The sequence below is a fragment of the Peromyscus leucopus genome, chromosome 23 (assembly GCF_004664715.2).
Source record: "Peromyscus leucopus breed LL Stock chromosome 23, UCI_PerLeu_2.1, whole genome shotgun sequence".
NCBI classification, from domain to species: domain Eukaryota; kingdom Metazoa; phylum Chordata; class Mammalia; order Rodentia; family Cricetidae; genus Peromyscus; species Peromyscus leucopus.
In genome coordinates, this window is record NC_051082.1 from 14730191 (window position 1) to 14956045 (window position 225855).

The window sequence follows — 225855 nt, forward strand, 5'->3', positions numbered from 1 at the left end:
GGGGGGGGGGGATGACGTAAGGAGATCAGAGCCAATGTGATGTCCTGGCCGTCCAGCTCTCTGCAGCCTGAGGAGATGAAAATTCAGCCGGGATGTAGGTAGATGGAGTGGGTAAGCAGGAGGATTCTAGAGGTGTGTCCTGGAAGATGATAGTCCTGGAGGCCTGCATGCAGAGAACTGAGGACAACTGGACATGGTGAGTCCTACCCGTGAGCTCTACACCCAGTGGCACTTGGTGCCCATAGTGTACATTACTATTAGCATGGCCTACACGACCAACAGCTTTAAAAGGGCTCCAAGCCATGCTAATGACCAAGGACACAGTGAGTCCCCGTGCTGACTGTTGGCCCAGCACCACAGACAGAATACTGAAACATTGACCACTAGAGATGGTCCCTCCATTCAGTGCTGAGAAGGTTCTGGTCATCTCTGTTTAGATTGGAAGCTTCTCTCGATCCCCAGCAGCCTCCCAAGTTGTTCACCTCAACCTGACTTCTCGCACCTGGACAGAGTGGCCAACAAGAGCCAGCCTCTGGGAACTACTGGCTTTTTTCATGAGGTAACGGCCTAGATCTGAATCTGTTTACCTGAAACTCTGTGAGCTAATATACACTCTTGTCAAATCTTGTCAAAACACCACACCTCCGAGGGAAAGGAAAAAATCCATGACATGAAGCAAGCTGTCGGGTCTTGAGACCTGGAGGCCTTCCAGAGAAAGATGAGTGCTGCGTAGGCCCGTTAGCCGGAAGGACCTTGGTTTCCACTGTGCTACAGGAGAGCTGTCTGCTCTGTTCTTTTCAAAGTTTTGAATCCATCTCTATGTGTCTGCGGGGGTCTAAAAAATACACCTCAAGAGGCAGAAGTTGGAGAAGGCCAAGTTTGCATGGACCGGAGAGCCAATCCCAGCAGTTAAAGCAGCGGAGACTGGAGCTGAGTGAGGAGCGTGGTCAGTGTCCCGGAGAGCTGACCAGGACCACGCCTCCTGTGGCTGCCTGCTGGATCACCCGGCCTCAGCTCCCAAGGTCATCTTTGGACCAAAAGGTCATCTTTGTCTTATAAATGGCCTCCTTATCCACCAGGTGCCAAGCCCAGATCTGAGGCGTCCACCTTGACGTCCTTGTCCTCTCTTTCCCTTTGTCCTTTAACACCAGACTTGGGGTGGGTCCCTTCTCCACGCGGAGTCCACCTGCTCTCTTCCAATCTGATGTCATCACTCCATGCCTGGTTCTATCATTGCCTACCTGACACACAAGGTAGACTCTGGCCCCGTCTGTCTGTCTCGGCCTCACAGTGGGACTCTCAGGGACCCCAGCCTAGTCACGTCTCTGTGTCCAGCTTTCCAGACAAAGCTGCACCCCCCAATGCAAGCCCTCTCCCTGTCTCACCCATCTGGGGCCTGCTTGCCTCTGCAACCCCACCTCTGTTCTTCACAGTCGGCACCCATGCAGTGCGTAGGTTAGTATTGTCTTATTCCGGGTCCCCCCAGGCACGTTTCCTACACCCAAACCCTTTCCCCATCTTAATTCCTTTTCCCAGCTACTTCCATTTTTCCCCCTAACCAGGTCTTTCCTGGAAAGTAGTTTAATCAGGAGACAGGTCCAATTCTCCCCGCTCCAGCTCACCTGGCCTCAAGATGCCCTGTGTTCCTGAGAACACTGACGTGTTCGAGATCATTCAGTTTTTCTTCCCCGTGGGCTTCACAGCCCATTAGGGACCAAGACTCCTTGCCTCTTGTTCACTGTGGCTCCAGCACACAGGGACCTAGGTAACCTGTCGATGAACTCTAGGCCCAGGCTTACTCACTGGCCACCCCACGGCCATTCCCGGAAACGGTGAAAGAAGAAAGATTTCTGAGTAAGAATTCCAGACGAGAGGTCGGCAGTTAGCAAGTTTAAGTGGCAGGCCGAAGAGGATGTCTACTCTGATTACATAGGAAATTTTAAAACATATTTAAAAAATTGGTTATTTGAGCTGGAGAGTTGGCTCAGTGGTTAGGAACACTTGCTCTTGCAGAGGACCTGGGTTTGATATCCAGCACCCACATGACAGCTCACAACCTCTGAGGGCACCAGCAATGCACATGGTGCACATAGGAAAATCACCCATACACACAGAATAATGAATGTTACAAAGTCATTTCTATTTTACGTGTATAGGTGTATCTGTATGTACTGCCTGCATGCCTGGTGCCCAAGGAGGCAGGAGGAGGACATTGGATCCCCTGGATCTGGATGGTCGTGAGTTGCCATGTAGGCGCTGGGAATCGAACCCAGATCTTACTGAAGAACAGCCAGTGCTCTTAATCTCAGAGCCTTCTCTTCAGCCCCAGGATATTTAAAACCTTAACGAGTAATTTAGGTTGTAGGTATAAAAATAAACTCTAAATGGAATTACAGCATCATTTTGATGTAAACTCTTCCCCATAGTACTAGTGATCAAACTCAGCCTTGAGCATGCTAGACTAACGCTCTACCACTGAGCTACATTCTTAACCCTTGATACTTTGAGATTCGGTTTCACCATTATAGCTCAGGCTGGACTCCAGCACACATCCTCATGTCTTGGCCTACCAAGTGCTGAGGCCCAGTTTGAGGTGCCCCCCTTGGCTTTGGACTTTGGGTTCTGTAGCTGCAGTTGCTTCTTGGATTTTGGTAGCTTATTTGTTTGTTTGTAGGTCAGGTCAGAATATAAATTTGTGGAGGACCTAACATTTAATGAACATGGTTTTTTTGTTGGTTTTTTTTTGTTTTTCAAGACTGGGTCTCACTATGTACCTCTGACTATCCTGGAATTCACCATCTAGACCTAGATGGTCTTGAATTCATAGAGAGCCACCTGCCTCTGTCTCCCAAGTGCTAGGATTAAAGTCGTGAGCCACCACTGCCCAGCCCATGAACAAGTTTTTTTAGATGAGGTCCCCATACACACACAGTAGTGGACAATAGTGTAATGGACACCTAATGCTATTAAGTGTCCTAATGGCCATCACCCTCGCCAGTGGTCAGCAAGGGACCAGTTAGCTCTCTACCCACCTTGCCCTCATCTTCATTATTTTGAAGCAAATCCAGACACCATAGGGATTTCAACTGTTAATAGCATTTTTTTTTTAAATTAGTGGAGCATGGTGGCATATGTTTGTAATCTCAGCACTTGGGAGGACAAGACAAAGAGATCTCTGAGTTTAGACCCAGCCTGGTCTACACAACAAGTTTCAGGCCAGCCAGGAAACTACATGTAAGACCCTGTCTTAAACATGTAAACTAACAAAAATTCCCTCCCGTCCCCCACATTTCCAGAAATGCTTTAATACCTGTTAAGTCATTCAGAAGGTCCTAACAGGTTACAGTAGATAAAAAACCTGGAGAACGGATCTGTGTAATTAATCAGATTTCTCTTTCACTGAATCATTAGCTAGACAACCCTTATTTAGAAAAGGGAAGAGCTTTCTAAGATAAGAGTTTACTTTCCTGCCTGAATGACTGTGATACAGCAGGCTGCCTAATCTCTTTATCGCGTCTGATTGGGTACAGCTCCTGGGCTGTGTGGTTCCATTACAGTTGTCGTGGGGGTGGGGTCTGAGGCAGCAGAGACTCCGCCACCCACTCAGCCTACCAGCCCCATTCCACTGCGGCCGCTGCTGACTCCTGAGTTAGTGACCCAGGCCACCCATGAGTGGGGGTGTGATCGCCTCTCACTAGGACACTTAGAAGCATCTCCGCCATCCTCCCCCCATCCCTGAGTGGCTGTTGCTACCCAGCATCTGCTCCTCTCTTCTGGTCCCCTTTGATCCATATCTGCACACAGAAGCCTGGATTTGAGCTGAGGGTGGGGAGTTCGTCAGCAGTAACTTTCCTGGAGATCAAACAAAATAGACATTGACCCCAAGTGATGGGGTCAGCATATGGAGCTTGAGACCCTGCAGGAGCGGAGAGGGTGAGACAAGGAGTGCCCTTGTGGTAGCAACTGGGCCAGGAAGCCCCTTCCAAGCAAAGTTAGCCAGGCTGAGGAAGGCTCTCACAGGAGAGGCCTGCGGGGATAGAGCGCATTTCAAAGGAAGGACGATTAGCAAATCTTAATAACTTCACATCTCAGATTTTGGAGAGTTCTGCCTGCCCCAGGGTTTTTTCTTGTCACTTACCCTCCTCTGACTTTTGCATTTTTATCTCCTTTGCCACTGACTCATTCCTTTCACACATTTCTTTCTCAGCTCTCTACTTCTCATCAGCCTTTCTATAACTTTCAATTTCCCCTGCCAAAAAGTTGTTCATTCCCAACACGTGGCGCCACAGCACCGCCCGCCATCATTTGCTGCCTTAAGCCAAAGCTTGGGGTTGGTTCCACCTTGATTCTTTCCTCTCTGCAAGTCTCACATCCTCACTTTCCAAAATACACACAGATCCATTCGCCATCCTTCCGGAGCGAAGCCCACAGCCCTGGTTTGACAATCACCATAACAACCTCTGTCTCACACCGCCTTCCTGTTGCATGACCCAGGCCGAGGAGCACCTGTGGCCTGCCAGTCACGTGCCCCCGATGATTCCCTCCCCCTTTGCCAATGTCGCCTCCCAGCCTCGTGGCTTTCTTCCTCCGTGGTCTGGCCTGGCCTGGCGCAGCCCACCTTGGCCTTTGAACTCCCACCAGTGCTCCGTTTCTGTCAGTCGCTGGCGTCACACGCCGCCCTCTACTTGGTACTGTAACCCCCAGGACCACTCTCGCGTCATTACCGTGGCTGGAGGACAAGGCCCACAGCTCATGTTATCGCACATCCGTATGTCATGCATCCAGCTTCTACACCCAGAGTCCTTGGTAAGGTCATGATTTAAATCACATCTACCACTACCTGTTAGCGTAATGCAGCAGCCTGTGAAATAGCTACTATTATTACCCCCAATTTAGAGATAAGGAAGTTGAGGCTTGAGAGGTTTATGTAACACCCAGCACCAAATGCTGATCTGAGCTGGAGGCCTGGGTGTGTCTGGCTGTAGTGCCCAGTCAGGGATTCCCCTGAGCTGGTTGGTAGCAGGTGCGTGCTGCCTCCTCTGCTGGACTTGGACGTCCGTCCATTTTGTCTTCAGGGTCTACAGAGTAGAGATTCTGTCTCCCATTTGCACGTGAAAGCTGGGCTTACCTTGCTGGCATCTTAGGAACACTTGGCAAATGAGGCGCACAGGGAACTACTTCAACTTAATAAAGGGCATCTGTGAAATGTCTGCAGCTTCTATATTGGGTAGTGACAGACAGAAAGTGTCTAGGATCAGGAACAAGATTGGGATAGCCCTTGGTGCCTCCTCTGTTCAGCATTGCCCTGGAGCTTCTATCTGGGGCAGTTAGGCAAGAAAGAGGAATACAAGGTGTTCAAGTTCAGAAAGGAAGAAGTAAAGCTGTTTCTTGCAGCTAAGCGCTAATGAGAATCCTGTTTAGCTTCTGTGATGAGACTGGGTATGTTTACCATGGTATGCCTATAAGAAGCAAAACTATGTGTAGAGAACAGGATGCTATACATAGAAAAATCTGAAAGGATGCATGCACCACACCCCTGTTGGAGCCAACACGTGAGTTCAGGAAGGTTGCAGGAAGCAAGATTAGTACACAAAAATCCGCTGCATTCATGTACACCAATAAACAGCCTGAAAGTAAAATAACGTCCTAGCGCTAGAGAGATGGTTCAGTGGACAAAGGCCCTTGCCATGTAAACCTAACGAAGGGGAGTCCCAGAACCCACATAAAGGTAAGAGGCGAGAATACAGTCCATAAAGTTGTCCTTCACACATACCATGGTTCTGGCATGTGCACACACATGTCATGTACACACATTAATAAAACAATCCTGGCTGGGCGGTGGTGGCACACACCTTTAATCCCAGCACTGGGGGCAGAGGCAGGCGGATCTCTGTGAGTTTGAGGCCAGCCTGGTCTACAGAGTGAGATCCAGGAAAGGTGCAAAGCTACACAGAGAAACTCTGTCTCAAAAAAAAACAAAAAACAAAAAACAAAAAACAAAGCAATCCTGTGTAATGTACCATCAGGAACAAAATCCTGGTGGCACACGCCTTTAACGCCAGCACTTGGGAGGCAGAGGCAGGTGGATCTCTGCTAGTTTGAGGCCAGCCTGGTCTACGAAGTGAGTTCCGGGACAGGCTCTAAAACTACACACACACACACACAAAAAGAACAAAATCCTAAAAAATAAATTTAACCAAGAAAATGCAAGACTATTACACTGAAAATTTCACAACAGGCTTTAGTCCCTACACTCAAGAGCCGACAAAGTTGGATCTCTGTGAATCTGAGGTCAGCCTGGGCTATACGGTAAGACTCTGTCTCAAACCATTTCTACAGTATTGTTGAGAAGCATTACAATAAGAAGAAATGAACTGTTTACATGTAGCACACTAGAGGGAAGTGCTGGAATTGCAGGTGTGCACCATAATGTCCCACAAACAAACCTCAGAAACAGGGCAAGTGAAATGCGCTGGACACAGAAGGTCACATGCTGTACAGTTACATACAGATGAGGGTCTGGGTGGCATCCATCCGCCCAAGAGACAACGCACATCACCAAGGGCAGTGGAGGTGACATTGTTTCAGAACCTGTGGCAGTGGTTATACAACTTTGTGAACATACCGAATGCCACCAGATCACGTGCTTTAAAATTGCTAACTTTATGTTGTATGCATTTCTTTCTGTTTGTTTGTTTTTTGTTTTTCCTTTTGAGGCAGAGTTTCTTTGTATAGCACTCTCTGTCCTGGAACTCACTCTGTAGATCAGGCTAGCCTTGAACTCAGAGAACCACCTGCCTCTGCCTCTCCTGAGTGCTGGAATTAAAGGGGTGTGCCATCATGTCTGGCTATGAATTTCTTTCAATTAAAAAATGTTGAAGGAAATTATCCCAGAACATGAAAGGTTGACTGAAGCCGGGGAGTCATGAGTTTGAAGCTAGCCTGGGCTGCTGCATATTTACATACTGGCCCTGTCTCAAGGCATGATTGGGAAGACTTGCCCATCTTATAAACTAGACATCTCAAGGTGAGCTGTAGACTCAGTGCAGTCTCATCAAACTTCCACTTGCCTCTCTGCAGAAACAGACCAACCAGGTCCTGAACCAGCTGTGAGATGGGGAACCACGAATAACCAAAACAGTCTTGGTAAAGAACAAAATTAAATCCCAATTTTAAAACACTGTAAGCTAGGTGTCATGGCTACTTGTTATCCCAGCACTTGGGGGCAGAAGCAGAAGGACTTAAGCAAGTTCAAGGCCAGCCAAGGCTACATAAGGTCCTGTCTCAGAAAACAAAACAAAACAAAACAAAACCCCACTTACTGTAAATCTACACTTTTCCTAGAACTTGAGCAAGAAGATTCTGAGTTTCAAAATAGCCTGGAGTACATGGGACCCCATCTCAAATGAAACTAAAAACAAGATGAAGCAAAAAAGAGCTGGAGATTTTATACACACACACACACACACACACACACACACACACACACACACACATACACATATATGCAGTTGCCTAGCAAGGCCCACAGTACTGGGGGGGAGGGTAGTAAAACAAGAACAGAAAATAAGACTTGTTGGCAAGCAGTGCATTGTGGGAAATGAGCAGTGCTTCCACAAGCAAAGTGCTGTGCAAGTGTGAGTACCTGAGTCTGAATCCCCAGAACCCAAGGAAAAGGTCAGATGCAGGGAGAGAGGGCTCAGCAGTAAAGAACACGGGCTGCTCTTCCAGAGGCCCTGGGTTCGATTCCCAGCACCCACATGGTGGTTTACAGTCATCTACTATAACTCCAGTTCTGGGGGGTCCAGTACCCTCTTCTGGTATCCGTGGACACCAGACACACAAGTGGTGCACAATACAACAGACAAACACCCATACACAGAAAAAAAAAATAAACAAAACATCGCATGCAATGTATGTACCTAGTACCTCCCTGTGATCCTAGCGTTCCTACAGGGAATCAGAGGTGGAGACAGTGGACTTCCTGGATGCTCGAGCTAGTCTGGCATGCACAAGAGACAAAGAGACCCTGTCAAAATAAAACAACCCAAGGTTGTCCTCTGCCCTCCACAGATGTGCCATGGCTCCTGCTCATGCACACACACACACACACACACACACACACACACACACACACTCCCCAAGCAGGGATCCTATCATACTTTCATGAAATGTTTAGACCAACATTACAGCCAGATGTGGAAACAGCCCATGAATTGTTGACTATATTAAGCTGACTGGAATCTGTTCACATCAGGGAACGTCACTCGCTCAAGAGGCATGAAGCATGACATACACTTCAATACGGAACTTGAGAGCATCGCGCCAAGCAAAAGAAGCCAGGCACATCCCCCTACGTATTGAGTGATTGTGTGTAAGTGAAATGACCAAAATAGACAGATCCCCTAGATGGAAAACAGGCTGGTGGCTGCCAGGGCCTAGAGAGAGACAGTAGAGAGCTGGCTGCTGACTTGGGGCTTAAAATGTTCTGGAATTAGATCATGATAACTGTGACTGTGGACTGTAGTGGTGTTTTAATTGTTGACTTGACACACCCTAGAATCTCCTGGGAAGAGGGACTCCGTGAGAGATTGTCTCGATCACTTTGGCCTGAGGGAATGTCTGGGAAGGGGGAATTATATTGATTTTGGCATGTTACAGGGGAAGACCCAGCCGGGAAGTGTGTGGTTTTGAGCCCAGGACTGTATAGAGAAAGCTGGCTGAGCACTAATGTATACATGTATACATTCACCCTCTCTCTGCTCTTGACTATGGATGTGGTGTGACCAGATGCCTCAGGCCGTGCCGCTGTGACTTCTCTATGATGCTAGACTGTAACCTGGAACTGTGAACTAAAGTAGACCTCATCCCTAGGTTGCTTTTCTGTTTTCAGTTTTGAGGCTGGGTCTCACTATCTATCCCTGGCTTACTATACAGAGACCACCTTCCTGCCTCAGCCTCCTGAGCACTAGAATTATAAGCACAGGACCCCGCTCCCTGCCCAAACACTGTTCTTCAGAAAAATAAGAGTGATCTCTGAAGTTACGTTGCCCAGTAAGCGGTAAGCCAGAAACAAACCCAGGAATATGGTGATACCGGTGCTGCTGGGAACCATATTTCTGGGGCCCTTGCGTAAGTCAGTTGATGGCGTCAAAACTCAGGAAGGCTCAGAATTGAGATTTAGAATTTTCGTTATAAAGGACTGTCATTTGGATAGTCTATTAAAGGGCCGGGAGAGGCAGCAGGGCATTGGTCATACTATATCCTGGTTATACAAGGAGCCATCTCCCCTAACAGGCTTTGGTGGTTCTAGGCAGCTGCAAGACCTGGGGAGCAGAAGAGAACTGTGACCAGCAGACCGGCTCCCCTCCAAGATCCTTGAGGGGAAACTTGTATGTTCCTAACCACCGCCAGGGAGAGAAGCGCAGGGACCATGATTTTACCTTTGCTGATAATGTTCCTCAGCTGCATTTTCATCTTCTTGGAACTGTTTCGTTTTAAAATTTGAAGTCATGTTTATTAATCTTACCGACTTCCAAAATGACGATAGCTAAGCGGGTGGGGTGGCTCACACCTGTAACCCTGGCTCTCGGGGTCACCCCAAATCCAAGGTGAGTCTACATAGTGAGTCCCAAGCCAGCCAGGGTTACGGAGGAAATGGTCTGTCTCAAAAACTACTGTAAGATGGGGGTGAAGAGGGGGCTGAGCAGGTAGAGGCAAGCCTGGTGGGCCACATTCAATCTCCAGAACCATGAAAAGGAAGGAGAGAACTGACGTCACAAAGTTGAGCCCTGGTCTCCACACTCACATTGTGCCACATGCGTGTGCACACATACACACATCATTCACACCTAGTAATAGCAACAGATACTTGAAGAGAGCGGTATGTAGTGTTTTGTTATTTTGAGTTAGGGTCTCTTGTTGCCTAGGTTGCCCTCCAACTCTGTGTAGCACAGGCTGGCCCTTAAATTTAGGACCTTCTGCCTCCACCACCCCAGGGCTAGGATTACAGGGCATGGTGTATCACACCTATTATCCCAGCCCTTGGGCCATGGGAGCAGGAGGGCTACAAGATGTTTAAGGGCAGCCTGGAGTTACATGGTGGTTTTTGGGACAGCCTGAGCTAGAGGTTTTGTCTCACAGTTTTAAAACCTGCTTTTATACATTAACCTGGTAATTTACCTGCTACTAGATATTCTCTGAGAATTGGCGTGACAGGCTGCATGGTTCTGTCACATAAAGAGGAACCGATTTTTTTTTTTCCTGCTCATTGTCTTATGTTGAGCTGTTAGGGTTGTGTGGTGGCCATGAGACTGTGCCTATCACATCCCTTACTTTGGGAAGTGTGATTGGCTGAGAGCCTCCGATGCTGGCCTCTGAAATGCATGGCCCACCATCAATCAGGCCCTGCTCCCCCCCCCCCCCCAGAGCTGAGGACCCAACCCAGGGCCTTGTGCTTGCTAGGCAAGTGCTCTACCACTAAGCTAAATCCCCGACCCCCAGGCCCTGCTTTTTCCCAGCTCCCCACAGACAGTGACTGAACTGGCTCATCCTTGGGAGGCGTGGACTCCTCTGATCATCAGCTTTGGTGTGGTTTCCCAGCAGCTTAGTTAAACCCTGTCAGGAGAAGCCACGCATGGGAAGGGTACCTGTGCCTGCAATCCCAGAACTCCACAGGGGAAGGCAGGAGGCCAGCTTTAGCAACACAGAAAATTTAAGACAATGTGTGTGACCTGTCTTTAAAAAAGAAAATCAAAGCCGGGCAGTGGTGGCGCATGCCTTTAAACCCAGCATTTGGGAGGCAGAGCCAGGCGGATCTCTGTGAGTTCAAGGCCAGCCTGGGATACAGAGTGAGATCCAGGACAGGCAACAAAACTACACAGAGAAACCCTGTCTCAAAAAAAAGAAAGAAAGAAAGAAAGAAAGAAAGAAAGAAAGAAAGAAAGAAAGAAAGAAAGAAGAGAAAGAAAGAAAGAGAGAGAGAGAGAGAGAGAGAGAGAAAGAGAGAAAGAGAGAAAGAGAGAAAAAGAGAAAGAGAGAAAGAGAGAAAAAGAGAAAAGAAAAAAAAGAAAAAGAAAAGAAAATCAAAACAAACAAACAAAAGCCAGTCTTAAACCAGCTCCACAGGCTGAGAGCTGCCTCCAACTGCCCTTCACTCCTCCCTTCCCCTTCCAGCAAAGATCTGACCTCCCCTGGGGTCGGACAACTCTCCAGCACTCCCACCCCCTCCCCACTTTCCCTCCCAGGCTCCTGCTGCCAATCTCGGACACCGCAGGTCAGCTTCCCTTCCGTGTGCCAGTTTGGTTTCCGTGAGATCCCTGATGCTGGTGTGAACGTCTGTGTGCACACCTCGTCCAGGTTGTGACCTGGTTAGGAGAGGAAGCCAGGAAAACCCCTGGCAGGGGGCGTAATCCTTCCAGGAGACCGATGTCTGTTTCTGGAGGTGGCCCTTGGGGGCTTTTGTGGCCTGATCTCTGGAGAAGCGCCTTGACTGACAGGCAGAAGGCCACGCCTCCTGTCTATTTGCCTTTCGTGGTCTCTTGTGAGGTTGAACACAGTTTCACATTTACTGCCGGTTTGATTCATTGTTTGACATTTGACTTTCCCGCGGTTCTGAGGACGCCTGAGCTTTTCCTCCTCACCCCTCTTCTCTCTCTCTGGCCCACTGAATCTTCTAATTCCTTTTTACTTTTTTTCCTCGGGTGTCTTTAGTCTCTAGAATAAGACGATGACGTCATTCAGAAATCGTTGTCTTGGGGCTGGAGAGAAGGCTCAGCAGTGGGAGAGCACTGGTCTGCTCTTCCCCAGGACCTGGGTTTAGTTCCCAGCACCCTTGTCACACAGCTTATAAACCTCTGTGACGCCAGCTCCAGGGGACCCAGTGCCCTCTCTGGCCCCCAGGGGCACCAGCATACATTTGGCATAAACTCACATGGACACACACATATGCATGGATAAAAATAAAATCTTCCTTGCTACCCACTGTGGCGCACACCTATTCTCCCAGCTGCTGGGGAGTCTGAGGCAGGAGAATCACTTCGGCCTGTAAATTCACGGCCACACTGGGCCCCCTAATTTGACTCAGTTTTGTTTGTTTTTATCCTTTTCCTCTGTATTCCCTTTCTTTATAAAGTAGGCAAGCACATACCTTTGCTCTCAGAGACTCCCCCTGGAATAAATCAGTCATATTATTATTACTTATTGCTTCTCTATGATTCTATTTGGTTGCTTTTTTTTTCCTTCTTCTCTGAGTCTGTGGCACACGACTTGCTTTTTTTGTGATTTGTTTGTTTACTTATTTATTTTTGAGATAGGGTTTCACTACATAGCCCTGGCTGGCCTGGAACCCATGGAGATCTGCCTGCCTCTGCCTCTGGATTGCTGGTACTAACGGCATGCACCACCACGCCAGCACCACGTGACTTTTAACAGTCATATTTGTGTATTGTTTTGACAGCAAAACCACACTGTGAAAGATGTTTGGGATATTTAGTTTCCCACAAAATGCCAAGGTCTGTTTCTTTATTCTTCAGCCTCTTTCTAGGTTCTGGTTGGTCATGACCCAAAGAAATTCTAGTTACTTGGGAGTTCTTTTCTAGTCGGCTTCCCACTAACTTAGGGTTTATCATACTTACCATCTGCGCTTGGCTCTGTCTAATGTTACTGCCTCTCGGGAAGGCAAGTGTGAGTGAGATTTCCCTCCTGCACAGGCCTGGGGCAGGTGGTCTGGATCTAGAGTGAATTCCTAGATGATCTCTCCTTTCTTTGCTCTACACTTTTCTTGTTGCTTGGAATCTGGGGGGGGGGGGGGAGTAGGCATCAAGACAAATGTCACCGCCATCATGGGCCACCTGCATCAGGCCTCAGGGCTTATATCCAAAGTACTGAGCCCAGTATGAAAGCCTCTGGGCCACTGAGGAACAGTGGGTGAAGGCACATGCTACGAAGCTTGCTACCGACACAGGCCAGCTAGGACTCAAAATAAACAAGCGAACAAGGGACAGTGGGTGTACTTATGTCTGTCCCTATACAGACGAACCTGAAAGCATGATGCTGTGAGACAGGAGCCAGACTTGAAGGGCACACAGCATATGATGCCATCTGCAGGACAGCCTAGCATGGGCAAATCCATACAGGCAGAGAGATTAGTGCTTCTGAGGGGTTGAGAGGAAAGGGGACTCGTGAGGGACTGTTAATGTGACAGATAAGGAGTTTCCTTTGGGAATAATAAAAATGCTCTGGGATTAGATGGTGGTTATGGTTGCACAGCTCTGTAAGTACACAGTGTTTCATCAGTTCAGGACACAGCTACGTTCTGAGAAACAAGTCTTCAGGTCCCCTGTCCATATGTGGGCGCCATAGGGTGTCCTTGGACAAACCTGGAGGAACTGCCCAATCACTAGGCTTAGCTCAACAGATGGGAAACATGAGGTGTCGGATGCACAGCCAGCAGACTCAGCCTATCATTTTGTTATGTTTTGATTAAGCAAGTAGGAGTACACGCTAAGATGATGCTAAAAGGTATTTAGGGCTGGGAGTGTGACTCAGTGGTAGAGTGCTCCCCAGCAAAGTCCATCACTGAAAAACAAAAAATAAAAAAAACCTAGATCTGTTGATGCAGACATAGGCAAGAGGTTCACTTACAAGTTCAAGGCCAGCCTGGTCTACATCGGGAATTCTGGGCTAGAGCCAGGGCTACATAGACGCTGTCTAAAAAGCCCACCACCACCAACAATGTAGTATAGGGTAGGATAGGATTGTATTGTGTATGTAGTCTTGTCTTGTACAGTATAATGTCTTAGCTAATTGTCTATTGCTGTAATAAAACCCCACGACCCAGGCAACTTATCAAGGAAAGCATTTCATTTGGGAACTCACAGTTCTAGAGGATTAGAGCCTGTGACCCTCGTGGCGGGGAGCATGGCGGCAGGCGGGCAGGCACAGTGATGGAGCAGTAGCTGAGGGCTTCCATCTGGCCCACAGGCACACAGCAGAGAGAGAGAGAGAACTAACTCAGAATGGTGTGGGCTATTGAAACGTCAAAGCCCACCCCCCCAGTGAACCTCCTTAACAAGACCACACCTTCTGATCCTTCCCAAATAGTTCCACAAACTAGGAAAGAAGCATTTAAATATATGAGCCTCTGGTGGACATTCTCATTCAAACCACTTTATATAGTATAGTATAGCATATACTATAGTATAGTATATAGTATAGTACTCTATAGCATAGTATAGTACTGTAGGGTATGGTGTAGTACAGTACAGTATCATATATTATTGTATAGTACAATATGATACTGTATGGCATAGTATTGTATTGTCTGATGTAGTATAGTATTTTATAGCATTGTATAATATAGTACAGTGCTATCGTTTGGATCTGGAACATCCCTCAAAGTCCATGTGTTAGAAACTTGGTCACCAGCCAGTGAACTGCTGGGAAGTGGTGTCGTGTTTAGTAGTAGAAGACAGCTAGGTCACTGGGGTCATCCCTTGAAGGAATTCCTGGGACTCCAGCCCCTCTTCTCCTTGTCTCCAGACTGACTGTGGGGTGAAGCGTTTCCTCCACCACGTTTGTGCTGTGATGAGCAGCCAGAAGCAATGGGACCAAGTGACCGTGAACAAATCTCTGCTCCTGTGAGTCACGGTGGGCCTGTATTCCCTTTCCCTTCTCCTTCTTCCAGGAGGAGGAGAGGGAGTTTATTCTGAGCTGGATATGAGTGGCCTCTGCCTGGAAACAGAGATTCAGGCTGCCCTGAGTTCCAGTTCAGCACGGAAGCAGTCGCTGGAACTTCTGTTATTACACAAGCAAGAGAAGGTCGTGGGATTGCTGAGGTGCTCAGTGCATAGGAAGGTCTGCTACCGAGCCGGGTGACCTGAGTTCAGTTTCTGGGACCACTTATGTTGGAAGGAGAGAACTGACTTGTGAAAATTGTCCTCTGGCCTTTTGTACGTAAACACTCACACACACATAACTAAGTAAATGAATAAATGTAATTAAAAACTTTTAAAAGAAAGCAATAAGTCAAGGCATTTGCCATATACATGGGTGGGGACTTTGGGTAGATGGGTATCTCGGTTATTGTTCTATTACTGTGAAAATGGCCAAGGCAAGCATTTTTTAAATATATGTTAATGATTTACTTTTTATTTCATGTGCATTGGAGTTTTGCCTGTATGAGGATGTTGAATCCCCTGCAACTGGAGTTACAGACAGTTGTGAGCTGCCATGTGGGTGCTGGGACTTGAACCGGGGTCCTCTGGAGCTCTTAACCAGTGAGCCATCGCTCCAGCCCCCAAGACAAGCACTTAACTGGCAGGGGCTTGTTTACAGTCTCGGGGGGTTAGTCCATGATCGTTTTAGCGGGAAGCATGGCGGCAGGCAGGCAGGCATGGTACTGGAACGGTGGCTAAGAGCTCGTCTCATCTGAAAGTTGCAGGTGAAGAGAGACTGGGCCTGGCCCGTGGACTCAAAGGCCACCCCCAGTGACACACCTTCTCCAAAAGGCCACATGTCCTGATCCCTCCGAAACAGTCCACCTGCTGGGAATCAAACATTGAAATACACATGAGCCCATGGGCGGGGCCATTCCCATTCAAACCGCCACAGTCCGTGACACCCAAATGGGAAAAACCCAGATAGGCTTCAGATGTTATCTGATGACCTTTCTGTGTGTGTATGTGAGATTTATTGATTTTATTTTATATGTATGAGTGTTTTGCTGGCATGTATGTATGTGTGTATGTGTGTGTGTATGTGTGTGTGTGTATGTATGTATGTGTGTATGTATGTATATGTATGTATGTGTGTGTATGTGTGTATGTATGTGTATATGTATGTGTGTGTGTGTGTTTGTGTGTATGTATGTATGTATGTATGTATGTATGTATGTATGTATGCCACATGTGTGCTCAATGCCCACAAAGGTCAGAAATCCCCTAGAACTGGAGTTGCAGATGGCAGGTTCTGGGAATTGAACCCAGGTCCTCTGCAAGAGCAACAAATGCCCTTAACTGCTGAGCCATCTTTCCATCTTCCCAGCTCCTGATGATATTATTTTTATTTTTATTTATTTATTTGTCTATCTGTTTGTTTGTTTTCGAGACAAGGTTTCTCTGTGTAACTTTGCAGCCTTTCCTGGAACTCACTGTAGCCCAGGCTGGCCTTGAACTCACAGAGATCCACCTGGCTCTGCCTCCCGAGTGCTGGGATTAAAGGTGTGCGCCACTACCACCTGGCGTTAGTATTTTTAAATATTGTTATTTATTCTGAAAATGTCATATGTTTATAATGTATTTTGTTCCGGTCCAGCCCATTACCTTCTTGTGTCCCCCCTCTAACATCCTCTGAATGTCTTCCCAACAAATCCCCCTCCTACTTTCATATTGTGTGTGTGTGTGTCTGTCTGTCTGTCTGTCTGTCTCTGTGTATATGTGTATGTCTGTGTGTGTGTATGTCTATGTCTGTATGTCTGTGTCTTTGTGTGTCTGTGTGTGTCTGTGTGTCTGTATGTCTATGTCTCCGTGGGTGTTTACAGAAAGGGGGTGGGGAGAAAGAGGAAGGGAGAGAGAGGCCGAGAGTTGAATTACTGTTGCTTGTACAAGCATGGCTGTGCAGTTATTTACTGAAGCGCGGACAGCTTAGCCAATGGCCCCAGCACTGAACTCCGATACCTCCGCCTGCAGCCCTTAACTCCCCGTAGGTCTTCTGGGCTTTCTTCCTGTTGACTTGATCGTCTCGGGGGTTTTGGTCCAGCAAGGGAAGGTGGACATGCTCAGTACTTCTGCAGACTTTGACAAAGGTATTTAGTACCATGCACTGTGCGACTTTGCGTGCTGTGCATTCTTTCTGGTTTGGGGGTTGAGGGCTGAGCCGCGGTTCTTGTACGCACAGGCACGCGCTCTACCCCAGCCCTGTGTCGTGCTTTTGTGTGATGGTAACACAGTAGGCTTGTTCACACTTGTGTCAGCACATGCACACGAGTGGTGTGTTGTACCTCGTTAGGACAGCCGTCAGCAGGAACGCCAGTGTGCATACTGACTGAAGTAACATTGATGAACGCCCAATAACGAAGACTCACACCTTCAACACATTAACTATGTAAACTTTGGATCAATAAAGTTGTTCATTGCGTTCCAGAGACCACCTAGACCCACCGACTCGCAATCTCCAGGTATCAAATCCAGGAATTTCAACACTTCAATAGGACCGGCTGCATACTTTGTTCAAAACACACAAAGGATTTTGAGACGGTGACAAGAACAGAGACTTCGTCATGCCTGGCACATGCCTGTAATCCCAGCACTCAGGAATCTGTCGGGAAGACTGCAGTTCCAGGCAAACTGAGCTATGAGCATGACCCTCTCTCAGACACAGAGCAGAGCATTAGGACCCTCAGGACCACCCCACCCCACCCCACCCACCCCCGCGCGCGCGCGCCCGACGTGGAGCCTTACGACTGCACACAGGCTGTGCCTCCACTGGTCTCGTTCCCCAGAGTTTGGGATCCTCCACCTGAAGCATTCCATAAAGTGGATTTATAACATTACTATTAGGAGTAGCAGCATTGTGTGTGTGTGTGTGTGTGTGTGTGTGTGTGTGTGTGTGTGTGTGTGTGTGTATGCAGACACGTGCATACCACGGCACTCGTGTGGAAGTCAGAGGACAACTTCCACAAGTCAGTTCTTGCCTTCCACCTTGTGTTTGAGGCGAGTCTCTCTTGTTTCTGCTCTGCGGCATGATCCGTGCTGGCTGACCCATGAGAGTCGGTGCGATTCCCTACTCCACCTCCCATCTTGCTGTAGGAGCGCTGGGGTTACAGATGTGTGCCACCACATCTGGCTTTTACTGAGCTCCCGGCATCAAACTCGGGTCTCAAGACTTGAGTGACAGGTGCTTTACCCGCTGGGACATCTCATGTCTCGTCAAGCAGGGAATTAAAGAGGAGAATCATACCCGTCATAAGGTGTTTGTTTTATCCTTATGGACAAGTGTTGCTGGGTTTTTTTTTACATATCTGTCATGACGTGTGTATATGTATGTGTACATGTATCCATGTGTGTGGCGGTCAGAGGACAACCCCAGATGTTAATACTAACCCTCTACCTCATTTGAGACGAGGTCTCTCGTTCACCACTGTGTATGCTAGGCTAGCTGGCCCGTGACCGTGCAGGGATTCTCCTGTTTCCAGATCCTGTCCCATCTTAGGTGTGCTGGAATTACAGGCATGCGCTACCTCTTCCGGCTTTACCTGGGCTCCGGGGAGCTGAATTCACGTCCTCATGCTTACACTCCGAGCGTTTTACCCCTGAGCCCCAACAATGTAGTTTTAATCAGAAAACTGCTGTGGAGTCCCCCAGCCTGGAGCTGAGTCATCTCTAGAATCGTGGGCTTTCAGTGACGGAGAACAGGCTGAGAGACCCCAGCTCGGTCCCTCTTCTGGCGGATTCCAGGGCAGCAAGGAGTAGAGATAGATGGGCAGCAGCCCCCAGAGTCTCTGACCTCATTGCTCGTCACCACCTAAATCTGGGGCACTGCGCCGCTACTGAGACCATAGCCTTCCTGCTCCCAGGCCGTAGCCGCCCTGTGGTTCCATCTCTTCCTGTGAGGATTCATTTCCCACCGTACCCGCTGCTCTGCGTCATGGGCTCCTCGTTCAAAGTCTGGCCCTTTGGTCATGATTGCTGAGAAGGCTTCGCATTTCCGGGCGGCACGCTCTCCTTGCCCCCAAACATGCATCTCAGATGATCGCAATGGTCCTCCAGCAGAGCGGGGACATCCTCACGAGAGGATCGGCACACACGGCTGATCCAGAGCTAGGTCCCACGTGTCGGTGAAGGAAGTGGGAGCCGGAAGAAACGGCTCAAGTGCAGCCCCTGCCTGGCCCCTTTCCCCTGGCCTTTGGAGCCAGCTCCCCTACCCCATGGAAACCGCTTTGGTTCTCGTCTCAGGGACTCAGCTGGTAGTAGATACTGTGTCAATCAAATGCAATCCTCTCCATCAAATTGGCTATGCTGACGGGAATGTTCTACATCTGTGTTGTTCCGTGTAGGAGAGTGTGGCCGGCCATCAGGCCACTTGGACTGTGGCCAGTATGACCGAGGAACGGAATTGAAAAAGCAAACAATGTTCCAGAGACTGAGTGTGGAGTTCAGTGACCCAGCATGAGCGCATTGGGCAGAAGACTCCAGCTTGACCCCAGCACAGAAATAAACAATGGAAACCAAGGAGGTAGGCAGTGGTGACACACGCCTTTAATCCCAGCACTTGGGAGGCAGAGGCAGGAGGATCTCTATGAGTTGGAGGCCAGCCTGATCTACAGAGGGAGATCCAAGACAGCCAGGGCTACACAGAGAAACCCTGTCTCGGAAAACCAAACATAAATAAATAAATAGATAAATAAATAAAAATGAAAAATAAACCAAGGAGCCAAGCATGTGGCACAGGTCTATCATTGGGCACTCAGGAAGCTCTAACAGGAACAGGATCAGCAGCTGCAGGCCAGCCAGGGCTACATATAAAAGTAGGGCGTTGTCTCAAAACCAAAAGCTAGACATGGGGCCCATAGCTTCAATCCCAGCTCTCGGGAGGCAGCGGCAGGTGTCCTTCTGTGAGTTCAAGGCCAGTTGGGTCTAAATACTGAGTTCCAGGACAGCCAGAACTACACTCCCCAGCCCACAAAGTAGAACTTGCATTCTTGCACCCAATAAGGATATAAAAAGAAGGTTTCAGTGGACTGGAGAGAAACATTTCATAAATAACAATGCTAGTAAGAATGGCATGATCTCTCTTGAGTTAATTCCTAAACAAAAACAAAAAACGTGAATCCTCAGCTCGGTGATGTCTGCAGGAAGGAGGTATAAGCAAGAATTTGTGGACATTCTTGCAAACTATCACATTTAAAAATGCTCATTACAGGGGAGATACGTGAAGTCATGCCAGCTTCCTCTAATTTTCATATTTTCCTGGAAATGACTGAAGTGTTTTGATGATTTTCCTGTTCTCCTCACTCCTGCTCTGTGTGTGTATTGGTTTATGGAGACAGGGTTTCTCTTGTGTGGCCCTAGCTATCCTGAAACTAGCTCTGTAGACCAGTCTGGCCTCGAACTCAGAGATCCACCTGCCTCTCCCAGCACTCAGGAGGCAGACCAGGCAGATTTCTGTGAGTTCGAGGCCAGCCTGGTCTAGAGAGCGAATTCCAGGACAGCCAGGGCTGCTTTAGTTTTTCCTTGAAAAACCACAAAGAGAAAACGAATGGGAAGTCTGACTCCTCACTCCACAGCTCCGAATCCTGACCACATCTCCCCTTCTGTGTGCCCTTTGGCACATCACATCTTCTCTTCCTTTGGATCTCGGTTTTCCTAAAGAGACCATGAAAGTGCTGGTTGGCTCACGATTAGTGTGGTAGGCTCAGGAGGCTTCAGAACCAGGACGACCCGGGCTGACAGTTTATCTTAGGCTTAAGTGCTATCATGCTCAAGGCCCCGAGTTCAAACCCCGGCCTTGCAACAAACAAAACTAAGCTTCTAGCCCCATGCTTAGACCATGCAAGCGAGCAGGGGGGGGATCAAGGCTTTGTCTTTCCAACATGAGGCTTGGTGCTATTTTTGCTGAAGGTTCCCAGTCCCTTTGAGACCCCCCTCCTTCCAGATGCCCACTGAGGACCTTGTCAGCTTTTACTCAAGGAGCGAACTTCATCGTGTCTGCTGTGAGGAAGTCCCTGTTGAGGTGGTCGAACAGGGGAAGACCCTGGGGATGCAGTGGGAATTGTACAATGGACACTGAGTTACTGCCCTGGACCAGGCGTGGCGTCGAGGCCCCCCGAGACCCTGTCACTACCCAGGGAAGGACTAAGGTCGGGTAGAATAATAAAGTGCACGCTGGAATCTGGGTTAGACCACTAAGCAGCTGTGTCAACCTGAGTAAGTGGTTAAGTGACTTCTTGCCTCCGTTTCCCAGCCTGCATAGCAAAAGGACAGTGATCATGCTTACGACCTGGAGTAAAGAAAATGTCATTGAACAGACACCTGGTGCATGCTGGCATTATTTGTCCGTAAGTCTATCTAGTGGAGGGAAATAGTGACAGAAGCACTGGCTATTTCCAGAACATTCCCATTCAGCAACGCCGTCCAGGCTGGATTCCCACCCTCTGATTTCAGCGCCGTCACAAACTCCAAACCAGAGGAGGAGATCATGTCAATATAATTTATTAAATAGACTCTGAGGGCTCCTCCAAGGAGCAATAACAACTCAGTACATAAATACCAATAAATAAATACAGCTGCCACTTCCGGCCCCCGCAAGGGCAGAAGACTAAGGTTTCGGTGGACAGAATAAAGACATCATAAATAACAAAGCTTGTCACAATGGCTCAATCTCTTTCGAGTTAATTCCAGCATTGCAAGGCCAGCTTTCTGAGGACAGGTGCTGCTGAGGATGCTGGGATTCTTCCCTAGAGCTCTATCTACCCCATCACTCCGGATGTATTATTCTCAGCCCCCAATTTTGTCATGCAGTCTGAGAGCCTCTTAAAGACAGTCAGTGTAAAGATTTTACGTTCATAGAAGTCTTCGGGCCCAGAAATGCTTGGTTTCGGTGGATCGGAACAGCTGATGTCGTCCAGCCATTTTCTGATATGAGCCGTGCTTATATTGTTCCCGTTCAGCCTCTCGACCTCCTCCAGATAGGCTTTGATGGTTGAGATGTTGGCTGACGCTTCGCAGCCCGGGGTGAAACAGGGCAGCTGGAGAGACTCGTCAGTTTTCATCCCAGGCTCCTGGTATTCGCTCTGTAAAAAGAGGAAGAGGTTTGAAATACTGTGAGGATTGGGCTTGTAATAACTGCTAGAGACCTGGACTGCTCGTTCCCAGGGCTTCCTCGGTGTCTAGCCTGACTCCGACCTCAGCTAATTGGTACAGCAACCCTGTGAGGCTTGGACCATCACTAACCCCGCATCTGCAGGAATCGGAGGCACAGGTGGTTTATGAGCTGGCCGACAAGGCAGACCCACCCAGGTCGGCCATGTTAGAGTTGCCTAAGGGTCCTCATAAGCACTGTTCGCTCCTGCTCCTCTCCCCATCTGGCTGAAGCCACTCCAGCCTTCTGCAACCTGCTCTCAGATGCTGAGGCTGAGGTAAGTGGGAAAAGGAGGTTCATCTGAGTTTCCATGCGGCTCCCTCCTCCTCGTGCCTCTGTCTGAATGCCGCTGATGCCACTTGCTGAGAGAGGGTGGTTCATGTGTGCCTGCAAAGGCCTCTGGGATGCTAGGGAGAGTTTCTCGAACCAGTGAAGGACTCGGGGCCTTTCCTTACCCTCCCTCTTCCTCAAAACTGACAGCTTTGGGGTAAGACCAAATTGCTAAGACCCCATCGGCCTCAGCTGACTCTTCTACCTTTGAGTCCACTAAAGCCAAGGGTAAAGCTTACATGCCAGGGCAGACGACAATGTCGATGCCAGTCTAGTCAGTTAGTGTCATTTCCAGTTTGGGTGTTATTTGTTTAATTGACGTTATCTGAGAGGTCCCGAGGAAGGGAAGTATTCTCACTTATTGGGTCTTGTGCTATTCTCCTGCCAGGGTCTGCCAAGGCAGAGGGCCTTCCAGAAAGCTCCAACAGCGCACACCGAGAGTTGCTCAGTTAGGTAACTGCCTTGAACTTGCCAGAGGCACCAGAGACCCACGGGAGGATTTTCTCAACCTGCCTCCCCTAGGATATCTTCTGCTCTCAGGGGATTCCTGAATCAAGCTGGCCCATCTCTAAAGATGCACTTCCAGTAAGAACGCTCATTTCATGGGACTGTGAGCCAGGCAGATGTGAGATAAAGAAGGCTGTGAGCACACATCCTGTAGTCTTCGGGACGTGGCTGGGGCTTGGGGCCCTGGACTAGTCTGCCTCTGTCTCCTCTGTTAGTGCATGCACCCCCTCATAAGCATCCCACCCTAGCCTCTCTGACTCTTCCCCTTTCCTCTCTGGCCTCCAGAGCTGGTTTCACATCGAGAAAGGATAGCTTTTCTGGAGAGCAAAATAAGGCATTTTAAAGAAGTGGTTTGGAAAAGGAATCTCAAGGGCACTTACATAGTTTTTATAAAGCTCCTCCAAGTCCCATTTCAAGAGTTTAAGTATCTTTGCTGTTGGTACACCAAAGGGTTGGCTGCAGATGGCCAGCCAGGTTCCCATGCAGCAGAGCAGCACCAGGGCAGGCTTCGTTGGTCCTGGAGAAAGAGAAGGATGCCAGAAGGCTCATGGGTCGGCCATCCCTGTCTCATTCCCCTCGTATGATAAGAGCCTTGGAGCTGAAGCCATGGGGAGCGCCCGCGCCAGCGCCAGCGGTACCTGTGTGGAAGATCATGACGACGACGACGGTGAGAGGCTGGAGAGAAACCTGCTCTGCTCGTGGCCTCTGGAGCTTGATGGGTTCGCCATGGCCACCCGGCAATATATAAAGGGCCAGCGTGAGGAGGAGATCAAAGGCCCGCCCATGGCAAAACCATTGCTCAGCTTTTCTCCAGAAAACACTTTCAAAAGGCTGCCAGCCACGGCCCCGGGGAAAGCGGGGCTGGAAGGAAACGCTGAGGTTACCCTCAAGGCAGGCAGAGGCCTGAGTCACAACTGTGCATGCGCGTGCGCGCAAACACACACCGACACACACACATACCGCACAGGAAGGCACACGCATCTTGGGCATCTCTTTCTTCTTGGAAAGTGCTCGTTGACTTAATGAGAGGAAATTTTGAAGCCCAGAGCTCGAAGTGTACAACCACTGAGGAAGAAATGACTTGACGAGGGCTGAGGGGCAAATGCCCTGCAGGGAATTTCGGGGAGGCCCCGGGTAGGTATAGAGTCACTGTGAAATCCAGAGTGGTCCAGCTGTGGGCATTCCTGACGCACATCCGTGCCGGTGAATAGGGATCGCTCCGACGAGCACTGCGTAGGTGTGATCTTCCACGCTACCATGCTTGCCCCCCGGATCCTCACCTGCGTCCTCGTGACTTCTGGCTCTAGGACCACAACCAGGGCTCAAGAATTATTTGGTGGCGATGTCTTCCCTTTCCCAAGTAACGGGAACAGTTCATTGTTGGAACAAAGCGAGGTGGCACACACCTGTAATCTTAGCACTCAGGAGGCTGAGACAAGAAGGAGGTCACAGATTCAAAGTCAGTTTGGGCCATATAGAAAAAAAATCACTGTCTGAAAAATAAACTAATGTTTTTGAGCTTTGAAGAAACATTTACGACCGAGTTTCAAATCACACACACAAAGTAGGTGAGACATTCTTTTATCATCTTTAAAATAAAAATGTCCTTTAACTATTTTTTAAAAAATCAAAAAGAATTATTCCTGGTTTGGAGCGATGGCCTGGTGGTTAAGAGCACTGGCTGCTCTTCCAGAGGACCCTGGTTCAATTCCCAGCAACCACATGGCCGCTCACAACCATCTTTGGCTCCAGGTTCAAGGGATCCAATACCCTCTTCTGATCTCTGTGGGCACCAGGCACGCACATGGTGCACAGACATGCATGCAGACAAAACACTCATACACATAAAATAAATTTAACTAGATAAGAGTTATTGAGCAAGGCGTGGTAGCGCATGCGTGTAATCCCAGCATTCAGGAAGCAGAAGAGGGAAATTGGTGCAAATTTGGGGCCAGCCTTGTCTACCCAGGGAGCTGCAGAGTGAGAGTGTATATCAAAGAAGAAACCGTTGTATTGATCGCTGTATTGATCTGATGGACACTTCCATCAGATGCCCAAAGACCTACATTCAATACCCAGTGTTTCCAAAAATATATTAGTGAAATCATTTATTCCTTTTGATAAGATTTATTTTGTGTGTGGATGTATGTTGCCAGTGCCTGGGGAGGCCAGAATGGGGGTATCCATCCTTCTGGAGCTGGAGTTACTGGTGGTTGTGAGCAACCCAACGTGGGTACCGGGAACTGATATCAGGTCCTCTGTGAGAGTAGCAGATGCTGAGCCAGCTCTCTAGCCTCCCATTTATTCTTCTTTGTTTGTTTTTGAAGATTCAGGGTCTGATCATTTATTTGTTACTCCTTTTGGAGGTTTGGGGTTTTTATTTTGTTTTTGTTAGTTGGTTGGTTTGGGTTTTGGGGTTTTTTTCAGACAGTCTCTCTATGTACCCCTGGCTGTTCTGGAACTTACTGCATAGACCAGGCTGATTTCAAATCACAGAAATCCTCCTGCCTCTGCCTCCCCAGTGCTGGAATTAAAGGTATTCACCACCATGGCCAGCTTATTTGTCCTGGATCTTGCTTTGGAGACCAGGCTGGCCTCGAACTCACAGAGATGCGCCTGCCTCTGCCTCCGAAGTGCTGGGATTAAAGGTGTGCGCCACTGCCGCCAGGACTTTTGACTGGACTCAGACTTCGAAGCAGAAGCACTCAGCAAGGACAGCCTACATCTCTCAGTAATCTGCTGTAGGTGTTTTTCTTTGGCTTCCTTCATTCTCTTGACCAAACGTTTAGCATCTTCTGCGGCCTCTCGTCTTCCTTAGTGTGTCGTTTCTTCAGAGCACCATGAGTCGGCATCTGTTACAGGACTCTGGAGGAACACGACACTGGATCTTGGGTTCACTGGTCCTGGGCCTCTCACCTTCTTTGTTTAAGGGTTTCTGACAACATCTTAGTGGACATCGTCTCCTTTAGAGACGGAAATAAATAAGAAGATCTTTGGAAGATCAGTGCTGGCAGTGCTGGGAGATGGTGCAATGGTCAGGAGCGCTGCCAAGGCACAGTGGCATGTGTCAGTCAGGAATAGTCTGTCTCTCTTTTGTTTTACAGTAATCGAGGTGAGAACACGCAGAGTGACACCCACAATGCATCCTGAACAGACTTGTGCTTCCGCCCTCCAGTTCTCCTCGGCACCTAACAAGAAGAATGCCTCTCACTCACCAGGCAGTAGTGGTACGTGCCTTTGATCCCAACAGAATCGGGCAGAGGCAGGTGGATCTCTGAGTTTGAGGCCAACGTGGTCTACAGAGTGAGTTCCAGGACAGTCAGGGCTACACAGAGAAACACTGTCTCAGAAAAAAACAAAAAAGAAAGAAAGGAAAAAAAGAAAAGAAACAAAGAAAGAAAGAAAAGAATAAAGGATAAAGAAAGGAGAAGAGGGTTGGGGATTTAGCTCAGTGGTAGAGCACTTGCCTAGCAAGTGCAAGGCCCTGGGTTTGATCCTCAGCTAAAAAAGAAAGAAAGAAAGAAAGAAAGAAAGAAAGAAAGAAAGAAAGAAAGAAAGAAAGAAGGAAAGAAGGAAGGAAGGAAGGAAGGAAGGAAGGAAGGAAGGAAGGAAGGAAGGAAGGAAGGAGAGAGAGAGAGAGAGAGAGAGAGAGAGAAGAAAGAAAGAAAGAAAGAAAGAAAGAGAAAAAGAAAGGAGAAGAAGAGGAGGAGGAGAAGGTGGCGGCCCTTCCCACAACAGCAGGCGCACTCTGCCGTGGGTTAAGACACCCTGCTTCATGAGAAAACCTTGTTTGCTGTTCCCACCACTGATTTGGACCACATGACCCTTCCACTCATCACCCAGAGCATCAGCAGCTACTTCCGTGGCCATGGCTTCTCATAGAAAATACGAAGTTTGCGTTCAGTATCCACATCAATGCGTTTCTGACAGCCAGTGACTGGGAAGGAGATACTCAGCTTCATCTTGACACAGCTGACCACCTGGGGGTGCCATGAAAGAGAATTAAGCGAGCTCTCAATTAATTGATTGATTGATTGATTGATTTTTATGGTTTTTTGAAACAGGGTTTTTCTGTGTAGCCCTGGCTGTCCTGGAACTCACTCTGTAGAGCAGGCTGGCCTCGAACTCTAAGATCTGCCTGCCTCTGCCTCCAGAGTTCTGGGATTAAAGGTGTGCGCCGCCGCCAACGCCACCACCACCTGGCCCCAATTTAGTCTTATTTTAAATGTCAACTATGTCCTCGTCTAGGTCCTCAGGAAGATTGACAGACAAGCGCATTCAAGTCCCTGTCTTTAAGGACCTAGCACTCTAGGGGATAAGAAGAAGGATTAAAAAGCATTCACAAATAAGAAAACACCTAGCAATAATAAAACTAGAAATAACTATTGCGTGATTGGCTAGAGAGTGATGTGTAAAATACCTTAAGTCAAGGGATCAGTATGGGAGCCCACAGAGGTTTCCTAGTGAGAGCTGAGCTTGCTTTACACAGCAGGGCTGCATTAGGGGATGGCTGGACCACGTGCGTGGTCACCAGGTGTCTGGGATGCTCTGCACTAGGCTGTGCCGGGGGGTGGTGGTGGTGGTTGTTGTTGAGGGGAGGTCTTTTGTTCCACCCCTGGGCATTCCTTTAAAAGCCCTTTACTAGAGGCAGAAGAAGCCGGTGGGTAAGTACCCAGGCCCACCGAAGGCTATCCTGTGTTTCTGTCTCTCTCCTCCATATTTCTATCTAAATCTCTTATCTCTCACTCCTCAAGAGTCCCTGGGGTAAATAAATGTGGGAGCTGGTCTCCCACAGATCAGACCTTTAAACTAAGACCTGAAGCCAGGCATGACGGTTCACGGGAAGTTTGAAGCCAGCATGGACTACATAGTATGTTTCAGGTGAGCCTGGGCTACAGCATGAGAGCATCTGAAAGAAAAAAAAAAAAAAACCAAAAACTGACTTAGCAATTAATTGATTGGCTGATTAAGATTGAGACCTGCAGGATAAGAACAGCTGTGGGACAGTCTGGGACAGTGTTCCAGGTAGAGGATAGACAGCTCCAGAAATGAGTGTGGTGTTCTTCCACAGACAGGAAGAAGGCCAAGGTCTCTGGAGTGAGGAGGCAGAGAAGGAGGGTGGTGGAACTGTGGGTAGAGGCCCAGCGCGAAGGTCCTTGAGGCCACGATAAAGAACTTGGCTTTTCTTCTAAGTGCAATGAGACACCACCAGATAGCTTTAGATAGGGACATGTCAGATCTGGCGTGCTTCTGAAGAGAGAGACAAAAATAGGCTGCTGAGTGAAGAGAGGCGTAGGAATCTAAGATGGACGTGAGCAGCCAAAGAGAAGCTACTCGGGTACCCAAGTGAGAGGCTAGAACAGCCTGGACGGGAGCAGGGTAGCCGGAGAGGGAGGCATCAGAATTAGGGCACAGATTGGGAAATGAGTGAACCAAGGATAACTTCCGGGGTGGTGAGGAAGCAGCTGGGCAGATGGTCCGTGATGAGGAAAGAGAAGTCTGCAGAGAGAAGTCGAGAGTCCCTGCTAGGAAGAGTGCACTTGGCTGCCATCTGGCACCTGTCTGTTCTGGGACCCATGAGCCGTGGCGCTGGAGTCCAGAGCTCGGAAATGAGGTCAGGTGTGGGCAGCTCACGGTCCTCAAGATGCACCACAGAGGTCACACAGCCAGGAATCCTGTCACTCGCGAGCCTGCCTCTGCTTCCAACTGCTCTCTTGTGGTTTTTTTTTTTACCCGTGCTTCTTTTGGTTTTAGTTTTTGGAAGTGTTTCACTCTTAGCCCAGCCTGTCTTGACACTCACCATGTAGCCAAGGCTAGCCTCACAATCACAGGGATCCTCCTGCCTGGGGTTACAGGCATACCCACCAACTCTGCCTCAGCCACGCTTCTCCACAGAGTGGTTAACCCTCGCTCTTTGCCTCTCTTGCCAAACCTCAACTTAATCTAACCCTCTGGTAAAGCCAGCCGTGGGCGGGACTCTGACCGCTGCCATTTATGTCCACTTTATTTCCTTACATGGCAAAAGGGACCCTGGAGATTCGATCAGGTTTAGTGATCAGTTTACCTCAAGGTGTAGAAATTATCCGGATACTTGAATTGGTTTGGTGCAATCATGTGAGCCCCTACGGACTAGATGTAGTACCACGGTATAGGGCTTGCCTATCTTTTCTGGGGCTCTGTGGGTCCATCCCAGAAGCCACCCAGCCAACAGAGCTGAAGTAAGGCAGGTATGATGGTCCGTACTTATAATTCCAGAACTTTGGAGGTGGAGAGATGGGAGCCTCAGAAGGTCAAGGTCACCTTTGACTACATAGCAAGTTCTAAACCAGCCTGGGCTACAAGAGACCCTGTCTCAAACAAACAGACAGAAACCCTATAATATATAACAAACGGGCTATGGCTTAGTTGGTGGAGAACGTCTTCAGCGTGCAGAGTCCCGGAGCTCATTCTCAGCATCATCCACACCGATAGTGGAGGTGCGCTCAGTACTCAGGACACAAAGACAGGAGGATCAGAGGTTCGAGGTCATCCTTACCACACTGCAAGCTGGAGCTCAGCCTGGGTACCTGAAACCCTTGTCTCAAAGACTAAACACAGTCGGACACACATAAAGTTAGGACAGAAGAGAAAGGCAGAGAGTCCATTGAGGTGAAGTTAGATACCTTTGCTGACTTAGAGGTACCTCAGCTGGGCGGGTGGCGCACGCCTTTAATCCCAGTACTCGGGAGGCAGAGCTGGGTGGATCTCTGTGAGTTTGAGGCCAGCCTGGGCTACAGAGCGAGATCCAGGACAGGCACCAAAACTGCACAGAGAAACGGTCTTGAAAAACCAAGGAGAGAGAGAGAGAGAGAGAGAGAGAGAGAGAGAGAGAGAGAGAGAGAGAGAGATGCCTCGGTGGAATGTATGAGAGCAAACAAATTGGACTTAAAGGTGGGAGCTTGGTACAAGACCTTGACCCCGGCTGAGAACAGGAGTCCCAGCCTATAGCTTCCTCTCGGGTCTATACGAGACGGATCAGGAGATCCACCGACGGCACGCTGAACTTTTGTTTGTATGCGTTGTTTTTCAGATAAGGGCCTCGCTCTGTAGCCCCGGCTAACCTGAAACTCACTGTGTGGCCCAGGCTTTGAACTTACAATAATCCTCCTGCCTCATCCTCCCAAGAACTGAGATTGTTTTTATTAGCATATATTAGTTTTATATAATAATGGGTTTCATGATGACATTTTCATGTGTGTGTATAATGTATTTTGATCATACACACACACACACACACACACACACACACACACACACTTTTGTCTCCCTTCCTCTTCCTCTGATCCACTTCCTCTTCCCAGCCAGTGTCCCCTTATTTGCATGTCTTGTTTGGAGGGTTTCTTACAGGAACAGGGTAAATTGTTTACAACCTCATTAGTGGTTATACCACTGAGAAAAACGTCTCCATCGTCGAATTTCCATAAATCCTCAGGGAGGGGTGGGGCCAGGAGTCCTCCCTCCCTCCATGCCACTGTGTCAACACGCCCAGCCTTGTGCAGATTTTTTTTATGGGAAGGGATCTTATTAGGTAACCCATACTGGTGATGCTCCTGCCTCCACCTCCCTAGAGTTGGGATTGTAGTGCACCACTGTGTCCAGCAAACATATAGTTAACAAGAGAGAAATAATACAGTCCTCAGGGACCTCACGTTGTCAGCCTCACTGGTTCTTTTTGGCTTTCATTTGTCATGACCTCCTCCGTGATATGCCAGAATTCTGACCATTACTATGCCATAAGGACAACCACTTCACCTTCTTTTTGTGGAGACTGGATTCAGGTCCTTAGGAATACAAAATAAGCTCTCTCAAAGGAGCTATAGCCCCAGACCCATTTCTGCTTTCTGAAATAAAACCTCACTTTGGGCTGGGTGGTGGTGGCGCAGACCTTTAATCCCAGCACTCAGGAGGCAGAGGCAGGCGGATCTCTGTGAGTTCGAGGCCAGCCTGGTCTACAGAGTGAGTTCCGGGACAGCCAAAGCAACACAGAGAAACCCTGTCTTGAAAAACAAAAAACAAAACAAACAAATAAAACCTCGGTGTGGGGCTGCAGAGATGGCTCCATGGATCAGTAGTTGCTGTCCAGACATGAGGACAAATCCTCAGAGTCCACATAAAGCTGGGCACAGTCTTAGGTGTCCATAATCCTAGCTCTCCTACTGAGAGCCGGAAGGTGCAGACAGGAGGGTCCCTGAAGCCTGTAGACCAGCTAGCCTGGTGTCTGCTGCTGTGAATAGTAGAGATCTTGCCTAAACCAAAGAGGAAAGTGAGGACCCAGAGTTGTCCTCTGACTTCCACATGGGGGTGCCCCCCCCCCACTCACACACAACATTAATACACACAATCAAATACAGTCTGAGCCAGGCATGGTTACACACACTTTTAATTCCAGCACTCGGGAGGCAGAGACAGGCAGATCTCTGTGGGTTTGAGTCCAGCCTGGTCTACGTAGTGAGTTCCAGGCAGCCAGAGCTACACATGAGACCCTATCTCTAAAACCAAAACAAACAAAAATCCAATCTGGCAGAGCAGTGGTAAACCCAGCTGCCTTCCAAAATCTCCCCTCTTCCTCCTTCTGTAATGAGACGCTCTGTCCTTCTGATTGCGCCTTCTCAGGGTTCTAGGCTGAGCACATGCCTGCTTGGCTCTTTTCTTCGTGGATATATCTCCAAGGCTTCCATCTCTGACCTATATTCTGCGCCCTTTAGTGACGCCAAGCATGTCTTGACTGGATCTCAAACAGCACATATTCGTAGATGAGCCAGGGTAGTGCAATAGGGGGATGCAAAGAGATGTGGACTAGAGAAATGTGGGAGAGGTAAAACTCAGAAAAGATGGCTCAGCCAGGTGGTGGTGGCGCATGCCTTTAATCCCAGCACTCGGGAGGCAGAGACAGGAGGATCTTTGTGAGTTCGAGGCCAGCCTGGTCTACAGAGTGAGATCCAGGACAGGCTCTAAAACTACACAGAGAAACCCTGTCTTGAGAACAACAACAACAAAAGCCAGCTAGAGATGGTTAGCAGGGCAGTGGACTTGGATTTGCAGCATAAAGGAGGGACTGGAAATGTCCATTTGGAAGCCATCAGTATATTATGCTTGGCACAACTGCAGGCCTATGGTGGATGACCACCGTAAGAGGTGGCAGTCACTTGTAGAGTCCCGGGACCTGAGCCATCAGCAGAAGAAAGAAAAAAAAAGGTGACTCGGTGTGCAATTCAAGAAGACACGCCCCAAAAGAAAAGGAAGCTGTCATGGAACGAGATGAGAAGTGGTTTTTCAGGGCAGAGGAAGTGATTGGCATCCTCATAAGCCATGGAAAGGGCACAAAGATAAGCCTGGATAGAATCTGTAGGTTTGTAAACTTGAGGTCACAGGAATTTTGTGAGGGAACTTTGAACACATTTCTGCCGTAGAAGTCTCAGCGTGGCACTCGGGAAAAAGTGAGAGTAGATTGGTAGACTGCACTGTCCTGAAACGTGGATGAGAAAGATGATCCGGTGACAGGGGAAACAGGGGCTGAGGACGGCAGGGGCGTCTTCAGGGGGGCTTCTGTCATGAATCTTAGGGTCACCGGACTGTCCAGGACGGACCACATCCTGAAGCCAAGGGGAAGTCTAAATAAGCTCTCCAGATGTTTACTTTTAGTTATTTGTCACTTGCTTTTAGTAAAACTTAAAACCACTAATTGGGGTGGGGTCGTGGAGAGATGGTTCAACAGTTACGAGCTCAGGCTGCTCTTCCAGAGGACCCCGGTTCACTTCCCAGGACTGACATGGCAGCTCACGACTGTCTGAACTTCAGTCCTAGGGGATCCAATACCCTCTTGTGGCTCTACAGACATCGGGCTTGCATGTAGTACACAAAACTACAGTCAGGCAGAATACTCACACACAAACTAAATTCTGAAAAGACTGTAATGAAGCCTGATGCACGATGAGACAGATATGAAGCCAGGCGCGATGGCCCATGCTCGGAGCCCCAGCACTCAGGAGGTGGGGGGAACAGGTCAGATCAAGGTACTCCTCCGCTACCGAGTGAGTTTGAGACCAGCCTGGGCTCCGTGGATGACTCTGGAAAACATTACAAATTAAGCAAAATGACATAAAAAAATAAATCTCAACCGGGGTGGGGGTGGAGGGTGGGGGTGGCGCACGCCTTTAATCCCAGCACTCTGCCTTTATGGAGTCCAGTGCCTATGGTGGACACCTAATGCAGCCTTGATGCCGGGAGAAGGAGGTCTTGGTCCTGACTCAACTGAATGTACCAGGCTCTGCTGACTCCCTATGAGAGACCTAGCCTTGGAAGAGGTGGGAATGGGGGGTGGGGGGGGGGGAAGGCTGGAGGGCGGGAGGAGGGAGGAGAGGGGGATCTGTGGTTGGTATGTAAAATGAATAGAAAATCTTTTAATAAAAATAAAATAATCCCAGCACTCGGGAGGCAGAGACAGGTGGATCTCTGTGAGTTCGAGGCCAGCCTGGTCTACAGCGTGAGTTCCAGGACAGTCAGGGCTGTTATACAGAGAAACCCTGTCTTGAAAACAACAACAACAACAAATCTCTCATAATATGGCTCTACCTTTGGAAGAAGCCAGCAAATGCATAGATACCCAAAATGAATCACTGCTTGCCATTGGCTGAGCAGATGATAGAATGGCCGTTGGCTTCATGCTTTGCAACTTGAGGAGAAACGATAAGATCACCGTGGTAAAAAGCAGATTACAGTTGCGCTATGAATACAACAAAAATCACAGAATTGGGCACTTTTGAGTTTTAGGGTACATAAATCATAACTCAACAAAGATGTTACGTTTCCCAATTAGAGTCATTTCGTCCCATTAATTTCAGAGACCACGGGCGGAGGGAGAGTCCCTGCTATGTGGAGGAGGCGATTCAGGGGATGGCAAGATAAGGTTGGATGAGTCTAAAATGGGTCTGGCGCTCCAATGGTTAGATAGGGAGAACCACGCTGGGATCCCCTAACTGGAGTCCTAAAATGTTTAACCTCGGACTAAAGTCGTCTCTTTTGACCTGCCGAATGGGGACGGGCGATCTTTGGGAGGAGAGGAAGAATCCCCCTAAGAGGCGCCCACCACCTGCTGTTGTAAGGGGCTCGCAGCCGGCCTGGTAGGCGCTTAGCTGGGGGCTTGGATAACGGGGACAAGTTGGCTTCCACCTGCTCTCTGCATCCAGGGTAACGCGTCTGGCGGTTGCCTAGCGACGAGCCTGCCTCGGGCAGCATGGCGACCAGAGACTCCAGCGCGAGCGACAGAAAGACCGGGACCTTGAGCACCGCTGTGCACGAGCACCTTCGGAAGCTCTGTCTGCGTGAATTCCCGTGTGGCACCGGGAGCTGGGTGGGTGCTCCCCACGCGGGGGTGGGAAGGGAGGGAGGCAAGGGTCCCGCAGAGGTGGACCTGGGACGGAGCCAGAGTAGCCACAGGGAGTAGCCGGGAGTAGGTGGTACCTAGCTGGGACCTGGGGATCAGGAGAGGCTCAGATGCGCGAGCGCTTGAGGAGAGGTTTGGATGTGGTCGTTTGGGCATTGGCTGGTTTGGGAGTTGGGATGAACCGTGGGGACTGGAACACTGACGGGGTTCAGGGGCCAAGTGCTCCCCTTGCTATGGGGGCACCGACCCAGCACATCAAGCTGCCCTTTGGCCTCACGCTAGCCCAGAGCCCCCGGCTGGCCAGCCTCCAGATGCCCGAGGGAAGCGATCCCTGAGTGAAGGAAGAGCTTTGGTCTTGAACAGTTTGCTCCGCAGCCCCTCATGAGAAGATGTAGAGGGGATGTTCCCCTTTCTGAGGACTCCTGTAGCTGGAAAGCCTAGGTGCTCCATGACCTCTGCCCCCGCTCCCAGGCTGAGGAGAGACGGAGGGAAATCCAGCCGAGGGCACAGTCAGCAAGCACAACAGGAGGGAAAAAAATCTGGTCCGACCGGGCGGGAAGGTCCTTTCTCTATTGCCTTGGCTTGTGCATTCATCTTGTTCAGTATACAGAGGGACCGCGACCGATGTCATCAGCTGGGTTGCACAGGGTGGCGAGGAGAAGCACGGTTAGATTTAGAGGTCCGGCAGGTGTGTCTTAAGAGGTCGGAATCAGCCAGATGAGGTCTTGGCTGTCAGCTGGACACACACCCCCCGCCCCCCCGCCCCGCCCGCCGCCATGCTCTACCCAGGTAAAACAGCCAAGCTGGCCTTCCCTCTGTAGAGGCAAACAGACACCCATCAGGGACACACTCCATTTGTTTGGTCAACAGATGCAGGCTGAATGCCTCCCCTAGGCTTTGGAACATCTGGGGAGAGATGAGGCTAAGTGGCAGAGGGTTTTTGGCAAGTGTTTGTCCAGGGTGAGGACTTTAGTCCCACCCCCAGCACCAAAGAAAACACGCCCATAAAATCTGAAGAGCCAGATTTCAACCGTCGCCTGGAGGGAGTGGATTCGGAGGAGCAGACTCATCTTTTTCTCCCAGGAGCTCAAGTTCCACCTTTCACCTTGCCGCCTCTTCAGAAAGCCTTCCCTCATGAATCTTAAGTTTCCCAGATCGCCCACCCAGCCTCCTGTACACACTTGCATGAAGTGCCGTGTTGAACATGGAATCTCCTCTTATTGCATTGATTCATTGCATTATTCTTAATTGGATGCCTCTGTGTGGGTATGTGCCTGTCAGGGCGGATGCTCCCAGGCTGGAAGAGTGCATTGGATCTCCCGAAGCTAGAATTTTTGGCGCTTTTGAGCTGCCTAACGTGGGTGCTGGGAACTGAACTTGGGTCTTCTGGAAGAGCAGCAAGCGCTCTTAACTACTGACTGAGCCACTTCTCGGGGCCCCAAATCTATTCTGTTTTGCACATTCAAGTTCCCAACTCCACATGTGAAAACAGGAACTTGGTCTTTGAACTATTCTGTGTCTTGTTAGGTGTGGTGGTGCACATCAGTAATTTCAGCACTTGGGAGGCCGAGGCAGGAGAATTGAGAGTTCAAGGCCAACCTGGGCTACACTGCAAGACTCTGCCCCCACAAATAATTATCATGTGCCAGGCATGTAGCTTGGTCGGTAGTCTTTTCTAGCATTCACAAAGCCCTGGGTTTGAGCTCCCACATCTCATCACACCTCATGTGGGGGGTGCATATGCCTATAATCCCTCAACTTGGGAGGTAGAAGCAGGAGGATTGAGGGGTTTGAGGTAACCATCCGTCAGCTATGCAGTGAGTTCAAAGCCAGCCTGATCTACTTAAGACCCTGTCTCGGACAGGCAGACCAATGTGACAGTTCAGTGTGTAAAGTTCTTCATGTCAACCATGATGAGCCGCATTTGATCACTGGGAACCAAGTGATAAGAGACAAGCAATTCCTGGAGATCTTTCTCTGAGCCCAGGAAGGCTATTATTGATTGCATCCAGGATTAACTAAAATCCAAGTAGCTGGGTACAGCCGTGAGGGATTTTTTTTTCCTTAAATAAATCATCTGAAGTGAGAAGACCACTTTTTGTTTTGTTTTGTTTTTCAGTTTTTTGAGGCAGGGTTTCTCTGTATAGCTCTGGCTGTCGTAGAACTCGCTCTGTAGACCAGACTGGCCTGGAACTCACAGAGATCTGCCTGAGTCTGCCTCCTGAGTGCTGGGTTGAAAGGCGTGTATCACCACTGCCTGGCAAAAAGACCCACTTTTCATCTGGATCTTTTGAGGTGGGAAGACCCACTTTCAATGTGGGCCACGCCTTCCGCTGGCCGCCTGTGTAAAGGACATGGAAAAGGGAAGCCGGCTCTCTTTGCCTGCTTGCTCTTGCTCTCTGTGGCGAGTCCACTCCTTCACTGGCATTAGTGCCGACTTCTTCAGGATTCTGGCGTACACTGAAGATGAGCTGAGACATCCAGCCTTGTAGGCTGAACCATTACTGGATTCTTGGACCTTCCGCGGTAGACAGCCATTGTTGGACTAGTTAATAAATCCCCTTTAATCCTGTGTGCATGTGTGGTTTCATACTCTATACACTTTGTTCCTCTAGAGAACCCTGACTAATACAGAGCTTCACGCGCACTTGAAGTGGTGGACACATGAACACACACCCAGGCACGACCCAATAAAGCAATGTGAAAAGGCTTCTATCTCTATCTCTGCAGAATAAGTCACGCTTTCTTCCTCAAAGATGGCGAACCTGGAGGGAGTTGGTCCCCAAGGAGGAGGAGACAGTGAGCGCCCAGGAGGAGACTGTGGAGACCCTGCTGGGCTTGGTCCGCAGCACCCACTCTCCCTGGGTTTTGATGAAGGACTCCAGTGCTGAGGACCGTTTCCTGAGAGAACTGGCCATCCAGCATCCATGATGATCAAAGACGCTTTCTTCTATTCCTATTTCCGGTCCCTGCGGGTGGTGGACAAGGGGGTAAGTGCTGGGCTGAGCTCTGGGAGGGAGGGAGAGGGCAGCCTCGGGAGCTTGTCCTGGGGGACCCTGTCCATTAGAACGCTCCGTGGGCAACAGGAGGGCCTTGGTGACCTTGGTTGTTCAACTCTCTTCCTGCAACCCTGTCTGTTTCTAAGCCCGGAGGAACTCAGTCCTGGATCCTCTTTGGCTAATTCCTTGCACACGCTACAGTGGATCCTCCTAGTAAAGACCTTTCAGGGGACCACAGTGTTTCTTTTTAGAGTGTCAAGAGAGGACCTGGAGAGGGCTGGCTAACATCCAGCAGGTCTGCTTTTGACAAGCTGTCATATTAATAAGACCTAAAAATGGGAAGGACACCGAGCCTCCCTGAGTCCTTCCTTCTCCTGTGACCCACTCATACCATTTTGTCTGGGGCTTTCTGAGTCCTGGGGAAACCCCCCCCAATCCTGGGCGTAGGAGACTGGGTCCCTGTACGAAAGGGAAGCTCAGCCTGGAAAGGCTTCTAGTGTTCTGAGGCCACAGGAAATTGGGGTTCACGGGTAGGGTGAGGAGGCAGCTGGCGGGCCCTGCTCCGCCTGACCCACAGTCATTCTGGAAGACCAGGCAGGGCAACTGTTACATGATATTCTTGGGAAGATGTAAAATTTAACAGGAAGTGCCAACAGCCTCAGGAAGGACTCACTGGAATTCATGTTGGTGAGTCTAATGTGTTTATTGAGTTGCTTGTGGAAATGATAGGTGCAAACACTGGCCTCCCTGCCCAGATCTCCCTACATCCTTCCACTCTCCCATTTACCAAAATCCTCTTTGGTTTGCCTCTGAGTTCCCAGAGGGGCCTAGGCAAGCTGAGTACAGGCTCAGACTACAGGGTGCAGACAAAACCAGACCATGCCAATGAGTGTTTTTGTGTGCTCCCGGACTCTCCGCTGGTCGCAGGAGACACTGTTTGCTTGGCCTCAAGAACAGCTAAAAGGCAGCAAGATGGAATTGCCCTGAGGGGTGGTCCCCCTTACAGCCGTAGATCCTTGGGCTCATGTGCTGTGTAGACAGAAGAAGGATTCTTGTTTTCACAAGAGTCCCGTGACCCAACATAGGAAGGACACAGGACACTGGCCTGGAGAGCTTTAGAGTCAGGGCTGGGCTGGAAGAGGTCCCTTTAACCCTCAAAACCGTCCCCCGTGGGCGGTGAGGTAGGAGAGGAAAGGGTGGGAAGTGGGTGGCCCTGGGGCTTACCTGGGAAAGGATGACCGGATGCGGTACTCCGACTGAGAGGTGTCCCCCACAGACTCGGGGGTCTGAACCCTTGTTCCCCAGTTCTTTTGGGGAGGGAGTGGAACCTTTGGGGGGCAGCCTTGCTGGAGGAGATCCATCCCTGAAGGCCTGTAGTTTCACCCCATTTTCTTGTTCTTTCTGCTTCCCGTGTGTGGTTAGAGTATGATCGCTCAGCTTCCTGCTGCCAGGCCTTCCCCTCCGTTATGGACACCTCGCCGTCTGGAACCATCAACTCCTCCAACATAAACGCCTCCTCGAGTTGCTTTGTCATGGGGTTTTGTCACGGCAGCAGGACAGTAGCTAACACTGCTGTTCCCTTCCTTGTGTGAACATCCAGTGCCGCCTGGCTCGCCCGAGTCCTCAGTTTCCCTTCCTCTCCTTCCAGGTGAATCTGGTGGATAAAGACCTCTTGAAATTTCTAAAGCTGGAGGAGTTGATTCTGAGTGCCAATGAAATTGAGGAAATCGATGCCAATAATCTGCCCCCAACATTGAAGGTACAGGTTCTGTATGGGGGCTTAGGGCAGCTCAGGAGGGCCTGCTCTTAACCTGCCCTGCATAGCCCTGGCCAGGGTGGCTGTGTGCTAAGAACCAGCCCCAGGTTTCTAAAACACAGGTCTTGGCCGGGCAGTGGTGGTGCACCCCTTTAATCCCAGCACTCGGGAGTCAGAGGCAGGTGGATCTCACTGAGTTCGAGGCCAGCCTGGTCTACAGAGTGAGTTCCAGGACAGCCAGAGCTACACAGAGAAACCCTGTCTTGAAAAACAAACAAACAAACAAAACAACAGGTCATGTTTCTTAAAAAGTTACCTAATCCTATTGGACTCGGCAGTTCCCTCCCATCCAGGGCGCATGCCCACAAGAACAGGAAGGAAGGAAGGACCCAGGGAAGGTCTTGTTTCCTAGCCCTGCTATTCCCAACAGTGACCTGAGACCTGTGGCCACATGAACAGATAAATAAAATGTGGTCTCTCCATGCAACGGAATATTGTCCACTTGTTTAAAAAAGGAAGAAAACATCACACTAGATGAAAGAAACCAGATTTCAAAGAGAGATTTTTTTTAAATAATTTATTTATTTGTATTTTATGTACATTGGTGTTTTGCCTGCATGTATGTCTGTGTAGGTTGTTGGGTCCCCTGGAACAGGAGTTATGGACAGTTGTGAGCTGCCATGTGTGGGTCCTGGGAGTTGAACCCGGGTCCTCTGGAAGAGCAGCCAGTGCTCTTAACCGCTGAGCCATCTCTCCAGCCTGAGAGAGGGATCTTATGTATAATTGCACTGAATGCAGTATGTAGCAGGGGAAAGTCCACAGAAACAGGCCAGGAGAGGTCACAGGGCCTGGAAGAACCCGGAGAACTTACTGCTTAGAGGGGGTTTGCTTGTTTTGTTTCCTTCAAATGACTGTTTGAGGGGATGGCGGGAGCTGGCATTGTGGGTGTCATTAAAGCCTGTGCACTGTGTGCTTGAAACGGCAAGTTGGCAGGTTCTGAACTTCACCGTGTTAAAACAATAGGTGAGGGACTCGGGAGCTTGCTCTGGGTAAAGGGATTGCCTTACAAGCACGGAGACTTGAGCTGGCTCCCCAGAACCCATGCGAAAAATGTGGGGTGTGCTTTAAATCTCAGTGTTGGGGATGCAGAGACAGGGGGATCACTGTCTGGCCAGCCAGCCTGTCTGTATAGTAAGTTCCAGGTCAATGGGAGACTTTCAAAAAACAAAGGAAGTGACTTCTGAGGAAGCTGAGGCTGTCTCCTCTACACACACACACACATACACACACACACACACACACACACACACACAGACACACACACACACACACAAAAGTATTCGAACAGCTGTCTCTGGTCTACACACACACACACACACACACACACACACACACACACACACGCACGCGCCTCAGCTAAGACCAGACTTTCTCATGTTAAGCGTATCAAAAAGGCCCCACTGACGGTCAATGTGAGGAGTGGGAGACTCTGTGCCTTGTCCCGGCCCGTGCTCAGGACAGTGACAGATGGGCCTTAGTCAATGTGTAGTGAAGAAAAGGATGTTGCTAATCAGGGCTTATTCTGTGGCCCACCCTGTCCCTGTGTATTCCCATGGGTTAAGAAGGTTTTAGGGGCTGAGAGATGGTCGAGGTTAGAGCACTGGTGTTCTTCAGAGTCTGAGTTAATTCCAGCAACCAATGGGCTCACACCATGTGTAATGAGATCTGGTCCTCTCTGGCTGCAGGGATACATGCAGACAGAACACTGTATATGTAATAGCTAAAAAAAATAAAAAAATAATAAAAAAAATAAATTTATTTATTTTTTTTAAAAAAAAGAGGGTTTTAGGGAGGTGGTACACACCTTTAATCCCAGCACTCAGGAGGCAGAAGCAGGCGGATCTCTGTGAGTTCCAGGCCAGCCTGGTCTACAGAGTGAGATCCAGGACAGGCTCCAAAGCTACACAGAGAAACCCTGTCTCGAAAAACTGGGAGAAAAAAAAAGAGGATTCTAGGCTGTGTGCATCTGGCCCCAAGCACTCCTTCTGTCTCCCCTTCCAAACTGCACAGAACCTTCCCCTGCTCGGGCAGCATGATCTTCCTACCCCACCCACCCCCCATTTGATTTCTCTCTTGAGACAAGGTGCTGCGGTGTAGGCTAGGCTGACTTGGAATTTCTGTGTAGCCCAAGGGAGGCAGGAACTCGAGAAGCTTCTGTTTCAGAATCCTGGGTACTGGGGTTGTGGGTCCATGCCCCCTCACCCACTCTTCCTACAGTAATTTTTTTTGTTTTGAATGTTATTGTTTTGTTGGGGGGGGGTCACGTGTGCCGTGGTTCATGTGTGGCAGTCAGAGGGCAGCTTTACAATTGTGTGTCTCCTTCCACTCTGGGATTTGGGCGTCACACTCAGGTCAGCAGGCTTGTGAAGCAAGGGCTTGTGCTAATTCTCACACCCCCACCCCTTTTGTGTTTTTCGAGACAGGGTCTCATGTATTCTAGCCCGGACTCAAACTCACTATGTAGTCGAGGATGATACTGAACTCTTTTTGTTGTTTTGTTTTGTGGTTTGTTTGTTTGTTTTTTCCAAGACGGAGTTGCTCTGTGTAGCCCTGGTTGTCCTCGAACTCACTCTGGAGACCAGGCTGGCCTCGAACTCACAGAGATCCACCTGCCTCTGCCTCCCAAGTGCTGGGATTAAGGCGTGCACCACCACCACTGTCTGGTAACCTTGAACTCTTTATCTGTCTACCTGTCAAATACTGGGATTACAGGAAGATCCCACCTGCTAGGTTATTCAGTAATAGAGATGGCCCTCGGGGTCCTGCGCATGCTAGGTAAGGTCTCGTCCAGTCCAGCTACACCCCAGCCTCTTACTGTATTTTTTTTTTTTTTTAAAGCAAGTTGTCAACCCAAACTCCCCTCTGCCTTTCCCAGGGCAGGAGCAGGGGGCGCCTCTGGTGAGTGAGACCAACCCCTCCAGTCACAGTTGATGATGCTCCTTCTCAGGTGCTGGAGCTGTACGGCAACCTGATCAGCAGCATGGAGTGTCTGTGCTCACCCGCACCCCCGAACCTGCAGCACCTGGGGCTCGGCCACAACAAGCTGCTGGGCCCTTTGCAGAGTCTGTATGTCACCTCCAACAACTGGTAACTCGGGGGCTGGGAGAAACGGGGGGGGGGAGGGGGAGGGGGGCGGGGGAGGCGGCGGGAGAGGCCTTAAGAGCCGGGTGTGGGTGACTGGACCCTGCTTGTTCTGTGACTTCCACGAGGCTGCTAAGGCCACTCTAGGAGTTTATAGTCTCACTCAATCGTAATATCCCACTGAAACTCCAGGAAGGACTCGGATGCCCAGGGCCCCGTAGGGATGAGTGGAATCCATCCATACTTGATGACAGGGTCTCAGCTCAGCCCTGTGACGTTTCAGCTGATCATGCTTTCGGTCTGGGGGACATTTAGCAGCACACCGGCCTCCAGCCGCTCTGCTGGGTGCTGGTGGGGCTCTGCCTCTCCCTGCCCTTCCTCGTGGTCATCAAAACTCTGCAGAGGCGGAGCCCAAGGTCTTCTGAGGAGCAAACCACCCCAGGCTGAGAACCACTGTCCTAGAGACTTTCGGGGTGCTCCATTGCTGCTGACCATCCATTAGAGCTTGTGCAGGGCACCCTTTCCCATCCTCGGTTTTTGTCTCCTTGGTGGATTAACAGTGGGAAACTTAAAATTCAGGATTTCAGGAGTGTGATGAGATCAGAGGCCATTTTATTATTATTATTATTATTATTATTATTATTATTATTATTATTATTGTTTTTTCGAGACAGGGTTTCTCTGTGTAACCGTCCTGGCTGTCCTGGAACTCACTTTGTAGACCAGGCTGGCCTATGAACTCATAGAGATTCCCCTGCCTCTGCCTCCCAAGTGCTTGAATTAAAGGCATGCGCCACCACCGCCCCGGCAGAGGCCACTTATAAAATGCATCTGTCACAGGGAGTTGGGGCGGAAGGACAGACCCCTGGGAGGAGCCCCAGGATTTCGGCCCCTGAGGGTATTTGCATAGGTGGAGTTTTATACTGCCCCTTCTCCATGTCTCCCCTCCCCCATCCTCCCCCCCCTTCTTTGGAAGACAGGATCTAATGTAGCCCAGGCTTGCCTCAAACTCAACACACAGTAGAACTCCTGATCCCCCTCCTTCATCCGTACCCCAGTATCTCAAGGATGGTCCAACCATGCCTCTTGGAGACCGAAGGTGTCGTGAGAAGTGAAGGCCCTCTCTGGTGCCCTCAGGCTCAGGCTTCCTCTGCTGTTCTCAATCTGCATAGTCTCTAGGCTCACTGGGATTCCTTCCTTCCCGTTGTCCTCTGCCTTCAGCAAACAAGACAGACAGGACCCCCGCCACACACACACACACACACACACACACACACACACACACACACACACACCCTCTTATCTCCCGTACTTGATCTTCCTGGGAGAGCCAATTTAGGTTCATGCCATTGACTGAGAGCAAGTATCTGGCTTTTTGATTCCAAATGTATACCATAACCTTGGGCTTAATGCCAGCTCTGGACTTCACAGGAAGTTGCACGAACCCCACCATTCCCTGTTAGTTAAAAGGGAGACTCTTTCCTGGGACTCCACTTCTTGCCAGTTCTCTTGAGGAAGGGTGACATTGCTCAGGGTCTGTGACAATCCTTGCAGTGTTCCTCTTGCCATTTTCCAGGGACCGGCCAGCGACTGTCACAGCAGATCAGGCCGTGGGGAGAGGGGGGGCAGAGCAGAGGGAATGGAGAGGCTGGATTCAGCCTGTGGGAAAGGTGCTGGCGTGACCATGACACTCGCCGGGACAGCATTCCCTGGTGCTTCTTCGGCCTCTGGTCTCGGAGTCCGGCTTGCTCTGTGGCTTGTGGCATCGGACAGAGCTCTGCCTGTTCCTGCGTCTTGGTCTCCACCAGAGGCCTGGGCTTCATCGTTGCCCGCCTGTCTCATGTGCTCACACTAGAATATTCTTTCTTCTTCTCCATGTCCCCTAGAAGGTGAGCTGGCCAGCTCCCTGTGGCCATGGCCGTTAGGGCTTTGAAGAGAGATTTCCAGCTCCGTTATCTCTGCATGCCAGAGCCCAGTGCACCTTTCTTCCTGATCCTCCTCCTCCCCACCCTCCTCCCCACCCTCCTCCAGCGGCTTCCAGCGTGTCCGTCAGTGGGGATTTGTGAAGAACCTTCTAGAAGCACGGCACTAGGCTGCTAGTTAACAGAGAGGGAGGTGCAGGTGGAAGGGAGGTGGGGGTCACTGGGAGAGTCCAGGAACTCAGGCTGTGTGGCCGGAAGAGAAAGGAGACACAGGCTGGAGAGCTGATCCGGGTCCGGGGACAGAACAAGGTGTGTGGCCCAGAGTGCCGTACCCTCGGCTCACCGAACTTCCTAACCAGTAGCGTGGCCAACCTTCCAGGCCCAAACTCGTCTCCCTGGACCTGGGCTTCAACGACTTGACCGACCTGCAGAGCATGATAGGGGGGCTCCGCACCCTGCAGCACCTGAGGCTGCTAGTGCTGCAGGGGAACCCAATGGCCCTGGTGCCATACTACCGTGGCTTCACCGTGGACAGCCTGACGCACCTCTGTGTGCTGGATGACGTCACCGTGTCCCCCAGCGAGAAGCACCAGTTTCGGGGACTCAGCATCCACGGTGGTAGGTGCCTCGCACGTGCCCGGCCTCTGTTTCACCCAGCGGCTCGCCAGCAGCTCTCTGCTTGCCCTTGAACCCGGCTCGGGTACACTAAGCTACCTAGGTTGGGCTTTCTCTATGTAGGTAGGACCCCTGTGGTTGTTGGGCCTTGGGGCGGCTTCTGTTCCGGGTAGATCTTGTTTCTGTGGTGGCTTGACATCCCCCCCTTGTGGCTCCTGGTACAAGGTGCACCAGAGCCCTTCACAGTCCAAGCGGGGTGACTGGGGAGGGGGGGGGCGGTGGTGGCCGCAGTCACAGACACCAGCTGAAGTAGCAGAGGTTTCCCACCTCTCTCTCTGTCTCTCTCTCTCTCAGAACTGTCTCTGCCACGCACCTCTCAGCACCCCCATTGGGCAAATGGGAAAACAAGGCCTCAGAGCATCTAACGGCTCACTCCCACCGAACTTGGCAGAGTCGGGGCTCTAGCTGCGGGGGTGGGGGGTGGGGGGTGGGGAGGTCACGAGACCCTATGTCTTTGCTTTTCCCTACCCCAGCCCCGGTCCCTCAAGCCTGCCGTTCATTACTCTCCGCAGACATGTTGGCACGGGAGGCACAGTTTGTGGTGACCATCGGAAATGTCAGGGGGGTGATGGACACCTCTATCTTGGACCCGGAGCCGGGACCTGATGGCCCCTTCATCAGCTACAGCTATTATGTGACCTATGACTTCGTGGAGGACGAAGAAGGCGAAAGGAACGCCTTCGCCAGCGCCATGGCCGAGATGCAGCCTGACAGTGTTCTGGCTGAGGTATGGCCCTGCCAATCTGGGGGGGCGGCGTGGGCTCCACACAGGCCTGCATGCTTTTGTGTGCACACGGAACAGCTTTTTAGCGCCCCCCCCGAAAATCTCCAACACAGCATCATGCTTCTCCTCCATTCAGGGACCTGGTTTCCGCCTGCTCGCCCCCCTTCCCCAGGCAGAGTGAGTCTCAGCCAAGCTCACCTCCTGCCCCTGTGACACCTCAGGCCTGTTGTCCCTGGCCCACTCTACAAAGTCTCCCTCCCGACCTCTGCATCTCAGGCAAACCCAAGGACACCCCGTGGGTGGAGAGGCCTGTCCGCTCTGTCCAGATGGCCTTTGTCTCTGCCTCCTAAGCTGGTGTGTCGGATCATGCTTTAAGCTGGTGTAGGCTGGGATATGGCCAGCCTGCCTGGCCCTGCGCTCCATCTCCAGCACCACAGATCCGTAAGGTACCCAGACGGTCGCCCGTGTCCACACTCACTGCGGCATGTTTGTCTCTGCTAACAGATCGAGCCCTCCTCCAGCACCGTGCAGTTAGATGAGGAGGGTCATGAGGAGGGCCAGCAGGAGGACCAACCGGAGGTTCTGTTGGCGGGCCGCCCCGCGGGGCCCCAGCGCCCAGCCCGCCAGGGCCAGGTCCGCCAACCCCGCCCGGGGGGCCGTCAGAAGACTCGCCAAGAGTCTCCCAAGGACATGTCCCAGGAGATGTCTGAGTTTATAGCTGAGATGAATCTGATGGCCGAGGACTCGGGAGAGTCTGGGATCACGGATATGGAGGAGTCGGAGACGACCATTTCCATCCGCTCTGCCCCGCTGCCGCAGTCCATTGACTCTTCCGAAGAACTGTCAAAGCTGCGGCCACGCATAGATGCGCGGCTCTGTCCGTCCCCAGGGTAAGGGTAGAAGGTGGATGGGCAGGCGGGGCATCCGCGGTGGCCGCCAGCCAGGACTGCTCTTGCAGCGTCTCCTGAGCTGTCCGACGGCTGAGCCACAAGCTACCGAGGCTGGGCCTTCTCATTAGCCCGCCTGTAGGCTGTGAGCTAGAGGTGGATTTGGGCTTAGCCACAGACTCTTCTTTTCTGGAGACCCAACCTTCCCCTCAGTACAACGGAGCTCCAGATGCCTGGGCGTGGGGGGTAAAATTCTCATAAAGATCGACTCTCCTGTCAATGGAGAGGATGCGGGACAGCTTCCATCTCAGCTATTTTTTTTTTTTTTTTTGTCTGTTTTGAGACAAGGTTTCTCTGTGTAGTTTTGGTACCTGTCCTGGATCTCACTCTGTAGCCCAGGCTGGCCTCAAACTCACAGAGATCCGCCTGGCTCTGCCTCCCGAGTGCTGGGATTAAAGGCGTGTGCCACCACTGCCTGGCTGGAATTGGATTCTTATAGCTTTTCTTTTAAGAACAAAACAAACAAACAAAAACCCAAATGTGATTACTTTCTGTGTATGAGTATTTTGCCTGCATGTACGTAAGTGTACTGCATATGTGTCTAATGCCTGAGGAGTCCAGAAGGATCCAGGATCCTCTGGAATTGGAGTTACCGCTGGCTGTGAACTGCCATGTGGGTGCTGGGAACCGAACCTGGGTCTTCTGCAAGAGCAGCAGCCGGTGCCCCTAAGCTCTGAGCCGTCTCCCCAACCCCGTTAGCTTCTCAATCCATCTGGGATGTGTTCATAGAAAATGTAGCAAGGGCCCTCGGTTCCAGGCACTTACGTTCTTTGTTTTGGTTGCAGTCTGAGAGGCTGAAGCAATGGCCTCCTGCCACTGGACAAGCACTCTATGGCGGGGTCCCCATCCCTAGCCCTGCTTCACTTTGTGCTTGGATACAAAGACTCACTAATTAGTGTTTCCTAGGCCGGCCTCAAACCTGTGATCCTCCTGGCTCGGCCCTGAGTAGCTCAAATTCCAGGTACCACCAGTCCTACCAAGCAGGTTTTGTTGCCTAGTACACCTAATTTTTATGTGTGAGCATGCATGCACACGCGCACGCACGCACGCACGCACGCACGCACGCACGCACACAAACACATCTTGGTATGTATCCGAGTGATGGATTTCCTGCTGGCTTTCCTGAGAATGCAGGAAACAATGTGGCTATTTAAACACAATGTGACCGAGCTCTGATTCACAGACTTTGACCTTTCATGGGCTTTGCCACTCTGCACTCCTGGGGAGTGAGAGGTTAGCTTCTAAAATGGGCTGTAAGAGTTGTTGGGCTTGTTCCTGCTGGGAGGGAGTCTCAGTGTCTGCAGAGCATCCCTAGGACCCAGCTGCACCGAGTTTAAACCTCTGCTGAGTACCGGATCTAAACTTGCAGAGATCCCGGGAGTCGGGGTTGCCTGGATCCTGGGGCCTCCGCTCCCAGTGTTGACGGAGATGTCCTGATTCCACTGCCCTGAAAAAAGCAGGGATGGACTCAGCTGACTGTGTCAAGAGGGGGGTCCCCGCTGAGTCGTTTAGTTCCGACACTGGGAATTGAACTGGGATCTCCTGTAGTCTATGCTGCTCGGCAGGGCTCAAGCTGAGGAATTTTTATCATTGCTTTTTTACTTGGGGGGAATATTAGTAAGAGAGGGTAAGCGGCTGGGTGTGTTGGCCGACACCCTTAATCCCAGCATTTGGAAGTCAGAGGCAGGCGGATCTCTGTGAGTTCGAGGCCAGCCTGGTCTACAGAGTGAGTTCCAAGACAGCCAAGGCTACACAGAGAAACCCTGTCTCAAAAACAGAAGAGAGAAAAAGAGGGTGAGCATGGTGATACATGCTTGTAATCCTAGTTTAGGAAGCTGAGGCAGGAGGATTGTGAGCTTGAGGTCTGCTTGGGCTATATAATGAATGTCTCTGAATGAATGAATGAATGAATGAATGAAGAGGCATGTGGGGAAAGTCCAGAGGAAATCAGGCCCAGGCTTTAAGCTTCTAAGAGTCCAGTCTTAGTAGAGTCATGCTGGGGTCACACAGTAGGTCAACAAGCTGCGACAGTTCTTGAGAAATTATGTCTCATGGAGAAGCTTGCCTAAGCCAGGCGGTTCTGTTTTCACTGGAATCTGGTCACATGGGCACCCATTGCCTGACATCTACAATTCCACACTGTGCAGACTGTCCAGACTCAGTGAACTCTGACCAGTTAGAGAGTGGTGGGAACCTTTCAGAGCCCAAGTGCTTAGGTTGGGAGATGGCTCAGTGGGTTGTGGGGGAGCAGACCCTGCCTTTTTACCCCAGGGTGCTCTTGAGGAGAGAGGGGTAAGAGATTTAGATAGAAGGATAGAGGAGAGAAAAAGACAGAAACACAGGATAGCCTCGGGAGGGCCTGGATCCTTATCCACTGGCCAGAACTTTATTCAGCAGGGCTTTTTATAACAATGTCAAGGGGTGAGACAAAAGACCTCCCCCTTGCAGACACAGCCAAGTGCAGACCCTTCCAAACACCTGGTACCCAGGCCCGTGGTCCAATCATCCTCTGATGCAGCCCTGGTTGGTAAAGCAAGCTCAGATCTCACCAGGAAACCTCTGTGGGCTCCCACAGTAGGTGTAGTGCTTGCCACATAAACACGTGACCGCGTGTGTTGTATGGGCACCCACAGAAGTCACAAGCAGAAGTCGCATCCCTTGGAGCTGTAATTACAAGTATGTGTGAGCCATGCAGTCGTGGGTGCTGGGATCTGAGCCTGGTCCTTGGATAGAGCAGTAAGTGCTCTTACGTGCCAAATCAGCCCTCTAGCCACTTAATATGAATTTTGATGAAAGGAAGGTGTTGTTGTTGTTGTTGGTTTTTTGTTTGTTTTGTTTTTCAACACAGGGTTTCTCTGTGTAGCCCCTGCTGTCCTGGAACTCGCTCTGTAGCCCAGGCTGGTCTCAAACTCAGAGATCTGCCTGCCTCTGCCTCTGGAGTGCTGGGATTAAAGACATGGGTCACCACACTGGCAATATTGGTAAACCTTGAGGACATTCTGTTTAATGAAATAAGCCAATCACAAATAATTAATAAATACTTCATGTTTCCATTTTTATGATTTTTAGTCAAACTCATAGAGATTGGCAAAAAAAAAAAAAAAGGATGGCAGTTGCCAAGAGCTGAGGGAAATGAAGATTATTATTTAATACTATCAAGCTTCATTGTACAGGAGTCTAGGAAGCATGTTAGGAATCTGCACCAGTGAAGTGTGTACTGGAAGATCATGAAGCCGTGCTGGGGGAGGCCCAGGCTGTTGTACTTGTTCTAATGTACAAGATCCTGGGTTTGATCCCCAGTAGTGAAGAAGAAGAAGAGGGAGGAGGAGGAGGAGGAGGGAAAGGAGGAAGAGGAGGAAGAGAGAGCCAATAGCAAAGACTGGTAAAAATCTTTTGAGTCCTATACCTGTTGTCTCAGCTACGCAGGAAGCCGAGGCCGGAGGATTGCTTTAACCTAGGAATCTGGCAGCAGCCACAGCAACCTAGACCTGGAAGAAAACCAGTGTCCAGGGTGCCGTGGGGAAGAGCCTGTGTGGGCCACTGCCATGCTGGGCCTTCTATAGGCGACTGCTCTCCAGGTCCACTTAGCTTACAGGGTTGTTCAAGTTTCCTGTGTTACCCCGTTGTTGAAATGAGGGTTTGTTACTTCGTGGATTTATTTATGGGGGCCCGGGACAAGCCGTGAAGCACACGTGGGAACCAGAGGACAACTTTCAGGAGTCGGGTCTCTCTGTCTCGCATGTGGGTCCCAGAGGTAGAACTCAGATAGTCAGGCACAGTGGCAAGCTGCTCTACTCACTGAACCATCTTGCCAGTCCGGAAATACAGTTTTGAAGTCTGTCCCAACATTGCTGAGCTGTTCATTTCTCCTGTCCAGTCTGTCCATTGTCCATTTTTTGGCTTCAGATATTTTTGTCTTTTTTTTTTTTTTTTAAGACAGGGTCTCATGTAGCCCAACCTAGCCTCGAACTTACTATGTAGCTGAGGCTAGCCTTGAATTCCTCAACTTCCTCCTCCTTCCTCCCAGATGCTGGGATTACAGGCATGTGCCACCACATCTGGTTTTGTGCAGTGCTGGAGATGGACCCAGGGCTTGGTGCATATAGGCAAGCAGTCTACCACATGCTCAGCCCTCTGTGCCACTATGTGCCTGTACTCACATTTTATTTTAAAGTCTATTTTTTTCTGCTGTTTACTTAGTCACATGTCTAAACACAGCCCCATAAACACAGACTTGTGTTTATGATCCCCCCAACTTTGCTGGGTTTTTTTTTTTTGTTTGTTTGTTTGTTTGTTTTTGTTTTGGTTTGGTTTTTTTGTTTTTCAAGACAGGGTTTCTCTCTGTAGCTTTGGTGCCTTTCCTGGATCTCGCTCTGTAGACCAGGCTGGCCTCAAACTCACAAAGATCTGCCTGCCTCTGCCTCCTGAGTGCTGGGATTAAAGGTGTGCGACAAGGCGATTTTGTTTTTTAAACTTTGGAGTTGACCATAGTGGTTACAGACCAACAATTCCAGGATTGAGGAAGTAGAGGCAGGGGGATTACTTCAAGTTTGAGGCCAGCACCAGCTATTTAGTGAGTTCTTGGCCAGCCAGGATTATAGAGCGAAACTTTCTTTCAAAAACAGAACCAAACAAAAACCTTTCTGTATTCTAGCTGGTGTGCCTCAGCTGTTCCACATTGAGCATGCCCAGAAGAGCGCCTCCGCTCTGTCCTTGATCGCTTCTTTGCCAATGTCCCTCCCTAGCCTTCTGGTTCCTTTGCCCTGTCCAGGTCTTGGTCCTCCACCATTTGTGGGTACTTGCTGTCTTCTTGGGTGTCGCTTGGCAGCCTTGCCCCAGGTAGCCAGCCAGCCCAGCCCAGCCTGACCTTCACACCGCGTGTCTCTCACTCCCCAGGACAGTCCTCTTCAGCACCGTCCGAAAGCCCTGGACCGACGTCATTCCTTGCAACTATGAGATGAAGCATACCCTCAAGGAGCTGGTGCGGGTCAAGGCCTTCCTGCTGGCCGGGACCACCGTGACCATCGTGGAGGAGAAGGTGGGCGGAGCGGGGCCTCTGGCCTCTCATTGGCTGGAGGGTTCTGGGTCCACATCCTTCCGGATGACCCCTGCTCCCTCTGTAGTTACCTGGCAGAGCCTTTCCAGAAAGGCCAAGGTGGGGTGGGGCCCCAGGAGCCAGCCTCCCCTGCTCCCCTGAGGCTCGATCTCGTCTTCTAGATTCTCTCCTGGCCTGTGTTGCCAACCCCGGTCGAGAGTCCCTTGCCCGCCAAGAGTCCCTTGCCTGCCAAGAGTCCCTTGCCGGACAAGAAGGGGAAGGACGACAAGAAGGGGAAGGACGACAAGAAGGGGAAGGACGACAAGAAGGGGAAGGACGACAAGAAGGGGAAGGACGACAAGAAGGGGAAGGACGACAAGGGGAAAGGGAAAAAACAGAAGGCAGAGGAGGCGGCCAAGGTCGCGGTAAGGCCTGCTCAGGTCACCTCGGGGCCCGGGAGGGCAGTGCAGCCCAGTCCTGCTCACACCTGCCCTGGTGGCCCTGCCCACAGGATAAAAAGGCGCCCAAGAAGAAGAAGGAGCCGCCCAGGGAACTGCGCCAGGACCCGCCCGTGCTGCGCGTGCTGGGTAGCGGCCTGGTCTACCTGGAGCCCTTGCTGGCAGGGGAGACGGCGGTGACCACCGTGTGTAATTTTGGGGTGGTCCGCACCCTGGAGTCTGACAGGTTGACGAATGCCAGGGTACTAAGAGGCCCTTTGTCTCGGCCTCCCCTCTTCTGTCCGTAGGGACAGCTCGCTGGGCCAGGCAGGGATGGGGTGAGGTCAGGAGGGGTGGGGTGGGGGTGGGGCCTGGTTGGATGCCAGGGCTGCCTGGGCACCTTGATGGTCGCTGGTTTGGTGATAGCGCCTCCGCAAGTGTGGCCCAGGTCAGCAAGAGCTGAATCCAAGGTCCAGGGAAGCGTGGGTGGCCCCCAGAGTCAGTCTCAGGGTCGGCCTCTGTCCCAGCAAGCACCTGGCTTTGTGGTTCTTTCTCTCAGGATTCAAAGAAGATAAAGAAAGGTCCCAAAAAAGGTAAGACCCACCAGCAGCCGCCGAGGGCAGGGTGAGGACCGAGGCTCGGGGCCATCCTGGGTGTAGAGCCACAGGAATGAGGGGACTGAGAATGACTTCCATCCAGCAAGTCCAGGGTCGTCCCGAGAGCCCCTAGTGCGCAGCTGCCAGCCGCAGGCTCTGATGTGCCCGGAAAGGCGAAGGGACCGGAATAGGGGGGGACCGAGTCCTCCTGGCTCTCCACGAACTGAGCTACATCCTCACTGTCTTTCTTTCTTTTTAATTATTTATGTATTTATTTTGTGCGGGGGGGGGGGGGAGGCGTGGCTTGCACGTGGAGGTCAGAGGGACAAATGGGCCCTGGAGATGGAGCTCAGGTCGTCAGGCTTGGTGGCAAAAAGCACCTAATTTCGTTTGCAACTCACACAGCTGGGCCTTATTCAATGATCTCGATAGATGCAATTGAACTTACTCTGTTTTTGTTTTTTTTTTAAGCTGAGGACCGAACCCAGGGCCTTGTGCTTGCTAGGCAAGCGCTCTACCACTGAGCTAAATCCCCAACCCCTAAACTTATTCTTCATTACGGCTGACATTCTAGGCCTGATCTCTTTCAGAAGCTGAGTTCCTCTAGGTCAGAGAACAGGGCTAGAGTTTCGGGATGAGGGAGGAGCAGGTCCAAGACCGGGGAGACCTGCAGCCTATACAGCCCGCCCTCGGGACTCATCTGCTGGCACGTTTATTTCCTCAGAAAAGTCAAAAACGGCAGTTCCAACCTTCGAAAGCGTGTACCAGCCGGAGCCCCTGACCGTGGAGGTCCAGATCCAGCTGCAACAGTACCGCTCGGGGGAGGAAGCATTCCTCAGCCTGGTTGACTAGCCGGGGAGAGTAAAGAAAGGCTGCTCTGCGGCCGGAGCTTGGCTGTCTGTGTAGCGGCTGATCTGGGGAAAGGGGCGTGGCGCGGGCCGCCCAACCGGCGTGGGGAGGAGCGCTGCAGCGGCTACCGATGCACCGAGGCAACCGCGGACGGAGAGCATGGGGCGGGGCCTCGGGCTCCGCCCCCGCCGGGAACCCCGCCCTTCCACGTGGCCCCGCCCCCTGGCGTCCCGCCCAGTAGAGTTTCGCTATTGCTCCATTTGGAGCCCCGCCCCCGCGTATTGCTCCTCCCCCCGGAGCTCCGCCTTCGCCTGGGCCCCGCCCCCGAAGCCCCGGGGCCCCGCCCCCGAAGCCCCGCCCAGCAGGGTTTCCTAGCGCACACGGTGAGAAGCCGCGCAGGCTCTGCAGGTGCGCGGTCCCCACGGGATCTTAGGTAGGTCTTGGGTGGGGGCGTGAGGTCACGCGGCCTGCGGCGCCCGGATCCCGTTACCGGGAGGGACGGGGACCGCACCCTGCGGGCGCCTCTGCTGCCCGGCTTTCTGTCGCCCCTCGGTCTCGGGTCTGCTCCGGGCGATTGCCCGGACGCACCGCGCTGCAGGCTGAAAGAATGGAGCTGACCCGGGCCCTGAGGCTGCCGACACCCCCAGGGCGAGGGCGCGCGGAACCCGGGGCGAGTGGCACGGTGGGAGGATCCGGCCCCGCGGGACGGAGATTCGGACAGGGAAGTGGGCTTTTCGGGGACTTTGGGTGGGTGTGGGGTGCTGCGGCGTGGGAGGGGACTACCAGGTCAAGGGAGAAACCAGAGCGCCCTCGCGAGGTGAGCGGCGCGGACGGCAGCGGACTTGGCACAGCCGCGATCCATTTCGCACACCTGAGATCCTGGAGCAGTTACAGCTCCCCGGGCCCCCACATCTCCGCGAGGTCCAGCCCCGCTTTGCAGCCTAAGAGCTTTCTAGCAGCCTCGGTCCCCTCCCGCCCCCTGGTCTTTGACATCCTGAAACCTAAGCCACAGCAAGAATGACATTAAAACCATAGGCACATACTTAGTCCTGGGCTCCACCCGCAGGTGTTGCTCCTCCGCCTTGTGGGGTATTCCCAGCTCTCTAATAAGCAGTGCTCTAGCCCCCCCATCCCCCACCCCCACCCCCCATATGCTCTCCTCATCTTCAGATTGTCTGCATGGCTCCTGCTCCAGCCCGGAGCTTGGCTGCTCTCAGCCTGTCACTCTTTGCTCCCGGGCTTCAAGCACTTGCTCAAATGTCACAAGGTCTTGTAACCTAACTTCCTTAGCATTGTCTGGGCTATCTCATGCCTGTCAGGGTGTTCCTAGCTGCTTGGCTAACACTAGGGAAGCTAGGAGAGATGCTCTGGACATTTCCAGGGACAACGGGGCGAGGCTGACCCAGAGAGACGGTTTTGAACAGAAGAATGGGAAAGATGCAGTGATGTGTCTTCAGAGATTTGGCTGCCACACCTGTGACTCGGGACCCCATGTGTAGGTGTGGAGCTGGCTCTGGCTGTGGCTCCACGCTCCAGGGGAAGGAGGCAGACCTGTGTGGGGGCTGGGGGTGTGGCTCAGTTGCGGCATGCCTGCCTCCCAGCACCACATAACCTGCCTATGATCCCAGCACTGTCGAGGTGGGGGCGGGACGGTCAGATGTTGAACATCTGTGGCTATACAGCAGGGTTGAGGTTATTGGGGGCATGGGATCCTGCCTGGGGGTGGGTGGGGGAATCAGAAAACTTATTAGGCAGGGTGCAAGACAAGGCTGGGCCACACCTGGAGGGACAAAAGACAGTAAGGATGGGAAGTAAAGGTGAGCTGTGTTACCGCAGGCTACTCCGGTGAATACCATTTATCTTTGGGTCACTCTAAGACTTCATGAACCGGAACTCTAGAGAAGAAGAGGGTGGCATGTAGCCCAAGCTGTAGTTCCTTGGATGAGACCTGCCCCTCCCCCAACCTCCTTTCAAGCTGTCACTTTTGTGCTGTGAACCGCCATGGCCTGTTGCCCTGTTGCCCTGTTAGGAAGTTCCCTCGCCCAAGAGGCCTGGGACTCTGGTGTGTCGGGCTGTATCACCCAGAAACTCAATACAGGACCTGCCAGAGGCCAAGCTCACTCTAGGCTTTGGTTCAACGGTTGTGAATCTGGAAAGCTCAGAACGTTAGGTTTAAGGCTTATAATACGTGTGACACAAGACTGAAGCTAATCTATTTTCCCTAAGATTCCGTGTGCTTATTATGTCTCAGCTTTACGAACAGCTACAGGCCACGTGGGAGGGAGATGCTGGCTGCCGAACCCTGCCAAGAGGGCAGCACCTGGAAGGCAGATGTTTCTCGTCTTTCCTCCAGGGGAGACCTGTGCAAAGTGACTCACGCCCATAATCGCAGCCCTTGGGGAGGCTGAGGTGAGCAAGGTTAGGCTAGACTACTCAAAAATGAGACTCTGTTTTGAAAAACCAAGACACAGGCCCCAGAGTCTGGCAAGGACTTCGCTGAGGGGTTGCAGGTAACTCACTTTGCTCCCCAAACCAGGGCCGTGTGAGCCCAGCTCAGATGCTCTCTCCCTGCAGGGCCTCACCTATGCTGCGCAGGTTGGGCTGTGGGCTGTTCTGCAGCCTTGTGGCATGGCTGCTCTGCTGCCCGCTCTTCCTGAAGGAGCCCACGCCACCGGGAGCTCCAAGACCCACCAGCACTCCAGGGCACTGCCAAGGCCCCGGCCCAGCCAGTGCTCAGCCAACCCAGCAGTTGCTAAGGCCTCCCTGTCCCTGCCCAGCCGCCACCGCCTCTTCTTAACCTATCGACACTGCCGGAACTTCTCCACCTTGCTGGAGCCTTCCGAGTGTGCCAGGGACACCTTCCTGCTCCTGGTCATCAAGTCACAGCCTGGTCATGTCGAGCAGCGTGCGGCCATTAGAAGCACTTGGGGCCGGGCTGGGAGCTGGGTCAGAGGCCGGCAGGTGAAGCTGGTGTTCCTCCTGGGGGTAGCAGGGCCTGTACCCCCCGCCCAGCTGCTGGCCTATGAGAGTTGGCAGTTCGATGACATCCTGCAGTGGGACTTTGAGGAGGACTTCTTCAACCTGACACTCAAGGAGCTGCATGTGCAGCGCTGGATGGCGGCCGCCTGCACACAGGCCCACTTCATACTCAAGGGGGACGATGACGTCTTCATCCATGTCCCCAATGTGCTCGAGTTCCTGGAGGGCCGGGATCCTGCCCAGGACCTCTTAGTGGGCGATGTCATCCACCAGGCCCGGCCCAACAGGAACACCAAGGTCAAATACTTCATCCCATTCTCCATGTACAGGGCCCGCCACTACCCACCTTATGCAGGAGGAGGTGGCTATGTTATGTCCCAGGCTACTGCGAGGCGTCTTCACACAGCCATGGAAAAGGCAGAACTCTTCCCCATTGATGATGTCTTTGTGGGGATGTGCCTGCAGAAGCTGGGGGTGAGCCCCACACACCATGCTGGCTTCAAGACATTTGGAATCCAACAGCCCCTCAACTCCTGGGACCCCTGCTTGTACAGAGGACTCCTGCTAGTGCACCGTCTCAGCCCCCTGGAGATGTGGATCATGTGGGCCCTGGTGACAGATGAGGGCTCAAATGTGCAGCGACCCCCAAGCCCAGCCCTGAGGGGTGGGTTGAGCCACAGCTTTAGCGTGGCTGCTGACTTCCTGTACCAGGAGAAATAGATCAGGTCCCTGCCTGTCCGCAGGAAATGAACTCATTTTTATAATGCCACCCACCTTTCCTGGTTCAAAGTGCTGCAACCCGGCAAACTTGTGGAGCATGTGCTGAATGGGAGTGGATGCTGCCGGAGGCCAGGACCCCCACAACTCCCACCACCTAGGCAGTGAAGGAAAGACGCTGCAGGACGGCCACAAAGACTTTCTTTTTTAATGCAAACACTAAACTTCTCTTCCTTTGGACACAGTGAAGAAACTCTGGAAGGAAGGAGCGAACAAGCAGTGTGTGTGTGTTGGAAAAGCCCTGTGGGGAGCACCAGGTGAACACTGTCATGCTGAGAAACTCCCTAGCTGAGCTGTGCTCACAGGGACGAAGGACATTATAAACATAAATCTTAGAAACCAGACAGGCTCCCTCCTCCGGAGCAAACATTTAAATTATACTTGAAAATCTGAGTAATACTAAAAAACGAGCTAAACAGCGACTGAACTTAAGGGTGTAGCAGAAAAGACGCCTCCTCCTCGGGCCCAGGTTGGTGAACTGCTTTGGGAGTGAGGTAAGATTGGCACGAAGGTGCTGAGTGGGACAGTGTTGAACGAACCACGTCAAGGGCTAAGAACCAGGCCCACAGAGGCAGAGAGCAGAGGGCCACTCACAAAAGGCTTCCGGTCTGCCTGGCGAGGGCCGAGCCTGTTGTCTCCGCAGAGTTGGGGCAACACTAGGTGGGTGCCGTCTCCCGCTTTCCCACTGAGGGGCAGACAGGGGGGTGGGCACAAGCCCTCAATCTTCACGCAGGTAGGCTTCCTCTTCCTGGTCAGCCCTCTCGTCTACAGCTTCCTGGGTTTTCTGGTGCAACTCCTCGGTCTGCGCCTCAGCCAGCTTGGTTTCGGCTTTCTGGGAGAGCTGGCGCACCTCCTGCACCTGCGACTTCACCAGCTGGATGTGATTCCTGGCCGTTATAGAGGCCTGATCGGCTCCTGTCGAGAAGACGGTGCACTGAGACCACAGGAAGGCAGGGAAGTCAGGCCCAAGCAGCCCTCACGAGCTCACCTGCCCTGATGTCCTGCTCTGAGGTCAGGCCTGCATCTTGCTGCTTTTCAAGAGATGACTCAGTGGTCAAGAGAGCTTGCTGCTCCAGAGGACCCAAGACGGGGAGCACCCCACGTTGGGTGGCTCCCAACCACCTGTAACCTGAGCTCCAGGGGAGCTGATGCCCTGTTCTAGGCTCTGTGAGCACCCACATGCACAGACACCCACAGACACACGCACTAAACTGTTAAAACAACCGGGGTCTCCCCATACAGCCCAGGCCGAGTGCTTGCCTTCCTCATAAGGTGCACCACCAGACCCAGGTGGGTGCTCCATTTGAACATTATGGGATGTCTCTGTGTGTGTGAATGTACCCACGCACAGCTATCCCTGCATTTAAGGAAATGCCCAATGTGACTTGCAGCTCAGTTTAGCAGTCAGTCAGTCCCATTCACTGTTAGTTTGGTGCTGTGCTGCCCTCATACAATTACCACGGGTTCGTCAGCACTTCCTGCACATTGGCAGTGTGGGGTTTTTAAGGGTCTCTGGCCTCACTTAGGGTTTGGTGATTAGGCTACTCTGGCTAGCCAGGCAAGCCCTCAGGAGAGAAGAGGACCTCACTCCCAGAACAGTGCGTGTCCTGCAGTGTGTACCATCCCCAGCTTGTTTCTGCATGGGTGCTAGAGATCTGAACCTGGGGCCTCACATCTGCAGAAGCATGTTAGCCACGGAGCCATATCTTCAACCTGGAATTTTAGTTTTGAAGATTTAACTCTTCCCCCACAATAACCTGGGCTTGGTGTCCATCTTTGAATGTAATTTCAATTTTCATTATTACTACTTCTATGGATTCCTTAGTTCTTCAACCTATTTTGAATTTATGTAAAGATTTTATATGGTCTTTGGGTGATGTTTATATTTAACATTTGTCTCTTAATAGGAGAAAACAAACACCTGCATACCCAGATCACGTGTTAGGTTGACATGCTGTCTAGTTCTTAGCTATGGATCTGTTAGATGGCACTAATTTCTTCTGGTTCAAGGTGGAGGATGGTGTGCATGTGGAAGCCAGAGGTCATCTAGTAGAAGCCAGACAGCTCCCCCACCCCCCACCATTTTCCTGTGTAACCCTCGCTGTCCAGGAACTCGCTCTGTAGACCAGGCTGGCCTCAAACTCACAGAGATCTGCCTGCCTCTGCCTCCCGAGTGCTACCCCAGTTCTCTTTTTAACACCATTTGGGCCCAGGGACTGAATTCACTGGTCAGGCTTGGTGGCAGGAGCCTTTATTTGCCGAGTTATCTCAACAGCCTGGTTTCTTCATTTCCCGAGGTGCTGTGTACACAGAAGAACTCAAGTTTCCAGCTAGATGCACAGCCAGCTCCTGGGGGTTCTGACCCTGCATCCGTGTGCGTCAGAGGGGCTACAAAGCAGGACAGTGTGCTCGGCAAACCCAGGGACTTAAAGCCCGATCCCTAAGCCAAGAGTTATGGAACCTCCCAAGATCTTTTGGGCAACGACGATCTCTTCATTCTACATCCCGAGCTCCCCCCCCCCAGAACTGCTGGAGTGATGGTAACACTCTATCCCTGCAATGACTACTGGAAGCAGCACCTTGTAAACAGGCAGAGGCCACTTCCTCCACGTCTCCTTGCGTTAAGTTCACAGTGATGTTCCTCTATTGGAAAGCATCACCAGTGTGATGATGCTAGGCCACAGTGCCTCCTTTCCGAGACTAACAACCCAAAACCAGTCCAGATACCCGCTCCCTCCTCAAGTCATCCACCCCTCTCATCTACTTTTGTCTTTCAGACTGTGCCTAGTTACTTATGTTCAAATGTTTTCTTTTGCCTGATTTTTTGGACTTGCTTTTCATAGTTCATGCTTTTATTAATTTATTTAGTAGCTGGCTGTGCCTATAGAGAGTCTTGAGGCTCAAACTCAGGTCATCAGTACCTTCTCTCACCAGCCCCAAAGCCCACTTTTTGTCTAATTTACTGAGCTAAAAGTCTGACATTTATTGTTGATACCTACTCCAGCAAAGATAACCTACCATTCATATATTTGAGACATACTTTATAGGCATAACCCCCCATGGACTACTTGTATCTGTGGAGGGCAGGGTCTCACATATAGCCCAGGCTAGCCTCAAACTACTGATCCCCCCAAGTCCACCTCTCAGGTGCTGGTGATTACAGGCATGTATCATGTGTGGAGGTCAAGAGGTCGATACGGGTATGCTCACTAAGTTTTCCATATTATTTTGACAGGGTCTCTCACTGAACCTGATGCCCATTAACTGGTTAGGCTGGCTAGCGAGCTCCAGGGATTCTCTTGTGTCCCTGCCTTCCTCATTCTGGGGTTACAGCTGTGTTCCACCACCCCTGGGATTTTCACTGGGTGCCAGGGACCCAAAGGTCTCCATGCTGTGTTGCAGACACCTGATGCAGCTTGCCAGCCCCAGGAGCTCCTTCATAAGTCCCCTGTGTGTGACAGACTGGACTTGTTCTCAGGCTCTAAATACTCACACATTTCTATTCCTCCTCTAGCTTGGGATTGTTCTTTAAATAATTTGATTGTCATATGAGTGGATGCCACATGGTATGAGGTACCCTGGAGGCCAGAAGAGGGTCCTCTGAAGAGCAGCAAGCACTCTTAACCACAGAGCCATCTCTCCTGCCCCTAGCTTGAGATTCTGAAGAGTCAGGCTTCTGTTTTTTTGGGGGTCAAGAAACCCAGGGCCTCTGCTGGACTTGGTGGCACACGCCTTTAATCCTAGCACCCGTGAGGCAGAGGCAGGTGATCTCTGAGTTCAAGGCCAGCCTAGTCTACATAGCAAGATCCAGGACAGCCAGGGCTACACAGAAAAACCCTGACTCAAGAAAAGAAAGCAAGCAAGCCAAGCCATTACCAATGAGCTACACTGCCACCCCAGAAAGCATGTTTACACTTCACAGAGCAGGAATGTAGGAAGTGGGCTGAGGACAATCGTGACAATTTCCAGGAAGTGAATGACATCAGTGATACAACAACCAATCTTTCTATGTTCTTAACTGCATTGTGTATTTGCAGGAGGCAGGTCAACACTGTGTGTGTGTGTGTTGTGTGTGTGTTGTGTGTGTGTGTGTGTAAATTGAATATTAATCTTGGTGGGATGGCTCAGTGGTTAACCACTTGACACCCAAATTTGAGGACCAGGGCCCATGTAAGTGTGGGGTGGGCAGGAAGGCCAGCTGTAATTCCAGCCTCGGAAGACAGATGGGAGAGCCAATCTCCCAGAGCAAAGTGGCTCGTGACACTAAGCACATTGGTGAGCTCTAAGCTGACTGAGAGCCCCTGGCTCACCAAGATCTTGAAGATGCAAAGCTCATCTCACCTTTAATCACGTCTGTTCTTCAGCTCCCTCTCTGACACCGCTGTTAGCTTCTATAAGTAGCTGAGTTTTTCTTTTCATAATTTCCACCTTTCTGTGCTATATTGTTTCAGGTGTGTTCTGTTTACAACTTTTTCATACTCATGTGGGAGCACGTGTGTATACCGCAGTGTACAGGCCAAGATCAGAGGACAACTTCTAGGAATCCTCTTTCTAATGAGGGGGTTCCAGAAACTGAACTCAGGTCATTAGTGGTAGCAAGTGCCTTAACCAGCTGAGCCGTCTCACTAGCCCTAGAATTATTTTTCTGGCACAGCCTGTTAAGGTTTCTTCGTGTCACCCTGGCTGTCCTGGATCTCGCTCTGTAGCCCAGGCTGGCCTCGAACTCACAGAGATCCGCCTGGCTCTGCCTCCTGAGTGCTGGGATTAAAGGCGTGCGGCATCACCGCCTGGCTGGTCTGTACTTTCTAAAAGACTTTGTCATTTTCTGCCTCAACTCAATCCACCATGTTTTCTGTCCCCTCCTCCCAATTCTCTTTGTAGTGTGTGAAGTCAGTACCTATTACTTCTCAAAAAAGCTTTGCGTGCTTTCATTTCCCCACTACCTTTTTTTTTTTTAAAAGATTTATTTATTACGTATGAGTGCTCTATCTGCATGTACATCTTTATGCCAGAAGAGAACATCAGGTCTCATTACAGATGGTTGTGAGCCACCATGTGGGTGCTGGGAATTGAACCCAGGTTCTCTGGAAGAACAGCCAGTGCTCCTAACTGCTGAGCCATCTCTCCAGCCCACTACTTTTTACAGTCAAGCTTTTCCAAGTTTTAGAAAAGTAAGTTTCTGCTTTCAAACTTGACTCATGAGTAGTATTTCCAGAAGTGGAGGCAGCTGGGAAGTCTGTTTAATCAAATACAAAACTTCAGTCTGCTATCAATGATCTTGCATCTACTCCTGCCTGGTTCTAATTCTTCCTTCTAGTACCTTCCAGGAGTATGACACTTCTGAATAGACATTTTTCCAGGAGTGCTCCCACAGGAAGTGTGGGGACCTTGGGAGGCACCTGATGCAGTGCTTGGCACTTCCTCGGGAGCTGCCCACATCTGGTGAGCCACTCACTCCCACAATGCCTGCTCTCACGCTTCCCCTTCTCAAGTTTAAGTTCTTCCTCAGCAGAGCAGAAAATACGATTATGCAGCACCGACTTTCCAAACAACCTGCAGGGAATGGTGGCTCATGCCTATAACCCTAGCACTCAGGAGGCTGAGGCAGGAGGATCATTGCAGCCTTAAGGCTGGCTTGGGATGCAGAGTGAGACTCGGTCTCAACATTTCCCTCAAAATAAAATCACCCCACTACTTAAAAAAAAAAAAAATCGATATTAGGACTTAATGCTATAAGCCTCAATCTGATATCTTGCTAGGAGAAAAAGTACACATCTGGTTTGGGACTGGATCAGATTAGATGTTGAACATTTAATCTTTTCTCGTAGGTCCACTGGATAGACACCAACAGTCAAATCTCACCTTGGTACAGAAAGGAAAACAGCTACGTTTTTTGTGTAGGGCATTAGTAAGAAAACAGAGCTCTGGCCCTGAGCTCCAGGGTTCCCCATTTCCAGGATGTTAACTTGTGTTTTTGTTTTTTTTTTTTTCTGAGACAAGTCTTACTATGTATCCCAGGCTAGTTTCAGATTCACAGACATCCTCCTGCCTCAGCCTCCCAAGTGCTAGGGTTATAGGCATGAGCCACCATATCCAGCTCTAACATTTGCATACAGGAAAAATAAAGGCTCAGTTTCAGTCTGGTCACTCCTAACTGGCCTGGGAGTGACAATTCTAGCTCCATGTGTATGAAGTGCCGCCCCTGAGCCTGCGCAGACACGCTCTAGCTTCATGTCTGCGGTCTCATTATTTAAAGGTCCATACGCACTTATGATGCACACACCTCTGGACAGCGGCGGCTTTACTAGTTACTCTTCTAGACACTCGCAGCCCGACATCCATGAATGCAAATAAAATGTTAAAGCTTGACGTGGCAAGTGAGTTTTAGTGAGTTTGAGGCGAGCCAAGGCTATATAACAAGACCATGTTTCAAAACACAGAAATGGGGAAACCTCCAAACCAGTGGTTCTCAACCCTTTGGGGGGGGGGAAGCACACATATCAGAAATCCTGCATATCAAATATTTACATTACGATTCATAACAGTAGCAAATTAAATTTATGAAGTAGCAACAAAAAATTTATGTTTGGGGGTTACCATGACATGAAGCACTGAGTTCGAGGGTTGAGAACCACTGCTCTAAAAGAGATCATCCATCAGTCTAATCTAAAGTCCTCATTTAACAACTAAACTCAAAGTAAAAAGCACACACACAAAGAACCCAGCCTTTACCTACCAGTTTGATAGGCAGCCTCCGCGGCCATCTCTGAAAGGCCTACTGCAGTCATCCAAGTGGTTTCCAGCTTCAAGTATTCCTGCTGTTTTGAAGTCATCTGTAAGTTCAGAAAAGAGCTCCAGAGACCATGAAGGAGTTAACACAGTCACTCTCAGGGTAACAGTTCAGACGCCACAGTGAAGACCGTTACATGGAAATGACTGACACGTGTGTGTGCTCACCTCCACTCTGGCTCCGATAATCACCTGCCACACTTCATCTTCCTCCTGGGAATTCATTTTCCCAAGTAAACTTGTATATTGTCGATACAGAGATGCTAACGTATAAACAGCCTACGAACACAGAATAAATGAGTGTGTAAGTGAGGCACACTGGAAGGATTAGTGACAGTCACACCTTCAGAAAACAAAGTCCTGGGGTGGTAGTGCATACATGTAATCTCAGCACTCAGGATGTGGCCAGGAGGATTGCAAGTTCAAGGCCAGCCTGAGCTACATATTGAGACTGTCTCAGCATATAAGGATTGGGGTGGAGAGATGGCTCAGTGGTTAAGAGCACTGGCTGCTCTTCCAGAGGTCCTGAGTTCAATTCCCAGCACAACACAACAGCTCACAACTGTCTGTAACTCCAGTTCTAGGGGATCACACCCTCACAAAGACACACATATAGGCCTAACACCAATACACATTAAAAAAAAAAAAAAAGATCTTTTGTCCACTAGGCTGTGGGGATCTCGTTCCTCCTCAGTCAGGGATAGAGGCCAAGATCAGCCCTTGAGTGTCATGGATTACAGTCCTCAGAACTGCCAGTGGGCAGCCCTGTTTTCCTGCCTCAGACATTCAAATGAGAGGGAGGAGGGGAGGCTGACTTTGTTACAAACTCTTGCAGAGTTCTGTTTCCAGAGCGCAGGACATATGGACAGCTCATAACTAACCACCTATGATTCCAGCTCAAGAAGGCCCACCCCAGCCTCCCTGGGCACCTGCCTGCACTCCAACACATGCACATAAATAAAAACCCCATTACGGTCAACTGGCTCTTCATCCCTGTGCCTCACTGAGCTGTACCAGTGCAAGAGGCAGAGGCATCGTCCGGGCCGTCAGTTACATTTGTTGTATTGTTTTTGAGACAGGCTTTCACTATGTCAACTAGGCCTGCCTAGAATTCAGAGATCTACCTGCCTCTGCCTCCTGAGTGCTTAGGGTCACACACAAGCCTGCCTTTTAAATTTTTCATTAGCAACAGAATCTCTGAATTTGAGGCCAGCCTGATCTACATAGTAAGTTCCAGAGCTATACTGTGAACTCTGTCACCAAAAAAAACTAAAAATTTCTGGGCGGTGGTGGTGCACACCTTTAATCCCAGCACTCGGGAGGCAGAGGCAGGCGGAGCTCTGTGAGTTGGAGGCCAGCCTGGTCTACAGAGTGAGATACAGGACAGCCAGGGCTACACAGAGAAACCTTGCCTTGAAACCAAACAACCGTAAGTGTTGCTGGCAGTCCAGGCAGATGCAGAGAGAAAGAAACGCAGAGGTGACTTGAAGACTGTCCTGCTTAATGTGCTGCTGCCCAAGATGGTTCCCAGACAATCCTCCTCCAGAGCAGCTAGGGCTGGAGCCAGGGACCACTGCCTGCTGGGAGGTGACTGTATGTACCACGGACCTCTTTGAACCCTAGTGAACCAGATGAGCTATTTTAGGTACTAGGCTATCTGCCTTGACCTTCATCCTCCTGCCTCTACCTCCCCAGTGCTGGATCATGTGTGTGCACCACCACGTTGTTGAGAATAAACCCAAGGCAAGCACTCCAAATGAGCCACCACAAAAATCCAGCCTCAGCAACATCTTTTTTAAAAGTTGAGGCTCAAGAGCCTTATGACCTCTGTTAAAGCTACTTAAACCTAAGGCTTGCCGAGTTCCGATAAATTACAAACGCAGCAGCTATCAGACTAGATATGGTTGTGAGCATAGTTTGCAAACTGCTGGTTCAGCAGATCAGTGCTCCAGAGGGAGTGGGGAGTGTAGCTCCGTAGAAGAGTATTTGCCTGGCATCATAAACCTCTGGGTTCCATCTCTTCACACTGAAAAACAAAACCAAAACTGCACAAAAGGGACCGTACTGGGCTGGAGAGATGGCCCAGCGGTTAAGAGCACTGGTTGCTCTTCCAGAGGACTCGGGTTCAATTCCCAGCACCCACATGGCAGCTCACAACTGTCTGTAACTCCAGCTCCAAGGCATCTGACATCCTCACACCAATGCACATAAAATAAGGTTAAATAAACTATTTTTTAAAAAGACGAGCCATACCTTCGTATACTCGGTGATTGCTTCGATGAGAGCGTACGTGGTTTGGGACAGAAAGGTGGAGGTGCTATCGGTCACCAAAGACACAGCCCTCCTCATTAATGCTTCATTACTAAGAGAGTGAGGCTCCGATTTCTGAAAGACAAACAGATGATTTCCAACCTGAATAAAGCTTAAGATGAGGACTCGATGGTCTCAGATCCCCCTGCGCTTCGTGCGTATGAACCTACAGCAGCAGACTTCTTTGGGGTAACTTTTCAGGCTTTCTATTTGGGACATCATCTCAGGGTGAGGTTTCTTTCTCTCCACTCTCACTCACCTAGAAAACGGAGTGTCAAGGAGCTGGGGCCGGAGTCACACAGAAAACTACCAAGCCGTGTTGAGGTATCATTAGCAGGAAGACCTCAGAGATCCGATGTGAACTGCACGGAGTCTGACCGTGAATGGGTGGACGTGGGAAGAGAACCTGAGAAGACTGAGTAGAATGCTTGGGGGCAGGGAAGAGCTCTTCACTATAACCTCAGCTCTTACACTGAGAAACAAAAATCACTAGAACCCTACATCAGAGTGATGGGATTTGGCCACGCAAACTAAAAAACCCGTGGCTCATCAGCTAAATAACCTTTCTTCCTCCTCGACAGAGACCTTGCTGTCTCAAAGCCAACTGCTCTGTCATCTACTTACTTACTGTCTTGGTTTTGCTGCATGGAGTGTAAAACCCCAGAATAACTGTTAAAAGCAGCATGACTATGAAAGTTTTTTTAATACGTGACTAAATCAAGGATTTCATCATATCTACATTTCATACATACCTCAAACTGAAGAGTACACAGATGGACAACTCTGCTCATAAGGGAAATGTTGAGATAGCACCTTGAAAACCTGAGTGTAACAATGCTAACTTTACAATGTGTTTTCACTCATTTCCGGTGTGAGCCCCACTACTTTTTACAGACGATGGAATCCACGCACAGAACAGCCAGGTAACTTTCTCTAGAAATCACATCCCTAGTTAAACCTCAAAGCAGACTTTCTCTGAAACCTGTGAACAAAACTGAGGAAGGGTCTAACGGGACGGACTTGGCACTGGAGGAGCTAAGACTCTGAGGTCCTTGGAAGGAAGGGACCGAAAGGCCGGTGGGCACAGAGAAAGGAGGCTGGTTAGGGTCCCGGGGTGCAGGCCGAACTGGATACAGCCTGGCTCTGTCCGCAGCATGTAATGGAGTCGTGGGAGTTTGGAAGAGCAGAGGCTGCTGCAGGAGCGTGACTGCAGAGCTCTAGTCCTGTGGCCCAGAACTGACGAGTACCCGGGATGCAGAGAAGAGGGCAAACCCCACAACTCTCAGAGAAAAACAGAGAACCCTGGGGGCTCAGCTGCTAAGAAGGCACTCGGCTGCCGTTCACCCCCAGAGCCAACCCCTGCAGCTGTCCTGATGGGTCACCCACCACACAAAATAAATGTCACTTTAAGAGGGCTGTCTTGTCAGTTCAAGTGGACACTTTAGAGCTGAATTTGATGACAGCTGAAATGAGACAGATGGGGTGTTAACTAGCCTCAGGTGTTAAAAGTACTTGCAGTAAATGGATACAAAAGTATCAGGACTATTTTGCTGAAGTGAGCTTGCTGGTTTCTTATCTAGCTCTTTTCTAAAGCACATAACCAGTGATTTAAAAAACAAAACAAAACAAAACACTGTTTTCCTTCCAGCTGCTCACTATAGCTCCACTGGGCTCTCACTGACATGCTGTAACTTTCTTCCTATGGAGACCCACTCCTCTGTCTCAGCAAATGACAATTCTCCCTCACTCCTCTGCTGCCCGCTAGTCTGAGACCACCATCTCATCTAGACTGTAACAGTAGCCCTTTAGTCCCTTAGATAAATGACCTTAAAACCTATACAAGATCATCATAGTCCAAGAACAAACCCTTCGTGGCCTGTTCAGAATAGAATCTAAAGCCTCACAATGATCCACAAAAATCAAATCCTGGTATCTGACCCCTGGTTTCCTCTGTGACCACACCTATTAAACAAACAATTCCTCGGTCCACTCGGCCCACCTGGCTTTGCTGCACACCACACAAAATTCAGCTTCAGGCTTTTACCCATAATCCTCCGCTGCAGGCTTCTCCCTTACTTAGGTCTTTACCATGGTGCAGTCTCACATTACCCAGAGCAGCTTTCTCGAATCACCCTTCACGAAGGGGTCCCATCCCACTGCACCCTAGTTCCTTCAGATTACATCACCAGCTGACTTTTCTTTCTTTTGGTTTTTTGAGACAGAGTTTCTCTGTGTAGCCTTGGCCGTCCTGGACCAGGCTGGCCTCAAACTCAGATTTGCCTGCCTCTGCCTCTAAAGGCATGTGCCACCACTGTCAAGTTTTTTTTGGTGGGTGTGTTTTTTGTTTTCTTTTTTGAGACATCTCAAGATGTAACTAACACAAGCTAACCTCAAGGTTAGGCTTTTCCTGCCTTAGCCTCCCTAGCGTTAGGATTACAGGGATGTACCACCACACTCAACTTACATTTGCTTGTTTTCTACCCAGAACCTCTTATCTCTCCAGTGTATGGCACAGAAGCATTCAGTGAAGTTCTGCTCAGTGACAGACTTCTGCTGACAGACTATCATTCTCTTTTATCTCAGTCTGTCCTTTGAAGTGCTGTTTACCCCCAGTACTGACTAGGTGACCGGAACTTGGTTCCTGGCTAACTGTCTGGCCTCACCTATTAACCAGTTCCTCATTCCACTAGTAACCTATCCTCCCACTCCTACTCTTGAAGACAGGATGCCTATACACGTCCTCAAGTAAGTTAGCCTAAACTGGCGGGCGGGATCTAAGATGGTTGCCAGTGACAGCCAGCAACCTCTAACTTCCTCACAGTCCCGAGGAGAGTCAGTGGATGCACAGTTGACGATTACCTCAGTGAAAACTAAACCATTTTAAAAAAAAAAAAGAAAGAAAGAAAAGAAAAGAAAAAGTGGCATATGAATTCCCAGGAAACAGCCACCCATTCTCAGAAAAACAGGATTACTCCTCCCCTGTTTTAGCCTACCATCCCACTTCTTAATTCTTTTGAAATATACTTTTTAACCTCTGGAGCTTGGGAAGCTCATTTGCAGTTTATCTTCGACTTCTGTGTTTGGTACAAAGATAAAGGTCTACTTTCCCAATTCAACTGATGCTCAGATTTTCACTGGTTCCTCAATTCGGGGTGGTGGTGTAGGGGCAGGAAGTGGAAACAGTACTGTTCCTACAACATCATGATGCAGTGAAATCGGGAAATCTGCTCAACTCTGAGAAGATGCCAGTATAGTGCAGTGCACACAGCATCATGGGAAGCCGCACTTGTCAAACTATGGCAGCTTCACTAAAATGGGAAAGAGTCCCATACCTGAGCAATAGGAACTGCACACAGGGTCATGCCGAATCCAGCCAACATAGTTTTGTGCCACGGTCTTATCAATTCTGAGAAACAGCGTCTCTTAGAGTTAGCCACGACGGGAGCATGCTGTCCATACCTGGAAACATTAAGTCAAAATTTTAAAAGCACAAGTCAATCTGTAAAAGGCTCTTGGGTGTGCAGGAGTTGGACCAAGCAGGAAACTAAATGAGGAAGTAACAGCGGTCTTCCAAAAATAAATAAATAAATAAATAAACCACTGGGTGGCCTGTTAAATCCCAGAAACCGACAGAGGTGGTGGCAAGCCTTTAATCTCAGCACTCAGGAGTCGGAGGTAAGCGATTTGAGTTCCGGGCCAGCAAGCGCTGCAACAGGCCAATGCGCGTGGGCGCTTTCCACTAGGTGGAGAAGTTTAAAAGTTGCCTCGGAGCCGCTGAGCGACCTGACGCCGGGATAAAACTCTCCGGCCCGCAGGATCTGGCTCTGGACCCCGGGCCCGGGCTCCAGGTGTCTCCAATGGTCCCTGCTAGCAAAGCCCGGGAGCCGGCGGCCGGAGGGCGCCGCTGGCATCGATCGGGTGCCCGAGTCTCCCGGGACGTGGGCTAAGCCGGCGCTGCCAGCCCAGGCCGGCAGCCAACGCCGTGACCCGTCTGTCCCTCGGTGTCCCGGGGCCACTCGGAGCGGACTGGAGGCTCAACGGCCCCAGAGAGGCAGCCGGGCTTGGAGGACCCGCTTTCGGGAGCCCGTGATGGACGACGGGCGACGGAGGGGGTGCCCCCCTCAAAGTTCGGAGGGAGGCGAGACGCGGCGGCCCGCGGCCTGGGGCCGACGCGCTGGCCGGCGCTGCGGGGCCCGGCTCCTCTCCGCCGCTTCCCACCCTCGGCTGCCGCTGCCGTACCTGAACAGGGAGGCGATGCTCCGGCACGTCCAACTCCTCAGAGCCGCCATCCCGCGGCGGACCGACGCCGGACGCACACGCCGGAAGTGACGCAGCATAGCGGGCAGCGGGGCGAGCGCGGCCGGCTCCAGGGAGCCCGGGGCTTCGTGGCCACGCCCCCTCCGGAGGACGCAATGGTGATTGGACGGGCGGGAGGGGCGGGGCGGGAGCGCTTCGGAAACGGCTCTAACGGTCGCACCTGGCGTTCAACCGCTCGGACTCGGGCGCGGAACGCGGCGGGCGCCGGGGCTGGGAGGCTGCGGAGCGGGGGTCGCGGCCCCCGGAACGCGGGGCGGTGTGGGCTGGGATCGGGGCGGGGCGGGGCGGGGCCGCGCCTGGAGAGGGGAAGGGGCTCAGCCTAGGGGAGGGGCTGGGTGGCGGCGGGGCGGGGCGGGGCGGGGCGGGGCGAGCCCGGGCCCGGGCGCTGTCACTTCAGCACCAGGAAGTAGGTGGTCCAGCCGGCCAGCAGCAGCGCCCCGATGAGCACCGTGTAGCTGAGGAGCACGAAGGCCAGCAGCTCCCGCAGCAGCTGCAGCACGTGGACGGTGGACCCGGACGGCATCGCCCTGCAGAGACGTGGATCCTGAGCACGCGCAGGGTGCATGCGGCGGCGGGACAGCACCCTCCCAAGGCCAAGGAAGCCCAAAGTGCTGTTCGGAACTTTTTTTTTTTAAAAAAAAAAAAGCAAGTGCCTTCTAAAGCAGTAGTTGCCCGCACACTCTCTCACGGGCGTCTGAGCTCCAAAAGGGAAAGAGCCTGGCCTTTCTCAGTCCTGACTTTGCATTAGACTCCAAACAGGCCTCTCTTGCTACCATCTCTTGCATTTTTAATGCAGTTGGTGCCGCTAATGGGCTGGTGGAGGACAGCTTTATTTTCGCTTCCCTCAAGCTGCAGCCCTGTCTGTGGGCCTGCCTTGGCGTGGAGGAGAAGCAGCAGGCCATTGCTTATTTCCTCCGTCATTTTCCTGACCCCAGGATTGTCGATGGTAGACTTTAAGGGTGTGTGTGTGTGTGTGTGTGTGTGTGTGTGTGTGTGTGTGTGTGCGCGTGCATGCTTGCCTTACGGCCTGTCAGGATTAAAACCGAAGGGTGTCAAATGATAGGTACCAATCTGATCTTGGGCTCACATCCTTCCCGATACATGCTTTCCGCACCCCATCCTTGCAAATTTCACCTCAGATGCCGAAGAGTCACAACCCAGCTCATCTCCACTGCTGCCTTGCCTGGCAGAGCCCCTCCATGCTAGCTAGCCTCTAGCTTCCCACTCTTCCCCGTTTACTCACTCGGCTAAGTTTCCACGACTCCGCCACAGCGTCCACAGCTTTCCTCTGGTCTGGCGAGGGTAGGCTTGTGCACACTCCAGCGATCTGGGCAGGGCTGAGAGGTCTTCAGGCGGCAGAAGCACTCAACAACTAGGTGTGGTCTATCGACCAATTACAACCTCCGTGTGGTTTCCGAGCTCCCGGGGAGCTGCGCACAGGCGATCCCGGCCAGGCGGGGCATTGGCAACCCTGCCCGCCCTCGGCCCGTGTCCCCTCCACGGTCTACAGGATGAGGCATCAGCGGTTTTCAAGGCTCCTGACTTAGATGGGCTGCGCAGGAGGTACACCAGGGGGTACACAAGCCCCTTCTTGTCTTGTCTGTCTAAACGCTCCAGCTGGGCTGTACTTCCAATGTGTCTAAAACTGAGAGCAGCCCTGTCAGGAGACTGGGACCGGGCAGAACCACAACTGTCTTACTAACGGGAAAGCTGCTGTCTGAAGAAAGGCGAGTGTGAACATGCACACGTGTATGTGAGAACCACAGATGAGAGCCCCAGAGTGCATGATCCTAATTTACAGAGTTTAGCAGTTTGCAAACTCATTACCCAGTGTAGCCACTTCCAAGTTCAACTACAGAAGGGAGGCAACCAAGGGAGCCGGCGGGGAAAGCACACTTTCCCGTTCCCCGATGTAAGAACGAGGGAAAAGCAAGCGCAAATACGCAGCCTACTCCTCTGCCTATACTGGATTATGAAGACTGTGTTTTGACCTTTGGAAAAGCAGGCAGTGTGGACGTCAAGCCTTTCATAACATCATCATCCAGAAGCAAATGGCCCCTTAATTTAATCAGGATCTCTTATTATCAAATCATTGCCTCGGTGAAGCCTGCCCGAAAACAGGGGCAGAACATCAACACGCAGCTCAGGAAGCCAGGGAGTGGTAATTGCTCCCCCAGAGGACTGGACATCTGAAGGGCTCCCATGCCCTGCCTCATCACAAGATGGGAAGGATGGCGGCGATACATACCATCACCTAGACCAGAGTGACAGATGAGAGGCCAAGCTGTTCGAAATACACCTCCCTTGCCTCCTCACTCATCCTTCAAGTGGATGCCTCAAGGAAGTTATGTGGTTTATACTCTGTACCATCTACAAACCTGCCAAATTGGGGTGTTTTATAACAACAGAGCAACCATAGCTGAGAAATACTACAGGGGGATGACAAGCTGGCTCAGCAGGTGAAGGAGCTTGCCACCAGCCCTGACTACCCGAATTCGATCCCCAGGACCCACATGGTGGAAGGAGAGCCAACGTCTTGAAAGCTGTCCCCTGATTTCTGCAAGTGTAAATGTATATATACACACACACAACATAAACTATAATAAAGAACTACAACATGGAATAAAATTCACATTAATCCATTTATAAATAAGGAGAAATTTTACATACTGTCTTTTCCTTCTACTGTCTGACAAGGCACCTCTGTCATCCTATGACTAAATTCTGATGCTAAAAGTACCCCGACAACCTAGAGATAACTCTATTCTGCGTTCCTGTGCTTGGCTATCTTTTATCATGGCCCCTCTTCCCCTCGGCTTCAGAAACGTAGTTCAATTTGCTGTTTAAAAATTTCCTCGGCCAGAAGGACTGAATTCAAGGCCAGCCCAGGCTACAGAGGGAAACCTTGTCTCAACAACAGAAGTATGGTTGCTTGAATTTAACTCCTCAGACCACAAACATTTCCCCCTAGGGTCAAGCCACGGGGCCTTTTTCTTTTTCTCTATGTGGTTCTGAGGATTAAACCCAGGGCAGTATGTGTACTCAGCAGCACTCTATTACCTGTTAAACGAATTCCCCTGCCTCCCCCCACACACAGTTGGGTTTTTTCTTTCTTTCTTTTTTTTTTTTGAGACAGTGTCTCAATGTATAACCCAGCTGGCCTTGAACTCTCAATCCCTCTGCCTCAGGCTGCTGATGCTCACAGGACAGGTGTGCCACTGTGTCCAGTCTAGCTAACCTTTTATGTATAACTGAGAACAAGGCGGACCAGCATGCAATGACCAATCCTACCCCGACTCTAGTGCACACAGAGCAGGAATGGACTAGAGCTCATGAGGAGGCCTTCGGGTTCTTAGGAAGCGTCCCGTTTCAAGCTTCCCTCCCTTGACCATTCTCTTGCTCTACAATCCACTCAGTTAAAGCACTTAGGGTCTAGGTTTAAGGCAACAGAAGACGTGTAATTAATAGTGTCTGTGTAGATGTCTTTAATCAGGATGGCCGGTGCAGCAGAATGGTCCATCTAACCGACTCAACCAAAGTGCAGACATGGTGTAAACCACCCACCCTCTCTAGGAATCAATGTTCCGTCCCCACACCCTTCTTCAGCTAGAGCACACTCTTAGAGACACAGAGCTTTGAGTGCTAAATGAACTGACATCAAAGGGCATGATATATGATTACCACCACTTTCTATTTGTATACAAAGAAAGCAAGTGTGTGGTTTTAGAAGAGTCTTCTGCTGAGGATGTGTTTGGAGCTGACCTTGCTATGCTCTGAGCAGGCAAATATAGACTCAGAAACAAATGCAGACGCATGGGATTACAGCAGGGTGTCTGGTCTCTAGACAAACGCCCCAGCCAAGCAGGCTTGACCAGACTTGAAGCGAATCCCGGGAGTGGAAAACAGTGAGGACAAGGTGGACTGCATTCCCTGGCAGCTGAGACAAGCCCTACTGGGGCTCAATGGTAAAACCAACTCCCTAGGAAAACAAGAGCCTGAAAGAGTGTTCTGAGCCAGGGATGTTTCCCGTTTGGAAATCACCCACCCCCCACCACTCCAGATATTGAGTATCAAGGCTAAATTAATTCCATGAGAAACAACATTATCTTTGCTACCCTTTATTCCTGTTTTGTTTGTTTGTTTGAAGATTTATTTATTATGTATACAATGTTCTGTCTGCAGGCCTGAAGAGGGCACCAGATCTCATTACAGATGGTTGTGAGCCACCATGTGGTTGCTGAGAGTTGAACTCAGGACCCCTGGAAGAGCAGTCAGTGCTCTTAACCTCTAAGCCATCTCTTCAGCCCCCATTCCTGGTTTTTTTTTTGTTTTAATATGCTTTCTTTCACTTATAATGTGCAGTGTATTGTTCTTAATTCTTACATGAAGAAAATGAGAAGAAAACTGTGGTTAGTAATTGACCATAGAAACCACACCTGGGTTGGGACCTGGACAATGTTGAGACAGGCTAATTTTCCTGAAGACTTAAATGATGACAGAAAAGCCATCAACGGGGTCCCATGCTGGTGCCCTTCACTGCTCCAGCTGCTGAGATGAGGAGGTGGGTGGAAACACACATGAACTCCCAGCTCCACCAACATGCCTGCTCTTGGCCATGGCTCACTCCCGCAGCAGTGGTGGCACCTGCCACTGCTGGACTAAGACTGACCTAGGTGGCCACGGTCACCACACCAGGGGCTGAGCAGCTGAGTATTTTCAAGCAAGGGGGATGTGTGAACTTGAGTAGAGCCAGAGTGCTAGAGAGGTGCATATGGCAGTTACCACGGTGACAGAGTGTCATGAAGAAACTGAAAAGCTGCCACTACTCACAATAGGAGGATCAGCTGGATGCTGGGGTCACAAGGGACACTGGAGAAAACTGAAGCCCCTGCAGCGGCATCTACACTGGCCTGTCTTGGAGATAACACACGCACTCAGAAGTGCTTTAGGACGGCTAATTCGCAGAAGCTGCCCGGTAATCAGCTCGATCTTCAGCAGAGAGTCCTTCACAGGCAGGGAACCTGCACAGGTGCAGCTAAATCAGAGAGCGCAGGAACTTCTTACATCAGCAAGTCCTCCAAGCTTCTTGATTTTTCAGAAGCAAAACTTGCCTTAGGAATCAAATTGGTAGGGACTGGAGACACAAATGTGCTCTTCTCTGTAGGAAAGAGCAAGCACTCGGTCAATGCTGGCTTAGTCGTCAACACAAAACCACGGTTCTGGGCATGGTCGTCTTCCAGACTTATCGTGGATTTTCCATGAGAGCCTCTATCCAGCTGCTTCCATTCATCAGTTTAGTGGTTGCAATTACATACTCAGTGCCTCCATCTTCCAACTGGGAGAGGAAGCGCAGGGCGGCAATTTCCGCAAAGGTGACACCCCCGAGGAAAAATATCAGTGTGACTCGGTTTTCTCCTGGTTGGCCTAAAAGGTAAACATTTCAGAATTCAAAAATATCGATTACTGCTGCCTCTTGAAATAGTTTATTTCATTTAAAAGTATATAAAAGGGCTGGAGAGGTGACAGCCCAGTAGTTAAGAATGTGCATTGTTCTTGCAGAGAAGAGTTTAATTTCCCAGCACCCACATCAGGCAGCTCACAACTGCCTCTAACTCTAACCTCTCCAGGCATACATACACACACACACACACACACACACACACACACACACACACACACACACACACGATAATCATAAATATATTTAAAAACCAAAAAGTATAAAAAGGTCAAGTGCACCTTGGTACCAGCTGGAATATCTATTTTAATCTTAACACACTCAGTCCTGGGGGTCTCAATGCAGACTGAAAGCTGCTATTCCCAAGGACACAGTACAGCTCCGGGCTTCCAATGTACGTTAGCAACCGACTCCACTCTGATTCCTAGGAGCTTTACAAATGTCTCTTACAAAGCAATCGCACACCACAAGCCACACGAGCAGCACCCTGACTGGACAGGAGATGAAACTCACGTTTCTTCTGTAGCCCGGTGGGCAGTGGCTGCCGTTCTTCAAAGTGGGGTCCCGGGAGAATTCGGAGAACCTCCTCGATGCTCCGCCACCCCGGCCGGGAAAGGAGCTGAGCGAGTCTCACGCTGAGGGGCGCATACCCACTGTACACGTAGGATATGTCTGTGGGGTTCTGCAGACAGAGGAAAACAGAGACTGAGAGCCACTGGCGGTTTTTGGTAACTGCAGTTATTTGGTTGGGAGACAGAAACTCAAATGACCTCTTGCCTGTGGCCTGCTCCAATGCACCTTGGATGGGCTCTATGCTTAGCACCCAGGGCTTTACATTTTTATTATTTATTTATTTATTTATTTATTTATTTTCTTTTTTGGTTTTTCCGAGATAGTGTTTCTCTGTGTAGCCTAGGCTGTCCTGGATCTTGCTCTGTAGCACAGGCTGGCCTCAAACTCACAGAGATCTGCTTGGCTCTGCCTTCCGAGTGCTGGGATTAAAGGTGTGCACCACCACCACCACCACCACCTGGCCATTTTTTTTTTAAAAAGCTTATTTTTATTCATCTGTACAGCATGTATCTGTTTGTGAGTGTGTGAATGTGAGCGTGGAGGTACCTGCGGAGTCCAGAAGGTGCTGGAGTTACAGGAGCTTGTGAACCACATGATATTGGTGCTGGGAACCGTACTTGGGACCTCTGAAAGAGCAGCAAATGCCCTTAACCACTGAGTCTTCTCTCCAGCCTGGCTTCACTTTTTTCATTTGTTTTTTTGTTTGAGACAGGATCTCACTATGTAGGCCAGGACAGTCTCAAACTTATGATCCTCCTGCCTCAGCTTCTGGAATGCTGGAATTACAGGTGTACACTTGGGAGAATGAGATTGGAGTTCAAGGTTCACTTGTATGTAGAGAGTCAGAGGCTAGTCTGGACTACAATCACACACACACACACACACACACACACACACACACACACACACACACTAAGAAATGGGGTATATCTCAGTGCTAGAGAACATGTTTAGCATGTATAATATGTGTGAGGCCTGGGTTTAATTTCCAGGACCAATAAAAAAAACAAACAAGTCAGGCGGTGGTGGCACACACCTTTCATCTCGGCACTTGGGAGGCAGAGGCAGGTGGATCTCAATGAATTCAAGGCCAGCTTGAACTACAGATCTAGTTCCAGGACAGACTCCAAAGTTACACAGAGAAACCCTGTCTGGAAAAACCCACCCACCCACCCAGCCCCTCAGTAAACAGGATTAAAAAGACTCAGAATGGGGCACCGGGCAGGCTTTTGGAGCCCTTGCTAGGCAGTCGGTGGTTTGAAGGGAAGGCCATCAGGGAAGTGGTGAACTAGCACACTGCCTATGTGATAAAATGGGAACATGGCACATCACACTAAGGGATGACTGTCACGCCAAGACTCTCTGCAGACCACAAGCACACAGTATGTGTGGAAATGCTGCTAGATGCCTAGAGGCCTCTGGAAGGACCAAAACCTGGTCACAAGGGTGGCCTGTGTGAGGAACACGGTAGCCATGGCAGCAGCTGCTGTCTTCCTGCACTGCTGACTGGCTCACACAGAAGGACGTTTCTGTGAACTACTCTTCCCGGGGTCCCCACACCCCTCCCCAGGACCCCGTGCCCAAAAGCCCCCAGACATGCTGTGCCAACACTCCATGACTTCTCTTCGTGCCACGGGACAACTGTGACTTGTGTGTTTGCCCTGCCCTCTAGGCTGTGGCACACATGAAGGTCAGAGGCCCTCAGCCATGCAGTTCTCTCTGGTTCCCAGGACAAGTTTCTCTGACAACCCCTATCACCCGTCCTTCAGGCCTCAGCCGCTGTGATGGATGCTAACTGCAGAATGGGCCTCTGGGCATGACTGATCCCATGAACTGAGCTGCGAGGACCTAGCACCGATCCCATGGGAAGGGCTCCTTGACTACTAAGTGAAGGGAGTGTGTGAGCCCCAGCAAGCACAGGGGGCTCGTCCCTCTCTGCTCCTGACTGGATGGGATGTGCCTGGCTCCCTCAAGCCCAGGCTATGATGGTCTGCAGCCTGGAACCGTAAGTGACAACAGTTGATGAGGATTCCACGCTGCATCACCCTTCGCTGGTCCACTCCGTTCACATCTTTATTAATCTCCAGCGAGCCAATCTGACAGCATTCTGTCTGGGGCTGAGACGGGGATGGATACAGCACACCCATGCATTGCTTTTCCAGAAGCATGAGAAAAGAGTAAGCGGTGGTGGCGCACACCTTTAATCCCAGCACTCAGGAGGCAGAGGCAGGCGGATCTCTGTGAGTTCGAGGCCAGCCTGGTCTACAAAGCAGGTTCCAGAACAGGCTCCAAAGCTACACAGAGAAACCCTATCTCAAAAAAAAAGTAAAGAGCTAAAAGAGTAAGAGTAAAGTTGCTGCCAAGCCTGGCAACCCGAGTTCAAGCCCCAGAACTGACATGGTAGAAGGAAAGAACCAACTACTTCAAGTTGTACACACGCCGGGCGGTGGTGGCACACGCCTTTAATCCCAGCATTGGGGGGGGGGAGGGGCAGAGGCAGGTGGATCTCTGTGAGTTCGAGGCCAGCCTGGTCTATGGAGTGAGATTCAGGAAAGGTGCAAAGCTACACAGAGAAACCCTATCTCGAAAAACCAAAAAAAAGAAAAAAAAATCAAGTTGTACACACACACACACACACACACACACACACACAACACACACACACACACACTAAATAGGTCAATGTGAAGAGACACTTAGAAAGCGGAGAGATGTACAGATTGCGGTGTGTGCGCTGTCAGAGTGAACTACTAGAATCAAGCACAGGAACACATCTTACTTGTTCATTGACGTCGTCCATCCAGAGCCGTAACGTTTTCCGAATCGTCGGGTAATTGTTTCTGCCCCTGTCTGAGCCTTTAGCAGGCCGGCCTTCTCCAGGTTGTTCAAGGTCAGTATGTGCTCATAGCCGTAGGTCTGAAGGAGAAGGCATTGGGCAGTGATGTTAGGTCAGGAAAAGGCCTCCTGCAGATTTCCAAAGAGGAGCACTCTGACAAATCAATGTGGTTTGTACCCCGGGCTCATTAGCAGGTCAGGACTGAGTGTGGACGGGGCAGTGGACGGGGCAGGGGGCGCTCTCACGGAGCATCTCAGAGTCTGGTCCACCAGTGCTCACCCTGCTTTTTTTGTTTGTTTGTTTTTTTCCGAGACAGGGTTTCTCTGTGTAGTTTTGGTGCCTGTCCTGGATCTCACTCTGTAGACCAGGCTGGCCTCGAACTCACAGAGATCCGCCTGGCCCTGTCTCCTGAGTGCTGGGACTAAAGGCGTGCGCCGCCGCCGCCGCCGCCGCCGCCACCACCACCCGGCAACCCTGCTTTTTGTTTCATGAATGATTTAAGATTTTTACTTCACTACACAGAGAAACCCTGTCTGGAAAAAAACAAAACAACAAAAGATTTTTACTTCAAAGTCATTCTTTATGACCCAACCTGAGAATTAAAGAAGTTAAATCTACATATACTCAGCTCTCAAAAGGCTCGTCTGCACACTGGTAAGTGCTCTGGACACACTTAAGAACAAAAATGGTTAATAGTACAATACTGCACACAGTTTTATTTCTGGTTTTTAAGAGACAAGTCATCGCTAACCCTGTGGACTGCTGATGTGCTTTACAATCTCCACGGGTCAGCTACCTGGAGAGCTGCATCTAGCCTTGCCAACCTGAAGCACACACTGACTCAAACTCTGTGCACAGACACATCCTGTGCGCGAAGAATAAATGGGAGCAGGAAGGAGGCAAACCAAACTTCTGGCCTGCCTACATCTGGGGATAACAAGGGAATGGGGCAGGGCTGGCGAATAGTCGGTTTTCTCCGTGTACTCCTGCCTTACAGAATCTCGTGAGAATTTCTGTCATCTGTGTAACTGAAGAAAGAGGAAAACAAAATCCACAAAAACTACCAATATACTGAGCACTGACTGACAATAGCAATACATACTGCCTGAGACATTCAAATAGGAGAATTGTTTTCTTCAGACAAGATCTCACTGCATATCCCTGGCCGGCCTGGAACTCACAGAGTTCTGTCTGCTTCTGCCTCCCAAATGCATGTGTGTGGCATGCTGCTGGGTTAGAGGAAAAAAAAATTTAATAGCAGTGGGTTTCCCCTTACCATAAAGTCTAACAAGCTAAGCCTCCTGTAGAGGAACAATCAGAAATTTGTCCTGTACATGAGCCCATACACATACACACATGCAAGTCAGTTGAAGAATGTAATAAAAGTTTCTACAGAGGCCAGCCAGGTGCTTTACTGGGTAAAGAAGCCTGCTGTAAGCCTGATGAGGACCTGAGTTCCATCCTTGGATCCACGTGGTGGAAGGAAAGAGCTGACTACCGAATGAACGCTGTCCTCTGTCCTCCACAGGCATGCCACGGTAGATGTGCATGCACAGGCACATGTGCACACACACACACAAACGTGCTAAGGAACTAAGTAAACAAACATAATTTTAAAATTTAGATGAAAAACACAGCAGTGATACAAGCTAAAGACGGGCTGGTGAGAAGGCCCAGAGGGTGAGGCGCCTGCCGCACGGCCTGCTGGGACACACGGCGGTGGGGGGAGAACAGACTCTGAAGCTGACCGCCCTCCATGGGCATGCCACGGCATGGGCACACACAAGAACACACAACGGGTTCTAAAAAGCAAACCAGACCGTGTTCACAACCCACCAAACAGCAGCAGCGAGTGGATTACTGGAGGACGCTTTCCTTGTCAGCCAAGCAAACCCTCCGGGTACTACCTGGAGAATCTCCCGTTTGTAGTGGTCCAGGACCTTCTGCTTGAGTCCGCTGTTGCACACAGACTGCAGGCAAACCAGCCTCAGCACCTTGATGAGCGCGTGCTTTTGGGCAATGCAGTCCTCGATGTAACTGTTGACCTGGAAATGAAATGTAAGCACACTGACTAGTCCAAGGACTCAAAGCAATCTGATCTCTACTATAGTCCCTAAGGCAGTGCTTCTCAATCTGTGGGTCAAGACCCCTTGGGGAGTCAAATGACCCTTTCACAGGGGTCACCTAAGACTGTCTGCATGTCAGATATTTACATCACGATTCGTAATAGCAGCAAAACTAGTTATGAAGTAGCGATGAGATAGTGTCATGGCTGGGGTCAGCACATGAGGAACCGTATTAAAGGGTGGCAGGCGGCCTTAGGGAGGTGAGAACCTCTGCTCCAGGCATGGAAAGGTAACATGGGGAGGACGGCTGATTCCTTCTTCCTAACACGCGCTGAAGGTACCGGCCCTCGTCCCTATGCTCCGACCTCACGGCCACCACACAACACACCAGCAAAGGTGGTGAGGACATCACTGGGCACCAAATCCCTGCTCAGACACCTCTACTGCAGGGACAGCCGGCTTAGAGGCTGCCCAATGGCTGGGGTTTATGACTTTGTCTTAAAAAAAAAAAGATTACCAGCCAGGCGGTGGTGGTGCACGCCTTTAATCCCAGCACTCGGGAGGCAGAGCCAGGCAGATCTCTGTGAGTTCAAGGCCAGCCTGGTCTACAGAGCGAGATCCAGGACAGGCACCAAAACTACACAGAGAAACCCTGTCTCGAAAAACCAAAAAAAAAAAAAAAAAAAAAAGATACCAACAATTTACCTAGCATGAAGTGATAGGACTTCTTTTTAAAAACAGCAACCTTGGGCTGGAGAGATGGCTCAGAGGTTAAGAGCACCGACTACTCTTCCAGAGGTCCTGAGTTCAATTCCCAGCAACCACATGGTGGCTCACAAACATCTGTAATGAGATCTGCTGCCCTCCTCTGTATACATAATAAATAAATAAATCTTAAAAAAAAAAAAAGCAACCTTTGCAAATTGAACAATTAATTATTTTTAATAGTGATGAATATTTAAAGAAATCACATAACCAATCAAAAAGAAAGTCACCTGAATTTGTTGTTGCTCTGAGATAGGGTACCCAGGTTGGTCTCGAACTTGCTTATGTAGCCAAAGCTGGCCTTAAATGCTTCCATCTCTCATGAGCTAGGATTAGAGGTGTGGGCCACCACTCCCAGCTGGTGTGTGTGCCTGCATTGTTATTGTTGTTGTTATTTGCTTTAGGAATACTGGGTCTGAACCCAAGATTTCTAGGCATGCTAGACAGGTACTGGTACTGTCCTCTCAATAACCCCACCCCAAAAAGGCAAATATCCTTTTTTTTGTTACACACACACACACACACACACAGAGATAGAGATCACGAACGGAACCAAAACAGTGGTTGGAGGACAGGTAGAGTGGTGCTCACCTTTAGTCTGAGCACTCTGGAGGCAGAAGCAAGAGGAGCTCTGAGTTGGAGGCTAGCCTGGTCTACATATCAAATTCCAGGCCAGCCAGGGCTACTTGGTGAGTTTCTGTCTCCAACAACACAGACAACACCACAATGGGCCGCTTATCTGGCTCTCATCTTAGGTGATGGACCCACGTATGCTGTGGGATGGTCTGTATGTCAAATTACTCTGATTGGTCAATAAATAAAACACTGATTGACCAGTGGCTAGGCAGGAAGTATAGGTGGGACTAACAGAGAGGAGAAAAGAAGGAACAGGAAGGCAGAAGGAGTCACTGCCAGCCGCCGCCATGACAAGCGGCATGTGAAGACACCGGTAAGCCATGAGCCACGTGGCAAGGTATAGATTTATGGAAATGGATTAATTTAAGCTATAAGAATAGTTAGCAAGAAGCCTGCCACGGCCATACAGTTTGTAAGCAATATAAGTCTCTGTGTTTACTTGGTTGGGTCTGAGCGGCTGTGGGACTGGCGGGTGACGGAGATTTGTCCTGACTGTGGGCCAGGCAGGAAAACTCTTAGCTACACACGTACCTTATCAGTGTCTATCCCGGACATGAACTCTTGCTCCACGGTTAACTTATCAAAGAAGTCTTCAGAAGCTAAAACACAATCAGCAAATTTTTGACTTGGAAATTCAACAGTGTCAGTTGATTTGAGCACTGTGCTTCCATGCATACGCAGGAGTAGCAAACGAGGCACACGAAACCAAAAAGGTAAGGACTCCAGAGCGAGCCACCAGGAGACCCCAGAGCACTGCACATCACGCCTGCACACGACTCCTTCGAGACCCTTTGCCTCAGATGCACAGGTCAGGACTTGGCAGGAGGGAGTCTCGGTCTCCGTTGAGACTCTCCTCCCCGGAGCACAGCTTCCTGTCAACTATGTCCTACTTTTACCACCAGCAGACACAGGACTAATTTTCCAAACCTGAACTAAGATTTAAAGCATATTTCTTCTTTTTTTTTTTTTTTTTTTTTCCAGAGCTGAGGACTGAACCCAGGGCCTTGTGCTTGCTAGGCAAGTGCTCTACCACTGAGTTAAGTCCCCAACCCCCTAAAGCGTATTTCTTAACGTTTGGTACTGAACAAATGCCATTGAGTACTGAACAAACGCCTCAGCGTCTACATCTCAGTCAAACGGACTTGCATTAGGTTTTAACACATCTCATGAGGCTCTTCCTGACAATTCTGTAGGAAGTTTTTCTTTTTCTTTTTTTTTTTTAAGATTTATTTATTTATTATGTATACAGGAGAGGGTGCCAGATCTCATTACAAATGGTTGTGAGCCACCATGTGGGTGCTGGGAATTGAACTCAGGACCTCTGGAAGAGCAGTTGGTGCTCTTAACCTCTGAGCCATCTCTCCAGGCCCTTATTTTGTTTTTTGAGACAAGGTTTTTCTGTGTAGTCTTAGCTGTCCTGGAACTCATTCTGTAGACCAGGCTGGCCTGGAACTCAGAGAGCTGCCTGTCTCTGCCTCCTGAGTGCTGGGATTAAAGGTGTGCATCACTGGCTTAGTTTGTTTTTGAGGTACAGTTTAATGTAGCCCAGGCTGGTCCTGAACTCATTATAAACTGAAAATGATCTTAAGCTTCAGATCCTCCTGCCTTCAATGTCCCCAATGCTGGTACAACAGCACATGCCACCAGCACCAGGCCTGTACCAGCAGGAGAGCACACTACTAACTGAGCGACATTCCCAGGCCCCTTCCTTTCTTTCCTTTTTTTTTTTTTTTTCCCCCAAGACAGGGTTTCTCTATAGTTTTGGAGCCTGTCCTGGATCTCGCTCTGTAGACCAGGCTGACCTCGAACTCACAGAGATCCGCCTGGCTCTGCCTCCCGATTAAAGGTGCTGGGATTAAAGGTGTGCACCACCACCGCCCGGCTCCCTTTTCTTTCTTGTCTCAGAGTCTCACAATGTAGCTCAAGCTGTCCTTGCATTTATGGTCTTCCTGCCTCAGCCTTCCAAGTGCTAGGATTACAGGTGTTCTGCAGTTTTTTTTTTTTTTTTTTTTTTAACTAAATTTCATTGATTTTACATCCTGACCATTTTCCCCTCCCGCCTTTCCCCCTGTTCCTTCTCCCCACCTCCCCTCTGCACCCCGCCCCATCCACTCCTCCTGTTTCTGTTCAGAAAGGGGCAGGCCTCCCATGGTGTCAACAAAGCATGGCAGATCAAGTTGAGGTAGGACTACTTTGTATTAAGGCTGGGCAAGATAACCCAGTATGGGGAATAGGCTCCCAAAGCCAGCCAAGTGTTGGGGACTGGCCCTGATCCCACTGCTAGGAGTGCCACAAATAGACCAGGCTACACAACTGTCCCACATATGTTAGAGGGCCTAGGTCAGTCCCATGCAGACTCCTTAGCTGTCGGTCCAGACTCTGAGCTCCTATGAGCCCAGGCTCGCTGTCTCTGTGGGTTCCGCTGTGATGACCTTGACCCCTCTGGCTCCTACAGCCCTTCCTCCCTCTCTTCAACAGGACTCCTGGAGCTCAGCCCAGTGCTTGGCTGTGGGTCTCTACATCTATTTCCATTAGTTACTGGGTGAAGGTTCTCTGATGACAATCAGGGTAGTCCCAAATCTGATTACAGGAGATGGCCAGTTCAGGCATCCTCTCCACTAAGCTGGGGTCATCCCTGTGGATTCCTGGGAGTTTCCCTGGCACCAGGCTTCTCCCTAACCCCGAATGCCACCCCTCATCAAGACACCACTTTCATTATTCTCCTCCTCCGTCCTGCCTCCAACCCACCCAACCTGCTCCCTCAAGTCCCACCCCACATCCCCTCTCATCCCCGCCCCCAGTTTACCCAGCAGATCTCTTCTATTTCCCCTTCCCAGCGAAATCCAGGTGGCCCTTCTTGTTACCTAGCCTTCCTGGGGCTGTGGACTGTAGGCTGGTTATCCTGTACTTTACTCCTAATATCCACTTATGAGTGAGTACATGCCATGTTTGTCCTTCTGGGTCTGGGTTACCTCACTTTTCTAGTTCCATCCATTTGCCTGTAAATTTCATGATGCCATTGTTTTTTATAGCTGAGTAGTACTCCATTGTGTATATGTGCCACATTTTTTCTATCCATTCTTTAGTTAAGGGGCATCTAGATTATTTCCAGGTTCTGGCTATTACAAATAGTGCTGCTTTGAACATCGTTGAGCATGTGTCCTTGTGGTAAGATTGAGCATTCCTTGGGTATATGCCCAAGAATGGTATGGCTGGGTCTTGAGGTAGATTGATTCCCAATTTTCTGAGAAACCGCCACACTGATTTCCAAAGTGGCTGTACAAGTTTGCACTCCCACCAACAGTGGAGGAGTGTTCCCTTTGCTCCACATCCTCTCCAACATAGTCTGTCATTAGTGTTTTTGATCATAGCCATTCTGACAGGTATTAAGATGATATCTCAGGGTCATTTTGATTTGCATTTCCCTGATGACTAATGAAAAATTCTTCAAATGTATTTCAGCCATTTGAGATACTTCTATTGAGAATTCTCTGTTTAGATCTGTACCCTATTTTTTAACTGGGTTAAATTTGGTATTTTGATGTCTAGTTTCTTGAGTTCTTTATATACTTTGAAGATCAGCTCTCTGTCAGATGTGGGGTTGGTGAAGATCTTTTCCCATTCTGTGGGCTGCTGTTTTGTCTTATTGCCAATGTCCTTTGCCTTACAGAAGCTTCTCAGTGTCAGGAGGTCCCGTGTATTAACTGTCGATCTCAGTGTCTGTGCTACTGGTGTTCTGTGGTCTCCTGTGCCTATGTGCTCAAGGCTACTTCCTCCTTTCTCTTCTATCACGTTCAGGGTAACGGGATTTATGTTTAGGACTTTGATCCACTTGGACTTGAATTTTGCTGCACAGTTCTTAAGGGGACCAAAGGTGGAGTCCCAGCAAAACCCAGAACATCATATTGTTCTAATGAAATAATCCTTCACACAGGAAAACATCATGGGAAAAACATTAACTGCTTCATGTCATTACTGGGGCAATCTTCTGGATGAATGCTTTTTTCTTATCCATATTCCAGGTATTTTATCTCCTATTTAACAAATCAGCTGAGTTGATCACAAATGGGACATTTTTTAGAGATGTATGTGTACCCGAGTGTGTCTGTACATGAGTGCTGGTGCCCTCAGAGGTCAGTGGGGTCCCCTGTGGTGGAGTCATAGGCAGCTGTGAGCTACCTGCCACGGCTGGGACCCAAACTGGGGTCCCCACAAGAGCAGCAAAGCTCTTAACAGCTGAGCTGTAGCTTCGGCTCCAACAAACGTTCCTAACTGTTAACAGTCATACACTAAGTTGGGCAAAGTGGCCCAAACTTGTCATCCCATCCCAGAGAGGTGCAGGCAAGAGCATCAGGAGTTCATGCCGGACCTGCTGTATATCAAGTTTAAGGCCAACCTGGGCTACGTAGACCCTACCTAAAAAAGTCATACACTCACTTCTCCTGTGATATGTGCTTATGCTAAAATGGAACTTACTGTGGGTGGCTCAGTGGTTAAGCTCTTGCTTCACATTAACAAGCCCTGTTCTGATCCCTAGCACTAAAATAATAAAATAAATACATAAAACACAGCTGACCTTCCCCAGGAAGGACCAAGGTGCTGATGACCAGGGTGTTGGACGATACAATGTACACACACGCCAGTCCCAGGAGGGAAGAACCACAGCAAAGGATACTTACTGGTGACATCTTTGATTAACTCTGCAATTGAGGTGTGGTTGGCGAGAGATCCCCTGGCGGCCTGCATGTGGGGCAGCTGGGAAACGAACTGCTTAATCTCCCCCACCGTCTTGGCATTGTGCCTCTCCTGCAACAGAACAGAACAGAACTGGGCGGCAGCTCCGTGAGGCAGGAGAACATCCCAGAGCATGTTTCATCAATATCATCAAGAGAGGGAAAATACAAATCTATTTAAACCCAGCTCCAAAGTCATAGAAAAGGTAAGTATGGTGACATGGTGCAGCTCCATCCCAGGACCCACAGCGTGGAAGGAGAGAACTCCCTCAGGTTGTCCTCTCAGCCCCATGTGCACACGCGCGCGCCACCACACACACACACACACACACACACACACACACACATACGATAAAAAAATTAAGTTCTGTGCAGAAGAAACCACAAACACCAGAAAATGTCTAAGTCAGGCATGCTGGAGCTGGCTTAGAACCCCAGCACTTGGGAAGACAGAAGGATCAGAAGTTCAAGGTCATCCTCAGTCATGAGACCATTTCAAAAATCAAAAACAGCAAAAAATTTTCTGTGTAATGGAAACAAATCCCATCTGACACTGAATCTCAATAATGAATGCAGCCTGTGAACAAAGTGAACCTTGATTACTGACAAGAATGCTTAAATAATGTCATCCAAAACTGTCTGCATGGAATATGGAGTTACTCTGCAGACAGAATCCCTAAGAAAGATAATACTGGAAACCAGAAACACAACAACAAAGACAAAAAGCACTTTTCAAAAACATTCCCAGTTTCTGTCTCCAGAGTGTAAACTGTCATTCTGTAAGTCTGCTGACTCCCCAATTTCCAAACCAGCTCAACAAGAACAAACTGGTTCAAGACAAGCGGAGGCAGGAAGGTGCTAATGAAGCTCTGGGTGGCAGGGGATTTTGATCTCATTACTGTTCATCACATGGTGGCCTCCCCCGCCACCGCCATGCTGGCCGGACCTCCACAGCTGCACTCTGTCTACCAGAGCGGGCATCCTCAAGGGAGGAGGGAAGGGCAGAACAGAAGGTCACCCGAACTCGTGTATGAAAACATCAACACCCATGCTCTCACCCCCTTAGCATGGCGCTGCTGTTACAGGCCTGAGAGAAAGGTTGAAAGCCTAGGCTGGTGATGCAGAGCGAGTTCCGAGACAGCTAGGGCTACACCAAGAAATCCTATCTCACAACAAACAAACAAACAAACAAACAAACAAACCCAAAAAACAACAACAATAAAAACCAAAGTGAACTCCTCCTGAGAAACATTACCTGAGCGTGGGCTGATCTCTAGCTTCCATCTGCACACACGCACACATACACACACAGTTAATTTCCAATGGTTTCATTTTTTTCTTCCACCTATGTTTTTCTTTTCTTTTTTTTTTTGATACAGGGTTTCACTTGCAGCCTTGGCTGGCCAGAGCTCCATCTGCCTTTGCCTATCAAGTGCTGAGATTAAAGTGGTGTGCGACCATGCCCAGTTCCAATTATTTCTGAAATGGCCCTAAACACACCCCTGCCATTCTTTACTGTATATTATATAGGAAGGGCAGTCTCAGAATTCACAGTTATAAAATCAAAGTATCAATCTACTCTTTAAAACCCTATGTCCCGAGTATCAAACATTCAGCCAAGATTCAATGCTTTACAGAAAGGTCAGCACGCACAGGCACCTCGCTCGCATGCAAATTTGCTTTTGCCTTTAATAGTGGATCAAATTATGAGCACACCAAGGAATGCTTTTCCTTCTTTTTTTTTTTTCAGAGCTGAGGACCGAACCCAGGGCCTTGCGCTTGCTAGGGCAAGTGCTCTACCACTGAGCTAAACCCCCAACCCCAAGGAATTATTTTCAAATAAATTTCCTTATGCTTTGTTAAATTTTGTGTGTACCTGTCTTACACACCTAAATATCTCAGGCAAACAGAAGTCTGAGGGGCAAATCTCCTGCTGTCCCTCAGCACTGGGGAGGGGGGGGTAGGGTCAGGGGGGTAGGGTCAGAGGGTTAGGGGTTGGGGTGGTGTCAGCCCAGGCTCACTTCACCTCAAAGGCTGCTGAGATGATCTTTGCCTTCTTGCTGAGCACAGAGCCCACTGCATTAAAGTTCTTGTCTCGGATCTCGGCATAAAGCTCCTCTGCAGAATTCAGCTGGAGCTTCTTGGCCTCCGTGGGAAGGTCCTTCCCGCCACCGCCGCCCTGCTTCTTGGGCGCAAACTTCTCTGGCGGTAACTTCACATAGCCTGAGGGTGGAGGGAGCACGCAGTTACTGGAAGACCGGAGAGTCAAATGCCTGCTCCCGGGATGCCGCCAGCAAAGCACTGCAGAATGGCAGGGGGTTATTTGTCAGCCACAAACCGAGCAGGACTTCAATACTGAGTTGGAGGAGAAACCTCTCCGCTCTCCATGGCCCATGCCCAGTACAGTGGCTCTTCAGTACCCCTACCACAGCACTAACTGTCATTCTGGACCGGTACAGAAACCACTGCAACAGTGCCCGTTGGTGAAAGAAATCTCACCAGCGTGGACGTGCCCCAGGTGAATCCTAGCACTCAGAAGGTGGAGGCAGGAAGACTGCTGTGAGTTTGAGGCCAGCCTGCACCATATACCCACAAAACAGCAGCAGCAAACAAGAGAGAACATTCCAGAGTATTTATAAGAAGTAGCAAAAGGTGGTGGAGATTTAAAAAAAAGTTCATTATTTTGATGTGTATGGATGTTTTGACATATATGACATCTATGTTTGTATGCCATGTGTGTGTGGTACCCAAGGAGACCAGAAGGGGGCACTGGAACATTGGATCCCTGGAGTTACAGACAGTTGTGAGTCACCACGTGAGTGCTGGGAATCAAACCTGGGTCCTGTAAGAGAAGCCAGTGCTCATAGCTACTGAGCCATTCATTCCCCAGCCTACAGTGGGGGCTTTTAAAATGAAACTTCTGTTCCAGTTTTACACACACACACACACACACACACACACACACACACACACACACACACGACTGCACTATGAAAGTAAAGGAAACATGCACCAAGCTTCTCACAATGTTAACATGTTCTATTTTTAGATATTGTGTCCAGCCTGTGGGAGGCAGCGCCCTCCTTCCCCCGTGTGGTCCCGGGGTCACTCAGGGCATCAGGCTTGGCATCAAGTACCTATACTAGCCAAGTCATCTTACCAGCTACACGGTACTAACGCTTTGTGACCTTAAAAATTCTACATCATGGAATCTGGGAACAGAAGGTTCTGACCTACGATTAACAGTTCTATGCACAGGTGCTTTGATGGTTATGGAAAATGACACAAATGTCCTACATTAGGTGAATAACTCTGAAAACCTGCAAACACTGTGAATTTTAATATTGCATTCCACATGTGCTGAGATAACATTCATCATTATACCAGATGAAAAGTGAAGTTTAAGGCCAGCAAGATGGCTCAGTGGACAATCTGAGTTCAGTCCCTGTACTCAGTGGCAGAGGGAGAGAACCAATGATATAGTTGTCCTCTGTACCTCACCTATGGGATCTAAGACAATTTGTATAATCTGATTCCCTCTTTACACCCAATTCTGCAAAGAATGACTCCCAAGAAGAACTGGATGCTATTGGTGTGGTTTGGGCCACAGGAGGGCTGTGCTTTCTCTGCTCTGTTTTCCCAGTTCCTCCTTAATCAGCATTTTAGTTATGCGAAACACACAATGAAGAGACTGAGTTCAGACATACTCTTTCTTTTCTTGGACAGTCCCTACCGGCCTCACCTTTTACACAGCCATGCTAATGCCCACTCAGAGGCCACCCGTGCCCAGATCCTTCCTCCTCCTAAACTTCAGGATCTCCTTTTGCTGTCACCTACGTGTGCTCTGCAGAGGCCCACCCCTTGTTCTGATTCCCACCTATGGTCCAGCATCTCAGAATGAATGCTTCTGCCAATTAAGAATGAGGATGCGATACCATTTTAGAGAACACGTTTAAAAAAAAAACAAACAAACAAACAAGACATTGGACGGTCTAATTGAGGACCTGGCATCTCTTAGTCTTTATGGAAATGCCTCTTCATCTCTGTCCTCAGCTGCCCACGTCCCATCCCCTCGGCAGCAAGAGAGATCTCTTGATAAAAAGTAGAGAACACAAAGTCAACAGCTCACAGGCATTTAGTGCTCAGGTTAAGGCTGCGGCAGCCGGTTCTACACTTCCAACCCCAAAGGAACCAACATCTCCACAGTCCTCCTCTAGTCTCTGGACTTCACTACCTTAACTATCTACAGCTCCAGAAGGTCAACAGGCCAGGCGGAGGCAGACAGCAGCCTGGGTGTGTGTGTCTGTCTGTCTGTCCGTCCATCCATGGTAAGGGGCAGAACAGACCTTGTCTAAAGGGGCCATCTCTCCTGGACACTGGCTTCCATGTGGGAATGTGCTCTAGGGACTGCCAGAACATAGATGTTTTTAAAGACAGGGCATGAATCAAGACTATTAATAATTCCTCACAGTTGAAATGCTAACAGAATCAACTACGTTGACCAAGACCAAAGAAACAAAACATGTTGTGACCTCTGACCTAATCACTCCTTACACCCAAACTCCAGTTGGTCTTCCAAGATTTTCACCCAGTGACCCCGACCTCCGGAGCGGCTGCTGAGGGTTTCGCCATCTGCGTCCGTCAACTCAAGGTAAGCTGGCTGTCCCCACACCCGGCATCCCACACTGTTTGCTCCTCTTCTGGACCGCCGTCTAAACTTGACTCTTCCTCCCAAACCCAGAAGCTCTCCTATGCGCCACCACCCCCACGGGGCTGTGGTGCCACGTGTGGCTAACCTCGGCTCACATGAAACAGGCACAGCCTGGGCAAGGAACATCTGGTCAGCCTGTGCAGCGCGCTCAGATGTCTCACCTCAGGCTCACAAGACAAGCCAGCACTTTTGTTTCCAGCTGTGCTCCGACTTCTATGCAAAGGACACCCTTTTTTTTTTTTTTTTTTAGGGGGGGGTTGTTTCAAGACAGGGTTTCTCTGTGTAGTTTCAGTGCCTGTCCTAGAACTTGCTCTGTAGACCAGGCTGGCCTCGAACTCACAGAGATCCACCTGGCTCTGCCTCCCGAGTGCTGGGATTAAAGGCGTGCGCCACCACCGCCTGGCTGCAAAGGACACTTTCTAAATAACCTTTGGACTGAGTGTGGTGGTGGCTGTCTCTAGCCTGAACTCCCAGCACTCGGGAGCTTAACCAGGAAGACCAGAACTCAAGGCGTCTGGGCTACAGAGCGAGACTTTCTCTCCAATCAGGGGGCCAGTGAGAGGGCTCAGTGAGTAAAGGTGCTTGTCACCAAGACTGATGACCTGAGTTCAATCCCCACCACTCACATGGTGGAAGGAGAGAACCAACTCCTGGAAGTTGTCCTCTGACCTCCACACATGCACAGTAGGTACGCATGCACACGTACGTGTGTGTGTGCGCGCGCGCACGCGCACGCGCACATACACACAATAAATAAATAAATGTGGAAAATTTTTAAATAAGGTAAATATGATCAAAATATATACATGTATGAAACTTTCAAAGAAGAGATTAAGAATATTTTTAAAAATATTCTTTTTTTTTCTTTAATTTATTTTTATTTTATGTTCATTGGTGTTTTGCCTGCATGGATGTTTGTGTGAGGGTGTCAGAAGCCCTGGAACTGGAGTTACAGACAGCTGTGAGCTGCCGTGTGGTGATGGGAATTGAACTCAGGTCCTCTGGAAGAGCAGCCAGTGCTCTTAACCACTGAGCCATCTCTCCAGCCCCAAAGAATGTTTTTAAAGATAATAATAAATAAGGTGGGTGTTATGACACACATCTTTAATCTCAGTTCTGGGAAGGCAGAGGCAGGTGGATCCTACGAGTTCCAGGCCAGGCTGGTCCACATAGTGAGACTTGGTCTCAAAATAAACAAACGATAAAAGAGGAAGAGTACACACCGGGCCCCGTGGGAGCCTCCCTCCCCTCTCAGCTCATGTCCCTGTCCTGTGTTCTCATTCGGTCATTTGTGCACTGTGCATCATTGACACTTCACAGACATGAGCAGTTGATAACAGGAATAAACTGGCTGGACAGCTTCTCATGGTCCGAATTTGTTACTTCTGTGGTGCCACAATGTTGTACAATGTTCTCAACTATTTAGAACAGTCTGGAAAATACACAGCAACATGAAGTTTCACACAAACCTTCCTCATGTTTTCTGGAATGTTGATTCCTCAAGTGACATTCTTGGGATTTTTGCAGGCCAAGAACTAATAGCATTTTTTGTTATTGTTGTTTTGTTTTGTTTTTGTTTTTTGAGACAGGGTCTCTCTGTGAAGCTCTGGCTGTCCTGGATCTCACTCTGTAGACCAGGTTAGCCTTGAACTCAGAGATCTGCCTGCCTCTGCCTCCCGAGTGCTAGAACTAAAGATGTGTGCCACCACTGCCCAGCTGAAGATGAATAGCTTTATATGCCGCCAACTTGCTTCAAAAAAATAAAAATAATAATTTGTTTTAGTCTCTACTTTTAAACAATCATTAGAAAATGGATTTTTAGTTATGTATGAGAACTCACACCTTAGTGTAACCACAACACCAGGGAGGCAAAGGCTAGCCTGGACTACATGGTAAACTCTGTAATAGCTTGGGCTAACACTGTTTCAAAACACAATCGTGGGAGGGGAAGAGAAAGAAGAAGAAAAATAGGATCTATACATTCAAACAATGCTTGAGCACGAACTGTAAAGCAGCAGCCTCCGCACGACAGGGGCCTCTATCCTACTAGCAACCCGTGAAAGCTGACATCCCTCCACTTACTGTTCTGAATCCCGTAAATCTCATCGATGAGTCCTTCGTACGTGAGCTGGGTGGCGAGCGGCGTTAACAGATCCACGTTCCGATCGAGCAGCAGGAGGTTATCGAACACGGGGAACACAGAGTTTTGGCTTCCCGTGAACTCCCTCTTCATCCTGACCATCATGTTGGCCACTTGCTGGAAACAAAACATGGGATGGATCAAGTGGAGCCTCCTGGGAACTAGCAGAGTTAGGGCGCTGCTAAAAACAAAACCACAGTCAAAAGGTGAAAAGGAGAGAAGCGGGTGGGCCGGACTGGCACTGAAGGAAACAGCGATCAAAGCACCCGTGGTTAACCACCACCCCAACCCCTGGACCCCAGACACCAATCAGACACAGCGACCTCTGCTACACGAGGCAGCTCCATTCTACAGTCTCTGGAGACGGTGAGGTAAGCGGCTGCTGTTCCCGAGAGAAACACAGGTTCCTGTGAGCCTCTGGTCCCAGCTTTCAATTTCTTTCTTTTTAGATTTAGTTATTATTATAAATAAGGCTGGAGAAATGGCTCAGTGGTTAAGAGCACTTACTGGTCTTGCAGAGGACCTGGGTTCAGTTCCAGCCCCGATCTCTCATTGCTCACAACCATGTGTAACTCCAGTTGCAGAGAATCCATCTAGACAACCTCTGACCTTCATGGGTTACCTGCATCCACGTGGTACACATAAACTCACAGATGCACATAAATCTCTCCCCATATAAAGTAAAGTAAATCTAAAGAAGATTTAGTCGTTTTTATTTATGCGCATGTGTGTGTCTGGGCATGGCTTTGTGAGTACAGTGTACAGGAGTACAGTGCCCACGTTGGTCAGAAGAGGGCATCGGATCCCCGAATCTGGAAGTACAGGTTACTGTTGTTTGATGTGAGTGCTGAGAATTGAACCTGGTCCTCGGGAAGCGCAGGAAATACTCTTAACCACTGGGCCACCGTTCCAGGCTCATCACAACTTTTATCAACAGATCAATACCAAACCTTATGTCACACATCAGTGTTTGGTCACCTGATGATATGTTACTGAGTCATTCACATAGGACGGAAGGCCAAGAGCTGTGACTCTGGCCCACATGGAACTTAGCCGATGCACGACATTCGCTGTGTGTCACGCTACACACCTCGCACTGTGCTTAGGATGCGTTTAAACAGCAAAACCACCAACAAGTGCAAAAGGGTGAAAAGCCCGACTCTAAACGGACTGTGAAAGAGACGCTTGTCACCTTGGTCACCTCTAACATGTCCAGTGGGTGAGTACTGACTAGAGAGTGACATATGAACCACAAGGAAGAGACAAAGTCCCTAACACGGAACGCAAGAGTGAGGAGGACTGTCTGCGTCTCTGGAGCTCCCTCTTCGGCCACTCTTCTGGAATCAACCAGGAAACGGGGGTCTCACCCGAGCACATTCTCCTTTCCCAAAGATGTGGGGGATGGTCCCATACAGCGCCTGCAGGGTCATCAGCCCCTTGGCTGCGTGGTACAGGCTCGTCTGGTCGCCCTCCAGGTAGCACTCCTGTGAGACAAAGGCCAGTTACTTGCGGGGCATCACGTACTTGGGAATGTTTTACAATCACCATCCACTTACAAGTCAAAATGGTGGCTGGGAGTAGCGGTACAGAAGGATGGGCAGGGGACAGGAGTCCCGGGCCACCCTGAGCTACACGAGACCCCGTTGGAGATAAGCAAAGATAAATACGAAAAACATGAAACGAAAACAGTCAAAATGGTTTTCTTTTGTAGTCCAGCTTGGTGGCACACATCTTTAATCCCAGGACTCAGGAGAGGCAAGTAGATCCCTGAGTTCAAGGCCATCCTGGTCTATAGAACATTCCAAGCCACCCAAGGACATACAGTGAGACCCTATCTTAAAAAAAAAAAAAAGGTACTTTTTGTCCCAAGGCCCCCAGTGCTACTCAAAGCTAGAAGCAAGAGAACAGCAAGAGCCAGGGGCTGAGAGGGAAGGGTGGGGTTCTGAGCAGGAACGGGGCTGTCTCAGCAAAGACATCACAGGACTCTGTGCTTCACACTGAGTGCCATCCGTGACTCTTCCGGGGTTGCTGTTTTTAACCTTCCCCCAGCACAACAGTCCAGGACAAGAATGCTATGAGATACACGCTCTGGAACACTTCGAAGTGAGAGAATATGACAACCCACGTTTCATTTCAAAAAGTGAGAGAATATGACAACCCACGTTTCATTTCATCTTAAAAGGCTGTATCACTACAACACTCTCCTTTTATAATTCTATCTTAAAAAAAAGATATCCAAACTAGAGACAGGGTTTTCATTGGTTTGTCGTCACTGTTTAGGTTTTGAAGACAAAAGTTTCTTTCTGTTGCTCTGGCTGTACTGGAACTCACTTTGTAGACCAGGCTAGCCTCAAATTCATAAAGAGATCCACCTGCTTCTGCCTCTGAGTGCTGGGATTAAAGGCGTGCGCCACTAAACCTGGCATTCCACATTTCTCTTCTTGTTTTTGGTAGTTCTAGGAATGAAACCCAGGGCCTCAAGCACATTGTTCCACTTCTGGGCTACACTCCAGTAACAACAGATTTAACCCTGAATGATGAGTGTATTGGCTACTCACTGGAAACAGCACTGGACCAGCCGAGGCCCTTGCCTACCAGAACAGGGAGGGAATCCTATGCATTAACAGGCCACTCCTTGCACAAGGAATCCCATGTGGCATTTCAAGCTACAAGGACATTTTAGGATGAATGTTACTACACATTAATATTTAAAAGCTCATACTTTGGGCGCCAAACTTACTCACCCACACAACAGAAGTCCCGTAGTTTTTTACTAGGCTGTCTGACTTCAGATATAGCAGTTTTTAGTTACTAAAATGAAGGTGCTAACACTGTGTTGACAATGAACGTTCAGTAGGGTGAGCACCATTTCAGATTTTATACACTACACAATAAAGCCAGAAGCACGCAAAGATCTAGACGTCTCTCCGGGAGCTATGAAACACCAAATGGTGCTGGACTATTTAGCCAGGTATAGCTTTACACATCTGCACTTCCAGCACTTGGGAAGTAGAAGCAGGAGGATCAGGAGTTCAAGGTCAGCCTGGGCTACATGAGATCTTCTAAAATAGCAAAATAGATTTGGGTCAAATACATTGTGTCCATGAATGAACATTAAACAAAATATCAAAAACAAACCAAAAGGACAATGGGAGCCAGCAGGTCCATAATCTGAGCACTCAGGAGGCTGAGGAGGAGGGATGACAGGTGAGAAAATCACAGATACGGTGCAAGGCCACCCTTTTGAAAAACGGGGTGGGGTGGGGAGGAGCTGTCTGGAGAGACAGACGGCTCAGTAGTTAAGAGCTCTTGCTGTTTAAGCCTAAGTAGCTGGGTTCAAGTCCCCACACATGTGTCAAAATGATGGAACAGGCACTTGTGTAAGCCCAGAGCTGTGGGCGCAGATGGGAGGATGTCCAGACCTGCTGGCCACCAGTCTGACCTTCAGTTCAGGGAGAGACCCTGTCTCATGGGACTAAGACAGAGAGTGATGCTGCAGGATGTCCTCTTCTGCAACACACACACACACACACACACACACACACACACACACACACATGCACACACACAGAAAAAGGAAGAAGAGGAGGAGAAACAGGCAGGAAAAATGAGCAAGCAATTTCCCACAGAGAACATACTGGACATGAGTAAACATGTGAGGCGGGCCTCACCACAGGTGCAAATGAAGCGTAGCAAGACATTTCCAGCAATAAGCCCCCCAAAATTGCAAGTCTGAAGGCCAGCCATGGTGGTGCTCAACTTTAATCCCAGCACTCAGAGGCAGAGGCAGGTGAAATCTCTGTGAATTTCAGGGCAGCCTGGTCTATACAGTGAGTTCTAGGCTAGCCAGGGCCACACACCGAAACCCTGCCTTTAAAAAAATGAAAGTTTGATATCAAGGAAATGTCAGCCTTACTTTGAATGCATCCTCTGATTCCATGGATAAGAGGTCCCCGTCAAACGGAATGAGGTCTAAACTGTATTCCTCTCGATAGATAAAGGATCCCAAGACACCCAGGTCCTTCAGCCGCTGTTCACACAGCAAGCTCCGGCGGGGCACAAACAAAATATGGAAATCCCTGGCAGGGCCCCGTCTGTCTTCACTGCAAAGGAAGTAGCCATCATTAGCTTATGCACTACTTAGGGGCAGGGGTCTTCTTATTTCATCCCCACTGCCTGGCAGGTGCTAAACAAAAACTGCTTAAGGAAACACATAAAGACAGACTCTCACGGAGCTGGAGCACTAGCTGCTTGTCCAGAGGACACCAGTTTGGTTCCCAGCACCCACATGGCAACACACAACTATCTACAATTCCAGTTCCAAGGTATCCAATGCCCTCTTCTGGCCTCCACAGGCACCAGGCATGTACACAGTGCACATATATATGTGCAGCCAAATACTCATACACATAAAATAAAAATAAGTAAATCTTTAAAAAAACAAAACAAAAAACAAAAAACACCAGACTCTTGTACCCAAATTGTTAATCAAACATTGATTATAGCACCCTTATCATATGACTCACAAGTGCCTGTAACTCCAGCTCCAGGGGATCCAACACCCCCTTCTGGCCTACACAACACAAACACACACACACACACACACACACACACACACACACACACACACAAACACACAGAGACAGAGATAGAAAAAGACATAGAGTGGGGGCTGGAGAGATGGCTCAGTGGTTAAGAGCACTGGCTGCTCTTCCGGAGGACCTGGGTTCAATTCCTAGCACCCACATGGCAGCTCACACCTGTCTGTAACTCCAGTTCTAGGGACCCAAGAGACATACATGCAGGCAGAACACTAATGCACATAAAATAAAAATAAATCACTTGGGGCTGGAGAGATGGCTCAGAGGTTAAGAGCACTGGCTGCTCTTCCAGAGGTGCAGGATTCAATTCCCAGCAACCACATGGTGGCTCACAACCATCTGTAATGAGATCTGGTGCCCTCTTCTGGCCTGCAAGCATACATGCAGGCAGAACACTGTATACATAATAAATAAATTAAAAAAAAAAAAATCACTTAAAAAAAAAACCAGAGACAGAGAGAAGTAAAAAACCCAGCTCTCACAACAGGACATTTGTGTTTTGTTGAAAGCACACGATGCTTTAAGCAACCCAGTTTCACACAACAGTTTTCTATTAAAATGAGAACTAACTCCTGACACCCACTTTCTATTCTCCTTGTTTGTGGACTTAGCCCATATGCAGCCCCGGCTTTTAGGAGCTGCATCGATCAACTGTACCACTGAGTGCAGCCTGTGCCGAGAGCTTCCTCTATAGATCAGATTCAACATTAAACTTTAATCAGTTCTTACTTATTTTTGCTTATGAAATTCAAGCACAAAACACAGCTGGCATTCTGAGAAAAAAAAAAAAAAGACCATTAGAGGTTTTGGTTGCTGTGTTTTTTTAAGGCAGGCTTCTCTCTGCTGATACAGGTTTGAACTTTTAGCTATCCTGAGATAGGCAAGTTATTTCTCCTCAAGCTATTCAGAGCACTCTCACAAGCCTCCCGCCTCAACCCTAATATTCTTCCGTGTCTGGCCCTTCTCTTCCAAAAGATGGCCTTCCAACAGTCTGGCAAGAGGATGCTACAGGGCAAAGGTACTCAGAACATTTGAAACCACTATAAAAACAACTCCTGGGCAGGAAAAGCCCAGCAGGGGAAAGCACCGACCGCCAAACCTGATGACCTCCACGGAAGAAGAGCACCATCCCACCAGGTGTCTTCCGACCTCCACATGGGCACCATGGCACACACCCACCCTCCAAAGTAAATACATAAGTCAGTCTAAAAAAAACCCCAAAGTTCTAAGATACCTGAGCACATTCTCAGCAATTATATCCATCAATTCTAGCCTGGGTCTGACCAAAAAAATGATATTCTTGACATCAGCTGCCGGCAGACGATTTCCTTTAAGTGTGAACATTTTTTCCACTTCATGTTCCTAGGGAAGCATAGTAGAAACCTTCTGTCATCTTCAGATTTAATAATAACTCATAATTATTTATAAATAATTAAATCACATAAAGGACCAAGCCACAAGATAAAGAAAGCCATTGTTTCTGCATGGCAGTCAAACTCCTGACATAATAAGCCATCAAATGTTTTTTGTTTCTGTTTCTTCTCTGATGCCAGACATCAATTCCAGGGCTTCCCACATACTAGGCAAGTACACCCCCACTGAGCAGCACCCTCTACGAAGAATGTTAACCATGTATTAATATCAGCATTTGTACAGATCAAATAGCTTTGTAAGTGATTATTCAGGAAAATATGCAAAAATCCCATTACCGGGCTGGAGAGATGGCTCAGAGGTTAAGAGCACCGACTGCTCTTCCAGAGGTCCTGAGTTCAATTCCCAGCAACCACATGGTGGCTCACAACCATCTGTAATGAGATCTGGCACCCTCTTCTGTATAGATAATAAATAAATAAATAAATAAATAAATAATTCTTTAAAAAAAATCCCATTACCAATATTATGTTCAATTAATTATTAATTCTTGAATAAATCCCACATGGCACATTACCTTTAGTAGTGAATACTGTGCAATCAGTCCAAATGGTCCTGTTAAGTATTCATCCCACACAATTGCCTGTAAGAGAGGAAACATGCTCCCTTATTTCGGATATTCTCAGGAATTCCAACAATAGCAACAGAAAATGGCAGTTATACACAGTAGGAATATATTTTTAAAGTTTATTTTTCCCTGCGTCCCACTCCCCTTTTATTTTATTTTAATTACGTGCAGCTGTGTGTGTTATCCTTGAGTATGTGCGTGGGACTACAGTTCCCTTCAGAGGCCAGAAGGGTCAGATCCCTGGATCTGGAGTTACGGTGATTCTCAGTTGCCCACTTAGATGCAGGGAACTGAATTGGTTCCTCTGGAAGAGGAACATTGCCTCTTCACCGCTGAGCCACCTCTCCAGCTCCAAGGAATCTTTTCCTAAAATTTGGAGTTAAGATTCTTTACAGGATCTGATCATATTCATAGCCTAAGAGTTTAAATAAAATTTTCATGAGGGGCAGATGTGATACTGGGGTCAGTAATCCCTGCTTCCTCCAGGTGTGACACTTAGTAAATCTATAATACCACAGCCATAATCCTGCTGTGCATACAATCTATCACATCTATCTAATTTCGGCATTTTTTTTTTTATCTAATACGGGACTCTGTGATTTAATCTGCTTTCTTGATTCAAGAGCAGCAAGTAACCATCGTAATTGGGACCCCGTTTTTTTCCAAAACGTGTTCTTTAAGTGCCTCCGTTTTATTTTTCTCTTTAATGTACTGACAGTTCCCTAGAGAGGAGTGGAGGATGATTCGTAAATCTCAGAATAGAGAAAGAATATGTCTGAAAAGAAAGTCTCACGGCTAGGCAAATGAATGCCCACGTCTGTAATGCCAGAACTTGGTAGGCTGCGGCAAGAGAGTGAGGAGTTGGGGGCTAACCTGGGTTACACAAACCAGGAACAGTCTGTACTGGCAGGAACTGACTCAATCATAAAACGGGGCGCCGTGCACACGCCTGTAACCCCAGCACTCGGAGGCAGGGGGCAGGTGGATCTCGGTGAGTTCGAGGCCAGCCTGGTCTACAGGGCGAGACTCTGCCTCAAACTAACCCTGAGGGGGGAGGGGGAGGAAATGGCACCGTCCCCGACCTTGCCCGCCGCCCCCTCGAAAGCTGGGGGCTTGAATGGGCCAAGTGACCCGCGTTCAAGACCCAAGCTATACAGTGTCAGGCAACTCCCGCCTCGTCTCACGACGCGTGTGGGGCGAGCTGGGGGCGTGGGTGCTTCAGGACTGGAAGGCGGGAGAGCTCGGGGCAGGGGGACGGGAGTTCGCTCCGCGGTCACCGAGCAGCGGCCCGGTGGTCCCCCCACCCCGCCCCCGGGGAGGGGCCTCCCCCAGCCGCGCCGGGCTCCGGCAGGGTGGCGCCGGGCCTCGGCCCTCACCTTGCTCCCCGCGCACTTGTCCAGAAACTCGCGCAGCTCGCGACGCACCGCCTCGCGCAGCACGTTCAGGTTCACCCGGCCGTACGACAGGTGCGCGGCCATCTTGCCCGGGCGCCGGCGTCGCCCAGGCGCGGCCGCGGTCACGTGGCGGGCGGCCCACGTGACCGGCCTCGCTGACGCACGTTTGCCGGTCCCCCCCACACCCTTACCCTCCCAGAAGGAAGGTTCCGCCGCTAGGCTCCCGGAGGTCCCGGTGGGCGCGCCGGGCGCCTGTTACCGGGCTGTGTTCCCACCGTGCCTCGGGCTGGGAATGGTGGGCCCTGAAAAGTGCGGGGTTTTAAGTGTCCCGAGTCAGGGTTTCTCTGTGTAGCCCTGGCTGTCCTGGATCTCGCGATGTAGATCAGGCTGGCCTCGAACTCACCGAGATCCTCCTGCCTCTGCCTCCCGAGTGCTGGGATGAAAGGCCTACGCCACCACGCCGCCGTTTAAAAGTGTGTTTTAAGAATTCGATGTTATTTGTCACGTTTAAAAGGCACCACCCTTCTGTCTTTGTGGCTAAAATACTGGTGTAAAATGATGACTGGGGCTAAACCACCAAGTGTGTGTTATCACACCCGGTCTGGTGTTAAAAGTGGCAGATCTCGAGGCCAGCCTGGTCAACAAAGCGAGTTCCAGGACAACTAGGGCTACACAGTGAGACCCTGTCTCCAAGGAAACAAACAATTTAGATGGGCTGGAGAGCTGGCAGTGAAGAGCAGCACCTGCTGCTTTCCCAGAGGATCAGGTGTGTGGCTCACGACCATCTGCAACTCCCGTTCCAGGGGATCCAATGCCCACTTCTGTCCTACAAGGGCACTGTAGGCCCACAGTGTCTATATGTACATTCAAGCGAACACATTTTAAAAAGAGAAAGAGAGAGAGAGAGAGAGAGAGAGAGAGAGAGAGAGAGAGAGAGAAAGAAAGGAAAGAAAGGGAAAGAAAGAAAAAGAAAGAGAGAAAGAGAGAGAGAAAGAAAGAAAGAAAGAAAGGAAGAAAGGAAGAAAGGAAGAAAGGAAGAAAGAAGGGCTGGAGAGATGGCTCAGCAGTTAAGAGCACTGACTGCTCTTCCAGAGGTCCTGAGTTTAATTCCCAGCAACCACATGGTGGCTCACAGCCATCTGTAATGAGATCTGGCGCCCTCTTCTGGCCTGCAGACATACATGCAGGCAGAACACTGTGTACATAATAAGTCTAAAAAAACAAGAGAGAGAGAAAAGGAAGGAAGAAGGAAAGGAGGGAGGGAAGGGAGGGAGGAGGGAGGAGAGGACGGAAGGAAGGAAGGAAGGAAGGAAGGAAGGAAGGAAGGAAGGAAGGAAGGAAGGAAGGAAGGAAGGAAGGAAACTCACACATGTCTGCAACCCCAGGTCCAGATCCACTGATGACTGCTATGACAGCACTCTAGACCCCACAATCGCCCAGTCACCTCAAATTAATGCTAAAGTTGAGAATTTCTGTTGCAGGGTGTTATCTACTGAAAAAAATGTGTAGGGGAGGTTGGCGTAGAGCAGATGTTCAAAGGTGAGCACTCGACGGGTTCAGTAGCTGTCCTAACAGTTTTGAGAGTTTACAAAGGCATGCGGACGACTAAGCAGATGACGGAGTGGCACATGCCTATAATCCCACCACTCGGGAGGCAGATGAGGAGGACGGTGCGTGGATATGTGCGTGTGAGTGCAGGTACCCACAGAGGCATCAGACGCCCTGGAACTGGACTTCCAGGCGGTTGTGAGTTGCCACCTGGGTGCTGGGAAGCCACCACCCGTCCTCCGGAAGAGCAGCCAATGCTCTTAACTACTGAGCCATCTCTCCAGCCCAAGACTTGGGCTTTATTCAGGGAGCCAGGGATCAGAGAAGGCCTGTGGGTGGCAGGGGGTGGGGGAAGGGCACAGGGCTGTCAGTTGTTTGAGAGCTCAGTGCCAACCTTACATTACCTCTTAACATCTGGACGCCGGAGCTGAGTCAGCCAGTGTGGACTTTGTGTTCCTCCAAGGCCATCTGGAGAGTTAACGCAAAGCAAGCAAGCTGTTCATGGTGGGTGCTAAGCTAGCAATAACTCGTATGTGCAGATTCCTCTTTACGATATGGAGTGTAGACTATCTGTTCCCATCCCCCACCCTGTCACTCCCACTTACCTTACACCTTTTGTTTGTTTTCTGTTTTTTCGAGACAGGGTTTCTCTCTGTGTAGTTTTGGTGCCTGTCCTGGATCTCGCTCTGTAGAGCAGGCTGGCCTTGAACTCACAGAGATCTGCCTGGCAATGCCTCCCGAGTGCTGGGATTAAAGGCATGCACCACCGCCGCCCAGCCCACTTATTTTTTTTTAAATATGCTGTGATAAAGCAGTGGATTACCACAACATTTAATTTCTGAATGGTTCACAAAGTGCTTTCAGATGAAGATCAGTTATTTCTTTTCCAGCTCCTAACAGGGCCTCATGTAGTCCAGGCTGGTGTTGAACTCACTATGGAGCTGAGGATGACCTTGAATTCTTGAGCCACCTACTAAGTACTAAAATGACAGATGGATACCACACATGGCTTATTTTGATTCTTCTTTAAAAAGAAATGTGTCTCTCATGTTCTGGTGTGAACAGAATTGGTTGGTGGTGTTTCATGAAGTCACTTGGAAGCCCAGGACCCTTCCAAGAGGTTGTATGGTCTAGGACACTCTCTCTCTTGAGTGGGATTCATTTTAAGTCTTTGTACACCCTGCCCCCACCTTGAAACAGGGTCTCATCATATAGTCCAGACTGGGCTTGAACTCTTGTCAAACTACCAGCCTCAGTCAGGATGTCTCCACCTGTCTCCCCCCAGATCCCAAAATCCACTACATCACCTCAGTGTGCAGCATCCTATCTTCTTGTTAACAGTGGTACCTTATAGACCAAAGCCTACTAGCGCCTGGTATTTATGTGTGCACACGCAGGGCATATGCTCAGGACAGAGGACCTCAGTTGTCATTCTTAAGGTGCCATCGACCTTTGTAAAATTCTTTCATTGACTTAAAACTTGCTAAGTAGGTTAGGCCAGCTGGTCAGCTAGCCCCTTAGGGGCCTGCCTATCTATCTCCCCTGTTCTAGGATTACAAGTGTGTGCCACCATGCTCAACTTTGTGGGTTCTGGGAACAAACCCACGTCCTGACAGAGCTATCTCCCCAGCTTCTTTTCTTCCCAGACAGGTTGTCTCTCATGTAGCCCAGGTTAGCCTCAAAATTGCTACATGGCCAAGAAAGACCTTGAACTTCTGATCCTCCTGCCTCTACCTCCCCAGTGCAGGGATTAGGTATTGCTGCTGTTGGCATTTGTGTGTGGTGCTAAGGATTGAACTCAGGTCTTGTGCATGTTGGGCCAGCACTGTAACACTGAACTGTATGTCCAGCTCCTGCTGACATTTTTGTTGTTTGTCAAGTCAGGGTTTCTCTGTGTAGTCCTAGCTGTCCTGGAGCTCTGTTGACCAGGCTGGCCTTGAACTCAGAGATCCACTTGCCTCTGCCTCTCAAGTGCTGGGATCAACAGTGTATGCCACCACCAAACTAACATTGCTGACATTCTTATAAGCAACTCCATCAATAACTCCCAAGGCCTAACATTCAGGACATACCAGGTTAGTTTCTTTCTCTTTTCAGACAGGGTCTTATGTAGTTCAGGCTGGCCTCTAAATTGTTATGTAGGCAAGGATGGCCTTGAATTTCTAATCCTTATGTCTCCGCCTCCAAAGGGTCCAGCTGGACACACCAATCTTTTATAGTTATTTAGCATTGTTTTATTGAGGTGGAAAGATTTGTTTGCAGAGCTGACAGCATGGCTTAGTGGTGGTGGTTGTGAGGGCAAGAGATTGCCTTTTGGATCTAAAGGGCTTTTTTTTTTCCCTTCCCCAAGACAGGGTTTCTCTGTGTAGCCCTGGCTGTCCTGGAACTCACAGAGATTCTCCTGCCTCTGCCTCCCGAGTGTTGGGATTAAAGGCATGCGTCACCACTCACTTCAAAGAGGTTTCTTACTTGAAGAAAAACACGACAAATAATCCCAAGAATATGTGTTTGCTACTGCTGGCAGAAAATCCAAACAACGGAACCTATTTATTAAAGTAGATACAGAACTCAGATTTTAATACTGCTTTACATATTTTGTTTGTGAAGTAATTCCTGTGGTTTTATTGACCAATGTCAACTGGTAACAGATTTGTTTAATATTCACTCGTCACGCACGGTGGATAATCTTGAGGGGGGAGTATGGCAAAGGCTTATATACACAAAGACGGAAGTTCTTATCATGCACGCCACATGAAGGGGCATTTAATTCCTTTTTACATATTCTCAAAAACATTCAAGTGAAGACAGACTCAGACTGGCTGATAAAACTCTTTTGTATGTTGAGGTCCTTCGTTTTATCTTTTTGTGATAAGAAAATTCAAAATTATTCATGTTGAATTTCTCATCATACATTCATTAAAAAATACAGTAAAAAAAAAAAAAAAAAAAAAAAAAAAAAAAAAAAAAACAACCCCCAAACATATAAAGGAGGGCTGTAGATCAGTTAGCTTAGCTGCTGCAGTGGCTTAGTCCGCTACCGGGGTTGTCTGCAGAAGAAGGGAAACAAAACCAAACAGCTGGAGGCAGCCCTTCCAGCTGCTCACAGCTGGTTAAGAAACGACATACAGATGGGGACAACAATTAGAAAGCTGCAGAGGCTGTTCCTGGCCTAGTCAGCCACATCCTGATGATCCTTTCAGGTGTTTTCTTTTTCATAAAAGTAAAAAAATCTGAAAAGACACATTGTATATACTTTTTTCCCAAAATATAGATTTTTAAAAATATATATATATATATATACACATATAATATATAGAGGTTGAAATTATGTAAAACCAATGAAGAAAACACCACTGTTGGGTCTGTGGGTGCAGCATACAGATTATATAAAATGTCCCCACAGCAGTTTGGGGCTCCCCTCCCTTTTCTCTGTTTCATGATTTATAGTCACACCTGTGTATTGTCAAGCCTGGGAAAAGGCACTACTGGGAGCAGGTAGTGCGTGCGGAGAGCTTGGATATTTAGGAATGAAATTATTTAAATGAGCACATGAAAATGCAAAGTGGCACATTTTTTTTTTTGCAACTCATTCCAGTGTCAAAGCGTAACAACAACAACAATAACAACAACAAAAACCCTAAATATACAGATGTAGCCAGGAAATACCTTAGTGCAAATATGAGAAATAACGGCATAATTTAAAGTTTCTTAAATAAGATATTGTCAGGGTCCAGCTTGTCCCACGATGTTTCTCTAGGAACAAAAAAGTAATGGCACCTGGTGCAAAGTCTTAAATCTTAAAAATCCAGAAAATGAAGATGGAAGTGAAAGCCCACCTACCAAACATTTATTATTTGAACTTATGAGGGGAAATGTGCTGAAGATCAAAATATTTTCAAAAAATAACGAGTTCTTCTGAAGTTGCACACAACGCTGGTGGGAGGCCGCCGAGATGCCGGAGTCTGCGGAAGCCCGGTCCCGCCCTTGAGGCCCCTCAGAAGGTCTCGTCATCATTGCAGTTGGTGGCCCAGTGCCCAAACATCTCACAGATCTCACAGTATGGTCGTTCCTCGCTCCGGCTGCCATGGTGCGTGGAATGCGGAGGGTCTTCCGACATCTGTGCCTGGGTGGGGCAGTCCTCTGTGTCGTGGAGGTCAAAGCAATCACAAATGTCACAGAAGAGGCGGGGTTTCTTCTTGGATTGTTTCTCCGGCTCGTCGCTACAAATGTCAACACAGGAAACCAGGACGTTGGTCAGAAGAAATGCTGGAGGTCAAAGTACTAACAGAGACTCTCCAACCACACAGGGACCCATGACAGCCACATCTGGGGTTTCCAGGGAAGCCAGGACAAAGCTTTGTACAATGTGCACCTTAGGCTGAAGAGATGGCCCAGTGGTTAAGAACAGAGTACCCAGCACCCACGTGGTGGCTCACAATTCTCTGTAACTACGGTTCCAGGGCATCTGATCTCCTGTTCTGGCCTCCAAGGGCACCAGGCGCACGTGCAGTGCATATACACAAGCAGGCAGGATGCTCACACACACAAGCAGTCTAATAAAATGAGCAGCTGGACTGCCACGCTCTCTCACTCTCGCCAGATATGAGGCGGTTCGTCCTGGCAGAGTGAGCACCCGGCAGCCACTTCTGATCTCACAACTGACACTCAGACCTCTGCCGAGGGACTGAGCGCTGTCATACCTGTCGTAACTGTGGAGGTCGTCCCCATTGCCATTCAGCGCGGCTTCAGACATCATCTCCACCTTCATCTTGAGATCTTCATTCTTTCTCTGAAGGTCCACTATTACTGAATTCAGGAAATCAATCTGATTTTTTAAAAGGGGGGGGGAGAGAAAGAAAAGAAAGAGTGAGGGATGTAAAGGCCTAAGCCACATGCAGCTGGAGTCTACAAGTTAGGAAGCGTGTGCTCACACGACAGCTGCAAGCGTGCGTCACAGCAGGCCCAACTGTGCCTGCTACAGAGCCTGTGCTTTCCAGTCTCCCCAAGGAACAGGCTGGGTGCTGAGGGTGCAGGACGAACTACAGCCAGCCGGGACGAGAGCATAGCTGGGTGAAGGGGGCAAGGGGCTTTCTTTCTTCCCTTTCCCATCCCTCAATGTTGGCTACTAAGGAACGATTTTGTATGTATACACACACACACACACACACACACACACACACACACACACACACACACACACAGATTCATGTCATCGAATCTGAAGCTGTGAATGGATAAACCTCACTTGTCATTCAGACAAATGACATTACACTTAAATCACTCATCTGTGGATTGGTGAAATGCTACTGATGCTTTTCAACAAAACACAACACCTATTCTGTCCACAGTCATAATTTCACGTTTCTGAATACACAGGCATGGTTAATTTTTCTTTCGTGTGTGTGTGTGTGTGTGTGTGTGTGTGTGTGTGTGTGTGTGTGTGTGTATCCAGGGCTGAAAATACAGTTAGTGGCAGAGCTCTGCCTGCTATGTATGAGGTCCTGGGTTCATTTCCTGGAGTCATGAATAAATCAATCGATAAATCACCATTAAAATTGTCTATATTCTAGAACTGACTCAGGACTTTTCTGATATGTAGATTTGGAAAAGTGATAACGGAACCTTTCTTCAGGTCACCTGACTGCTCAGTAAAGGGACAGGGCAGCAGAGCCTCTTCAGGGAAGGTGCAGGCTCCACAGAGAAGCCACACTCTCTTTCTGCGGAGGCGAGCTGTGACATGCTTGACACACAGGAAGGGCATCTGTCCCAAGAGCAGCTGGGCAGCAAGGACAACAGAGTGACTGTCAGAAGGAAACATGTCCTGAACACGTCATGTCCTTTTGAACCAAGGGTACTCTCAAAACAAAACATTCTTCCCTCTTTACAAAGTAAAAGGTTTTATTTCTCTAAATTGAAGTTTCTCTCTCTCAACACACACACACACACACACACACACACACACACACACACACACACACACTTTACCTATTCTTCCTTTTTTTTTTTAAGATAGACTTTGCTATGTATCTCAGACTGGCCTTAAGCTCACTGCGTAAATTGGGAATGACGCACACCTTTAATACCAGCACTCGGGAGGCAGAGGCAGGCTGCCCCCTATTACTTTGAAGCCAGCCTGGTCTAAACAAGTTAGTCCCTATTTGAAACAAACAAACAAAAAACCAAAAAACAAAACCCAATTCACTTTGTGGCAGAGGATGGCCTTGAACTTCCTTTCTTTACTTTTTTTTTTTTTTTTTAAGACAGGGTCTCCACATTGTAGCCAGCCTCAAACTAAGAGATCTTCTTGTCTCTGCCTCTTGAGTGCTGGGACTACATGGATGTGCTACCACACCTGACTTTCTTTTTTATTCTAGATTTATTTTATGTGTGTGAGTGTTGTGTCTGTGGCCTGTGGAGGTCAGGAGGGGTCACTGGATTCCCTGAACTGGAGTTAAGGATGGTTGTGGACCAACATGTGCGTGCTGGGGACTGACCCTGGTCTTCGGTAAGAGGAACCACCGTGCTTAGCCACTGAACCATCTCTCCAGCCCCCACACCTGTCTTTCAAGTGGCATCTTCTAAGTCATTCCGTTAGGAGCTCCATTGTAAGAATAAGGAAACCACACACACACAACCACACGTACATGCACGCTCAAATAAGGACAAGGAAACCACACACACACACAACCACACATACATGCACACACAAATAAGGACAAGGAAACCACACACACACAACCACACATACATGCACACACAAATAAGGACAAGGAAGCCACACACACACAACCATACATACATGCACACACAAATAAGGACAAGGAAACCACACACACAACCACATATACATGCGCACACAAATAAGGACAAGGAAACCACACACACACACACACACAAAACCACACATACATGCACACACAAATAAGGACAAGGAAACCACACACACACACAACCACACAAAATGCACACAGAAATAAGGACAAGGAAACCACACACAACCACACGTACATGCACACACAAATAAGGAAGCATGAAACAAACCATTTGCTGATGGGAAGAAAAGTTCGGCAGCAGCAGAAACAAACGGAAGCAGAAAGGAAGGGGGAGAAAACAATGTTAATTCTGTACTGTGCCCGTGAGACACACTAAGAGACAACGCTAATTCTGAGTTGGTGGGAGTCTGACAGCTATTCAAGGTAAGTTCTTGCAGCACTATTTATAAAACACAACCACAAGCTTAGAAGGAACACGGTGTCCTGCCACCAAAAGGGAACTAAGTTATGGTACACCCATACAACGGAATACTATACAGCTAAAGAAAGGATAAGCACAGAGTACTTTATGTGGTATGCTGCAACTTATGTTAAAAAAAAAAAAAAAAAAAACTGGAGTGGTGTGCTAGTGTCGCATACCTGTGCTCCAGCAATCGGGAGGTGGGCCAGGAGAAGCACCTTGTTCAAGGACAGTTAGAGCTACATGAAACCCTGACTCAAAAAAAAAAAAAAAAAAAAAAAGCTGGGTTGCGGCAGCATATGCTTTTAATCCCAGCACTTGGGAGGCAGAGGCAGGTGATTATGAGTTCAAGGCCAGCCTGGTCTATAGAGCGAGTTCCAGGACAGCCAGGGCTACACACAGAAACCCTCTCTCAAAAAAAAAGAAAAAAGAAAGGAAAAAAACTGGAGATTGTTTATTTATATCGAGTATGTGATTGTTTATTTATATTGAGTGTGTGATGGTTTATATTAAGTATGTGACTGTTTATATCGAGTATGTGACTGTTTATTTGTATCGAGTATGTGACTATTTATATTGAGTATGTGATTATTTATATCGAGTGATTGTTTATTTATATCGAGTATGTGATTATTTGTATCGAGTATGTGATTGTTTATTTATATCAGTATGTGATTGTTTATTTATATCGAGTATGTGATTGTTTATTTATATCAGTATGTGATTGTTTATTTGTATCGAGTATGTGATTGTTTATTTGTATCGAGTTTGTGATTGTTTATTTGTATCGAGTATGTGATTATTTATATCAGTATGTGATTGTTTATTTGTATCAAGTATGTGATTGTTTATTTATATCAGTATGTGATTGTTTATTTGTATCGAGTATGTGTGTTGGAGATAGGGCTCTTGCTATTGTCACACAGGCTGGTCTCAAACCCCATGGTTCCAAGGACCCTCCCATCTCAGCCTTCCAGTGCTAGAGCCAGAGGCTTGTGCTGTCACACACCATATCTAGCTGTCCATTAAATCTGCAAAGCTAAGACGTGGGTAAGCGTCAGGACTGTGGGACTGAACGGCAGGGACTGGAAACCTTTCTACTGGATACCCTGAGAACCTTTGAGCATGTAGTCCATAGCAGTGCATTACGCGCGCTCTCTAATGACAGGAACAGGGAGACAACGGGAGCGCTAACGGAGGAGCATTACCTGACTCTCCTGGGCTCTCTCGTCCTCTTCCGCCTGGGCATCAGTGTTACCTTGTATTAAAAACAACAAGAACAAGGACAATCAGAGGGTTCGCTGCAAACACCCCAGTGATGGGCTGCCGTGGATGCTCACTGTCAAGCGCCTCCCCTCCGAGAACTCGGAGAAGTCCCGGCCTGCTCTCTGGCCACTACTGGGTCTCACAGACGCTAGCCCCGCCCCTTCAGGGGTTCTCTCAAGCACCAGCTCTGGGGACTGGTGCTCTCCTCTGCTGCCTTGCACTCTGAGACCTCGTGGCTGCTGGTGCGACGGCAGCTGTCACACACTGCCCGCCTTGTGTTACAGCAGTTAGACAGCATGAGAAGACCCGACACCAAGCACACTCGGGACGAGCCCTTGTTCGGCTCAACAGTGGGAGAGCTGGGGGCAGGGTGGTGAGGTGGGGGTAGGGGTGAGGAGGGGCGGCTGGGCAGCGCACTGGGAGGGCACCTCTACCCGTGGAGGCTCAGCATGGGGGTGAGGAGGAGGAGGAGGAGGTACAGGGGTGCCCTGGAACACCATGTCGGCATCCCCCTACCTGAGGAGCTGCTGAGCTGCCTCTTGTTCTCCTTGAGTTGCAGCTCCAAGTTCTTGACCTTGAGTTCAAGCTTCACCTTGTCAGACTCCAGTGTCTGCACAACTGAATGCAGGGACTTGGCAGAGGCATTCTCTCCGCGGAGGACCGTGACCTGCAAGGCACACGCTGCGCTCAGCCTGGGAGGAGGGGCCGAACGGGGCCAGGGGACCATCATCCCCACGGGACACCCCCTACCTCATTCCTCAGCTTCTCCAGCTCGGCGTCCTTCTCTGTGAGCAAGGCACTGGTGAGACTGATGGACTTCTGCAAAGAAGCTTTCTCTTCATCGGCGTCTCTTATGTACTCGGATTCTCTACGGGACCAGAGGGTTAGAAGGGGTCCAGAAGTCAGCGGAGGAGGGCGTGGTCAGCAAGCAACTGTTGCAGAACAGGCTTGAGAGTAACTTCAGTTAACGTGGTAAAAAAGGTGGAACGGGAAGTTGCACGGGGGTCAAGGCTGTTATGCCTGTGGATTTTACTTACTGCGAGGGAGAAAAGGTTTAGCTATGCACAGACATGCAGAACCCGCATGTCATTGTGTCCATTTGAACTCAAAAAGACAAGTCAATACTGTTGGAAGATGGAGATTTTTAAAAAAAAAACTGCCGCACCCTCCCCCCCTAAAAAAATTACAGCAAAATAGAAAGAACCCCACGTTGAATACTGTTACTTCTGGAATAAATAATTATCAAGCAATGACATTTAAAATACACACATGCAAAGCAATTATACAGATGTCATGCAGAGCAGTTTGATGCTGGAAATATCAGTTGGTTCTCACTAATTTCAGTAACTTCTTGGTAAATTCTGAGGTTGTGTTTTTAAGATTGTGTGAGCCAAAACAGTAGCAAAGATTATTATTATTCAAACTGAAAAATAACTGCTTTTCAACCAATCTGAAGAAGGCACTGGGCTGCTTCTGAAACTGAGCTGCAGGAAGGCTGGGGTAAAACAGATGTGAGGGAGGGGTTCACAGAGACCTCACCCCTGCTCTCTGCTGGCTCACTAGGGGGCGGGAGAGGCCTCTGGGGACACTGTCTCCCGTGGAGTCCAGGTGGAGAGGGGAAAGGATGAGGGGGACACATGGAGGCTGGGCAAGACACAAGGAAGTCGCCCCAAGGAGGGCGGGGAGGGTGTGTACATGTATGGTGTGCAGGTTTTTTTGGCTTTGCTGTGAAGTACGAACATGCTGAGGTCATGAAAGGCATGACTTAGTGAGGGACTGTCAGAGATCTGAGGAGACTAAGCAGACAGAACCACACGAGTGCAATGGTACTTCCAAGCTTGGACCCTGGATGAGAAAAATGATGATGGACAACTGCAGAGAGCTGAGTAGTGGTGACTTGGTGGTCTGGGTACTGGTACTGAGGCTGTGTGACATGTCACAGTGGGGCAGCTGGCTAGGGAAATGAACTGGCTACGCCACCTTTATAACGCTTCTGTAAACCTAAGACCAGTTTTGAAAATACAAAAGTTCTTAATTTTCAATAAACAGATCTGTGTCACCAAATTACTTTAGGGAAAATAAAACAAGAGAAAAGTGTCTCGGGCGGCTAGCGCTCAGGCCACACAATCTCAGACACTGCATCAGTGGAGGAGGAGGTCGCCAGCAGGAGTCTGTCACTAGGGAGCTTTGAGTCACTGCCAATTCCATGAGAAGCAGGTGGGGAGAGGCAGAGCAGGTGGCATTTAGTCTGTTTTCAAATCAGCTGGGGGAATAGGGAATGGAGTTAGAGATGGCACAAGGAATATGGCTGGTTAGTGAGACCCAAGGTATCCGGCACGTGAACTACAAAATTCTCATGGCTCATGGTAAACTGAAACTCTACACGAAGATGGAAATAAACGTGTTGTATTGATCTCGTTGTGTGGCTTAGACCTTCACACTCCAGAATGAGAAGTAGTAAGAGAAGAATCTGAGACTTTACGGAAGTGCTCTGACTCAGTCACCCTGGAAAGGAAGGAGCATCAGGGGCGTCAAAGTCCCGAGGGAGTGTGAAGACAGGGGGCCATCTCAGAGTTACAGCAGGGCTTCTGGAGTGGGAGGAAGGACCAGGCAGTTCTGCAATGTGGAAAGGCAGGTTTGGGTGCGACCCAAAGACACAGTAAGTGTGGGCTCTCTGGATTTCTCTGAAATGTGTTTGGTATTTTGTTCTATTGTAAAAATGAATTCTGGAGCTTTGTTTAAGTACTCAGATTTGAAAAATTTTTTTTTTGAAGTTTTAACTAAATATTAGCAGGACTGGGGTTTGCTGAAGACAGATGTGGATTCTCCTCTGCCCAAAGACCTAGTTGGCTAAGATCCCATGGACACTTAGCATCTGGGAGCGACAGTCACCAGTAACCAGCAGAAAGGTCACCAACTCAACTCCGTGCCTATCCTGTCTACACACAACCCAAGCCATGCAGATGGCTAAGATGGTGGCAGGATGTATCCTACACGAATCAACCAAAGGACTGATCACGTGCTGAAGAAAGAGACGGCTCAGCGGTGAAGTCACCGCCACAAGCCTGATGAGTTTGATCCTGAGCATCCACATGGTGTAAGAATCCACCCACCCGCCCCCCAACACACAGTAAATGTTAAAGGAAGAAAAAAGAAAAAGAAAGAGGAAGAGAGAAAGCAGGAGGTCTACCAGATGACAGGGCACACAGGCTTGGCAGCTCATCTTTGTGACAGATCTTCAGTGATGGCTTCTTAGGCAATTTCTACGCCCTAATTCCTCTGCACAAACCAAGAGGGGCTGAATTAAACCATCTGTGCCAACATTACTGATGTGTGAGAGGCAAACAGTTTAAGCCATGTTGGCTAGAAGGGTTTCCTCATGCTACCAATACCAAGACGGGATGCTAACAGGATAAAAGAAGGGCTTCAGGGCCGGAAACTCTTGTCCTACCCTCCAAGGGAATGTGTCGCTCAGATTCTTTTCTTACTACTTACATAAGAAATAAAGTCCAGTCATGAAGCAAATACCTTAAAGTGTTACTGGGCAAGCTTTAAAATGCAAGATAATAAGAACCAAATATTAGAAACATGAAGAAAAATGCAAGACAGTAAGGAGAACTAAATTTGCACCCAAGTTCTTTGCTGTATATCGGTATCAAAAAGAAATGTGTATGAATGTGTGTGAATGTGTGTATGTGTGTGTGTGTGTGTGTGTGTGTGTGTGTGTGTGTGTGTGTGTACATTGCTGAGCATATTTTACAAAACAAAAGCAAGACACAGAGGGACAAAGGCAGCCAAAAAATATATACAACGATTTGGTTTACTAAAAATATATGAGATTTATTGATTATAACGTGGATAGACTTTCTTTAGTCTTACCATGAAAGACACACAGATAGAGCAAAGGAAGCAAGAGTAGGAAGGGAAAAGAGAGGATGAGGTGAGCATTGGTGAGCAGCGCAAGCTCAGAGACAGTCAGACAGATACAACCCGCAGGGAGCCCAGGGCCTGGCTAGCGCAGGCCGCTTCGGGAGGTCCTCGCGGGCCTTACATTCTGCTCTACCAGGTGAAGTTAGACTCATAAAACCCCGTCTGAACCTCTGGCTTTGCTGTCCTTTGGCATTAAAAAGCCCAGAGCAGAAGGGGGCCTCGCTAGCCCCCAGTGTGCATCAGCCTGGGCAGCTGTGGAGGGGCAGACGCCTCCAGTCCCAGCAGTTAAGACAGCTCCCCTTCCCAGCTAGACCCCTGGAGACCTGCTTTTCCCCGCTCCTCTTTGTCTTTTGTTTTAAGACAGGGTCACTATGTAGCCCTGACTGGCCTGAAACTCACTCTGTAGCCCAGGCTGGCCTCGAACTCAGAAAGATCCTCCTGCCTCTGCCTCCCTAGTGCTGGGATTAAAGTTGTGAGACAATAAATACACTGGCTGGCACGCGTATCCATCTGTACCCAAGTTTTCAAATGATAACAGTTTAAATTCATAGAAAAATGATCGCTCCGTATTGCCCGCAATGCAATGTTTACCGATACCAGAACCACAAAGCACATGCAGGAGGATGCCACTGATCTCGTTACGACAGTCTCCTGGAGCCAGCTTGGCCTCCTACCTCTCCATTGCTGGGGTCACAGGCACATTCTACCGTGCTTGGTTCATAACTTAACGTTGTATTTGTTCATTAGCTCTTTCATTTACTGTGTGCATGTGGGTAGGTGTGCGTGCCATGGGTGCGGAGGTCAAGAACAACTCGCTGGCATCCGTTCTCTCCTCCTATCATGGGGGTCTGAAGGGTCGCACTCAGGTTGTCAGGCCTGGGTGGCAAAGCCCTCTTACCACTGAGCCACCTCACCCATCTTGGCTTACAATTTAAATGTACTCCTTGGGGCAGGGCAGCTTTGCGACCCTTGGATCCCACAGAAGGCTTTTCCAGGACCTTACACAAGCTGGCCTGGAGCTCTCACACTGACTCCTCAGTGACTGCTTCACCTGGTGGTGGGGGAGTCCTGCCAATCTGTACCGTGACCATGAGGAATAGGGTCATCTCCTGCCTTCACTTCTAATTTAAACCACAGACCGGCTCCTGACCCAAGGAGGCTTGTGTGCTTTTCTGACGTAAGCATTGGGAACAACGCATTCACGTCAAGATCATATAAAGCCTTTAGTCCTCTATGCAGGGCAGACAGAGTTAGCCATCACAAGCACACGTCCACAGAGGACCTTACCAAACTGACACCTGGGAGACACTGAAGGGTCTAACTTGTTGATATTTTAAAATACATTCAAACTCGGTCTTCCAAAATAGAAGCAACTGTCCATGAGAGTTGATTAACAGGAGGAAATCAGTTTAAACAGAAACTAAATTTATAACTTGTCCGATTCTCATCTTTAGGTTTGTTCACCAAAGTTAGTAGAAATCCTTTTGGTGTTTTGGTTTTGGTGGTAGCAGACTGAAAGCAGGGCCTCATGTGAACGGGAATTGTCCAGTCACTACTCAGTGTTTAACTGTTTGAGACAGAGCTCATTAAGTTGCATAGGACTATCTTGCCTTCAGCCTCCCCAATAGATACTAGGCCTGGCTTAAATTAGCAGCAATTTTTGAGAGACACTTTGCTAAACATATAATTTAGTCAGTCACAGATAAGTGAGGACTCACAAAGTACACTATCTTTTAAAAATCAGTAATAAATACAAGGTACATGGAGAAGAGAATACAAAAACCTGAAGCTCTAGGTCTCAAGCCTGCACCCATTACTAATGGGCCTGAGTTCTTCACTAAGTTCCGGCCTGGGGGCTTCTGCTTCATCATTAAAAATGTACACCCCACCACATCTTCCACTTTGAGATTATATGAATTTGTGAATTCAAAAGTGTTGTGTAAATGTAACGGGATTATGTATTGCATCAGCCCATTTTCATTCATTTGTTCCCTTTTGAGAAAGCTACAAAAACAAGGTCTCATTATTTTTCCATCCAGTGGAAGCATGGCCATGGTGAGACACATGTGCTTTCTAGAATGTAAAGACCTTGGATAAACTCAACAAAGGAAACCAAGTATTTTGTGCACTTGCGTGTGTGTACGTGCGTGTGTGTGTGTGTGTGCGCGCGCGCGCGCGTGCGTGCATGCATGCATGCGTGCGTGCGTGTCTTTTTGAGACAGGGTTTCACTGTGTAGTCCTGGCTGTCCTGGAACTCACTCAGTAGAGCAGGCTGGCCTTGAACTCACAGAGATCTGTTGGCCTTTGCCTCCCTAGTACTGGGATTAAAGGCATGCGTCACCACAGCCTGGTGAATCTTAAGTATTTCTTAATTAAAACCAGAGAGAAGAAAAGGCTTCCCCTGGACCAAGGCCCAACAGCCTCTAAAACACAGCAATCCACATTGTGCAATCCAAATATTTTTGTAGGCTAAATAAACCCTTGAATTCCCAAGTGTGAGACACATCTGTCAAACATCAGCAGGACGGGGAGACCTCTGCTCTGACAAGAGAAGCACTTCCTAAGAGTGTGGGAAAATTTTGGGGTTCGGCTGGATTCTTTTCTCTCTTTTGTTTCTTCTTGTCTTAAAAAAAAGCATGGGGTCTCAAACATCGATATGTACCCGAGGACGACCCTGAACTACTGATTCTGTCACTCCCAAAGATTATAGATGGTTTTGTTGTTTGTTTTTGGTGTGGGGATGCACACAGGAGCTCATACATGTAAAGCAAGCTCTCTTTTGCTAAGTTATATTCTTAATCCCTACTTTACTTTAATTAGTTAATTAACTATTTATTTGTGACAGGGTCTTATTATATAGCCCTGGCTTTCCTGGAACTCACTCTGTAGACCAGGCTGGCCTTGAACTCTGAGATCTCTGCCTCACAAGTGCTGGCAATAAAGGCATGCTTTACCACTGCCTAGCTTTTAATTTTTTAAAGCAGGATTTTGCAATGTAGCATAAGTTGAATTTAAATTTATGATCCTCCAGACTCAGCCTCCTGAGTGCTAGAATTATAGGTATATTTTATCCTGACCTGGCCTAAATATTTCATTTCTATGGACCCCATTTATCTCTACTCAAAAGAGCTTGGAAAGTTATAAAATATTATGGAGGGATAATGAACAATAGAAACAAAATGGTATTACTTATTATTTAAAAAATCAAGCTTTCCCATAATTAAAATCAGTACTGTATCTAAAGTGATATACAATTATCATAATGTTCATTACTAAAACCATTGACATGAGGCTGTCTGAATTTAGTAAAGTAGTTCTGAGTAGATGCAGTTGAAAATGGCTTAGAATTTTAAATTTCTGAAACCAGCACAAACGGATCTTCATAACTTGTCAACTGCAAGCACTAAAATACCACAATGCCATTTTCTGAATTTAAGAAGTTGACTGTTTTCTACGAGCTAGCACACACAGCATGTTCTGAAGCTTGTTAAACACACACATCAGTAAACAAACAGGGAGCCTACCTCTTTTTCATTTCTAACAACTGATTATTGAGTACAGATCTTTCTTCTTCCAGCTGAAAAACAAAAACAGAGAGAGTTCAGTTGATAGCAAGTCCATCCACAGAGGTCCACCGCTCCTTCATATGATCCACTCCAGGGCGGTCAATCCCACCGGCTTCTCTCAAGCAGTGACTTTGACAAGAAATCACAACCAAGAGAATAGCTACTACTTTAAAAATTGCTTTTGATCTTATGGCTCACCCCTTCCTGACAGGCCTGAGAATCAGAATATTCATTTTCCTAACAATATAATTTTTGTAGAAAATAATAAAAAACTGTGTCTGCATCTACCCATTTGTAAATGCTGTTATACATATAAGTAACCATAAGGAAAGACACACCAAATCATGTACAATGTTTCCTCAATGAAACCCAATGGGAGGAGGAATCATTTTTAAGTTGCACTTTTCTATACTGGTTCATGTTACAAACACGAGAGAGACAGACAGATGGGGGAGGTCATGAGACAGGGTCCTGATATGCAGCTCAGACTGGCTTCAAACCGGTGCTCTTTTTCTCTTGCTTCAGCCTCCAGAAGGCTGGCTGGATCACAGGCATGCACCGCCATCCCTAGCTACATGTATGATATGTAGACCTTAAAAATAACACTTCGCCGGGCGGTGGTGGCGCACGCCTTTAATCCCAGCACTCGGGAGGCAGAGCCAGGAGGATCTCTGTGAGTTCGAGGCCAGCCTGGGCTACCAAGTGAGTCCCAGAACAGGCTCCAAAGCTACACAGAGAAACCCTGTCTTGAAGAAAAAAAACAAAAACAAAAACAAAAAATAACACTTCAACTTATAAAGAATAATAATGATTAATTTTTTTCAGATAAAAAAAGTCTTTATAAGCCAGGCATGTTAGTACTGTAGTAGCAGTCACTCAGGAGGCTGAGGCAGGAGGATCATTTAAGCCCTGTTAGAGACCAGCCTGAGTAATATAGTAAACCAGTTCTAAAACAAAAATAAAAAAATGAAAGGAAAAGAAAAATTATAAAATTGCTTTAAAGTAATACTCAAGGAACCAGGAATGGTGGCATACACTTATAACCCCACCAATCACAGAAGAATGAGGACTGGAAGCTTGAAACCAGTTTAAACAAAGAGACCCTGTCTCAAAAAAAAAAAAAACCAAACCAAATCTAGCAATTTAGGGTATCCAGGCATAGTAGTCTAGGTTTATAATCTCCAAACTCAGGACACCGAGGCAGGCAAACAGAGAGTTTGAGATCAGTCTGGGCTGCATGGCAAGACGCTGTTCAAAAACAAAAAGCACTCGGGAAAAACTGCAGAAGGTGTGTGGAGAATTGCTGAAACAAGAGCGGCCAAGAGGCATCACGAGGGGCATCCGATGCAGGAGCACAGCACGGGGTGCTCCCTGCGCTGCACATGCTTGACATGTTTTATCATTTAAGCCTAAAAAGGAAGACTGGAGAAGAGATGGGAGGTTCTTATTGTGAGGAAGCCTGCAATGAAGGCTGTACCCAAATGGTCACGGTTTGGGAACACTAGAGCAGAAGAGTGTCCAGTAGCTCACCTGAAAAACCACAGAGTGAGCTGGAGACGCTCAGCAGTTAGCACTGGCTGCTCTTGTAGGGAACCCGGGTTCAGTTCCCAGCGCCCACATGGTGGCTCACAACTGCCTGTAACTCCAGTTCCGGAGGATTCAATGCCCTCTGGCCTCCATAGGCACCACATGATATATACTCAGGCAAAATACCCATACATATCAAATAAAAATAAATAAACCTTTAAAAAACAAAAACAAACAAGAGGTGGGGAAGGCGAGGCAAATGAACGAAAAAGCGTACTGGGTACGTTGCATACCTTTCAGCCCATCACTTAAACTAAGCTATCCAAGCTTGAGTGAAATGAAGGCCAAGGACAAACTCAGGGCCAACATCAACTCCGATTTCATAGGTTCAGTACGGACACTTGAATAACAAGGGGCAGGCAGGGCTTTCCATTCTGCTTCCTGCTGTAACTGAAAACCCACGCAGGCGGTGCCCAGTAACTAGAGGGAGTGAACGACAGGATGCTGCGCTCTCCTCTCGGCGGCGAGTAGGATAGTAACACACTTGGAAGCCCAGCTTCTCACAGGATGAGCTCCCCGCTGAGAGTCTAAGCTGAATCTTTTTCCACCAGTTTCCCCAGTGAGGTGGTTCACTTGGCCTATTTCAGTCTCTTCTCCGAGTGAGGGTTCTGAGGTCCAAAATAGCAACTCTGCCTTGACAGCACAAAACACATTCTCCGTGTCTGAGGATTTCTTGTCTCGCCTCCCACACACAGACAGACAGACTTCTGCTCTTGGAAGAGCAGAAGGAAAAGGGAAGATCCAGTGGGTCTGCCTGTGACAACCGGCTTGCAGAGACGAAAGGGGAATGGTAGAGGGAGGAGGCACTGCTGTGGGGCCCTCTCAGGGCAGAACTGGTACCAGTTTCTAGGAGGCACCTCTACAGGGCCACACCCTTTCCTAGGACGGACCTCATCCAGGGACCCATCAACAGAGAATATAAAGACTGTGGGCTGGGGGCTGAAGAGATGGCTCAGAGGTTAAGAGCACTGGCTACTCTTCCAGAGGACCTGAGTTCAATTCCCAGCAACCACATGGTGGCTCACAACCATCTGTGATGAGATCTGGTGCCCTCTTCTGGCCTGCAGGCATACGTGCAAGCAGAATACTGTGTAAATAGAAAGAGAAAGAAAGAAAGAAAGAAAGAAAGAAAGAAAGAAAGAGAGAGAGAGAGAGAGAGAGAGAGAGAGAGAGAGAGAGAAAGAAAGAGAGAAAGAAAGAGAGAAAGAAAGAGAGAAAGAAAGAGAGAAAGAAAGAGAGAAAGAAAGAGAGAGAGAGAAAGAAAGAAAGAAAAGAAAAGAAAGAAAGAAAGAAAGAAAGAAAGAAAGAAAGAAAGAAAGAAAGAAAGAAAGAAAGAAAGAAAGAAAGGAAGACTGACTGTGGGCTATTGAGATGACTCCACAGGTAGAGGTTCTTGCTGCCAACCTGATAACTTGAGTTTAATCACTGGGACCCATGTGGTATAATCTGTTCATATGTGTTCAGTGGCATACACATGCCCTCCACCCCAACAAATAAAATGTAACTTTAAAACAAGGAAAGAAAGAAAAAGAAAAAAAAAAAACCGGAGACATTTCAGTCAAATTTGGGGCTGAACTCTAGCACCCCAACTCTAGCACGCCGGTAGAGTGAGTCAAGGCTACCCTCAGGCTGGCAGGACAGCTTCCTTCTCTTTTTATTGATGCTGCTGAGGGGCTCCACTCATAAACACTGTACACCACACGTCCCCTCAACCCTGCTGCCCAGGGAAGCTGGCCTGCAACAGTGATACACATTCAGTTACCAATTCAAGTTGCATAAGCTCTCAAGAGATTCATGAGGAGACAGCATGTCTTAACAGCTTTGAGTTTATAGGAATACATACACACAGCTGCCCTCTCAAACCCATACATTCGCAGCTTCCACAGCCTGGCCAAAGAATGTTGCTGTGTGGCCACAGGGTGAGAGGACTGAGGGGACTCGGGACAATACCTACACATATCGTCTCAGTCCCGGTGAAGATAGCTAGCTATTTTCCCTCGGTCCCCTAGGAGCTCTGCCATAGTCTGACCAGCCGCAAATATCCTTCCCTGCACAGGCGAAGTGGAAAAGAACCGTCCCTTCAGCCCTAACGCCTTGGCAGCCATTCACAGCTGAGACACTCGTCAGGTCCAGGGAACAGCCCTCTAAAATGTCCCTCAAAAGCTAGAGGTGAGAAGGAGGCTGAAGAAGTCTAAAGGAAGATCTCAGGAAAGAAACTTCAAATGTGTCCGCTCAGGGGAGACCGTGAGTAGATGAACTAATGCAATGCCTGACGAGTGAAGGAAAGACTCTCCAAACAGCAGAGGTTGCTGGCCTCAGGGGCCACACTGCATACAAAATTACCATTTCTCAAAGAATAATTAACTTCATTGTTTTGTTTTGAAAATTAAACACACTCTTTTTAAAGAGATTTTACAATACTGTATAGAAACAAAATCAAAAGGAGGAAAACATCCCTTAATGCTGTCACTCGGAGACAACTCCAAATATCATCAGCTGAATGGCCTGGGGATGGACAGGCTGTTTTCATTTTAGTTGGCGTGTGCAAGTGCTTGGGCGCGTGTCTGCAGAGGCCAGCGGAGCGCTGGGAGCCGGTCTTTGCCGGCCACTGCACTGAGGCGGGCAGGGTCTCTCCTGCTGCTGCACTGCAGTGAGTACTCCAGGCCAGCTGGCCCAGGAGCTCCTGGGCAGCTCTTGTCTCCACCCCCATCCTGCCTTACAAGCTCTGGATGCGCACCACCCCAGTCAGCTTGTGTGTTTGTGTTTTGCTGTTATTCAGACAGGGTCTCTCTCTGGCTGGGAACTCACTATGATAGCAGACCAGATTGTCCTGGCATTCACGCAGCTTGGATTACACGTGAGTGACCACGCCCTGCCTCACGTAACCTTACATGAGGACTGGAAATCTAACTCGGGTTGTAAGGCTTGTATGCATGGTTTAGCCCTTTTACCGCTGTCTTAAGGTTTTTGTTTTCCTTTTCTTTTCTTTTTTGCTTTTTGGATTTCCAAGACAGGGTTTCTTGTGTAGTCCTGGCTGTCCTGGAACTCGCTCTGTAGACCAGGCTGGCCTCGAACTCACAGAGATCCGCCTGCCTCTGCCTCCCGAGTGCTGGGATGAAAGGCGTGCGCCACCGCCACCGCCACCGCTGCCGCCGCCGCCGCCGCCGCCGCCGCCGCCACCGCCACCACCACGGCCCGGCTTATGAGGAGACTCTGGCCAGCTCAAGCATGGCCAGCCCTGGTCTGGCAGGCCTTGCCCTTCCTCCCTCATTCCCCCAGCCAGTCATCAAGGTCTACTCCCTTATCTGACCACTTCCTCCTCCTGAGGCCCACCATCAGGAGTCAAAGGCTCCCTTTCGCTCACCTAATTAACATGCCCAATTAAAATTAAACACCTCAAGCCGGGCAGTGGTGGCGCACGCCTTTAATCCCAGCACTCGGGAGGCAGAGCCAGGCGGATCTCTGTGAGTTCGAGGCCAGCCTGGGCTACCAAGTGAGTCCAAGGAAAGGCGCAAAGCTACACAGAGAAACCCTGTGTCGAAAAATCAAAAAAAAATAAAATAAAATAAAATAAAATTAAATTAAACACCTCATCCTAACATGGGGCTTCCCCTTGTACCTTTATAAACTGCCGATTTTCCTATGTGCCATGTCTGTCTCCTCTCTATCCGGGGCAGTCCTCCTGCCATTCAGGGACAAATCCCCTGTCCCCCTGTCCCTTCTCCTTCTCCCTTGTCCTCCATCTCCTGTCTTTGTCTGTTGTCCCTGCAGTCTGTCCCTCCCTGGCAAATAAATCTCCTTTGGGCTGAGAACTTGGTCTTGAGGTGTTCTGAGCCGATACTTTTCCTTTCATTTTAAGATTTTTGTCTTAATAGTTTTTGTAGGAATTTGCTTTTTCTGCCTAGGCACTTAAAAACTTCTTTCTAAATTCTTGAGTTTCAATACTAACTTTTATTATCATTGTGTGTGATGATGTGTATGGGGCTCATAGGCACCCACACATGTCATCCACATGCACAATTTTTAAAAAAATACAACAACACAATAACAAAATATTAATTTTGACTTGGATTAGGACAGAACTTCCAGCATTTCTGAAATGGCTCTAAACATACTTCTGCCATTTTGTAGTACATGTTTATGTGACACGCTGTTCTCAGCCTTGACAGTTATAAAATTGTTGTTTGTTTGTTTGTTTGTTTGTTTGTTTTGAGACAATGTCTTATACTATGGAGCTCTGGTTGGCTTAGAACTCACTATGTAGAGACTTTGGCTGGCCTCAAACTCACAGAGATTCACCTGCTTCTACTTTCCAAGTGCTGGGAGTAAAGGTAAAGTAAAAATATTGATCAACTCTTAAAAGTGTTGAAGATATCCTACATTCTGCAACATTATTAGTATACAGATTTTCTTTCAGCTTTAATAACTCAAAGAACTGTTTTACAATAATCTTATGATTATCAGTAAATGTTTAGTTGGTACACTTACTTTATATGCCTATGTACCTGACGACCATAGAAATATTTCTCAGGCAAAAAGAGGTCACGAGTTGACGGTTCAAGCAGCCGTGGTTTTAGCTGGTGCAGTGGCACACAACTGTCTCCAGACGGCTTGGGAGGTAGACGCACGAAGATTAAGAGTTCAAAGCTGGCCTCAGCCACGTTAGAGTTTGAGGCCAGCCTGTGCTACTTGGGACCCTGTCTCAAACAAGAGAAGAACAGCAGCAACAGCCGCTCATATTCATGTGACACCAAAAGGAGAGACCCTGTGATCCGGCTTCCAACAGCCCTGTTCTCTAGTGTTCCCTGAGCCTAGGTTGAAATTCTCATGGCTGCTGTTCACTATTGTTACAAAATAACGCATAACAGCCTTAAATTAGCTTTCCTTTGCTAATCCATGTCTATGACTATAGGCCGACTGAAAAGGCAGGCAAATTCTCGTGGATCAATTTAGATGTCAAGCCAGGTTTTTGTACATTTTCCGCCATAACTTCGCTCAGAAAGGACTTTTCACAGAACAGCTATTGACCCGTCTTATCCTTGTCAAGCCATAGCCTCATTTCGCAACGACCGCTGGGGAAAAGCTGCTGTCTCCATGGTGACAGCTCGGTGTACCTGCTGTCTTTGTAGATGGAATACATGTGAGGAGGCCTGCAAATGATAAAGCAGACATTCATCTCAAAGGTGGCCTCCAGGTGTTCACGTCTATTGAAGACCGCACATTACTATATATAGAGGAACCTTCTCTCTTGTTGTTCTGAATACATGTGAGGAGATGATAAAACAGACATCAACTGATAAATCAGACATCTCTCTCAACACTGACCATCTGAGATGCCTTCCTGGACTGTAGAACTCACGCCATTATTTTTAGAATACCCTATGAAAAGAAAATAATGCTCTATACACTTTCCATTTATGTGACTGCCTGAATTCGGTCTCAGTGCTCTCACCACCCACACACAGCAAATCCCAGGTGAAGGGATCAAGAGCTTATCAAGCCAAGCAGTGGGGGTGCACGGCTTTAATCCTAGCTCTTGGAAGGCGGGGGCAGATGGATCTATGAGTTGGAGGCCAGCCTGGTCTATGGAGTGAGTTCCAGGACAGTCAGGGCTACATAGAGAAACCCTGATTTGAAGAAGAAAGAAAAGGAAGGAAGGGAGGGAGGGAGGGAGGGAGGGAGGGAGGGAGGGAGGAGGGAGGGAGGGAGGGAGGGAGGGAGGGAAGGAAGGAAGGAAGGAAGGAAGGAAGGAAGGAAGGAAGGAAGGGGAAAGAGAGAAAGAAAGAAAGAGGGAAGGAGGGAGGGAGGGGATTTAGGGTCTCAGTGTGGACCATGTTTTAGACTTACTATTGAGGAGAAAAGAGAGTTCCCATCTTACAGAACATCTGAGGTGGTATTTAGAGGTAGCTACCATAGGCAGGGCTGCAGACCTCAAAGGACAGGTACGAACGGAGAAAGAATTCATATAGCATCCAACAAAAATGGGTCAATAAACATCAATAGATGCCTATTGGAGGGAGTAAAATTCAGCAATGAAAAATAATTACCCCCTCCTGAAATCATGATGTTAAATGAAGGAGACTTGTAGTATTTGATTCCAATGATATGTGATGTACAGCACAGACAAACCCTTAGAAAGAAGGGTGGTTTCCAGGGCCAGGAGGAGGGTATGGGAGTGACTGCTTAAAATGGGCATGCAGTTTCCCCCCTAAAGTTTTGGGGGTTGTTGTTGTTTTTTGAGACAGGGTTTCTCTGTTTTAGCGCTACCTGTCCTGAATCTCGCTCTGTAGACCAGGCTGTCCTGAATCTCGCTCTGTAGACCAGGCTGTCCTCAAACTTACTAAGATCCACCTGCCTCTGCCTTCTGAGTGCTGGGATTAAATGAGTGCACTACCACCTGCCCACCCCCTAAAGTTTTAAATCTGTTTTGGAACTAGACAGAGGTAGTGATTGCACAACATGGGCACTATAAAATTAAACATCACCACACTGCACACTGTAAAATGTTTAAAATAGGAACTGAAATACACACACAAACATGGAACAACAAGAAATCACCCAGGGCATCAGGCAGAAAACTTGCTGTGAGCACAAACTGCCCATGCTGTTGCGTTAACAGTCATAACTCCCGAGTCATGTCTACCGTCAGATTGCTAAACCAGACATTTTCTTTTGGTTTTGCCTAACATATTCTGTTTTAAAAGACAACATGGGGCTGGTGAGATGGCTCATGGGTGAGAGCTTGCTGTGTCAGCCTGGCAACCCGGGCTTCACACCTGGAGTCCTCATAAAGGTGGAAGGAAAGACTCGACCAGAGTGTCCTCTGACCTCCGTGTGTGTGCTACGGGATACACACTTGCAATCACACATACACACATTCACATATAATAATATTGTTATGCACAGGCAAATAATAATGACAATAATTTTAAAAGCTTAAAAGCTAATGCACTTTGCACGCTGTTGCCAGATAAACACTCTGGCCACTCGCAATCCTGACTGGCCCTAGTTGTTGGCCCTCTTCTCACTTAAAATGAAAAATCTCACACACAAAAGACGACTTAACTTTAGGGTTGGAAGATGGCTCAGGAGTAAAGGCACTTGCCACCAAGCCTGACACCTGATGACAGAATATAACGGACTCCCTCAAATTGACCTTTGACCTCTACATGGGCACTGTGGCATGTGTGAATCCACACACAAATAATAAATAAATGTAATCATTTTTAAACGTGAGATTCATTTCTTTTATATATACACGAGATTTGGTCTGCATGCATGCCTGGTGCCCACAGAGGGCAGAAGAGGGCATCCAGTCTCCTGGAACTGGAGCGGTGGGTCGCTCCTAGCCACCATGTGGGCACTGGAATGAACCTGTGCAACACCAAGTGCTCTAGACTGCTGGGCCATCTCTTCAGCCCTCTTTGTTTTGTAAAGTAAGGATTTTAGTTGGAGAAAGCTTCCTAACAGCTAGCACTTGGCCACACAAGCAGCAGACAGGCGTGGGGACTCTGTTTCTGACCAAGCAGGCTTCTCTGCAGGGGACTGTAAGCAAGCAAAGGGTCCTTCCATGTTAGGATTCCTCTTCACACCACGGCAGGCCAAGCAAACAGGATCTCTAAGGAAGAGCCGCCTCCAGCAGCCCTCCATACCCACAGTCAAGTCCCCCTCATTATCTTCTTCCACCATTTTCTCCCTCCCCACTTCCTGGTTTGTTGAGACAGGGTCTCACGTAGCCCAGGCTGGCCTTGAACTCACTATATACAGGAGAATGACCTTGAGCTCCTGACCTTCCTGCCTCCACATCCCCAGTGCTATGATCATAAGCATGCACCACTGTACCCAGCTTTCGAATTTCTTCACTTTTTTTTTTTTTTTTGGTTTTTCGAGACAGGGTTTCTCTGTGTAGCTTTGTGCCTTTCCTGGAACTCACTTGTAGCCAGCTGCCTCGAACTCACAGAGATCCGCCTGGCTCTGCCTCCCGAGTGCTGGGATTAAAGGTGTGCGCCACCACCACCCGGCCTTCACTGCCTTTTTTAAAAGAATAAAGAAGAATGGTCTACAAAACCACTGTCACAGGGAGGCAGTCTTCTAATTCAATAAACAGCCTTGTCTTGAAGAACAGGGTTTAAAACTTCCGACAATGATTCGTCCTGGTAAGGAAAAGGACAAGCAGGAAGTAAACAGTCCTCAAATAAAGGCTCTTCCCAGAGGAAGCAGAGCTTCCTCCCCAGGGACTCCCCAGTGAGAGCCTTAGTATGCAGACATATGTTGGGGTGTCTTGGGATTCATAAGCAAATAAACATTTGAAAAAGGAAAAATAATATACCAGCAAAGTTCAGAGTGCAGCCCCACATTACCACTGTGGTGCTGGGCTTTAACCCAGAGCATCCCGTATTTGAGAGGTTGCCCTGCCACTGAGCAACACCCCAGCCTGCAAATACATTTGCACGATACTGTTCGGCCCCACCTACCCCATATTCCTGACTCACAATTTTGTTTCAAGCCTTTAAAACAGCGGTTACTAGAGAAGGAAAGAGGTTTCATCCTCAGCAGGGCAGCAGCAGGGAAGAGTCCTAAGCCATAGCTACTATTTCACATCTCATTCCCAATGGGGTGCATCCCCAGCTAGCCGTCACTTCCGAGCCTCTGCTTCCTCACCCCTAAGACTCTCAGTTTCAGAGGAAGGTTAGGATGCCACAAAAGCAGTCGTATGGCTTCTCAGAAAATGCCCAATGAGTAACAATGTTGCTAAGTAAAGCAACTTCCGCCTGGGTCAGGATTTACCTAACTCTGTCAATCTAGTCTGCATTTTAATTTTAGAAGGAAACACTGAATACAGTAATACAACTGAAGTTCTAGATTTTGAAAATAGCATTTCTGTCAAACACTGTAGCTCTGTAATGTAGTTGGTCTTTTTCTTTGGGTTGCCAACCAGCTCCCAAATAAAGACACAGAGACTTACTATTAGTTATGAATGCTCAACCTTATCTTAGGCTTGTCCCACTAGCTCTTTTAACTTAATTTAACCTGTTTCTAGTCATCTACATTTTGCCTCGGAGTTTTTTACCTTTCTTTCATTTTGTATGTCCTACTTTCCTGCTTCCTCCATATCTGGCTGGCCTCTGGCGTCTCCCTGGGGTCTCTTTTTTCTTTCTTCTCCCAAGCCTAAATTCTTACTCCTCCTTACTCTCTCTGCTGGGAAATCCCGCCTATACCTCCTCTCTGGTTATTGGCCGTTCAGCTTTTTATTAGACCAATCAGGTGCCTTAGGCAGGCAAGGTAAAACAGCAACACATCTTTACATAATTAAACAAACGCAACACTTCTTTACATAGTTAAATATTCTGCAACATAAACAAATGCAACACATCTTTACATAGTTAAACGAAGTACTCTACAACACTGTAATGTAGTTTCTCTCTCTCCTTGCTTTTGTGGTACTAGAGACTAAACTCGGGTCTCAGGCATGCCAGGCAAACACTCTATTACTGATTTACAGCCCTAGTCCATTTATATTATATTTCTAACAGAGACAGCTAATAGCTTGACTAATGCAAAAAAGACCAATGTTTTATCCCCAACACTTCAAAAAGAAAAAACAAAAAATTCACTTAACTCTAGGAAGTTAACTAAGTGAAAATTCATAATTTCACAGAAATAATTAGCACAACAGGTTCATAGAGATAATATAGTAAGAGAGTCAGACAATTTATCTTCTTTAAAATAAGGTTAATTATAAACTATTTTATATATGTATACTTGAATGTATGTATGCATGTATACATGCATGGGTGGATGAATAGATTATTGAGAGAGGGTCTTGCTGTATAGTTCAGGCTGGCCTCAAACTTGCAAACCTCCTGCTTCAACCTCTCAAGTACTAGGATTACAGTTACAGGGTTACAGGTGTGAGCTACCACACGCAGCTAGGTTATTTTAAGTGGGTGGTTTTCTCCATTCTTTCCGAGTGTACATATCAAGACAAGAATGATCTATATATAATCTTTCTTGATTATTATTATCACTTTCATTTTTTACCTTATTTTATTTATTTTTGGTTTTTCAAGACAGGGTTTCTTTGTGTAGCCCTGGCTGTTTTGGAATTCGCTCTGTAGACCAGGCAGGCCTCAAACTCAGAACTCAAGAGATTCGCTTGCCTCTGCCTTCTGAGTGTTAGGATTAAAGGTGTGCACCACCACTGGTTAGTATCACTTTTAATAATCTCCATAATCAGAGATGAGGATATAGCTCAGTTGGTATAGTGCCTGCCTTACATGCATAAGGCCCAGGTTTGATTCCTAATTGAAAAACAAGGAAAGTGTCCATTACCGAGCTATCATGTTTTAATTGACATTTACTTCTTTTCTGAATAAAAAACAAACAACAATCTAAAAGTGACACAATAACTAACGTTTTAGTTGTTTGTTTGTTTGGTTGGTTGGTTGGTTGGTTTTTCGAGACAGGGTTTCTCTGCGTAGCTTTGCGCCTTTCCTGGAGCTCACTTGGTAGCCCAGGCTGGCCTCGAACTCACAGAGATCCGCCTGGCTCTGCCTCCCGAGTGCTGGGACTCAAGGCGTACGCCACCACCGCCCGGCTTTAGTTGTTTGTTTTTAAAGGAAAGGTCTCTCATATAGCCCACATCAGCCTTGAACTGGCCGCTGTAGCCTGGATGCTCTCAAACTCAGTGTAGCCAAGGCTGGCCTTGAACTCCTGACCCTCCTTCTTCTGTTTCCCCAGTGCTGTGCTGACAGGCTCATCCACCAGTCCCCGCTCCCACTCTTTTTTTTTTTTTTTTTTTTAAAGATTTATTTATTTATTATGTATACAGTGTTCTGCCTGCAGGCCGGAAGATGGATCTGATGATAGATGGTTATGAGCCACCATGTGGTTGCTGGGAATTGAACTCAGGACCTCTGGAGGAGTAGCTAGTGCTCTTAACCTCTGAGCCATCTCTCCAGCCCTCTCCAGCTCCCACTCTTTAAAAGGAAGTTTCTTTCATAGCTATAGCTGCTATTTTCTAACACCCAGCAAAATGAGTTTTCAATCATTAAGCACAAAATCTTTTCAGTAGAAAGCTAAGTCAAGAGCTTTGAAAACTCAGTCAAGAGTCAGGAGGTCTCCTCAGCCCCCTCCAGCTGAGTAAGACACAAGGAATATAACTAGTCCAGTTCAGATCACAGCATAAGAGGACAGGGCGACCTCCCTGCTCATTCTACAGATGGAGTCCACAGTCTCTACCACAGCTGTTCAAAGAAATGTGGAAAAATCAAAAAGAAAAGATAAGGAATGAAGGGAGGGAGGAGGGAGGGAGGGAGGGAGAGAGGGAGGAAGGGAAAAGCCAACGAGATAGACTGAGCACTTAACTGAAATCCTTCTCTCCCAGTACTGGTGACACCCTGGTATTCAACATCCCAGCAATAACAGAAAAGAGAATCTTCTTCAGGTCAAAGGGGTTTCTACTTTTTATAAACTCAAATTTCTCATGAGCGGATCAAAGCAGGGTGCAGTGACCCCGCTTACGTCAGTCCCCTTTGATTCTGTTCCAAACACGAGGACAAACACTGTGACCCTGCTTGCCAGAGAATCTCAACAAGTCACTATCTTCTCTGGGCTTCTGTCTTCTGCCTCACAAGGGTAAGGGCACCCCTCCCAGATCACCCTGTCATCTGGGGACCCATCACACAGCTGTCTGCTGTGTCCACCTGCAGCACCCGGCAACAGCTCTTAGAGCTGGGAGACGGCAGCATTTTCTTCACGAAATGAGCACAGTGGGGACAGCTATAATAAAAATCTGTTTTGTTTTGTTTTGTTTGTTTTTTGAGACAGGGTTTCTCTGTCAAACTGTCCTGGCTGTCCTGGAACTCACTCCGTAGACCAGGCCGGCCTCGAACTCACAGAGATCCATGAGCCTCTGTCCCCCGAGTGCTGGGACTCAAGGCGTGCCCCACCGCCGCCGCCTGGCTTCTAATTAAAAATCTTAAAGTGTGAAATAAACTGTGGACATGGTGACTTCCCCAATACTCGGGAGGTAGAAGCAGGAGGCTTTCTCTGAGTTTGCAGCCAACCTGTGCTACCTGGTGAGTTCCAGGCCAACCAGGGATCCCCTGCCCTGAAAACACAGGAAGAACAAAATGAGGGGTTTTCCCCACACTGCACCATCATGGTGACAATGAAATTCACTGACCCTAAACTACTCCAGCTAGTCAGAGCCAAGGCTTGCAGAACGCACCAGACCTTTCCCTTTGCAGGGCAGAGCAAGCATAAATGGTTAAAAATCGCAGCGGCTGCCCCGGGGGTCAGATGTGACTAACATGCTGATTCAATGTTAGAGAAGAATTCAACGCAGAACACAGCATCATTTACAATCAGCTCTGGTCCCATGTGTAAGTAACTTCTGTCAGAAACCTCAGCGACGCAGATCTCAGCAAGCAGGCTGTGATGCACTCTAGTTAGGACGCACATTCCACAAATCAACACACACACGTATTCACAAGTCTATTGGGAAATTACTACCAAGACCAACCGGTAACTTCACACCAAAACCATATTCTTAGAATCCATATCCTCAAGACCAATTTCAGCAAAATAGGGGGAAAAGCCTTAAGGAAAAATAAATTTGGAATCAAAGTTGTGGTAGGGAGATGTTTGATTCTTTGAATTTAAGTGCAGTGCTAGAAGACTAATCTAGGAAGGACCTCTTCTCGTTGCTTGTAAGGTCTGGTGCTGGTGCTGCTGGTGTGTGTGGTGTGATAGTGGAACCGTCAATTCACTGCGATCCTACATTCTATAGCAGTGTGCCTCCCTGAAAGCAAGGAGCCGGGTAACACAGGCAAACAAGCCATCCCATTTGAAACAACCCTGCACACAGAGCAAGTCTGAGTAGCCTCTAGGAACGCTGCAAGAACAGCAGATGCCGGCACCCCAGATCTCAAGCCCCCCACCAAAGGTCCACCGACCTTTTGATGATTTGTGACTTCGTCCCGCGTTCTCCCCAGTTCCTCGGCAAGTTTGACGTTCTCTTCTTGCAATGCTGAAAGCTGCTGGGACTTCTCAGCGGCTGCCTGCTTTAGGGTTTCTCTGCAAGGACAGTGAGTGCAGGGTTACCATAGAAACAAGACAAGCAAGGAAACTGTGGGAGACAACAGCTTTGCAGCGCTGGGGAAAATAGATCTGGGTCACGTGCCTGATAAGATCTATAATAACAAGGGACCTCGCTAGCTACATGAAGGAGGGCCAAAAAGAGATTGGCTGACCACAATTATGACAATTTTAAAATACGCAACAAACACTATCTCTACTCTATTACCACCCCCACCCCCACACAAAAGCAAATGGTGCTGTAAAATAGGTGAGAAATGACGTGGCCAGCATAGCCTTCGTCTTTAGGAAAATTCCCGTGAGATAATTGACACTATAACCCACTCTGGTGACAGCGACTTAATGGGCTGCCAAGGCACTTTGTTCAGGAGGCGCAGGTCTTTTCATCTATTTCTCTCTTGTGAAATGAAAATCCAGTGGTCACATTCACCAGTGTCCATCAGAGGCAGGCGCTGCTGTGAACCCAAGGGTATTTTTAGGACAACGGAAAGTGAAATGCCCACAGGAATTTTTTTCTGAGTAAATAGCAGTTATTTGATGGTATTCTTTTTACAATGCTAATTGTTAATTAAAAGAAGCAAATAAAAATGTAACACAGCCTGCCAGCTAACTCATATCATAAATGCTAACACAATAAGGTAGACGTTATTAGGTATTTTCCCATTATTAAAATTAACCTAAACATACATTCTGAATTATTTTTTACATATGGCTATTCAAAATATTTTTACTTCCTCACTAGATCCTAGTTTTATGCCATAGAAGGTTTTGAAGCAATTTTGAGATTTAAGTAGGTCTATGCTGGGTAAACTCTTCTTAGCAAGCTGTCAGACATGACTGGATTCCGAATCCACTCATCTGGGTATGAATCCATTTGCCGACGCATGAGTGCATCTATTTTTAACTTCAATTGTCTAATGGGTGGCAGAGCTTGGCATCTTCAATTTTTCTCAGTTTTTAATTCTCCACCTAGCTATACAACACATACTCTATGATGACCATGTGAAGATTTAGGAGAATAAATCTACACAGAAATTCTCTTAGCACACTAAACTTTTTACAAAGATGTGTATTTAATAAGGACAGAAAAACTGAGAAAGAACATTCAGGCTGTGCATCCATCAAGTCATCTACTCACTGGCGTATATAGACACCGTCAGTTCGTTTGTGTCAACCTGACAAACCTTGACATGCCTGGGAAGAGGGGAACCCAACAGAGAAACTGCCCCATCCCAGTGGCCTAGGGCATGTCTGTGGGACATTTTATTAATGGCTGACTGACGTAGGGGGTGGCAGCCCGCCATGGGCAGCACCATCCCTGAGCAGGTGGTCATCCGCTGTGTAAGGAAGGGAGCTGAGCCTGAGTCTGAGAGGGAGCCAGTGAGCAGCGGTCCTCACTGCTCTCTGTTTGGATTCTGCCTCAAGTTCCTACTCTGGCTTCCCTCAATGATGGACTGTAACCTGTAAGCCAAATAAACCCTTTCTCCCCCGAGTTGCTTTTGGTTGTGGTCTTTATCACAGCAACAGGAAAGCAAACTAAGACACACACACACACACACACACACACACACACACACACACACACACACACACACACACACACAGATTGCCCCGCTCCCCACAGAGCTTAAGTTCACTGACTGGCTGAAGTCCATTAACACTTGACAAGTTGGAAGATTTTACTTACGATGAAACCATCATAAACTAAATACTGTATTTCTCAGGTTGTCACTGACTTCATAGGAACTTTTTTATTAGCCAGGCAGTGGTGGTCCACACCTTCAATCCCAGCACTCTAGAGGCAGAGGCGGGCAGATCTCTGTGAGTTCTAGGCTAGCCTGGTCTACAGAGTGAGTATCGGATCGGGTCAGACAGGGCTGTTACACAGAGAAACCCTGTCTCGAGGGTGTGGTGGGAGGAAAAAGAACTTTCTGTTTATTGATACACAGTCTTGCTATGTTTCGAAAGCTGGCCTTGACCTTGAAATCTTCCTGCCTTGGCCGCCAGTGTGCGGGACGACAGACACACCACCACACCTGGCCGTCAACACTGACGTCTGTGCTCCTCTTCTGCCTATTTAAAACTTTCTCATCGCAGAGACACAAAGTTCTGGTCGTACAAAGGTTTTGAAAGCACTGTTTTAAAGAAAGCACAGTGAGGCTGGGTGTAGTGATCCCAGCACTCAGGAGGCTGAGGAAGGTGGATCTCTGCAAGCCTGAGGCCAGTCTGATCTACAGAGCAAGCTCCAGGACAGTCAGGGCTAGAGAGTGATCTTGTCTCAAAAAGCAAACACAAAGCAAACACAAAGCATTCTGTGGGCTGGCGGTGTGGCTCAGTGGTACACCCCTGAAAAAAAAAACTCACAGTAAAAAAACTTCAAACAAGAAACCAAAGTTATTTTGAAAACGGCCACTGGGACTCAGCAGGTAAAGCCCTTGCCACACAAGCCTGATGACTCAAAGTTCAATCCCCAGGACTCATGTAAAGACGGAAGAAGAGAAGCAACCCCACAGAGCTGGGTGCCATCTCACACACCACAAGACACAAGCAAAGATTTCTAACAACTTTGCAAGTGTGTGCATACACACGAGAGGCCAGACGCCCACACCGGATGACTTCTTTTTTTATAAGACAGTTCTCTCACTGAGCCGGAGCGGCTAGACGGCACCAGCAAGTCCCCGGAATCTTCCTCTCGCTGCCTCCCAGCCCCGAGCAGAACTACAACGTGTGCAGCAGTCAATTCCAGCTTCTACACGGGTTCGAGGCGTCCAAGTCAACCCTCATGTGTGCACAGCAGCCATTTTCCCACGGGGCCATCTCCCAGGCTCTTAACCAATTTTAAAGCTACTTTTCTGTTTACAGGACAAGACAGAAAATATACCTAGCTTTAAGGTGAGAGACAAAATAAACACTGTTGATCCTGACTTACATTTTACTCACAAATGTATTTATTTTGGTTTTCCAAGACAGATTATTAAGTTAAATTCAGTCTAGAGTTCTTACTAAACCCGCTATGGAGAGAGAACAATTGGCCTGTTTCGTCACTGCTAAGATAGAAAGTCCCACAGCAATGGAAGCCACTTCATTGCTGCTCTTCCTGAAATTAAGAGCTGACTAACCCAAGTCAAGGGTTCTCTTGAAGCAGCGCGAGCGGGAGCATGGAGGGAAGACTACTGCCTCACAAGTGCGGGTTTCCAGCTGTAGGGGCAGTGGCCACGGGAGGCAGGGAGCTCGGTCACAAGGCTGCTGCCGCTCCCCTGGCACCAGTTTCTCTAGGCTGCACAATTCTGTCAGGTGAGGACAAACACCACAGCTCTGGAGCACACGGGCACCACTGTGCGCTTGTGAAGATGCACACACGCAGGCACGCACGCACGCACGCAGCTCTTTATTCTCTAGCTTTAGGCAATGAAGAATCAACTAAGGAACGCAAAGCACCCCAAGACGTACTGTTCCCATCACACTGTCCTCTGAAAGCAGATGTCCTTGCCTTGAAGCGTGGCCAAGACAAGGGCAGAGTCCCAGGCCAGGGCTTTTCACCAGCTCCCCAGGCCTCCTTCCACTAGTTTCTATGCAGAGCTAAGATCTAGCCGTGGGGTGCCTTGTCACGACAGGAAGAGGGAATTTCCCCAGGCCTGGTGGGCAGAGAATCTAAAGCAGCCCTGGCACAGCGCTGCTCCTCTCTTGTCTCAGCAACTTCCCCCAGGGCAGTATCAGAAGAAAGACAGGCTTCCGTTGCTGTGGCTGCAGCGGGAATCTTACTGTCTTTGACTTCCACTCTATCCACAGGCATAAAGCAGGGCACCAAGACAAACTGGGGGTAGAGGTGAGCCAGGTTCTCACTATAGCACAGCTGGCCTGAAACTAGAGTGGTCCTCCGGCCTCTGTCTCCTGACTTCAGGGGTTACAGGCATGCACCACCACATCCGGCTATGAGGACAACCTATGCCCACCCTTGCCTGGAGACTCAACACCTCACACACGCTAAGCATGCTCTCTACACCTGCACTGTAGCCACTGTTTGTCTCTTCATAAGTACGACCCTGATCCGACACTGCGGTGATCAATTTGTAATCTAAGAAATAAAGCTTGCCTGAAGATCAGAGGACAGAGCCAGCCAGAGTTAGCCACAGAGGACCGGGTGGTGTTGGTGCACCCAGTCTTTAATTCCAGCACTTGGGAGTCACCCGTCTTTAATCCCAGCACTTGGAAGGTTGAGACAGGAAGTGAAATGGCTGGGCAGAGAAAGGAATATAAGGCAGGAGGGGACAGGAATTAGGCCCTTTCGGCTGAGGACTCAGAGGCATTCAGTCTGAGGATTCATGGAGACAGGATCTTCTCTTTTTGGCTGAGGAGCTGGCAAGGTGAAGTGGTTGTGGCTTGTTTCAGCATTTACCCTAATATCTAGTTCCGGGTTTTTATGATAAGACCATTTAGGATTCGTGCAACACTACACAAATTGGGAAGTGTGATATGATAGGACACAATTAAGTGAGGCATTTAGTGGGCAGACTCACTGGAGGACTGGTCCTATGTAACAATCAGTGTGAAAGGAGAATGCTATCAAAACACAGAGCTCTCCTGGTTAGGTCCACCGTGGCTCTGCCCCTCTGGGATCTACCGTGGCTAGAGAGAGCTCAGTAGTAGGACTGTAGCAATGGGAGGCCAGTAACCCCTCAGTGTCCCACACTCCAGGGAGCAGACGACTTGTGTCACAGGGAAAACTGCTAAACTTGAACCCACCCCCTCTGAATGTCACTAGAATGTTAGTTTGTGTATGCTATGTGTTCTTATTTATATGTGAACTCGCGTGTGCAAGTGTGTAGGTGAGTGTGTATGACATGGGGGCAGGGGCTAGAGGCAGTCAGTCACTCTCCACTTTATGTTCTGAGATAGGGTCTCTCTCTGTAGTGGTTTGAATAAAAATGGCTCCCAGAGGCCCCATAGGGAGTGGCACTGTTAGGAGGTGTGGTCTTGGAGGAAGTGTGTCACTGGGGGTGCTCTTTGAGGTTCCAGATGCTCAAGCCAGGCCCAGTGTGGCAGTTTCTTCCTGCTGCCTGCAGATCCAGATGTAGAACTCTCAGCTCCCTTTCCAGCACCAGCCTGCAGGCCTCCATGCTTCCTGCCGTGATGATAACGGACTAAACCTCTGAACTGTCAGTCAGTCCCAATGAAATGTTTTCCTTATAAGAGTTGCTATGGTCATGGTGTCTCTTCACAGCAACAAAACCCTAAGACACTCCCTGAACCTGGAGCTTACCATTGCAGCTATAGTAGATGTTCAGCAAACTCCAAGGATCCTCCTGTCTCTGCCCCACAGCACTGGAGTGTTGTGGAATATTTGACTGCACTGTGAAACTCTGAGACTGTATTAATAAAATTAACCTTGAATCGGGGGCAGAGCCAGCAACTAGTTGACAAGCATTAGCCATAGAGAGTACGGAGGACCCAGGAAAACAGATAGATGCACAGGAAGGAGTAGGGAGGGACTTAGAGATTTGATCCTTTTTGGTTGGGGGTGGTGTGGAAAAACACTCTCTTGCTTGGTCTCCTAGCTGAAAAGGAAGGAGGAAGGTCAGCTGGTTGATTTTTTTTTTTTTCAAGACAGGGTTTCTCTGTGTAATAGAACTGGCTGTCCTAGAGCTCATTCTGTAGGCCAGGCTGGTCTCGAACTCACAGAGATCCACCTGCTTCTGCCTCTGTGTGTTGGGATTAAAGGTGTGTGCCACCACTGCCTGGCAGCTGGCTGCTTCTTGGCCTCTCTGATCTAGCAGGTTTTCACCCCAACATCTGACTCCCAGGTCCTTATTCATAAATAGAACAACTTAGGTAAAAACAACACTTGAGGCCGGGCGGTGGTGGCGCACGCCTTTAATTCCAGCTCTTGGGAGGCATAGCCAGGTGGATGGATCTCTGTGAGTTCGAGGCCAGCCTGGGCTACCAAGTGAGTTCCAGGAAAAAGGCGCAAAGCTACATAGAGAAACCCTGTCTCGAAAAACCAAAAAAACAACACTGGAGTTATAGATGTGTACCACCATGCTCAGCTTTGTATGCAGATGCCTGGGATTTCAACTCAGGTCATCATTTTTGCCCAGCAAGCGCTTGATAAATGGAGCTGTCTCCCAGCCCCTAAATTATTGTTGTTATCTTTCTTTTCTTTTTTGAGACAGAGTCTCATTATGTAGCCCTGGCTGTCTTGAAACTTATTATGTTAACGAGGCTGGCCTCCAACTCACAGAGATCTGCCTGCCTCTGCCTCCAAATGCTAGAATTAAAGGTGTGAGCCCCCATGCCTGACCCTAAATTGTTATTTTTCAACAAATGCATTAATTTTATTTTATTTTTTTGTCTCAGTAATCATTTTCCTATTTGTGCTATTTGTCTCTGGCAGGCTAAAGAAACATGACTCTCCGGTGACTAATCACAGCTGTACATCTGTAAGCCCGGAGGATGGGATTGTTGGAAACTGCTAAAGAGACGAAGGGAATTAATCAAGACATCAGCTGGGGGTCTTCTTACCTGAGTAGCTCAGATCAAACCATTCCTAGGAGAATTTATTTCATCCATTTATTTTGAGACAGGGTCTTGTCTAGCTCTGGCTAACCTGAAACTCACTATGTAGATCAGGCTGGCCTCACATTCACAGAGACCCACCTCTACCTGTACCTACTAAACATCTCAGCAGCCTGCTTCCTGAAAGAGCTTAAAGACCTCTCAGCAGAGACGATGCACATACTAATTCCCTCCAAGTTTTCAGGCTTTTTTTTCAGAGACAATCTCTGTATCTTGAGTTGGCCTGAAACTCGTTAAGTAGTTGAGGCTGCTCTCAACCTTGCTGCCATCCTCCTGCTTCAGAATCCCAAGTGTGGGAATTGCAGGTGTGAGCTCCCATACCTCGAGTTGAATCCAAGACTGATGGATGGTACGGTAACAGAAGCTGGGAACCGACACCTTTAACTTTGCTTGAATATCCTCTGTTTACTAGAATTTAAATGGTGTGAAGCCCTGAGGGAAGGACCACATAACCCTTCTGCACTTCCTCCTTGGCCTAATTGTCCCTGGTGTGAAGGACACGTGGACTCACCAGACTAACTGGCTCTGGATCTCTAGGTTCCCAGTGGACATGGTGCAGTTATCAACCGAAAGACCAAAGGAAATCCATACACTAACCATCACTTACAGTGCCATATAAACACCAATCTCTGGCAAATGTAAACAACCAAGCTTGAGAGGCAAGGGCTTAGGTGGTATCACCGCAGGAAACACAGTCAGCTTGAAGCTAGGCAGCATGGGAAAATCCCAAGAGAAAGTTTTCCAAATTACTGTCTATGTCAGAAGACTTGATTACTTTATAATCAAGGGACTGGGGATAGAGAGATGTATGACATTGAAAATGATATGTTGGGTTTTTTCATTTTCTTTTTCTTTCTTTTCTTTTTTCTTTTTTTTTTTGAGACAGGGTCTCCCCCTATAACCCAGGCTGACCTGCAATTTACCATGTAGGACAGGCTGGCCTCTAAATCACAACAACCACTCTGTCTTAAACTCTCAAGCACTTGGGATTATAGGCATGTACCACCATGTCTGACTTCTTTTCTATCATAAAGAAAAAAAAAAAGATTTGAAAGATTTATTTTTACTATTTAGTTATTTTTGAGACAGGGCTTGTCTGTGTAACAGCCCTGACTGTCCTGGAACTCACTGTGTGGACCAGGCTGGCCTTGAACTCACAGATATCCACCTGCCTCAGTCTCCCAAGTGCTGGGATTAAAGGTGTACACCATCGTGCCCGACCTTTGAAGGACTTATTAATAAAAAGACCTCATAGTTCTACGTGTTATGACCAGCTATCATGTAAACACACAAACTTAACTCTGACACATCGCCATCCATGGGTCTGTATAGCTTTACAAAGTCACACTCAGACTCCATGTTTCTCCCTTCAGCTAACAGCCCAGTTCCCTCTGACCTTCAGCTTGGCTGTGTCCTAACGGTGGTTCCTGAATCTGCTGGTGGAGGATGCTTTGTGGGGAACAGATAGACAAGTACTTTACAAACCTTTCAAACGCTTTAAAAGTAGTGCTGCTTTCCTTTTTAAAACGTAAAATAACTCCCCTCAAAGGAGGTAAACTTACATTTCTTTCTTGAATTCTTCCATCTTTTGAGTCTCTTCATTGAGAAGTTCTTTTGATTTGTTCAGCTCTTCCACATTTCTCAAGTTGTTTTCTTTAAGTGTGTCCAACTTAAAGACAAAGATAAAAAAAAAAAAATTGATGAAATCATTTCATTTTTCAGTGACATGGCTGGATAAATGATTCACAAAAACATGTATTTAAAAATAGATGAAATTAGTCATGTGTAATAAGAGGCAGGGAGAGTCATCTGGAGAAGAGATTACAAATGGCAGTCCTTCGTTTCCTGTACACCTGGCCAAAATGTCAAACTAGATTGCTAGTGCATATTAAAACAGAAGCTAGGCCGGGCAGTGGTGGCACAGGCCTTTAATCCCAGCACTCGGGAGGCAGAAGCAGGTGGATCTCTGTGAGTTCAAGGCCAGCCTGGGCTACCAAGTGAGTTCCAGGAAAGGCGCAAAGCTACATAGAGAAACCCTGTCTCGAGAAAAAAAAAAAAAAAAAAAAAAAGAAACTATCTTTAGTCCTGTCCTGTGCACTTCTAGTTGTCTGTTTCTTGTACAGTCCTCAGTATGAGCCACTGAAGTTGCCATTCAAAGCAATCTGTCTTTAAAACGCAAGAACTAACCGGGCAGTGGTGGCACACGCCTTTAATCCCAGCACTCAGGAGGCAGAGGCAGGCGGATCTTTGTAAGTTCCAGGCCAGCCTGGTCTACAGAGGAAGATCCAGGACAGGCACAAAGCTACACAGAGAAACCCTGTCTCAAAAAACAAAAAAAAAAAAAAAAAAAAAAAAAAGAAGAAGAAGAAAAAAAAAAGCAAGAACTAAATTGTCAAACAGCAACATTATCAAGGATCAATCTGTAATGAAACAAAAACTTCTTTCCTCCCCCTCACTAATACAGGAGACACTTCCCAATCAATGTCAGTTCTAAACTTATGCAATTCTCCTTACAAAATGTATTTGAATCAGCCATTTGTCAATTGGGGGAAAGACTGTTATGCATCTGCAATTCTTGAGGAGGAAGAAGCCATGCAGTGAGACTGAAGGGCGCTCACACATGCTCCATCCCACCTCTGTCCTGCGCTGTCTTAGCGCCTGCCTGCCCTCTAGTGGAAAAGCCAGGCATTTCATGAGCTGGAGGTGACTGATGGAAGCTCTGGGGGGTGGCTGGAGTTCTAGGAATGGAGTATCTACCAAGATGGAGCTTGTTCTCTCTATTCACCACACAAGGTGTGATGTGGGGCCAGGCTGGCCATCTGGGCTCTATGCCTGTCTCTCTAGACAGAGGAAGGGTTGTCTCCCTTTGTCATGCCTGCCGTCAACCAGAATTCTAAAAAGTACCGTGCTAATGTTAACATCACCACCTTCTCTTAATGATCTTTAACACCCTAGGTTTATGAACGAAGGAAATAAAGCATTGTAATGGGCCCACTTTGTGGTCTGGCAATAACAGACATGCTGAGGGAGGACATGATACTGCCTGACCCCATCCTCTAGGAAACTCTTTTTCAGGCTTCTAATTTCAATTTTCATCTGTGTGCACTCTCTGTAAGCTTTTATCTACCCCAATTACCTCCAAATGTCTATTTGGGGAGGTCGTGATCTTTAACCTCGCATGAGGAGGCCTGGTCTTCATGTAGCTATTCCACTGGAAGCATCTTCCTCTGAACAACTTTCTGAATGCTACCTGCCTGTGAAAAGCACCAGAAGCTATATAAAGAGCTTCACATCCCACTTTAGTGAAGCAATTGGCTCTTCAGACAGCAGCTTTTCAGAAAGGATTTTTATGGGCCGAGAAGATGGGAACAGAGCATCAGAGAACGGTCCAGAGGGAAATGCTGCTTGTAGACAGAACAGAAATAACCTGATGTCACAGTTGTCCCAGCTCTAGAAATGACTCATTCAAGACATCACAAAAGGATGTAAACACTGAACTAGGCCAAGAAAAAGCCTTTATCGGAGCTGGGGAGATGGAATGTGGTGGCTCCAAATTAGGAAAAAGTTTAGGGGGAAATGTGTGGGATAAAAAGGAAGGATGTGAAAACTTAGAAAGTGTCATCACTAAGTAGTTATCTAAGAACACCACAATATTAGAGCTTCCTTTTCACTTTGGGGGTTGTTCATTTGTTTAGACAGACCCTCATGTAGCCCAGGCTACCCCTGAATTCCTAATCCTGCCGCTATCTCCCAATTACCATACCTAGTGTCATCTAGTGTAAAGTTTAGTGCTATTAGTAAGTAATGAAGTAATAAATCTCATTCAACATTACCATGGCATGGTGTACATAGATCTCTACCATAGATCAACCTGTTTTAAGTCCACTCTTCAAAAGGACACACTCTGAGTCAAGCGACCAAACATTCCATGAAGTTGGTAAGCTGTTCTTTGAACAGACAAACAAAATTAAAATCTGATTACTTCGCTCTGAAGTTTTGCATTGGTTTGCTTGGTGTCCTCCAAGAAGGCCAGCGTTTCCGTCTTCTCTTTGGTCATTTGTTCCATGATCTGCATGGCATCTTCTGCACTCTGAGCAGCCTAAGCACAAAGAGACACAGTGAGGGACCAGAAAGTGCACTCTCTCCTGGCACTGACAGGGGCATTTGGGAGGCAAGGCCGAGGCAGCTCTCAGAGTCTGTGTGGTACGCAGCACACAGAGGATGAGAGTCAGCAACCCTAAGGCACACAAACCGAGGCAGGAAGTGTATACTGTGGAGGAGAACAGGGGAGTGGACCCTTCCCAGGGCATCTGTCATGAAGTCAACTCTGAAACCATCTCCATGTCCTCACATCCTTCTAAACCTACATCCAACTTCCACTGACCAGCATGTGCTCACATCCTGACTTACATTTGACAGACTATTTGGTGAGAATGAAGCGTAACAATCCTATATAACTGAATGGCTCTTAAATTTATTGGTGTAAGTGTAGAATATTTTTCTGGCTATTTCAGTTTGGGGCTTCTGAAATCACTCAATTCAAGCTAAGAATTTTTCATATAATAATATAAATTATTTGGGCATTATTTAAGGATCAAGTGTTCCATGAGAAGCACTGAATGGGAAAATTTATGAGAGAAATGGAGTAATGAATATAACTGTATCTGTGAATAAAAAAGATGTATACAGGAATAAAAATTCTTAGCTACTAAATATCCAAAATAGTCATAAAACTGTTTGAAGACATTTGATTACAATTTCATTTGGTGGGTTTAATAATGTTCACGAGAATTTTGTATTATTATACGTGCTCTGCCGTCAGCCACAGAGACTTCAGTGGCCGCTTCCACCTCCAAATGGACAGATACAATGATGGGAATAGAAGCCAAATCGAAGGCTGGATTTCAGTGTGTGCACTTTCTAATACTGCTCTGAAACCGCCAAGAAACAGTTAACTTTTACAGTTAACAAAGCTTCTCCTCAAATTAAAGGGAAAAAAATGCATTTTTTTATTCACAGTTTTCAGGTCTTTCTGAAATGAGGGGAGACTACCACAATCAGACACTCAGTAATGAATCCACCGTCCCAGTTGTAAGGAAAGCCTGGACACACACAGCTGGCTTACTCAGGTAGGTTTCCCTCGGCTGCACAAAGAGAAATCACCTAAGCCACCAATGTTAGTGCAGTTAGTGAGGAGCCTGGGGGCTCAGTAGGTGAACCTCTCACTTTACCGTGAATGAATGAAGGGTCTCAAGCTCTCTAATCTTAAGGGTAAGCTTGTTCTTGTCTTTTCTCAAAGCACGGTTTTCGCTTTGGGACTCTAGGAGGTTGGCTGAAATGTGGTTGTTGCTCTGGGCCAGCTGGCTAATCTCTTTCTGGAGGATGAAGTAGCTTTCCTCCAGCTGTTCCTTCTCCTTCAGGACCTCTTCAGTTCTCAGCATCATTTCTCGTTTCTCGGCCAGGAGGTTCTTGTTGTCCTGAAGCACCTCGTCTCTCTCGGTCACGGCCACTTCGTGGTTCAGCCGGAGGTCATCCAGGATCTTGGTGAGACAACTGTGTAGCTCCTGTAATTCCAACTTGGACTTGGAAAGGGCAGCGAAGTCACTTTTGAGGGTCTCAATGTTGGCAGCAAGCTGAGCGGTTTCTGCACTCAGGAGCTCCTTTTCCTTGATGATTTCTACCACCTTTTGCTCTGAGTTGGTTTTCTCTTGGACGAGGGTAAAATTCTCTGTCTGCAGCTGCTCAGTACACGCCCTCAAGCCCTGGACCTCCTCCTCCAAGAGCGCTATTCTCCCATGGAGCTGGCTGCTGTCGAACAAAGAGGCCTCGCTCTCCTTCGCCCTGGCCTCCTCCTCCAGGATTAACGTCTGCTGGATCTCACGGACCTTCTCGTTTAACTTCTGGCACTCTTCTTGCAGGCTCAAGCCATCCCTCAGCAAGACGTCCTTCTCAGAGCAGCAAGCCTTCAGCTCGGCAGCCAAGTTCTCCTTGGCCTGCATCACGCTGCTGTGCTCTTTTTCAAGACTCTTTTTGGCATCCTGGGCCTCTTTCAGCATCAAGAGAGGTCGCACTTGCTGCTCGCCAGCTCCTGGTTTTCCTTCTTTCTTTCCTGGAGCTCTTTCTTCAGAGCGTCGATGTTATTGAGTAGCCTCATCTTCTCCTGCACGGCTACTCGTCTGTTTGAAGCCTCTTGGTCACACTTCCTTTTAAGATCTCCTATGGTTTTGATAGAATTCTCCCTCTCGGCCAGTAACTCTCCATTTTGCATCTCTAGCGCTGATTTTTCTTTCAAGAGGCTATCCTGCTGCTTTTTAAGCCTAGCGATCTTCTGGCAAGCCACCTCCTTCTCAGAAGTTAAGTACGAGACCTTCTCGTTTAGACTCATCTCCAGATGTGTGGCCTCTTCTGAGTGCTTATTGAGTTTTTCAGTGATGGTTCTATTTTCAGTTAACAGCTCCTCTTTCTCCACCAGGAGCTTCCTCTCAGAGGCTGCCAAGCTCTCCTTCTCATGGAGAAGCTGGATACACTCGGAGTCCGTGATTGCCCGGCAGGTCTTAACCTCTTCCAGGAGCTTGGTGAGGCTTGCGTTGGTGGTCTGGAGCTGCCTCGTGTCCAGCTCTGCCTTCCTCAGCGCTTTGTTGGCACAGTCCAGCTGCGTGCGCAGGGTCTCTGCCTCCGTGCTGAGCAGCTGTTTGATCTGGAGGGTGGCCTCCAGGCTGGCGCTCAGCTTCTCCTGGCCCTGGCGCAGCGTGTCCTTCTCAAACTGCAGGTCTCTGTTGTTCTGGAGAAGGTTCTCCCGCTCTGCCTTTAGGGTGAGGCAGGTGTTATCGAGGTTCATCTGCTTCTCCGCCGCTGACTTCTTCTCAGTCGTGAGCTCCTCAATCTCCTGGACCAAGGACTTCTGGTCCTTGACCAGCTCCTCGTAAGCGCTCTGAAGTTTCTGAATGACGTCATCTTTGTCTTTGGACAGGAACATGTTCTCGGCAGTGAGCTTCTTGACCTGCCCCTCCAGGTGCTCCTTCTCCGCCCGGGCCTTCTCCGACATGGCCATCAGCTTATCCTTGCAGAAGCGGAGCTCCTCGATCAGCACCTGCATGCTCACCTTGGAGGCTTCCAGGGCGTCCTTCTCCATGTGCACCTTCAGGAGCTCTTCCTGCGTCACGCTGACCTCCTTCAGCAGCCTCTCTCTCTCCACCACCAGGGACTCCTTTTCCCGATGCTCCTGCTGATAGCGCTTTTCGGCAGCCTGCTTCCCTTCGGAGGCTTTCTCCTTCTCTAAATGGAGGGTTTCGTTGACTGCCCACAGTTTCTGCTGGTCTTCCTGAAGCAGAGTTAGCTTGGTCTCCACTTCTACAAGCTTTGATAAAAGTGAACCTTTCTCTAACTGTAAAGCATTTGCCTCCTGCACAAGAAGCTGCTTCTCTGATTTCAGACCCCTCAGCTCTTCTGACATGACTTCAATCTCTTTTTTGGCTGATGTTAACAAATAAGTTAGCGACTACAGGGACAAGAGATGGAACAAAGAAGGAACAAAATGAAATGCAGCAGACAAACGCAAGCCCAAATAACTTAATGCGGCCGAAGCCAGGCAAATGTAGAATGCTCTACAATAAGCTTCATAGAAACTATCTGAATAACAAAGGGATAAAAACTAGAAAAGCATGGGATAAAATGATAATACAAAGCAAAATTAACTGCAAAGTGACTACTGGCTTTTTCTCTTTGAAATGATGTGTGACATCATTTCTGTTTGGTTTTCACACTAGGGATAAGACTTTCCTACAGTTCTGTCCAATTATTTCTATGTCAGAAAAAAGTCAGAAGAATTTTCAAAAGCATAATAATTCAGAGCCGGGCAGTGGTGGCCTACACCTTTAATCCCAGCACTCGGGAGGCAGAGGCAGGCGAATCTCTGTGAGTTAGAGGCCAGCCTGGGCTACAGCGCAAGATCCAGGACAGGCACCAAAACAACACAGAGAAACCCTGTCTCGAAAAAGCAAAATAAAATAAAATAAAAGTATAAGTCAGGGGCAAAAGCAAGTCAGGTGGGTATATTTTGATCAAAATGAGAGGTAGCAAGGGAAACTATTAGTATTTAAGCCCTTCCTTAGTAGGAAGGGGAGGCAATAGGCTAAAAGTTACTCAAATGCAGACTAATTTCTAGGCTTTTCTGGCTACAATGAAATGTTTTTTAAACGTACTATTTATAAGATAAATTAATGGTGTCTATATTGGCACTACACAGAATCTTCTGTGATGAAATAAATGGTAACATTATTCATGCTCCTGCACGTGGTAGGCACATGACCAGTGAGCTCTTGAGATGCGCTGGATGCACTGAGAGGGCTGGGCTCTCTGCTGTACAAATTTAACTTTCCATAGCCTCATCTAGTGGTGGCTACTGGAAGAGACACCAGAGTTCTGGGTCACTGGCTTACTTGCTCTGTGACCTCCTGAAGTAATGCAAGAAGCTTACTGACTGCATACATAAACTTCCTTGGGGTGACACATTTAGGTCTCATCAGACTCTCCAGAGTTTGTAACTCATTGAAATCCAATATCCAGATAACAAATTTGGAAGAGGAATAATCCTGGTATTTTAACCAAAGGGTGTGGGGTTTTTTTTGGGGGGGGGTTTTGTTTGTTTGTTTTTGTTTTTCGAGACAGGGTTTCTCTGTGTAGTTTTGGTGCCTGTCCTGGATCTCGCTCTGTAGACCAGGCTGGCCTCGAACTCACAGAGATCCACCTGACTCTGCCTCCCGAGTGCTGGGATTAAAGGCGTGTGCCACCGCCTGGCCCAAAAGGCTTTTTTTTTTTTTTTTTTTTTTTTTTTTTTTTGGTTTTTCAAGACAGGGTTTCTCTGTGTAGCTTTGCGCCTTTTCCTGGAACTCACTTGGTAGTCCAGGCTGGCCTCGAACTCACAGAGATCCGCCTGCCTCTGCCTCCCGAGTGCTGGGATTAAAGGCATGCACCACTGCCCGGCCCCAAAAGGCTTTTATAGAAAACCACCAAAGTCAGTTCAGCTTCCCACAAGCCACTAGAAGGCTGTGGTGTGGTCTACAAAACTGAAGGCCTTTGAGACACAGGGGACATTAAACGTGGGACTCACAGCCACCATTAAATGGTGTATAAAGCTGGGGTATCTGTGAGAAAAGAGGGTACAGGAGAAGCTCTGACAGCAGAAGAAAGGAAACTGCACCCACTACACTTGACACGTATGTACTACGTCATGGTTCTCTTATTAACAGAAGGTTCTGTAAGTTTTATGCTGCTATTCTGTTTCGGTCCTGGGATTTGATACTAGGGCAGGGTGGGTTGGCCTTAGTTCTACAACTAAGCCACATCCCTACCCCTAACAAGAGGTTTTTAATAGTTTCAAGTTTGCTTTCATAATTTCTTTCTAGTAAACTCATACATAAACATTTCTCTGATGCATTAAAAATAAACATTTACGGGGCTGGAGAGATGGCTTAGAGGTTAAGAGCACTGGCTGCTCTTCCAGAGGTCCTGAGTTCAATTCCCAGCAACCACATGGTGGCTCACAACTATCCGTAATGAGATCTGGTGCCCTCTTCTGGCCTGCAGGCACACATGCAGGCAAAACACTGTATCATAATAAATAAATCTTTAAAAAATTAGGACAAAAACAATTTTTGAGCAATAAAAAAGTTAAAATAGTAAGTAGTAGAAAGGGTAAACTTTACTAAGTTACCAAAGTCAAAAAACATTGGGGTGCAGATACAATCCTGACACCATAAATTGAAGTTCAGGATACCAAGTTCTAACTATTTCCAACTAATATTTCTGACTAACTTGAACCCATCTTCCTTGTCAGCGAGTTCACAGAACTTTCCTGGAGACATTCAAAGCCCTCTCCAGAGTTCTAATTCTTCCTGTAAGACGCTGCTCGCCAGCTGCGCTCCTCCAGTTCTAACACAATGCCCGCTTGCTTCCCTGGGCCTCTGCCTCCTGTTTTTCCGACATTTGTCTCCCTTAACCCTAGTGAAAGGTGGAGCAGGCTCAGCCAAGATCAGAGGGAGCTGCTTTCCCAGAGTCTACGCAAGCAAGCAGACAGAAGCCAGGCAACAGCGAGCAGCAGAGGGGTGGGTGATGGCTGCACAGTACATTTAGGGGGAAGACCGATAGCCATCACCCTCCCCTACGAGGAAGAACAGCTGGCACGAAACACTTAAGGCCACCAAAGACGCAGCTCACCACTCTGCCGTGCACGCAGAGTCTAGCAGGCCACACATGCCCCAAGCTCTCTCGCAGGCTCCACGGAACTTGGCTAAGACATAACACAATTGCACCATTTCTGCTCCAGAACATACTTTGGCTTTGTTGGCCTGTGTTTTCAGTTCCTCCACGTCCTGCATCAGATCTCTGTTGGCCTCCTGAGCAGCCTTCAGTCTCTCCTCTGTGTCCACCAGCATCTTCTGCAGGTTCTGCAGGATTTCTTCATGCTGTGCTTTTGTCTCAGAACTGGCTTTTTCATACTTGGCTCTCAGGTCCTGACACTGGGTGTGGCTTGTTTCCACCTTCTTCTCCTGAAGAACCCAAAGGAAGGGGTAAGGCATCTGGCTGCACGGTGACTACCCACCCGCTTTACCAGCAGCCCCCCTCACTTCTCCTTACCAGTTCCAACAACTTCCCCTCCAGCTCTTTCTTTTCCTCTTCGTGCTTTTTAGCTGCTTCCTGCTGGCTCTGTTCAGCTTGAAGAGTCACCTCCCCGATACTTTTCTGCAGCAAACTTGCATTTTCATTAGCCTTGGTAAGTTTTAGCTGCAGTTCTTCCACAGACCTAGAGTAAGTTCCCATGTAAGTTGTCAGAGAGTTCATAATGGGTGTGCACATGCTAGGTGTGCATGTAACGTGCATATGTGTATGTGCGGGTCACTGTGTGTGTGCACAGTCAAGTGGGAGTCCAGGCATGCACAGCACACGGAGGTCGGAAAACAACCTCAGGTTCCAGTCCACACCTTCCACCGTGTTGGAAGTGGGGTTTCTTCTTCACTGTTTCATACTGGGAGATCCCTGTCTCCACCCCATCACAGATCCCTGTCTCCACCCCCATCACTGTCGGCACTCTGGGATTCCCTAGATTCTGGGGATCGGAACTCTCATTCTCATGCATCAAACACTTTATCTACTGAGCCATCTTGACAACTAGAGTTTTCATGTTTTAAACTGAAGAATTATATTAGAAATATACTATAATGCTGGGAGGTGGTGGCGCACGCCTTTAATCCCAGCACAGGCAGAGGCAGGCAGATCTCTGCAAGTTTAAGGCCAGCCTGGTCTACAGAGTGAGATCCAGGACAGGCGCCAAAGCTACACAGAGAAACCCTGTCTCGAAACTCCCCCTCAGAAAAAAAAGAAATATGCTATAAAAAACAACCATATCAGATTGCAAAATTCATGAGTAATTATACCTGAAGTCAAGACAAATTTAAAAATGACTTGTCTGAAGAATTTTAACATCTGTGATTGTTATAAATACAATTAGAGTAACAACTACTGTAATTGCAAGAATTTACTACTCTATATTAATAGATCAATAAAGAAATATGAGTTGAGATAAATGTATTAGGTCAGGTGTGGTGGTAGATGCCTTTCATCCCAGGACATGGGAGACAGAGGCAGGAAGTTGAAGGTCAGTGTAGTCTATATAGTAAGTTCCAGGACAGCCAGGGTTATATAGAGACCCTGTCTCAAACCAGATAAATTACCTAACCACCATCCCTAACTCCAGTTTGTGGGACTCTGACGCCCTCTTCTGACCTCTGCAGGCACTGCACACACATGGTGTAGGCAAAAGACACATACACATAAAATAAAGATAAACACGTCTCAAAATATTTTTAATAAAGGTTTTTTTAATCTAGGAAATAAGATGAAAAATTTCAGCAGACCAGGTTACCAAAGGTCATTTAAGTGCCTCTTGGGAAAAGAAAATACGGTAATTACCATATTCTTGCTTAAAGAGAACCAGCTAGGTTCTGGGGAAATAGTAAGGTCTTTGCTTTGTAAGCAAGCTTGTGGGCCTGAGTTCAATCCCCAGAACCCATGCAAAAAAAAAAAAAAAAAAAAAAAAAAAAAAAAAAAACAGGTGTGGCGGCGGCACATGCTTAGTTTCAGCACTAGGGTGGGGGAGACAGGCCAATCCCTGGGGCTCTCTGGTCAGTTAGTGCAACCTACTTCACGAGTTCCAAGCCACTGAGAGACCCTGTCTTCTTCTTCTTCTTTTTTTTTTTGTTTTGTTTTGTTTTCAGAGATGGGGTTTCTCTGTGTAGCTTTGCGCCTTTTCCTGGAACTCACTCTGTAGCCCAGGCTGGCCTCGAACTCACAAAGATCTACCTGCCTCTGCCTCCCGAGTGCTGGGATTAAAGACACGCGCACGTGCGCGCACACTCACACACAGACACACAGACACACAGACACACACACACACACAGACTCATGTAGCTTCTCATGGGTCTAGTGAAAGCATGGACATTGGCCCAGAATCAGGGCTTTCAAGAGAACCAACCAGCAGGGAGGGAGGCACACAGGATGGCACCAGTTGTGTCTACTAAACACCTGCACAGGTGGCCCCTTCAAAGGCCCTGCAAACCTGTGCAACTGCCTGAGGACCAAAGCTGCTCCGGAAGTGGCCAGCCAAAGGCCAGGTCACCAAGCACCCAGTGACCTTGACCTGTGCTGTGTGGGGGAAAGGCTAGTTACAGATGTAATTTTTAAAACATTAATACCTTACAAAGTAAAGTTCTAATGGTTCTAAAATGTTCCCTAAAACCTTTTGCCTTGTTAATTAAGTATTTGATTTCTATATGAACTACTATGAAAAAAAAAAAGCCACCGAGACCTTCAGATAAGCTGGGTGTGTTAGCACACACCTTGAACCCAACAGTTAGGAGGCATGACTGGCAGACCTTAAGATAAAAGAAGTTTTAATACTAAGGAAACCTAAGTTAGTGGAAGAAGTACCAAGACCAGGAGGCTCTGCTGTGGAACTCGAGGGAGCCTTGGCTTCTTCTCCTTTAAGGAGAGGAGCTAGAAGAACGCACACTATACAAACCGTGAGCACAGTGCACAGCCACGCACAGCAAGCCCTCAGGAGGGGCTTCCTGTCTCCGCAGAGAAGGAAGTCACAGACTTCTTCAAGGTTATGTAAAAGATGGTCCTGCCATTATTAAACATGTGCCTTGTGTTCCTAAGTCCCTGGGAGATCTATGAATCCTACTGTATTCCTTAACTCTGTCTGGCAGACCTCATTTCAGGTCAAACAGCTCAGTAAGAGGGGTTTACTTGCTGAACAAGCTTGACTGATACCCAAAACCCATGGTGGAATTTTAAAAAACAACAACAAACGTTACACAGGTGATTCAAGACGCACTGGGGCAGTAATAGAAAGGATAGCGTCAACTGACTTCAGTCCTCAGACACACACACACACACACACACACACACACACACACACACACACACACGAGGGAAAACCAGAGAAAGGGAACACAAAGAGAAAAGGGAAGAGCCAGGAAGGCTTCAAATAAGACAACCTTGAGCTCTTTGTTTTTCTGGGGTTTGTTTCTGTTAAGATAAGGTCTCACTAGGTGGCAGTGGTGGCACACACCTTTGATCCCAGCAGAGGCAGGTGGATCTCTGTGAGTTCAAGGCCAGCCTGGTCCACAAAGTGAGTTCTAGGACGGCCACAGAGATGTTACACAGAGAAAACCTGTCTGGTGGCCAGGGTGGGTGGGTGGGGGAGACACGGGACAGGGTCCACTCTGTAGCTCTGGCTGTCCTGGAACTCACTCTGTAGACCAGACTGGTCTCGAACTCATGCCCACCCAGCAGCCCTGAGCCTTTAGTCCTCTACCGAGCCTTTATGGTGCCAGCGGTCAGCAGTCCGTACCTTTCCTTCAGACGTAACTCGTCATTCATCTTTGTCAGCTGAGAAGAGTTATCTCCTGACATCTTCATCATTTCTGCAATGTCGTTTTCTAGTTTTTCCTTTGCCTTTACCAGCTGCTGCTCTCTTTCATCCTTCTCTCTACATCTTGCCTCCATATCTGAACATATACAGAAAAGACAGAGCACTGTTGTGTTAAGAGCAAGAAAACGTCATTGAATGCATCCTTACCTGGGGATATCTGCAGCTAGCCATCCCTGCTTACAGGGAAACCACACTGTCGCAAAGACAGATAATCAGACTGAAGAAAGGAACAGTACAATAGGAAGAGGTGAGGGCTGAGGGGAGAAACTGCGAAGGGAGAAAGGATGTTGAAGGGAGAGGGAAAGAGTCAAGTACCACAGAGAACCCTTTGAATTGCTGACAGTTAAGTGAAGACCTGAAGGAAGGACAGGAAGCAGGATGCAAGTCCAAGGCCCCCGGCAGCACGTGGCCTGCCATGTCCACACAGCAAGGAGGCTGCCGTGGCCGCAGGGCAGTGGCCGCGGGGAAGAAGAGTCTAAGACACACTCCTGGAGATATGAAACTCCTAGCGATACGGGGTTGGATGGACAAGGACTGTACCTCTAGTGTCATGTGACCCGACTCTTTGGCCAGTGTGTTGAGAAGAATGAAGGGCAAGGGTAGAGGCAGAGAGCAAGTGGCCATCTGTGTGGCTGGCCGTGTGAAACACACTGAACAGGGACAGCAGCAGCAGCAGTGGCAGATGCTGGGTTTTTTATGAAACAGAGAAAAGAGGACATCCTCAGGTTACGGACCTCCAGCGAGTATTTCGCTGGCACACAGAGTGGCGCAGCGTCTGAGGGCAGCTCTGCTACTGTAACGACACTCTCATCCTGGACACTGCGGCGGTATTCATCGGGTTGTCCCCGGGCGACATCACCAGCTTACCTGTTAAATTGTCTCTCAACTTCTCCAGCTCAGAAGACAACGTGTTAAACTCTACCTCCTTTTGGTGCAGTTTATTGACAGTATCTATTAGGGTAAAGTTAAAAGTTCACTATGTATCACATTTAATAGGTCACCCAGAGCTTGGCTGGCTTCTAAACCAATCTAGCATATGCTCATGTATGGTTGGTTACATCTGCGCTCATGAGCTCCAAGGACATGGGATACTAAAAGCTTCACTGCTGATCCCATACTGCGATGACAGGGAAGCGTGAAGCTCCGCTTCTTCCCCACATCTGCACATCAGGAGGCCCTGAGTCTTCCCTAGACATCTCTTTCCTTCTTCTAGGCCAAACCCAAAGCTTATCAACAGCAAAAGCTCAGATACGATCGTCCTTCTCAGGAACACTCAGACTTTAATATGGAACAAACTTCAGGTCAAAAGAAGAAATGACTATTTCTGGAGTTTGAAGGTTCAGGAAACCAACAGGATGCAGTTTTTCTGCGCACTGTATAACTTCCAAAATTGTGGCATTAGAATATATTATGCACTCCCGAAGTCAGCCCCCAGCCCCATGATGACAAACCCTAAAACTTTCTGCTCAGACTTCAGTGAGACCTACCTTGCATACTTCTCTGAACAGAGACTGCCTCCTCTGAAGCACCAGCAAACTTTTCTTTCTGAAGAAAAAGAACCAGATATTCATCTTACAAAGGTCTCAGGTGATGAAAACCAAAGGTGTCCATCAGTTACAATACTATTTATTTTTGTAGCTGTTACGTTAAGACTATGCACTTAAAACATGTAAACACCAATCAACTAGCAACTGTGTATCATGCACTGTGCTCCTGGGTTTCCATGTGTATGTATGCATGTATATCTGTATACAAGTGTTATGACTGTATACAAGTTTATATATGTGCTGCAAGAATATGTTTTGTCATGACTAACCCTCCAAGAGCTCCCCTGAAATCTGCCTGAAGGGTGGGGACATAGCTCAATGGTATTACTCTTGCCTAGCAAGGACAAAGTCCTAGGTTGAATCCCTCAAACAAAAAAAGAAGAAAAGAACCACAAAAAGAAAGAAATCTGCCTGAACAACAAGTGGAATTCTGGGTTTCTGCCCTCTGAGGGTATCCTGAGAAACCAGAACTAAATTCAAGGCTAATCTCTGTGTCTACAACTTTATAAGCAGAATCACTCCATCCGTCACCTACTGTTGATGGTCTCTTGTTCTAAACACGATGACAAGCTAAGATAAAAATGTCTCTGCTTTTCCTGAAATAAACTTTGAGGTAGCTGTAACAAGGGATCTTTTAAAAGATTTATTTATTTGATTTTATGTGTATCAGTGTTTTGCCAGGATGTATGAATATGTACTGCATGCATGCCTAGTGCCCACAGAAGCCAAAAAGAAAGTTTCAGTTCCCCTGTAAGTGAAGTTATAGATTGTCAGGAGCTGCCATGTGGGCGCTGGGAACAGAACCCGAGTCCTCTTAACAACTGAGCAGTCTTTCCAGACTCCCAAAGACGATTTGGAATGAGTATTTCTTTTTTTTTTTTTTTTTTGGTTTTTCGAGACAGGGTTTCTCTGTGTAGCTTTGCGCTTTCCTGAGCTCACTTGTAGCCAGCTGGCCTCGAACTCACAGAGATCCGCCTGGCTCTGCTTCCCGAGTGCTGGGATTAAAGGCGTGCGCCACCAACGCCCGGCTTGGAATGAGTATTTCTAACCGAGATGATTAAAAAATGAGCACACAAGCTAGCACAAGCCTACAAAGCGCCCATTTGTGTCATTCACAAAGCCAGGCTTCAGGTGGCTATGTTCTTCCAAGAGCACGTAGAGGAATACGCTTACACAATTTCCTAAGGCAGACTACAATCCAGCGCTACTGAATTTGATAGCTCGCTGCCACACCAACAGAGGACACTCAAGACCTGGACGGTTGCTGCCCACAGTCAAAAAGGAGATGCTGCAGGCACAGTACAGGAAAGACTCTCGGTCAGGAAATCTGCCCGTGCTGGATGTGTGAGTGGGAAGAGCTAGCCCTGTGTTTCGTAAAACTACGCTGCCAACAACCGTCCAACTGCTTTACCAGAGGAAATGAACTTTTTTTTTTAAAAAAAAAAGAAAAGTTAACACCTACCTTGACTGCTAGTTTCATTTGATCCAGTTCCCTTGAAGGCATTTATCAGCTGCTAATATATTCAATTTAAATCCGTATTTTTGAAGAAGTAGAGACATAGCTGTATTTTTTTTTTTCTAATGGAGAATGTTCTTTTAAACAGGAAAAGCCGGAACAAGGCTGAGGTTCAGATTCCCATCCAACAGGTACTTACCAAAGTCTGGAGTTCTTTTTCCAAAGTCTCCTTCACTTGACTGACTTCACTCAGAGTGTCCCGCAGGCTACCGAGCATTAGCTCTTTTCCCTGGAGCTCTTTGGTAATGCTATTAGCCTAACACACCGAGTTATATGTTACAGAAGCAAATGAACAAAAAAGAAACAAAAAGGAATGATAAGGGAAAAATAAAATGTGAAAAAAAAATGAGAAACACAACAAAACAATACTGGAAAGAGTTATTTCCTGTTTGTTGGTTGTTTTTAATTCTAAGAAGCCAGTGACTTTAAAAACAATCACTTCTAGGTATGAGTACATCTTTTTTTGAGACAGGGTTTCTGTGTAGTCCTGGCTGTCTTGGAACTCTATATGTAGACCAGGCTGGCCTCGAACTCAGTTGTGTCCTGATATATCTAGCCAAGTTATGTTAAATTTTGTTTATGTGTATGTATGTTTATGTTTGAGTTTATGTGCACTACGTATTGGAATAAGCCTGCCAGAAGACAGCATCAGAGCTCCTGGAACTAGAACCAAGCCTGGGCCTCCACAAGAACGGTAATCACTGTTGACTGCTGGGCTCTTTCCTAATGGCTTTTTTCTTTATTTTTTTAATATATTTTTTAAATTTATTTATTTGGTTTTTCAAAACAGGGTCTCTCTGTGTAGTCCTGACTGTCCTGGAACTCACTCTGTAGACCAGGCTGGCCTCAAACTCAGAGATCTGACTGCCTCTGCCTCCAGAGTGCTGGAATTAAAGGCATGGGCCACCACTACCTGGCTTCTAATGGCTATTTTTTTAAAAGTCAAAATATACCACTTTTTATACCTAAAATTGAACAGCAACATGGTCTAAAGCAAGAAGTGCTGGTATTTACTTCCTAAATAAGCTACCTGATCAAGTTCATCTCTGAGCTTGAGAGACCCTAGTGCTGTGTATGTAGCTCTGTAGTAGAGCCTGTGCTGAGCACAGACATAAGACCCCAGGCACATTAGCACAGTCGTCTGTATTATTCTGCATATGTGTATGCTTATAATATTCCAACACTTGAGTCATATTTAAAGACCCACTAGACATTAGCAATTAGAACTCAGCTTTCATTAAATCTTCCTACCTACCAGCCATATATTCTCCTCTAGTTAACTCGTTTCCCTTGCTATTTCCGAACACCACGAGATTAGAGAAGATTCCCCTGTAGCTGTTTTGTTTTCAAGTGTGGTTACTTAGCAGACTTCTGTTGTTTCTCTGCCTTCATCTCTCCCCACTTACTTATCCATCACAACTTCTTCATCAAAACTCACCCATCGCCAACACCAGAGCCCCCTCTAGTGGCAGGACTGGGAGAGACGCCCCTGAAGAACGGAAGCCACCGTGTAGCAGGGCTTGCTGGTAGAGACATGGCTGGTAGACACTTTAGTCTCCTAACCCTTGACAAGTAGCACATTTCTCTAGTCTCCCTGTCTCCCCAAATGAAACACACAAAAAGGGTCAGCCAGAAGAATAGAGCCTTATGTGTATTGTAGTCCCAGTACTTGGAAAACCAAAGCAGGAGGACCACTGAGAACCCAAGGCCAGTGTGGGCTACAAAGCCAATCCCAGGTCAAGCTGGGCTACAAAGTGAGCCCTTGTCTCAAAAAAACAAAAACAAAAACCACAAGGAACAGGGATATAGTGGTACATGTTGTAAGCCCAGCACTTGAGAGGAAAACGCAGAAGGATCATGAGTTCAAGGACAGCCTGGAGTACACAGTAAGACCTAGTCTCATTTTTCCCCCCATCTCCAAAAAGCAAAGGTTAGATGGCGTGGTGGTTTGAATGAGAATGGCCCCCACAGGATCACATATTTGAATGCCTGGGCTCCAGCTGATGTACTGTTTGGGAAGGATTAGGACAGGTGGCCTTGTTGGAGGAGGTGTATTACTGCAGACAGGCTTTGAGGTTTCCGAAGCCTACACTATTCCCAGAGTCTCTCCACTCCACCCCATGCTTGTGAATCAAAATATAAACTTAGTTACTGCTCCAGCACCATGCCTGCCCGCCTGGTGCCATGGCCCCAGCCACCATGGTCATGGACTCACCTAAACTGTCACTCCCTCTGTAAGTTGCTTTGGTCATGGTGTCTTATCACAGGAGGACGGTGTCTTCGTTGTGACATAATAGTAATAATGCAACGGCTCTGGCCTCCTGCCCTTACTTGTTGTCAGCACTACTCAAGGAAGCATGCTGACTGCCCGTTAAGAAGCACTCCAGGCAGAGCCAGGCGGATCTCTGTGAGTTCGAGGCCGGCCTGGGCTACCAAGTGAGTCCCAGGAAAGGTGCAAAGCTACACAGAGAAACCCTGTCTCGAAAAACCAAAAAAAAAAAAAAAAAGAAGCACTCCAGAGCACAGGTTCTACTTTTATACCTAACCCTATAAGCAAGGGAGTGGTGTGGGCAGAAAGGGAAGAGATGAACTCAGAAAGTGTTTTTTGTTTTGGCTGATTGTTTGTTTGTTTGTTGTTGTTGTTGTTGTTGTTGTTGACGACAAGGTCTCTTTATGTGCTCCAGGCTGGCTTGGAACTGGACTGAAAAACCTCCTGCCTTATCATCCTAAGTATTATTGGCATGTACCACCACGCCCAGCCTGAGCTTATAAATCTATCTCTTCTCTTCTCTTCTCTCTTCTCTCTCTCTATCCTTTTCTACACTATGAATATGTATTACTCTCATTGGTAATAATTTAATTGGTAATAAAAAAGCTGACAGGCCAGTAGCTAGGCAGGAAGCTAGCAGGAAAGCCAAACTGAGAATGATGGGAAGAAGGAGGGCAGAGTCAGAGGAGTCGAGAAAGATGCCAGCCAGCTGCCAAGCAAGCAGGATGTGTTTTTTAAAAAAAATGAGGTAATGAGCCACATGGCAAAGCATTAAGTGTAAGAGTTAGCTAGTAACAAGCTTGAGCTATTGGCTGAGCATTTATAATTCATATTCAGCCTCCGAGTCAGTTATTTGGGACTGGGAGGTAGGGACAGGAAATGTCCATTTACATATGGCGTTCCATCGTGGGGAACATTTATATGGAGTTTATGAGCAGCTGGCAGCATGCTACTCATTCCCGGCATGGACCTCAAAACATCCCAGAGTTGAGGCAGTAAACATGGCTCCCAGAGCTGGCGGTAAACATACCTCTACCACAGAGACTAGACTCTTGGGGAACCAAGGGCGAGGAGCCAGCACCAGCAAGTCAAGACAGAAAAGGTTAGAGATACAAAGGAAGGACAGATTCAAACAAAAAGGGCCTCTAAATGGGTCACAGTGTGTTTAAAAAATATGCATAGACTTGGGGGAGAGAGAAAAGAATATATACAGTCTTAGATTAAAAAATATAGTTTTAAAATGAAGTCCTTAAAAAAGGAATAGAGTAATAAAAAAAAGTATAATAAGCCACATAAAGATGAAAAATACACAGAGTCTGGATACTATATGTTATTGTGTTGTCTTTAAATTTTTTTTGACTACTAATGTACAAATGATATGTGCTAAGAGACATTTGATATTGAAAGCTGCTAGATTAAACCAACCTATATATTTTTAAAATATCTTGACTTTAAATTTTAGGTAAAACATATGTTACTTTGGGAAAGAGGTTCTGCTTTTATTTCCACAGGAAATGAGAGGCTCTGGGTTCATTCTGAGTTAAGAAAAATCAGGTTTGATCAAGAAAGACCCCCTGAAAAAATCTCCAATGGGAGCAGATGGCCCACCCAGATGATCCAACATTTCAGAGTGCCTCTGTTGCAGCTTCCTCTGAGTTCTGTGTTCAGAAAGTCTTCAAGGCTGCTGGATGAGATGATCCAGCCTCACAGAGTCAGGACTTGACCATAATCCTGAATTTTCTCAGGGCCCCCAAAGATTACCAGCACCCCCAATCATCAGGATGTAGTCTAGAAAACTATGCCCACATTCCAGAGGAAATTTGGGTGACTGTCCAGACAGCCTGATGTCCCTGTCATTAGGTAACATTTCATCCTTCTAGGGTCTTTGATGGAGTTGAAGAGTAAATAGTTATAATTATAGTTTTTTCTTAGCTATAATAGAAAATAAATTAGATATAAAACTTTAGACTCACCAAGTTAGGATAGATAATTGTTTTCTCTAATACTGTCAAATGCAAATGGATTTAATATTGTTACTATAATTCTTACTTAACTATTTTTGCTGTATATAGTTTTACTATATTAAAATTAAAACCTTCCTGTTTAATTAGACAAAAAGGGGAAAATGTTGTGGAACAATCTTTTTCTACACTATGAATATGTATTACTCTCATTGGTTAATAAAATGCTGACAGGCCAGTAGCTGGGCAGGAACTTAAGTGGGAAAGCCAAACTGAGAATGATGGGAAGAATGAGGGCAGAGTCAGGGGAGTCCAGAGAGAGGCACCAGCCAGCGACGGAACAAGCAGGACATGTAAAAATTAGGTAACAAGCCATGAGCCACGTGGGAAAGCATAGATAGAAATATGGGTTAATTTAAGTGTAAGAGTTAGCTAGTAACAAGCCTGAGCTGTCAGCTGAGCATTTGTAATTCACATTCAGCTTCTGAGTCAGTTATTTGGGACCGGGCAGTCAGGACAGGAAACACCCATTTACACACATTCTCTCTCTCTTCTCTCTCTCCTTCATATTCACCTTATACCACTGTTTTAGGGAGTTAGCTCTATTTTAAACAGATTTTTTTTTAAGCAGCTCTATTTTTTAACACCCTAAAATTTAAACTTAAATAGGAGTTTATATCATGGTCAGGAGATAAGTAGCAGATAAGGTTTCCAGATGATGGGAAACCAAAATTCACACGGCTGGTCATTATTTGCTCTGATCTCAGATAAAACCATACTTGAGATCCTCAAAAGGTATTCTATTATACTCAAGTGGGTGCACCACACAATTCCTGTTAAATCAGGGATTTTTAAAGACAAATGACTTCAACTCAAAGGTAACATACAATGCAAACTAAACAAATGGAAAACAGTAAAAATAAAAAAAATGATGGAAGATGTCAATACAAACCTTGCCACTTTCAGCGTTCCTTTCAATCTCTAAATTTTTAATCTGCTTTTCAGCTCCCTCAAGCTGCTGTCTAAGTGTCTCGATTTCCAATTTACCTTCGGAATTGGCTTTCCGAAGCGCATCAAGATCCAAGAGCTCTTCTTCGACAACCTTGAGCTGTGATGTAAAATTATCAATGACCTTGGTTTGTTCATTGTACTTGGCTTGCAGAACCTCTAGCTCCTTTACCTTTATTTCCGCCTCCTGCAGTTTGTTTAACGTGTCCTCCATTTCCACTAGATGCTGGTCTTCTGCACTGTCCAGTCTCGATTTAATAGCCTCCAAGCTGTCCTCCTTCTCCTTAATGATTTGCATCAGCTTGGTCTTCAGGTTCTCCATCTCTTTAGCGTGAGCAGACCGCTCAGAGTCCTGTTTATTCTGTAAAGCTTCTATTTCATGCTGATAGTCTAGTCTCAGTCTCTCGATTTGTGTCTTTAACTCAGCAAATTCGGCTGAGTCTGTTCCAATTCCTTTACTGAAAGATACCTTCAGCTCCTCCATTGCCTGTTGGTGGGATCCAATGGCGGTCTCCAGCTTAGACTTCCACAGAGCTATCACGTCTGAATTTTCCTTGTTGGCATGGTCAAGCTTGCTTCTTAAGGACTCGTTCTCTTTGGAAAGCTTTTCAGTGGCAGTGTGCAAAGCCTTGATCTCCTTCTGAAATGTCTCTTCCCGAGCTCCAAAGTGGTCCTTCAGAGAAGTCACCTCACTCCGGTGGTCAGTACGTGTGGCTTCTAGCTTTTCTTGCAAAGCACTTATTTCTTGCAAAAGAGAAAGAGACATATCCACATCCCCGGGAGGTTTACTGGACTCTAGCCTTCTTCGGAGCTCAGCTACTTCCTGTACTCTCAATGCTAGGTCTTTTTCTAGTTCCATTATTCGGGACTTTTCTGATACTGTAGCCACCTATTAACAGCAGTCATAAGAAACAGAGAGCACTGAAATAACAAATCACTGATGACTTTCCTTATTTCTGAAGCTCTTTACAAACCACCCAGAATCAAGCAAAGTAAAGCAATTACATTTCATGTAGTGATTAATGTCTACCTCACTAAGATAATGGTTTAAACTCAATTATGGAGCATCTAATATAGAATTATAATCTTTTTTCACCATTATGAAATCTCAAAAGAATATTGAGCTTCCCCCACTCCAAGAAAATCTGTTTCTCCTGTAAAGACACTTAAACCAGGAAGCACTCATTAACTGATAATGAGTTAACAGAAACAGTAGCTCCCAAAGTGATCAGTAATCTGCCTCCAGGAGGGAAGCTAGCTCACTGGGCCAGTTGTTCCTCCTCCTTCACCCCACGGCACAGCACTTCAGGGGCTACTCCACCTGAGGCGGCGGTTAAAGCCTGAACTGTCAGTTAAAGCATGCACCGCACCGCCGCTAACCACGTATGGCTGAGCACTGAGACGTGGCTCATCGGAAGCAGGATGTGCTGAGACACACACATCAGGATTGAAGACTCAGAGAAAAACAGACAAAATATCTTAATGATTTTAACCGTCATTGTATGGTAAAATAACATTTTAAATATACTTGCTTTTTACATATTATTCCGATTAATTTCACCTGTGACTTACTAAACAGCTCATGTGGGTATCATAAAATTAAGATTCTGTATATGTGGCTTTGCATTATACTTCTATTAGATAGCAGGTAAATGAGACCTAAAATTACCCGTGTTTCTGTGAGAAATGCATCATCTGTAGGTTGGATAAAAACCTAGGGTGGATAGTGAAGGATTTACTGGCTTTTTAAAATAACAGTAAAAGATCACTTACCTGCAATTACACACTGGACTCTCCCAGAAAGACCCCTTTCTGGCCTTTGTAACTCTGTCAACACTCTGCCGTACACATCTTGTCTCCCTAACCCAGTGGTTCTCAACATCAGTATGGATACAAACGGAATGTAGATTAAACTGCAAGACTCTTGCTACCTCCACACACTTTGATTCTATCTGAGCGCTGGAGTTTTAAGGGAAAAAAATACCTTCTCAACTTGTGCCTGTCAGTCTTAGAAAGTTTCTCCACTGCTTCCTCACAGGCTCTCAGCTTGGTACAAAGAATATGTGAAAAATGGTATCTTACAACATAAAAATCACTTAATCTGGGAAATAGAAGGGGATACAAATGGTTCTAAAATCCCAGTGGTCCCAGATTTCAATAATCCAAACTTTTCCTAATTTTAGACTCAGCCCAGATTGCCTTTACTGGGACAGAGAACACAGGACGAGTGTCTTCTGCTTCCTCTGCCCACGGCAGCATGCTGTGATGCTCAGTAAGATGTCCAGAAGAAAAGAGAAAGGGATGCATCTCACAGTCACTGACTGCTCTGGAACTGACTGAAGTTGTGGTATCTGTGCTTATATAGATGCTTCAGACTAATCAGGTTAATTCATTTATATTCTGTTCTCTAGAAAGGGGAGGATCCATGAATTGCTTACCTACAACTAAGATATAAAGCATCAATGAACCCCTTGCTAGAAGGTCACCGCATAGATAAATCAAATCCCGTGTGACAGTTCTTAGTCACAACAAAACTGTCAAGTGAGAGAATGCCAAGTGAAAAGCAAATGAAAAATAATAGGAAGATGATTCTCGATGTGGCATTCTGTGACTTCTACTTTAAATTTTATTCCACGAGGCCTGCCCTCAGTCTCAATCTCCTGCTAGTTTATGGCCTTAAGTCAGGAACTGTTTCTTATTCTTCTCACATTTCTACACCACCAGGGGAGCTGGAATAAACCGGACTTCAGGCTGAGGGAAGTTCCAAAATGCTTCTTGGAAAGAACTGCAGGTGGTATAGGGGTCCGATGGACCACTGGTTATTTTCACACTTGACAAGTCAAGAGCGGGGACCAACAGAAGACGCTGGTTATGGGAGGTTGTAAACTCTAATTTAAAATGGCTGCAGAAGTCCATTTGCAAATGGGTTCCTTATTATCCGGCACAAAACCAGAAACTAGTACATTTGTTTGCTGACAAAACTAAGCCACGGAGGAGAGTTTAGAAGCGAAAACGTGTATTTCCTTACTTCAGTCACACCAAGGGTCTCCGTCTCCTAAGCCCCATGTATTTCCCAGATCAAGTCTTGTGTGCTCAGGTGGTAAGGAAATGGTACCAAATTATCACTTATTCTTTTCTCACTTTCTTTTTTTTCCTCACCAAATCACACGCTGGGGTCTTCCCTTCTGAGGCCAACTGAAACCATTTCCTTCTTCTCTTTTTTGCTCTTTTTTTTTTTTTTTTTTTTTTTCCCCAGACAGAGTCTTACTCTGTCCTGAGGCTGGCTTTGGTCTGTGTGGCCCAGGCTAGCCCTGAACTTGTGGCAATCCTCCTGCCTCAGTCTCCCAAGTGCTAGGATTACAGGCATAAGCCACTATGCCCAGCATTGTTTATGTACTCATTTATGACTTCATCTGTGTGTATGTGGCTGTGCATACACCCGTGTGTCTATATGGGCATATGGAAGCCAGGTGACAATCTCAAGTGTCTTTCCTTGGGCTCTGTCCACCTTGGTTTTGGAAACAGGGTCTCTCATTGACTTGAAGTTTGCCAAATAGACCAGACTGGCTAGCTGGCAAGCAAGCTTCAGGAATCCTGTCTCTGCCTCCCCAGGGCTGAGATTATAAGCGTGCACTACCTCGCCTGGCTTTCCCCCCCTGGGTTCTGAGGACTGACCTCAGATCCTCATGCTTACAAGGCAGACACCTTACCAGATGAGCTACCTCCCTACCCTTTTTTCTTTATTAGAAAACAAAAATTTATGATGGAGAAAAGGACGACTATTCATTTGTCTAGATTTTTATATCAATGATTTCACACCACAAGAATTCCTACAAATACTATTGATTCAAAAGAAAAGTCAAGGTAACAAATTGATCAAATAGATACAAAGCAATTTTTGAAAATTTAAAGTTAAGGCCAATCACAGGCAAACATGATTAACAGGTACATGTATGAACATATATTTTTACATGTGCGTGATTCTGAGTATTTCTTTTAGTGCAAATTAAAAGGTTCTATCTGTGATGGTTAAGAGCACAGACTCCGGAGCCACAGGACCCAGAAGGAAACTCTGGCTCCGTTCTTACTATGTGCTGTGTCGTCGTCAACAAAAATTTACCATCTTTGGGCTTAGTGTCCTTACTCTGCAAAGTCTACAGAAAGGGAGAGAAAAGGACCACCTACTTCGAGGATCATGAAAAGGCTGGATAATATTTACAAAACACTTAGAATGTGTGAATGGCACCTCTCCAGGTGCTCTAATATACCAATTAAAACAGGACTAATGCCCTGGCCATTCTTTTCCTAACACACCTGTCCTTCCTAACCTCGGAGATTTTTTTGACCTTGGTTACACAGAGAGGGAGATGTGAGCTCAGCCATCAAGAGGAAAAAAGAAAAGAAAAAGAGAATTGGGGTCAAAGTCCTTAATTCTCATCAAAAAGAGCTGATGTTTCCATTTCTTTTTCCCAACAGGCCGGAGCGAGGGCAGGAAGTAGCATAAATTATTTAGAAACCCCTGTAACTAGGAATAGGAGAACAAGAGGACAACTGACTGCTTGTGGAAACTGGAGAGGAGTATTTCAAAGTATTCATACAAGAACCTGAAATACAGTTTTGGGTAACCGTGGAGTGTTTATGGTTATAAGGTCTCTCATCTTGATTTGGGTTGAGTCTTTACTTTTGACAAAATACCTGACATGCAACACCTGTACCTACTCGTCACTCTAAGCTCGTGAATACCTGAGTGGTCAAGACCGACCTCAGGCTGAACCACTGGGTCAAGGCTCAGGCCACCAGCAGGCACGTCACCCGATGTGTCCACCCCTCACACGCGGGAAGCTGCTTCATGAAATAGTGAAAACCATTACCCTAGTGTCTTCTAACTCCCTCTGGAGTTTGTCAGCTTTGGTCTTTTCAAAGAGCAGGCTCTGTTCAAGCTCCTTAATGCGGGCATGCTCCAGTTTGGTCTGCGTCTGTTAGTAAAGGAAGAGGAAAAGAACACAACAGTGCCGCCATGACATGCCAGCAGAGGAGGAGAGAGAGCGGGCGGCATGCAGGCCGAGCCACCGGTACTTTCTGCCAAAGGAAGAACGTAAAGGGGACAGAGAGAGAACAGGATGGAGCTGCCAGGGGACGGTGGGGTGAGGATGGACACACGGACAGAGGAACGAACGTGGGAGGAGGACATGAGCTAGTCTGTTGAGAAAGGAAACCATGGAAAACACATGAGGCCGGATGAAGTTTCAGATGCATGCAGCCAAAAATGTTATCTCGATAAGTGAAGTTTATCAGCACAAATTAGAATAGTTAATACTCCTCGAACTCTCGTCTTCCCTGCCCCTCCCCCACGGCTACTTGACATTAATGTGTACGGAACTGACTCAGGGACTTCACAAGGTTGTTTGACCCTCAAAAAGATCATCACTTTCATCTATGTGTGGGAAAAAGACAACGCCCCAAGTCTTCCAGCACTCAGTAGGTCCCCAGAGCAGACTGCTGGATCTGGCAAACAACTTGTAATTTAAAAAAAAAAGGGGGGGTAGAAGAGTCATCTCAGTAAGAAGAATCTAGGCTGGCTGGGGTGACTTAGGTCTACAATCCCAGCACTTGGGAGGCTGAGGCAGGAAGACTACTGCAAATATGAGGCTAGCCTGAGCTAACACAGTGAGTTTAAGGGCTGGGCTAGGGTAAGACCTTGTCTCAAAAGACAATCATACATAAATAAACAAATAAAACAGGCTGGGGAAGCCAGAGTCGAGGCGCCCCGGCCAGCTGTTTCTGCGGGTGGGGTTCTCTACAGTGGAGCAAGCGCTGTAGAAGCGCTAAATCCCTCCCAACCAGGACTACTCAAAGTCTTAGCTCTCGGTGGAGAAGAAAGGAGGATTCAAGATCACAAAGGCAGTTAGTAATGATCACCCACCACTGCCTCTTCCTCTGGAAAAGCCAATTAAGGAGATCAGAGCCAAAGAAGAGCTACGCTCCAGATGCAAGGGACTTGTTTTTATCCAGAAACAAAGCCATCCTTTCCCGGCTCAGAAGACAGGAAAGGCTGGCAGTAAAACTATGCTGAGGGAACTTTAAGATCCTAGAACGAGTGGGGCCCTCGAAACCTCAGTCATCCCGACTTCCCTTCCACAAATCCAGTTTTCTGCTTGGGACCCAGGAGGTTCCCTGTGCCTAAAAGACTTAAGTGTGGCCGAGTCTTGCTCCACTTGAAATAATCCTGATCTGAGTCTCCAAGTACTTCCCCCACCATCTCTCCTACCCAACTGGCCACTGGAACAGTTGTCCCTGACAATATCAGGACTAACTTAAGATCTGAACAATTATGGGCAGTGAGAAAATTACAACAGCGGTCCTAACAAAGTGAACTGAGTAGTACAGAGCCTGAGTAGAGAGTCAAAGCTGTGAACATGTTCACTGCTATGCTGATGACTTGCGAGGTACTCAAGGGGTCACTTTGCTTATGAACCAGGCATGAACAACCATCGTGGGATATTTAAAAAGTGAACAGAAAACAGTTTTTGAGACAGGATCTCATTTTCTAGTCCTGGCTGGCCTGGAACTCCATGTAGAACAGCTCTTAGAGAGATCCACCTGCCACTACATCCTGGGATTGTATGTGTGCCCTACCACACTCAGACACAAGGCTTTTTTAAAAACAACATTCTTCACTTACACTCTCTATAGTCTGTTGTCTAGACAGCCCCCTGTATCCACGTGTGCCACAGAGAGAAGCTGTTCAACACTCTCCTTACAAGAAAATGACTTAATCCAGATCTCCATGCTTAGGGTTATAGCTTCAGGAATTCAAACGAAAGGAAAAAGTCACTCACTATGTGCAGATAAAAAACAAATATCCAGCCAGGCATGGTGATGCAAGCCTATATAGTCCCAGCACCCGAGGAAGCAGAGACAGGGAGATCAAGAGGCAGAGGCCAGGTTATAGTGCAAGTTCTAGGCCAGCCTATTATTCCAGTCAGATCCTATTTAAAAAAAAAAAAAAAAAATGCCAAGAGAGGTGGGTGGCTCTTACTTGCAATTCCAGCACTGAGCAGCTTGAGGCAGAAGGATCACCACAGGTTCAAGGCCATCCTGGGTTACAGAGTAAGACTCAATCTTTAAAAAAAGAAAAGAGAGCTAGGTGGTACTGGTACTGGTACTGGTGCATGCCTTTAACCCCAGCACAGGGGCCAGGGTGAGGCAGAGGCAGGTGGATCTGTGAGTTCAAGGCCAGCTTGGTCTACATACAGAGTTAGTTTCAGGACAGCCAGGGCTATACAGAAAAAGTGTCTAGAAAGTCCAAAAAAAAAAAAGAAGAAGAAGAAGAAGAAGAAGAAGAAGAAGAAGAAGAAGAAGAAGAAGAAGAAGAAGAAGAAGAGGAAAAAGGAAAAAGAAAGAAAGGAAAAACCATCCCTATACGATTCCCGAAATTCAGACCGTCCAGCTGAGTGAACACAGCACCCTGCCCTCTCACATGCCCTCTCCACAGCGGACTTTCACCAGTCAGCAGCAAAGGAAGCCGTGATCCACCTCCATGCCACAGCCTGTGGTAAAAGTGTGCCACGGAGCAGGACAGCCCTTGAAAATGATTGCTTGCTGAAACTAAGATGTGGTATCCCAAGAGGAAACTCCTGGGACAGGGGCTTGGCAGGAGAGCAGAGGCCTTGCAAGAAGCGCACAGAGAGGCAGGAGCGGGGGGTCCCATGCACACTGACACTGGAGGCAGCAGAACCTGCTCTGGATGAAGAGAAGGGAGAGACCCAGATCACTGAAGTAGCTTCGCAAAAAGGCACCCCTCCTCAAAATGTCAACGTGAGCTCTCTATTTCAGCTCAATAGGTGGTGAGAAGAAAGAGAATGCTTCCTTTTGATTTTGTTCCTTTGAGCTGGCAAATCAAAGGGAGAGGTTTTGGGTCTTCTCCGTGGGTAGCACAGCGGGCAGGGTGTACAAAGCAATGTTCTGCAGGCCACTTTGGTGGTCTCTATGGGGTACTGAATCTCAGTAAGGAGAGGGGGAGACAGCAGCACCACACGGGCAGCACTGTCACTGGGAAAGCTCCCTCAGTGACAGCACACTTAAACTACCCTGCACATCCAGGAAGAATGCTGGCCTCTACGTACAGACAGGAGGGATCAACACGAGCTTGCATTTCTGATCAGCTACACTGGCTGGCAGCGGGAGCACCTAGGCTGGGGACAGGAGGTCAGACTACTTGGGAAGTATCTCCCCGCGTCTCTGCAGCTCTCCAGCTCAGGGGTTGATGCTTCCCTCAGCTGTCATCCTTTCCGAAGTACTTCTACCAAAGTTAGATAGAAAGCATAATGAACGAAGCGAAGGAGGCCATGCCCTCAGACAGTTTCTTTCCTTTTTAGCAGAAGTTCTTTAAAAAGCAAATATTCACCTAACATTAAACAAATGAATCCACAGAGCTCAGTCATCACATACAGTTTCTTAAAGATACAAATGCACTTGCTTTGAAAGCCACATGCACAGAAATACTAGGGGAAAGTCCCAAGGTCAGATTATGCAGTTAGTATCTGAGTGTATCAATAAGCATTTTAATCTGGAACCAAACTGTGTTAAGGGAAATATCCACACAGTTAAGTGACCTCTTACATTCTCAGGGTCTTCAGAAAACTGGCTCTTTTGCTATCAGTAAAAAAATAAAAAATAAAAAAAGTAAACAACAACAAAAGAGATTCAACTAAAGTTTCAGTCTGTGTTAGGGTTTCAATATAACTTTGATTAATTTCAAGTAAGTTTATCAGACAGACTCTACTAGCCTACTGCTAACGTAAATATTTTAACTCAACCTTTGCCAACCTCCAAAGGTGGTAATTCTCATGAATGGGATGATGGTATGAAACTTCTAATGAGACTTTGGGGTGTTTCTAAATGGATGACGACAACACAAAGGTCAACTAGAGGATGTGACTATATATGAGATGAGTGAAGAAGGTTTCTATCAAATTATTAAGACACCATTAAATTCTAGACCTTATAAAATCAAAACTCAGAAAGTGTTCCCTTTATTCTTTATTGACCATAAAAATATATTTATTTCCAAGGAGCCAACAGACTCCAAAATCCTGATGGTGGCAAAAAAAAAAAAACCAAAAACAAAACCCAACCAACATCTCTCTTCTGCTGGGCATGGTGGTGCATGGCTGCAATCTCAGCACTTGGGAGACAAAGGCAGGAGGATTACTATAAATCTGAGGCAAGCCTGATTTTGAATTGTGAGTTCCAGACCAGCCAGCTACATAGTGAGGCCATGTCTCTAGCTCTGCCCAATATCCAAAAGCTACATAAATAAGTGCAATTTTTACTAAAATGCTATGAAGAATCTTACAGAATCTTCAAATTTTGAAAAAGCTAATAATTTATATTTGTCATATATGTGGCAGTGGCTTAAAAAGCATCAAAACTATTTAACAGCAGTATCTAATTCAAAACTAGTAGGAGTAAATGTTAAGAAGAGGGGCTGGAGAGATGGCTCAGAGGATAAGAGCACTGACTGCTCTTCCAGAGGTCCTGACTTCAATTCCCAGCAACCACATGGTGGTTCACAACCATCTGTAATGAGATCTGGTGCCCTCTTCTGGTCTGCAGGGACACATGCTGTATATATAATAAATAAATTAAAAAAAAAAAATGTTAAGAAGAAACCTACTTACTATTATAGGAAAATGAGTGACTTTCAAGTATGCCATAGAAGTGGCATTAATTGTTCCTGTTTTTTTGCTCTGGTAACTACATTATTTTAAAAAGAAACTATCACTCTCTGACACCAAAAGAATAAAATAAACTATGAGAACACATCATTTACTTTTATAGGGTTATAAAAGATTTATTCTGCCCCACTAAAGCGCAAAGCCAAGCCACAACAAGAATGCTTTGTTATGCACTATTATGTTGAAATTAAGTTCTTTGAAAATGCTAGTTCCAACATCAGAGGAACAAGCAGAGACTTACTTAAGACTGCCTTAGGACACACTGCCAGATTTATGACTTGATTAAATCCAATTCATAGCTTTTAATTTGGAAGCATGAGAAGAGTTCTGAGCTTTTCAATTTGCCACATGAATTAGGATACCGCAATCACAGGCACAAGGACCAACCATCACCTCAGCATAACCCAAGCGGGCGAGAGGCAGGATGCCTGCCATCCTCTTGACCGGCTGTTCTGACAAGGACAGCTGGCCCAGTGTGTCACCCATATTTCTCAATACTGGCATCCATAAAAGCTTTAGAGAGCTGGAAGGGTTTACCTCAAGATCGCCTTTGGTGATTGATTCTTCTTCTACGCGGAACTGAAGGTCCTCAACCTTCCTGTGGGGTAAACCAAAACAAAGCCCTGAGAAAGTACTAAAAAATTCCTCACCCCACAGCAGAAAGTAAGAGCAGCCCCCTGGTGAATTCAGTGTCCGTTGATGAAAACAAACACCTTAGAGACACTGAAAATAAAAGCATGCATCTTTAGGGCACTACTGCATAAAAGCTGGGCTGTAATTATTTAGAAATTCCAAAATTTTATCTACGTATCAACTCTAGAAGGCGTAAGGTAAAATATTTTGAAAAGAAAAAAAAAATCAATTGTTTTCCTTGGGCACATAAACCAGAATGGATTAATCAATCAAGATAAGATCAGCCAGGGGGCTGGAGAGATGGCTCAGCACTTAAGAGCACTAGCTACTCTTCCAGAGGACCCAGGTTCAGTTTCCAGTACCCATATGGAAGCTCACAATTATCTGTAACTCCAGTTCCAGAGAATCTGGCACCCTCACTCAGACATACATGTAGGCAAAACACCAATGCACATAAAAATTAAAAAAAAAAAAAAAAAAAAAGTCGTAGCCGGCTTGGTGACACACGCCTTTAATCCCAGCATTCAGGAGCCAGAGGCAGGAGGATCTCTGAGTTCGAGATCAGTATGGTCTACAGAGCAAGATCCAGGACACCCTGGACTACACAGAGAAACCCTGTCTTGAAAAACAAACAAACAAAAAGGTTTTAAGTTTCTTTATAAAGGCTAGGTAAGTGAAACCCGGCTGGAATTCCTTTAGTAATGCTGACTAAAGCTATCCTTGGGAGGTTTAGCATTCAGTGGCAATAAGTATATGATAATCAAGTCGTGTCTAAATGATGCCACGTTTCCTGGAAAAGCTCCATCAGTGCCCACTCTCTTCACATAGCAGAGTTCAGTTGCTGCTGAATACAGTCATTCCCTTGGTTGCTGACAGTACATTTCTTGCTACGACATCATTGGAAAGGAAAAGATTAAGTCGAGGGTCACCTTTTCTCCTCTTCTAGCTGGTTGAGGAGCTCCACTTTCTCCCTGTCGGCAGCTTCTACCATCGTTCGCAGCTGGTCCATCTTGGCCTCCAGTTCCAGGACATGCTGGGGAAGCAAGGATGTCAGTGAGTAGCCCAGGGACACCTCCAAATGGGTATGGCGAAGTGTGACCGTGATGGGTGGGCATCAGTCTTGATACATTCTAATACTTTCTATCTTAGGTTATTCCTGGCAACTCTCCTGGAAACTAGATGACAAAAAACTCCACATCATATAGCAACAGAGGGAGGGCAGTAAAACAAGTCTTAGCTTTTCCAATATGAAACATAGGTCAATAATAATCTACACACACACCATCTGTGATCACTAAGGCCCTAGTAATCATCAGTTAATACAGACAGATTCAAAGCCTAGACATAAAGACCAAATGGCTATGGTAAAATCAAGAAGAACAAAGCTTTATGATGATGATGATGGAAACTGGCACCCAGACCACAGCTTTCCAACAAGCTCAGAATAGAAATTGAAACTCACTTCCTATATTCAGATCCACTCCCTGGCTCCAAACACCAGGCATTCTTTTATAGCCTCATCACTCAATTTAGAAACCACCACCATATCCACAAGATCAACACCAGACTTCACCTGGTCATGCCCATCCCGGGCCAGGGCTAGCTCCTGCTCTATCTCCCCCACGTGGCTGGTAGCCTTGGCCACCTCGGCCCGCTCCAGGTCTCGCTCAGCCAGCAGCTGTTCAATGTGCTGCTGCTTCTCCTTCAAGGCCTCCTGGAGGGCAGTGGTGCCCGAGATCTTGCGGGCGTAGCGGGAGGAGGTTTCGGTCAACTGCAAAGGAAAGTCAGAGAAGTGAAGGGCGATGGTGCTGTGGGGAGGTGTGAGCAGCGCATGCGGAGCAGGCCTCTCCTCAGCAAAGCAGCAGCGCTGCCCCGGCTTGGCGGTTTGCAACACACAGGCCAAGTTCTCACCAAGAAGACAAGACCACTTAAAAAACACAACAACGATAAACAAACTCAGCAAAGTTCGGAAGACGTTTAGAAGATGAATGTGGAGCTCAAACATGGGTGCTGAGTTCAGGTGACAGGGCCTGTAGGAATCTAGACAGTTTTCACAAAGCCCATTTTAAAAGTTTCTCTAAAGCCAGACATAGTGGTTCACTCACACCTGTAATGCAGGACTCGGGAAGCCGAGGCAGGGGGACTGCCAGTGAGCTCTAGGACAGCCTGGGCTACAGAGTAGAACCGTCTCAAAACAAAACAAAACACCCCAAGGTTCTTTAAGCTACCTCAGCCGGAGCTACAGTTATCTTCGAATGATGACGTCCGGCAAACCTTTTGATTGGCCTTAAGGCTGAGAGTTTTTAAAGCTTCCAAACATCATTCGGAAAAGAAGACATCACCCTCAGAGTTACATCTTTTCAACTGATGAAATTGTTGGATTTTTGTCAGGATTTCCTTCATCTTTCTTTGCAAAGGAAAAACATGGGAGGAATCATGCTGGAGCCTGGCCTCTAGGACTTGGATCCCAGTCACTAGATACTTATCAGATTTAAGAGAAGTCTAGGTAAAGACAGACAGTCAGACACACAGACACACACACAGACACACACAGAAGGAAAAGAAATGGTGAGTGGGAAGAAGACAGGAAGAAGGGAAACAGGAGGACAGGAGATGGCAGAGACAAGGGCTGGGAACCCTGAGAAAGAATGTGTCTTCTTCTTACCATCTATTAATCTCTGTTGTCTCACTACATCTGTATTGAAGCTAACAGTCACATAAAGCCCAGAGGAGATGACTCTGCATAAGTAGTAACAGGTAACTGGGCAAAGTGAAGCACATTCCTCTCTGTAGGCTCCCACAGGCTGGGAGGGTGTTTAGAAATGGCCCCGTCCTTAGTGAGCATTTGTCTGTGGCCTTGACTCAGCAGGTGCTGGCTCCAGATCAACTCAGCCTTTGCTTCTTCTGCAAACAAAGCTTATTTATCACCCAAGTACTCTCGGTCAGTCTACTGAGCCTCATCTCAGGGAGCAGACAGTGGGGTCTTCATCAATTAATGATCCAGCAATTGGATGACTATGAGAGCAAAGGAATCCAATCGAACTCACACTGCCTTTTGCTGCTCATTTTGTGGACTTTCCTGAATTATTTAAACATATTGGGAGCAAATCCCATTTCTCTCTTTTTAACATTTGACCAGCTTTCCCCTTCTCCCTGCATGGTTAAGTTATATTTCTCACTAACATCTCCTTGCGTACATTAAGTGTGAGGTCACCAAACCACATGCAGAGATTTGCTTCAAGGGCCCATGAAAACTCATAGGGACACTGAAGGGTGTGTAAAATCCCAAAGAAATGCAGGGTTAGCTGTTGAACAGCATGCAAACACTTCAGTTTCAGCACTAGATTGTAATCTACTCCATTCAACAGCACCATGGCTGCAAAGCTGGGTGCTGGCAATTGTGAAGATAAAAAACAAGTACCATGCACAAATCAGAGCAGCACAGGAAATAAAGGTAGACACTATAGCTACTGAAGAATCAACTTAAAATACTAACTTTTCTGGGGTCTGTAGAAATGATGGCTCAGTGGCTAAGAGTGCTCGCTGTGAAATCAGGAGGACCAGAGTTCTGATTCCAGCACTCACCTAAGAAACCAGTGTCCCACAAATGCCAGCTCCAAAGTGTCACACAGACACACACACACACACACACACACACACACACACACACACACACACACACACAAGTCAATGATTCAAAAATACTAATTTTTCCATTTCTATCTTCCAAGGACAGAAATATACCTCTCAAGGAAAAGTTAAAGTCACATGATTTTGTGTCCCCATTCTGCTCCCTCACAGTAATTTTAATCAGAAACTATAGCTGCTCCACAGAAACATCCCGAGAAATAAAGCTGTCTCACAAGACAAGGAGATATCCCTTCTGACAGTTTTCATCAATCAATGAAGGGAGGTGTGAGAAACCAGAACTTGTCTGCTCAATGTTAGGCGGGGAGACTGGAGGATGCAGGGAGGGCTTGGTATCCCCAAGAAATGGACACAATTTACAAGATGGTAAAAGTTATTCCAGGAGACACATCCAAGAAACTGTTCCTAGAACAGCAGAGTAGATGTCCATGTTGGGATGCGCTGAGCCTTTTGGAACAAGGCTTTGTTCTTCACACCCCCACCCACACCCCCACCCCCCGGTGGTTCTGTGACATTTTCCCTGAGACTCATTTGAAATCGGACTGGTGAGGATGCAAACTCAAACAGTCGGAGACATCTTTACTGTATCTGTACATAAAAGGAAGAAACTGCGGCCGGCTGGCCAAGGAGCATCACAGACACGTAGGAGACGTCACTGCCCCTCCGTCAAGGACTGGAAACCCCGGTGCTGGAGTCCCGTCTAACCTCCTAACTGCTGCCTCAAGTTCACATTGAGAAGCCGAGGTCCGGAATTCAGGTGGGAGGAAAAATCTTGCTGCCATTTCTGATATAAACAGCATCTGCCTCACTTCCAAGAAATGGAGTTATGGGCAGAAATGACATCAAAATAATCTGAATAACATACCATGTTAACAAAAAGAACCAAGTGTTCCTTGAACTCTAGTAATTCCACTTGCAATGCTCTAAGTGGGAAAAGGAGGAGAGAAAAAGGGACCAAGAGAAAGAGACGAAGAGACAGAAAACAAAACCTAACACGGCTCCTCCTAGCATGGTCAAGCTCCAAAAGGTCGCTCCGAATCATCTGGTCCACATAGGAGCACTCCACATTAGCTGTGGGTTAGACTACACTAAAATTAGAAAGCATTAAATTCTCTCAAAATACATTCATCCCTAAAACTTATAACTCAAAGAGAAAGAGACCTATGTCCACGAAGAATGGGATCCCTCCAATTTCCCTGTCATTTGGGCCCAAATCATTTCCCAGAATAAACAGGAGTTGCTACAGATTTCCCAAGAACTAGCCTACATTAAAGCTCCTGTAATTAAAGTGCCACTCCAAAACTCTTGTACTTGCTGGAGTCACACACAGTTCCACAACTGCCTTGCAGAGACTGTCACAACAAGCTACAGCCAACACTCAGACCACAGAGGCAAAGCAGGGCACTGGCTGTGGGCGTCGGGTGCCTCAGGAAGGAGGTGAGGAGGCTTACTAGTCCTGTTCGGCTGGGCTTGCTGCTCACGGAGGAGGCCACAGAGCTCATGGAGCTGAGAGAGGAGGCGGACGGGCTGCGCTTGAGGTTGGCAGGCGTGGTGGCCATCACCCGCCTCACAGCGGCGGCTTTGGCTTTGGCTGGCGTAGTGGAAGGGAAGCCGATCTTTGTCACTTTGTGGACAGGAGCAAACAATCCATACTTGGGCTGACACTGAAAATACCTTTAGAGAACAGTAAGAGGAGGAACAAATATAATTAATTACAAAAAGTAACAACTGTAAACACTCTTCCAACTGGAAATGTGTGAGATTATGTAAGGACCTAAGCAGTTCCACTATGTGATAAATGTAAACAGACGTTTAGAGACATAGGGATCCCCACTTAATAAAACCATGACTCTGGCAGATCCACCAAAGTAAACTAAAAATGTCATTTATCTGAGGACACCAGAGATTGTGGCAATTACAATGTTTCAGTAACAGGAAAGAATGGCTTTGGGGCTGGGGATGTGGCTCAGTGGTAACAGTTTGCCTTCATGTGAGAGACCAAGTGTTTGGTTTTCGATACACGGGACACACACAAAAGAGTGAGAAGGCTTGATGGCTTCATAATCATTTTAGAAGAGATAAAGTTCATGTTTATACATGGTTTATAGGTCAATGTCAACTAGATCATGTCATGATCAACCTACTGTAAACCAATAACAACAATGCATCATCTCCCATTGCTGCACCCAAGGTTGTCAAAGCATTTGAAGAGGAAACACTAAGCCAGGCATGACTCCATACACTAAAATCTAAGAACTTGGGAGATGAAGAGGATCAGGAGGAGCTCAGGAGCAGTCTTGGCTACTTGAGGGATTTGAGGCCAGCTTGAACTATGTGAGACCAAACGAGAACTATGGGAAATCCTCCTACAGCCTTGTGTACTCCTTGAGTCCCATCTGTACTCCAAGGGCAGAGTAGGGATGCTCTTACAACAGAGCCAGTGCCTGAGCACAGTTTGGAATTCTTATCAGACATGAAGAAACATTTTACATCTCTTTTCCTGACAAAGGCAGTCACCTTCTCTTTGCCTCAGCTCTGTTCTGGTGGCCAGGAACTTGCAGAGGCCCCACTACTTTCAAAAAAGAAAGCCAGAAGGAAAATGATCTTTGCTGGGCAGAGTGGTGCTCCATGGTCAGCTGGTCTAGCCTAAAGGGTAAACTCTAGGCCAATGAGAAATCTTGAAGCTGACACCCAAAGTTGCTCTCTGGCATGCACACATGTGCATAGGCGTTAAAAACAAAAACAAGGGGCTGGAGAGACGGCTCAGTGGTTAAGAGCACCGACTGCTCTTCCAGAGGTCCTGAGTTCAATTCCCAGCAAACACATGGTGGCTTACAACCATCTGTAATGAGATCTGGTGCCCTCTTCTGTATACATAATAAATAAATCTTAAAAAAAAAAAAAAACAGAAAATATTTTCTAGCTAGGTCTCAGGAATGAAAAAGTCTAGACGTGGTGGTATGCGCCTTTAATCCCAGCACTGAGAGGCAAAGGCAGGTGGATCTCTGTGAGATAGAGGCCACTGGTCTACACAGCAAGTTCCAGGACAGCCACAACTACAGAGAGACCCTGTCTCAATCAATCTATCAATCAATACATAAATAAAATTAAAGTGTAGCTCCTTGTCAGTCACAGTAGCTCATATGTTTAGTCCTGATACTTGGGAGACTGAACTGGGCAGGAAGATTGCCACAAGTCTCGGGCTAGCCTGGGTTACACAGGCAGTCCCAGGCCAGCCCGTCCCATAGAGAAAGGGTGTCTCACAAAACACACTTATAGGTAAGAGGGACACACGACGTCACACAACTGACCTCGTTCCAGCCACAGCACCGTCGTTCTTCCCCAAAGGCTCGTCTAACTCCACACCGCACCATTCCCCCTTGGCAAAGTCAGTCTCTCCAAGAAACCGGACCACACCAGCCTTAGTGCCGCCGACCTACAGGGAGAACAACAGGTGAGACTTCAGAGGGGAAGAAGGCAGCGGCTCCCCTCCGTGGTCCTAACACATGACAGGCTGCGCTCCACCGTCCATCAGCGGCTTCTTTGCTTCGTCTTCTCAGCTCTGCTCAAGTTATCCCGGAGCCACACGGGCCACTTACCCGAGTGACACACTGCTAGCCTGACCTGATGACTGCGGTAGTTCGGTAATGAAACATTCTAGGTGTGTGTACTCAGTAAGGCTTCTTACCAAAATATTCTCTCTTAGAGAAACGCTTGACTATAGGCCAGCCGGATGGCTCACTAGGTAAGGGCACTTGCTGCCCAGCACGGAAGCCGAATGACCTGCATCCAGTCCCTGGTACCCACATAAATGTGGAAGGAAAGATCTGATTTCACAAAATGTGTACCCACAGACACACATACACAACAATAATGAATAATATAAATTTTAGAAAACACTTGATTACTTCAGAGCCATTTTCTTTCCTGGTTGGAAATAAATTATGTACTACGAAAGTTAAAAACGCAGCAACCTTAAAGGGGAGTAAAACTCATCTGTGACTCTGGATGCTTGGTATCTTCTTGTACTTCCTTTGCCTCAACACAGTGACGTCTGGGTGTTAAGGACACAACGACACGTGGTCTGGGCTCACTAATTGCACAGCAGATGAAAATGTAAGCGCTTTATGCTGGGCGGTGGCAGCGTACCAGACTCAGGAAGTGGAGGCAAGAGGCCTACAAGTTTAAAGTCATCCTGGGTTACACATGAAGTTAAGGGAGAGGCAGGTGGATCGCTTGAGTTCCAGGACAGCCAGGGCTAACAGAGAAATGGTCTTGAAAAACAAAAAGCAAAAATCAAAAAAAGACAATTTAAGTACTTTAAAAAATGACTGATTCTACTATAAAGGTTCTGTTTCCTTACAACTGTTAAAAATACCACTGCTCACAATGTTTATTCACATGAGGTGCTCAAAACTAAGATCCTTTTTAAATATTTTCCCAACTATTTTCAATATACATATAAACATTAGTTATCACCAAAACTATCCCATCAGCATTATTATGTTCTCCCTCACACGTACATGAGAATACACACTTGGTCCAGGTCCATCCATGGCAACAGCAAGCCAATCACTGCTCCTTAGCAACCTGCATCACTTGTCCGACCACAGCCCCTCTTCAGCACAAGCGTTCCATTTTCTCCCCTGGCTCCTTTTGTCCTTCACCCACCCCAGTACGGAAGGCTGAACACAGGGCCCTGTGTGTGCTGGGCCAGCACTCAGTGACTGGGCTCTAGCTCCAGCCTTTTTCCTGTTTTGAGACAGGGTCTCACTAAATGCCAGCCTGCACTAAATCCATCTGTACCCCAAGCAAGTCTTGAACTTCTTTATTAGACAGGGTCTCACTGTGTAGCTCTGGCTGTCCTGGAACTCACTCTGTAGACCAGGCTGGCATCAACTCACAGAGATCCACCTGGCTCTGCCTTCTGGGTGCTGGGACTAAAGAGTGTACCACGTGTCTGGCTAGCTTTGAACATCCTGCTTTGGCTTCCTAAATAGACGGAGTTACAGATCTGTTCTACTAGGCCTGACTTCTTTTTCTCTTAATTTCTTTTTCAAAAATTTCACTGTAGGGGCTGGAGAGGTGGCTCAGTGTTGAAGAGCCCTTGCTGCTCTTACAGAAGACCTGGTTTGGGATCCCACATGGTAGCTAACAAACATTGGGACTTCAGTTCCAAGGGACCCAATGCCCTGTACACATGCATGCATGCAGACAAAACATTCATACACATAAAATTAATAAATGTAATTTTTTCATTGAGAAAAGACAATAAATGTAGTATTTTTCATAGCTAGTAATAATCGATGCTGACATCTCGGTTCATTTCCTATTCTCAGGTGCTGTGGTTCCGATATGGTCTGCCCACCAACACTCACACTGACGGCCAGGGCTGCAGTTCAGCTGTAGAGGGCTCGCCTAGCACACACAAACCTGGTCCCCAGTACCATGTATATCAGGTGTGGTGGCAACCCCTGTAATCCCGGTACCCAGGAAGTAGAGGCAAGAGGCTTAGGTTCGGAGTCATTATGGATTACACAGTAAGTTTAAGGACAACCCAAAGATACATGAGACCCTGTCTCTAGACCAAAACAAAATCCTCACACTGAGGCTTAGTTTCCAGTGCTACAGTCAGGAGGCGGGGCCGAGTGGGAGGTATGTGGGTTAAGGGTAGAAGAGTCGAAGCCTCATAAATGTACTGATGTCTTTCTGCTGCTGAGTTAAGGCCTAACAGGACTAGACACCATGAGCACGGGTTGTTATAAAGCAAGTCAGGCTGCTGGGAGCTTCTCTCTGGACACACTCATTGACTGTTCTGCCACAGAAACAGGAGACTTGGGGCTTGCTGATTAGGCTAAATCAGCTAGCATCTGAGCAGAGTCTCCCTGTTTCCACCCCGCCAGCCCAGGCCTAGCTGTCAGCGTCTGTCAGCAGCAGTGTGTGCTACCACGCTCAGCATTGACGTGGACGCTGGAGGTCAGACTCGGTCCTCACGCTTGCCAGGTGAATGCACGAGTTACTGAGCTATCGCCCCAACCTCCCTGCCTCGGCCCAGTTAGTTCTTTATTGTTGTTTTGGTTTTGGTTTTAGAAATAGGATCTTGCTACATAGCATAGCCAGGCTTTGAATACTCGATCCTCCTGCCTCTGCCTCGAGAGAGCTGAGACTGCAGGCATACAACACCATGCCTGGCAGTTTTTTTAACTGCTAAAATGTTAAATCAAACAGTTCACATTTCTAAGTCCCTCTGTGTATGTGTGTGCCTCGCTCTCTCATTCCCTCTCTCTCTCTCTCTCTTATTTTTTATTTTTTGGTACAGAGTTTCTCTGTGTAGCTCTGGCTGTTCTGGATCTCACTCTGCAAATCAGGATGGCATTGAACTCAAGAGATCTGCTTGCCTCTGACATCCCAGTGCTGGAATTAAAGGTATGCACCACCACCGTCCAGCTACGATGCTTAGTTCCTAAATCTTACTTCTTTAACTAATTTAAAGTTAAAATGCTTCTTATTTCTAAATCAAAGATTTATGTTTAACAAAGACAAATTAGTGTGGTGGAGGGGAACATGGTGAACAGCATTGCTGCAGCCTGGGCTAAGAAGAAAAACTCCATCTCAAGGAAGGGAAAGAGAGCCGGGCGGTGGTGGCGCACGCCGTTAATCCCAGCACTCGGGAGGCAGAACCAGGCTGTGAGTTCGAGGCCAGCCTGGTCTACAGAGCGAGATCCAGGGAAGGCTCCAAAACTACACAGAGAAACCTGTCGGGAAGGGGGGGAAGGGGGGAGAGACACGGGAAGGAGAAATAATTAGAAGAGGAGGGGAGGAAGATGATGAGATGGAAAACTGAAGAAGCAGAGGCCACAGTAACTTGTGCACATCAACTCACCAACACCCTGTCTCCGATCTTGAGTTCCCGCTCTCCTTTCTTGACAGAGCCAGCTTCTGAAAGGTTGGAGATTGACTCGCTGGCAGTTTTCGTAAGGTTGCTGATTTGAGACGGAGTCCCAGTTTCTTTTGCTGTTGAATGGGACGGTTTGTGGGGAATACTCGAGGGCGTGGCTGGAGAAGAGGACACTGCGGTGGCCGCAGCCGTGGACAGAGGCGAAGCAGCTCTTGCGTGCGCTGTCTGCAGGCCATTGGCTTCCTCTTCTGCCTGCACCTTCCTTGTTAACTTGGAAGGTCGGGTGAATATCCCCTTTAAAGGTTCACACTGGAAATACCGGACGCCTGCCACAGAACCATCGTTCTTTCCTATGGGTTCGTCTAAAACAATCCCAGCCCACTGGCCTGGTGCAAACTGAGTTTCCCCGAGAAACTGGATAAATCCGGGCTTATTCCCATTCACCCAAACTCGTTCTCCAACTCGAAAGTCATCCACAAACTCTTCCTGGGTCTCTGAGGATGGAGGGCCTGCGGCTTTCTCACTGGCCGGTGTCTTCTCCACTGGAGCTGCAGCTGAAAACAAAGGCGGGTCAGAGAGATCCAACGTCACACTCAAGCAGCTATGTGCTAACCTGAAGAAAAACGGAGAGGGGGCCGGAGCAGTGGCTCAGTGGTTAGACACACTGGCTGCTCTTGCAGGGGACCCAGGTTCAATCCCAGCACCTACATGGTGGCTCACCACATCTGTAACTCCAGTTCCAGAGATCTGACATTTCCTTCTGGCCCCAGCCAGCAACAGGCATACACACCCATGGTGCTCAGACATACACATAAATAATAAAAGAAACACCCATACACATAAATAATAAAAAAAAAACTTTAGACATAAAAAGAGAAAACAACAGCAATATGAACAGACCGTGACTTGTTGGACAAGTTTTTTTTTTTTTTCCTTAAGTAAGGAAGTAGAACACTCTCAAAACTCTGTGAGCTGGGGAGCGAGGTTTATTCTACTTTTGCAACTAAGACTGGACATCATCAAGGCAAGGGGGAAAATCGTTCTTTCCCAGCCCTGTATTTATAGTTCTGATATAGTCTCATTCATGCCTACCCCACTCCCTTCCTGAACACTTCACTTCACTGAGACCCGTTCACTTCTGTATTAGAGTATGTCAAGCTAACAAAACTCAGATCATTTAACCAGAGACGTGGAGTCGTGCTTGATGAATGAAAGGACTGAGGGCTGAGGCCCCTACAATCTCTACTGCAACACTATTATATAAAATATTTTATACACAAACCTACTCCTTTGATGGCAGAGGCAGGATCACAGCAAAAACAAAGATAGCCAAATGCCTGGGAAGACAAGACACTTTTGTACACCTGCTAGCCTATCAAAAAGATAGTAGTTAATTTGTCAGGAATGTGTATTTGCACTGAAAACATCCATTTAGTCATCCAATAAGGATTTATTAAATATTCAGTGTAATTTGGAAAGGTGCACATTCCTAACCAGACTATCGTTTATGAGGCAGATCATGATCTCAGGCTGTGACACCACCTCCCTGAGTTTAGTTTCTTCCATGTAGGGAGGAGGCAGCGACATCTTTCAAGGGCCTTTAAAAAGAAAACTAAATGACTGAATGTACGGATTCATCCTCTACATGTTTAATTAAGGGGCTCTTGCGTCTCTAGGACTAGTCCAAGGTATGGTTCGAGGTCGGGAAACAAAGCAAGACAGCACAGTCTGTGCCCTCCTAGAGGTCAGAGGGAAGAACTGGGAGGAGACAAGAAAGCAGGTAGCCTGAGTGCTGTGGAGAAGACAAGAAGCACCGCCACACACCCAAGAGCCGACATCTGGCCTGAGCCGACATCTGGCCTGAGGCCTAACTGCCGAGAAGTGTAAACAACATTGGGAGAACAGCGAACTGTGTGCAGCACACATCTGTCGTTTATAAATTCCCAGCCTAAGGTAACTTGTTTTACAGGGGTTCCAACCTTTCACAGGGACCACCTAAGACCACCAGAACACAGATATTTACATTATATTTGTAACAGTGGCAAAATTAGTTATGAAATAGCAACAAAAATAATTTTATGGTCACCAGAACATGTATTAAAGAGTCGCAGCATTAGGAAGGTTGAGAACCACTGTGTTAGAGCATCGTGAATGGACTGAATCACTCATGCATAAAATGTCTGGGAAAGGTCTTCCTCACTGGTTTGAGAACCAACTACTGTTCAGTTAGTGTCATCCAGCCTTTTAGACTAGACTACTGTTTGTTTGTTTCTAATTCCATGGAGAAAGATCTGGAAAAATTAAGGAAGAGAAATCAAAATACCTTAATACTGTAGGGATCAAATAACTCAAGTGACTTACTTGTTAATTACTTTAACTACTCACACTAAACCAACTAAATTAAGAAAGGATAACCTCCAAAAATGTGACTCCTAAGAATTCTAGAACTGCCAGATGGTGGTGGCGATCGCCTTTAATCCCAGCACTCAGGAGGCAGAGGAAGGCAGATCTCTTTGAGTTCGAGGCCAACCTGGTCTACAGAGTGAGTTCTCTAGCATCCAGAACTATACAGGGAAACCTTGTCTTGGGAGGAAAAAAAAAAGAATTCTAGATCTGAGTGGCCGTGTGTGGCTCAGCAGGAAAAGTGCTCGGAGGACTTTAGATCACTGCATCACAGCAAATAGAGGAGCATGGGCACAGACAAGGAAACCCCTGGAGCTCACTGGCCAGCTAGCCTAGCCAGAATGTGGAGTTCCAGGTCTAGGGTCTCAAAATTTGGGTGGAGAAAAACTGAAGAAGTTGCCTGACGTCAACCCCTGACCTCCAGAGGTGCTCGAAAAGGTGGGTGTGCGTGCACGCCTGAACATACAAGTTTTGTTGTTGTTTGTTTTGTTTTTCCCCAAGACAGGGTTTCTCTGTGTAGTTGTGACTGTCCTGGAACTCGCTCTGTAGACCAGGCTGGCCTCGAACTCAGAGACCCACCTGACTCTGCCTCCTAAGTGCTAGGATTAAAGGCGCTGCACCACCATGCCCAGCTTAGTTTTATGTTTGTTAAGAACTCCAAATATAAAACTCTGCTTCTTCATCAAAACTTTTTCAAATACCGATTTTTATAAAGTTGTCTTTTCAGAAAATAAAAAAAATCTTCAAATTCAATGCCTTTATACAGGATACTATATGATCACTCAGTGATTAAGAGTGTCTACTGCTCTTGCAGAGGACCTGAGTTCAGCTCCCAGCACCCATGTCAGGTGACTCACAACCAACTATAATTCCAGCTCTAAGGGATCTGATGCCCTCTTCTGGACTCTTCCAGCAACTGCATGCACATGCATACACACATCACACACATAAATACATACATAAATAAATAAATAAATAAATAAATAAAACGAATCTTTTTTTTAAAAAAATTAAAAGTAACAGGACATGGTGGCGCACACCTTTGATCGTAGCACTCAGGCTGGCAGAAGCAGGCAAACTCCTTTGTTCAAGGCCAGCCTGGTCTACAGAGTGAGTTTCAGGACACAGGGCTATGCAGAGAAGCCCTGTCTCAATGAAATGATTAAAACTAAACAAGTCGGAAGTGAAGCATTACCAGCGGCAGATGTCTTCAAGGCTGTGCTCCCAGGCCTGAGGATCTTGGAAGGGGCCTTCAGCCCACTGGGTTTTAGCATACTCATTGTCCTGGAAGGTCGGCGCTCTCCCTCGCTGGTGCCACTATCTTTCCCCAATCATCCGTACAAATGTGGTGTTTCTACAGAGAACTCGGTCTCTTGATTCAATCTGAAAAGAGAAAGAGAACAGGGACAATAGTTATTCCAATCTGAGCACAGTAGTGGTGCAAGAGAATCACAGGAAGACATCATTTTGTTTGTTTTTTTTTTTTTTTTTTTTTTTGGGGGGGGGCGCTTCTGGAGAACTCAATAATTTTTAATAATGTAAAGGAACTCTAAGGTGTTTCCCAATTGTTGCTATACTCATTTTCGTCTCTATTTGGAGTTACAAAGGTGTTTTATTTTGTTTTGTTTTGTTTGAGGCCGAGTCTCACTATGTAGCTCTGGCTGTCCTGGAACTATGTAGATCAGGCTGGCTTTGAACTCACAAAGATCCGCCTGCCTCTCTAGTGCCAGGATTAAACTCCCTGTTCTAGGGTTATAGGCTTGTGCCACCACACATGGCTGGGAGTTAGGAGATGTTAAGTCTTCATTTTACATTACAAGGGGCTTCCAACACCAAGTGCCTCTAATTCAGATATATAAAGACTTGGGTGCCAGGGCTGGAGAGTTTGCTCAGTTAAGAGCACTTATTGTTCTTGCAAAGGACCTGGGTTTGATTCCCAGCACCCACAAGAGGTTCACCACTTCCTCAGGAACTAGGCATTCATGTGGTGCACAGACAGACAGACATGCAGGCAAAACACTCATATACACTAAATAATAAGGGGGTGATAGCAGAGGCTGGGGGAGGGACTGCGAGGGAGGGAGGGGAAACTATGATAGGGATGGGAAAAATTAATTAATAAAAAGAAAGACTTGGGCCGGACGGTGGTGGCGCATGCCTTTAATCCCAGCACTCGGGAGGCAGAGGCAGGCGGATCTCTGTGAGTTCGAAGCCAGCCTGGGCTACCAAGTGAGTTCCAGGAAAGCGCAAAGCTAAACAGAGAAACCCTGTCTCGAAAAAAAAAAAAAAAAAAAAAAAATAAAAAAAAAAAAAACTTGGGTGCCAAGTAAGCATGTTCAGGTTTGCTGTTTTGATTCCTACCGTTTCAAGACCGCACTAAGGGTTATGAATACCAAAGTCTGATTTGCAGCCTATGGAAAGACCAGTCTATGCCCAGAGCAGCAATACACTGTGCGTTAACATCAAGGGTTTACATACACAAAACAGCACCTCCACAGGCAATTATCAGACGTGCTGGTGCTCACAGTGTGAGGTATCAGCACCACCTAGAACTTGTGAGAAATGAGGATCTCAAACCTACTGAAACAAACACTGGCTGGGCTGCTATCTGTAGTTTAATAAGCCGTTCAGGTGATTCTGATGGGAGCATTTGAGAATCATTACTCAATAATGATCAAAAAATAATCGGAGTTCAATTTCTAATTACATGCACATGAATCATCCACAATTGACTCTTAATACCTCTACAACACCTCAGAACTTGCCTCCTCTGTGCTCTGTTTCAGGGTTCTCCCTGCCTGCAATGTGCTTTCCAAGTCTCCAGCTTAGCTGCTCAAATCTACACTCACCTGCCATACAGAACCTACTCAGCTCCTCACCAATGAGAATGTATTCAACTTTCTATTTCCAGATGTCCATTCTGTTTAGTCTGTTCTCTTTGTGACAGATTTCATGGATCCTGATACAGCTCTTTCCTTTCACTGTTTAAGTAGTTCTGGTTGAACTCAGATGTCAGACTTGTGTGGAAATTCTTTAAGCCACTGACCATCTCATGGCTGTTTCTTGGTTTTTGAAACAAGGGCCTCACACTGTTGTACTGACTGGTCTCAGACTCACAGCACTTCTCGTTTTGTTGGCCTTCCTGAGCACTGGGGTTACAGGCACGAGCCACCACACCCCACTCAGTCTGGACACTTTTCACAGCATCTAGCATAGCTGTCTCTGTGTGACTGTGATTCTCTGAAGAAACTATAGTCATCTTTATATTTCTACAACAATAATAAACAGCATTCACTAAATAAACTTAAAAATAAAAGCTCCAAATGTTTACTCTAAAATTAGCTGGGGTGTACCTAGTATGTTTTTCAATTATACTTCTTGCTCATTACAGATGACAGAATAATATATGATAGATACAAACATATGGAGCTTACAATGTAGCTAGGGAGAAAAGATCCACATCGACAAAAAAAAAAATAATAATAAGCATATAATGTGATTTATGAGAAATACCAAACCATGTGACTATCCTGAAAACACCCTAGAAGACCGAAAGAATGAAGTAGGATGGAAGGAAAAGGCTTCACCAGCAAGGTGAGGCAGCTGTGTGGGCTGGAAGGAAATACACATCACACAGTCAGGAGACCAAGGAAGAAAGAGGGGAGGACAACGCCTGGGAACTGACAGCGAGCTCGGCTGGCGTTGTCCTCCCCTTCTCGAGAGACAGCGAACTCAAGATTCTCAGAAGAAATCAAGTTTAAAAGGAGAGCTCAAGAACCTCCGATCAATCTAAGAAACTGATCACTTACTAACCTTCCACCTCAAATGCAAAGCCTTTATTTCAAGATTCTACTAGCACAATGAAGGCTGTCCACTGCGTCTCGGACCTTGTATTTATTTCACTCGTTTGTTTCAATTACTTTAGTCTAGCCACCATTAACAAGCAAAGTCTGAAACCCAGCGTTGGCAGCCATTCCCTGTACCATTTGAAACCCTCATTCATTACAGTAGTTAGTACAGGTAAGAGCTGGGGGCTGCCAGCATCAGGCCAATTCAGAAAGAAGAGTCCTGAGCATCAGTGTGGATGCTTACCCTGTGACTACCAGGGAAGATTATCATCTAAAACTCTTTTTTTGTTGTTGCTGTCGTTTGTTTGTTTTCGAGACAGGTTTCTCTGTGTAACTAGCCTGACTGTCCTGGATCTCACTCTGTAGATCAGGCTGGCCTTGAACTCACAGAGATCTGCCTGCCTCTGATCTTTGCGTGCTTGTTTTTTTTTTTTTCGAACAGATTTTTGTTCTCCTGACTGTCCTCTCCTCTGTCACTCCTGCCCAGATCCGCCTGCCTCTGTCTCCTGAGTGCTGGGATTAAAGGCGTGTGCCACCATGCCCGGCTCATCTAAAACTCTTAAGATGACACTCTGGCAAAGACCAGCATAGCTGTGAAGACTAGCTGCCGCTGAGCACGAGTCCAAGTCCAGCTTTTCCTACTACAAGGCACTGGGGGGGTGGACTAGGATGAGTATTGAACGGCTTACCTTTACTTGATACATTCTTGTATCTTAACATAAACTACTCCCCCAGTCTGCGACACTCAAGGCTCAATATTATGCCTCTGTGTTTTTAAATATGGTAGTCACCAGCTACATGTTGCCTTTGTTTGTTTGTTTGTTTTGTTTTGTTTTATCTTGTTGAGATAGGGTCTCACAATGAAGCCCTGAATAGCCTGAAAGTTACCATGCAGATCAGGCGGCCTAGAACTCACAAAGATCCGCCTGCCTCAGCCTCCCAAGTGCTGGGATTACGGGCATATACAGCCATGCCTAGCCTACTTTTTTCTTTTTTAAAGACTTACCACCCCCTTCTCTGTATACAATCATGCAGGAAGGTGCATGTGGAAGCCAGAAGAGAGCATAATACACCCTAGATGTGGTTGTGAGCTACCTGACTGAGGGGCTGGCAAACCAACTCCAGCCCTCTCCAGACTTCTGCACGAATAGCAAGCATTCTTTATACCTTGGAACCATGTATCTAGCCCCTACATGTTAAATTGAATGGCTCGGTCACATTCAAATGTACAATTACCTGGCCACAGTGCCACAGAAAGAAGTTTCCATCACTGCACACAGGACAAATAGTTCTACTGGACAACAGCATTCCACAACCTCCTCCGCCCAAAGGTTCTCTCCTTGCCAAAGAATCTACCATATCAAGTGACTGACTGAGTAGCAGGAGAGCTCAGCAAACAGGAGCACTTATTGCTCTTGCAGAGGACCCAGTCTGGCTCCCTGCACCCAGGTCAGGCAGTCACAGCTACCTGTAACTCCAGTTCCAGGAACTCTGTCAACCCCTTCTGACCTACATACCTACAAACATGAAAATGTTCATACACATAAAAATCAATAAAAACATTTTAAAGGTGACTGCCTGAGCACAACATGGTGGTGTAAGCCTTTGATCCCAGCACTCAGGAGGCAGAAGCAGGAGGATCTCTGTGAGTTTGAAGGCACCCTGAACTAAATAGTTGAGTTCCAGAAAAGCCAGGATTATAAAGAAAGACCCACAAAAAAGGGACTGCCTGAGGAAACACTAAATACTTCACAAAAAATGCCTCAACCAATTGTTTTGAGACAAAGTGTTTTGTATCTGAGGCTGGCCTAAAACTTGGTATGTAGCCAAGGATGACCTTGGACTTGGGTCCTGTGGCCTCTATCTCTCCAGTTCTGGGATTACAAACACCCACCACCACGCTGTTTCTGTGATTCTGGGGATAGAGCCCAGGGCTTCATGCAACCTAGACAAGCACTCTAGTAACTGAGTCATATCTCCCATCTGTTTTTTTTTTTTTGTTTGTTTGTTTGTTTGTTTTTATGACAGGGTTTCTCTGTGTAGCTTTGCGCCTTTCCTGGAACTCACTTTGGAGACCAGGCTGGCCTCGATCTCACAGAGATCCGCCTGGCTCTGCCTCCCGAGTGCTGGGATTAAAGGCATGCGCCACCACCGCCCAGCCATATTTCCCATCTTTCAAAATGTTTTAACTCTATTTTCAGAAGTAATTGTGATCTCTTTGGGGCGGCTGAGGCAAGAGGAATACAAGTTCAAAATCAGCCTGAGCTACAGAGTGAGGCCTGACTTTAAGAAAAACAAGCAAATGAGTGAATGAAGCAAGTTCAGGGGCACCTCGTTGGTGGTCCGAGAAATTAGTGGTGTGACTACAACACTATGAGCTGTTTCCTAAACCCGGATCAGAATATCTCAAAGTTAAATGGATGTGCAGCTACCAAACAAAGCAAAACTGATCCAAGGCCCACAGGGAAAAGTCCAACAGTTCCAAAAATTAATGGCTGTGTCACCATAATAAACAACGCCAGCCCACAGGAAAGACCTTGTGTGGATGTGTATAAACTCCTATTTTTTCAGTTAGTCACATCCAAAGAGGTAGCTCAGACCTGTGATGCCAGAAATTGGGAGAAAAAAGTAGGAGGATAGCCACAAGTTCTAGGCCAGCCAGGGCTACATAGTGAGACCTTGCTTCAAAAGGCCAAGAAGAGGAGAGTGAGACCACTTTCCAAGAAAAAGGTCACTGCTTTATAGTCTTGCTTTCCAAACAATACTGTTGTGTGTGTGTGTGCGTCTGTCTGTCTGTCTATGTCACGTATGTCTGTTTGTACTTATGTATATGGGTATGTGCAAAACCCAAGAGTTTTGCATCTATAACACTGAATGATGCCTTAGAGTTTTTTTTCAAGTCAAGAACTATTTGTAAAATGTTTATCTTTAGAACTTACATCACCTCTGAGATTTAAAAATAGCTACTGTTTTGCTCGAACTCTTAAAAGGAAGCAGGAAGACCATCTACTTCCAAGCACCAAGCAGTACCAAAGAGCAGAGCATGAAGGACTCGTTGACTACACAATCCCTTCTTGCTCCTCATTCAAGGGTTTACACTTCCGCCCCAAAACAGGAAGCTGTTTTGCTCAACATCAATACTAAAGAAACTGTTTGGGCCAGGCGGTGGTGGAGCACGCCTTTAATCCCAGCACTTGGGAGGCAGAGCCAGGCGGATCTCTGTGAGATCGAGGCCAGCCTGGACTAGAAGTGAGTTCCAGGAAAGGCGCCAAAACTACACACAGAGAAACCCTGTCTCGGAAAACAAAAAAAAGAAAAAAAAAAAAAAAAAAAAAAAAAAAGAAACTGTTGATGGGCGGAAGGGCAATCGATAGCACTCGAGCAGAGCACGAATCTCGAGAGAAGGACAGAGAAAAAAAAAAAAAAAAAAAAAAAAAAAAAAAAAAAAAAAAAAAAAAGAAAAAAAAGGAAGAAGAAGGAAGAGAAGAAGGAAGGAAGAGAAAGAGGAGAGAGAAGAAGAGAAGAGAGAAGAAGAACTGTTTGGCTGTCTGTCCTGGGTACCCAACAGAATTACTTGGGAGATAAAGGCAGGCCTGAAATTTTTGAGCTAGATTAATACCTTAAATTTGTAATTTAACTCGGATCTGATCTAGAACTCAAGGCCAAAGAAGCAAGATATTTATGTCAAAGAAGCAGATAACCTTAGATGACCTGTCCTTGGGTTTTAAAAAAAAAAAAAAGTACTTTATATTTCTTAAGCTTTGCTTACAGTTACAGTTCCAGAAAGTAGGATATTCTTCTATTCCAAGAAAGTGTTCATCCTCTATGAAATTATGGTTTAGTCCACATTTGTCTTGTATGTGGGGGGGTGGTGTTTTATTTGGATTTGTTTGTTTGCTTGGTTTCCAAATACTTCTTTTTATTATTTTTAAGTGTGAGAGAATGTGAGTGTAGGTGCCTTCAGAGATCGGCAGTATCAGATCCCCACGGAACTGGAGTTATAGGCAGTTATGAGCTGGGAACCGATCTCGGACTCCTCACAAGAGCAGTGCGTGCATGCTCTTACCTAAGTTGTCTCTCCAGCCCCTTGTTTTGCTTAAAAAAAGAAAAATAATAAGTATTTATTTACTGGGGAGAGGCGTGTGTGTGTGTGTGTGTGTGTGTGTGTGTGTGTGTGTGTGTGTGTGTGTGTAAGTACTTACTGGGGAGAGGCATGTGTGTATCACAGTGTGTGTGGAAGGCAGAGAATTACTGGCCGGAGTCAGCTGACTCTTCCCACCACATGGGTTGGTCCTAGGGATCTCACTCAGGCAGGCCACGCTGGCAGCAAGCACCTTTACCTGCTGAGCCATCTCCACAGCCTTGGTTTTTGCTCTGAGATAAGGAATGCTATGGCCTAAGCCTCCTGAAATTTCTGGCAATCCTCCTGCCTCAGCCTCTCACAGTGCTATACCCCAGCTTTGTGTACACACTGTATCAAATATATTGTTACAGTTCAATATCTAGATGACAACACCACCTAGAACAGCGATTCTCAACCTTCCTAACGCTGCAACCCTTCAATACAGTTCCTCATGTTGTGGTGACCCCCAATCATAAGATGATTTTCGTTACTACTTCATAACGTTAAATTTGCTTCTGTCATGAATCATAATGTAAATATCTGTGTTTTCCGATGGTCTTAGTTGACCCCTGTGAAAGGGTCATTCAACCCCAAAGGGGTCGAGACCCACAGGTTGAGAACTACTGGTCTAGAGGCTGCTTCCCACCATGAGAATGGTGCCCACGTTTGGCAAGCACCACAATGATTAGTAGTCACTAGTTTCAAGAATTCACGGTTCCCTAGCCAGTGATGCAGTGGTGGTGCATGCCTTTAATCCTGGCAGATCTCTGTGAGTTCGAGGCAAGTGGTTTACAGATTGAGTTCCAGGACAGCCAGGGATACAGAGAAACCTGACTCAAAAACAAACAAACAAACAAACAAAAAAGAATTCAAGGTCCCCATTTTCCTCAGATACACTCTCTAAACCTTGTTTGAACAGGAATTACAGAAAAATGGTCTTCTGTTCGAAAACAAATGTTTAAAGATTGAATACGGTTCAATATCACAACCTTTGCAAAATATAGGTCTTATGTTTACTATGAACTCTTTTTAACAAGCGATCACCTAAAACCTGCCTCCTAAAAGTGAAAGTAGGAACACTGGGTCTGGAGAGATGAGACAGCATCTAAGAGCACTCATCTGCTCGGGCAGAGGACCTGGGTTTGGTTCCCAGGACCCACCTAGTGGCTCACAGCAGTTTGCAAGCCCAGTTCCAAGGGTTCCCTCTTCTTACCTCCTTGGGCTCCTACATGCACATGGTATACATACATTCATGCAGGCTTATGCACATAAATAAAAAAATTTGAAGTGAGAATATTCAAAACATGCAGATAAAGAAAATATTTCTTGTAGCAGAAAAGAATGAGTGAGTTAGTAGGTTCTTTTTTTAAGGGATATAACCATGATAGGAAAGTAATGTCTACATCCCCAGCCCAATTATTTGGACCTTAAAAATAAACAAACAACAATAAAAAAAAAAAAAAAAAGCTAAGGAACTCTAGTAATTACTACTTCTCATAGTTTGGAGGTGAGATCAGTGTCACCCGACATTTTATGCAAAGCACACAAAGGTGTTACTGTTCTAGCTGCAGCAAACTATCATTTCAAGACACCCAGAGGGCCACTCCCTTCTGCTCAGACTTGGCACCATGTGACCCACCTTAACGACCACCCACAGAGATCTTGTAAAGAGAAATTCAAAACCTAAAGTCAGTTCTAGTCTCCCTGCATAAAGATACCTGCAAGAGCCGAGCAGTGATGGCGCACGCCTTTAATCCCAGCACTCGGGAGATGGAGGCAGGTGGATCTCTATGAGTTCGAGGCTAGCCTGCTGGTCTACAGAGTGAGTTCCAGGTCAGCCATGACTACAGAGAAACCCTGATTCTAAAAGCTTAAAAAAAAAAAAAAAAAGAAAAAAGAAAAAAGGAAGAAAAGAAAAAAAAAAAAGAAGGAAAAAAGAAAAGAAAGAGAGAGAAGAAAAAAAAAAAAAAAAAGAAAAAAGAAAAAAGAAAAAAAAAGAAAGAAAGAAAGAAAGAAAGAAAGAAAGAAACTACTCTATGGTTAAGAACACTGGCTGTTCTTGTAGAGGACCCGGGTTCATTTCCCAGAACCCACATGGTTGTTTACAACCATCAGTAATTCTAATTCCAGGGCATGTAAAGCCCTCTTCTGACCTCCACTGGCATAAGGCACACACATGGTACACAGATATACATGCAGGCAAAACACTCATGCACATAAAAATAAATATTTTTTAAATATTCCTTAAAAAAATTATCTAAAGCAGTTAAATACTGCCCCCAGGTAAAAATTCACTTCTAACTAACTGGCAATTTCAGGAATTTTGCTTGCTTGCTTTCTTCCTGGTTTTGTAATAGTCTCATATAACCCTGCGCTTGGTATGTAGCTAACTAAGGCTGGAACTGAACTCCTGACCCTCCTTATCTGATTCCCACGTGCTGGAAGGAGCAATTTCAGATTTCTAAGTCTGTGTGCATAGGTTACCTCATTCCTAAAATCTGCACATTTAAGAAAACAGGGACACGTGACTGGGAAAAACAAGGAACACAGAGGACAGTGCTGTAAAAAGCACAGTTACCAGACGTGACTGCACAAGTTTAGGTCTAGTCTGGGTTACATAGCCTATCTCAAAACACAAAAGTAACAGCCAGGGCTACACAGAGAGACCCTGTCTCAAACACTCAGACACACACACACACACACACACACACGCACGCACGCACGCACGCACGCACGCACGCACACGTACACAAGCAAAGCCAGACACAGTGGCACAAGCCCATAATGCAAGCACTTAGGAGATAGAAACAAGAGGATCATGAGTTCAAGGCCAGCCTGGGATCTATCTATATTAAATTCAAAGCCAGCGGAAGACTATAAAACCATGTCTCAAAACCAAAAAAATAATGATTTGGATTAAAGCTCTTAATCTCCCCAGTTAGAGTCAAACATTGAAGGTTAAAAGACTTAATTCCTACTTTACTTTCTGTTTTTCTTTCTTTCTTTCTTTTTTTTTTTTTTTGAGACAGCATTTCTCTATTACGTAGCTTTGGCTGTCCTGGAACTTGCTACATAGATCAGACTGGCCTCGAACTCACAGAGATCCGCCTGCCTCTGCCTCCCGAGTGCTGGGATTAAAGACGTGTGCCACTCCACTCAGCTCCTAAATAAAATACAGAAGGTGACAATTTATCAAGTGTTTGCTTCAGGAGTCTGGGAACATAAAGTTCTCTATGAATGTTTCCCCTGCAGTGCTAGTGACCAAACCCAGGGTCTTGAGCATGAAAGGAAAACACTTGGCCAATCAGACAGTTCCTGCAACCCCATGACATTTCCGTTTGCTCAAAGAACAAGAGGTGCAGGCCTGTATTCCCAGCACTGGTGAAGGAATGTCACAAGTTTGAGAGGCCAGCCCGAACAGCCGAGGTAAGACCTAAGAAAACCTCTGTTAACCTTCCAGGTATCTGCATGAACTCACACTGGCTCTTACAGCTCCACCTGGAAAATAGTCACCAAAACTCAATGTTGACAGCTCCTCAATTGTGATGTATCTCAACTTAAGTCTGTAGGTCAGAAGTTATTTATACTCCTGATAACTGGATCTAACTATTCCAAAATGTTATTGCCTGATGTTAAAGACATATTTTCACAGAACTAAAAATATTATGTCTATTTGCAGAGAAATGTGATGGCAAATTACATAACAGAGCACTGAGGACCCAGAGTGAAGGCACATTGCTGCTCATCTTCTGAGGTTTCGACTTGCGCTAGCTACCCTGCCAAGGATAGCCACAATGGTTTTCTTACCATTATATAATTCTCCAAATTGTGTAATCTGAATACATAAATATAAAAAACAGAGACATCAGTGTCTACCTTTTATCTATAGAACTATAGAAAATTCAACCCAAATCAACTAATAGAGGACAGACTGGTACCTCATGGTGCCTATGGAATCAGGCCATGCCTCAGCTAACATCTTCCTAGAAGCTAAGAAACATTTTGAACTATCTGGCTGTGAGGTCATGCTGGTGACCTCACAAATGGGAATTCTGATGTGTGCCTGCCTCTCTAGCCTTATCCCTTTAAAGAAAAAAAGAGAAGGTTCTAGCGCCGGGCAGCGTTGGCGCACGCCTTGAATCCCAGCACTCGGGAGCAGAGGCAGGCGGATCTTTGTGAGTTCGAGGCAGCCTGGCTACCAAGTGAGTTCCAGGAAAGGCGCAAAGCTACACAGAGAAACCCTGTCTCGCAAAACAAAAAAAAAAAAAGAGAGAAGGTTCTATATTACTGAACCTAGAGCTGATGCCAAAGTATATGTGCTTTGTCAAGACATCCTGCTCCCACCAGACAGGAGCATCTGCTGCTGCTGAGGCAGAGCAACACAGGTGAGTGTACGTGTACGCACACACACACACACACACACACACACACACACACACACACACACACACACACACCCTAAGAGCTCAACACCAGTAACACGGGGACACAGTCTTCCAGTCTGCACACTGTTATTTTGGTTCAGCTACAAATACTGTTTTCTTTTTTGTCCTAGAAAATTAGGCTACAGCGAAGAACCTGAAAACTGAGTAGGAAGGTAATCACAAGCTGAAAATAACTGCTGCCCTTGCCCTGCCTCCTCTGATACACTGAGAAGCCACCAGCCCTAATATTTACTGTTTACCAAGCCAGTGGAGTAAAGACGAAAATGTGGAACAAGTTCATTTTTCCAATGTATTTATTTGACATCCTAACCACAGTTTCCCCAGCCTCTTCTCCCGGTCCCCCCACTCCTCCTCTCTGCCCCCCCAAACCGACACGTCCTCCTCCATTAGCAGTTCATTTTTAAAATGCCAGAAGTTCCTGCAGCCTTGCTGTAGCTCTGGAATATCATATCTCACTGGAAAAGGACAAAATGGCCAGCTGCTTGCTGCGTTCCCTTCTGACTTTCAGAGCTTACAACCCAGCATAGAACTAAGGTAATAATAAATATATCTCTTTGTTTTATCTTGTGATTTTTTTTTTCTAATGGTCTCATCTGTTATTCTCTCTAATTTGTAACCTAGGTTGTCCTCAAACTCACCATCCTCCTTCCAGAGTCCTGGGATTATAAACATGAGCCACTACATCCCATCCAAATTGTATTATTTTTTTTACTCTTGCAGGATAGAGGAGGAAACCTAGGACTCTTGTATAACAGACAGACACTACTGCTGAGCTAAAGCCCCAGACCTAAAGTTTCATTTTGGTTTTTTTCCTCTTGCACTCCCTCTTTCTCAATAAGGACTCAGAGTACACACACACACACACACACACACACACACACACACACACACACACACACACCAGTGGAAGTCAGAGTACAATTTGTGGGAGTCAGTTCTCACTTGCCCTACACCACAGAGACTGAGGTCAGGCTTGGGGGCGAGTACCCTTGCCCACTGAGCCATCTTGCTCGCTCCTGTTAGTTCTTTCTATCCAGGATAGGACTCAAGACGAAGTATGATCAGTGGCATGCTGTGAGCTAGCACCTGGCCTGTCCATTCACAAGGCCCGTTTTACTTTCTCCTTCTTCCTGAACTCAGACGGCTTCCTTGGCACTTTGGCCAACCACATGACTGAATTTTAGCCAACAGAATTAAAGAAGCATGAGAGCAGTGTGCCGTTTCTGGCCTAGACCACATGCAATGGCCACACTCTGTCCTGGTCGCTTGAGAGAGATGAGCCCAGCAGCCCTGGAAGCACCTGGTGAGGATGCCAGAGCAGTGGGATGGGAGAGACCCACTTCTTTCAATGACTGCTCTCCACTCTCCTATTCTGAGACTGGGGCTGTAGCTCAGTTCACACACAGGGTTTGCCTACTGTGCATGAGGTACCACATAAACTGGGTGTGAAAACGCACACCTATGATTCCAGCACTCTGAGGGGAGAGGGGATGGAGTCAGGAAAACCATAAGTTCCAGGTCAACCTCAGCCACACAGCAAGTTGAAGGACAGGCTAGGATACAGTGAGACCCTGTCTGATAGATAGATAGATAGATAGATAGATAGATAGATAGATAGATAGATAGATAGATAGATAATAGATAGATAAAAACAAAATAGAAAAAAAAGAGGAGGCTGGAAGGGAAAGACAGATTTGAAAAGCACAAAACTATAAATAAAAGTTTCCTATGTTCAGAAAAGCAAGAAGGCATTTTACTAGCAAGAACAAGATGTGTGAAAAGCCATGCAGTTTTGGTGACCAATAAGACTGATAATGTCAGGCAATGGCACTATTCACTCTACTTTTCTAGGTCTGAAAATTTTCATGATTAAAAGGTTTTATTATGTGAGATATCTATTTTAGTAAAATCAACCCCCCCCCCCGTTCTCTGCAACTTGCATAAAAAAGGTTTAAGAAATTTACAATTCATCAAAACAGTTCCCCAAATAAGAATAAAGTAACTTATGCTCAAATTAAGGGAAAAAAAAAGCCTGGCAGTGATGGCTCATGCCTTTGATCCCAGTACTCAGGAGGCAGAGGCAGGCAAAACTGCCTTTTTTCCCTTGAACTTCTTAGATTCATCTTATTATTTTTTACATACGGTGTTTTGTCTGCACGGATGTGTGTATATCATGTACATGTTTGGTGCTTAAGGAGGTTAGAAGAGGGTGTCAGATCTCTTGGGACTAGAGTTATACATGGTCACGAGATTCCATGTGGGTGCTGGAAATTGAACCCAGGTCTTCTGCAAGAGCAATAAGTACTCTTAACCTCAGGCCATCTCTCCAGGCCCCCCAAAAGAATAACCTTTCTTTTGTAACAGGGTCCTGCTATGTAGCCCAGGCTAGCCTTCCTTGAATTCACAGCCATGCTACTACCTTAGCCTTCAGAGTGCTAGGATTACAGGCGTGCACCACCACACCAGTGCTGGGGGTCAAACACAGCTCTGAGCATGCTAGGCAAGCACTCTACCAATTAAACCATATCCCAGCCTGAGCTCTCATTTTTTTCTCTGTTTTTTTTTTTTCTTTGTTTTGTTTGTTTGTTTGTTTGTTTTTAAGACAGGGTTTCTCTATGTACCATTGCCTGGCCCAAACTCTCATTTTTAAAATGTCATGACCTTCAATCCCTGCACTCAGGAGCCAAAGGCAGGCAGATTTCTGAGTTCAAGGCCAGCCTGGTCTACAGAGTGAGTTCCAGGACAGTCAGGGATATACAGAGAAACTCTGTCTCAGAAAAAAAACAAACAAAACAAAAACAAAGTCATGCCTCAAGCCGGGCATGGGTGGCTCATGCTTGTAATCCCAGCACACAGGAGGATCAGGAGTTCAAGGCCAGCCTGGGCTACCTTAAGACTTGTCCTAAAAAAAAAAAAAAAACAAACAAACAAACAAAAAAAAAAAAAAAAACCCAAAGTCTTGATTCAGGAAGAGTGGGAGAAGCTGGACGGGGAAATGAGATGTGTGGTTTCTGTCTCAGCTAACTGACCTGAAATAACTTATCTAACCCTTACCAGACCTCAGTATTTCCACATATAACCTGAAGCTACTAATCAATTATTATTCATTTCCAATGCCACCCTTTGGGGGTTCCACCAATGACTTAGATTTCAAATCCCCGCAGGGGAAAGGGAGAGGATTCAAAAGTAAAGGAAAGTGATTGGGGCTCTGTCTTTGCCAAAGTAAAACTACTCTGCCATCAGCGGAGTGATAAGATCACTCACTGCAGTTCCTGGCACTCTCGAGCAGCAGGGGACTGCCCTGAGCAAACCACACTCTACAGTTCGGCTCAGACGCTTCGCAGGCTGCTCTTTCCATCTGTAAACTGAAAACACCTCTTTACTCTAAACCTTCTGGTGGGAGGGAAGCCAAGGACAGTTCAAGAATTTGCGGTGAATTCTACCTGCCAGGAGAGGGATTTTAAAACTACGTTTCCAGAATCAGTCTAACCGGAGCCCAGCCGGACAGCTGTCAGCAACAGCAGCAAAAGGGCTCAGCCCCTTACCTGGAGACAGCTGCATCCTGAAGATTCTGCTCTAAATGATGCTGGCCACGAACTGCGGCTCTGGGGTGCTGGGAGTCCCGCGGATGACTTTCAAGTCCAGCCTGACAGAAGTCAGACCCTGTTCTAACACTATCCCCTCGGTCCTGGGCAGTTCATTCAGAGCTTAATTCTGTCCCCCAAGTCATGGTTATGTAAGTGTGGCTACATGGTTGTGCTGTGTCACTTGCTGTCCCCGCCCCCATCACAGAAGGGGCAGTGTAACCTGAGCTGCTGGGCTGTGGCCACCGAAAACACCAGACAACCCTGGGTAGCTTTCCAAAGGCCTTGCCTCTCACAGAAGAAAGGAGCCTACTCGGTTTGCTTTTCTTTTCTCAGTCCTGTTCACTCATACTGGGAAGACAGACTGGAAAGGCACAGTTTCTTTAGCTCCTGACTGAATACCAAAGGTCGGCATTTCGGTCTAGGGCAGGCTATCAAAGCCCAATCAACAAGTGCACAGGGCTGCTTGGGCCCAACTTAACCGGCTCACTTCCTGGCTGAAAAGAGCGTAAGGCCCAAGGATGAGAAATGCAGGGTCCTGTCTCCCATACAGGATCCTTTACAAACCCACCCACCCTCTCCTGCCATGCAAAGGCTTCTGGGAGATCACAAGACTGACTGAGAAGAGAAGGGACGGGAGAGATGGCTGGAGGGTTGGGTTAAGAGAGTGCATACCACCGCAGAGGACTTGAGTTCAATGTCCTGCACCCTTGTCAGGCAGCCAGCTGCCTGTAACTCTAGCTCCAGGGGATCTGATGCCTCCAGCCTCAGCAAGCACCTGAGCTCATGTGCACATACCTGAGTCCCCCCCCACACACACACACACAGAGAAAGAGAGAGAGAGAAAGAGAGAGGGAGAGAGAGAGACGCACACGTGCACACAAAGCATTTTTTTTTTAATTTAAAAAAAAAAGGGGAGGGGAGCCAGGTGTGGTTGCACACACCTCTAATCACAGCACTCTAGAGACAGAGGCAGACACAGATCTCTATGAGTTCAAGGCCAGCCTAGTCTATGTAGTAAGGTCCAGGACAGTCAGGGCTATGTAGAGAGAAAACTAAAAAACAAAATGAAAATACAACTTGGGGAAAGGTTTTTGTTTTTGTCTTTTAGAATGAAGGCTAAGGAATCTGAAGAACACTGGACAAATGAGACAACTGAAGAAAAAGGACAAATCATCTGTCCCAGGAAACAGAGTAAAATTGTTGGTATATCATCTATAAAATTTTATAAGTCTTCCTAAATGTTTCTTTCTGCTCTTCTCCAAAGAAATTTAACACTATTGATCTTCTAATAGTCCCAGTTCAATTAAAATTTAAAGCTGACTTTGGAGTTGGAGAATGGCTCTCTCCTTCTTTAAACTCAAGCATGTTGTTAAAAGGAAAATGCAAACTCCCTGTATCATGCCAGAATAAAAGAGCCATTTTCTGCCATGGGACAGGAGAAAAACCAAATTAATTAAGGGACTATTCTATTACTAATCTCAACTCTTTGATTCTATTCTGATTCTTTAAACTTCTCTTAAAGTATGAATTTTATATCAAAATTTACAAGATTAATATATATATATATACACACATTTTAAACTTTGTTAAGATATGAATGGTCATATAGAATACTAACTAATTCTAGAAAAAAGGCTTCAATTAGCTGCATATATATGTCTTTGTGTTCAAGTCTCTTATCAGTTTTCTGGAGGAAATCATGGCCAGGCCTAACATCAACTGAAGTCTCCAGGAAGAAGATGGGGCCCCACAACAACAACAATTTCACGTGGACAATAATAATATCTCTAAGCTGACAAACATCATATACAGATCAGCTTTGAACTACAAAGTAGAGCAATTTTGAGAGGGCTAACTGAGATGATCTAGTCTCAAAGACTACTTGAATAAGGACTTGAGATAAACCCTGAACTTTGGCATTATACACAGACTGGATAACAAAGGATATAGTTACCTTTCCTAGAATTTGACAATTAACCTAAAATTTTTCTTTTCAAGATAAAGATACCTTCGCCCATACCCAGCAGGAAGCAATTTTAAGAATATGATGCCCACATTCCCAAAGAGGTGGTGTGGGCGGGTGTTTTTTTGGTTTTTAATGGGTTTTGGGTCTGGGATAAGTTTCATTGTTTAGGGGGTTGGTTACTAGTTGTTGTCAAGGGTTAGGAAAAGGGCTAAGCAAAGGAGATTAGATTTAAGGTTCTTGTGTTTTTTTTAAAAAAAAAAGACAATTACTAGTTTTAAATACTTTACATTGGATTGGATTGTTTTATATTGTATACAAATTATATATACTGAAATTGATAGTTAGAAAATGCTATATGGGCTGGAGAGATGGCTCAGAGGTTAAGAACACTGCTTGTTCTTCCAAAGGTCCTGAGTTCAATTCCCAGCAACCACATGGTGGGCTCACAACCATCTGTAGTGAGATCTGGTGCCCTCTTCTGGCCTGCAGGGGTGTGTGCAGACAGAACACTGTATACATAATAAATAAATCTTTAAAAAAAAAAAGAAAAAGAAAATGCTATATGTATATTTCTAATTGTACTTATACCGTTCATTTAACAAGTAATGCGATTTTCTGATCCTTGAATTATTATTAGCAATTATTAGGATATAAAGAAATGAAAGTTAGTAGTTAGACATTATAATAGAACTTGTAGTCATATTAGGTATGTTTTCAAGATTGAGCAGATATATTTTAGATAGAACAGGTCATCTTCAAACCCTTCAGAGAGCTACAGAATATGGCATTCAAAATGTTTTAATAACTTAGAAAATTTTTCTTTTTGTTATGACTATGAGACATGTCGGCTCCTGGCAGTACCAATCTACTTCGAGAGAATGTGGGCATTGAAGAAACTGCATATGAAGTTAACTTTCATTGCTGCAAAAGTTAGCCACTGGACAACAAAGTATCCTCGAATCAACTGCTGACAAACAGGACAGACAGAACATGAAACAAAGGACTACTGATTCTTGCCAAAACAAGTGTGGTTATGGCTTTATCAAAAGGCATCTTCTGAGGCCAGGACAATATGGCACCATCCCTGAAGTGGCCTTCACAATCCGGAAAAGGCACAGTGCCCTTTTCTCCAAAGGCAGCCGAACAGGCAGTGGGCCGATGGCTTCTGATGTGCAATGGAACAGCAGCTGAAACAGTTATTCTTGAAGAGTAACTAAGCTCACTCCTCTCAATAGAATGACATTTAATAGAGGGCTGGGGAGAAGAACAGGATGCTGAGATGAAGCCATACACACATAGCCAAGAAGAATGGATAGCTGAATTCAAAAACCATCAACAATTTCCAGAATTTAAAATCCTGAATCATGACAGGACACTAGTGGAATTCAGGTGTTTCTGGTACATGGACTGCTCTCACCCAATGTGAGGTTGAACTGTTGACCTTGTGTACATCCTACTTCACAAATGAGTCTGTCAGATACACTAAGCCTATAGGCTGAAGATGATGCCCCAACACTGCAGAGAAACCTCAGGTGACTGTCCAGGCAGCTGGCTGTTTCTGTCAACTCACAATTTTTTGGAAGTTGTTTGCATGCACTTCCTGTTTTTATTTTTTATTAGGTAATAATTATTTCCTTCTTGGGTCTCTAAGGGAGTTGAAGATTAGTGAGTTATAGTTGAAGATTAGTTAGTTATAGTTGAAGATTAGTTAGGATAGAAAGTGAATTAGGTACATTTTGGACTTACCAAAATAGGATAGATAATGGAATTATTTTCTCTGAATTTGTCAAATACAAATGGACTAGACATTGTTTAGGTATTTATTACTTGTATATATGGTATATAGTTATTGTACTTTTGTATATATTTTTTCTTATGTTAGTTATAACCTTTTTCCTTTTTATTAAAATAGAAAAGGGGAAATATGGTGGCATTTGATTTGTACTAAAATGTGATTTGTATGTTAATAAATAAAGTTGTCCAGGGGTCAGAGTTAATAGCAAGCCATCACAGAAACTGGGCGGTGGTGGTGCACGCCTTTAATCCCAGCACTTGGTAGGCAGAACTTGGATAGATCTCTGTGTATTCAAGGATACAGCCAGCACTGGAGACACACGCCTTAAATCTCAATACCAAACATAGAAGATCTGGAGGTCTGTACAGACAGGAAGTGACGAGGCAGTCATGTGGTTGGGTTTACAACCAATGAGAAGGCAGAACAGAAAGTCTTTATAAAGACAGACACACAGGAAGTAGCTCTCTTTCGGAGAGGTAGGACCACCGCCAGAGGAAGGGTAAGGTTTTTAGCTACTGCTCTGACCTCTTGGCTTTCTTTGCATTGGTTCTGTGTTTCTTGTTGAATGAGACGGTTACTTCTGCAATACAAGGCAGCACAAGCCAACAGCAGCTGTCTCTTCTGACAGTTCTCCAGCCCAGCCCTTTCCTGAGCTCGGGCCACTGGGCAGTGCTCTGCTGCTCAGTGACAAACCACATTCCTAGTCTTGTTTGCATTTCATGCAGTGACGAAGTTCCTTATGGCCAGGAAGATTTGGCTTGTCCTGCTTCCAAGTAAGTGTATAAGATTATTTGATTTAGAACCAATTTTTTTTCTGCAGATTATTTATTATGTATAGTGTTCTGCCTGCAGGTATGCCTGCAGGTCAGGAGAGGGAGCCAGATCTCATTACAGATGGCTGTGAGCCACCATGTGGGTGTTGGGAATTGAACTCAGGACCTCTGGAAGAGAAGTCAGTGCTCTTAACCTCTGAACTATCTCTCCAACCACCTATAACCAATTTTTAAAAAGTATTGAATTGACTCAACATCAAAACAAGAATCCATAAAATAATGCCAAACGATGCAATTTTCAAACTAGAGCATCAAGTAGAACTATATCTTACCTGTGAGCCACTAATGAAGATGATAGCATTATTTTCCCAACTCTGGAGGCTCTTTTTAAAACTAGGCCAAGGAAACTATGAGCAAACTACTCAATTACTACCTCTTATGAGTGCTATTTGAGCTGGCTGAAAGTCTTAAGTCGGATAATTACATCTGTTGACACTGCTGTATTTTCCAGAATATCACTGTCCAACAGGAATATACTGCAAGACAAATAAGTAATTCTGGATTTTCTAGTGACCAAATTATTTAAATAAGAACAAAACACAGCCAGACATGATGATCCACACCTTTAATCCCAGGTAGAGACAGGTGGATCTCTGTGATTTCAAGGCTAGCTGGTCTACCTAGTGAGTTCCAGGACAGCCAAGGCTGCAAAAAAAAAGTTTAAAAAAAGAAACAAGTAAAATTATTTTTTTTTAGCCCAATATATCTAGGCTATTATTTCAAAACACAAGCAAGGACAAACAAGATGGGCTCAGAGAAAAAGCACTTGTCACCAATCCTAATGACTTGGGTTGGATCCCCAGGACCCACATAAGAGAAAGAACAGACTTGTGCAAGTTGTCCTCTCCTCCACACATGTGCCTAGCATGTGCATAAATGTATATTGATTGCACCTTTTTTTCACAATAACATTTTTCTCATACTAGTTCCTTGAAATCAACTGTGTTTTTTTTATGTTTATGACACAGCCCAATTTGGACTTGCTTCATTTAAAATACTCAAAGACTCACATGGGGGAAGCCCAGGCACATGCCTGTGATCCCAGATAAGGTGAGGCAGGGGCGTTGCTTGAGTCCTTGAGCTCATGGCTAACCCAGTCAACACAGCAAGACACCTCAAAATAAAACAAAATAAGAAAGGACAGGATATACAGACTGCATAGCTAAGACCAAAAAGTAAGACAGTTCTGATCTTGTCATTAGATCAGGAACACCACTGCCAACCAATGACCTGAGACCCCTGGGTGCATAGCATCCATTTTCGCACTCTATATGAGGGAAAGGGTGGAGAAATGTAAAACTCTTGAATATGAAACTGAAAATTTTAATTGTTCTTAGGATAAAAAAGAAAAATGGCACTCACAGTAAGAGGAAATTTACAGTCTCTATTTGACAGGTGATGTACAGGAGGCCCTGGAGGAAGCACAAGGCACTGCCCAGTAAAACCGACAGCTCAGCACTAAGAGTTTGAAAACACACCCACAAAACCCAAAGCAAAAGACAGAGGGAGTGACAAATGAAAAATGTATTAAGTATGTCTCAAGATGCGAGGAAGAAACCCAAGAGTGAGTGAGCGGCAGAATCCAAGCCTGCAGAGCAGGAGGCGGCACGTCAATCAAGTCCAGGGGGGCGTGAGCACAGTCCTTCTGAAGCACCACTAGATCGGCTTGTTCTGTCTGTCTGCGCAGGAAACCATGCAGAGCCAGGGGATGTGCTGATCAAAATGCGTAGAGCTCAGAGAGGTGGCGCATGCCTGCAATCCCAACACTTGGACACTGAGGCAGGGGACCCCGGTTGAGGCCAGCCTAGTCTGCGTATGAGACACCGTCTCAAAGAAAAGAAAGGAGACTTAAAGGCTGCAGAAGAAACTACAGAGGAAAAAGAAAGGTGGCCAGGCGGTGGTGGCGCACGCCTTTAATCCCAGTACTCAGGAGGCAGAGGCAGGAAGATCTCTGTGAGTTCGAGGCCAGCCTGGGCTACAGAGCGAGATCCTGGACAGGCACCAAAACTACACAGAGAAACCCTGTCTCAAAAAAAAAAAAAAAAAAAAAAAAAAAAAAAAACACAAAGAAGAAGACGACAAAGAAGAAAGGTGAAGAACATGGCCAAAGTACTTATTATTCATTTCTTACTAATCTGCTCCCTCATTACCCCTAACTCTCATAGACTGCCTTTGTCTTAGAAACACTGCTCCCTCATTACCCCTAACTCTCATAGACTGCCTTTGTCTTAGAAACACTCCGCTAGCTGTCACTTAAAATAAATGGGATACCTGGCCCCTGGGCACAGCACACACCTGCAAGCCCATGGCTGGGGAGGCGAAGACAGAAAACGGTGAGTTCAAGCCTAGCTTACATCGGCCAGCATGGACTACAATGAGAACGACGATGACGACCCAGGGAAGAAAAGCTGCGTCAGTTTCATCTAGAGACGACTGGACTTCCCAGTAGAGACAGAACTCTCCTCCCTGGGCACCCTTAGGCAGTGAAGCCGAACGATGAAACAGTGTGACTGGCCACTGTCTGTCATGGCCACTTTTTTGTGGCTCAGGGAACAAAACCACAAGATACAGAGAGAGCAGAGTCTATGTGAGGTAGAGTACCTGGAGAGGGATCTCAGCCATCGAGAACCATAATGGGTGACAAGAAGCCACCTTCTGCCACCATTTACTCTGACCTCCCAGAAGCTTGCCCCTGGAACAAGGGAAAACATGTGATGTCACCCAACACAATTAGAGCACAGGTCACAAGACAGCCACTGCTTCAAACCAATGTAATAACCAGTGACATCGGCCAAGGAGAAGTAATGTTGAGTCTGGGTTTCAGCAACAACTTCGGTGTGCTGAGGAAGATGGAATAAAATCTTAAATTTGGGTAGGATGCTCTTGATGGGATAGAGAGATCACAAATTTCCGTTCCTTTTTTAAAAGATTACTTACTCTTACGTTGGGACTGTTTTGCCTGAACGTTTGTATGTACACTACATGCAAGCCTAGTGCCTGCAGAAGTCAGAAGATGGGGTTGGTGTCCCTGAAACTGGACTTACAGATGGTTGTGAGCCACCTTGTGAATGTTGGGAACTGAACCCGGGTCCTCTGCAAGAGCAGCAAGTACTCCTGACCACGGAGCCCCCTCTCCAGCCCTCCCAGTTATTTAACTCTCTATTCGAAAACTCAGGAATTAAAAAAAAAAAATTTAAGCTGGGCATGATGGCACATGCCTGTAGTCCCAGCCCTTAGGAAGCAGAGGCAGGAGGATTATGAACTTGAAAAATGTATTTATTAGCTGTGATGGTTCGAATAAGAATGACTCTCCATAGGTTTGTATGTTGAAATATTTGTTCCCAAGTTGGTGGAACTGTTTGGACAGGATTAGAAGATGTAGAGGACAGGCTCTGACATTTCCAAAGACATGAGCCATCCCCTCACCCTCTCTCTCCTCATTTTTCAGCTGCTCCTGAGGCATGCCTTTGCTCCGCCATCATGGATGCCAGCCCTCTGAAACCATAAGCCCCAAATTAAATGTTGTCTTTTAAAGACTGCCTTGGTCAAGGTGTCTTTATCACAAGGCATTAGCATATCTTGACTATATAATAATAGGTTTCATTATGATTCTTCCATGTATGCATATAATACTTTTTAATACTTATTTCTTATTGGGGATGGGTGGGAATGTCTATGTGTAAAGATCAGAGGACAATTTGCAAGAGCTGGTTCCTTCCTCCCACCACGTAGATCTGGAGAATTGAACTCAGGTTGTCAGGTTTGATGACAAATGCCTTCATCCTCTGTGCCATCGTGCCAAACTCCATATAAGGTATTTTGATCACAGTGACACACCTTTATCCTTCTACTAGTCCACCTTCTACTTTCATGGTGTGTGTGTGTGTGTGTGTGTGTGTGTGTGTGTGTGTGTGTGTTCCAATGAGTTTCACTAGGGTTGCTTACAGGAGCATGGACCAGGGATTAAGGTATTATGGGTTAAAGGGTTAAGAGTTAAGGTACAGGGACTGGAGAGATGGCTCAGCGGTTAAGAGCACTGACTGCTCTTCCAGGTTATGAGTTCAGTTCCCAGCACCCACTAACTGTCTGTAACTACAAGATCTGACATCCTCACACATGCATACAGGCAGAACACCAATGCACATAAAATAAAAATAAGTAAGTTATTAAAAAAAAAGTTAAGATACATGGGCACCTTACCAGTGCCTATACCACTGAAGAAAATGTCTCTCTGAGTCACCCCTTCCTCAGTCACTACTAATCCTCAAAGGTAGAGAAGATAAAGAGCCTCTCCCAGATCCATGACATAGAGTTGACAGGAAGATTGAGAGTGTGACGCTAGCCTAGTGAAGTCCAAGTCAGACTAGGTTATATAATAACTGTCAAAAAAGTGAAAGAAAATAATAATACCAAGAAAACCTGAAATATAATACAAAGTCTAAACTTCCTAAACATGTAGGTGAGCAAAAAACTAACTACAAACAACCTGAAAAAATCCTATGCAAAATGAAATTGAGAAAAACTTTTCATATAAACTAGAAAATGCAATATCTAAGTCTAGCTCAAAAGTGACAAACAAACCAGGCATAGTGACCCATGCCTGTAATCCCAGCACCTGAGAGGGTGAGGTAAGAGGCATAAGATACTGCTTTAAAAAGGGCAAGGTTGTCGGGCAGTGGTGGCACACACCTTTAATCCCAGCACTCAGGAGGCAGAGCCAGGCGGACCTCTGTGAGTTCGAGGCCAGCCTGGGCTACAGAGCATGTTCCTGGACAGCCAGGACTATACAGGGAAATCCTGTCTCAAACCACCAAAAACAAACAAACATCATGACTAAAAGCAACATGAGGAGAAGAGGGTTTATTAACTCAGAGCTTACAGTCCATCATCAGGCGAAGCTCAAGGCAGGAAACTGGAGGGAGGAACTGAAGCAGAGGGCATAGAGGAACCCTGCTTACTGGCTCACTCAGCCTGCTTTCTTACACAACCCATCCCTCCCCTGGCAGGGGTGGCACTGTCCAGAGTGGGCTGGGCACCCCCACATCAACCATCAATCAAGAAAATACCCTATAGACTTGCCTTCAGGCAATCTGATGGAGGCATTTTCTCCATCAAGGTTTCTCTTCCCAGACGACCCTAACCTGTATCCAGTTGACAAAAAAAAAAAAAAAAAAACAATCAGGACACTGATGTAAGACTGCTAGACCTACTCTCCCTGATACTTCTCTATGTAAGTATTTAGGAATATTTCATATACAAATTCTATGTGCTTTTTTTGGGAGGGGGCAGGATCTCACTAACCATGGCTGGAACTCATAAAGATCCTCCTGTCTCTGTCTCCTGAGTTCTGGGATTAAAGGCATGCACCACCATATCGGTCCCCCTAAACCTTTTTAAAAGGTCAGACTCAGTCTAAGGAGGTAGCCCAGTGGTAGTTTGAGTACTTGCCTAGAATGTGCAAAGCCCTGGATTCCATCTCCAGTATTGAAAGAAGAATAATAAATGAATGAAAGAGACAGACTCAGCAGCCTTAAAATGAACACGTTGAAACAGCAAACTACAGCTCTTGAAGAGCCAGGAAAGAACAGAGATGACAGTAAACAAAGCAGTCACTATTCAAATGATCAATGTCAAGGAGCCCGTTTAGACACTCCGGGGCCAAGACAAGCCAGTGAGACTCAGAAAATTAATTGGCTCCTTAACGCAAAAGGTGTTACAAGGGAGTCTTACTTCCAGTTTCTTCTGATCAAGCCCTCACAGAGCAATTTATAAAATCAACCTGTCAGCATTAAGCGTTGGTTTGAAAGGATCACACAATAAGACGCTGACAGTGAATAGGAAGGTTTATGGCATCTTTTCGGAAAAGTCAGACAGAGACATAATCCTCTGAAAAATTAAGTCATACTTGAAAATTATATGGTTTTAAAACTTAGGGTGTATGACACAGAATAGAGTACAAGTCGTACTCAGTGGTTTTCCAAAGGGAGGGGAAAGAGAGACAGAGACAGAGAGAAAATGCAACCAACCCCAGCAGAGGCTAGGACACTAGACAATGCTGTTTTTAAGGGGAACTCTAAACTCTGATGCAACTGCCAGAGATTATGAATATCTGCTTGGCTCAATGGAATGAGGACTACTGTTCTTATGACTTCCACACACAAAAACAAACAGCCTCCCAACGTTCTTCCATCTGCACAAGAATGTGGAAAAATAAGAAACCCAGAAAGCTAAATAATTTGAGCTACTCTGTTCATGCGCACGACATTCTACAAAATTCCAGTGATTCTGTAATTCTGATACATGTCACTGCTCAGAAACAGATCTTAGAGGAGACTAAAATGACTAGCTGTGGTTATTATCTCCCAGAAGAATTTAAGGTCAGCAGCAGTCAATTATACTAATGTGTAAAAGGGAACAAGACGCTTAATATAGCAACATAAAACTTCCGACTCAGAAGAGACCTTAGCAATCTAGTTCAACGAACTCACCTTACCACTGAGGAAACTGATTCTAAGGTGTAATCACTTGTTAGTTAATAGTTAATAGTCTCAATCTCTAGATAGACTGCTGACCCTGGAGCGCGCTGGCAAACAAGTTTCTGATCTGTTATACACAGCAGGGATAGGAAAGGGGCATTTCAGGGGTGTTCCAATTGCCTGCCTTCCCAATCCTCACAGAGGAATAGAAGGCGGCACACACTGCTGCTGCTCCTTCATGGGGCACACCAACTGTTCAGAACAAGAGAAGGACACAGACAACTCAGAAGACTCGGAAACTCCCTCATTATTTGGGATGTGGGCTCCCCTCTTTAAATGGCTTTTTGTTTTTACTTGGCAAATGAGCAACTATACAGTTGCTGTGGGTCTTGAGAGCCAATGGAAAAAGGAACATTTCCAGATTGACAAGCAGACTGCAGAACGACGATTTCAAAAGAAGCCGTCAGTCTATTCAATGCGCTCCAAGTTCACCACGGTCTGGAGCAGTCAGCCTAGATGCCGTCAGTGGAAACTCAGAGTTGCTTTCATTTGGATTTTAGGTGCCGGGTTCAGTGTTGGTCACGGTTGTGTGTAGCTAACCTGCGATGCAGACACACAGCAAGTTCTACCAGACCTTAGAAAGAAAACTCCACCTTTAATTAAACCTTGAGAAAGACAACCGGCGAGCACACAAAAGGGCCTGCAAGCTGGCAGGACACAAGTTCTGACAGGAGGAGCGCAAGTTGCTTTTCCATTCGGAACATTGAAGTCCTTGTCAATCACAAGTTCCCCACTGACAACTGCTCATTAAAACATGCCCTTTCAGTCACGAAAGTCACTCCTACTCAAACTAACGCTGTAAACATGGCAGGAAGAAAGGTTCCATTTCTCAAGCCAGGAAACCTCATTGTCTCCCAGTACGACCGAAATGACAGAATGATACTGTTGGTTGAAAGGCGAAGGGGTGGGGGGAAGAGGAGCATTTACTGAGTTCACACCCATTGCTCCAGTTAATCTACATGCCCACGATCAAGCAGCTGTTATCCACAATTTATAGATGAAAGAACTGGGCTCCAAAGATTTGAATAAAGTCTTCCACAAAATAACAGAGCTGGAGTTTGCAGTCAAGAAGAGGATGGAGCTGGGCATGGTAGCACACACCTCCTAGGACTCCAGACCACAGCAGATCGACAGTTCAGAGATAATCCTTGGCTGTACACTGAGGATCTACCTTAAAGGGGGTGGGGGCTGCTGAAAAGGTTGAAGAGGCAGCTAAAGCACTGAAGAGCATTATTGCTCTTCCAGAAGACCCAAGCTTGGTTCCCAGCACTCACATCAGAGAACTCACAAACCACCTGTAATTCCACACGCTCGCACACATACTCACAAACACACACTTGTAAATAAATAAAAAAAAAAGTAAGCCAAATGTGGTGACACACGCCTTTAATCCCAGAACTTGGAAGGCAGAGGCAGGTGGATTTCTGTGACTTCAAGGCCAGCTTGGTCTATATAGGAAGTTCCAGCCAGCAAAGGCTATGCAATGAGACCTTGCCTCAAAAAATAAAGGGGCCGGGCGTGGTGGCGCACGCCTTTAATCCCAGCACTCGGGAGGCAGAGCAGGCGGATCTCTGTGAGTTCAAGGCCAGCCTGGGCTACAAGTGAGCTCCAGGAAAGGCGCAAAGCTACACAGAGAAACCCTGTCTCGAAAAAACAAAAAAATAAAAAATAAATAAAAATAAAAAATAAAGGGAAAGAGAGCTATTGCTGGGTATAATAGTGCATACCAATAATCTCAGCTCTCAAGAGCCTGAAGTAAGGGGATCACTGCAAGGTTGAGGCCAGTCCAGGCCTACACAGTAAGTTCTAGGATAACCAAGTCGACATAGAAGACTCCCCACCCCACCTCAAAAAAGAGAAAAAAGAATAAATTCTTGTTTTTAACTTGTCTTCTTTTTTTTTAAGATTTATTTATTATGTATACAGTATTTTGCTTGCATTATGTCTACACACCAGAAGAGGGCACAAGATCTCATTACAGATGGTTGTGAGACACCATGTGAGTCCTGGGAATTGAACTCAGGACCTCTGGAAGAGCAACCAGTGCTCTTAACCTCTAAGCCAGCTCTCCAGCCCTTAACTTGTCTTCTATGAGCAGGCAGGTGTCTCTGGACCAGGGTTTGAAGCTGTTTTCCTCTAGTTGTTATCTGGGCTAGTGCCTCCCATAGCAGATACTTGACAACTGCCTGATGAATATATGGATTAAAAGAGAAGCGACAGGCCAAACATCCCAACACAACAGTGGCAGAGGCAGCCTGGTTTACATTGCAAGTTCCAGGCCAGCTAAGGCTGTATAGTAAGATCCTGTCTCAAAGGAAACAACACAAGAACAGGGTTCAGGGGTATCTCTGAAAGTTTTTGCTACGTAAGCATAAGGACCTGAGGTCAATCCCTAGAACCAATATTTAAAAACAAATAAAAAGAGGGGTTGGGGATTTAGCTCAGTGGTAGAGTGCTTGCCTAGCAAGCGCAAGGCCCTGGGTTTGGTCCTCAGCTCTGAAAAATAAATTAATTAATTAAAAAAAAAAAAAGAAAAGACAGGATTGTGGCCCAGTGCCCGATAGTTGTAATCCCAGAGCTGGAGAGGCTGAGAAACGTGGATCCCCCAGATGTCCTTGGCTAGCCATCCTAGCCTAACTGGTTAAGCTGAAGACTAGTCAGAGCCCCTATTTCAAAAAAAAAAAAATAAATAAAAGCAGGGGTGATATCTGAGGAACACCAAAATTGACCTCTGGCCTAAACTCACTCACTCATTATTCTCTTCTCTTCTCTCTCTCTCTCTCTCTCTCTCTCTCTCTCTCTCTCTCTCTCTCTCTCTCTCTTTCTCTCTCTCTCTCTAGCTGTTTTAAGCAGGGGAGGGCCAGAGAGATGCTCAATGGTTAAGAACACTTGCTGTTCTTCAGAGGACACAGATTTGATTCCCACACCCACTTGGCAACTCCCAACCATCTGTATCTCCAGTTACAGGGATCTGACACCCACTTCTGGCCTCCACAGCTGCAAAGCATGTACACCGTACACATATATACAGACAAACACACATAAAAAGTAAAAACAAATCTTTTACTAAACAAAAAACAAAACAATGACAAAAACTGACGGTTGAGGCTGGAGAGATGGTTCAGTAGTCAAGAGTGCATACTGTTCATGCAGCAGAGCTAAGTTCATTTGCAAGAAGCCATGGTCAGTGGCTCACCACCACCTATAACTCAAGCCCGAGGTGATCCAATGCTCTCCTCTGGCCTCTGCTGGCACTGCTCACTGCTCTCACATACACAAGTCCACACTTAGATACACACACACATATACACATTTTTGTAAAAGTCTTGAAAAACAAAGTCTTCAAGGGGCTGGGCATGTAGCTCAGCAGTAGCGCACTTGCCTAGCATGCACAAGGTCCTCGATTCAATCTCTAGCAACAAACACACACAACACACACACACACACACACACACACACACACACACACACACACACAATATTTTCAGGCTTTAACTGGATCTGTAGATACGACCTAAATAACAAGAACAGGACTCTTCAATTGACTGCTGCAACCAATAAAGGCTGCTCTTATTTAAAAAAAAAAAAAAAGATTTCTAGAGCCAGGCAGTAGGGGCGCACGCCTTTGATCCCAGCACTTGGGAGGCAGAGGCAGGCGGATCTCTGTGCGTTGGCCCTCAGTTGGTGCTGTCTGAGGAGGTGGTACAGCATCATTAGGGGTGGCTTTTAGAGTTCACAGCCTCACCCCACTTCCAGATTGCTCTCTCTGCTTCATGCCTACAGGTGAAAATATAATCTTCCAGCTCTCTGGTCCTGCCTCCTCTGCCATTATAGACTCTCACTCTGGAAACATAATCCCAAATAAACTCTCTTGCGTAAGTTGACTTGGTCATGGTGTTTTATCACAGCAACAGTGAAGTAATTAACATATCCTCTGACTTCCACATTCATGTTGTGGCACGCACGCGCACACGCATGCATGCATGCATACACACACACACACACACACACACACACACACACACAAATGTGAAATAAAAATAATCTGTACAGTCGGGAAGGGAAAAACTAATCAGAGTTGCCTTTCTGTTATCCATCAAACCCAAATTCCAGATGATTTGCACATCCTGAACATCTGGATCCTTAGGCCCATGGCTTCAAAAATAACATTGTCAATCAAGGACTTGCCACTTTCAAGTGACAAAAAAGGGCAGGCTCTTCAACTGGGATTTAAACCAAGCTTAGATATAAGTAAGCGAGGGAGAATATAGACACCCAACTATGTCATTCAAGTTGGAAGCATACTGGGCCATATGATTACACAAAATTTAGGGAAGCAAAATGTCTGTCTCAGGCTCATGAAGATTCCTGCGAAGAGACACAGGACGCAGATGAAAACGCAAGCTTCCCCAGGGACTAAGATGCCAGATAGGTGTCCCAACAGGGATTCCGTAACAGGACTATTTCCTCTTTTCAAGGACTTTGCAAAAAGTACTTTTAAGATGTTGCTAGACCACAATAAACAGACAATCAAACACCAGACCCACCCACTGAGTTAGTGCTAATGGAATCTGTCCTTCTAGAAGTGCCAGATGGAGATGTAAAGGGGAAAAAAAGCTCTTTACAGATTGTGGCCAAGATTCCTTGGAACTTCATGCCAGGTCCAGGATATTAACCCAGATGTCCTAGCCAAATTCAAGGTTGGTTAAGTACAATCTGTCAACCTATTAAAAAAAAAAAAAATGGAGTGGGAGAAGCTCCTTCTGTACCCTGACTACAGTCTGAAGAGGTCACTCTTCCCTAAAATTCCTGTACAGTACCATCAGTCAATGCTGATTTAAAGCATATGGATTCTTGAGTTCCACCTATATGGGAAACATACCCTATGTTTATTGAAAATATATAAAATGTTGTAATAATTTAAAGCCTCCTTAAACAGCTGTTTAAAAAACTCATATACAGAATATTGCAGATACTGTTTTCCAGTTAAGATTGAAAATACTTATATAAAAGTTTGTTAAACTGGGTTTAAACCAGCCAGGCAGTGGCAGCACACACCTTTAATCCCACCCAGTACTTGGGAGGCAGAGGAAGGTGGATCTCTGAGTTCAAGGCCAGCCTGGTCTTCAGAGTGAGTTCCAGGACAGCCAAGGTTACACAGAGAAACCCTGTCTTAGAAACTGTGTTTTCCCCCACTCCCACCCAAAAAAGAAAAAGAAACTGAAGCATGAAACCTTTTTTTTTTTTTTGGGCGGGTGTGTGGTGTGTGTGTGTGTGTGTGTGTGTGTGTGTGTGTGTGTGTGTGTGTTTCAAGAGAACCATGAAACTTTTAAGACTAAAAAGCAGGGCTGTGCTGCCAGAAGTAGGGCTGGGGAGAAGAACATGCACATCTCATGACATAGACCCCTGGGGTTAAACAAAGATCCTGGGCTGATGTACAAAAACAGGCTGGCTCAACGGTTAAGAGCACTGGCTGTTCTTCCAGAGAGCCGGGGTTCAATTCCCAGCATCCATATGCAGGGTTACAATCATCTGTAACTCCAATTCCAGGGGATCTAACTGCCTCTTCTGGTCTCCACAAGAACAGCATCAATGTGGTATACAGACATACATGCAGGCAAAAATCCATACACAGAAAAAAAAATTTAATAGTAAAGTATAAAGGTCTATATTCAGGGCTAGAGCGATGGCTCAGTGGTTAGGAGCACTGACTGCTCTTCCAGAGTCTCAGGTTCAATTCCCAGCAACCACATGGCAGCTCACAATTGTCTGTAACTCCAGTTCCAGGGGATCTGACACCCTCACACCAATGCACATACAATAAAATTAAAAATAAATTATACAAAAAAAGTATATACTCAATAGGAAAGTGGTGGTTTCCGGAATATAGCATGTATGAAACGAGGTTTAATCCCCAGTGTGGGTGTGTGGGTGTGAAGGGGGTCAAGTCCAGTACCTGGCTAGCCAACTTCTGAGCAGCCACTGACTTGATATCCTATTGCCAAGCATTTTGCACATTTGCTAAAATAACATAAACTAGGGTTCAGTTCTTGCTCTGTTTTCATTAGCTATGAGACTTTTAAGCCAGACAGTAAAATTCTTTAAACTTTCAATTCTCCATGTTTTTAACTCGACCTTGATTCCAGTTAATAAGACAGCAGAAAGTTGGGCATGGTAGTCAATACCCAACCCCAGCTACTGCAAGACACTAAGGGGGTAGGATGGTGAGATCTAGCTGATCAGAGGCAACATATAAGATCCCTTTTTTTTTTTTTTTTTTTTTTTTTTAAGCCAGGTATGAAGCCTGGCGGCGGCAGTAGCACACCAGGACAGCCAAGGCCACACAGAGAAACCCGGTCTCAAATACAAGAAACAAAACAAACAAAAAGGCCAGGTATGGAGCCAGGTGGTGGTGCAGGTCTTTAATCCCCACACTTGAGAGGCAGAGGAGGCCCAAAAGGTCAGGTACGATGTCAGATGGCTCCCACCTGGAATCCCAGCACGCAGGAAGCTAAGCCAGGAGTTAAGGGGGGGGACGAGGAGGGACAGTGTGTGTGTACAGCTCAGTGGGAGAGTGTTGGCAGGGTACATGTGAGAGGCCTGGGTTCAACCTCATCTCTCGGACAGACGAGCGGATAAATGAATGGATGACACACTAAATCATTCCGGGTCTTTCAGTATTCTAACAAATAGTTTCAGGGTAACAGCCTGTAAGGCTTCAGATGATCTGCTCTCCAAGCTTCCGATATCAAGTTTGGTCCCTCTTCCATATGATCCCTGTTTCCTTTAGGGACTAGCATTCTCTAACTTTCTTTACATTTCTACTGAAATCATCTTCTCGGCTGGGTCTCTTGCAACCCTATCTGAAACTCCTATAATTTTATCCACAACTCTTTGTATTCCTCCTTCTCTGGTTAGTATTCTTTTTTCTTTGCCATGCATGGCATTCTAATAGATAAAATACTTATGTTTAATATGTGTATCATCTTCCTAGGGGAAGGGAAGTTTTGTTTTTCCGAAACAGGGTTTCTCTGTGTAGCCCTGGCTGTCCTGGAACTCACTCTGTAGACCAGGCTGGCCTTGAACTCAGAGATTCACCTGCTCTGCCTCCCGAGTGCTGGAATTAAAAGCCACCAGTGGCTGGCAGAGAAGTTCTAAGAGAATGAGGTTAGGTCATTTTATCCAGGGCTGTGTCACTAGCGTGTGTCACTAGAAGGGTATATGGCACAGTAAATGGCTGGATAAGTATCTGTGGTGTGAATACTGAACAGACTTCATTACACAGACAGACAGATTCACCACAGCTCCATAAACAGCCTCTGGAAAAATCATTTCCACGATATTGAAAGGAGAAGTACAGGCTTGCCATGACTAATAACATTGACTCTTTTATTTCTTTTTCATGTCAAGGAAAAACTCCAGGAGCCACATATGGTGGCGCACACCTTTGGTCCCAGCACTTGGGAGGCAGAGGCAGGTGGATCTCTGAATTCGAAGCCAGCCTGGTCTACAGAGCAAGTTCCAGGATAGCCAGGGCTACAGAGAGGAACCCTGTCTTGGAAAACCAAAAGGAGAGAGAGAGAGAGAGAGAGAGAGAGAGAGAGAGAAGAGAGAGAGAGAGAGAGAGAGAGAGAGACGGGGGAGGAAGGGACAAGAAAAACTATTTGATCTCTCACCTCATTTGTACAAGAAAATTGGCTCTTCAGATAATAGGAAGTTAAACAGGGTGAAAAGTCACCTAACACTTCATAGATAGATGGCTTTTGTTTTTTTTAATTACATTCAATTCATTTAGTGTGTATATGTAAGGTCCAAGGACAACTTTCAGGAGTCAGTGGGTCCCATGAATCGGATTGAAGGGCAAGATTCTTTACCTTCTGAGCCATTTTGCTAATCCCAATTGGCTTTTTTGTTTGTTTTTACAGTTTTTGGAGACAAGCTATCATTGTGTATCCCTAGCTGGCCTAAAATTAGCTCTGTAGACCAGGCTGCCTCTGCCTCACAAGCTCAAGAATTAAAGGTGTGCACCAGTATGGAAATTTTGGGTCAAATGGCCTTTTTTTTTTTTACGTCAACAAATATTAAGCCATCTCCTTGTGTCTTTACCATGAACACTTGTTTTTTTTTTTTCTTTAGCTCTGACATCTACAAAGCCAGTCTTGAAATTTATGGATCACATAATTTCAATCAACTAAATAAACATTTTGAGCACATAAAATGGCAGAATTGTGCAGAGAATTCCACAAAGTAGGGGGCAGGGGCAGGAGTGCTGGAGAGACGGCTCAGCAGTTAAAAGCAAGTGCTGTTCTTGCAGAGGACCTGAGCTGGGCTCTTAGCACCCACGTTGGGAGGCTACTTGTAACTCCAGCTCCCATCTGTCTTCCCTGGGCACTTCGCTAACATGTACATACTTGCCACCCCTTGGTGTCTGTGTTTATGTTCGTGTGTGTGTGTGTGTGTGTGTGTGTGTGTGTGTGTGTGTGTGTGTATATATATATATATATATATATATTCTTTTTAAATAAACAGGGCTAAAGAGATAGCTCAAAGGTTAAAAGTGCTTACTGCTCTTGCAAAGGACCTGGGTTTAGTTCCTAGAACCCACATGGTAGCTCTTGACCATCTGTAACTCCAGTTATAGGGGATCCAACATCCTCTCTGACCTCCTCTAGCACCTGGCAGGCACACAGTGCACAAACACACACTCAAGCAAACACTTGTACACATAAAATAAAAATAAATCATTAAAATTAAATTTTAATATTTTTTTTTTGAGACAGAATTTCTCTGTGTAGTTTTGGTGCCTGTCCTGGATCTCGCTCTGTAGACCAGGCTGGGCCCGAACTCACAGAGATCCGACTGGGTCTGCCGCCCAAGTGCTGGATTCAAGGTGTGCGCCACCACCGCCTTGCTTAAATTAAAAATTTCTAAAAGCCACATTGGAGATGAAGCTCTGTGGCTGTGCTTGCCTGCCCTGTCTAAGGCATCAGTCCAATCCCAAGCATGATTGTTACAGGGGAAAAAAAAAATCAAACATTACTGAGTTAATCCACAAACATAATGGGTCATGTAACAAAGTTAATATTAGAAACTGGGTAAAAATAAATGAAGTATTAAACTTCTAGGCCTGGAAAGATGGCTTCATCAGGAAAAGGTGCTTTGCAGCCAGGTCTGACAACCTGAGTTTGATCCACTGGACCTACCTGGGTAGCACAGACCTTGATCCATGGACTTACAAGGCAGAAGGAAAGGCCTGGCTCCCACAAGATGTCTGACCTCTGACCTCCACACCCATGTTATGATACACAAACACACACACACTAAATGTACTAAAAATTAATTCTTAGAAGAAACTATGAAACTCCTTAAAGTTTCATAATCCTTAAAGAACCAGATTGGCCGGGCACACCTTTGATCCCAGCACTCGGGAGATCTCTGAGTTCGAGCCCAGCCTGGGCTACAGAGTGAGTTCCAGGAAAGACGCAAAGCTACACAGAAAAACCAAAAAAGAACCAGATTGGCTTGCTTTTTTGAGCTAAACCATGGCTGTTAAAAAAAAAAAAAAAAAAAAAAAAAAAAAAAAAAAAAAAACAGAAAACAGCAAGATCCTCGTGTTCGGGGATCCTAGTAAAGTTCCCACCCAGTTTCATTTTTAACCCTTTGAAGCGGGCCTAGTGGATGCCTAACAGCTTCCTCTGAACCTCAACAAGGAGCACTCACCCACTCTGTTAGCTTTCATAATGTCCAGTCTCGCTCTGAGCCACTGATTGATTCACTGGGCAGACAAAAACTACTAAGCTGACCGAAGTACAACTCCTGACATCACTTACTAGCTGTGACTCTGACCTTTCAATGCCCTCTCGGCAAATGTGGATGACAACAACCTTCCTAGGTTGGATGGATTACAACGAGATTCAAAACCCCACACCTGCCCCAGAGCCTGGCCAGAAGAAGCCTCAATAAACGTTAATTGTTATTATTTCAAGAGAAAGAAATGCCCCCGAGGCTGAAGAGCAGCAATGCCTGAGGATTCTGGCCAAAGATTCTCAGTCAGCACGCCTAGAAGCCAAACACCGCTCTCCTGACTGGGAACCACTAATAAGAGAAATAATAACAATATCCTAGAACCAGAATCATCACATCGCGGCAGCCAGCCACGGCATAAATACTTAACAGAGCCCCAAGCAGCCGGGCACAGTCTTGGCCTAGAAGAGGAAGAGAGGCCAGGCTGCTGAATCACATACACACACACACACACACACGAAAAAAGAAAAAAAATATAGAAATCATCTCCACGCTCCTTGAACAAAAAAAAAACCAAAAAAACCCACAGTAATTGGCGCCCAAGTTATTTGCTAAAAACAGGTATCCATCCACATGGGTCACAGACCTAACGTGTCATTTCCATACCCGAGAGGTGGGGCTGGGCAGGGAGGAAGGGGGTGGTGGTGCGCGGTTCCCGGCAGATGGAAACGCCACATGAAGAGGAGAGGCAGCGGGATTTCAGGGCCGGACTCCAGGATCAAAATCCGATATATATGTTTTGTTTTTTTTTTTTTTTTTAATCATAACGCAAGACCTCCAAATCCGAGGCGAAAAAACCAGCAGCCTCTGCTTTTTAAACGCTCTCTCCCCCCCCCCCCGCTCCCCTCCCCGCCGCCACCCACCCCCCTCCACCTCCCCGAACAAGTGTCATCCGTCTCCCGCGCCAATCCCCGGCCGCCGGAGCAGGTTCGGGTTACCCGGCAGCGGTGATTTCAGAGAGCTCCGGCACCCCCGTGCCGCCCCGCCAGCCCTTCCACCTTCTCAGAGATCCCAGGGATCTGAAGAGGGGGGAAAAAACAAAACCACAAAAGCCCGGGGCCGAGCAGGGACGTGGCCCCAGCCGGGCCGGATCGGGTCGGGCCCGGGGCGACCCAGGCAAGGACGCCCTCCATGCCGGCTCGCACACAGGGGCACCCGGCGTCCCCGGCCTGACTTTAGAGGAGGAAGGACTCCGGCGGCGGCGTCCCGGGGCAACAGGTCCAACCGGACCCGCGGCCTCCACGAGGGGCAGAGCCATCCCCGGAGCTCCCCGCAAACAAACCACCTCCCGATCCCAAGAGCTGAGGCGAGGACGCGGGCGAGCGGCGGCGCAGGGGGGGCCAAGGAGTCCACGCTCCATCTTGAGACGGGCGGGAGGGAGGAAGGCAAGGCCCGGGCCGCGGCTGACAGGGCCGGCCGGCCGCGCGCGGCTCGCCGCCAAGCCCTGGCTCACCCGCTCGCTCGCTCGCTCGCTCCTCACTGCCCGCCGTCACCGGGTGCGCCCGGGTCACCGCCGCAAGCCGCGGCCCCGGCCGGCCGGCGAAGGGGACGTGGCGGGAGCAGAGGGGCGAGCCTTCCTCTCCCAGGCTCGCCCGGACCCCAGCGCGGCGGGAAGGAGCGGAGGGAGAGAAACGGCGAGGAAGGAGAGAAGAGAGAGAGAGATAGAGAGAAAACACAGGCTTCGCTCACCGCCTGGGACGCCGCGGGTCTCCGCCACCTGCCTCACAGCAGCAGCAGCAGCAGCAGCCGCCGCGGCCGCCGCCTCCCTCCCGCCTCCCCGGCTCTTCGGCTCGGGGCGGGGAAGAGAACGTGACGCGCCGCCGCCGCCGCCGCCGCCGCCGCGCGGGCCGGGAGGAGAAGACGCCGCCGCCGCCCGCTCGCTCGCCCGCCCCTCCTCGCAGCCGCTCGCCAGCTCCCCGCCGCCCCTTTGTCTGCGCGCCCCTACATCCTTCACCACCACCACCCCCGCCCCAGACCGCCGCGAGAACGAGCGAGCCAGACGCCCCCGGGGCACCCACCGAGAGGCCTGCGCCCGCGGGCGCCTTGGCATTTCAGGCGCCTCCCCGGTTTCCTAGCCAAGGAGTGCCCAGAATTTTTGCAAGTCACCCCGGATGGCTTGGCTGGCTGGGCTGGCTGGTTCTGCACGTCGGTCGATCCGACCCCTGCTGGGATGGGGTGGGGTGGGATGGGGTGCGGTTGGGGGGTAGGGGGTGTAT

General features: G+C 47.2%; 6 protein-coding genes, 1 long non-coding RNA gene, 1 other non-coding gene and 1 pseudogene across 26 annotated transcripts; 4 read left to right on the forward strand and 5 right to left on the reverse strand.

Annotated features, from left to right (window-relative positions):
- Positions 1-21288: 21288 nt before the first annotated feature.
- Positions 21289-23676, reverse strand: Il31 (interleukin 31). The gene is made up of 4 exons (XM_037198517.1): positions 23656-23676; positions 23334-23556; positions 23076-23239; positions 21289-21790 (listed from the first exon to the last, which is right to left on the reverse strand). Exons 1-4 carry the CDS (start codon positions 23674-23676, stop codon positions 21467-21469), a joined length of 732 nt encoding a protein of 243 aa, XP_037054412.1. The 3' UTR covers positions 21289-21466.
- A 38-nt stretch (positions 23677-23714) lies between these two features.
- Positions 23715-26657, reverse strand: LOC114704495 (annotated as a pseudogene).
- Positions 26658-33949: 7292 nt separating this feature from the next.
- Positions 33950-53242, forward strand: Lrrc43 (leucine rich repeat containing 43). Its single transcript, XM_028885766.2, is given in 13 exon segments — positions 33950-34084; positions 36848-37043; positions 37046-37107; positions 38765-38875; positions 41880-42019; positions 44315-44553; positions 45123-45337; positions 45839-46224; positions 51178-51319; positions 51499-51628; positions 51832-52016; positions 52313-52346; positions 53074-53242. Coding segments are annotated over 13 exon segments (2085 nt in total). The 5' UTR covers positions 33950-33967; the 3' UTR covers positions 53202-53242.
- Positions 53243-54359: 1117 nt separating this feature from the next.
- B3gnt4 (UDP-GlcNAc:betaGal beta-1,3-N-acetylglucosaminyltransferase 4) lies at positions 54360-57002 on the forward strand. The gene is given in 3 exon segments (XM_028885845.2): positions 54360-55867; positions 55870-56799; positions 56802-57002. Coding segments are annotated over 3 exon segments (1104 nt in total). The 5' UTR covers positions 54360-55755; the 3' UTR covers positions 56864-57002.
- Positions 57003-57081: 79 nt separating this feature from the next.
- Diablo (diablo IAP-binding mitochondrial protein) lies at positions 57082-70393 on the reverse strand. Of its 3 annotated transcripts, none has more exons than XM_028885846.2 (6): positions 70293-70393; positions 69386-69512; positions 65997-66128; positions 63912-64022; positions 63691-63787; positions 57082-57869 (listed from the first exon to the last, which is right to left on the reverse strand). In XM_028885846.2, exons 1-6 carry the CDS (start codon positions 70388-70390, stop codon positions 57673-57675), a joined length of 762 nt encoding a protein of 253 aa, XP_028741679.2. In that variant the 5' UTR covers positions 70391-70393; the 3' UTR covers positions 57082-57672. The 3 variants fall into 3 exon arrangements, with proteins under 3 accessions (XP_028741679.2, XP_037054605.1, XP_037054606.1); XM_037198710.1 differs by having other exon boundaries at positions 57082-57888; XM_037198711.1 differs by lacking the exons at positions 69386-69512; positions 70293-70393 and adding an exon at positions 66313-67462 and having other exon boundaries at positions 57394-57869.
- On the forward strand, positions 64395-64531 carry LOC114704577. Its single transcript, XR_003736293.1, has one exon.
- A 4296-nt stretch (positions 70394-74689) lies between the features above and the next one.
- Vps33a (VPS33A core subunit of CORVET and HOPS complexes) lies at positions 74690-102410 on the reverse strand. The gene is given in 14 exon segments (XM_028885844.2): positions 74690-75794; positions 76342-76510; positions 79181-79248; positions 79251-79317; positions 81145-81282; positions 83236-83303; positions 87384-87510; positions 89464-89660; positions 94231-94405; positions 95656-95772; positions 98205-98391; positions 100124-100251; positions 100838-100903; positions 102265-102410. Coding segments are annotated over 14 exon segments (1791 nt in total). The 5' UTR covers positions 102367-102410; the 3' UTR covers positions 74690-75612.
- A 3923-nt stretch (positions 102411-106333) lies between these two features.
- Clip1 (CAP-Gly domain containing linker protein 1) lies at positions 106334-225440 on the reverse strand. 17 transcript variants are annotated; one of them, XM_037198720.1, is made up of 27 exons: positions 225329-225426; positions 187898-188085; positions 184285-184853; positions 180713-180837; positions 178853-179075; positions 175327-175524; positions 174683-174786; positions 173658-173718; positions 172003-172035; positions 168252-168356; positions 163325-164269; positions 158282-158398; positions 156567-156624; positions 155947-156030; positions 154999-155155; positions 151722-151887; positions 151418-151633; positions 145069-145185; positions 142649-142755; positions 134372-134492; positions 119784-119836; positions 113080-113197; positions 112846-112996; positions 112272-112321; positions 110872-110877; positions 108531-108655; positions 106334-108050 (listed from the first exon to the last, which is right to left on the reverse strand). In XM_037198720.1, the coding sequence occupies exons 2-27, from the start codon at positions 187980-187982 to the stop codon at positions 107825-107827; spliced, it is 4320 nt and encodes a 1439-aa protein (XP_037054615.1). In that variant the 5' UTR covers positions 187983-188085; positions 225329-225426; the 3' UTR covers positions 106334-107824. The 17 variants fall into 17 exon arrangements, with proteins under 17 accessions (XP_037054615.1, XP_028741676.1, XP_037054621.1 ...); XM_028885843.2 differs by lacking the exon at positions 110872-110877; XM_037198726.1 differs by lacking the exons at positions 158282-158398; positions 172003-172035 and having other exon boundaries at positions 163553-164269; positions 225329-225440.
- On the forward strand, positions 198666-199393 carry LOC119086587. Its single transcript, XR_005089908.1, has 3 exons — positions 198666-198777; positions 198950-199058; positions 199229-199393. It is a non-coding gene; the product is annotated as an uncharacterized LOC119086587 (long non-coding RNA).
- Positions 225441-225855: the final 415 nt, after the last annotated feature.

Coding starts and splice junctions, on each gene's coding strand:
- Il31 (XM_037198517.1), bottom strand. CDS start 23,676: ATGCGTGTGCCTTCCTGTGCG. Junction 23,557..23,655: donor TGCGTGTGCCTTCCTGTGCG/GTATGTGTGTGT, acceptor GTTTCCTTCCAG/CCCCGCTTTCCCCGGGGCCG. Junction 21,791..23,075: donor AGGAGCTTTATAAAAACTAT/GTAAGTGCCCTT, acceptor CTCTTTTTACAG/AGCGAATACCAGGAGCCTGG.
- Clip1 (XM_037198712.1), bottom strand. CDS start 187,982: ATGAGTATGCTAAAACCCAGTGGGCTGAAGGCCCCTTCCAAGATCCTC. Junction 172,036..173,657: donor TCACCAAAGGCGATCTTGAG/GTAAACCCTTCC, acceptor TTTTACTGATAG/CAAAAGAGCCAGTTTTCTGA. Junction 156,031..156,566: donor TGTTCAGAGAAGTATGCAAG/GTAGGTCTCACT, acceptor TTACCCTAATAG/ATACTGTCAATAAACTGCAC.
- Diablo (XM_028885846.2), bottom strand. CDS start 70,390: ATGCTGCGTCACTTCCGGCGTGTGCGTCCGGCGTCGGTCCGCCGCGGG. Junction 66,129..69,385: donor GTGCAGTTCCTATTGCTCAG/GTATGGGACTCT, acceptor TTTGTCTTTCAG/AAATCGGAGCCTCACTCTCT. Junction 57,870..63,690: donor GGAGGCTGCCTATCAAACTG/GTAGGTAAAGGC, acceptor TCTTCTCGACAG/GAGCCGATCAGGCCTCTATA.